Source organism: Ylistrum balloti, unplaced genomic scaffold (genome assembly GCF_031769215.1).
Source record: "Ylistrum balloti isolate Yb309-2 unplaced genomic scaffold, AGI_CSIRO_Ybal_v1 Utg371184, whole genome shotgun sequence".
Classification (NCBI taxonomy): Eukaryota; Metazoa; Mollusca; class Bivalvia; order Pectinida; family Pectinidae; genus Ylistrum; species Ylistrum balloti.
Window position 1 is genome coordinate 151,540 of NW_026782645.1, and position 288,358 is coordinate 439,897.

Genomic DNA, 288,358 nt, shown 5'->3' on the forward strand with positions numbered 1-288,358 from the left:
ACAGATGCATCAGGTGAGGCAATTAGTTATGTACTAGGACAACTGGACAACCACAATAGAGAGTGACTAATCTGTTATGGTGGTAGAACTCTAACCCAATGTCAGCGTAAGTATAGCATTTCTGAAAGAGAAGGTCTTGCCATTGTTGAGGGCATCAACAAATACCATGTGTGCTTAGCAGGTAAAAGGTTTAGAGTTTACACAGATTATAGTGCTTTAAAATGGCTTAAAAACATCAAACCAGAATCTTCATGAAGGCTTGCTCGTTGGGCAGTACTTTTACAAGGCTATGAGTATGAAATCGACTACAAATCAGGACCTAAAACCCAGGTAGCTGATGCTCTGTCCAGAAGGCCATACCCTGTCACATCAACAACAGAAGTAGCAGATTCCCTTCCTAGTACAGAAAATGTTAGCATTTTCCTATCTACTGATTCTTCTGCCCTCCAACAGGTAACCTTCCTTTACAATGACACAGACCAAGTTGACAACTCTGAAATAATCGCAGAAATAAGTGATCCTGTGAATAATACAATCTCCAAGGTAACTGTCAGGATCAAGATCTATCAATACATAGCATCAGGTGCATTACTAAAAGATAAGGTCAGTGCTAATAGAGTATTATTTCAATCAAATCAATATGTCATGCTAGATGGTATCTTGTATCATATGTATTAACCACGAGGTAAGACATTTCATGACCACAATATACGTCAATTGGCGGTACCAAGATGTCTCAGAGAGGACGTTCTTCGTTCTTATCATGATTGCCAAGCTGGTGGCTCACATCTATACATCTATATGAATCAACAGTACAACTTCATCTTGGCCACGAGTATTGGTCACATACATTTGAGATTCCTCTGCCAAAGCCTACGTATCTTTCAGAAGTACTCAAGTGTCAGTGTCGTATGTGTGAGCCAGCTAATCCTGTCATCAAAACACTTAGCTTAGGACACAATGTATGGCAAATATCAACGCCACAGTTACAAAGATTAGCAGACTGATTCCACATTTCCCAACTTCCCTTTCTTTTGATGGAAAACGCTCAAAACGTGGATTGTTCAACTTCTTTGGTGATATATCTAAATCTCTATTTGGAACTGCTACATCAGCTGACTTTGACAACCTTAAACAACATATGCAGATTTTGAACAGCAATAATGTAAAACTTGCTAAGGCTATGGCAAAAGAAGCACATCACCTAACATCATTTATGTCCACTGTGAATGACAGATTTGACAACATTGTCACTGCTGTGAAACAAAACAATGATCAAACCGAGACACTATCTAAACAAATCACTCATGCTTTAGATGGCTTACAACATGAACTCATTATCTTGGAAGACATGATGATGCATCAGGTAAATGCATCAGCATTACTTGACAAACAATGACCTAGCAAAAAGTAAATTGTTTCCCTTTATCATTTCACCAAAAGTGATAAAGTCAACATTGAAGAAATTCAAAGCATTATGTCAAGGAAATACACAGGTTTCAATGTCATCCATCTTAACCCCTTGCATTACTATTCTTTTGCTATTTTTTATATGTAAGACATCATTCAGTGTTGTACATTTTATTGAAGGTACCAATCTCCTCATTTGTTCAATCCTTAATATTATTTACGGTTTATTCATTTCCAGTACCTGTCAATGTAACATCAACACAGGCAACACAGTTAACAGACACACCAGACTACCCTATCTCATAAACAACTGCAAATGTGCTCTGTTCAGGATAAGGACATTTATTATTGTCCATTTCATGTTGCTCCATCATCAGTGGCCAAAGCCTCATGCATGTCATCAATATTTTACAATCAAAAAGAAATGATAAAATAAATATGTGATTTCAGATTCCTCCAAAATACATCAAAATCTTCAGTGATAGTGGTGTCACCATCAAATTTTACAAGTTGTCAATGCTAGCTCTAAACTGTCCCAGTGGTCAGAAAATTATCAAAAGGTGTAATTTTTGTGTACTTAGTATACCATGTCAATGCTCGGTCACATCAGACAATCTTTTTATACCTCCAAGGTTAGGTAAATGTAAAAATGAAACAAAGGAAATTTCGATGTTACATCCAGTAAACCTTGCACTTATTCAGTCATTCTTTGATCCACCTGCTCATTCTTCAATTCTAGGACACACCATGTACTCAAATGTTGTCAATGTTTCAATTCAAAATATTAAAATATATAACCACTCATTTTTGGAAACTATGGTAAATGATCAGAGTATGCATCTCAGTTTGAAGAAACTTGTTCAGAAAGCTCAAAAAGGAGAGACTGTATTTAACTCGCTTTCAGAGTCAATGTTAAATGGTACACTTTCTGCAGTAGGAACTAATTGGCCAGACACTAGCGGAATTATAGCATTAGTAGCGAATGTTATATCAGGTTTATCTGCTTTTATATCTGTCCTAGTATATCGCAGAAGTAATGTATTATCAGCAGCACTACTTCTTGCTCAATCAAATGCTGTATCAGCCTTAACAATTCCTCCTAAGATTCCAATTTTCCATTACAAAGCTTGACCAGAAGTCAAAAGCATTAGCAAAATCAATGACTATGTTTACAATTCCTTACAAACTCCCTGGACTTATGTAACATTGTCCTTTCTTAATACAGCATTTATTCTCACGTCTACTTACTGTCTATGGAAGAAATTAAAATCGTCTAACAAAACCTCAGTCCATGTGGAATTAACAACTGGCAATGAATGTGTACTTGTAACTGTAGCTACTCTACCACTATGCCCAGATAACTGGACCATATCACCGCCTATTGACATAATTTCTGTTGATTTAACAGGTCGAGTTTTCCCCATACTACGTATCCAATGGTCTGAGTTCTCTGTTATCAACAACAATACTAAACAGCGGATTTATGTTAGACATAAGGTATTTGTGTCACCTATGAAGGCTCGCAAAATTGCAGGAATTGTGAAACAGCCTTATGCAGCGTATATTCTAGTGTCACATCGTGGATATTTTCATATTCTGAAGTAGCATGTTGTTTTGAAAGCTGGCCACATAGTCTCTGGCAGGACTATTCTGACCATCCTAATCCAAAGATAATACCAAATGTCAATGTATCAATGTATCAAAATGTTATTATGCAACTTCACCATTTTTAAGTATATAGGCAAAGTTTTGCTTCCATGCTGTACATACTTTCAGTACATTCATGTGTCATATCATAATATTATCATTATCCAACCTTACCAATTCACTTGGATGGCTTGAGCCGTTCAGGATGAATTCTATGCTGTATTGTATAATATATATATATATATATATATATATATATATATATTGGTGGTGTTCCATTGTTTATTGAAATTCAATAATAGGTTATTATCATCAGTCCGGCAATTTATCCCAGGTGTAGAAGATGTGATGCTGCGTCGGCGTACTCCATGATGTTGATCCTCTGAGTCTGGCTCCACATGCCTTCCAGGTCGATGTATCGGGTGGTCATTGGTAGCTTTGGTGTCTGTTTCCTTCTGGTTCGGTAGAGTTTTCCATGCGCGCTGTGAAAAGTCGGTAGACGCTGAACAATCCTTTCGCTGTTGGCATCCCATTCATCGGTCCTGAGCTTGGTCACTTCTTCGTTGTATATGGATGGTATAGGTGTTATCTCTGTTCTACATCTGTCTTCAATGTTGTTCATAATCTGAGCAGCGATGATCTTGGCGTGGTCTGAAGGATGGGTATGCTGATGTTGACCATTATTAACTGGAATGTCGTTGAGCGTGGACAGGGTGGCAAGGCAATGGGGAACAACGCACCTCCAGTAGATACGTTCACCTCGCTGTACATGTAATCATCATATGCAAAATTGCGTTGACCATGTTTGTTTCTAAAAAACCCGACTTGTATCTCTGCATTGGCCATGTCACAAAGTTGTAAGTAGTTGTCTCGAAGTGGGTAGATGTGGGTAGATGTCTCGAAGTGGGTAGTTGTGGGTAGATGTTTCGAAGTGGGTAGTTGTGGGTAGATGTCTCGAAGTGGGTAGTTGTGGGTAGTTGTCTCGAAGTGGGTAGATGTGGGTAGATGTCCCGAAGTGGGTAGATGTGGGTAGATGTCTCAAAGTGGGTAGATGTGGGTAGTTGTCTCGAAGTGGGTAGATGTGGGTAGATTTCTCGAAGTGGGTAGATGTGGGTAGATGTCTCGAAGTGGGTAGATGTGGGTAGTTGTCTCAAAGTGGGTAGATGTGGGTAGTTGTCTCGAAGTGGGTAGATGTGAGTAGATGTCCCGAAGTGGGTAGATGTGGGTAGATGTCTCGGAGTGGATAGATGTGGGTAGATGTCTCGAAGTGGTTAGATGTGGGTAGATGTCTCGAAGTGGGTAGATGTGGGTAGTTGTCTCGAAGTGGGTAGATGTGAGTAGATGTCCCGAAGTGGGTAGATGTGGGTAGATGTCTCGAAGTGGGTAGATGTGGGTAGATGTCTCGAAGTGGTTAGATGTGGGTAGATGTCTCGGAGTGGGTAGATGTGGGTAGATGTCTCGAAATGGGTAGATGTGGGTAGTTGTCTCGTAGTCGTAGTAAGGTAAACAATCTCAGAGGAAATTCCGGAGAAAGTATCAGCTGTGTATCTGCATGGACTACACAGTTTGATAATGATGAAGTCTGATTTCCCCAACTTATAAATAATCATTGTGGCTTGGGATACCTGCTCGTCATCAGCTTGCATCATCATAATATATATTCAAGTCAGACAAATTTATCAAAAATATAAAACTTTAATTCTGTTAAATGTAATATTTTAGTGAATTTTAACCTCCTCTAGTAAAAGATAATAAATTAAAATAAATTGAAATTTATATATTTAAGAAAAAAAAGTCTCTAATTTGTTAAAATTTTCAGTGACATATGTATCAACATAAAGAAATAAAATGCAATGCTTTTTTATTTTATATAATTTTAAAAACTCAATAAAATAGCTATCATTTAATAGGCTAGATGGCACAGGTGACCATAGGTAAAATACAGGTTAAAAACACAGGTAAACACAGGTAAATTAATATGAAATAGACTAGAATCCTTATCACAACATTCTTCCGCCCATGTTATTTTAAAAAGTGGGCAAATCGGGATACAGCCGGTCAAGGGCCAGACCGAAGACAGATGCTTCCATGGAGAAAATAGAGGTACTATCTGGTAGACGAATTGAAGAACAGTGGTGATTAGTGCAGAATGACGTCACAACTACTCCATTCCTTGTTACACATATAAGCTATCTTCCATTATTTTTTTAATTACTACAGCGACATCGTTCCTTTTATAAACATCATCTTCACATTATAAATCAAAAGAAAACGCCTAAAACTTAAAAAAAAAGACTCTTAAATTTTAAATTTTCAAAAACTAGATACTAACAGTTAGATAAATATTTAATATTTATATGCTTTGTATAATCATTTTTATCTGTTTCGCACATTAAATATCAATTTCTACAAAAAAGGAATTTTGCCCGTTTTATTCCAAATTTTATTCTGTACAGAAGCTTACGACTTTTTTAAGTAACATATGTAGGTAATCCATGCTATCTTGTTTTAACTGCCAACACAATACAGCATTTTCAGCGCCCTGTATCTTACCTCTCGTAATAAAACCTAACATTACTCTCATGATATCTCTAGACATTAAGAAATGGATTTTGAATATTAGATATTTTCTGTGAAAGGGTTGATCATAACATTTAAAAGTGTACAATGATATGTACGTTTTCTCTAATATTTTAATTCATAAGCGCCTTTAAAAATAATTGAAACATAGAAAAATCGGAGTGTATCACAGACATTGAAAATATTCCACGAATTTAGTCATAAAATTCAAGCTCCTTTAAATAATTGATATCTGTATCCAGGGTTTCTATCCGGGGAATATCTGTCTTGGTTTTCTGTATACCTGGCAAGGCCCGCGTTATAGATCATTGTGAGATAGTATATTGATATTCCCCTCTATAGCTGTAAAAGTGGTTAGATCTATACAGTAAATGTATGTACGAGAAACAGATACAGTGTATCATTACACTATGATTCTCAAAAGAGGTCGATATCTGTAGGCGTCATCCAAACTTGACACATACGGCCTGCATTGCTGTTGTAGTTCGTGAATAGATTCTTCATCCATACCCTCCCTTTTCATGGATATTCGTGGTGTATTCAGTATCACTGTGTCATAACTGACCCGTATCAATCAAGTTTCTTTGAATTTTACCGTGAAAATACACTTAACAAACGATTTCTACTCTCAGAGATAAACAACAAACAGGAGTCTGCGATAGAAAGTTGCCCTACGTAACCTCATGTGAAGATCCGAGGAGCGTGGTTTGATACTCCCTACCCGTGTCGGTTTGTGTTTCGCAGGAAGCTTACTCAAACTTACGAAACAGTGCCAGACTGTATGTCTTTTACAGTAAACGGACTTACAAACCAATAAGATTATCATAAGCAGAGACACAGATTGGTCCATGTTTACTGGACACAATGCGACGGACCTCCCGTATGTTGTTCAGTAAGGTAACCAACAACTATTACTAAGATACCAAAACCTACCTCATAGAGAAACATTCTCATTGGACAAGAGGGATTCGAGATGTTTGATGACCAGACGAGCCATGGAGTGACGTGAGCAGACGAACCATGGAGTGACGTGAACACACGAGCCATGGAGTGACGTAAGTAGACGAGCCGTAGAATGACGTGAACAGACGAGCCGTGGAGTGACGTGGACAGACGAGCCATGGAGTGACGTGAACAGACGAGCCGTGGAGTGACGTGAACAGACGAGCCATGGAGTGCCGTGAGTAGACGAACCATGGAGTGACGTGAACAGATAAGCCATGGAGTGACGTGAACAGACGAGCCATGGAGTGACGTGAGTAGACGAGCCGTAGAGTGACGTGAACAGACGAGTCATGGAGTGACGTGAACAGACGAACCGTGGAGTGACGTGAACACACGACCCGTGGAGTGACGTGAGTAGACGAGCCGTGGAGTGACGTGAACAGACGAGCCATGGAGTGACGTGAACAGACGAGCTGTGAAGTGACGTGAACACACTAGCCGTGGAGTGACGTGAGTAGACGAACCGTGGATTGACGTGAACAGACGAGCCATGGAGTGACGTGAGTAGACGAACCGTGGAGTGACGTGAACAGACGAGCCGTGGAGTGACGAGAACAGACGAGCCATGGAGTGCCGTGGTGAACAGAGACATTAGTAGACGAACCATGGAGTGACGTGAACAGATGAGCCATGGAGTGACGTGAACAGACGAGCCATGGAGTGACGTGAGTAGACGAACCGTGGAGCGACGTGAACAGACGAGCCATGGAGTGACGTGAGTAGACGAGCCGTGGATTGACGTGAGCAGACGAACCGTGGAGTGACGTGAACAGACGAGCCGTGGAGTGACGTGAGTAGACGAACCGTAGAGTGACGTGAACAGATGAGCCGTGAAGTGACGTGAGTACACGAACATTGGGGTGACGTGAACAGATGAGCCGTGGAGTGACGTGAACAGACGAGTTGTGAAGTGACGTGAACAGACGAGCCGTGGAGTGACGTGAGTAGACGAGCCGTGGAGGGTCGTGAGCAGCGAAATTTCAGTTTTGGTTTAAATTTCAAACTATAGAAAATATTGTACTAAGAACAGACAGACATTACTTACCAGAAAACGGACCTCCCGTATGTTGTTCAGTAAGGTAACCAACAACTATTACTAAGATACCAAAACCTACCTCATAGAGAAACATTCTCATTGGACAAGAGGGATTCGAGATGTTTGATGACCAGACGAGCCATGGAGTGACGTGAGCAGACGAACCATGGAGTGACGTGAACACACGAGCCATGGAGTGACGTAAGTAGACGAGCCGTAGAATGACGTGAACAGACGAGCCGTGGAGTGACGTGGACAGACGAGCCATGGAGTGACGTGAACAGACGAGCCGTGGAGTGACGTGAACAGACGAGCCATGGAGTGCCGTGAGTAGACGAACCATGGAGTGACGTGAACAGATAAGCCATGGAGTGACGTGAACAGACGAGCCATGGAGTGACGTGAGTAGACGAGCCGTAGAGTGACGTGAACAGACGAGTCATGGAGTGACGTGAACAGACGAACCGTGGAGTGACGTGAACACACGACCCGTGGAGTGACGTGAGTAGACGAGCCGTGGAGTGACGTGAACAGACGAGCCATGGAGTGACGTGAACAGACGAGCTGTGAAGTGACGTGAACACACTAGCCGTGGAGTGACGTGAGTAGACGAACCGTGGATTGACGTGAACAGACGAGCCATGGAGTGACGTGAGTAGACGAACCGTGGAGTGACGTGAACAGACGAGCCGTGGAGTGACGAGAACAGACGAGCCATGGAGTGCCGTGAGTAGACGAACCATGGAGTGACGTGAACAGATGAGCCATGGAGTGACGTGAACAGACGAGCCATGGAGTGACGTGAGTAGACGAACCGTGGAGCGACGTGAACAGACGAGCCATGGAGTGACGTGAGTAGACGAGCCGTGGATTGACGTGAGCAGACGAGCCGTGGAGTGACGTGAGTAGACGAACCGTGGAGTGACGTGAACAGACGAGCCGTGGAGTGACGTGAGTAGACGAACCGTAGAGTGACGTGAACAGATGAGCCGTGAAGTGACGTGAGTACACGAACATTGGGGTGACGTGAACAGATGAGCCGTGGAGTGACGTGAACAGACGAGTTGTGAAGTGACGTGAACAGACGAGCCGTGGAGTGACGTGAGTAGACGAGCCGTGGAGGGTCGTGAGCAGCGAAATTTCAGTTTTGGTTTAAATTTCAAACTATAGAAAATATTGTACTAAGAACAGACAGACATTACTTACCAGAAAAAGTTCAGAGGATTTGGTAGCAGTAAATGGAGTGGTTGTCCCAACTTTTAGTCTCAGCATGTCACCACGGGATTTCGTTGGTAGTCTACACGACACCAGCAATGTATATAGTAGCAGGAGGAAGGAGAGCACGAGGATAGGAAAACGTACTCCACAGACCACAGAAAAAATCATATGCACTGAACTGATATTTCAGTACATGGTGAGAGTTGAGGGATTAAAATCCAAGGCGCTTGATATCTACCCCAGAAGGTTATATGTAAGGGGCGTTCGATTATAACACGTGGTGAGAGGATTTCACCTCATATACACGGTGAGGAAATTTCTCCTTTCGTATCTGAAGAAGTGATTTTAGGAAGGACGTGGATAGCAGATTTGCCCTAAGACCATGATGCTCTGGTTTGGCCCAGGACGTGGCGAGTGGAATTTTGTTCCGTGTGCCGTGTTAGTAGATAACACCGGGGACGTAGTATGAGAATTTCCACTGAATTGATTTTACCCACTGTACAAATGGAGGACATTTCGCCCATGGCATGTCGAACACCAGGACTTAGCAATAGATATAATTCCTAGATCGTGACGAGGAAATTTCGCCCCGAAACATGGTGCTTCTGCTCTCACCGGGGGATTTCGCCCCGGAATATGGTGCTTCTGCTTTCACCGGGGGATTTCGCCCCGGAATATGGTGCTTCTGCTCTCACCGGGGGATTTCGCCCCGGAATATGGTGCTTCTGCTTTCACCGGGGGATTTCGCACCGGAATATGGTGCTTCTGCTCTCACCGGGGGATTTCGCCCCGGAACATGGTGCTTCTGCTTTCACCGGGGGATTTCGCCCCGAAATATGGTGCTTCTGCTTTCACCGGGGGATTTCGCCCCGGAATATGGTGCTTCTGCTCTCACCGGGGGATTTCGCCCCGGAATATGGTGCTTCTGCTCTCACCGGGGGATTTCGCCCCGAAATATGGTGCTTCTGCTTTCACCGGGGGATTTCGCCCCGAAATATGGTGCTTCTGCTTTCACCGGGGGATTTCGCCCCGGAATATGGTGCTTCTGCTTTCACCGGGGGATTTCGCCCCGGAATATGGTGCTTCTGCTCTCACCGGGGGATTTCGCCCCGGAATATGGTGCTTCTGCTCTCACCGGGGGATTTCGCACCGGAATATGGTGCTTCTGCTCTCACCGGGGGATTTCGCCCCGGAATATGGTGCTTCTGCTTTCACCGGGGGATTTCGCCCCGGAATATGGTGCTTCTGCTCTCACCGGGGGATTTCGCCCCGGAATATGGTGCTTCTGCTCTCACCGGGGGATTTCGCCCCGGAACATGGTGCTTCTGCTTTCACCGGGGGATTTCGCCCCGGAATATCGTGCTTCTGCTCTCACCGGGGGATTTCGCCCCGGAACATGGTGCTTCTGCTTTCACCGGGGGATTTCACCCCGGAACATAGTGCTTCTGCTTTCACCGGGGGATTTCGCCACGGAATATGGTGCTTCTGCTTTCACCGGGGGATTTCGCCACGGAATATGGTGCTTCTGCTCTCACCGGGGGATTTCGCCACGGAATATGGTGCTTCTGCTCTCACCGGGGGATTTCGCCCCGGACTATGGTGCTTCTGCTCTCACCGGGGATTTCACCCGCGCATTTTGTCAAGAATGTGGAGAGGAGATTTCGCCCTATTAATTGCTATTTAGTAAGTAAATATATCTTTTGTAATGACGAGATAGGGCCGGGACAACAAAGATTTATCTCCAAGTACATTAACTATCCTAACTGTAGGAATTAAAAAGTGATGTTTGCCTCTGCACGTGGAGGGATTCCAGAACCCAACCCCAAAAAGCACTTACGTGCATTTATTAATAGAATTAGTTAATGATATTTATGATTTTTCTAATGACAATGCGGAATTGTTATTCGTCAGAATTATCTGTCTTTTTTTCTATTCAGGGTCCATTATAATTGGGAATGAAGATGATTCGGCCCTTGTACATAGTCTACTAACGCTGTCCCGTCTCGCCTGTCACATTCGTCACGGCGTTTGGTGACAAATAGCTAACCAGCCAGCTCGCTCAACTCCGACTTGAGTAAAACCTGAACATGTTATTGTAGAATTTCCCTGGTCCATACCTGTGTCGGATACCTGTGGAAAACACCTGTACGACAGGGATATACTTGTGGATTACTGACACGACTATCTGGGATCATCGCGTACACATATATATGCAATACTTAGTTAGATGAGTTTTTATACTTAAATTCAAACAGGAGATTGTCTTAAGTCGCATCCCACAGGTGTGCTGTGTCGCTCAGGTATCTGTTAATTCGGCGAGGTAGCATGTTCTAGTGGAGACAGCTATTATACCAGGGCCGTCTGTCTGTAGGATGAAGGCCGCTAGCCTATTCCTTATTCTCTGGATCTCATTAACCAAAGGTAAGCTTGCCACATCTTTGTAAAATTTATTCCAAAGAAACGCAACTACGTATCAGGGCGAAAGTCTGTAATGCGACTGGAAATAGTGCCGGATTGTTTTCATTCCGTTTTGAGATCGACCTTAAAAACGGTTTTCTACACCGCAATATTGGTATAGCACATACATTCTTATGTGAACACAAGGCGGTTTCATCACTTGTCCTGAATTTGGAAGACAATGGGCGAATGGAGGTTGGCTGTGATAGTTAATTATTAATTAATTAATTATTTTATTTATTTATTTATTTTCATAATATGCTGTGTGACAAACCCCTTATGCTCAATAACCTTTTTAGTCCATGTTCTATATAACCAGTCGGGCTACCAATCCATTACGGTAACCGCTAGCGTTGTATGAACACCTTCGTACACCGGATATCTAAATCCGGAGTATAAAAAGACGAGACAGGCAATTTTCGTTAGTCCGGAAATATCGGATTACTTAACCATGGTAATGAAGCACAGGCAACAGCAATACCATTTCTAGGGCCGTTGGAACAAATAAAAAGTACAACAAAAGTGTGCTGTAACATAATGACTATAGTCTCCAAGTACATATAAACCTAGCTACAATGATTAACCAATGGAATTTTCATAATGAAATTATATCAAAATCAAATTGATACGATAGATTTTAATGCAATGTCCAAGGTTCAAGTGATCGATATCTCATAGTTATCGGAGAGGCCTATGTTTAATTGTTGACACTAGGTGTAAAATCATTGTTCTACAGTTCTGAATAATGACTGCGGATAATAAATGCCACTTTACCATCAATTTACATATATTTTCTATGAGAGTTCCTGTTCCCAAAACCGCCGTAAACGTATAGTATAGTCTGAATTGGGATCATCCACCTGATGAATGAGTAACACACTTGACGGGAACATCGAGATACACATAAATAAGTTTCAAATGATTAAGTCTTAAGAAATGGACTTTGATTCAGGTCATGTGTTTTTCATGTTTCCGTAGATACGAAATATAATTTGACATAGCTATCTCGCCTCTCTGCGAATTGTTAAGTATATTTCAGTACTTACCACTTTGTGATAGCGGACGCTGCAACTTGCACGTACAACGAATTCATCTCAGGATCCTGTCACTTACAGTAGATATGCGGTTTCGCTATAACACAGGGTCCCGTTATAACGACAGAAAAAGTTTGGTTACTGTTAGCGGGATATCTTACATACCGCGTGGCTATGTGATACGAGAATATCTTAGATATGTTTTGGATCACGTGCTGTCTTGGTGGGATTTTGTCTTAAGTTATGCCTATAAACACAGGACCGTGTACGATCGAGTGGAATAGCTTAGAGATACAACACGACATGGACACGAGAGTAAGATTCTGTTATACAACTCACATTCTTCAACAAATAAGCGAAAGCCACTACAAGAAATACAGTATTGGATTTCACGTGAGAGAATTACCGGGTGGTGTAGTCACCGTTCGCCTTAGTAACCGGGTGTTGTAGTCACCGTTCGCCTTAGTAGCCAGGCGGTGTACTCACCGTTCGCTAGGTGGCCGGATGGTGTAGTCACCATTCGCTAGGTGGCCGGATGGTGTTGTCACCATTCGCTAGGTGACCGAGCGGTGTAGTCACCATTCGCTGGGTGACCGGGCGGTGTAGTCACCGTTCGCTAGGTGGCCGGATGGTGTTGTCACCATTCGCTAGGTGGCCGGATGGTGTTGTCACCATTCGCTAGGTGACCGAGCGGTGTAGTCACCATTCGCTGGGTGACCGGGCGGTGTAGTCACCGTTCGCTAGGTGACCGGGCGGTGTAGTCACCGTTCGCTAGGTGACCGGGCGGTGTAGTCACCTTTCGCTAGGTGACCGGGCGGTGTAATCACCGTTCGCTAGGTGACCGGGCGGTGTAGTCACCGTTCGCTAGGTGACCGGGCGGTGTAGTCACCGTTCGCTAGGTGACCGGGTGGTGTAATCACCATTCGCTAGGTGACTAGGGTGGGATTTCCTATCGTATGCGAGGGGTTATTTAGTTACTTGCTTGTTTACGCGTGTTTTTCTAGACATTTGCATGCTTTGTTCAGGGTGAACATGTCGGAGAAAATTATGCAGTCTCTTTCATAATTATTTTGAAATAAATAAAATAATTTTCATATGTTGTGACATCACAGTTTGAGAGGGATATCTATGACACAATAAAGAGTAGAAATAGCAATAGTGTAATGAGCATGTATTTAATACAAATACATGTATTTAATGTGACCACTCGGTGTTGGAACTCTAAAATCTGTACCACGGATGTGAGATAATTATAAAAGGGGAGGCAAATGACATCTTCTATCCTATAGTGCAAATCTAGTACAAGCCAATCACATATATTTAGAAGTATGATTTTTTTTCTCCAAATCACACACAAAAAAATCAATGCCTGGGTCCATATATTTTCAGAAATATAAAATAAATGATTACAAGGCCCTTGGTGACCCTTTAAACACTCTGTCATCTCTGATTTTGAAGGGTTATGACATTTGGTGACTATTCCATTTAGCTTTTATTTATTTTTGTCTGTAAAAATGTAGGTAAATTATGAAATATAATGAATTCAACGTCACGTTGTTTAATGTATAGTTTTATTAACGGTCAGCCTCTATAGCCACAAAACCAAGTCACGTGTCTGGGTGACGTCATCCATTATGAAGAGTTAAGCGTAGACAATGAGAAGAGCTAATTTGTGTATGGTTATATTAACGTGCTGTGCCTAGGGATCAAGGGGTTGACAGCTGTGTGACGTTTCCTATCTAAATAACGTAACAGGTAATTCAATTAATTCAAGCATTTACACCTTGTTTGCATAATTAATTCATCAGCTATACACTACCTGCAAATTCGACGTCGGTAAACAATGAGCCTTGTGAACAAGTCACGTTGTAACAGCTGTCCTTTCAACATGTCTATTGCGAGACATTAATGATCAAAACGATATGTACACTGGCAACTTTAGTTACATTCAATTTGAATCGAATATCATCGGATTGTTCCGCCAAATCACGGAATATAACGGAACTTCGCGAACGACCGGAAATTATCTTAACATGCTATAGTAGATGCAAAGATATATTCAAATGTGTGCATTTGTGAAACGCTGAGCGAAACTTGACGGACAAAGAACCAACATGTTTATAAGAGTAAGATGTTTATGGGGATACTACTGTGACAATACTAATCAGAATTTATCATGGAGACATGATGTTACAAGGAGACATCCTGAAAACGAGCCTGGCTGTTCACGGTGCATTAAACCTAGCAAACATGTCCTTCACCAACAGTTCCTCCTAAACAAATCCCTTATTAAATACTATATCAATATAAAACCCAGCTGAACATATGACACATCCAAATCATAGATCTTGTGTCTTCCTTCCTCCCTTGTTTCATTCCTTCCTTGCTTCATTCCTTCCATCCTCCCTCCCTTCTTTCCTTCCTTCCTCCCTCCAGCTTTTTTCTTCCTTCCTGACTCCCTCCCTTGTTTCATTCCTTCCTTGTTTCATTCCTTCCTTCCTCCATCCCTCCCTCCCTTCCTTGTTTCCTTCCTTCCTTGTTTCCTTCTATCTTTCCTCCCTCCCTCCTTTCCTTCCTTCCTTGTTTCCTACCTTGTTTCCTTACTTCCTTCCCCTCTCCCTTGTTTCCTTCCTTCCTCCCTCCGTCCCTCCCTCCTTTCCCTTCCTTCCTTCCTCCCTTCCTTCCTTCCTCCCTCCCTCCCTTCCTCCCTCCTTTGTTTTCTTCCTTCCTCCTCCCTCCCTCATTTGCTTCCTTCCTCCCTCCTTTCCCTTCCTTCCTTCCTTCCTTCCTTCCTTCCTTCCTTCCTTCCTTCCTTCCTTCCTTCCTTCCTTCCTTCCTCCCTCCCTTCCTTTGCTTCCTTACTCCCTCCGTCCCTCCCTCCCTACTTTCCCTTCCTCCCTTCCTTCCTTCCTCCCTCCCTTGTTTTCTTCCTTCCTCCTTCCCTCCCTCATTTGCTTCCTTCCTCCCTCCTTTCCCTTCCTTCCTTCCTTCCTTCCTTCCTTCCTTCCTTCCTTCCTTCCTTCCTCCCTCCCTCCTTTGCTTCCTTCTCCCTCTCTCTCCTCTCTCCCTACTTTCCCTTCCTCCCTTCCTTCCTTCCTCCCTCCCTTGTTTTCTTCCTTCCTCCCTCCCTCCCTCCATCCCTCCCTCCTTTCCCTTCCTTCCTCCCTCCCTCCCTCCCTCTTCTCTCTCCTTGTTTCATTCCTTCCTTTCCCTCCTTCTCTCCTCCCTCCCTTCCCTCCCTTTCTCTCCCTGTTCCCCCTCCCTGTTTCTTTCTTCCTCCCTCCCTCCCTTCCTCTCTCCTTTCTTTTTTCTTTCTTCCTCCTCCCTCCTCCCTTGTTTTCTTTCTTCCTCCCTCCCTCCTTTCTCCTTTCCCTCCTTTCATTCTTCTTCCTTCCTCCCTCTCCCTCCCTCTTTCTCTGTTCCGCCCTCTCCCTCTCCCTCCTTCTGTCCTTCCTTCTCCCTCCCTCCCTCTTTGCCTCCTTCCTCCCTCCCTCCTCTCTTTCTCTTCCTTCCTTCCTCCCTCCTTTCCCTTCCCTCCCTCCCTTTTTGCTCTCTTCCTCCCCCTCCCTCCCTCCTGTTTCCCTTTCCCCTCCCTTCCTTTCTTCTGTCCTCCCTCTCCCTCCATCCCTTCCCTCCTGTGTTCCTGTTCCTCCCTCCTCTCCCTCCTCTCTCTCTGTCCTTCCTCCTTTCCTTCCTTCCTCCTACCTGTTTCTGTTTCCCTTCCCCCACCCTTACCTAACTCTCTGTTTCTGTTTCCCTTCCCAAACCCTTACCTAACTCTCTGTTTCTGTTTCCCTCTCCCCCTCCCTACCTAACTCTCTGTTTCTCCCTTCCCCCCCTCCCTCCCTCATTTGCTTTTCCCTCTCCCCCTCCCTTACCTAACTCTCTGTTTCTGTTTCCCTCTCCCCCTCCCTTACCAAACTCTCTGTTTGTTTCCCTCTCCCCCTCCTTAACTAACTCTCTTCTGTTTCCCTCCTACCTAACTCTTGTTTCTGTTTCCCTCTCCCCCTCCCTTACCTAACTCTCTGTTTCTGTTTCCCTCTCCCCCTCCCTTACCTAACTCTCTGTTTCTGTCCTTCCTTCCTTGTTTCATTCCTTCCTTCCTCCCTCCCTTGTTTCCTTCCTTCCTTGTTTCCTTCCTTCCTTCCTCCCTACCTCCTCTCTGTTTCTGTTTCCCTCTCCCCCACCCTTACCTAACTCTCTGTTTCTGTTCCTCCCTTCCCCCACCCTTACCTAACTCTCTCCTCCCTTCTGTTTCCCTCTCCCCCTCCCTTACCTAACTCTCTGTTTCTGTTTCCCTTCCCCCTCCCTTACCTCCTCTCTGTTTCTGTTTCCTCCTTACCTCCTCTCTGTTTCTGTTTCCCTTCCCCCACCCTTACCTTCCTCTTCTGTTTCTGTTTCCCTCCCCCACCCCTCCCTCCCTTACCTTCCTCTCTGTTTCTGTTTCCTTCTCCCCTCCCTTACCTCCTCTCTCTTTTTCCTCCTTTCCCTTCCCCTTCCCCCTCCCTCCCTCCCTTCTCTGTTTCTGTTTCCCTCTCCCTCCTCCCTTCCCTCCATCCCTCTCTGTTTCTGTTTCCCTCCTCCCCCTCCTTCCCTAACTCTCCTCTGTTTCCCTCCCTCCCTCTCTGTTTTTTCCCTCTCCTCCCTCCTTCCCTATCTCTCTTTTTCTTCCTTCCTCTCCCTTCTCTTCCTCTTGTTTCATTCCTTCCTTCCTCCCTCCCTTGTTCGTTCCTTCCTTGTTTCATTCCTTCCTCCATCCCCCCTCTCTCTGTGTGGTTGTCTTCCTTCTCCCTTTCTCTCTTTCTCTCTCTGTTTCTCCCTTTCTCTCTGCCTTCCTCCCCCTTCCTCCCTCCCTTATTTCTGTTCCCTTCTCCTTCCCTCCCTCTTTTCTCTCTGATTCTAATCTCCCTCTCCTTCTTTTCTCTGTGATTATGGACATATGTCTTTCTCTTAAGATTTCCCTCTCTCTGTTTAAATGTGTACATCTTTTCTCTCCTGTAGTGTCCTTTCAGAGACGTAATGGTGTGGTTTAGACTTTGTCATTCCTCGTTATCATATTACACAGAAGATAGTGGGCGTGTACACATGTTCGATATTTACAGGCGTACATGACTTCAACTTTCCATAAACTAGACAGACATGTGTATGGGTGCGGTATATTGGCTAGACTTGTTTTGAATGTTTTGCTCATGCTATTTCTATGACAAGCGAGTTGAGATTTATTCAAATAAAAAATAATAATCAAATTACATAACACAAATGGATTATCATATCCTGATAAAATGAACATGTGTATTAAAAAACAAGATATCTTTTATGAGCTGCACGGAAATATGGTTGTCCAAATAAGATTGATTATAATCTTCCTCATACCCAATAAACCCGGTATTTTAAACAATATTTTAACTCAGTGCCTAGTTGTTCGAAGGCACACGACACCATGAAAGCACAATTACAGTTCCGCTAGATTTTATTACGTGTAAATTCACTCCGAGGGGCCTGTATAGTTGACAAGTTCCAGCGTTCTTACGTAACATCAGGATGAAGATTCGAGATCCGTGATTTCACAATCCCTTCCAGTGGTGGTTTGTGTTCCTCAGCTGAGAAACGGACCAGTCTGTTGTAATTTTGTCCTTGGGCTTGACACTTTCCCTATTGCTCTGGATGAAACGTGGTGGGCCTCTCGTCTGTTTTTCAGCTACTATAGGCGATTCTCTACATGTCATTGATGACCCCCCCCCCCTAACACTCACCCCCAAAGAAACAAGAATTGACACCACAATATATATAACCAGACATAATGTAGCACTGCTATTGTGAACACTCACGTGAATATTAATATCAGGCCCTGAAGTGTAGTCTGTTACCTTACTTATGTGACACTATTTTCTTACTTATCTTTTAAAATAAAATTATCTGGCCACTTATATTTGGACTGAAGTGGTCTCACGCAGACAATAAAACAATTCGGCTTTTAATTAACGTGGATGTCATAGTGCGAGCTAGTGCTCCGCCTGGTGTGACGTCACAGACCCAACTAGGCGAGCATGATAAATAGGCGATGTCGTTAGCTACAAGCCTGAACAAAGATATTTTCTTGTAACTATTACAATATTGTATGTTTTATATTTTTTATAGTTGATTTCACTGAGAGAAGCTTGTAGTACAATTCGTTTGTCAGTTCAAAGAATCTAGTTTCCTTTTTATTTGACATATCACATTAAATACAACACGCAAAGTGTGAGGGTCTTTCTGATGGATGGAGTCTGTGGTAACGTTACGAGATGGATTGTACTTTTTAATAAGTCTGTCTATATTATATAACCTCTTGGGCTGCAAAGTTCCAAGCAATATAACATTTACTCTTCTTACCTGAATACGTGGTCAGTTTGGGCAGTCATCTACTTATTTACAATTCTTCTTTCGTGAAGATTATTTTTTATTTGGAAAAGTCAAGACATTCAATAACATCGAGAAACATAAAAAAAAACCTCAGTCTGTTTTGAAATTCGTCTTTCTGTCTGAATAATTGTCGTGCGTTTCTTCCTCTTTCGTGCTATGGTAAAGTTGACAATAATTCTTTACCAGCTAACTGTTCAATCAGTGTTCTGTGGTAACGAGGCCAATATTTCTTAAACAGCTAACTGTTCAATCAGTGTTCTGTGGTAAAGAGGACAATGTTTCTTAAACAGCTAACTGTTCAATCAGTGTTCTGTGGTAGCGAGGCCAATATTTCTTTACCAGCTAACTGTTCAATCAGTGTTCTGTGGTAACGAGGCCAATATTTCTTAAACAGCTAACTGTTCAATCAGTGTTCTGTGGTAACGAGGCCAATATTTCTTTACCAGCTAACTGTTCATTCAGTGTTCTGTGGTAAAGAGGACAATGTTTCTTAAACAGCTAACTGTTCAATCAGTGTTCTGTGGTAACGAGGCCAATATTTCTTTACCAGCTAACTGTTCAATCAGTGTTCTGTGGTAACGAGGCCAATATTTCTTTACCAGCTAACTGTTCAATCAGTGTTCTGTGGTAAAGAGGACAAAGTTTCTTAAACAGCTAACTGTTCAATCAGTGTTCTGTGGTAACGAGGCCAATATTTCTTTACCAGCTAACTGTTCAATCAGTGTTCTGTGGTAAAGAGGACAAAGTTTCTTAAACAGCTAACTGTTCAATCAGTGTTCTGTGGTAACGAGGCCAATATTTCTTTACCAGCTAACTGTTCAATCAGTGTTCTGTGGTAACGAGGCCAATATTTCTTTACCAGCTAACTGTTCAATCAGTGTTCTATGGTAACGAGGCCAATATTTCTTTACCAGCTAACTGTTCAATCAGTGTTCTGTGGTAACGAGGCCAATATTTCTTTACCAGCTAACTGTTCAATCAGTGTTCTGTGGTAACGAGGCCAATATTTCTTTACCAGCTAACTGTTCAATCAGTGTTCTGTGGTAAAGAGGACAAAGTTTCTTTAACTTAAACAGCTAACTGTTCAATCAGTGTTCTGTGGTAACGAGGCCAATATTTCTTTATCAGCTAACTGTTCAATCAGTGTTCTGTGGTAACGAGGCCAATATTTCTTTACCAGCTAACTGTTCAATCACAATTTCTTTACCAGTTTCAGTGTTCTGTGGTAAAGGCCAATATTTCTTTATCAGCTAACTGTTCAATCAGTGTTCTGTGGTAACGAGGCCAATATTTCTTTACCAGCTAACTGTTCAATCAGTGTTCTGTGGTAAAGAGGACAAAGTTTCTTAAACAGCTAACTGTTCAATCAGTGTTCTGTGGTAACGAGGCCAATATTTCTTTATCAGCTAACTGTTGACGCGGTGTAATTATGTTTAAGTAATCAGGAGTTGTTCCCAGCTGATTGTTGAAGTTGTATTTGACTGTCAAGCTAACCAGGAGTTGTTCCCAGCTGATTGTTGACGCTGTATTTGACTGTCAAGCTAACCAGGAGTTGTTCCCAGCTGATTGTTGACGCTGTATTTGACTGTCAAGCTAACCAGGAGTTGTTCCCAGCTGATTGTTGACGCTGTATTTGACTGTCAAGCTAACCAGGAGTTGTTCCCAGCTGATTGTTGAAGTTGTATTTGACTGTCAAGCTAACCAGGAGTTGTTCCCAGCTGATTATTGAAGTTGTATTTGACTGTCAAGCTAACCAGGAGTTGTTCCCAGCTGATTATTGAAGTTGTATTTGACTGTCAAGCTAACCAGGAGTTGTTCCCAGCTGATTGTTGAAGTTGTATTAGATAGTTTCATTTATCACAACAAAAATATATGACTGTGTTCAGTAATCTGTAGCAGTCCGTCGGTCCAGTGATCAAAGACAAGGTTTATTGATAAAGTTGTCATTAACAGCAGGAAGTAAAACTTCAAACATGTACATGATTACATGTGAAACGTTAAACGTAACTGCTTACCGCTAAAACGTTTTTATTATAATGAATTCAAACCTTAAACCAAGGGTAGATTTAAAGCGCCTCGTGGTATACGAGATGGTAAGGAATCGACCAACTTTTTCGGCTGCACTATAATCTTATGTACGCTTAGGTCGAAAATAGTGTGACGAGATGTTAAACAGATCATAGACCTTAGTGCACATAGGAATATAGTACAGTCGAACAAGTCAGTCGATTACATACCATCTCGTCATACTACGAGTGTCAGCGCTAGTACGCTCAACACTGGTCATTTGCTTGATGAAGGTGACCGTGTAGTTATCGAAACGTCACACTCTAATCATCTACTGGTTGTGTTATAAGATGAAGGTAACTGTGTAGTCATCGAAACGTCACACTCTAATATTCTACTGGTTTTGTTATAAGATGAAGGTGACCGTGTAGTTATCGAAACGTCACACTCTAACCTTCTACTGGTTGTGTTATAAGATGAAGGTGACCGTGTAGTCATCAAAACGTCACACTCTAATCTTCTACTGGTTGTGTTATAAGATGAAGGTGACCGTGTAGTTATCGAAACGTCACACTCTAACCTTCTACTGGTTGTGTTATAAGATGAAGGTGACCGTGTAGTCACAGAAACGTCACACTCTAATATTCTACTGGTTGTGTTATAAGATGAAGGTGACCGTGTAGTCACAGAAACGTCACAGTCTAACCTTCTACTGGTTGTGTTATAAGATGAAGGTGACCGTGTAGTCACAGAAACGTCACACTCTAACCTTCTACTGGTTGTGTTATAAGATGATGGTGACGTCACAGTCTAACCTTCTACTGGTTGTGTTATAAGATGATGGTGACGTCACACTCTAACCTTCTACTGGTTGTGTTATAAGATGATGGTGATGTCACACTCTAACCTTCTACTGGTTGTGTTATAAGATGAAGGTGACCGTGTAGTCATCGAAACGTCACAGTCTAACCTTCTACTGGTTGTGTTATAAGATGATGGTGACGTCACACTCTAACCTTCTACTGGTTGTGTTATAAGATGATGGTGACGTCACACTCTAACCTTCTACTGGTTGTGTTATAAGATGAAGGTGACCGTGTAGTCATCAAAACGTCACACTCTAATCTTCTACTGGTTGTGTTATAAGATGAAAGTGACCGTGTAGTTATCGAAACGTCACACTCTAACCTTCTACTGGTTGTGTTATAAGATGAAGGTGACCGTGTAGTCACAGAAACGTCACAGTCTAACCTTCTACTGGTTGTGTTATAAGATGAAGGTGACCGTGTAGTCACAGAAACGTCACACTCTAACCTTCTACTGGTTGTGTTATAAGATGATGGTGACGTCACACTCTAACCTTCTACTGATTGTGTTATAAGATGAAGGTGACCGTGTAGTCATCAAAACGTCACACTCTAATCTTCTACTGGTTGTGTTATAAGATGAAAGTGACCGTGTAGTTATCGAAACGTCACACTCTAACCTTCTACTGGTTGTGTTATAAGATGAAAGTGACCGTGTAGTTATCGAAACGTCACACTCTAATATTCTACTGGTTGTGTTATAAGATGAAGGTGACCGTGTAGTCATCAAAACGTCACAGTCTAACCTTCTACTGGTTGTGTTATAAGATGAAGGTGACCGTGTAGTCACAGAAACGTCACACTCTAATATTCTACTGGTTGTGTTATAAGATGAAGGTGACCGTGTAGTCACAGAAACGTCACACTCTAACCTTCTACTGGTTGTGTTATAAGATGATGGTGACGTCACAGTCTAACCTTCTACTGGTTGTGTTATAAGATGATGGTGACGTCACACTCTAACCTTCTACTGGTTGTGTTATAAGATGAAAGTGACCGTGTAGTTATCGAAACGTCACACTCTAACCTTCTACTGGTTGTGTTATAAGATGAAGGTGACCGTGTAGTCATCAAAACGTCACAGTCTAACCTTCTACTGGTTGTGTTATAAGATGAAGGTGACCGTGTAGTCACAGAAACGTCACACTCTAATATTCTACTGGTTGTGTTATAAGATGAAGGTGACCGTGTAGTCACAGAAACGTCACAGTCTAACCTTCTACTGGTTGTGTTATAAGATGAAGGTGACCGCGTAGTCACAGAAACGTCACACTCTAACCTTCTACTGGTTGTGTTATAAGATGATGGTGACGTCACAGTCTAACCTTCTACTGGTTGTGTTATAGATGATGGTGACGTCACACTCTAACCTTCTACTGGTTGTGTTATAAGATGATGGTGACGTCACAGTCTAACCTTCTACTGGTTGTGTTATTAGAATTTCCATTCTATCTCTAGGAATCTCGTATTGATCGTCATACAATATGTCACAAAACAAAGAAATATTGCTTCTGGACAAGAAAATGAAATATTCCTTCTCGTATAAAACTACTAAACGGCTTTAGATGGTTTGGTGCTCAACACAATATCGCCATATGTTGTATTAAAGTGAGCAAACATGATCATGTAATATATGTGTTTGTTTACAAGGTGCGTGAATTTTTTGACATTTATGCCTGGAGCGTTAGTGGTAATTGATAACCAGCTATTGTTTCTGGTATATTTCTTTGTTAGTGTTCTTGCTCTCGGTGATGAATGACCCAAACTTGTCCACAATTTTGTCACGACCAGGACTTGTGCTGCACACTCCTATACATGCATTCCATGCTGATAAGATTCAATTTTAAATTTATAAATTGAGTAAAAGAGTTTCTAAGTTCAGCTCGCCGTAATATTGATAGGCTGAAAAATCTCCAGACTCGTTTTATAATTCTAGTGTGAAAATGGGAAAATTTTAGTAGCAATTTGGTCCAATCAAAATTTTCTTACAAATATCGCAGAATGAAATCAAATATAATAAGATGGTTTTCCCTTGATAAATCCATTATTTCTTCTTTGTTTGTTGAATGTGTAAATGGCAAAATATTTGAATATTTTGTAGTCCGTTTTTATACCTCATTGAATGAAAGTGATCCACACCTGGGGTGAATGTACAATCGGGTATTCCTTTCATACAAAAAGGAGTTCCAACAGACTCGCCTGAAGGTGGTGTGTTGCCATTGACTCCGCCAATCATTATCAAGTTGGCGGAGCCAGAGTTTAATCTTAATACCTACAATATTTCTGTCCGATTTTGTATTTTTCGATTTTAGATAAGTTTCATAATTTCATCACTCTTACGATACATATCAAATGATTAAGCCTGTTGTCATAATTACAATATATTTACATAAACATGTGTTGTTTTTGTAAGAGAGACCGACAGACAGACAGACAGACAGACAGAAAACTAACAAGGTAAATTCAAAATACACATTGCTTTAACGTTGTTATTTTTATTGTATAAGCATCCTATCCCATAAGAAAGAGAGAGAGAGAGAGAGAGAGAGAGAGAGAGAGAGAGAGAGAGAGAGAGAGAGAGAGAGAGAGAGAGAGAGAGAGAGAGAGAGAGAGAGAGAGAGAGAGAGAGAGAGAGAGAGAGAGAGAGAGAGAGAGAGAGAGAGAGAGAGAGGGGGGGGGGGGGGGTATCACAGCAATGTTAAGTAACAAGTCCTGCATGTAAATGACTAGAAATTTAAATAATGTGAATAATCAATAACTGCTTGTAAATGTTTCACCGATAATCCGGCCTTCTGATATCAACGATTCACCGATAATCCGGTCTTCTGATATCAACGATTCACCGATAATCCGGCCTTCTGATATCAACGATTCACCGATAATCCGGTCTTCTGATATCAACGATTCACCGATAATCCGGCCTTCTGATATCAACGATTCACCGATAATCCGGCCTTCTGATATCAACGATTCACCGATAATCCGGTCTTCTGATATCAACGATTCACCGATAATCCGGCCTTCTGATATCAACGATTCACCGATAATCCGGTCTTCTGATATCAACGATTCACCGAGATAAAATCAAAGTACTGAAAGTACCGAGAGGCTAAACGTATTGAAAAATGTCCACAAATAACCGCTAAGCTATATTACTTTCCCCATGCTCCTACACTTTGGAATACAAAAATTACTAAAATAAGAGAACCAGAGGCTATTTTTCTTAATTTTAAGCGATTTTATATCTTCTTTAATTCTTATTTTAAATTTGACGACAATAACGTGAACAAATCAAAATAGGTTAAAAAAAATAACAAAATACACACAACCATATATCTATTGCCAACAAGCCAAATGATAAATAGCTCTATGTTGCAATTACTATCCTATCAATATGAGGATTCAGACAAATCGGAAGGACTTTATACCTACTTCTTTATTTTAAATGTATTGCAAAGTAATAGTCCTTACTTATTATAATTATATTTGTGGTTGAGGAAAGTAGATAAGGTGTACACAGTATTTCAGATAGATAAAAGTGTGAATAATTACATTAAATGTATTTACATGCCTATCTTCCTTGAAGTATCATGGTTAGACTTTTCTTCCCGTAATCATATCTATAAAGACATAGTTCTATGAGATTAAACCAGACTTTCATATATATACAAAATTTTCAATATTTTCACTGTAGCTACTACTATTTCTGATCTCCAATGCATTAGATAATGTCACCATGACACGCTAAATGAATAAATATGTTATGGAAATATTTCGTTCTAGTTAATGGATAATTATAAACATGAATATTTTGGGTATTTTTTTTATACGCGCTTTGTTTGAAGGAATGTTTTCATTGTAAGGAACTTTGATACACATTAACAAACCTTGAGAAATCAGCACTATCAACCTTCATCAAATAAAACTAAAAGACAAAAAATATAGGTTATAACAAAGTCAACATCATGATCAGTACAGTATTAAAAATATACTGAAAGGATAAAGAAACGCAGGGTAATATTTATTCCGATATTTTGAAAACGCGGTCTCCAAATAAAGTGAAACTTTGTGGATTGAGTAATTAAGTCATATTACAACTTGTCATGTATCGAAAATTTAGTCACGGTACAGAGCGCAGCTCTGGTAAATGGAGGAACGTAAAAACAAGAATCTCGTGCACCGTGTTGTTCTGGTATCATGCAGCGTTGGTCAAGTCACTCTTCGTTAGTCTTTATACAGACCAACTGCTTCCCTAAAATTAAATGAGAATTTCATTCGTTTTAAGAAAAGCACGACTCACAGAAGTTCAGAGGGGTCAGGCCATTCAGATGCTGATGCAAGGACAGCTGCAAAAACCAAAGTGCCTAGCAACCTGATTTAATGTTTCCACCATAGAACGTCTTGTAAGACGTCTTCGGGAAACTGGGCGATTGGCCGATCGACCTAGGTCAGGACGTCCGCGCGTAACGTCACGACGTCAGGACCGCTATATCGTCGTCTCTCATGTGCGTAATCGGCGCCTTACTGCCGTTGAGAGTGCACTTAATGTTCGTGGAAATCATGGGCGTCCTATAAGTTCAAAAACTGTAAGGAATCGATTACGAGAAGTTGGTGTAAGAGCACGTCGCCCCTACGTAGGTCCACACCTTACTCCTGCTCGACGTCAGCGTCGTATGGCCTGGGTCGCTGCACATGCTCCACGACGGTTTCCAGTGGAGACAAGTTTATTTCACGGACGAGTCTCGATTCTGTCTTTATCGATCTGACGGCCGTCAACAAGTCTACCGACGTTGTGGCGAACGTTTTACGGACGCTTGCGTTGTAGAGAGGGATAGGTTTGGGGGCGGTTAGGTAATGGTGTGGGGAGGAATCTCACACGGGTTAAAATCACAATTGGTTGTTATTGATGGCAATTTAACAGCAGCTAAGTATAGAGATGAGATCCTCCGACCCCATGCTATCCCTTTTTTACAGCAGCATAATCTAACCCTCCAGCAGGATAATGCTAGGCCCCACGTAGCAATGATTTGCTAAGTCTTTCTGGCCAACAACAACATTCAACCACTAGATTGGCCGCCATATAGCCCTGATTTGTCCCCGATCGAGCATCTTTGGGACCAGTTGGATAGACAGGTTCGAAAGCACCAGCCACCCCCTGCTACTCGAGGGCAGTTGACCAGAGCTCTGATTGAAGAGTGGGACAACATCCCCATATGACGGATTAACGCTCTCATGAACTCTATGACCAGAAGAATAAGGGCTGTGACCACAGCAAACGGTGGACACACAAGATATTGATGACTCAGTTCAATTTCAATTTCAAAATCCTATCGGTCCATTCAATTTAATCGTTAGTACCTCTAAACCAATTGTCAGATGCAAAATACAGACTTTGGAAATTTTTAAGCTTTAATTTATCTGTAAGTATACAAAATTTCGTTTTAAATGAAGCCCGATATCATACTTAATTTCTGGTTTAAAGTTCACCCTGCGTTTCTTTATCCTTTTAGTATGTATCATTCATAAATCATGAGCACCAACTCTACCTTGCGTACGAAGTGCAAACTTTTTATCTTCAAAAACTTGAAAAAGTGCCATGGCGGTGGGTGTGAAAAACCTGAAAAAGTGTCATATCGGCGGGTGTCCAATTTTGTGACGTCTAATGAGGTAAAGTGATGTTATATATTAAGACGATCTTGCCACAACGACAAGGATTAAAGCAAAATTGATGTTCTGTTTTTAAGTGTTGTTTATTAATTTATTAAGTGCTGTTAGTTGATAATTCAAACCAAGCCCCCAGACAAGCTTTTTACCATGACACCAACTCGCACGTACATTGTTCTGGACGCCTACGTCATGTCGAGAAGGATTCCTAAGCCCCGCCATACAGTAAATACACTGTAAATCAAGTCATGCAGTAACAATGAACTTTGAAGATACAAGGAACCATTGTTTACTTACTTACGGTGAATATGGTTGTTTTCTAGGAATATTCACAGCAGGCGATAAGAATCACGTCAGTTCGATCTTCTTCAGTAGCAGAGGTCGAGGATGTCCATGAGCAAATCCCGTAAAATGTATTGTTCGAAATTTGTCAATAGTTCAACCACACTGTGATTCCTTTTAAATATATAGTAATCATATTGTTATTAAGAAATAAATTAATTGTGGATATTTTTAAAATAGCGATTTGAAAGATCACGGCATTATTTACGCAGAAAATTGCCGCTAGAGGGCTCTAACTCTTTTCGATATTTCAGCCAAAGAGAAGGCCAGGATCGGTAAATTTTGTCTGAAAGGCCGTCGCAATAGGCTATACGTACTGAGTACGTTATGCAAAATAGGTCGAATAATAGGCAAATAAGTCGAACCTCGTTATTTCGAACTCGTGTAATCGAAGACCCCGTTTAATTCGAAGCATTTCGTCGGTCCCTGCTTAACTTTACACAAAACATTTAAACTCATTTAAATCAATACGTGGTTATCTCGAAGTTTTCCCATAGCCCCGCTGTGTTCGAGATAACGAGGTTCGCCGTATACACACACACACACACACACACACACACACACACACACACACACACACACACACATATATTTATATATATATGTGTGTGTGTGTGTATGTATAGATAGAATCTAGTGAATAATATCGACGGTATGGTCCAATATTGTTGCTAGATCCTAACATACAAAAGTTCGTTGGATGTGTCTTAATGGAATAGATGTATGAGAATTGAAATAATAACGACAGTACGGACAAGAAAATTACTAGGCATCTGCATCTGGTTTGTCCATCAAGTTACTTTTTTAGATCGCAAAATAAATTCTTTTGTGCCATTTTAAACTTTCTGTTGAATACTGGATAAATATCTATGTCTTGGTTTGGTCGTTATATCTTTATTGGCATGTCAACTAAATAATCCTTACCTTTTACCCTCTCATGTGTAACCTACGGATCCAAAAGTTTCAAAAATTCAAAGAAAAACTTTCTGTCAATCATTTTAAGATCCCCGCTCTCCAGATAACTTTTAGTTATAATGTCACTTTATGATCCATCTCTTCTACTTTTCGATAAGAAATTACAAAGTTCTGAGTTTAGTTTTTGATGAAAGCATCACCTGGATTTGGTGAGGATAAGGAAAGGTGATTATTTTGCCTATTGGTGTTAGAATTCGTCTTCTTCAGATTTTAACTAAATACTGGAGATTCATTAGCGTTTTGTCACAAGTATGTTTAGGTATCTGATGTATATCAACATTAAAACAGTATAGAATTGTTGTTTCGCTATTGCAAGTGTAAGTCTTGGTAATATATTAGTATACACATTGTTCCCCACCCGTACAATTTCAGATCATAATTTTTTGCAAATTTAGTAAGTTCCTGTATGGATTCCTTGAATAATGTCTTTCTTCCATCTAAGATAAGAATGGTGACTTCTGCATATTGAAAAATTAGCAGCGGATAATTGTTTATTCAATACAATAATGCACTTATTATTTCTTGATTTAATAGCAAAAATTTCTATACACAGTATAAAAATATACTGGCCTATTGGGTCACCTTGACGACAACCCCTCTTTATATCGAGAAAATAATCACTGTCTTGGTATAGAGAAGACATTGAAATATTATGAACAATTTTTATCAAACTTGTAATATTGTGACGAAAAATAATAATAATAAGTAATACTTTATTATTAAAGCCCCGGCTAACAGAATCAAATGCGGTTTTAAAATCAACAATTAAAAGCAGACCTGAAATATAGTGTTCCTTATCAAAATGCTTAATATTCTAGTATTATTAGATATTTCGTCTCTTACACAGTTTTCTCCTAACGAATTTTCTATGAATCATTTTACAAATATAAAAGAAAATGTTACATACGTTCTATTAACAATTTTAAGGAATTCTTCATTAAGCGGTGATCTCATTATGGATTTTTTTGGCGTGTTGATATTTCTTTCTCATGTTGATGTCGATAAAACATACATCGTGTTTTCATTTCTGACAACATGTAGTTATTACATAAACTTTATTTTCATATCAAAATTAAATTACGTAACCAACAAAATACAGACTAAAAATAACCCAGAGACAAGTTACTGTAACTTATATATTAAATTGTCTCCAGTGTGTAATTGATTTTCAATGTTATACTTTGACAAGTGATTTCCTACCACGGGAACTCCAGAAATGTTTTCTTATGCGAGGTCCATGTTCAAAGTACTCATTTTTCTCAATATTGATTAACGTTCTAACAACAGATATGTAAGCCATGTGAGTGTATATGTCGAGTACATATGTTCGTGGTAGGTTGCGATGTGCGGAAATTAAGCAGCATTGCTAAAGGCCTCCAGCAGGGCACCGCACCAGGTCACTTTATACTGATTACGGCCAAACCAGGCACTCTAACACGATGCTGAGTATATGGGCAAGGGAACTTCATAAATGGTTTCTGAGAAAGACAAAGAAAGTTCTCAATCTTGGTTGACTCATTCAAATCATACAGTGAAGACAGCTGGGGACAGAGTCTTTATGAGACTGCTGGTGCAGAGCATTTATGAGACAGCTGGGACAAAGTCTTTATGAGACAGCACGGACGGAGTTATGACAGCTGGGACAAAGTCTTTATGAAACAGCTGGGACAGAGTTGTTATGAGAAAGGCTGTACAGAGTCTTTATGAGACAGCTGGGACAGAGTCTTTATGAAACAGCTGGGACAGAGTTGTTATGAGAAAGGCTGTACAGAGTCTTTATGAGACAGCTGGGACAAAGTCTTTATGAAACAGCTGGGACAGAGTTGTTACGAGAAAGGCTGTACAGAGCCTTTATGAGACAGCTGGGACAGAGTCTTTATGAAACAGCTGGGACAGAGTTGTTATGAGAAAGGCTGTACAGAGTCTTTATGAGACAGCACGGACGGAGTTATGACAGCTGGGACAAAGTCTTTATGAAACAGCTGGGACAGAGTTGTTATGAGAAAGGCTGTACAGAGTCTTTATGAGACAGCTGGGACAAAGTCTTTATGAAACAGCTGGGACAGAGTTGTTATGAGAAAGGCTGTACAGAGTCTTTATGAGACAGCTGGGACAGAGTCTTTATGAGACTACTGAGTCAGAGTCTTTATGAGACAGCACGGACGGAGTTATGACAGCTGGGACAGAGTCTTTATGTTGTTATGAGACATCCGGGACAAAGTCATTATGAGACAGCTGGTTCAGAGTTGTTATGAGACATCTGGGAAAGAGTCTTTATGAGACAGCTGGTTCAGAGTCTTTATGAGACATCTGGGACATAGTCATTATGAGACAGCTGTGACAGAGTCTTTATGAGACAGCACGGACAGAGTATTTTTTATGAAAAAAGGTTAGACAGAGTCTTTATGAGACAGCTGGGTCAGAGTTTATATGAGACAGCTGGGACAGAGTTTTTATGACAGCTGGGTCAGAATTGTTATGAGAAAGGCTGGACAGAGTCTTTATGAGACAGCTGGTGCAGAGTTTTTTTCGGAGACAGCTGGGGCAGAGTCTTTATGAGACAGCTGGTGCAGAGTTTTTTTCGGAGACAGGTGGGGCAGAGTCTTTATGAGACAGCTGGTGCAGAGTCTTTATGAGACTGCTGGTGCAGAGTTTTTATTAGACAGCTGGTGCAGAGATGTTATGACATCTGCGACAGAATCTTTATGAGACAACAGGGTCAGAGTTGTTATGAGACAGCTGGGTCAGAATCTTTATGAGACAACTGGGTCAGAGTTGTTATGAGACAGCTGAGACATAGTCATTATGAAACAACTGGGACATAGTCATTATGAGACAACTGGGTCAGAGTTTTTATGAGACATCTGGGTCAGAGGTTTTTTTATGAAAAAAGGTTGGACATTGTCTTTATGAGAAAGCTGGGTCAGAGTCTTTATGAGACAGCTGGGTCAGAATCTTTATGAGACAGCTGGGTCAGAGTTTTTTTTATGAAAAAGGGTTGGACATAGTCTTTATGAGACAGCTGGGTCAGAGTCTTTATGAGACAGCTGGGATAGAGTATTTATGTAATTCTGACCAATAGTGCAATGTGTTTATATTACTTGGACGTTTTGTGAATTACAACTTAACAAGTAGGAATCTGACTTAGGATATCTCTGTATCATCACCCATTTCACCATCACAATGTTAATCTCAGTTCAGTGGAGATATTATATCTGTTATAGGTTCTCTCAAACTTCCGTATTACTGTGTACTTTACCAGATAGTGACACACGTAATGTCACAACTGGCCAACACTTTTACCAACAAAACACAAACGTAATTTCTTTTTTCTGACAGATGCACTATCTTGACGGAACTGTGTGGAATAACTGTCTGGTATATTAGAATAAAAGTGTTTTTTAATCTCTTTCTCTGTATTCATTTGGAAAATTGTTATTATTGAAGCTTGTCGCTTCTCTGTCTAGTCATCATGTATTCTGATTGTCACTTGAAGCATGTTTAATAATCTAAATATTTAGAAGAAAAACGTCAACTGACTATTGTGATTAACTTTGAAATGTAAAGTCGTTGACATTGAGTTGGGTCTTTGGTAAATTAATGTATTTTTTTGGAACTTGTCGTTTATTTTTTTTTTTTTTTTTGTTTGTTTTTGGGGGAGTGTGGGGGGGGGGGGGTTCGCCAGCTTTTACTTCGATATGAATGTATAGCTAAAATTCGGCTTCTTTCTCTCCCTAAAAATGTTTCTTGTCAATGATCAGAACGTCTGCACGTGCGTCTGTGTGTTGATTTATGTACAGCCTACCTACTATTAGCATGGGCGGTCGTTCCGCCTGCTCCGATGACAAATGGAACCGAAACACGGCCCCGGGGGATTTGATATATCATAACGAGGAAGTCAGACTGCAAGGTCATATATCAAGGTCATGTGAGGTCACTTAACGTACCAGTAAATCATAACCGGCAGTGTTCTAAAATGAAGACCACGTGGTTGGATTTTGTCTTCTGATCTTAAGGTTGTATTACCTTATCATTATATTACCTCCTTCTCTAGAAGAGGATTGTAAGGTATCGTTTCAGATAGTAAAATGACAGTATGACAGATTGAATTTTTATACAACTCCGAATTTTCAGGGGGAAATAACTCTATTACAAAACACAGACAAAAGTTGTATTGGAGCATCTTGTCAGTTATGCAGTATTAAAATGTGAAACAAAGTTCCATTATCTCTTTGAATCGATGTGATACATTATAAACTGACAAATCTTGGCAGATATTTTAGAATTTGATGCGTTCATTAAGTGAGGACTAATCAGGTCTAAGGAGCGTTGTGGACTTCTGACCCCATTAACGCTGTAAGTAATGGTAACGACAATGGGTTAACATAATACATATCTAAGTAAGGAGATAACCACACAGCGACACGAACGTTCACCATTAGGTAGGACTGACCTGTACGTCTGAAACTCACATCTGTCTTCCACGTTTACAAGTCAAATAGTTTGTGTAAGTGTACATGTATGTTGAACTCCTGCTAGTAAGTAGCACACGGACCTTACAAAGGATAGACAGGGGTTATACAAGTCTAAATGACATATAGAAAGCGTTGTCCTTATCAAAGAGGCGCGAAGTGCTTATCCAAAACGTTTGTAACATATTTAGGCCTTTATTAAAAACTGTATTGACACTGGTTGGAAACGAAATAGTCTGGGGTGCGTGCTACAGTGACTATATCGCACGCACGAAACGCTAAAAACGTATAACTAAAACACACAGTAGGAGGTTTTGTCAGGTGGCATATGACCATCACTGAATGGTATCATTTTATAGAATGTATGTAGTCTGATCATAAGAAGCACATGCCCGGATGTAAGCGTACGCGGGGTCTTCTTGTGGGAGGAAATTGGAGTACCCGGATAAAACCGACGTGGTCTGGCAGATGACTCCTTACCTTTTAATGTCCGTTCTGGGAACTCCGGACGGCTACGTGAAAGGCGAGTGCGTTGACACTAGGTCACCTGACCACTAAGTCTGAAAACTCATATTTTTGCTAGAAAGGTATATAAAAATAATTGTTATATGTAACTGGGCAGCTCTATAATTTGTTTATTCAAGAAATTGTGAGCTTCATGTTTTACGCCGTGAAATACGAGTGAAATATACAAGTATTGTATATGGAATTCAATATTAATCAAAACGTGAGCGTCCGTTGAAAAAGAAAATATATAGCATGTACTTAATTTCAGAAAAATGGACATGTATCAGATATCCTTAACTGATATCTATTTTATACCGTCGGTAGTGCATAGAATGATACCGAACCAAAAAACATCTATGTATCTGATTCGACAAATCTCTACGTCCCTTGAAAGATAGATTTTATTGTTTTAATGAATTATGTACATGCAATTATGTGGTTAAAATGTAGACTTTTTAATAGGTGTATAACTCATCTCCAGCTATTCGTCAACACGGTGAGATGGAAAGTGCCTCAAGCTTCACATGCAAGTTCGTAAACAATACTTTCACCGTGATTGCACTTATGGCGTATAAAAAACAGTTATTTGAAATAATTGTCTCTGACTGACGATTATGTCTATAAAATTCTTGTGTTTTTCGAGAGAAATGCTTCAAGACAGGTTTAATGATAATTTAAGTCAATCTAACAAGGCTTTCAGTATTGCTAGCACACAGAATTTCCCGCCACGCGTCATAGCTGGTAATTAATTTATTCGCATCATCATCTGACAGTTATAGTACCTATAGGAACAATATATTGTCACATTGGTGTCCTCAACCATGGCTCTCACTCAACCCTAGCTCTCATTAAACCCTGGTTCTCACTCAGCCTTGGCTCTCATTCAGCTCTGACTCTCACTCAACCCTAGCTCTCATTCAACCCTGGTTCTCACTCAACCCTAACTCTCATTCAACCCTGGTTCTCATTCAACCCTAGCTCTCATTCAACCTTGGTTCTCACTCAACCCTAACTCTCATTCAACCCTGGTTCTCACTCAGCCCTGGCTCTCATTCAACCCTGGTTCTCACTCAACCCTAACTCTCATTCAGCTCTGACTCTCACTCAACCCTAGCTCTCATTCAACCCTGGTTCTCACTCAACCCTAACTCTCATTCAACCCTGGTTCTCACTCAGCCCTGGCTCTCATTCAACCCTGGTTCTCACTCAACCCTAACTCTCATTCAGCTCTGACTCTCACTCAACCCTAGTTCTCATTCAACCCTGGTTCTCACCCAACCCTAGCTCTCATTAAACCCTGGTTCTCACTCAGCCCTGGCTCTCATTCAACCCTGGTTCTCACTCAACCCTAACTCTCATTCAGCTCTGACTCTCACTCAACCCTAGCTCTCATTCAACCCTGGCTCTCATTCAACTCTGGTTCTCACTCAACCCTAACTCTCATTCAGCTCTGACTCTCACTCAACCCTAGTTCTCATTCAACCCTGGTTCTCACCCAACCCTAGCTCTCATTAAACCCTGGTTCTCACTCAGCCCTGGCTCTCATTCAACCCTGGTTCTCACTCAACCCTAACTCTCATTCAGCTCTGACTCTCACTCAACCCTAGTTCTCATTCAACCCTGGTTCTCACCCAACCCTAGCTCTCATTAAACCCTGGTTCTCACTCGGCATCGGCTCTCATTCAACCCTGGTTCTCACTCAACCCTAGCTCCCATTCAACCCTGGTTCTCACTCAAGCCTAGCTCTCATTAAACCCTGGTTCTCACTCAGCCCTGGCTCTCATTCAACCCTGGTTCTCACTCAGCCCTGGCTCTCATTAAACCCTGGTTCTCACTCAACCCTGGCTTTCATTCAACCCTGGTTCTCACTCAGACCTGGCTTTCATTCAACCCTGGTTCTCACTCAGCCCTGGCTCTCATTCAACCCTGGGGGTCACTCAACCCTAGCTCTCATTTAAGCCTGACTGTCATTAAACTCTAACATTCATTTAACCCTGGCTTTCATTCAACCCTGCCTATCGCTCAACCATAGCTCAAACTCAACTCTAGCTCTCCCTCTACCCTGATTATCACGCAACCCTGGCACTCATTCAACCCTAGCTTTCACTCAGTCCTGGATCTCATTCAACCCTAGCTCTCACTCAACCCTGATTCTCGTTCAAACCTGGCTCTCATTCAACCTGGCTCTTACTAAACCTGGCTCTCACTCAACATCAAACCTGACTTTCATTCAACACTGATTCTCACTTAACCCCTACTCTTAATCAACCCTGATTCTCACTTATACTCGACTTTCATTCAGCTCTGACTCTCCCACAACCCTAGCTCTCATTCAACCCTGGTTCTCACTCAACCCTAACTCTTATTCAGCTCTGACTCTCACTCAACCCTAGCTCTCATTCAACCCTGGTTCTCACTCAACCCGAGCTCTCATTCAACCCTGGTTCTCACTCAGCCCTGGCTCATATTCAACCCTGGTTCTCACTCAACCCTAGCTCTCATTCAACCCTGGTTCTCACTCAGCCCTGGCTCTAATTCAACCCTGGTTCTCACTCAGCCCTGGCTCTCATTCAACCCTGGTTCTCACTCAACCCTAGCTTTCATTAAACCCTGGTTCTCACTCAGCTATGACTCTCACTCAACCCTTGCTCTTATTAAACCCTGGTTCTCACTCAGCCCTGGCTCTCATTCAACCCTGGTTCTCACTCAAACCTAGCTCTCATTCAACCCTGGTTCTCACTCAGCCCTGGCTCATATTCAACCCTGGTTCTCACTCAACCCTAGCTCTCATTCAACCCTGGTTCTCACTCAGCCCTGGCTCTAATTCAACCCTGGTTCTCACTCAGCCCTGGCTCTCATTCAACCCTGGTTCTCACTCAACCCTAGCTTTCATTAAACCCTGGTTCTCACTCAGCTATGACTCTCACTCAACCCTTGCTCTTATTAAACCCTGGTTCTCACTCAGCCCTGGCTCTCATTCAACCCTGGTTCTCACTCAAACCTAGCTCTCATTCAACCCTGGTTCTCACTCAGACCTGGCTCTCATTCGACCCTGGTTCTCACTCAGCCCTAGCTCTCATTCAACCCTGGTTCTCACTCAGCCCTGGCTCTCATTCAACCCTGGTTCTCACTCAGACCTGGCTCTTACTAAACCTGGCTCTCACTCAACATCAAACCTGACTTTCATTCAACACTGATTCTCACTTAACCCCTACTCTTAATCAACCCTGATTCTCACTTATACTCGACTTTCATTCAGCTCTGACTCTCCCACAACCCTAGCTCTCATGCAACCCTGGTTCTCACTCAACCCTAACTCTTATTCTGCTCTGACTCTCACTCAACCCTAGCTCTCATTCAACCCTGGTTCTCACTCAACCCGAGCTCTCATTCAACCCTGGTTCTCACTCAGCCCTGGCTCTCATTCAACCCTGGTTCTCACTCAACCCTAGCTCTCATTCAACCCTGGTTCTCACTCAGCCCTGGCTCTCATTCAACCCTGGTTCTCACACAGCCCTGGCTCTCATTCAACCCTGGTTCTCACTTAGCCCTGGCTTTCATTCATCCCTGGTTCTCACTCAACCCTAACTTTCATTAAACCCTGGTTCACACTCAGCTCTGACTCTCACTCAACCCTTGCTCTCATTAAACCCTGGTTCTCACTCAGCCCTGGCTCTCATTCAACCCTGATTCTCACTCAAACCTAGCTCTCATTCAACCCTGGTTCTCACTCAGCCCTGGCTCTCATTCAACCCTGGTTCTCACTCAAACCTAGCTCTCATTCAACCCTGGTTCTCACTCAGACCTGGCTCTCATTCGACCCTGGTTCTCACTCAGCCCTAGCTCTCATTCAACCCTGGTTCTCACTCAGCCCTGGCTCTCATTCAACCCTGGTTCTCACTCAGACCTGGCTCTTACTAAACCTGGCTCTCACTCAACATCAAACCTGACTTTCATTCAACACTGATTCTCACTTAACCTCTACTCTTAATCAACCCTGATTCTCACTTATACTCGACTTTCATTCAGCTCTGACTCTCCCACAACCCTAGCTCTCATTCAACCCTGGTTCTCACTCAACCCTAACTCTTATTCTGCTCTGACTCTCACTCAACCCTAGCTCTCATTCAACCCTGGTTCTCACTCAACCCGAGCTCTCATTCAACCCTGGTTCTCACTCAGCCCTGGCTCTCATTCAACCCTGGTTCTCACTCAACCCTAGCTCTCATTCAACCCTGGTTCTCACTCAGCCCTGGCTCTCATTCAACCCTGGTTCTCACACAGCCCTGGCTCTCATTCAACCCTGGTTCTCACTCAGCCCTGGCTTTCATTCATCCCTGGTTCTCACTCAACCCTAACTTTCATTAAACCCTGGTTCACACTCAGCTCTGACTCTCACTCAACCCTTGCTCTCATTAAACCCTGGTTCTCACTCAGCCCTGGCTCTCATTCAACCCTGATTCTCACTCAAACCTAGCTCTCATTCAACCCTGGTTCTCACTCAGCCCTGGCTCTCATTCAACCCTGGGGGTCACTCAACCCTAGCTCTCATTTAAGCCTGACTTTCATTAAACTCTAACATTAATTTATTCCTGGCTTTCATTCAACCCTGCCTCTCACTCAACCATAGCTCTAACTCAACTCTAGCTCTCCTTCTACCCTGATTATCACGCAACCCTGGCACTCATTCAAGCCTAGCTTTCACTCAACCCTGATTCTCGTTCAAACCTGGCTCTCATTCAACCTGGCTCTCACTCAACATCAAACCTGACTTTCATTCAACACTGATTCTCACTTAACCCCGACTCTTAATCAACTCTGATTCTCACTTATACCCGACTCTCATTCAGCTCTGACTCTCACTCAACCCTAGCTCTCATGCAACCCTGGTTCTCACTCAACCCTAACTCTTATTCAACACTGATTCTCACTTAACCCCGACTCTCATTCAACACTGAATCTCACTTAACCCCGATTCTCATTCAACACTGATTCCCCCTTAACCCCGATTCTCATTCAACACTGATTCCCACTTTACCCCGACTCTCATTCAACACTGATTCCCACTTTACCCCGATTCTCATTCAACACTGATTCCCAATTAACCCCGATTCTCATTCAACACTGATTCCCACTTTACCCCGACTCTCATTCAACACTGATTCTCACTTAACCCCGATTCTCATTCAACACTGATTCCCACTTTACCCCGACTCTCATTCAACACTGATTCCCACTTTACCCCGACTCTCATTCAACACTGATTCCCACTTAACCCCGACTCTCATTCAACACTTATTCCCACTTTACCCCGACTCTCATTCAACACTGATTCCCACTTTACCCCGACTCTCATTCAACACTGATTCTCACTTAACCCCAATTCTCATTCAACACTGATTCCCACTTTACCCCGACTCTCATTCAACACTGATTCCCACTTTACCCCGACTCTCATTCAACACTGATTCCCACTTAACCCCGACTCTCATTCAACACTTATTCCCACTTTACCCCGACTCTCATTCAACACTGATTCCCACTTAACCCCGACTCTCATTCAACACTGATTCCCACTTTACCCCGACTCTCATTCAACACTGATTCTCACTTAACCCCGACTCTCATTCAACACTGATTCCCACTTTACCCCGACTCTCATTCAACACTGATTCCCACTTAACCCCGACTCTCATTCAACACTGATTCCCACTTTACCCAGACTCTCATTCAACACTGATTCCCACTTAACCCCGACTCTCATTCAACACTGATTCCCACTTTACGCCGATTTATACTTGAGTTTGTTCTGTCAGTTTTTAAGTTTTCCTTGCTGGTATTAGGTAACCAAGTGTTGATGAATTGTGACTTTTGTGAAGCACTCTCACAACGGAATCAATCATTTTACTGTACATGCAATCTACGTGAATCATATCTAACCAAATAGGAAATATATTTTAGCATGAAAAACCCCCAATTTTTTCGGTTTTTTAAGACGACAAAGTTTTTAGCTACTATTTAGCGCTGAGATCAGATAAAATTTACACGACACCTGTAGTGATTAAACAATGGAATATGGAGTAGCATTTTGGCGGGGAAAACTCTTGTTATGTTATTTTCTCTTACTGAATAGAGAAAAAGACCCCAACGATATCCGTTGGACAATGTTCTTGTGTTACAGCACAAACCAGTCCATCTCTCAGCTTACAGAGAAATACAAATTACTGTGTGAGTGTACAACCACTCACCTCGAATCATCACTGACCTGCAAAGGTCACATAGGTCAACACTCTTTTGACATAGCATCAAGTAGGTAATGAGTTACCAAGAAACGTTCGCTATTAGGAGTCTAAACTGTGTTTTCAACATTAAGTAGAAAAATACGAAGATTTTGAGTATTAGTAAAGCGTTTAGCAATTTTAATTAAAAAAGTTGAGTTTCTGAGGAACTTTTGATTTCAGTCGTAGTTTCCAGCTAGAGTTAAAAACAACCCCTCCCCCCTCCCACACACACACAAACACACTATAGTCCAGCATATTTTGGCGCCAAACTTAAAAAATCCAAAACAACAACATTAAAACACAGAGTACCGACCAACAGTTGGTACCAGGGGAGGGAACAATATGTATATCACAGTACTGTTAACCTACCGTCCTCATCAGTACCTGTCCCATTTACGTCACACCTGTCGTTACACCTGTCAGGTGAGATTGGACGAGGTATGATGTACGACTTAGCTTGATGACTCAGACAATTTGTACACATTGCCACAAACACGAGTCCACCAAATATTTCATATTATGTAGACTAATGAACATAACATTGTGGACTTCCCCTTGACCAATTCCACTCATTCATCCAGTGCTTCGTCCAAGAATATGTGGAGGTCAAAAGTCAAAGTCGTTGTAATTATAAATAGAAAATTAATTTCTGCACAATATATCGAGCAAATTATACTCAGACTTCACGTGTTGTGTCTCCGCAGGGCTTGTGATCGTTTTGAAGGCCTGGCGCCAAAGGTCAATTCCAGTGTTACTATTAAAAGAAAATCGATTTCTATAAGTTCATTGAACATATTGAGTTCTGGTCTACACCGACTTCTATTATAAACAACAAAAGCTTCTTTGAAGTTGTTATTTCGAGTACTTAGGTCAAAGGTCAAAATTACTTTGAATAAATAGATATCTAAGTGTGTGGTTTCACTATCATTATCGTATTAGTGTCACAAAAGTATCTACATGCATTTCATACAATAATTAAGTATCAGCTAAAGTTTACTTTAAAATTCTATTATCTGACGCTCCCTGTAAACAATTAAACGTCTTTCTTTTAATATCTCAAATTATTTTATCTCCAGAAAATAGATGCCTTACACAAAAAGTAAGACTTTTTCAAAATTCTGAATTTAAAAACAGTACCTAAGGGCGATAACACTTTAAGAGGGTGAGGTATAGGAGAGGTTCTATTTCCGGTCGCGTTCACACATGCGCACCTCATTCACTCACGGATAACTCTGTAAGTCCTCACATAACGTTATTTGTTCTACTATTAAATTTTTTATCAGTGATCTACCAACAATTCAGTACATGTTAGATGGCTGATTCCTGAAAAACGATATTGTATGTCACAGTTTTAATGAGGAATAGTATTAAGCACTGCGCGAAAGTTGTCGTCAGTCAAGGTATTTTTATTTATCCAATCAGCAGATTGGAAGTTTTCACTCCGTGCTGCGACAAAGTTCTTCTGCCCGACCGTTCAAGTCAATCACATATGCATTTTTTGTTTAAGATTGTTTTGAGATTTCCTCTGTGCATTTGGAGCTAACACCGTGAATAAATGTGCAATGTTGCAGACATGTCAGAATATAATACGAGATGTTTTCACACGACGTTTAACTTGTGCTAATTGTAATGTTGCCGCTGGTATATTCGTCCAGGTGTTATATATAGCTGTAATCAACACACCAGGCTTTGTCTCTTTATCTCTGTATTCAGTATTGACCTGCGATTTGAAACGGACCAAACAACATTATCTAATAACTGCCTTGAATTTCATGAATACCAATTTAATCCCAAGAAATGCTTGTTAGAACTGTTTGGACTCGGCATGTATTTCGGACTGGTGCTGTACTTTCACTTTGTGACAGCATATACTAAATCAGAACTAAGGGATTTTGAAGTCGATCTACAGTGATCTAAAAAGTGCAATGATGCAACATTACATAACCGCATTCATAACAGGGATGCCAGGAATTTGATTTCCTTTAGAACAGGGATGACAGATAATGCCATTTCCAACAGAATCAGGATGCCTGGGATACTAGAAATGCCATTTCCTTGAGAACAGGGATGCTTGGAATGCCATTTCCTTGAGAACAGGGATGCTAGGAATGCCATTTCCTTGAGAACAGGGATGCTAGGAATGCCATTTCCTTGAGAACAGGGATGCTAGGAATGCCATTTCCTTGAGAACAGGGATGCTAGGAATGCCATTTCCTTGAGAACAGGGATGCTAGGAATGCCATTTCCTTGAGGACAGTGATGCCAGAAATCATCCATATAAACAATGATAGTTAGTTTGAGTACCTTGCAATAAGTTTAGGCTTGATCCTTGTGAAAAGGTTACTGAAAAAAAGCTTTTACAAATAAATTTCTTGATATTTTTTCATGCAACAAACAGTACAAATAATGAGAGTTCTGATGACCTTCTTTTATTCATGTGAACATTTCCTAATCTGTTATCCAGATGATTAAATACTCTTCTTAACACTAGAACAACACAGTCAAAGCTGGTAGGAAGAATAATGCTAATTGTTGGAGCCAACAGAATGATTTATTAAATTGTTATTGATAAGCTACAATATCAGCCCTTGAGTCCCAATGTTCACTTTTGAAATGGGAAAAGTTCTTTCTTATTGCTTGATACCATTTTAAGATGTTGGTAAACCAACTTTGAAATGATTTAAATTAAATTAAATGTTTAAATTTTTCACAATTATCACACCACGTGTATTACAAGGAAAACACATGGGTATCTGATTTGGGATTTTGTTTGATGCCAGTGTAACTACAGAAAAAATGTACATTCCTGCCAAGTTCCTTAGTTCTCTTTGAGGGAAGATCCTTGACTCTACAAACTGAGCCATAGAAGTATGCTTAATCAGCTTAGTAACAGAGACTCTATTTAACACCATGCATAAGCTGCACCAATCTGCTTGTTTTAGACAAAAAACAAATTTATGTGTTTTCAGTGCACTTATAAACTCTCGCAGTGCTGTTTTGTTGTGTCCTTATGACCAATTAACTTAGAGGTTAACTTTTGACTTTTTCTTTTGATTTCAGCATGTGACTTTTGACCAGTATATTTCTTCTCAGCATGTGACTTTTGACCAATTCATTTCTTTTATTACAGCATGTGAGTTGCCGTGTGAAGAGTTCCAATGTGCCAATTGTCGCTGCATCCCACATTCTTGGACATGTGACCACAACAATGACTGTGGAGACAACTCAGATGAGTTTGCCAACTGTAGTAAGTATATATATGTGGCTCAAGGCCGTTTATATATGAAGGTCGAGAATATCATACCTTTAATAACTGTGATTTTATATATATTGCTCTGAAATTGTCCATAATCTTCTATTCAATGGTACAACCTGATAAAGTTTCACATGTATGAATTTCATTTCTTGCCTTGAATTGACTAATTACTTGTTATGAAATGTGGTCTGGTCACTTTGCTGGTCAGTAGAAGATGATAAACAGTAGGAATTCAATAACATAAATATAAAGATATATTAAAGCAGCTATACTTTACCTTTAGTGTAACACAGCATCAACAGCTACACTGTATCTCTAGTGTAACACAGCATCAACAGCTACACTGTATCTCTAGTGTAACACAGCATCAACAGCTACACTGTATTCCTAGTGTAACACAGCATCAACAGCTACACTGTATCCCTAGTGTAACACAGCATCAACAGCTACACTGTATCTCTAGTGTAACGCAGCATCAACACCTTCACTGTATCTCTAGTGTAACACAGCATCAACACCTTCACTGTATCTTTAGCGTAACCTAGCATCAACAACTACACTTTATCATTAGTATAACCTAGCAGAACCCTTTCTGATATTTTGACATCTGTTAAAAGGTGTAATTCAATGGTTTTTGATCAAATTTGGCAAATTTTTCTTGCATGTAAATCTAGAATTTTTGTCTTTTAATATTTTGATTACTTATGTAAGGACTAAACTCCAAAGTACTGGCATTAACAGTGGTATGAATGACATTAGCAAATATATGCTACTTGCATGGTATACTCCGCTAGTAGGTGTTTACTGCTAGTCTGAAGGAATCTAGAAAATCCAAAAGAAAAATTCTCTTTATGAAACAGTAAGCTGTTGTTTATGTTGTAATAGAAGCAAATGTCACTCAAGTATATAACTCGAGTTATTTAATGTCTCTTTAATATGTAAAAATAATTAGTGCTCATAAATATTCATTAAATCACTTGTGACCTTTGACCTCTCTGTGTATGATATTAGCACATCCCTTCCTCTGTACAAGGTCGTTTTACAGATAGACTTGTTTGCTTCAAGCAACAATGTCTTTATAATTTTCCTTCATTGAAGTTGAATTTCAGCTTCAGATTTGATTAATTTCTGAATCAACAGATATTTTGACCCAATAAGATTTGGCAAATTATCATTTCAATATAACTATACAGTTATTTCTTTGTTTTTATAGAGCATTTTATTCTTTCAGTTGACAAATCGTTTTAGGTTTAACTGTATGATGATTAGATTATACACCATACATTTGTGCTAATTGTTGAACAAATCTAATATGTTTTCAACCAATGTAAAGAAAATAACTTTTTCATGTACAGATCAACCAGTAGATTCTCGATCATTGTCTTGCCTTGATCTGAAAAGTTAAAAATTGTTTCTATAACTTATTGTTGGGTAAGATCTTAATGGATTCTGGGCACAGGATGTACAAAGTTTTTAAGATTATCTTGAAATAATAATCTTGGTTACGAACATCTACTTTGTACTGAAAAATACAGTGATTAGGTATTATTTGGTGTGAGAAAATTTAGGATGAAAATCAATTTAAGTTAACTTTATGTCCAGTGATTTATTTCACCTGTCAACATTGTACAAGGTGTGGCACAGTAACCAATTTACCTGTGATAATGAGTTCTATATTTACCTGTGATAATAAATTCTAGATTTACCTGTGATCATTAATTTTAGATTTACCTGTCCACAGTGTACACAATGTGGTACAGTAACCAATTTACCTGTGATAATGAGTTTTAGATTTACCTGTGATAATGAGTTCTAGAGTTACCTGTCTACAGTGTACAAGGTGTCATACAGTAACCAATTTACCTGTGATAATGAGTTTTAGATTTACCTGTCTACAGTGTACAAGGTGTGGCACAGTAACCAATTTACCTGTGATAATGAGTTCTAGATTTACCTGTGATAAAAAGTTCTAGATTTACCTGTGATGATGAGTTCTAGATTTACCTGTCCACAGCGAACAAGACATGCTCCAGTAACCAGTGTACTTGTGATAACAAGTTTTATATTTTACCTGTGATAACGAGTTTTCTATTTACCTGTCCACAGAGAACAAGACATGCTCCAGTAACCAGTGTACTTGTGATAACAAGTTATGTATTTTACCTGTGATAACGAGCTCTAGATTTACCTGTCCACAGCGAACAAGACATGCTCCAGTAACCAGTGTACTTGTGATAACAAGTTATGTATTTTACCTGTGATAACGAGTTCTAGATTTACCTGTCCACAGCGAACAAGACATGCTCCAGTAACCAGTGTACTTGTGATAACAAGTTATGTATTTTACCTGTGATAACGAGTTCTAGATTTACCTGTCCACAGCGAACAAGACATGCTCCAGTAACCAGTGTACTTGTGATAACAAGTTATGTATTTTACCTGTGATAACGAGTTCTAGATTTACCTGTCCACAGCGAACAAGACATGCTCCAGTAACCAGTGTACTTGTGATAACAAGTTATGTATTTTACCTGTGATATCGAGTTATATATTTTACCTGTGATAACAAGTTTTCAATTTACCTGTTCACAGCGTACAAGGCCTGCTCTAGTAACCAGTTCACCTGTCAGAATAAAAAGTGTGTTGATCAGGACTGGGTGTGTGATGGCAACAATGACTGTGGTGACAACTCTGATGAGCATGGTTGTGGTCAGTATCAGTGTTGATGTTTTACTGTTGGTATTTATAATGTTTTTGAGGAGTAGTTACAAGATAAAGCTGCAGTGGTAAGTCACTATAACGTACCTAATACAAAAGCGTAGAGAGATCAGTTTATCAGAAATTATCAGGAAAAAACTGAAAGTTGTTAAAACTATAAACACAATAGTTATAAAAATAACAGTACAAACATACAACGGCATAAACAATTAACTGTGGTGTAAACAAAAATTGGCATAAATAAAAAAAATGGTGGAAGCAAACCATGGTGGAAGCAAATGGTAGGGATCATGAACAGAGAATGCTGACATATTCTATATCTGTAGTCAATGCTTCCTTATATGGTCATTTAATTAATGATGACAGAGTTTGTGAAGAATCTTTAGAAATGAACATAATGATCTATATATACTGGATTCTGTCTGTTCTGTGACCTTAGTCTGACCTCTACCAGCAGAGGTGTTTTGTAGCCTTTTACTGCTGAGATTCCAACTCGGAACTAATGGAGTATTGAAATCTGAGCACATTTTATAACCGACCACTGTATCAAAAAACCGAAATTGTAAGAGCTCTACAATTTATAGCAGATAATGTAATGAAAGTTTCAAATCAAATTCTGATGTGGACAAAATGGTTGATCATAATATAGATGGTTTTGGTATGGTTTAAACTGAAAAACTTTATCCTGATTATTTCTGTCTCCCAGAATCCTACACCTGTAACACTAAAGAATGGGCGTGTCCTGTATCTGGTCATTGCCTCCCTGTCTCCAAAGTCTGTGATAATTCTGTTGACTGTCCAGATGGTGATGATGAAGCTAAAACCTGTAGTAAGTATGCGGTCAAGGTCAAAGGTGAAGTCAAAGGGGAGAGTTCAGGTCAATGTAATGGTATTATGATTGCTTTTTGTTGTCGCTACCCGAATAAGTTGACCAATCAAAGTTCTCTATACAGACCATTCTGAGCTATTACCACTAAGCTGTTGTTTGGCAATGACCTTTGGTTTGCAGTCATGATTTATGAGAATCTTTAGATCCAGCTTAAAACCCTGTAAGTATTTATTTTTATGTTTTGAAATCGGAGGGAGAGAGAGGGAGAGAGAGAGGGAGAGGGAGAGAGAGATGGTCATTGTCATAAAACATAGTTTGTATTTTGGTAAGGATGGAGAAAGGCAAAAAGTGATGACCCTCTGATGAGCCTCTTTTGTCTTTCTGTTCAGAGCCAAAATGAAGCTTATATTTTAAGACATTCTATTTATGCTGTTACACTGATTGACAATCAGATCATCAAAACTTCAAACAGTTTGTTGTTCAATCTTTGTTTACCTAGAAGATGGAGCATCAACATCTGGATTATGCAGTTTTAATATTAGTTTGTCTGAGCTAGCTAGGCTAGCCGTCATCAGAACACCGGTGTTAACATTTGCATAGTTGAGGTTAAAATTACGACTCAGCCGTGACATAATTACAATTGTCTGTAATTAAAGTTATTCATATTGTTAAACTAAGTTAATTCAGTAAGTTATTCTTTAGAATTAACACATATATTAAAATACACACTATTTTCCTTCACTGTCGTATACAGCAAAAATATATGAGGCAAGTGTATTCTGAAAACGATGGAAGTGCTAGTTGCAGGATAAAAGATTGTCTGGACCACTTAGGTTTGGTTTGATCTTGTCACTGTAAGGGGGAGAACCATTCAGGGTTAGTTTGGTCTTGTCACTGTAAGGGGGAAACCATTCAGGGTTAGTTTGGTCTTGTCACTGTAAGGGGGAGAACCATTCAGGGTTAGTTTAGTCTTGTCACTGTAAGGGGGGCACCATTCAGGTTTAGTTTGATCTTGTCACTGTAAGGGGGGGGGAGACCATTCAGGGTTAGTTTGGTCTTGTCACCATAAGGGGGGAACCATTCAGGTTTAGTTTGATCTTGTCACTGTAAGGGGAGGGGGAGACCATTCAGGGTTAGTTTGGTCTTGTAACTGTAAGGGGGAGAACCATTCAGGGTTAGTTTGGTCTTGTCACTGTAAGGGGGGCACCATTCAGGGTTAGTTTGATCTTGTCACTGTAAGGGGGAACCATTCAAGGTTAGTTTGGTCTTGTCACTGTAAGGGGGAGAACCATTCAGGGTTAGTTTGGTCTTGTCACTGTAAGGGGGGCACCATTGGGGGGGGGGGGGGGAACCATTTAGGTTTAGTTTGATCTTGTCACTGTAAGGGGGGGAGAGACCATTCAGGATTAGTTTGGTCTTGTCACCATAAGGGGGGAATCATTCAGGGTTAGTTTGATCTTGTCACTGTAAGGGGGGAACCATTCAGGGTTAGTTTGGTCTTGTCACTGTAAGGGGGAGAACCATTCAGGGTTGGTTTGGTCTTGTCACTGTAAGGGGGGAACCATTCAGGGTTAGTTTGGTCTTGTCACCGTAAGGAATGGAACCATTCAGGGTTAGTTTGGTCTTGTCACCGTAAGGGGTGGAACCATTCAGGGTTAGTTTGATCTTGTCACCGTAAGGAATGGAACCATTCAGGGTTAGTTTGGTCTTGTCACCGTAAGGGGTGGAACCATTCAGGGTTAGTTTGGTCTTGTCACCGTAAGGAATGGAACCATTCAGGGTTAGTTTGGTCTTGTCACCGTAAGGAATGGAACCATTCAGGGTTAGTTTGGTCTTGTCACCGTAAGGAATGGAACCATTCAGGGTTAGTTTGGTCTTGTCACCGTAAGGGGTGGAACCATTCAGGGTTAGTTTGATCTTGTCACCGTAAGGGGTGGAACCATTCAGGGTTAGTTTGATATTGTGACAGAGTCAGTACAGTATATGTGCATCATTGTGAGCTTAAAAGGTCATCTTTTGTACAGGTTTTTTCCAATGTGCCAGTCTTTCATGTGATCATGATTGCCATGCTACACCACAAGGGGGCGCTTGTTTTTGTAAGACGGGGTATCGCCTGGACCCGACTGACAATCGTACATGTATTGGTAAGGTCACCCTTTTTATCAAATTTTTAAAGGTCTTCAGATATAATTACAGAAAAAATTTTATGCACCAATTGAAAGATTAGGTTATGTAAAAGTTATGTAAAAGTTATGTTATAGTTATGTAAAAAGTTATGTAAAAGTTATGTTATAGTTATGTAAAAGTTATGTGTAAGTTAAGTAATAGTTATGTATAAGTTATGTTATATTTATGTATAAGTTATGTTAAAGTTATGTAAAAGTTATGTGTAAGTTTTTTTTTTTTGTGCATTTTTATGAGTAATCCATTTTGTTTTTTTTTTTTTTTTGTGTTCAGATTTTAATGAGTGTGAACATTGGGGATTTTGCGACCAGAAATGTGTGAATTCCCTAGGGTCATACCAGTGTAGCTGTTTCCATGGTTACACACTCCATAACAACCGAGCATGTGTCACCACCGAAGTTGGTAAGAGCCAAATTCAGAAATCAATGGAATTTTTGATAATAGAAGACTGACTCAACCTGTTTATTGTGAAATGTTTGTAACAATTTAAGTGTGTCTTTTCTTGAGGTGAGTAATGGAGTATGATTTCAATTGTGGTAGAGAAATCTTTTTTCTTTATTAAATTAGATGAAATAGAATTCATTTGGCCAATCTAAATCATTTGTGAGAGTAGAGCAATGGGACATAGAGAAATCATGTGAGGGCACATCTCTGTACAAGTATGGAAGAGTGTATTCATTTGAGGGAGCGTTATAAAATGGATGAAGGTATGGAATGTCAAAATTATGTTTATATAAATGAATGGTGTGTTTACCTGCTTATTTGAAATTCAAGTGTTTATGTCCTATAATACTACTTTTCACAATTTTGTTCAGTTGCCTCCCGCCCTGTGTTTGTCGGCCTTGAGGATCGAATCATACGTATGAGTACCAAGGGAGATAATCAGTCTACTATTATACTTGGTGAGACCGAGGATTTAGAACTGGATGTCCGACGGAATCTAATCTTCTGGATTGACAGCAAAGCTAACAAGGTTATGCCTCTTACTTATATACATAACGTTTCTGGTAGATTTGACACACAATTAAATTTTAACATTCACTGGCCATTTAGAGACAGTGACTCATGTGAAATTTGATATATTTGTTTCAGAATTCTGTGTTTGTCGATCGATATGCTGATTTAAACAAATATTATTTCTGATCAATGATTATGATGTTGATCACTTCTCTTCCACAGTACCATAGTAATACATTTTTATCTATCGTTGTCAGTTAAGCTAAGTGATCTAATAGGGACTCATACAAGGTCATACCAACAAACTTTGTGTGTAGGACCTTCCCCTACACAATGTAGTATTAAGAAATAGACCATACAATGTATTTGATTAAAACTGTTAATTATAATAAGTGTTTGGTCCAGGTTATTGCAAGATGAAAAATTAACAAATGTGTGAAAACTAAATGTAATTAATGATGTCATTATACATTATTATGACCTCACAATGATGTCTGAATTTTGACCCAACTGTGCTGTCAGAATTATGACATCACTATGACATCACAGAATATTATGACATCACTGTGATGTCACAGAGTATCTTGACTTACCATGAATATTCAAAATTGTTCAAGTCACAAAAAATTCCACTTGGTGATAAGCGTAATGATTATTTTTGAAGTAAATGTCACAGGTATATCAGGCAAGTCTGCAGCGGCCACAGGAAAACAAAACGCTCCCCTTTAATGAGTTGTACAGGCCCTACAGCATTGCATACGACTGGATCACATACAACCTTTACCTGGTGGACCAGCGTGCCAGGGTCATTGATGTCTTCTCCACTCAAACCGGGTATCAGACCAATGTTGTTGGCAACGACCTTCAGGATCCCAGAGCTGTGGCTCTAGACCCAACTGAAGGGTGGGTCCACAATTCCCAATGCAATATTTAAAATAATTTTATATATGATATGGGAAAGGAAAAAATGTTGAAAATACCAATAAAGAGTGTCTCTGTATCTCATTGCGAGGACAGTATACATTTATTACATTTTGTGTACTGTATATAAGTTTGTATCCAAATATACAGGCATTATTTAACAAATATTTCTATCAGAACCATTTTCTTGGTATTCAGTTTCCTGTATCTTTGATGACCACAGATATAGTGATATCAAATCTCCTGCCAATAATACCATCTAATGGAACTTTCATTTTTGAAGGAGAAGGACGAAGAAAGCTACAAAATTCCAAAGAAATAAATGAACTTGGTGGGGGAAAGATCAAGATGAAAGCAGTGATATAGTGATATGTATGGTCCTGGTAATAATACCAGATAAAGCAGTGAGGCTATAGTGTTTATGGTGTATGGTTGGTAAGTGTGGGGGGGGGGGGAGACAGATAAAGCAGTGAGGCTATAGGGTGTATGGTGTATGATTGGTAAGTGGGGGGGAGACAGATAAAGCAATGAGGCTATAGTGTTATAGTGTGTATGGTTGGTAAGTGGGGAGGGCGAGACAGATCAAGCAGTGAGGCTTTTGTGTATGTGGTGTATGGTTGGTAAGTGTGGGGGGGAGACAGATAAAGCAGTGAGGCTATATGGTGTATGATTGGTAAGTGGGGCGGGGGGGGGGGAGACAGATAAAGCAGTGAGGCTATAGTGTATATGGTGTATGGTTGGTAAGTGTGGGGGGAAGACAGATAAAGCAATGAGGCTCTAGTGTATATGGTTGGTAAGTGGGGAGGGGGGAGACAGATAAAGCAGTGAGGCTATAGTGTATATGGTGTATGGTTGGTAAGTGTGGGGGGGGGGGAGACAGATAAAGCAGTGAGGCTATAGGGTGTATGGTGTATGGTTGGTAAGTGGGGGGGAGACAGATAAAGCAGTGAGGCTATAGTGTATGTGGTGTATGGTTGGTAAGTGGGGGAGGGAAGACAGATAAAGCAGTGAGGCTATAGTGTATATGGTGTATGGTTGGTAAGGGGGGGGGGAGACATAAAGCCGTGAGGCTATATGGTGTATGGCTGGTAAGTGGGGGGGAGACAGATAAAGCAGTGAGGCTATAGGGTGTATGGTGTATGGCTGGTAAGTGGGGGGGAGACAGATAAAGCAGTGAGGCTATAGGGTGTATGGTGTATGGCTGGTAAGTGGGGGGGGAGACAGATAAAGCAGTGAGGCTATAGTGTATATGGTGTATGGTTGGTAAGTGGGGGGGGGAGACAGATAAAGCAGTGAGGCTATAGTGTATGGTGTATGGTTGGTAAGTGGGGGGGGGGAAGACAGATAAAGCATTGATGGTTGGGGGGAGGGGGGAGACAGATAAAGCAGTGAGGCTATAGTGTATATGGTGTATGGCTGGTAAGTGGGGGGGGGAGACAGATAAAGCAGTGAGGCTATAGTGTATATGGTGTATGGCTGGTAAGTGGGGGGGAGACAGATAAAGCAATGAGGCTATAGTGTTATAGTGTGTATGGTTGGTAAGTGGGGAGGGAGAGACAGATAAAGCAGTGAGGCTATAGTGTATGTGGTGTATGGTTGGTAAGTGGGGGGGGGAGACAGATAAAGCATTGAGGCTCTAGTGTATATGGTTGGTAAGTGGGGAGGGGGGAGACAGATAAAGCAGTGAGGCTATAGTGTATATGGTGTATGGCTGGTAAGTGGGGGGGGGGAAGACAGATAAAGCATTGAGGCTCTAGTGTATATGGTTGGTAAGTGGGGAGGGGGGAGACAGATAAAGCAGTGAGGCTATAGTGTATGGTGTATGGTTGGTAAGTGGGGGGGAGGGAGACAGATAAAGCAGTGAGGCTATAGTGTATATGGTGTATGGCTGGTAAGTGGGGGGGGGGGAGACAGATAAAGCAGTGAGGCTATAGTGTATATGGTTGGTAAGTGGGGAGGGGGGAGACAGATAAAGCAGTGAGGCTATAGTGTATATGGTGTATGGTTGGTAAGTGGGGGGGGGGAGACAGATAAAGCAGTGAGGCTATAGTGTATATGGTTGGTAAGTGGGGAGGGGGAAGACAGATAAAGCAGTGAGGCTATAGTGTATATGGTGTATGGCTGGTAAGTGGGGGGGAGACAGATAAAGCAGTGAGGCTATAGTGTATATGGTGTATGGTTGGTAAGTGGGGGAGTGAAGACAGATAAAGCAGTGAGGCTATAGTGTATGGTTGGTAAGTGAGGGGTATATGGTGTATGGGGAGACAGATAAAGCAGTGAGGCTATAGTGTATATGGTGTATGGCTGGTAAGTGTGGGGGGGGAGACAGATAAAGGGTATATGAGGTAGTGTATATGGTATGGTGTAGTGGTTGGTAAGGGGGGAGACAGATAAAGCAGTGAGGCTATAGTGTATATGGTGTATGGTTGGTAAGTGGGGGGGGGAGACAGATAAAGCAGTGAGGCTATAGTGTATATGGTGTATGGTTGGTAAGTGGGGGGGGGGAGACAGATAAAGCAGTGAGGCTATATGGTGTATGATTGGTAAGTGGGGGGGGAGACAGATAAAGCAGTGAGGCTATAGTGTATATGGTGTATGGTTGGTAAGTGGGGGGGGGGAGACAGATAAAGCAGTGAGGCTATAGTGTATATGGTGTATGGTTGGTAAGTGTGGGGGGGAGACAGATAAAGCAGTGAGGCTATAGTGTATATGGTGTATGGTTGGTAAGGGGGGGGAGACAGATAAAGCAGTGATTATTACTCATATGAAACAAACATTAAGGGGGGGGGAGACAATAAAGCAGTGAGGTATTGTCTATAAACCAAAGTCCAGTCACCTTACTCGAAGACCAGCTGTTCTTGGCAGATGCCACACGGACAGGTGTCCTTCGTGTCAGCAAGTTTGGAAAGGATGCTCCGAAACAGATTTACATAAACAAACTGCTCAAGATGAAAACCGTGAAGGTGCTTCAGCGATACCCAGATGTTATCATTAACAAACGAGGTGAGAAATGTTTAAATGTCATGGCCAGCATATTATTTTTGCCATATCCAGTTTTGTGCTTTTGGGATTTTTTTGTTTCATATGAAAACGTGACATATATAGGATTCCTGCTATTGTGTTTTTTTGTTTTTATGAAACTTCGATAAATAAAGTTACCCACTTTGAATTTACTCTAAATCCAGAGTTGAATATTCCAGCTGGCCATCCTCAATTTTCTTTCTCAAATGTAACTTCAGTATTAAACTGGCATTCTAAAATTCAATTTTGAGTCAAATCAAAACTGAAAAATGGCTGCAAGCATCCTGTTTTGGAATCTGGGCCTACTAGTGGTTTTCTTGGTAATCTTTATAGACAGAGGGTTCTGCAGAACATTCACTTCTGTAGAACACAGGTTTACAATCGTTAGTTTCTATGATGGTGAATATTGTTTATTCAGAAAACTTCAAATCTGGTGTATGTTTCATAAACATATGAACATTCCTTAAATTAGGGAAATATATAAAAGACAGTATCGTTGGAGAAACAGAAAAATCCTTTTCAACTTTACGATGCATTTCTGTGGAAAATTTAATCTCTTTTCATAGCCAGTCCATGTCATGCAGCCAAGTGCCAACATTTTTGTGTACTCAGCCATGTCAACGACAACAAAGGTCTGGGATACAGGTGTTTATGTGATGTTGGATTTCACCTTGCTAAAAATCAGGTCAATTGTACAAGTAAGTCACCTGTCAGGACTACTGTCCAGATTAACAGGCTCATTATATCTACAGTTAAATCAAGTTTCTGCCACTTCTCTGGTTCACTCCCTCAGTAAGAACACTCACGTTTTTCCATCGACTGGCCATAAAAAGTTTTTATAAACTTATGTGACTGTAACTTGTTTTGCTATTGTTGTAAAATAAAAGTTAAAGTAAGAGAAAGTGTTTTGAAAAGTTCTACCAGGAAAAGCTTTCATAGGTAAAATTCATTTGCCCTTGACATATACTCAAGGTCATTGATGACCTCTGACAACTGTGTCAGAAGTCTGTGATAAGAGAGAATTATTCAGACCTTCAAATTTACATATTTAATGTCTCTATGTCCCCATTTCTTGTCTTCTGATAAAACAGTTATTGTGATAATTGTGATAATTGTGATAATTGTGACTAAGAGATAATATAACCAAATGTCTTTCACTGTTTTAGAGACCAGCTCCATTTTAATGTTTGCTGCAAAATATTCTCTCCGAGGAATACCTGTTAGAGACACCAGCTACAAGGTCGATGCCATCCCTCAGGTCTTTGCTAAGAACTCTGGTCGACAAGGAGTAAATTACGTTGCTCTTGACTATGATGCAGAAGACGAGAAGATTTACTTCAGCGACATCAGGAACTATGCTATAATGCATGCTAAAGTCAACAGCACAGATAGTAGGTCAAACTATATAATTCAAGATGGAATTGTATTGTACAAAGAGCCCAAAGGAGGAGAAATTCTTCTGGACAGATTAAATGATTTTGTCAAAATCTAATTGAAGTAATATGTCTTAGATATGATACAGGAGGTGGGGTCCTAAATTTATGTGAACCGTGGGAAATCTTACAGTTCTTTGTCTTCTGTTACTGTGAAACCCACTTAATATCATGTTCCATTTGTCAGAGGGAAATGTGATAATAAGCAGAACATGATATTAACAGTTGGCACATTTATCCTAACATCTAAACCTGAAAGTTAATTTTCAGATGCGCCAAACTGACTTGTTTCTAACAGAAATGGTTCGAAGACAAGAAATTTTTAATATGATTTGTTTTTTACATAAGAACAGTGATTTTCCTCGACTTTTGTTCGTTTATTCTTTGAAATATCTAAACTGCTATCATAAATTATTGTGAACAATCATGACAATTTATGTCATATTCATTTGCACATGGACAGACTTGTACATGACACTGCTATGTCATCAACTGAATTTTGCCGTATAATTTCATCCATTACTGTATAGGCTTCATAATGGTGCTTCATCGCAAAGTTGATATATATACAGTTTGTATCTTTGCAACTTCGATAAAATGTGTGCTGAAGATCACAACTTGATTCTTGCCAATAGAAATAGCCAACAGAGTGTGAATTGTTCACCTTTGCAACGCCATGTTTCATTGGCTGTTAAATTAGTGGTAATTTATAATGGTCAATCAGATGTTGTAAAACACGACATAGGATTTCATAACATTTTACTGTCATCTTACCAGTGCTGGCGATAATTTAAGAAATAAATGATTTAAAGAAATATTAGAACATCAACGTTATGACATTTTGATGGATTCGATTTCTAATCTTTATTGTAGATGATACGTTTTTCACCCAGAATGAATCATCTGGGAAAAATGATTACCATATCAGCAAAGATATAAGCGACCCAGCAAAGCTATTCAGGACATGTGTGATAATTTTTCTATGATAAATTACGCTTAATCCAGACTTCATATTTTAGCATTTGAAGCGTTTTGTCAGAAATGTGTTCTAGTAAATTTAAAAAATGGCAACATTCGTAATGACAACATTGACACATCGCAGTTTGGTGTCACTTAGGTCTTTGTGAAAAGAAACAAAACAAACACAACTTATCGTAAAGTATAGTTCATGGTTGATTCTCTTCTGACTAGACTTCCTTTGACCAAGCTGGACCCTAAGCAGTTAATCTTATTGTTCAGGAGTCAGAAGGTGTGAAAAGTTGGCTAGTAGCACAGTGACAATGTTTACATAATGAATCCATAGCTCCTGTCCTCATTTACCTGTCATTTAGCTGTTTTTTTTTTTTTTTTTTTTGTGATAGTCGGCAAAATCAAGTGATATTAAGTGTTGCCAACATGAATATAAGCGACATTATCAGATGTTGGATTACACAGAATATATAAGAAAAAATCAGTGTTTTAAAGAAATGTGATATTAACCAGAAAGTGACATTAACAGATGTGACATTAAGTGGGTTCCATTGTAATGTAAAGGTGTATTTACATCGAAAAAACAAAGGTATCCATATGTGAAAGGGACTAAATTTTCACACAAAAGGGTAGAAGGAGAGGGATAGGGCCCAATAGGGGAGTAGATTTAAACTTTTAAATTCTTCTTTGGGAAATCCTTAACAAGATAAATATGGATGAAAATATTTGAGTTTTTGCTGTCTAGGTGAGCATTGCAGACCATATATACATGTCACTTGTTCTGATATTTTCTTTTTTATGCTTACGTCAGAGCCAATGCCCTTGACGGTGAAAGATGTACGGTCGGTGGAGGGACTGAGTGTGGATTGGATATCGCGTAACCTTTACTACACCGACTTTTATCGCAGCACAGTGTCCGTCCTACGACTCCATCATCCTGAGGAAACGCGCGTACTGCTGTCGGGCATGGGAAAACCTCGCTCTGTTGTTGTACACCCACTCAAAGGGTAATGCTGTCTTGTTTCACTACAAACATATCTGTCCAACTCTCCAGGGTCTATGTCTGGTATTAACACCATATTGTGTAAAAAAAACTTTTTTTTCAATTTGACAAAGTTCATTTATTTCTGTTTATTCTGAATTTTTTAAGTTCAATAGACCCAAAGGTTCAACTAAAAGATACTTGTGTAACATCTGTTGTGCAGGGAGACAATAGTGCTGATTCAGATTGGCAAAGAATTTCCAGACCTTAAGAGAAATAAGCATACTTAATATTTTGTTTCATTGTTGACAGTTGGCTGTTTTTCTCGGACTGGATGAAGAGTTCCATGCAGAGTCCATACCTTGCACGTACGTATGGTGATGGGAAAAACATGACCAAGATTCGACAATTTGAGCTTGGCTGGCCAAACGGTCTAAGTATTGACTTTGACACAGATCGACTATTCTGGGTGGATGCTTACTTTGACAGGTAAAACAACTGATAGAGATGAAAAATCTGTGTATTATGATTGAGTGAGAGGTTCTAGTGTGAATAGAGCCATGTTTATAAGCTCACATGGTCTGAAGGACCAGTGAGCTTATGCCATACAGCTGGCATCTGTCATCCGTCTGTCATCTTTTTCTGCAAATCGCTACTTGTCATGAGTGACTGAGTGGATTTTGACCAAATTTGATCAGAAGAATCCTTTAGGGAAAGGGAGCAAAATGTTATTATAACAATGGGTCTCAGCCCCCATGAGGCCAGAGGGGCAGGACCTAGTAGTAGAAATAGAGAAAATTCTTTAAAATCCTGCTCCTTCTGTAGGAAAGATTGGATTTTGCCCATATCTACTGCCACAGATTTCAGTTTAACATTCTGACCTTTCTTTTTAAGAAAAGTTCCTATATAAGTTTATATATGAAATGACAGAAATATAGATCCTAAGTACAATAAGGAAATTTCTACAAAGGAGCAGATGCTTCCCACAATTGTTTAGTATCCTTTTGTTTTTTTATCTTACTTGTTTGTAGGATTCAACATTCTGATTTAGACGGTGGTGATGTCAAAACATTGGTTGGTGTTAACATTGCCCATCCATTTGGTATTGTAGCTTATAAAGGTAGGTCAACTGTTAAACAATATGTTGTCTCCTTACTGAAGTCGATATTTCTAAATATTTAGGCATGAAAGTTCTTTGGTTATAATCAGTGTAATAGATAACACAGATATGTGAAGTTACACTCCCTATAAAAAGTACAGATATGTGAAGTAACACTCCCTATAAGAAGTACAGAGTTGTGTTAAGTTACACTCCCTATAAAAAGTACAGATATGTGAAGTTACACTCCCTATAAAAAGTACAGATATGTGAAGTTACACTCCCTATAAAAAGTACAGATATGTGAAGTTACATTCCCTATAAAAAGTACAGATATGTGAAGTTACACTCCCTATAAAAAGTACAAAGTTGTGTAAAGTTACACTCCCTATAAAAAGTACAGAGATGTGTAAAGTTACACTCCCTATAAAAAGTACAGAGTTGTGTTAAGTTACACTCCCTATAAAAAGTACAGATATGTGAAGTTACACTCCCTATAAAAAGTACAAATATGTGAAGTTACACTCCCTATAAAAAGTACAGTGATGTGTAAAGTTACACTCCCTATAAAAGGTACAGAGATGTGAAGTTACACTCCCTATAAAAAGTACAGATATGTGAAGTTACACTCCCTATAAAAAGTACAGAGATGTGTAAAGTTACACTCCCTATAAAAAGTACAGATATGTAAAGTTACACTCCCTATAAAAAGTACAGAAATGTGTAAAGTTACACTCCTTATAAAAAGTACAGAGATGTGTAAAGTTACACTCCCTATAAAAAGTACAGAAATGTGTAAAGTTACACTCCATATAAAAAGTACAGAGTTGTGTAAAGTTACACTCCATATAAAAAGTACAGAAATGTAAAGTTACACTCCCTATAAAAAGTACAGAGATGTGTAAAGTTACACTCTCTATAAAAAGTACAGATATGTGAAGTTACACTCTCTATAAAAAGTACAGATATGTGAAGTTACACTCCCTATAAAAAGTACAGAAATGTAAAGTTACACTCCCTATAAAAAGTACAGAGATGTGTAAAGTTACACTCCCTATAAAAGGTACAGAAATGTGTAAAGTTACACTTCCTATAACAAGTACAGATATGTAAAGTTACACTCCCTATAAAAAGTACAGATATGTGTAAAGTTACACTCCCTATAAAAGGTACAGAGATGTGTAAAGTTACACTCCCTATAAAAAGTACAGATATGTAAAGTTACACTCCCTATAAAAAGTACAGAGATGTGTAAAGTTACACTCCCTATAAAAAGTACAGAAATGTGTAAAGTTACACTCCCTATAAAAAGTACATAGATAAGTAAAGTTACACTCCCTATAAAAGGTACAGAGATGTGTAAAGTTACACTCCCTATAAAAAGTACAGATATGTAAAGTTACACTCCCTATAAAAAGTACAGAGATGTGTAAAGTTACACTCCCTATAAAAAGTACAGAAATGTGTAAAGTTACACTCCCTATAAAAAGTACAGATATGTGAAGTTACACTCCCTATAAAAAGTACAGAGATGTGTAAAGTTACACTCCGTATAAAAAGTACAGTGATGTGTAAAGTTACACTCCCTATAAAAAGTACAGATATGTGTAAAGTTACACTCCCTATAAAAGGTACAGAGATGTGTAAAGTTACACTCCCTATAAAAAGTACAGATATGTAAAGTTACACTCCCTATAAAAAGTACAGAGATGAGTAAAGTTACACTCCCTATAAAAAGTACAGTAATGTGTAAAGTTACACTCCCTATAAAAAGTACATAGATATGTAAAGTTACACTCCCTATAAAACGTACAGAGATGTGTAAAGTTACACTCCCTATAAAAAGTACAGAGATGTGTAAAGTTACACTCCCTATAAAAAGTACAGATATGTAAAGTTACACTCCCTATAAAAAGTACAGATATGTGAAGTTACACTCCCTATAAAAAGTACAGAGATGTGTAAAGTTACACTCCTTATAAAAAGTACAGAAATGTGTAAAGTTACACTCCCTATAAAAAGTACAGAAATGTGTAAAGTTACACTCCCTATAAAAAGTACAGATATGTGAAGTTACACTCCCGGTAAAAGTACAGAGATGTGTAAAGTTACACTCCCTATAAAAAGTACAGAGATGTGTAAAGTTACACTCCCTATAAAAAGTACAGAGATGTGTAAAGTTACACTCCCTATAAAAAGTACAGAAATGTGTAAAGTTACACTCCATATAAAAAGTACAGAGATGTGTAAAGTTACACTCCTTATAAAAAGTACAGAGATGTGTAAAGTTACACTCCCTATAAAAAGTACAGAGATGTGTAAAGTTACACTCTCTGTAAAATGTTACAGATATGTTTCTCTTCACATCAAATATCTCACAGACAAAAATGTCAAAGGTCATATATATTCTGTATGTTAAAGATTGTTATATGTCAGAGGTCAAATACATACCATATGTCAAAGGTCAGGGTTAGCATGACACTGTCCATCAAAGATTATTTACCAATCATAGCTACGTCAGAAGTCAAGGAAGGGTACAACTTTAACAAAGTTTGTGTTTGCTACAGATCATATATACTTTTCTGACTGGAAGCTTGAGTCGCTGATCCGTACAGACTATGAGGGGCGTTATCAGACAACTCTGAGAAGTGGCATAGAGTTTCTACGTGACATCACCATCTATGATAAAACCATACAGCGCAAACCAGGTAATATATCTTATTTGTGTATCTGTTATATACAGAGGATCCCAGGGATCACATCATCCCACACTACACACCCCAGATCTTCACTGTGGGGATCATATTATCCCACACTACACACCCCAGATCTTCACTGTGGGGATCACATCATCCCACAATACACATCCAAGATCTTCACTTTGGGGATCATATCATCCCACACTACACACCCCAGATCTTCACTGTGAGAATCACATCATCCCACACTACACACCCCAGATCTTCACTGTGAGAATCACATCATCCCACACTACACACCCCAGATCTTCACTGTTCGGATCATAAACACACCCCAGATCTTCACTGTGGGGATCACATCATCCCACACTACACACCCCAGATCTTCACTGTGAGAATCACATCATCCCACACTACACACCCAAGATCTTCACTGTGCGGATCATAAACACACCCCAAATCTTCACTGTGGGGATCATATACACACCCCAGATCTTCACTGTGAGAATCACATCATCCAACACTACACACCCCAGATCTTCACTGTGCGGATCATAAACACATCCCAGATCTTCACTGTGAGAATCACATCATCCCACACTACACACCCAAGATCTTCACTGTGGGGATCATATACACACCCCAGATATTTACTGTGGGGATCATATCATCCCGCACTACACACCCAAGATCTTCACTGTGCGGATCATAAACACACCCCAGATCTTCACTGTGAGAATCACATCATCCCACACTACACACCCAGATCTTCACTGTGGGGATCATATACACACCCCAGATCTTCACTGTGGGGATCATATCATCCCACACTACACACCCCAGATCTTCACTGTGGGGATCATATCATCCCACACTACACACCCCAGATCTTCACTGTGGGGATCATATCATCCCACACTACACACCCCAGATCTTCACTGTGGGGATCATATCATCCCACACTACACACCCAGATCTTCACTGTGGGGATCATATCATCCCACACTACACACCCAGATCTTCACTGTGGGGATCATATACACACCCCAGATCTTCACTGTGGGGATCATATCATCCCACACTACACACCCCAGATCTTCACTGTGGGGATCATATACACACCCCAGATCTTCACTGTGGGGATCATATACACACCCCAGATCTTCACACATACACACCCCAGATCTTCACTGTGGGGATCATCATCCCACATACACACCCCAGATCTTCACTGTGGGGATCATATACACACCCCAGATCTTCACTGTGGGATCATATCATCCCACATACACACCCCAGATCACTGTGGGGATCATATCATCCCACACTACACACCCCAGATCTTCACTGTGGGGATCATATCATCCCACACTACACACCCCAGATCTTCACTGTGGGGATCATAAACACACCCCAGATCTTCACTGTGAAAATCACATCATCCCACACTACACACCCCAGATCTTCACTGTGGGGATCATATACACACCCCAGATCTTCACTGTGGGGATCATATACACACCCCAGATCTTCACTGTGGGGATCATATCATCCCACACTACACACCCCAGATCTTCACATCACATCATCTACACACCCCAGATCTTCACTGTGCGGATCATAAACACACCCCAGATCTTCACTGTGGGGATCATATCATCCCACACTACACACCCCAGATCTTCACTGTGGGGATCATATTATCCCACACTACACACCCCAGATCTTCACTGTGGGGATCATATACACACCCCAGATCTTCACTGTAGGGATCATATCATCCCACACTACACACCCCAGATCTTCACTGTGGGGATCATATACACACCCCAGATCTTCACTGTGGGGATCATATTATCCCACAATACACACCCCAGATCACTGTATCATCCCACACTACACACCCCAGATCTTCACTGTGGGGATCATATCATCCCACACTACACACCCCAGATCTTCACTGTGGGGATCATATCATCCCACACTACACACCCCAGATCTTCACTGTGGGGATCATATCATCCCACACTACACACCCCAGATCTTCACTGTGGGGATCATATTATCCCACAATACACACCCCAGATCTTCACTGTGGGGATCATATTATCCCACAATACACACCCCAGATCTTCACTGTGGGGATCATATTATCCCACAATACACACCCCAGATCTTCACTGTGGGGATCATATCATCCCACACTACACACCCCAGATCTTCACTGTGGGGATCATATCATCCCACACTACACACCCAAATCTTCACTGTGGGGATCACATCATCCCACACTATCTTCACTGTGGGGATCACACACCCCAGATCTTCACTGTGGGGATCACATACATCCCACACTACACATCACCCCAGATCTAAACACACAAATCTTCACTGTGGGGATCCCACACTACACACCCCAGATCTTCACTGTGGGGATCATATCATCCCACACTACACACCCCAGATCTTCACTGTGGGGATCATATTATCCCACAATACACACCCCAGATCTTCACTGTGGGGATCATATTATCCCACACTACACACCCCAAGATCTTCACTGTGGGGATCATAAACACACCCCAGATCTTCACTGTGGGGATCATATTATCCCACAATACACACCCCAGATCTTCACTGTGGGGATCACATCATCCCACACTACACACCCCAGATCTTCACTGTGAGAATCACATCATCCCACACTACACACCCAAGATCTTCACTGTGGGGATCACATCATCCCACACTACACACCCCAGATCTTCACTGTGGGGATCATATCATCCCACACTACACACCCCAGATCTTCACTGTGGGGATCATATCATCCCACACTACACACCCCAGATCTTCACTGTGGGGTTCATATCATCCCACACTACATACCCCAGATCTTCACTGTGGGGATCATACTATCCCACACTACACACCCCAGATCTGCACTGTAGAAATAATATCAATTCTGACTACATACTTGTGATTAAAATTGACTAAACATTTATACCAGTGAGAGCTAATGTATATCATATGTAATATTACAGATGTTAATAGGAAAATATATGATAGAAAATTTGATCTTTCTGTAGGTGAAAACCATGCTGAACTGTCACTTTTATTTTCCTGTAGTTGTTTGTTGTACATCTGCAGTTCTTTTTAGCTCACCTGAGACAAAGTCTCTTGTTTGTATTTCTGTATCATCCTGGTGTTGTCCTCTTCCATCTGTTTATAAACTGAGAGTGTCTGTGCTGTAAATAGATCTACCCTGTAGTTCATATTTAAGTTGATCTGTTTGATTTTTTAGTTGGTGTGAAAGTTTCTCAAAATGACTGGTATTGTCTTTGAGTAATAAATCAGCAGAAGTGATATATTCCCTGACTTGTACCAGGTCATTTTGTTCTGTTTTGTTGATAAAGTTTTTAACATCTAGAGGAGTGATTGAGTTCACAAACAGTTTGGATGTAATACACAGAAGAAAGGCATTTTGTGCAAACTAGTTGGTGACATTTTTCACAATATAAATCCAGTTGTCTCCCCTTGTGATGCAAAAAAGCTGTCTGAACTTTCAACCAAAAATGGTATTGACTGTCTGTAGTTGCATTTTGATGAAAGTTGAAGTATTTATTGAAATCTTGTTTAGAACATTAATATATTTTTAACAATTCTTTTCTATGTCAGGAAATGAAATCACAATTTTACTGTCATGACCCGAGATGGATATATTTATTAAAGAAACACAGGAAAGTAACTACCTTATTATCGCTGATGCTGCAAGGTTCCTATGTTGTTGAATGTTAGTTTTCCATCTCTGGTACAGAAAGTTTTCAAATAATTGTCCAGATTTCTCCAGCCTTGGAATGTACATCCACATAAATATTTCTAGCTGATAATTAAAATGTTTGATTAAAATTTGATTTCACAATTTATTGTTTACTGGTCTGGCGTCCAGACAGAACTAGACGATCCTTCTGGTCAGTGTTAACATCAAGTCTGTGTATGTACTATCACATCTCCCTATAAAATATTTATCTGTCATGTTGACTCTGTTAGATTCTTGATAATATAAGTCAGATGAATCACATTTTGTTTTCTGATTTTGCATTTCAGAAAATCATCCATGTCAGAATCGCAATGGGGATTGTTCACACTTTTGCTTTCCCGTGCCCTATTCTAGGGACTCTGGTGCACTTGGTAGGGTCTGTGGTTGTCCATTTGGGAAAAAGATTGCGGAGAGCCAGCGAGATTGTGTTAGTGATCCCACTGAAAACAGGACTATCGAATGTTTGCCTGGAAACTTTCGCTGTGCAAATGGAAGGTGTATTCCACAAGCCTTCAGATGTGACCAGGATAATGACTGTCTTGATCACTCGGATGAGACTGACTGTGACAAGAGTATGTATCACTGGTTACAAAAAACGTTTCTATAGCAACAAGTGGTGTACAATACCATAACCATCCAGATAGCCCTATCTGGTAAAAAGCCCATCTAAATTTAGAATTGCCCCAAACTCATTGTGGTGCAATAAGGCCATCCGCTGACTTCCAAGAAAGTAGTTGACGCCTGAGTTAATTCTCCTGTAATAAGCCCACCCCCTGACTTTGAGTAAGTAGTAATGTGTTGACCCCTGAATTAATTGTCCTGTAATAAGCCCACCCCCTGACTTTGAGTAAGTAGTAATGTGTTGACCCCTGAATTAATTGTCCTGTTATAAGCCCACCCCCTGACTTTGAGTAAGTAGTAATGTGTTGACCCCTGAATTAATTGTCCTGTAATAAGCCCACCCCCTGACTTTGAGTAAGTAGTAATGTGTTGACCACTGAGTTAATTGTCCTGTTATAAGCCCACCCCCTGATTTTGAGTAAGTAGTAATGTGTTGACCCCTGAATTAATTGTCCTGTAATAAGCCCACCCCCTGACTTTGAGTAAGTAATAATGTGTTGACACCTGAATTAATTGTCCTGTAATAAGCCCACCCCCTGACTTTGAGTAAGTAGTAATGTGTTGACCCCTGAATTAATTGTCCTGTAATAAGCCCACTTCCTGACTTTGAGTAAGTAGTAATGTGTTGACCCCTGAGTTAATTGTTCTGTAATAAGCCCACCCCCTGACTTTGAGTAAGTAGTAATGTGTTGACCCCTGAGTTAATTGTCCTGTTTTAAGCCCACCCCCTGACTTTGAGTAAGTAATAATGTGTTGACCTTTGAGTTAATTATCCTGTAATAAGCCAACCCCCTGACTTTGAGTAAGTAATAATGTGTTGACCTTTGAGTTAATTATCCTGTAATAAGCCAACCCCCTGACTTTGAGTAAGTAATAATGTGTTGACCTTTGAGTTAATTATCCTGTAATAAGCCCACCCCCTGACTTTGAGTAAGTAGTAATGTGTTGACCCCTGAATTAATTGTCCTGTAATAAGCCCACTTCCTGACTTTGAGTAAGTAGTAATGTGTTGACCCCTGAGTTAATTGTCCTGTAATAAGCCCACCCCCTGACTTTGAGTAAGTAATAATGTGTTGACACCTGAATTAATTGTCCTGTAATAAGCCCACTTCCTGACTTTGAGTAAGTAGTAATGTGTTGACCCCTGAGTTAATTGTTCTGTAATAAGCCCACCCCCTGACTTTGAGTAAGTAGTAATGTGTTGACCCCTGAGTTAATTGTCCTGATATAAGCCCACCCCCTGACTTTGAGTAAGTAGTAATGTGTTGACCCCTGAGTTAATTGTCCTGTAATAAGCCTACCCCCATATTTTGAGTAAGTAGTAATGTGTTGACCCTTAGACTTAATGTAGGATACTTATGGTAGATAACCAATGAAAGATAAATGTCTGTTTGGCCTCTTTAAAAAAACAGTTTTTGATTAAGGTCAAGTCACTCTAATATACTGTACATTCCCTGTCAGGAAATAAGCCCACCGGTGTCTGTTTCTGTTCATTAGAATTGAAAGTAAATGATATTCTCCTGCAATTAGCTCACCCTAGGGCTAATTATGTATATTATGATAGAGTGTGAGATATAAATAATGAATAGAGATGCTTCATCAATAGAATTATGTTTCTAGTAGGCCAGTATGAAGAAAATGGACAAATAACTTTGTTATCGTTACAAGGAACAACGTGTCCTCCTCATCAGTTCCACTGTAAAAACGGAAAGTGTATCGGCAAACTCTGGCATTGTGATGGAGATGATGACTGTGGAGATATGTCAGACGAGAAAAATTGCCGTGAGTATACACACAGATTCAACATCTGTTATTGTAAATTTCTTACTGCAGTTAAAATTTTTCATTGCATTGTTATACTGTGTTGGACAAGATTGTCCAGGAAACAAAGAATCAAATTCAAAAGAATGAGAGTTTATTCATTTCTATGACAGCGGTTAAGAAGTGTCGTCAGAATCAGTTCCAGTGCAACAACACCTTGTGTATACACTATCGTTTTAAGTGTGATACTGACAATGACTGCGGGGACGGGTCAGACGAAGGGAGTTTTTGTGGTAAGTAAAAATACTGAAAGTAGTCAGTAAGTAAATATTGACTCGGTATTCCGTTAGGAATCCATCTGTGGAAGACCTACCAACAGTTTTAGAAGATTTTCTGTCAGAAAATGAATCTCCTTTTCTTTGTAACAGTAATAGTTATTATAAATAGTTTAAGTAAGCAGTCAGTAAATAATCAGAGTAAAAAGTGTCTATAATTAGTTGCAGTGGTTATTATAAATAGTTCTATATAAAGTAACAGTAAATAGTTACAGGAAAAAGGTAGTTTTTTATAGAAGTAAAAATACGAATAGAACAAAAACAGAATAACTATTTTATCAACCATATTTATTATTTGTACTTGGTATGTATTGCCAATTACATTGTTTAAAAACCTCCATGAAATGTTCTTCATTTACTGAAGATGTGACAGTGGTGTTCTTACAAAAGTATTCTAAAATCAAAGACCTTAAAATTAAAATAATTTCAAACAATGCCGTAACATCTGAACTCAACAATATCATCTTCACAGGAAAGTGCCTGTCTGAACACAGAATGCTGGAGAAAAGGACTCCAATGAATGTACATTAGAGAATGGGTCGCTCAAAATATTTCACCATCTTAAAATCTCTTCTGCAAAATATTTAAACTGACAAAAATTGAAATATTGCGGAAAAGCAGCAAAAATATGGCTACTTCAAAAATACTTGATTTGCGATTATGTATTTTACATTTGCAACCAGAGACACACACGTGTGCGGCAGACTACTACCAGTGTGGGGATAAGCGATGTATCCCAGACAGTAAACTATGTGATGGATCCAGAGACTGTTTTGATGAGTCGGACGAACAGGATTGTCCCCCCCTGAACTGTACAGAAGGGAAATGGACCTGTAAGACAGAGAGACAGTGTATCCCCGAACGTTATCATTGTGATGGTGCACCAGATTGTCGAGACAGCAGTGATGAAGTGGACTGTCGTAAGTACTCTGTCCATCTAAATTCTCAATATCTAAATACTCTCATAACTCTCGACATTTCTAGGTCAAGGTCACTTGGCATGAAGCAGATTGATGAAATTGTATTCAGTGTAAATAGCTGAAAGGCATTTAAAAAAGTTTTTAAGGTGAAGGGTTTGGGGATTGGGGTTGTTGTTGAATTGTTAGTCTATTTGAGAAAGAAGTTTTAAAAAAATGTTGAAAATATCATAATCAGCACTGATCTCATTAACAGTTTATAAGCGATTGATGGAAGAATAAAATTTAAAAGTTCCGGAAAATTCATGTTCTTGGTTTTGAGCCTATGTAACTACATTAAACCCCTGAAACATATTTTTTCATTGTAAAATCCTGCTATAATTTAGGTCTTTTTAGTCCTGATTCTAATTTTGGTACTAAGTTTGTGTCTTTTTTGTTTGTTAAGCATCACGAGAGGATGGCTGTCTGAAGGAAGAGTTTAACTGTACACAGGGGGGTTGTATTCCTCTGACATGGAAATGTGATGGCCAGTCTGACTGCCCCGATGGGTCTGACGAACCAGATGACTGTCGTGAGTGCAATTTCCTGATGGCCTTGTTTCAGTCTGTTTGCTTTGTGTTGATATCTGTTGTAGATGTTGTTAGTATTACACTGTCAGAAATCAGTGTTGGAAAAATACACCAGGATGTCAAATTCAGGTCACTGTGACCTACATTTTCTGCTTCATCAACGAAGCATTGCTTTAAATTTAAACAGAATCAGGAACAATACACATTCTTTATAAGTTTTACTGAAGTGTTCAGTGTCATGCACGCTTTTTACTCTTAAATTCAGCTAGATATAGTTCTAACTTACCTGGAATGATCTAGAGATGGTCCTGACCAAGCTTTTATTTTTTTTGATTGTTCTGAAATCCAAGGTGGCTGCCATAACTGCCATCTTGAAAAACATTTTTTGGATTTCTTCTCCAGCATATTTGAATCAATGAACTGTATATTAGAAGGGATGTTCAGGAATTCTTAACAAATATTGTAGGTTTTTGTTTCATGAATGGCACAGGATATGTTTAAATAATTTAATCAAATCTATTTAGAATAACTGCAAAATCTTATTTCATAATTTTTGCCACATTCATTTAATAGTCATGTGGTTGATAACTATATACTTCTTTTATAAATTCAACATTTGTATCAATCTACAGCTACACCGACATGTTCATTTGAGCGATTCCGGTGTAAAAATGGACGCTGTATTGCCAAGTCATGGATGTGTGATGGAGATGATGACTGTGGTGATAACAGTGACGAGGACCAAAACCTCAACTGTCGTATGTATCAGTAGCCTTGACAACCAGTAAATACTAAATTGATGTTTGTTAGATATAAACAATTCAGTTATCTGACAAGTCTTTTGTAATCATGTTAATATGACATTGTCTTCCATATTGTAGCACCTCCACCATTCCGCTGTCCCTCACACCAGTGGCAGTGTCCGGGAGAATTCCGTGTCTGTGTCAACACGTCTCTGGTGTGTGATGGAAATGATGACTGTCCTGGAGGTCATGATGAGAGCGCCATCTGTAGTGAGTGACTTAAAACCCAACTAAATTTTCAGAAATGTATATTTGGAATGCAGTAAAATAGTCTACAGAAATGGATGCCTGATTTTAACAGATTCAGTCATATATTCAATCATCTGTTTCTGATGTTGATGTCTTTTGTAGAACTGTTGCTTTTTTAAGTCCTCTTTTGTCCAATGTCTGTCATCTGCCTCAAACAATTTATAATTTTGACTTCTCACTATACGGGATGCTGACATTGGGCCTGTATAGCATTCTGGGTTGAATGGCTACCAAGATTGTCCATATGAATAACCTTCACCCACTTTCTAGGTCACAGAGGTCAAATATGTGGAAATCTCAATATTCAAAAGGTCCAGGCTATTGATATTGGTTCTGTAACATAATTAGATGAAGGGCTACCAAATCTATTCATATTATTAAGCTTGAGCTACTTTCAAGGTCAAATGTTTAGAGAACTTAAAATTTAAATTACAAGAAATAAATAAACAAGCAGTAAGTCCTTTGTTATGGTTTTTGTGTGGAATATGTATGAGGAATAGAATTTCAAGTTTGCAGAAATTGACTTTACGAACTGACAAAGACTTTTTTGTAAGTTCTAGCAAAGTTGAACAATTCAGGCCCGTTGGGCGTCTATCTTATATGGTTCTTTATAGTCAGATGACCATTAAATCCCAATGGGCCTCTTGTAATAAAATGTGGTATTCAGCTTTATATTAATATTTCATATCAACAACGAGACTAATTTGATTGTAACATATAGAGTTAAGCCCCTTTCAGTTTCATTACCATCAGACCTTGTGAACATGATATTTTCAGCAAATTTGAATTGACGTTAATGTTACATGATATTGAGTCTTTTAAGATTTCAAATTACTTTGACAATGGGACCAATTTGATAAAAAATTGCACTGTTATAGCCCTCTACAGGTTAATTTCCATAGAACTTGTGAACATGATAACTTGATGAAACTTCGTTACAGCCTTGTACCGTTAAGATCTTTGATAAATTCAAAGATTGGACTGATTTATTTACAGAGTTATGGCCCTTTGTAGCTTGTCAATATTGAACCTTGTGAACATGATAACTTCAGTAAATTTAAATGGATTATTAGGGCTGTCAGGGGTTCAAAATTTTGGGTCTTATTTTAGTTACCTTGTTGAAAAGTGCTTGTAACTTCAGGGACCAAATAGAAATTAACCATATCTGAACACAATGTTTCACTGACGATATTATTGTATTCCTTTCTTCGCACCTATCAACTGTTTTGTAATTTAAATGATCTGGAGACAAATCACATCAGGTCTTAAGTTAACAAAACTTGCCTGTCAAGCTTACTGTAAATATGGCAGGATGGTGTTACTTCCACCGATGTAACAGGTAGTAAAGTGGGATTGAGACATTACCGTATTTGACAGAGTTATTGTAAAGTGGGATTGAGACATTACCGTATTTGACAGAGTTATTGTGCTTGACAACTACATTGAAGGAACAACCCCAGCAAAAGTTTCAACCAGGAATCAAAGCATGCTAACATAAATGAATAAGAGCAGCGAATCATGTGACATAATCTCATACAGAAATCCTTGTGCATTGTCCTTGGTAACAAGTACAGTAAACAAGTCTCCTGTGTGTACACATGCTTGATGTAAACACAGACAGAATGTTTCCTAATGAATGTTTTTTGACAGGTACTGGGGTACACATTTTCACACTCTATTATTTCTCAAACCCATATACTGGTACTTGGGTATTTGTTACAGACCTTATTTAATGAAACTCAGTATGCAGCCTTATATCAATATGATCTCAAAAGGCTTTAACAATAGGACTGATTTGATTATAATTTACAGAGTTCAAGTTTGGTTGAGATGAGTCAGGTAACTGTTTAGGCCATTTGCCTCTTGTTTCGTTCTTTTTATAAAGGATATATTATAAAAAGAGTTCTGGTATATTGGTTATGCCTATGTATGGAAAACCTGCTACAATGATTTTTTATTTCAGACAATGATGACTGTAAGGTCAATAACGGTGGCTGTAGCTTTATGTGTCTCCAGACTCCTCGTGGGGCAGAGTGTATGTGTCCACCAGGTCATCGACTCCGCGGGCCTAAGTTGTGTGTTGGTAAGCCTTTGATTTGTCTCCCCTGACTAAGTGAGAACATCGATATTTCAAGATGCAACTATTTATTTCTTTCCCCAATATTAGAATTATTAGTTATCTCCCTTGATAGTCATTGATTTTCTTGCAACTGTTGATTATTTCCTTTAATAAATTTCCTTTTCTCCCCTGAATACATGTATTACCTCCCCTGACTGTGTTACAGACTGGGATGAGTGTGAGGTGGCCGGAACTTGCAGTCAGCAGTGTATCAATACAAAGGGATCCTATAAGTGTGCCTGTGGAGAAGGTTACACACTTGTTGACCACCACAAATGTGCCGCTGACAGGAGTAAGTAGAATTGTTCTTTCTGGCTCTTCTGCCTCCTCCTGCCATTCATCCTCTCTCTTCTTCCCTGCCAATCTCACCATGAGGACTGTATTAACAGTAGAAAAATTATGTCTGACATTTAGGTGATAACTTTAGTGTTTGTTTTCAGTAGCATTTCACCAGAGAAAGCTTGAGATTGAAAACAATAATTACTTGAACAATAGCAAAGTTGTCAGCAAGAACTGAACTTATGATAATAATAATGACAATAAAGAAAAGAAAATGTAGAAAAAAAAAAGAAAAAAAATGAGAGAGAAACAAAAGACAACAAACTTACAACTGTGCATGATGAGAAATTAAATAAAAATAACTCCCTCATTCTCGGACAAATTTGACAAAATTCCGGTTTGCACTACTCAGCTTTGTGTGGTTTTTGTATTTGGCAGACTTGACCAAGCCATCCTTGATAGTGACCAGCCACACGGCCATTGTCCATGCTGACCTTGACCTTCACTCCTATGTGGCGATCCCCCTGCTAGGTGTGAGGTCCATTGCTGGACTAGATGTTCATGTTGCCAACAAAGAGATTTACTTTAGTGATTCTGCCCTGAAACGCATTTACAGAGTTAATGTGGACGGTACAAATCTAACTGAGGTAAGCAACACCAAATCCTAAATATCCATCACAGTTAATTGTTGTATGAATTAAAAAAATAGAAATGAAAATAATACAATCTTTAAAAGAAGTAATAAACAGGACAAAGATACAGAGTGTGTTAACAACTGTACTGATGTGGGTGGGCTTATTACAGGACACTGATATAGGGTGTGTTAACAACTGTACTGATGTTGGTGGGCTTATTACAGGACAGTGATATAGAGTGTGTTAACAACTGTACTGATGTGGGTGGGCTTATTACAGGAAAGTGATATATAGTGTGTTAACAACTGTACTGATGTTGGTGGGCTTATTACAGGACACTGATATATAGTGTGTTAACAACTGTACTGATGTGGGTGGGCTTATTACAGGAAAGTGATATATAGTGTGTTAACAACTGTACTGATGTTGGTGGGCTTATTACAGGACACTGATATATAGTGTGTTAACAACTGTACTGATGTTGGTGGGCTTATTACAGGACACTGATATAGAGTGTGTTAACAACTGTACTGATGTGGGTGGGCTTATTACAGGACACTGATATAGGGTGTGTTAACAACTGTACTGATGTTGGTGGGCTTATTACAGGACAGTGATATAGAGTGTGTTAACAACTGTACTGATGTGGGTGGGCTTATTACAGGAAAGTGATATATAGTGTGTTAACAACTGTACTGATGTGGGTGGGCTTATTACAGGACACTGATATAGAGTGTGTTAACAACTGTACTGATGTGGGTGGGCTTATTACAGGACAGTGATATAGGGTGTGTTAACAACTATACTGATGTGGGTGGGCTTATTACAGGACACTGATATAGAGTGAATAAACAACTTTACTGATGTGGGTGGGCTAATTACAGGACACTGATATATAGTGTGTTAACAACTGTATTGATGTGGGTGGGCTTATTACAGGACACTGATATAGAGTGTGTTAACAACTGTACTGATGTTAGTGGGGTTATTACAGGACACTGATATAGAGTGTGTTAACTGTACTGATGTGGGTGGGTTTATTACAGGACACTGATACAGAGTGTGTTAACAACTGTACTGATGTTAGTGGGGTTATTACAGGACACTGATATAGAGTGTGTTAACTGTACTGATGTTGGTGGGTTTATTACAGGACACTGATATAGAGTGTGTTAACTGTACTGATGTGGGTGGGTTTATTACAGGACACTGATATAGAGTGTGTTAACTGTACTGATGTGGGTGGGTTTATTACAGGACACTGATATAGAGTGTGTTAACTGTACTGATGTGGGTGGGTTTATTACAGGACACTGATATAGAGTGTGTTAACAACTGTACCGATGTTAGTGGGGTTATTACAGGACACTGATATAGAGTGTGTTAACTGTACTGATGTGGGTGGGTTTATTACAGGACACTGATATAGAGTGTGTTAACTGTACTGATGTGGGTGGGTTTATTACAGGACACTGATATAGAGTGTGTTAACTGTACTGATGTGGGTGGGTTTATTACAGGACACTGATAGAGAGTGTGTTAACTGTACTGATGTGGGTGGGTTTATTACAGGACACTGATATAGAGTGTGTTAACAACTGTACCGATGTTAGTGGGGTTATTACAGGACACTGATATAGAGTGTGTTAACTGTACTGATGTGGGTGGGTTTATTACAGGACACTGATATATAGTGTGTTAACAACTGTACTGATGTTGGCTTATTACAGGACACTGATATAGAGTGTGTTAACAACTGTACTGATGTTAGTGGGGTTATTACAGGACACTGATATAGAGTGTGTTAACAACTGTACTGATGTTAGTGAGGTTATTACAGGACACTGATATAGAGTGCGTTAACAACTGTACTGATGTTAGTGGGCTTATTACAGGACAGTGATATATAGTGTGTTAACAACTGTACTGATGTTAGTGAGGTTATTACAGGACACTGATATAGAGTGCGTTAACTGTACTGATGTGGGTGGGTTTATTAAAGGACACTGATATAGAGTGTGTTAACAACTGTACTGATGTTAGTGGGGTTATTACAGGACACTGATATAGAGTGCGTTAACAACTGTACTTGTACTGATGTTAGTGGGGTTATTACAGGACACTGATATAGAGTGCGTTAACAACTGTACTGATATGGTTGGATTAATCTATATTGCATCATCCCTGGTCATTTGTTGTCAGTTTTCCTTGTTGTTTGTTGTAGGTTTTCCCGGTGGGTGTAAATGTGGTGGAGGACCTTGCTGTCGATTGGATAGGTGGAAATCTCTACTGGAATGACTATGTGTTTGAAACCATTGAGGTCTCGAAGCTCGACGGTAGCGTGAAGACCATTCTGTTTAGTCAGAACATCACAAACCCACGTGGTATTGAAGTCGACCCTAGGAAAGGGTAGGTACTCTATCTATGGTGATAGTGTGCAATTTATCACTGATGGGGAGGGGATAAACTTGCATGATAGGGTAGGGTAGGTTCAGTATCCATGGTGATAGTGTGCAATTTATCACTGATGGGGAGGGGATAAACCTGCATGATAGGGTAGGGTAGGTTCAGTATCCATGGTGATAGTGTGCAATTTATCACTGATGGGGGAGGGGATAAACCTGCATGATAGGGTAGGGTAGGTTCAGTATCCATGGTGATAGTGTGCAATTTATCACTGATGGGGGAGGGGATAAACCTGCATGATAGGGTAGGTTCAGTATCCATGGTGATATGGTGAAATGTCTGATAAGCAAAAGCATTATATACTGAAGCACTGATTAGTTGGCTTTGTAAGCTTCTGACTCTCAGTTGTATGTATTTCAACCTTTATGTATGTACGTATTATTCTCCATCTTAATGAATTTACCAAAGACCAAGAGAGCTAAAAGGGAAAGCAGGAAGCTTTCCACAAAACACAGATAGACTCTCTGGTAGAGATGTTGCTTAAAAACTAGGAAGAAAAGATTATGAACATAAGTTTCAATTGTCAAATTGTCATGCTCATACGACCCTATGAAATATAATTTTTGATGCAGGTCACGGTACATTTTCTGGACAGATTGGGGACAACATCCTCGTATAGAGAGAGCAGACATGGATGGACACAATCGTACCACCATTGTCACTAAAAAGGTTTATTGGCCAAATGGCCTCTCTCTGGATTACCCCAATAGGAGGCTATATTTTGCTGATGCTCGCCTTGATTACATCGAATATTGTAACTATGACGGATCTGGACGCAGACAAGTGTTCGCCAATGATCATGTAAGTGTCCATTGATTCTATAAATCTATAGCATGTTAACTTGTTAGCAAAATCTTTCTCTATTATATGATTGTACACAAGGCATTGCATGGTATCCTCGGTTATATGTATTTGATAAACGGGAGTAAAATTACAATTTCTTATTTGAACCTCTGTATTAAGGCCACTTGTATATAACAAATATAAACCTCTTCAATGTAATACAATTTCTCCTAGAACCTCTGTATTAAGGCCACCTGTATATGAAATATAAACCTCTTCAGTGTAATACAATCTCTCATTGAACCTCTGTATTAAGGCCACCTGTATATAACAAATATAAACCTCTTAAGTGTAATACAATTTCTCATTGAACCTCTGTATTAAGGCCACTTGTATATAACAAATATAAACCTCTTCAATGTAATACAATTTCTCATTGAACCTCTGTATTAAGGCCACCTGTATATAACAAATATAAACCTCTTCAGTGTAATACAATTTCTCATTGAACCTCTGTATTAAGGCCACCTGTATATGAAATATAAACCTCTTCAATGTAATACAATTTCTCATTGAACCTCTGTATTAAGGCCACCTGTATATAACAAATATAAGTTTCTTCAATGTAATACAATTTCTCATAGAACCTCTGTATTAAGGCCACCTGTATATAACAAATATAAACCTCGTCAATGTAATACAATTTCTCATTGAACCTCTGTATTAAGGCCACCTGTATATGAAATATAAACCTCTTCAATGTAATACATTTTCTCCTAGAACCTCTGTATTAAGGCCACCTGTATATGAAATATAAACCTCTTCAATGTAATACATTTTCTCCTAGAACCTCTGTATTAAGGCCACCTGTATATAACAAATATAAACCTCGTCAATGTAATACAATTTCTCATTGAACCTCTGTATTAAGGCCACCTGTATATGAAATATAAACCTCTTCAATGTAATACATTTTCTCCTAGAACCTCTGTATTAAGGCCACCTGTATATGAATTATAAACCTCTTCAATGTAATACATTTTCTCCTAGAACCTCTGTATTAAGGCCACCTGTATATAACAAATATAAACCTGTCAATGTAATACAATTTCTCATTGAACCTCTGTATTAAGGCCACCTGTATATGAAATATAAACCTCTTTAATGTAATACATTTTCTCCTAGAACCTCTGTATTAAGGCCACCTGTATATGAAATATAAACTTCTTCAATGTAATACAATTTCTCATTGAACCTCTGTATTAAGGCCACCTGTATATAACAAATATAAACCTCTTCAATGTAATACAATTTCTCATTGAACCTCTGTATTAAGGCCACCTGTATATAACAAATATAAGTTTCTTCAATGTAATACAATTTCACATTGAACCTCTGTATTAAGGCCACCTGTATATGAAATATAAACTTCTTCAATGTAATACAATTTCTCATTGAACCTCTGTATTAAGGCCACCTGTATATGAAATATAAACTTCTTCAATGTAATACAATTTCACATTGAACCTCTGTATTAAGGCCACCTGTATATAACAAATATAAACCTCTTCAATGTTATACAATTTCTAAAAGCAGAACCTCTTTATGAAGTCCACTTTTCAATGCGATACAATTCCTAAAGTTGAACTTCTATACAAAGGTCATTTTCCCTTGATTTTATAGATGATATGTTTGACTGGATTTATAAAATTCCTGAAATTTTGCCTTCAGTTCCTGCGACACCCACATGGACTTGTTGTGTTTGAGGATACCATCTTCTGGACAGATCGTGTTGCGGGACGTGTTTCTCAGTGTAACAAATTCAACTGCTCAGATCGTGGGCTGACCATCAGTCGTATCAGCCGTCCCTTGGGTATTGCTGTGATGCACCCGGTCAGGCAGCCTTACAGTGCCCTTGATGGTCAGTGTGTGATCAGTGGTACCAAAGTGACTCTTTTGAGAAGGAAAAAAAATAATTTTCTCTTATCTACCCGAGTGATTATTTGATATTCAGTTTTGTTTCCTCAAAGTTGATAATTACTGTTATTACTTGATTGCTAGGTAAATCCTATGTTGTTGTTAGGTTACTCCTATGTAGTTGCTTGATACCATGTTTTAACTGTTCTATACTGTTTGTAGGTTACTCCTATCTTGTTTGTAGATTACTCCTATGTAGTTGCTCCTTTGCTGTTGCTATGCTGCTCCTTTGTTACCAGGTTACTCATATGTAGTTGCTTGGTATCATGTTGCAACTGTTGTATACTGTTACTAGTTGACTGCTATCTTGTTGCTAGGTAACCCATGTTCCAACTCATCGTGCAGTCATCTCTGTCTCCTGTCATCAGTGAAGCCTAAGGGATTCTCGTGTGCCTGCCCGGTTGACATGAAACTGGATGACTCAGAAAACAAGTGCATTCCCTGTAAGTACTAAGCTATAACACTGATTGGCCTGTCTACAGGCAGTGAGAGAGAGGAGTGATGTTTCATCCTTTCAGTCCCTGATTGGACTGTCTACAGGCGGTCTGAGAGAGGAGTGATGTTTCATCCTTTCAGTCCCTGATTGGACTGTCTACAGGCAGTGTGAGAGAGGAGTGATGTTTCATCCTTTCAGACCCTGATTGGACTGTCTACAGGCGGTCTGAGAGAGGAGTGATGTTTCATCCTTTCAGACCCTAATTGGACTGTCTACAAGTGGTCTGAGAGAGGAGTGTTTTATCATCTTTTCAGACCCTGATTGGACTGTCTACAGGTGGTCTGAGAGAGGAGTGATGTTTCATCCTTTCAGTCCCTGATTGGACTGTCTACAGGTAGTCTGAGAGAGGAGTGATTTATCATCTTTTCAGACCCTGATTGGACTGTCTACAGGTGGTCTGAGAGAGGAGTGATGTTTCATCCTTTCAGTCCCTGATTGGACTGTCTACAGGCAGTGTGAGAGAGGGTTGATGTTTCATCCTTTCAGACCCTGATTGGACTGTCTACAGGCAGTGTGAGAGAGGAGTGATGTTTCATCCTTTCAGACCCTGATTGGACTGTCTACAGGCAGTGTGAGAGAGGAGTGATGTTTCATCCTTTCAGACCCTTTTGGACTGTCTACAGGCAGTGTGAGAGAGGAGTAATGTTTCATCCTTTCAGTCCCTGACTGGACTGTCTACAGGCAGTGTGAGAGAGGAGTGATGTTTCATCCTTTCAGACCCTGATTGGACTGTCTACAGGCAGTGTGAGAGAGGAGTGATGTTTCATCCTTTCAGACCCTGATTGGAATGTCTACAGGTGGTCTGAGAGAGGAGTGATGTTTCATCCTTTCAGACCCTGATTGGACTGTCTACAGGTGGTCTGAGAGAGGAGTTATGTTTCATCCTTTCAGCCCCTGATTGGACTGTCAACAGGCAGTCTGAGGGAGGGTTGATGTTTCATCTGCCCCTGATTTTATTGACAAAGGAAAGAGATGTGTTTGAAATCTTGCAAATACATTTTCCAGTTGAAGTTATAGTTTAAGATTTTTATTCAAACAATGTAGACATTTATTTTGCAATTTCTGGTCGATCTGTTTGTCAGCTGACCTTAATGTTATATATAGGATATTCAACATTCTGTTTATTACATTTTCATCACAAAAATAAACCAAAACAATGGCAAACTTACGATAACTATAAAATGGGTAAGTTGAACATGCTTTTTCCACACACTACTCACTCATTATACAATGATGTTGTGCGCGGCAAAAAATAGTCCATTTTATGAAAAATCAGTAAAGATATACAGACTCATAAATAAATCATAATTAATGTTTATTTGTGTTTGGACATGGATTTTGTAATTTATTGATGTCACTTAAACACAATAAAATGGTTTAAACGTTAACTGAAAAAATAAAAACAATGTTTCTTCCGCGCATGAAAAAGTATGGCGCCAGCCTAGTTGCTGTCACTATCAATGACACGGATTCTTTTAAAATGCCTTGGTCCACACTCAAGACTCTCAGAACGGGGATGGGTTTGACCACTGATAACAAAGTTAGAGTTACTGGCTTGCATCGTCTGCTGACTGCCATGAAAATGGAAATTTATGGTGGAGTAGATTTGTATTGGGCTCTCTGATTGGTCAATCCTTTTATCAGTTTGAGATATCCCTATATTTCACTGCTAAAAATGTAATAAATTGACCTATTTAATCAATTTACATGTCTGTTTTACCATTTCTGATTGGTCTGTTTGTCAGCTGACCTTGATGGTATAGCGACCTATTTAATCAATGTAAATGTCTGTTTTACCATTTCTGATTGGTCTGTTTGTCAGCTGACCTTGATGGTATAGCGACCTATTTAATCAATGTAGATGTCTGTTTTACCATTTCTGATTGGTCTGTTTGTCAGCCGACCTTGATGGTATAGCGACCTATTTAATCAATGTAGATGTCTGTTTTACCATTTCTGATTGGTCTGTTTGTCAGTTGACCTTGATGGTATAGTGACCTATTTAATCAATGTAGATGTCTGTTTTACCATTTCTGATTGGTCTGTTTGTCAGCCGACCTTGACTACCTGATGTATATGACAAAGACAGGTATTGTGGGTATTGATATGGAGGACAATGTGACACACCCCCTGCTTCCAGTCGCTAGTGTTCTCAGTGGGATGAACATGGACATTGACAGCGCCAATGGTAGTCTCTACGTTGTACAGCGTGGAGACATTTTCAATGTAAGAATTGATTGCAAGAACAAATTGTAATAAATTTGCTGATGAATATTCTTTGATAATATGATTTTAGTTCGTAAGAGTTATCTCTCCTGATTGGTTCATTGAGGATGTTGTGACTAGTCAGTCCAGTGTTTAAGGCCGTCTACTCAAATGTAACACCTTGGGCTTACATCTGTAAGTCAGGCACTTATCCACTGATATCAACATAGCTAAAACAAACAAGTGCTGTTACTAATTTATCATTTTCAAAATAACCAGATTTCATTTTAAAATGATGGATTAAGTGAGCAGTAACTCCAGATGTGTTACTTAAATTATGACATGGAAACATTTTAAAACTGAGAGAACCTTGAAGAATTGTGTGGCATCAACTTTCCATTTTACACTTGTAACCTTCAGTCCATTTTGAAAGCTATAAACAGGAACATGTTTAAGTTATCCATAAGAATATTATAGCTGTTAATATTCATGGGTCAAATTTTTCATCATTTTCATTTAAAATGATCTAATTGTGTTTGAAAAAGTTAAAATTTTGTGGTCCTAATTTTAAAGGACATCTAATACACATGCCTCATTATTTACTGGATTAGATTTTCATGATCACATTGATGCAGCGATAAATAGCAAAATAAGCGACTATACAGTGGTAACACTGATATTGAACTCTAGTCAGTTTAAAGAGGTTAAAATATTTTGTATTGAATATTGCTGTTTAAATACTTATAGTAAACAATATTTCTTATGAGCTTAAAACATTAGATTTTTGATATTACTTCCAGGCATCGGTGGTGAAGGTATCTATTAGGGATGGTAATGTCACACAGTTCATGCCATCAAAGTTTTCGGGGTATGTGCACGCTGTGGCTGTAGACTGGGTGGCACGAAACTTGTATTGGGCCGACACCAAGGCAGGCACTATTGAGGTGATGAGACTCGATGGTAAACAGTATAGTAAGGTCCTTATGTCCAACACAGGCAGACCGTTGGACTGTGACCAGCCGGTGTCTTTGACCCTTGACCCATCAAAGGGGTAGGTATTGCTCTTGACTCATGACCTTGTTGGTGGATAGTTTCTTTGGGTTTTCAATATTTGAAGGTGAAGTGGATCTCACCCTCAAGTTGGCAGACAAATATTTGCTACTGAATAATTTTTCCCTGAGGTTTGTGATCCCACTAACCATGTATATGCAATACTTGATAATATACCTCATTCTGATGAAAGGAGAATCCGTTCTACAATCAAATCTCACAACAGTGAAATCATGAAAAACATAGAATCATTACCGTAAATTTCCACGTATAGTGCACACTTTTTCAAGCTAAAACGGTCGTGTCAAAGAGGGGGTGCGCATTATACACAGGAACATGCCATTCTTGGGGTTATCATTCCCGAGTTCTGCGTCCGCCATATTGGATTATCTCCCTTCACATAGTTGTATGTAAAAGTCGTTGGTCATATATGATAGTTTGGAGATAAAAACAAAAAAACAAAAAAATGAAATAAATTTTGAATGTTTTAATCATAGGCCATTCACGCTAGCATTACGGTGACTCTAATTTTTTTTCGTTTCCCGTTGTTCGAATAGTGACGGTCTTACTAATGGTCGGGGCTATAGTAGTGTCTGAATTTCTGCCTCATTTTGATGATATATCTGTGAAATTCAATGAGTCCGGAAGATTTTGGGCGATAGTCATTTTGTTCATAAATCGGACAGCCCATCCCACCGATGCCCAAAGTTGGTGACCCCATGACCTCTCTTGATCTGCATGGCCCGCACACGCAGTTCTGTTGTACTGGCAGCGATGCCGGCATCTCGGTGATCGCATACAAAGTTGACCAGCTCTCTCTCCATCTCTGGGTGTTTCGCTGTCGCACCTATGTTAGCCCTTCTGGTCAGTGGTTCGGACTTTAGACGGTCTTTTTTCCTTCTGGCCTTGATATTTCACTCTGGAATGTCGAAGTGGCGACCGGCAGCACGAAACCCAAGTCTCTCGGTGTAGTCAATAGCGTTTGCTGTACCCCCATGTCGAAGTCGGTGAAAACAATTTATAATTAAGTACCTTCGGATACCGCAGTAGGTACAGATATGGGGACAAGGTATGATTGAAACTTTTCAGACAGTTAAAACAACATCGTTTTCTGAGTAATAGTACGCGTTCAGCCCAAGCCGGGTGTCAATTAATCTCTTCATACTCAACGTGTTTGTTACCTGTTAAGAACGGTTAATTATTCAATTAGCCAAGCCTTTCACACTTGTTAAGTCAGGCACCTGTGTGAATTTGTTTATATAAGGTAATTAAATATGTTAGGGTCACGATGATTGTGGTTTCCTAATTATCAATGGATCAAACCACACCTGTTTCATTGCGGTAACCAGTAATCAATTAATCTTTCTGAAGAAAACTTTTTTTTTCTTTATCTTACCCCAAAAAAGTACCTGCGCACTATACCCGAGTGGGCACTATACCCGCAAATTTACAGTAATAAAAATTCTTCTAAATTGCCTAAAATCCCATATTATTGATAATTTAACATTTAGCATGCTGGCATAATTTAATTTCAGATGTGGAGTTGCTTGATATCAAGTTTGTAGATGTAATTTATTTCCTTAAGACCAGTAAAGTTTGGTAAACTCTGTTTTTTGTAGACTTGAGTATTTTAAACGAAAATGATACTTTTACCAGTTTTACTATTTTGTAGGACTTTATACTGGGCTGATCTGGGTGGAAATGGAGTGTCTGCTAAAATTGCCTCTATGCTTATGGATGGCACTGGTCCTCAGATTGTCCATGAGAGGCGAGTTGAGGTTCCTGGAGACATTGCCATAGATACCAATTCCAATCTTCTGTACTGGGCTGACTCGGCGAAAAACTGGGTACATTGTTTGAGTTTTTCTGAATTAGCTGAAAGTCTGTATTATCTGAAGTATATCCTAGTACCAAAGAGTTTTTCTGAATTAGCTGAAAGTCTGTATTATCTTAAGTATATCCTAGTACCAAAGAGTTTTTCTGAATTAGCTGAAAGTCTGTATTATCTGCAGTATATCCTAGTACCAAAGAGTTTTTCTGAATTAGCTGAAAGTCTGTATTATCTGAAGTATATCCTAGTACCAAAGAGTTTTTCTGAATTAGCTGAAAGTCATAAATGAAGATATTTCAGCTGTTCACAAATTTTGTGGAAAGTTAGAACAGAATTTAATCCAATATGTTCTACATTATCAAAGATACAAAATTATAGCTGAAAAGTCTTTTAATTTAACTGCTGTGATCTTATGTATATAGATGTTTTTCATTGTTTTTTGTCTTTGATATCAATTGTCCCTTTTAGATAATGGCTTATTCCCTAGACAAGACACACACTCACAGAACCCGAATTGTGCACTCCAAGCTTGGTAACCCAACAGGTCTGGCTATATTCCACAGACGACTTTACTTCGCTGACCCTGACCATGAGAGGATATACTACATCCCACTGGACCACCCACGAGAAATGCATATTGTCAAGGAAAACATTGCCCTACTGACTGACCTCGTTGTTTACAATGACCGTCACACGAAGGGTAAATAACCATTATTATCACACAACTACTGGTCTGTTTAGATAGTGTATCAATACTGTGTTTAACATGAATGAAACACGTAACAGAGTATTTTGATAAACACACATAGATATTGTTGTTTTATGTAGTAAAATAACAAACCAGTGTTATTTCAGTGTTCTTGATAAGCCCATGCCTTGGCTTTGAGTCAGAAATCATGTGTTGGCTCCTGTCATCCTGTAAAACGCACCCCCCACCTCCTGACATAGTCTTGGAAGTAATGTGTTGATTTTCCTAATCTGCCAATACCTTGACTTTGAGTCAGAGGAAATGTGTTAACCCCTGGGGTTATTGTCCTGTTATAAGCCTTTCCCTTTTATTTGAGTAAGAATAAAGTGTTGACCCCTGGGTTTTTGGTCCTGTAATAAGCCCATCCCCTGGCTTTGAGAAAGAAGTAAAGTGTTGACCCCTGGGTTTTTGGTCCTGTAATAGGCCCATCCCCTGATTTTAAGAAAGAAGTAAAGTGTTGACCCCTGGGTTTTTGGTCCTGTGATAAGCCCATCCCCTGATTTTAAGAAAGTAGTAAAGTGTTGACCCATGGGTTTTTGGTTCTGTAATAGGCCCATCCCCTGATTTTGAGAAAGAAGTGTTGACCCCTGGTTTTTTGGTTCTGTAGTAAGCCTATCCCCTGTCTTTAAGAAAGTAGTGTTGACTCCTGCGTTTTTGGTTCTGTAGTAAGCCCATCCCCTGATTTTAAGAAAGAAGTGTTGACCCCTGGGTTTTTGGTTCTGTAGTAAGCCCATCCCCTGATTTTGAAAAAGAAGTGTTGACCCCTGGGTTTTTGGTTCTGTAGTAGGCCAGTCCCCTGATTTTTAGAAAGAAGTGTTGACTCCTGCGTTTTTGGTTCTGTAGTAAGCCCATCCCCTGATTTTGAGAAAGAAGTGTTGACCCCTGGGTTTTTGGTTCTGTAGTAAGCCAGTCCCCTGATTTTGAGAAAGAAGTGTTGACCCCTGGGTTTTTGGTTCTGTAGTAAGCCCATCCCCTGATTTTGAGAAAGAAGTGTTGACCCCTGGGTTTTTGGTTCTGTAGTAGGCCAGTCCCCTGATTTTGAGAAAGAAGTGTTGACCCCTGGGTTTTTGGTTCTGTAGTAAGCCAGTCCCCTGATTTTGAGAAAGAAGTGTTGACCCCTGGGTTTTTGGTTCTGTAGTAAGCCAGTCCCCTGATTTTGAGAAAGAAGTGTTGACCCCTGGGTTTTTGGTTCTGTAGTAAGCCCATCCCCTGATTTTGAGAAAGAAGTTTTTGGTTCTGTAGTAAGCCCATCCCCTGATTTTGAGAAAGAAGTGTTCACCCCTGGGTTTTTGGTTCTGTAGTATGCCATCCCCTGATTTTGAGAAAGAAGTGTTGACCCCTGGGTTTTTGGTTCTGTAGTATGCCAGTCCCCTGATTTTGAGAAAGAAGTGTTGACCCCTGGGTTTTTGGTTCTGTAGTAGGCCAGTCCCCTGATTTTGATAAAGAAGTGTTAACCCCTGGGTTTTTGGTTCTGTAGTAAGCCCATCCCCTGATTTTGAGAAAGAAGTGTTGACCCCTGGGTTTTTGGTTCTGTAGTAAGCCCATCCCCTGATTTTGAGAAAGAAGTGTTGACCCCTGGGTTTTTGGTTCAATGCCTGCTGATTTTAAAGAAGTGTTACCCCTGGGTTTTTGGGTTAAGCCCATGTGAGCATTTGTGTCTGACTCTAGGAAATGGGGAACACACCTGTGGTTGTAGTACAGGGTACACAATGTCCAAAAATAACACCTGTGTAGGTAGGTATATATACTGTGTGTGATGTTAGAGGATGGGGAACACATATGTGGTTGTAGTACAGGGTACACAATGTCCAAAAATAACACCTGTATAGGTATATATATATCTGTGTGGGATGTTAGAGGATGAGGAACACACCTGTATAGGTATATATATATACCTGTGTGGGATGTTAGAGGATGGGGAACACACCTGTATAGGTATATATATATACCTGTGTGTGATGTTAGGGGATGGGGAACACACCTGTATAGGTAGGTATATATACCCGTGTGTGATGTGAGGGGATGAGCACCACACCTGTGTAGGTATATATATATACCTGTGTGGGATGTTAGAGGATGGGGAACACACCTGTATAGGTATATATATATACCTGTGTGGGATGTTAGAGGATGGGGAACACACCTGTATAGGTATATATATATACCTGTGTGTGATGTTAGGAAGTGATGGGGGGAACACACCTGTATAGGTATAAGCCAGATTTTGAGAAAGAAGGTATATATACCTGTGTGTGATGTTAGGTAGGCCCATGATTTTGAGGAAAACATATAGGTATATATATATACCTGTGTGTGATGTTAGGGGATGAGCACCACACCTGTATAGGTATATATATATACCTGTGTGTGATGTGAGGGGATGAGGACCACACCTGTATAGCCAATCAAAATGTATATATATATACCTTTGTGTGTGATGCCTGCTCTAAAAACTACAGTGGGATGTGAACACACTTGTGTCTGACTCTAGGGAATGGGGTATACACACCTGTGTTGTATGTACAGGGTACACAATGTCCACACCTGTGTAGGTAGGTATATATACTGTGTGTGATGTTAGAGGATGGGGAACACATATGTGGTTGTAGTACAGGGTACACAATGTCCAAAAATAACACATGTATAGGTAGGTATATATACCTGTGTGTGATGTTAGAAGATGGGGAACACACCTGTATAGGTAGGTATATATACCTGTGTGTGATGTTAGAGGATGAGGAACACACCTGTATAGGTAGGTATATATACCTGTGTGTGATGTTAGAAGATGGGGAACACACCTGTATAGGTAGGTATGTATACCTGTGTGGGATGTTAGAAGATGGGGAACACACCTGTATATGTAGGTATATATACCTGTGTGTGATGTTAGGGGATGAGGAACACACCTGTATAGGTAGGTATATATACCTGTGTGTGATGTTAGGGGATGAGCACCACACCTGTATAGGTATATATATATACCTGTGTGTGATGTTAGGGGATGAGCACCACACCTGTATAGGTAGGTATATATACCTGTGTGTGATGTTAGAGGATGGGGAACACACCTGTATAGGTAGGTATATATACCTGTGTGTGATGTGAGGGGATGAGGACCACACCTGTATAGGTATATATATATACCTGTGTGTGATGTGAGGGGATGGGGAACACACCTGTATAGGTATATATATATACCTGTGTGTGATGTTAGAGGATGGGGAACACACCTGTATAGGTATATATATATACCTGTGTGTGATGTGAGGGGATGGGGAACACACCTGTATAGGTATATATATATACCTGTGTGTGATGTTAGAGGATGGGGAACACACCTGTATAGGTATATATATATACCTGTGTGTGATGTTAGGGGATGGGGAACACACCTGTATAGGTAGGTATATATACCTGTGTGTGATGTTAGAGGATGGGGAACACACCTGTATAGGTATATATATATACCTGTGTGTGATGTTAGGGGATGGGGAACACACCTGTATAGGTATATATATATATACCTGTGTGTGATGTTAGAGGATGGGGAACACACCTGTATAGGTATATATATATACCTGTGTGTGATGTGAGGGGATGAGGACCACACCTGTATAGGTATATATATATACCTGTGTGTGATGTTAGAGGATGGGGAACACACCTGTATAGGTATATATATATACCTGTGTGTGATGTTAGAGGATGGGGAACACACCTGTATAGGTAGGTATATATACCTGTGTGTGATGTGAGGGGATGAGCACCACACCTGTATAGGTAGGTATATATACCTGTGTGGGATGTTAGAGGATGGGGAACACACCTGTATAGGTATATATATATACCTGTGTGGGATGTTAGAGGATGGGGAACACACCTGTATAGGTAGATATATATACCTGTGTGTGATGTGAGGGGATGAGCACCACACCTGTATAGGTATATATATATACCTGTGTGAGATCTGAGTAGAACACGACAAAACTGTATAGGTATATATATATACCTGTGTGTGATGTTAGGGGATGAGCACCACACCTGTATAGGTATATATATATACCTGTGTGTGATGTGAGGGGATGAGGACCACACCTGTATAGGTATATATATATACCTGTGTGTGATGTTTGGAGATGTGGTTAAACCTGTATAGGTAAGTATATACACTGTGTTGTTATCATTCATCTTACCAATTAAATCTGATTTTGAAAAAAATATTTTCAGTTCCAGTACTTGCTGATTTTGATATTACACTATACTTGATCTTGTTGAATGTTTTTCAGCGGTGGAGACTTTCCTTGTCGTGTCTCAGTCCGACCTCATTCGTGGGTTTAACCTCATAAAGAAAGATCACGGAGATGCCATGCCTCCAATCCGTGGTAGAGGTAACTATTAGGAAATATCATTTTATAGATCAAAACATAGGTTAAAATGTTATCATAACAGTGATATTGTAAATTATATTATTCAGCTGAATAAAATTTCTGCCAATCTGTAAAAGTTATACCTGATAAATGCTGCCATACATATACATAGAGGAAATTGTTAACGTTTTCTACTAATTTATTAGAATTGTCAGTAGATTCTTAAGCTGTGTTGAGTTCTTTTTTCCTTTTCACTTTTTCATTTAGATGAAAAAAAACATCCTCTAGTGGATACATAAGTTTGAAGTTAGGACAGAGGTTAGAAGGATAGTGAAGGGGGAACCATGGTGTCAGGACAGAGGTTAGAAGGATGGTGAAGGGGGAACCATGGTGTCAGGACAGAGGTTAGAAGGATGGTGAAGGGGGAACCATGGTGTCAGGACAGAGGTTAGAAGGATAGTGAAGGGGGAGCCATGGTGTCAGGACAGAGGTTAGAAGGATAGTGAAGGGGGAGCCATGGTGTCAGGACAGAGGTTAGAAGGATGGTGAAGGGGGAGCCATGGTGTCAGGACATGGTGTCAGGACAGAGGTTAGAAGGATAGTGAAGGGGGAGCCATGGTCAGGACAGAGGTTAGAAGGAGGACAGAGGTTAGAAGGATAGTGAAGGGGGAGCCATGGTGTCAGGACAGAGGTTAGAAGGATAGTGAAGGGGGGATGGTGTCAGGACAGAGGTTAGAAGGATGGTGAAGGGGGAGCCATGGTGTCAGGACAGAGGTTAGAAGGATGGTGAAGGGGGAGCCATGGTGTCAGGACAGAAGTTAGAAGGATAGTGAAGGGGGAGCCATGGTGTCAGGACAGAGGTTAGAAGGATAGTGAAGGGGGAGCCATGGTGTCAGGACAGAGGTTAGAAGGATGGTGAAGGGGGAGCCATGGTGTCAGGACAGAGGTTAGAAGGATGGTGAAGGGGGAGCCATGGTGTCAGGACAGAGGTTAGAAGGATGGTGAAGGGGGAGCCATGGTGTCAGGACAGAGGTTAGAAGGATAGTGAAGGGGGAGCCATGGTGTCAGGACAGAGGTTAGAAGGATAGTGAAGGGGGAGCCATGGTGTCAGGACAGAGGTTAGAAGGATGGTGAAGGGGGAGCCATGGTGTCAGGACAGAGGTTAGAAGGATAGTGAAGGGGGAGCCATGGTGTCAGGACAGAGGTTAGAAGGATGGTGAAGGGGGAGCCATGGTGTCAGGACAGAAGTTAGAAGGATAGTGAAGGGGGAGCCATGGTGTCAGGACAGAGGTTAGAAGGATGGTGAAGGGGAGCCATGTTGTTACAAATATTACATTTAAATATGTGTGGAGGTTGGTGGGATAGGGTTAGGTTTTACCGTTGTTTCATTTCCCGATGACAGACAGACGAGTGATTGAAGTGGATGTTCATGTTGAGAATGACCACATCTACTGGATTGATCATGACCCTACAGGCCTTAGGGGGCGAAACTTTAATGGTATACGACGAATCAAGCGTGACGGCTCAGAGTTTGAGCAGATCATCAATACTGGCACTGGTCTGAAGCCTGGAGATGGAGTTAAGGGTCTGACTGTGGATTGGGTGGCAGGTATTTAGTAACATTATTGTGGGCTACTGTTGTCGTTCACTTTCATCATTGCTGTATTCTAAAATATCACTACTGTAATCACTATTTTGTAAATATTTTTTGAAATAGCTCCATTCAGGAATGAATAATTCTTCTTTTTGAATATCATAAGTTAATTTTGCATTTCTAAATTAGTTTCATTATGTTTGCAATGATTCAGGAAACATATACTTTTCCAATATCAAGAATTACGAGACTTATATTGAGGCTGCGAGGATGAATGGATCACATCGCCTTGTTCTCATACAGGAGAGAGAATCTTCTCCTTGGGCCCTAGCTGTTAACCCAATCAAAAGGTAGGCCTGTAGGTTTCAGGAGAAAGTGATCTCCCTTGGTCCACAACATGAAATCTAAATGAGATGTAAAGTTTTATACCGTAACGATCAACACAATCAATATGTAGTCTTTTCTAGGTATGTGCTTGTTTAGATCATGGAGTTTAGTTTATTTTTAGCATCAAGATGAGATAACTGTATTTCAGGTACCTCTACTGGGTTGATAAAGGGCAGTTCCCAAAGATTGAGCGTGCTCATCTAGATGGAACACATCGCAAGATTATAATTGATAAAGGCATTGTACGCCCCTACAGCATCACCATCGACATTGTAACACATGATGTCTACTGGGTGGATACACGAGTGGATGCTATACAGGTAACACACTAAATCGTCTGTCTAGTAAACATCACAGGTCTACTCAGTGTCACAATAGCAGTCATATTAGATTGAAGTAAAAAATAAAGTGAAATATTGATGATAAAATGGATTGTTGTAGTAATAAATCTGAGGATCCTACCTGTTACAAAACCATTAAGAGGAATTCCTTACCTGTAATTAACAGAAAGTCTCCTACACTGGCGGAGGGAGAGCCTACATCCGTACCAACCTTCCATCTCCAATCAGCATCACCATCCTTGGTAACCAAATCTTCTGGGCTGACTCCAAACTCAAACAGGTAACAAGACTCTCTTTTTTCACACAAGGAATTGTGATGTCAATACATTGATAATAAGTGGTACTGTGTTTTTATGTTTGGTGAGAAGTGAACTCTTCATCTTAAAACACATATTGTTGTTTTATACAGGTATTGAAAATATACAAAAAAAACATATTGGAACCAAAAATCGTGAGAAACAGCATCAACAACCTGCGCAGTATTGCTATGTTTGATGCATCCAAGCAACCTAAAGGTAAAAATCGCAAGCCAAGTTATTTCTGTGGTTTTTTTCTATATTTATATTATGTAGGAAGAACATGATTTTGGTGGTAGTCAGTGAAATGGTCCTGTTTAAAAATCACCTGTATATAGAGATAAATGGTCTATAATTTATTTATGTCACTAATTCTGATGCATTTTGTTATATATTACTAAAAAAATACAACCATGATAGTGTAATAGAAGCTCTTTGAGTGTGATGTTAACATAACTACCATATTTATTCCAATAAACACCCTGGGGGCGTGAAATTTTTCAGACAGGGGGCGATTAATAGAACACAAAATTTCATAATTTGTTGGTCGTGAGATGCCATGGCTGCCACTTAAAAACATTGTTTAACAAACTAACGAATTACTCAAAAAAGAATGCATTTGAAAATTGCAGTAATTCCAACATCGTTGTGGTGTTAAACATTGTTGTCAATTGCATTCTGATAACCTGAATTCTTGTATGAAATGACACAATGTCAATCGTGTCAGCTTCTGTCAAAAACGTACAATGTTCATCATCGCTTGTAGGCCTAGTTTGCATAACAAAATAAAAAAACACAGCGGTATATAAGCTAGTCTGTTTCTTAATAAATGCCACATACCTGATAACAATGTCTGGGACAAAACGAAATTATGACACTGCTTTCAAGCTTAAAGTAATCGCCTTCGCAGAGAAGAGTAAACATGCCGCCGCGAAAGTGTTTTGTGTTGACAGAAAACGAGTGCGGGACTGGTGTCAAAACAATGAAAAATTAAAAAATCTTTCTAAAACATCTAAACGCTGTAAAGGAGGTGGGAGGCATGTCAGATATGAAGATATTGACAAAAATCTGATGAGATGGCTACAGGACAGCGTGAGGCCGGAATACGAGTGACTGGGAAAGCATTGCGGTTTGAGGCCCTGCGTATACATAAGGCAAATGGTAGTCAATCATTCAAAGCCTCATATGGATGGTTTTCTAAATTCAAAAAGAGACATAACATTTCGTTCAGGTGATCTACGCATATGGTACAACATGAAGTTTCATTAAGTGATGATCGTATTGACAGTTTTTTGAATTTCGTGTTAAGAATACGTTGGCTACGAGAATACCCCGATAATCGCCTCTCAGGCGGTTATTAGTATGGGATGCTTTCTGTGGTCATCTTACTGAAGATGTAAAAAAACTGGTTCGTCAAAAATATAATTCAGACATCTGTGTTATACCCGGAGGATGTACATGTAAGCTACAGCCAGCCGATGTGTCATGGAATAAACCCTTCAAACAAAAATTTGGAGAGACGAATGGTGTTTCAGTGGCCCCATTGAGAAAACCAAAGCAGGGAATCCTAAAGCCCCATCTAAAGCTGTAATGTTGTCTTGGGTCAAGACAGCATGGGATAGCATTAGCCCGGACACAATCAGAAGATCGTTAAAAAAATGCAGTATCACAAAGTCGCTGGACGGTAGAGAGGATCATATTTTCCAGCATAATTCTGACGATGAAGAATTCCAGGGGTTTAGTGAAAAGGATGTCCAAGCTGCAGATGACATTTTGCAAAATTAAATGGCTGATGTGAACGCGCCTTCTATTCCACAAATAGAACTAAGTGAAAGCGAGACTGGTAAAAGTGAAAGTGAAGACAGTAGTTCATATGGCAGTCCCGGCCGTTAGGCCTGCAGTATATTGAAATGAACCGTGGATTAAATTGATATTACTTGTGTACATGTCGTGACGGTGTAATTTTCTTGTGCCAAAATTCATTTGTTCATGTTCATGGATACCAGGAATTTAAAATTTATTAAAAGGTAAGCTTTGTAACCTGACTCCTGAGTTGTTGAAATTTACTACAAAAAAAGGTGGGGGGCGTTTATTAGAGACGGGGCGTTTATTGGAATAAATACGGTACATGGTCATGGACCTTCATCAGACAAATATGACCAGTGTGGAGTGTACTAGCACTGATGTATGTAGTGTACAAGATGGAAGATGGTAACAAATCTTGCAAGTTTTTTTTAATTTTCTATAATCCTTTCTACACTAATGTCGAAAATAGTCGGAGATGGTAAACAGATTATAGAAAAAAAAGTATGCAAGATCGTAACAATGTGTTGTAGTCAATTTGGCTACATTTTGTTTAATACTTGGTCATAGATGTATCAGAGTTTGTGGCCCCCCTCATTCCTGTTCACTGGTTGTGTTATGAGAACTTCTGTTCTATTGACATTATCAACTGTTATTATCATTGTAATTATGATAACAATAGCAATAGCAGTAACTTCAGGGATGAACTTGACAGTTTCGTAGATACCTGGATACAAATGTCATAATGAGATGTATTGTACAATTAACAGTGTTGCCAGTTCACTCAGTTTTGTCAGGTCAGCCTGACATTGGCTAGCATAAATCATGAAAAATGCTAGAATCATCTTATATATCTTTTTTTTTTTTTATGTATTTGAAAAATTTTTAATCAGGTTTTGGATCTAATTTTGTCAAAAAAATTTCAAACATTACAGATCATCTGGATGTGATAACCATAGAACTGATTATAAGGTCTTTTATCATCTAAACCTTTAAAACACCCAATCACCCTTGGGTTTGAAGAGCTGTCACTAGATATAAGATTACAAGAAGTAACTAGAAGTAAACATCAATGTATATGTAGTTTATGTAACAGATGCCAAAGATGTCATTGTTTTACTTTAACTTATATATATACAAATATCATTGGTTAGGATTACATGAATTCTTATACTTAAAAAGATCACCGGATAGTCTATAGATATATATATACAAATATCATTGGTTAGGATTACATGGATTCTTATACTTAAAAAGATCACCGGATAGTCTATAGATATATATATACAAATATCATTGGTTAGGATTACATGGATTCATATACTTAAAAAGATCACCGGATAGTCTATAGATATATATATACAAATATCATTGGTTAGGATTACATGGATTCTTATACTTAAAAAGATCACCGTATAGTCTATAGATATATATATACAAATATCATTGGTTAGGATTACATGGATTCTTATACGTAAAAAGATCACCGGATAGTCTATAGATATATATATACAAATATCATTGGTTAGGATTACATGAATTCTTATACTTAAAAAGATCACCGGATAGTCTATAGATATATATATACAAATATCATTGGTTAGGATTACATGAATTCTTATACTTAAAAAGATCACCGTATAGTCTATAGATATATATATACAAATATCATTGGTTAGGATTACATGAATTCTTATACTTAAAAAGATCACCGTATAGTCTATAGATATATATATATACAAATATCATTGGTTAGGATTACATGAATTCTTATACTTAAAAAGATCACCGTATAGTCTATAGATATATATATACAAATATCATTGGTTAGGATTACATGGATTCTTATACTTAAAAAGATCACCGTATAGTCTATAGATATATATATACAAATATCATTGTTAGGATTACATGAATTCTTATACTTAAAAAGATCACCGTATAGTCTATAGATATATATATACAAATATCATTGGTTAGGATTACATGGATTCTTATACTTAAAAAGATCACCGTATAGTCTATAGATATATATATACAAATATCATTGGTTAGGATTACATGGATTCTTATACTTAAAAAGATCACCGTATAGTCTATAGATATATATATACAAATATCATTGGTTAGGATTACATGGATTCTTATACTTAAAAAGATCACCGTATAGTCTATAGATATATATATACAAATATCATTGGTTAGGATTACATGGATTCTTATACTTAAAAAGATCACCGGATAGTCTATAGATATATATATACAAATATCATTGGTTAGGATTACATGAATTCTTATACTTAAAAAGATCACCGGATAGTCTATAGATATATATATACAAATATCATTGGTTAGGATTACATGGATTCATATACTTAAAAAGATCACCGTATAGTCTATAGATATATATATACAAATATCATTGGTTAGGATTACATGGATTCTTATACTTAAAAAGATCACCGGATAGTCTATAGATATATATATACAAATATCATTGGTTAGGATTACATGGATTCTTATACTTAAAAAGATCACCGGATAGTCTATAGATATATATATACAAATATCATTGGTTAGGATTACATGGATTCATATACTTAAAAAGATCACCGTATAGTCTATAGATATATATATACAAATATCATTGGTTAGGATTACATGGATTCTTATACTTAAAAAGATCACCGTATAGTCTATAGATATATATATACAAATATCATTGGTTAGGATTACATGGATTCTTATACTTAAAAAGATCACCGTATAGTCTATAGATATATATATACAAATATCATTGGTTAGGATTACATGGATTCTTATACTTAAAAGGATCACCGTATAGTCTATAGATATATATATACAAATATCATTGGTTAGGATTACATGAATTCTTATACTTAAAAAGATCACCGTATAGTCTATAGATATATATATACAAATATCATTGGTTAGGATTACATGGATTCTTATACTTAAAAAGATCACCGTATAGTCTATAGATATATATATACAAATATCATTGGTTAGGATTACATGGATTCTTATACTTAAAAAGATCACCGGATAGTCTATAGATATATATATACAAATATCATTGGTTAGGATTACATGGATTCTTATACTTAAAAAGATCACCGTATAGTCTATAGATATATATATACAAATATCATTGGTTAGGATTACATGGATTCTTATACTTAAAAAGATCACCGTATAGTCTATAGATATATATATACAAATATCATTGGTTAGGATTACATGGATTCTTATACTTAAAAAGATCACCGTATAGTCTATAGATATATATATACAAATATCATTGGTTAGGATTACATGGATTCTTATACTTAAAAAGATCACCGTATAGTCTATAGATATATATATACAAATATCATTGGTTAGGATTACATGGATTCTTATACTTAAAAAGATCACCGTATAGTCTATAGATATATATATACAAATATCATTGGTTAGGATTACATGGATTCTTATACTTAAAAAGATCACCGTATAGTCTATAGATATATATATACAAATATCATTGGTTAGGATTACATGGATTCTTATACTTAAAAAGATCACCGGATAGTCTATAGATATATATATACAAATATCATTGGTTAGGATTACATGGATTCTTATACTTAAAAAGATCACCGGATAGTCTATAGATATATATATACAAATATCATTGGTTAGGATTACATGGATTCTTATACTTAAAAAGATCACCGTATAGTCTATAGATATATATATACAAATATCATTGGTTAGGATTACATGGATTCTTATACTTAAAAAGATCACCGTATAGTCTATAGATATATATATACAAATATCATTGGTTAGGATTACATGGATTCTTATACTTAAAAAGATCACCGTATAGTCTATAGATATATATATACAAATATCATTGGTTAGGATTACATGGATTCTTATACTTAAAAAGATCACCGGATAGTCTATAGATATATATATACAAATATCATTGGTTAGGATTACATGGATTCTTATACTTAAAAAGATCACCGGATAGTCTATAGATATATATATACAAATATCATTGGTTAGGATTACATGGATTCTTATACTTAAAAAGATCACCGGATAGTCTATAGATATATATATACAGAAAAGCAGGGAAAAATTGAATTAATTGGTAGGGTTTTTTCAGAAAAAGCCTTTAACATGTCAAGCAGCTTGATTTAAAGTTTTAGTTATTACTGCCATTCATGCAGAGAGTAGCATATCAATTTTGGATTATTTTTATTGCAGTGGAGAATCCTTGTTCAGGACCAGACAATGGAGGGTGTGAACAGCTGTGTTTTGCCAAACCTAACAAGACAAAGCCTGTGTGTATGTGTTCTACAGGAGACCTGGCTCCTGACAACAAAACCTGTAGTGGTAGGTACCAAACCTAACAAGACACAGTCTGTGTGTGTTCTGTAAGAGACCTGGCTCCTGACAACAAAACCTGTAATGGTAGGTACCAAACCTAGCAATACACAGTCTGTGTGTGTTCTGTAGGAGACCTGGCTCCTGACAACAAAACCTGTAGTGGTAGGTACCAAACCTAGCAATACAGTCTGTGTGTGTTCTATAGATCTGGCTCCTGACAACAAAACCTGTAATGGTAGGTACCAAACCTAGCAATACAGTCTGTGTGTGTTCTACAGGAGACCTGGCTCCTGATAACAAAACCTGTAATGGTAGGTACCAAACCTAGCAATACAGTCTGTGTGTGTTCTGTAGGAGACCTGGCTCCTGACAACAAAACCTGTAGTGGTAGGTACCAAACCTAGCAATACACAGTCTGTGTGTGTTCTATAGATCTGGCTCCTGACAACAAAACCTGTAGTGGTAGGTACCAAACCTAGCAATACACAGTCTGTGTGTGTTCTATAGATCTGGCTCCTGACAACAAAACCTGTAGTGGTAGTTACCAAACCTAGCAATACACAGTCTGTGTGTGTTCTGTAGGAGACCTGGCTCCTGACAACAAAACCTGTAATGGTAGGTACCAAACCTAGCAATACACAGTCTGTGTGTGTTCTATAGATCTGGCTCCTGACAACAAAACCTGTAGTGGTAGTTACCAAACCTAGCAATACACAGTCTGTGTGTGTTCTGTAGGAGACCTGGCTCCTGACAACAAAACCTGTAGTGGTAGGTACCAAACCTAGCAATACAGTCTGTGTGTGTTCTGTAGGAGACCTGGCTCCTGACAACAAAACCTGTAGTGGTAGGTACCAAACCTAACAAGACACAGTCTGTGTGTGTTCTGTAGGAGACCTGGCTCCTGACAACAAAACCTGTAATGGTAGGTACCAAACCTAGCAATACACAGTCTGTGTGTGTTCTGTAGGAGACCTGGCTCCTGACAACAAAACCTGTAGTGGTAGGTACCAAACCTAGCAATACAGTCTGTGTGTGTTCTATAGATCTGGCTCCTGACAACAAAACCTGTAGTGGTAGGTACCAAACCTAACAAGACACAGTCTGTGTGTGTTCTGTAGGAGACCTGGCTCCTGACAACAAAACCTGTAATGGTAGGTACCAAACCTAGCAATACACAGTCTGTGTGTGTTCTATAGATCTGGCTCCTGACAACAAAACCTGTAGTGGTAGTTACCAAACCTAGCAATACACAGTCTGTGTGTGTTCTGTAGGAGACCTGGCTCCTGACAACAAAACCTGTAATGGTAGGTACCAAACCTAGCAATACACAGTCTGTGTGTGTTCTATAGATCTGGCTCCTGACAACAAAACCTGTAGTGGTAGTTACCAAACCTAGCAATACACAGTCTGTGTGTGTTCTGTAGGAGACCTGGCTCCTGACAACAAAACCTGTAGTGGTAGGTACCAAACCTAGCAATACAGTCTGTGTGTGTTCTGTAGGAGACCTGGCTCCTGACAACAAAACCTGTAGTGGTAGGTACCAAACCTAACAAGACACAGTCTGTGTGTGTTCTGTAGGAGACCTGGCTCCTGACAACAAAACCTGTAATGGTAGGTACCAAACCTAGCAATACACAGTCTGTGTGTGTTCTGTAGGAGACCTGGCTCCTGACAACAAAACCTGTAGTGGTAGGTACCAGATCTAGCAATACACAGTCTGTGTGTGTTCTATAGACCTGGCTCCTGACAACAAAACCTGTAGTGGTAGGTAGCAAACCTAACAAGACACAGTCTGTGTGTGTTCTATAGACCTGGCTCCTGACAACAAAACCTGTAGTGGTAGGTACCAAACCTAGCAATACAGTCTGTGTGTGTTCTGTAGGAGACCTGGCTCCTGACAACAAAACCTGTAATGGTAGGCACTTTTCTTTTCACTTTTGCCTTGATACCAGTTACAAAAATTTTTTTTGTGCCTTTCAAACATGAACACTTGTATAAGAGATCTTTTGTTGCTAATATCAAGAAAAACTTAAATTTTACGATAAAGTGTTTAAACTTTTCAGCTCCGTCCGACTTCTTAATAGTTGCCTCAGAAAGTGAGATAATTACATTGTCTTTGGACCCAGACGTTCACTCTGCACCTCTCCCTCCGATCACCAAGCTTAGTGGGGCTGTTGCTGTCGACTTTGATTACACCAATCGGTACATCTACTTCTCTCAAGTGCTGGGACGCAAACTGAGCAGAGTGAAGATTGACAGTTCTGAAGTAGAAAACATTGTAGACACCATCAATATCACATGTAAGGTCAATGTTATTAGGTTAATTGTACAGTAGGTCAAGGTCAAGATTTGACTTATGTTGCTCTGAATGTTTGTTTCAAGTTCAGTTTATAATCAGTGTTATGAGCCAAGCAGTGAACAAGGTCAAGGTCATGATCAGTATACCCGGAACCTTTTTTATCAAAGAATTACTTTTGATGAACTGTTTTATTGTGTGGAGTAAAATTTGAATAAGTGCTTTTCCAGTAAAATATCTCTCCCATATCAGGAGTCCAGGATTTGTTAGAGCTGGTGCAACAAAACATGAAAAGTAGAAATGGAATAATGAAATTGATTCTCCTGTTGTAGTGTTTGAGAGTTTACAGAAGACTGACAGCCGAGGGTTTGTAATACAGAGATTTATATACATGTTGTAGTGTTTGAGAGTTTACAGAAGACTGTGACAGCCGAGGGTTTGTAATACAGAGATTTATATATATGTTGTAGCGTTTGAGAGTTTACAGAAGACTGTGACAGCTGAGGGTTTGGCCACCGACTGGGTCGGACAGAAGATGTACTGGGCGGATGTCTTCCTCAGCCGCATTTTCAGTCTTGACTTCAATGCAACAAACAAAGTTGCTCTTGCCAATGTTGCTAATCCACGTGCAGTGGCTGTACATCCTTGCAAGGGGTAGGTTGTCTCCCTTGGTAGGTTGATAAGTGCTTTTGTTCCCTTGTTAAATACTGGGTAGTTGGTTCCCATGTTGCTGTTCTGATCACCTTGAAGTAGTGAACTTAATTTCAAAACATTAATTTGTTTTAGAAACTGTTGTGGATTTCTAATTGATAATAATTTGTTGTCTTACAACAACTTCATACAAAGAAGTGTAATTCTGGTGTCTATGTTGTGTTGTCAGGTATCTGTTCTGGACCGACTGGGGTCGTCTCCCTAAAATAGAACGAGCTACAATGTCTGGAAATGGTCGTAAGACAATTGTATCTACAGACCTGGGCTGGCCTAATGGTCTGAGCATTGATTATGATGGGGATATGATCTACTGGGCTGATGCATTGCGAGACCGTATTGAAAGGTCAAATCTCAATGGACAATACCGTGAAGTCATCGTCCAGTCAACTGTTCATCCTTTCTCAATGACTGTTCACAAGCACTATATATACTGGACTGACTGGACACTTCGTAAGGATTGAAGAAATTACTTGAGGATAAATACTACCTCCCATTTTAGTGTTCATGAATGGTAGAGCTCCATGTTAAATGTGATTTTACCTCTCACCTCAGTGTTAATGAATGGTAGAGCTCCATGTTAAATGTGATTTTACCTCTCACCTCAGTGTTAATGAATGGTAGAGCTCCATGTTAAATGTGGTTTTTACTCTCATCTCAATGTTAATGAATGGTAGAGCTCCATGTTAAATGTGGTTTTTACTCTCACCTCAGTGTTAATGAATGGTAGAACTCCCTGTTAAATGTGGTTTTTACTCTCACCTCAGTGTTAATGAATGGTAGAACTCCATGTTAAATATGGTTTTTACTCTCACCTCAGTGTTAATGAATGGTAGAGCTCTATGTTAAATGTGGTTTTTACTCTCACCTCAGTGTTAATGAACCTCAGTGTTAATGTAGAACTCCATGTTAAAGTTTTTACTCTCACCTCATGTTAATGAATGGTAGAGCTCCATGTTAAATGTGGTTTTTACTCTCACCTCAGTGTTAATGAATGGTAGAGCTCCATGTTAAATGTGATTTTACCTCTCACCTCAGTGTTAATGAATGGTAGAGCTCCATGTTAAATGTGGTTTTTACTCTCACCTCAGTGTTAATGAATGGTAGAGCTCCATGTTAAATGTGGTTTTTACTCTCATCTCAGTGTTAATGAATGGTAGAGCTCCATGTTAAATGTGATTTTACCTCCTACCTCAATGTTAATGAATGGTAGAACTCCCTGTTAAATGTGGTTTTTACTCTCACCTCAGTGTTAATGAATGGTAGAGCTCCATGTTAAATGTGGTTTTTACTCTCATCTCAATGTTAATGAATGGTAGAGCTCCATGTTAAATGTGATTTTACCTCTCACCTCAGTGTTAATGAATGGTAGAACTCCCTGTTAAAAGTGGTTTTACCTCCTACCTCAATGTTAATGAATGGTAGAACTCCATGTTAAATATGGTTTTACCTCTCACCTCAGTGTTAATGAATGGTAGAGCTCCATGTTAAATGTGGTTTTTACTCTCATCTCAATGTTAATGAATGGTAGAGCTCCATGTTAAATGTGATTTTACTCTCTCATGTGGTTTTTACTCTCATCTCCTCATGTTAAATGGTGAGCTCCATGTTAAATGTGATTTTACCTCTCACCTCAGTGTTAATGAATGGTAGCTCCATGTTAAAATGGTTTGTTAAACTCTCACCTCAGTGTTAATGAATGGTAGAGCTCCTGTTAAAATGTTAAATGTGATTTTACCTCTCACCTCAGTGTTAATGAATGGTAGAGCTCCATGTTAAATGTGGTTTTTACTCTCATCTCAGTGTTAATGAATGGTAGAGCTCCATGTTAAATGTGATTTTACCTCTCACCTCAGTGTTAATGAATGGTAGAGCTCCATGTTAAATGTGGTTTTTACTCTCACCTCAGTGTTAATGAATGGTAGAACTCCATGTTAAATGTGGTTTTTACTCTCACCTCAGTGTTAATGAATGGTAGAGCTCCATGTTAAATGTGATTTTACCTCTCACCTCAGTGTTAATGAATGGTAGAGCTCCATGTTAAATGTGATTTTACCTCTCACCTCAGTGTTAATGAATGGTAGAACTCCCTGTTAAATGTGATTTTTACTCTCATCTCAGTGTTAATGAATGTTTGAGTTCCATGTTAAATGTATTTTATTGAACATCTAATAATTTTTGGTTATTTGATTCATTTGATGTTTACACTTATAAAGTTTATCTAGAAACAAATATATCAAATATATAGCTGCTAAAACAGAAAAATTTAAATCCTTTTGAATTAAAATTAGTTTTCTCCCTTTTTACTAATTAACATAATATTGTGGTGTCGTTAATCACAATTGATAAATTAAATGTTTTCATAACCAGACGGAGTGTATCGTGCAGAAAAACATACAGGAGCTAACATGATTGTAATGAAAGAGGGAATAACTCACCGACCAATGGGCATCAATGTCTTCTCCAATCAGCGCCAGAAATGTACGTTGTCATGGTAACATAACTGATATTATTGGTATGCAGATCTCTGAAAGGTCCTCTTATCAGGATTTGTAGAATTAACCTAATAATTATGTTGTCAATCCTCACCACTGGTTATATTGCTTTATTCAACTCTGTGTTTATATTGAGTGTCCAACGAAAGTGTCATGGCTACCAGAGCAGGCAGATGCCACCTACCTATCTGCTTACTTCCAAATATGATTTCTGATCAACACTTTCTTTTCACCTCTGTCTTACATCCTGTACCGGTAACTATTGGATAATGGTTTTCTAGTCTCTGAGAATAATGTGACAGGATGAAATGTCTGGATTAATGCCTTCAAGTGATAGAGACATAGCAGAAATAAAACTTTGAAGAAAAAAACCCAGGACTTAAACTGTCACTGATGGAAGCAGAGACAAGTGGAATGGAACAGGTTTAATAACTTTAATTTATATATAGACCAAAAACACGTGACCTTTACAGACAGGTATTTTTTATATACATGTGACCTTTACAGACAGGTATTTTTTATATACATGTGACCTTTACAGACAGGTATTTGTTATATACATGTGACCTTTATAAACAGGTATTTGTTATATACATGTGACCTTTATAAACAGTTAATTGTTTTATACAGTTGTTGAAGCTGGTTCTAGGGTAAAATTAAAAAATTTCTTTTCTCAGGTACGGCCAATCCCTGTGAGATTTACAATGGTGGATGTGCCCATAGCTGTCACCCCGCACCTGATGGTAAGGCCGAGTGTCAGTGCAGTGATATTGGTTTGACCCTAGGAGAGGACGGAAAGTCCTGTGTACCTCTAAAGCATACATGTGGGACTGAAAACTTTGTGTGTGCCAATGGCCGCTGTCTGAGTCATCGCTGGGTATGTGACTCTGATGAAGATTGTAAGGATGGATCTGACGAAAACCCAAATATGTGTGGTATGTTTAACTTTTCTCAAATAAAACGATGAGTTATGATAGCACAGTTTGAATACCTTAGTATATTGTATTTGAAAAACTACGTCAATTACTTTATATCTGTGGAGTTTGGGTTGGATTTGGCAATGTTTAGAAAAGAGTATGACCCTTGACATGTGTTTTTGCTGTTTAATTAATAAAAGAAAGAAAAATCCAAATACTTGTTCGAAATCAAAAAATAAAATGTCAAAATTATTGATAACTTTGAAATTGTTGACACAATGATATTGTCACCTTAAAACCATTGAGTGATTTTCTATAACAGGGGAGAAATTCAGAATTGAGTGGAATAAGTGATTGTTTATTGCCAAAAGTTACAATTAAAATGACTTGTTACAGCAACCCACACTTGTGACCCGACCTATTTCCGATGTGACAACGGTAGATGTATCCCTCCCCGCTACCGATGTGATCATGACAATGATTGTCAGGACAATTCTGATGAACGTGACTGTGGTATGGTGAAATGGAAATCACTGAGTTTATAAATTAATATCACAGATATAGATCTGATTTTGAAAATAGAAAATAAATTTAAATAACATTATGTTTTTGCATATTTAGATAAATTCATATAAAACATTTGGTATTTTGAAGATTTATATCGCAGTTTAGAACTGTAGCTCTTTCCATAATTTCAGTGGAAAGTCATTAATAAGCCTATAAGCCACCAGGCTATGTCAGAGAATTCAAAGGAAGAATGATTGATTGTAAAATTTTGAGCGTTTATTTAGTAACAACAATTGGGAGTTTTATCGTTTTCTTTGTGATTGTAGACTACAAGCCATGTGGCAGTGACCAATTTACCTGTAGCAACTCTCGGTGTATCAACAAAAACCTAGTGTGTAACCGAATAGACAATTGTCGTGATGGCAACCGTACAGATGAGGCCAACTGCCGTGAGTAGCCATGTCAACAAATGAAATCTTAAACAACATTTCATTTTTGTTTAAGTTGAACTTTTTTTTACTTGATTGATAAATGTCTGTAGATGTTTTGATTCTGGATATATTTTGTCATGATTGGTGCCTGTAACTTGGAAAAGCTGAACATTTATAATGTTTTTTAATATGTGTGAAGTGTTTGTTTACTGATGAAAATGTGGTAAATTCATGTGACTCGAATCTCATCTGATTTTCAATGACAGCCGAGAAGACTTGTGCCCCCGGAGAGACAAAGTGCCCAAACAGTAATGTGTGTTTGGCGCGTCAGTACCTGTGTGATGGAGATAATGACTGTGGTGATAACTCTGATGAAAACCCACTTTTCTGTAGGAAAGTCACCTGCCCTCTTGGTTTGTTTACTGATGAAAACTTGCACTTCTGTCATAAGTTACCGTGTCTTTAGATGTAGATTTGTTTACTGTTTCATGTTTGATGATAGCTGTTTGCTAGCTACAACTAACCACTTCCAGTGCATGAAACAACTTTCGTTTTCACTATGAAACATTACAGACTTGTTTTGTTGGATAGAGTACCATTGATAGCTTATAACTTTTGTGCAATTAACGGGTATTGAAATAGCTAGTGGACAGTGATACGGAAGGATGGAACTTTGGCCTTGAAATAGCATTTGGAAATTCAGTGGAAAAGTGAGGCCTAGGTAGCAGGATAGGTCTTGGGGGTGTTAAAGTTAGTTTGTTCATACAAGTATCACAACCCCTGTTACAGGGAGACCGAAGACAATGGAATTAATCCCCTGTTCTATTTTAGGTCAGTTCTACTGTACAAAGTCACTCAAGTGTATCCCAGGATCATGGTACTGTGACGGAGATGATGATTGTGGTGCTGGTGAGGATGAACCCCCTACATGTGGTAAGTCGAGGTCAAACATATTTACATATTAGGATGATCACAGATTAAAATGAAAAAGAATAATCTATTTTAGTCTTGAAAATTGTTAATAACATGGAGACTAGTTCAATGATCTCTACAAAGACCACCTGTCAACAGAAAGTCATTTGTAGTCTTTATAAACACAACAAGCTGTCAGATACTTCAAATATCCTTTTCAAATTTTCAAATTAAGAATGAAATACCGCTAGAATTATTAGCCCACCATCTATTAGATGGTGGGTTATTCAAATCGTCCTGTGTCCGTGGTCCGTCTGTCTGTCTGTCCGTCTGTAAACAATTCTTGTTACCGCTATTTCTGGAAAAGTACTGGATGGATCTTTCTCAAATTTCATATGCAGGTTCCCCTTGGTCCCTAGTTGTGCATTGTACCTTTTTTGAACTGATTCGAATTCAAGATGGCAGACAGGTGGCCATCTTGGATTTTGGAAGTAAAAGTTTGTTACCGCTATTTCTGAGAAAGTACTGGATGGATCTTCCTCAAATTTCATATGCAGTTTCCCCTTGGTCCCTAGTTGTGCATTGTACCTTTTTTGGACTGATTTGAATTCAAGATGGCCGACAGGCAGCCATCTTGGATTTTGGAAGTAAAAGTTTGTTACTGCTATTTCTTGGAAAGTACTGGATGGATCTTTCTCAAATTTCATATGCAGTTTCCCCTTGGTCCCTAGTTGTGCATTGTACCTTTTTTGGACTTATTTGAAATCAAGGTGGCCCACAGGCAGCCATCTTGGATGTCGACAGTAATACAGCACAAGCATATTGTCCATTATCCACCTGTAACTGACTGCTATCTAATAATACTTTGGGATCTTTTTCAAATGATATTTGCTAATAGGTGCTTAATAAAAATATCTTGTGCCATCATTGAGTACATTCAATGAAGACCAGTTCATGAACATTTACAAAACCTGTAACAAACAAAAAAAAATAAACAAATCTTCAAGAACTGAAAACAGATCCTCAAATGGTGGGCGCCAAGATCCCTCTGGGATCTCTTGTCAAGATATGCGATGATGTCCTGCCATAGTTTAGTGATTAATATTGTAGTGAACAACAGCTCAGCCTGTATTGGGACACAGTTTGTCTGTAACAATAAAAAGTGTATCTCACGACGCTGGGTGTGTGACGGCGACGATGACTGTGGTGATAACAGTGATGAAGAGAAAGGACTCAACTGTGGTAGGTTAACTGTTTAAAACCTTTTCTGTGACCTTTAGCCTTTCACCCAAAGAGAAGATAACCTTTTACAGGCATTTCCATTGTCCACATTTGAATTGTCAGGGATCATCAGTCTGGTGTTGTGTATATGTAAGTCTGAATGACCTAAGATCTTCAGGTGTTGTGGTGTATATGTAAGTCTGAATGGCTTAAGATCTTCAGGTGTTGTGGTGTATATGTAAGTCTGAATGACCTAAGATCTTCAGGTGTTGTGGTGTATATGTAAGTCTGAATGGCCTAAGATCTTCAGGTGTTGCGGTTAATATGTAAGTCTGAATGGCTTAAGATCTTCAGGTGTTGTGGTGTATATGTAAGTCTGAATGACCTAAGATCTTCAGGTGTTGTGGTGTATATGTAAGTCTGAATGGCTTAAGATCTTCAGGTGTTGTGGTGTATATGTAAGTCTGAATGGCTTAAGATCTTCAGGTGTTGTGGTGTATATGTAAGTCTGAAACATCTAAGATCTTCAGGTGTTGTGGTGTATATGTAAGTCTAAATGGCCTAAGATCTTCAGGTGTTGTGGTGTATATGTAAGTCTGAATGGCCTAAGATCTTCAGGTGTTGTGGTGTATATGTAAGTCTAAATGGCCTAAGATCTTCAGGTGTTGTGGTGTATATGTAAGTCTAAATGGCCTAAGATCTTCAGGTGTTGTGGTTTATATGTAAGTCTAAATGGCCTAAGATCTTCAGGTGTTGTGGTGTATATGTAAGTCTGAAACATCTAAGATCTTCAGGTGTTGTGGTTTATATGTAAGTCTGAAACATCTAAGATCTTCAGGTGTTGTGGTTTATATGGAAGTCTAAATGGCCTAAGATCTTCAGGTGTTGTGGTGTATATGTAAGTCTAAATGGCCTAAGATCTTCAGGTGTTGTGGTTTATATGTAAGTCTAAATGGCTTAAGATCTTTGAGTTAGGTAGTGTATATGTTAGAGAATGAATGTTAAAGATAAATGGCATGATCACATTAAACATCAACATTGATGCAGGTGAATAAAAATTGAATCAAGGTTGTCTCAACGTTGACCTCTGACCTTGCTAAATTATCAGACAAAAATAATGTAATACCAATTGAAAAATTGAAAAAAATATTGTGAAAGAAATTTTAGAAAGTGTTATGTGATTTACAGCATTAACCAACTTTGATATGATTGACAAATTTGATCTGATGTCATTGTGTTGTTTCTATAATAAAGGACCTAGATCTGATATACTGAGTAATTTTCAGTTGATGTGAATTGTCCCGCTGATTCCTTCACATGTGCATCAAACAAGAAACGTGGACGATATGCCTGCATCGACCGACGTTATGTATGCGATGGTGTCAAGAACTGTCTTAGCGGTGAAGATGAAACGGTAAACTGCGCAGAGGTCACATGTCAACAAGGCCAGTTTAAGTGTGCTAACGGAATCTGTATCGCCCAGAGGTTTTACTGCGATCATGATAATGATTGTGGTGATGACTCGGATGAACCAAAGACTTGTGGTAAGATCAGTCAGCACACGTTTTATACCAAACCATATCATTTATCAGCCCAGGTTAACTGTGATGAACATGACAATGTATCAAATAGCATTCTTAATATCGTTTTTACCAATTTATGATGCCTAAATCTTAAGCTCTCTGAATATTAGAAACAGATTTTCATTATACATTAGAGAATGATACATGTTATAGAAATTTAGGAAGGGAAGCTGATAGATTGGGACTTGCCAATGAAAAAATATCTCTGTACTTCTTGTGAGAGTGAACCTTTCACAGTGTTACTGACAACCAAAACTGCCAGTTTCAGTCACAACTGTTTTGTAGAAGAGACACAATAAGGATGCAATGTATTCACTGCCTTTATATAGTGATTTACCTTTTTTGTTAATATTTTGTGCTCATTTGTCGAGAAAAATGTCTGAAAAAAGGTTGTTATGCAAATGATCCTTATTCTGACTCCTTCATCCTTATTTGTCATGATAAGATATTTCACTCTGAGAGATTGCATCAATGTTTTAGCCTCAAAGATCTAGCTTGTTTGCTATACATATGCTCGCTTTGTTATATTGTGAGCTGAATTTTTTCACAGATTACCCAGAATGTGGTGCAGGAAAATTTACCTGTTCAGACAAGCGTTGTATCCCACTGTCATACTTGTGTGATGGTGCCAAGGACTGCTCCGATGGTTCCGACGAAAAAGCTGCACGCTGTGGTAGATATCGCCAAGCCTATACCTCAATATGTATAAAGATGTATAGATAGTGTCTTCCTTGTTTTGTAGTCTGGAAATTTAGGAAACTGGCTGGAAATATCAGAGGAGAAAGTACTCATAAGTGCTTTAATGATACAGTTTGGAAATTTACTTTCTAATTTTCTTTCTAATTAGGAATAAGAGTTGGTTTGACAGTTCATTTGTGAAATGCTGATTTTTTTTCTGTTTCATATATTTTTTTCTTGCCTAAATTTTTATATGTCTTCTTGGTATTGTTCTGAAAGCACTTCTATGTTTACATCACTATGGATATTTCATCTAATATTCATAAAAATTTTCTGGTCCATAAAGATTGAGGATACATTCACTGAGAATTTTGTTTAAAAATAGTATTTATAAGAGTTGAGGAAGGGGAACAACAACATCATTGTTTACAAAGCATTGTTTATGCATCTGAAATTATTTGTTTTACTTATCTCTCAATCTCTAGCTGTATATGTTTTGAATACTTGTTATCTGTCAGTGAATAGAAATGATGAGACAGGATAGTTTCTGAGTGTTTTGATGAGAACAATTGTATTCTATTTTTTTCATTACAATAAACCGGGTATATGTATTTCTGGTAACGTTTGGTTAGAGAGATTTCTCTTTATTTCGATAGGATTAGCATCTGTTTTAATGGTTAACATGGGTCCTTGGTTCAAATCCTGGAGGAGGCATTGAAATGAATAATGACCACTCTTACATAATTAACAAAAATATTTTGATTTCCAGCTGCAGCCACAGAGAAACCAGAGTGTCCTGACGGACAGTTTAAATGTGCCAATGATAACTGTATTGACTATCAGCTGGTCTGTAACAAGGTAGACAACTGTGGTGATGAGTCGGATGAGGACAGATGTTGTAAGTGTATTTACTGTTATACTGAGACGTTTCATGCTGTTGACCCCAGTAGATGGTAGTCGACACAGGTGAAATGTTTTTTTGAAAATATGATGAGCCAGAAAAGGACAGATATTAACCCCAGGTGAAGGTATTTGAAAGAGGTGAAATGTTTTGATAATAATAAATTATGATGAGTCTGAAAAGGACGGTTGTGTGCCCGTTTGCCAACACCAGCTAGATGAAAGAAAAAGGAAAAACAGTTATAGTCTGCTCTATAAAAGTGCCACCTGTTACCTGTACAGATAAATTTACCTGTATATAACATTTCTATATTTTCAAATTACTGTGACGGGTGAGAAATGGACAGTTTGTTAGATCAGAGAAGAAAGTAATTAGTAAAGAGAGTGAGGAGTGTGATGATATTGGTGTGAGGGTTGTTGGACAATGGTGTGTGGATGTAAGGTCCATTTCCTGTAATTGGTAGAAAGGTAAAATCTGGAACCTTAGAAAGGGAGTGGGCATCTGAAACAAGACTTCATTGAGATAGGCCCACCTCCTCAGTATAGAACTGACCAATAGAATCAGAGAATAGAACTGAAAGGAATGACATTTAGACTATCTATATATTAGATGACATAGATAAGATAAGGAGGGAGTTTAGAGAGAGAGTCCGGATACAGAGTCACGGAGAGCAAGTTGAGATTGGAAATACAGAGAGACCACATGTTAGAAAAGATTGTATAGAAGAACCAACAAAATAAAAGGATGTGGAACTGTCCATGGGAGAAGAGTTATTTATATTGATTCCCCAAAAACAAGAAGGATGTAGACCGCACGGTCACATTACTATGAAGTAAAAAGATGATATACATATGTATATAGAACTTTAGTTTCTTAAAATAAAAATAAAAAAAATTAATACAGTTAAAAAAAAGTATTTTTGATTTCCTCAAAATCTTATACATTCATAATATATACTTACATTTTAAATAAATATATATACAAGTTAATTAAGTAGCACTACCAATATTAATTAACATAAAAAATGACTAATATTGCGAATGATAAATACAAATAGCACTAATATCATTAATGTAATTGTATATAACAGGTACATTGTAGGTGTATTTACTGTAGTGTTATATCATTAAGATTTTAACAATTATGTAGTTATCTTCCCGGATTTTTTTATAGATACACTAAATGTCTTTACTATATATATTTTCTAACATTTTTCTGTCTTTGTCAATAATTCTATTTCTGGAGTATTTCTTGCTGAAGAGTTTCAAAGATTTGTTTACTTTTATCTATTGACATGACAGCATTTTACTTACCAAAAGTAGGTCACTGTTACCCGTATTTTGATCCTGACATGTGTATAAAGCTAAACTGAATAAGAAAAAGAAAGACATGTTTGAACAGGTACTTATCATTCAAAGTATACATTTAAGACAGAAAACAATATGAAGTGATATTGGGTATTAATAGAGCTATACCTATAACAACAACTACTTGCACTGGCCTAAGTACAACCTGAATACATGAAAATGGACCTCTCACTTTAGCTCATTATTTTATTAGTTACCTGGCCCAAAGGGCCAAGTGAGCTAGAGGGATATTGTGGCGTCCGGCGTCAATCTGTCGTCTGTCAACTTTACCTATAAATTATAACTAGTCTTCCCTTAGATAGAATTAATAAACTTCAGCAAATTAAACCAGGTGAGCAATACAGTACCTGTGGGCCTCTTTTTATTAATGACATTTATCATCATATGACATGTGATTTTGATGCGCAACTTTGACATAATTTGCTTTACATATGAATTAGATATTTAACCTTGACATGCCTGTTTCACTTTGCTATTAAATTTGATGTGTGACTTTGATGGTGTATAACTTGATTTTGAAGACATTGATGAGTGCAGTCAGGACGACATGAACCAGTGTGAGCAAAAATGTGTTGACTCCATCACCAGCTTTAAGTGTGACTGTTTCCCCGGCTACACACTCAGGAATGACAAGATCTCCTGTCGAGGTAATTAAAACACACAAGTTGGATCATTTTAATAACAACACTTTATATTATAGCTTTATATTGAGGCAAATTGATCAAGAGAGAAATAAACAACACATAACATATAAAAATGAAGGGGATTTTGTATAGTTTGATATGATACCCACCACTAATTAATAACCTACAGATGCATCTGTTTTATTCATTTCAGACATTGATGAATGTAAAGAGGTTCCAGGGGCCTGTAGCCAGGGATGTTTGAACTCGCCAGGAAACTATACCTGTAAATGTAATGAGGGATACTCCAAAACAGGAAACATGCGGTTCTGTAAGAAAAATGACAGTAAGTATGACACAGGGTTATATACGACGGAAAAAAGTAAACAGGTTTTTTTTCCTGTCTCATAATATCTGTTAGTCTCTTAATCCATCTATTTGTCCCTCTGTTTGTCTTTCTCTCATTGCATCAGTTTGTATCTCTGTTTGTTTTTCTGTCTCTATGTCCATATGTTTGTTCTTCTTTCTGTCTCTGTTTATCTGTTTGGTTTTAATTGTGTATGAATAGTAAGACTGATTAAAAAAACAAAATGCCAGATGTTGGCCATCTTAAAATTGGACAGACTGAAGTCTATGGAAAAGTGGTGGAAGGACCTTTCTCAGATATCATGTTTCCCATGCTTTCTTATTGTGCATGACAAAATTTAGAATTAATTGAAAAAACACAAAAAATTAGAGGAAAGAAGAGAAGAGATCTAGCTAAAGTGAACTTCGAAAGTAATGTCCTTCTATGGTATTCTTACCTTGTTCACTTGCTCAGTATAAAATATATAAAAAGTTGAGGAGGTTTAGAAAACTGGTTGACTTATTTGTTGTCAGATATTAAGCCTTGGCTGATCTTTACCAACAAATATTACATCCGGGAACTGTCAATTGATGGCCAGCACTACAGACGTGTCGCACAGGGCTTCGACAGTGTTGTTGGGCTTGACTTTGACTATGCAGAAGACTGTTTGTACTTCACTGATGTAAAAGCAAAGAAGATGTATCGAATGTACCTCAATGGAACTGGAAAAGAGGCTATCGTCAAACATGACATCTCTGGAGCAGAAGGAATGGCTGTCGACTGGATTGCAAAGTAAACTCACAATAAGACGGTTCAGTGTTTTGTGGTCTTCTCATTCAGATTGGGGGTCTAACTACTTTTAATATAATATCATGAGTTATGGCAGTTTACTTTGAACTGTGTGGATTTGGCTTTAATTGACAATTAAAGGGACATCAGATCAAACATATTTTTTGTAGAAATTGGATGGGCATATTGCTTACACCCCAAACTATGTCCTGCTGCTGTCTAAAAACTCATAGTGCATCTTGAATGTCCAGTTTGACCACTAAAATAATTCTCTGAATACAATGTCTGTAATATAAAGCTCATAACAAATTTCAAAACGGAGCATCTACATATGTTTGTGATGATGAAAGCACAGTGGACCTATGGTAATCCTGACACCGATCTGGTGTGAATGGAGAAAAGTCCTGTTGTATCGTTAGTTTATATTGTAGATTTCAAATCTGTCAGTAATTGTTTCATTTCATTCTCTGCAAATTCCAACAGCAATTGTCTGTAAAAGCAGGATATGGGAAATTTTTTTTTAAATCTTACGGCCCAGTGATGTCCCTTTAACAGTGATAATAGAGTGCAGATGATATCTTAATGAGTATATATAGAACATGTAATGACTATAAATAGAATATCTAATGACTGAAAATAGAATATGTAATGACTATAAATAGAATAGGTAATGACTGTAAATAGTATATCTAATGACTATGAATAGAATATCTAATGACTAAAAATAGAATATGTAATGACTATAAATAGAATATGTAATGACTATAAATTGTATATGTAATGACTGTAAATAGTATATCTAATGACTATAAATAGAATATCTAATGACTATGATTAGAATATCTAATGGCTATAAATAGAATATCTAAGGACTGTTTATAGAACATCTATTACATTAAGATCAATCAGAAGTTAAACAACAATAAATGTGTTTACCAACATGAGAGTTGATAAAATTTCAAATAACTACTTTTTTAACTTTCTTTTGTATGTGAGTCATGAGTGTTATACATCATTTGAAAAGTATTTTACTGTTTTAATTATAATTCTGACATATGTCAAATATCATGTTTGTCCACTTGTCATATTTTTATGATTTTTCTCCAAGGAAAATTTACTGGGTGGACAGTAAACGATCGTCCATGTTTGTCACAGAGACCAATGGTACCAATCGCCTGGCATTGATTCGCCGTGGCTTTGTCAAGAGTCCTCGTGCTATCGTAGTTGATCCAGCTAATGGGTAAGTTACCCTTCAAGTGCGGTTATGTATGTCTCAGATAGTCAGAGACCAAGAAGTATTTAAAGCATTGTCCCTATCTCTCATTGAAGAAATGCTAAAATTTTCAGAATATTTTCAAGATACTTCAATGAAATTTGTATAAAGAAATCTGTATCATCATAAATTTTAGCACTAACCTTGAAGATTAATGATGACCTTGAACTTTACGTTAGATTAGTGATGACCTTGAACTTTACTTTAGATCAGAAGTGACCTTGAACTATACCTTAGATCAGTAAGTGAAATCAAAATTGATGTCTATCCAGGAGAAGTGTTTAGTAATACTTACTTTCTCAGAATACTCAGGGTAACCAGTTTATTTAGACCTCCCCAATCATCCCCAGCTTTCTAGGAATACTCAGGGTAACCAGTTTATTTAGACTTCCCCAAACACCCCAAGCTTTCTAGGAATACTCAGGGTAACCAGTTTGTTTAGACTTCCCCAATCACCCCCTGCTTTCTAGGAATACTCAGGGTAACCAGTTTATTTAGACTTCCCCAATCACCCCCTGCTTTCTAGGAATACTCAGGGTAACCAGTTTATTTAGACTTCCCCAATCACCCCCAGCTTTCTAGGAATACTCAGGGTAACCAGTTTATTTAGACTTCCCCAAACACCCCAAGCTTTCTAGGAATACTCAGGGTAACCAGTTTGTTTAGACTTCCCCAATCACCCCCTGCTTTCTAGGAATACTCAGGGTAACCAGTTTATTTAGACTTCCCCAATCACCCCCTGCTTTCTAGGAATACTCAGGGTAACCAGTTTATTTAGACTTCTCCAATCACCCCCAGCTTTCTAGGAATACTCAGGGTAACCAGTTTATTTAGACTTTCCCAATCACCCCCAGCTTTCTAGGAATACTCAAGGTAACCAGTTTATTTAGACCTCCCCAATCATCCCCAGCTTTCTAGGAATACTCAGGGTAACCAGTTTATTTAGACTTCCCCAAACACCTCAAGCTTTCTAGGAATACTCAGAGTAACCAGTTTATTTAGACTTCCCCAATCACCCCCAGCTTTCTAGGAATACTCAAGGTAACCAGTTTATTTAGACTTCCCCAATCACCCCCAACTTTCTAGGAATACTCAGGGTAACCAGTTTATTTACAGGTTTTGTATATTCTTGAGTCATCTAGGTCATTTAGACTCTTTGTCAAGCTGCATCAATAAATACTATATAGCAATGTCATGTGACCTTTTTGTTGCCTTAGTTACGCATACTGGACAGACTGGAGCCTGTCGCCATATATTGGCTGTATTGGGATGGACGGGTCAAACCCCAAAAAAGTGATCACGAACAAGTTGGGCTGGCCAAATGCTCTCACAATCGATTATGAAACATCTCACCTGTGGTGGGGCGACGCCCATCTGGACTATATTGAGTAAGTATAGTAGTCATTTCGATATGATACTCAAGGGGAACTAACTGCATCTAATCAGTTCACTTCAGACTTACCTGAGAAAGGAGATCTTACAGTTTCCTTGATACAAAACACAGATTCTGTTTTTCAAGTTGATAATACTTGAGTTTTAACCATGAAGTGTTCTAATGGTTGCTGACCTGTAATGGTGTTGTTGAAGGTATGCCAGAGTGGACGGCACTGACCGTAACATTGTCATGCAGGCCACTGTGCCACACCCTTTTGCCATCACTGTGTTTGAGGACTGGATGTATTGGACTGACTGGAACCACATGAGTATTGAAAAAGCCAACAAGTTCACGGGAGCGAACCATACCTGGTTACAGAATACGACACACCGCCCAATGGATATGCACATCTACCATCCACTGCGGCAAAAGGAAGGTAGGATTATCTCCCTTTGATTCTATTAAGGATGCACTCAGTCAGACAAAATCATGCACTAACTTCAAAGGAAGGTAGGGCTATCTCCTTTGAGTGTAGTAAGTTTGCACTCCATTGGAGGGCAGGGATATCTTCCTTTGATTCTAACAAGCATGCACTCGGATCAGTCAGAAGGAAGTAAGTGTTTTCTTACTTGGAGCATACACTTAATTTGAGCAAAGGTAAAATGACCTTATATTGGATATACATTTACACAAGAAATGTTATCTCTCCTAGATTGTATACTGTAAACAAACCTGGTTTAAGAACAAAGTTTTTAAGGGATACTCTGCCCACATTAGGATTTCATAGATGCTTTTTAAGAAAATTGTACAAAAGTATCTAATTTTATCCTTATGAAAATTGCATGACTTGATTTCCCCAAAATATCAACTTTTGCTATTTATTTGAGGAAATTCCATTTAGATCTATCTATCTGTCTCACGGGGACATGTTTGTAGCCACACATATCATTCTTACAGAAATATCTGTTAGTGTCATTTCAATGTAGTTTGTGTTATCATTGACAAATATGACGGGAACAACGTCTTTTACCATCTCACTGCTGCTTACATCCGACATTGAGGATTTGTCTTGCAGCCTCGCTTTTCTAACTGATCATGTGATAAGCTTGCTGTATTAACACATTCTAATTTTACTGGTCAGGAGATGTTTCCACAATTTTGCTTGTCCGACGTGACCACAGGAAGGACATGATAACTTTAGATAGTCATAAGAGATACATTTAAAACAAATTGAGCAACAAAAAATCTGTCCAACTTGGGTGGAATGTCCTTTCAATAAAGCTGGAATTATTTGGGCAAAAATATTATTAAGTTGCCTCTGTATGTTATTTATACATAGCAATTAATAGCATGAATTCCTCAAAATATGCCAAAGTTTAGTCAAAAAGTGATAAAAGACTAAAATTGGATTATGCTAAATTAAGTATGGTAACAGTATTAGCTAAATTAGACAAAGAAAGATAAGGTTCTTTTTCATTTGTTGCATCAGTTATGAAAGCATTTTGTCTTACATCTATAACAAATGCAGTGTGGTAGAAAAAGGCTGTTATAGGGTTATCTGCCCTTGTTTGAATTACACATATGAAATACTTCTTCCTGTTTTTCATGAACTGTTGTACACAGAAAATCACTCCTTGTAGGGGGACTTGTCTTAGGTTATATGGTTATCTGCCCTTGTTTGAATTACACATATGAAATACTTCTTCCTGTTTTTCATGAACTGTTGTACACAGAAAATCACTCCTTGTAGCGGGACTTGTCTTAGGTTATATGGTTATCTGCCCTTGTTTGAATTACACGTATGAAATACTACTTCCTGTATATCATGACCTGTTGTACAAAGAAAATCACTCCTTGTAGCGGGACTTGTCTTAGGTTATATGGTTATCTGCCCTTGTTTGAATTACACATATGAAATACTTCTTCCTGTTTTTCATGAACTGTTGTACACAGAAAATCACTCCTTGTAGGGGGACTTGTCTTAGGTTATATGGTTATCTGCCCTTGTTTGAATTACACATATGAAATACTACTTCCTGTATATCATGAACTGTTGTACACAGAAAATCACTCCTTGTAGGGGGACTTGTCTTAGGTTATATGGTTATCTGCCCTTGTTTGAATTACACATATGAAATACTACTTCCTGTATATCATGAACTGTTGTACACAGAAAATCACTCCTTGTAGCGGGACTTGTCTTAGGTTATATGGTTATCTGCCCTTGTTTGAATTACACATATGAAATGCTACTTCCTGTATATCATGAACTGTTGTACACAGAAAATCACTCCTTGTAGGGGGACTTGTCTTATGTTGACTTCTGTAGGGAAGGTAGGATGTCTTCTATATAGAGGGCTTGGATGTTCCATGGAATCTGGTGAAGAGCAAAGGTGTTCTAATATGATTGATCTTTTATCAGCCTCCTTTCGTTAACCATGTAGGACTATAGTTTTATGTGGTAACCACCCATTCTTACTGGCTTTCTGTCTGTGTGGGTTTTCCTCCTGCTATTTTGTCGGTGGTGTTCTATTACTTACACTACTGGTCACGTGTGAACTTCATCCTTAGTGTGGGTTCAAAGAAAAGTTTGGGCTCTCCTTCATTACCTGTTGAAGGAAATTCTTCATTGGGTCATGGGTTCATTCACAATATATAATTTTACTTTTGACGGGGAACTGTCTCTGAATAGTTTACTTGTCCTTTTTCTTTCAGGCCCAAATCCATGTGGAACAAACAATGGAGGCTGTTCCCATCTCTGTCTCATTGCTCCTGGAGGACGTGAATTTTCCTGCAAATGTCCCGACAACTTCATGATGGCCCCAGATCAGCATACCTGTATTGCTAACTGTACAAGTGGCCAATTCCGGTGTGGAATTTCTGACGATCGCTGTATCCCTTCTCTATGGAAATGTGATGGCGAGGAAGACTGTAAGGATGGATCAGACGAACCAGAGGATTGCCGTAAGTCTGTCCTGTCACTGATAAGTCTGTCATGTCACTGTCGTAAGTCTGAAAAAGATGGAGTTTATTTTTATATATCGTATTACTAAAAAAGATGCTTACTTTTTATTGTGTCGCCTGCAGTGCTAGTGAACACTTCGGGATCACTTTGTCCATCGTCACACGTCGGCGGCGTCGTCGTCCGTAAGAAAGCTTTTCGGACTTTTTTCAGTAATGTTTTGAGTTATCAAAATGAAATTTGGCATATGGCTTTTTGTTGCAAGGGTACAGATAAAGTTCGATTCCCGGCTGTCGGTGACCCTTTTTGGCAGAGTTATGCCCCTTTCAACTTTGAAAATTTCCTGGGAATATTGTTTTCCGGACTTTTTAGCCCACCATCATCAGATGGTGGGGTATTTAAATCGCCCTGCGTCCATGGTCTGTCCGTCCGCAAAAAATTCTTGTTACCGCTATTTCTGGGAAAGTACTGGATGGATCTTTCTCAAATTTCATATGCAGTTTCCCCTTGGTCCCTAGTTGTGCATTGTACCTTTTTTGAACTGATTCGAATTCAAGATGGCTGACAGACGGCCATCTTGGATTTTGGAAGTAAAAGTTTGTTATCGCTATTTCTTGGTAAGAACTGGATGGATCTTTCTCAAATTTCATCTGCAGGTTCCCCTTGGTCCCTAGTTGTGCATTGTACCTTTTTGGACTGATCTGACAGCCATCTTGGATTTTGAGAGTAAAATCTTGTTACCGCTATTTCTGAGAAAGTACTGGATGGATACTTCTGATATTTCATAGGTATTGGTTTACCTTGGTCCCTTGTTGTGCATTGTACTTTTTTTTTTTACTTATTTGAAATCAAGGTGGCCCACAGGCAGCCATCTTGGATGTCGACAGTAAAACAGCACAAGCATATTTACTTAGATATTCTATCATATTGATTCAAGACCATGTCCATTATCCACCTGTAACTGACTGCTATCTAATAATACTTTGGGATCTTTTTCAAATGATATTTGCTAATAGGTGCTTAATAAAAATATCTTGTGCCATCATTGAGTACATTCAATGAAGACCAGTTCATGAACATTTACAAAACCTGTAACAAACAAAAAAAAATAAACAAATCTTCAAGAACTGAAAACAGATCCTCAAATGGTGGGCGCCAAGATCCCTCTGGGATCTCTTGTTGGCTTATGCTTTGAGTTATCGAAATGAAATTTGGTATTACAACTTTATGGTTGATCATTGCACATCCAGTTCAATTTCTAGGTGACCGTGACACATACAGTTCTGAGGAACTCTTGTAATTTTGTAGAATTTACACGGCGATATGTGTATATATATACGGTGTATTTAGGTCAAATTGTTTTACTTATACTGTATTTTACCGCAAATAAGCCCCCACACCCAGTTCAAAAAAGACTGTCAAAAGAGGGGAGGGGGCTTATTTGCGGGCAACCCCCCTGTTCACGAGATGTACGTGTGTCCGCCATCTTGGATTTTTCATCATAAGGAACGATAACTTGGCCTATTTGTCATCAAAAATAACCCAAAGACGAAAATAGGATCAATAATTTTTAACAATATAACAAAATATACTAAATAGCTAATCCTCCAGCCCGAATCCTCCGAATAGGAGAGTCTCGTCATCGGACTCGTCTGAATCAAATCAGATGCTGTGGGCCCGTGTCACATCAAGTTCCTGCTGTAGGAACTCATCAATCTCGCGGACGTCCATGCTGACATCCTCACGAAGACGGCGCGACATCCTAGACAGTTACAGGCCACACACCTTCCCAGAATACGACGCACATCATCCGTGTTTGGTCCCCACACACGCGTCACCCTTGCGACTTCTCTCCTCTTGGACTGCAGTTGATAACCAGAGATGGCTCGACCCTCAGCGTGTTCCTCGACGAACCAGTCAAACACGGCGTCGTCAATCTTAATGGACCTGGGCGCTGGGTTGGTACCAAGCTTCTTCTTCTTGGAGTTTGTTCCTTTTCCATGGGCAAGGAGTTTCTCGAAGTCTCTGTCCCACTGTCTGACGAGTTTCCTGTCGACGGAGAATTCTCGTGTTGTCTGATGGAGATTTCGGCCATTGTACCGGAACCAGTTGACGATGTCCAACTTCTCCTTTACTGTGTAACGTCTTCATGTAGCAGGCATGATGATTTTGTGTCTTGGTTGGATTTTTACTCTCTATTTAACGACACTAATATGGCTTGGGACTCAACGTGTCAAAATCTTCTCAACACGTCAAAGCGACACTGTTGTTTTAGCGTGTTTTGAGCGAGGTCCTCTCGCTCAGTTGCTGTGATTGTTAGCTAATTATCACCAGTTAAAATAACAAAAAAGTGGTCACCTGTGAACACTACAAGAACAAACCCTTCATAATTACACCTGGCAATTAAATGTAAGTACTGCTTTATCGTCACACGTGTTGTTTTTTTTTTTTTTTTTGAAAAAAAGTTGGGGGGCTTAATTGCAAATACCCCCTATTCCTGGCAAATTGGGGGGGGGGGGCTTATTTGCGTTGAAATACGGTAACATAACTCATAAACAGGAAACAGAAATATTTGACTTGGAAAAGAGCACCTGTTTTTAAAAAATGTGAAAGGAGCATGTCACCAAGGAAAAGATCTACAGTTTTTTAAAATTTGGGACAAGTGATGAAAAGAAATCTGCATGCCCTTTTAAAACTTCTAATGTATGAAGTAATGAATTAAGATGCCTTAATATGGAATCAGTCATAGAATCCTGACTAAAAACACAATTCTACACTTAATGGGTTTAAAACAAGAATCTCTACATTTTGTTAAAATAATTTCCACAAACAAATGAACATCTATTTTGGAATTTTGATAAACTTTTTGACATTTTAAGAAAAGCTGGCTTTATCTTCAGACAGTTCTAGAGATGCTGACTTGTTAATAGATGATCTTGTCTTATCATTGTTGAAACAATACATCTTTGAAATGAGATGTATGGTAAAGGAGTTTAATTTAATAAGCCCAAGAAAAATAACTTACTCTACAAATTGAGTACATTGTTTAAGAAAGGCCTGTAAACAAAAGACAGAATTACAAGTTAAAGCGGGAAAATGATGTGTCATATGACAGGAATAATTACTAGATTTAGTATAATATCTAGAAACAACCAGTCTGAGGTTTGCAGCCCAACCCCCTCCTCTTCTCCCATATACGTGGTATGTGAGTGTGTGTATATCCATACATACTGTACAATCAATGTCTCAACAGAAGTTCTTTCTGTATATGCAATATATGGTGACTAGTCTTTACCAGGGTTACACAATACACCAATATTACAGGAAGTTCTTTGATTTCAGCTCCAAAGCACTGCGCCCCTGGACAGTTTGAATGTCGGAATAAGAATTGTACATATGGTTTCCGCGTTTGTGACCTAGTCGACGACTGTGGCGACAATTCTGATGAGGAAGCATGTGATGAACGGCGCTGTGAGGCTTGGCAGTTCAAATGTGGCACCAATAAATGTATTCCACGAGGATGGCGATGTGATGGATCGGATGACTGTGGCGACAACTCAGATGAAAATGATAATCAGTGTAGTAGGTGTCATGAAAAGTTTGTTGACTCTACACCATGTTTCGTAGAACCATTGTAGTGATCTGTTTACCTACGTTACACATTGATACTCTTCATTCTGTCTGTTAGATATTGTCCTCAAAGTTGTCAGCAGTTTATACTTCATTTCAATAAAATATATATGCTACCTTAAAGTTTTTATTTAGTTATCAATTGTTTGTAGATTTGTTATTTCGTAATAGTGTTCTATATTTAGAAATGTTATTTCTCTCCTAGAGAATGTGACCTGTGGATCCCACCAGTTTACTTGTGATAATGGCAAGTGTATCCCCAGTACATGGAAGTGTGACTATGATGATGACTGTGGGGACCGGTCCGATGAGAAACAGGAGTGGAACTGTAGTAGGTCATTTTAGTAAGATTAAACTTGACTAAATAATGATGAACTGAATTTCATTGAAATTGTTCTACAATTAGTCAACTGTCATCAGGTCAACGTCAAAGTTCAGTCACAGGTCAATGATTAAGGTCAGAGTTCAGATTACATTAATCCTAACAGTGAAAAAATACACATAGAGTGCTGCTAACATTGTATTTGTTCTTACCAAGCAACTCGGCAGTGTCAGAAAGGTTGGTGGAGATGTAAGACAAACTACCGCTGTATCCCCGACTGGCAACGATGTGATGGGCGTGATGATTGCCGTGATAACAGTGATGAAGATAAGGATAATTGCCCGAAATGTCATCCAACAGGAGATTGGCAGTGTGCCAATAAGCGCTGTATTCCCAAACGCTGGCTTTGCGACTTTGACAATGACTGCGATGACAAAAGTGATGAGGATCCTCTCATGTGTGGTATGTAACTCTCCTTTATTGGAGGTGTTACTGATTAGTAAGTAAAGTGTAATATGTAACTCTCCTGTGATGGAGGTAGTCACTGTAGTGATGTAAGTAATTGTAGTATGTTACTCTACAGTGTCGGAGGCAGCTTATATGAAAGCAGAGTTTGGTATTGAACTCTTTTGTAAGAGAGGATTCATAATTTTGTTGGTAAATGTCCCCTTGGTGGGAGTTAAAATATAGAAACATTTTTAGATGAGAGAAATTGGATCATCATATGATATTGTATCCAATCACATTACAGCAAAGAAGTATCGGAAGTGTTCAGAGTCCGAGTTCCTGTGTAAGAACAAGAAGTGTATCCCCAGTAAGATGAGATGTGATAATGACAATGACTGTGGTGATAATTCTGATGAAGATCCACACTACTGTAAAGGTAAATCCCATATTTCACTAAGCAGAGTTACCTCCCTTATTTTTTCTTTAAACACATGTCCTTGTAATGTTTCATATGCAACAAAATTAGCACCTTGTTTTATATTTCAGTGCCTGACAGTATTTGCTTTAATCAAGTTACTTTTTAGTCCCCTGCCGGTGAAACCGGAGGGGACTAAAGTGTTTGTCTCTGTCTGTCCGTCTGTCTGTCCGTCCGTCAGTCTGTCTGTCGGGATGTTGGTTTCCAGACAATAACTTGAGAACAGATTGATGGATTTGGATCAAACTTCACACAATGGTAGTTTATAAGGCAATAAAGTGTGGCTTTTGTTTGGGGTCAAAAGGTCAACTACAAAGGTCACTTTTACTAAAAATAGAAATTGTCACATTTTAGTTTCTGGACAATAACTTGAGAATGGATTTGGATGAAACTTCATACAATGGTAGTTTATAAGGCAATATAGTGTGGGATTTTGTTTGGGGTCAAAAGATCAACTAAAGGTCACTGTTACTAAAAATAGAATCTTGTCACAATTTAGTTATCAGACAATAATTTGAGAACGGATTAATGGATTTGGTTGAAACTTGATACACTGGAAGCTTGTAAATAATAAAACAAGATACTTCTGATACAGAACAAGTTCTACATTACTTGAAAAAATAATGTATTTATACTTCAATTAGATCATGGGGCCAACATATAAACTCGGATCCATAGTAAAGGGTTAGCTTATTACAAACAGTTAAGTACCATTCGCTCCCATTTGCTTTACAACAGAACATTGGTGGGCTTATTAGCAGACATGGCCTTATTTGCTGATAAATACAGTAATTTACGGCAGGGGATTTGTGTTACATGCAACACTAACTGTAAGCTTGTTCTTTTTTGTTTTTAAACTCGCAGTATTCACTTTAAATGTGATGAACTCTCCTTGATATGACTTCAACATTCCTTACAGGGTTTGCCTTAACCAGGATTATCTCCTCTTTTTATCTTACAGAGTACCATAAATGCCAAACTGACCAGGTTCAATGTCCAAGTGGTCATTGTATCAGCAACAAATCCATGTGTGATGGTCAGCGTGATTGTAAGGATGCTTGGGATGAGCAAGCTTGTCCACCACGTTACCCTGGCAACCGGTTCTGTCCCACCAATCAGTTTCAGTGTGATAACACGGTACGATAAACATATGTATATAAATCATCAACCTAATTCATAATGAATACCTCAAGGTCAAGGCCAACATTTCTATCTATAGAAAATTATCGATCAATGTGTTTGTAAGAGATTTTGATCTAATCATATTTAGGAGTATATTTTCAAAAATTTGTTTCAGGGTTCCAAGGTTATTGTCGTTATTACTATTTATAGAATTTTTATCAAACAGTATGGTAATTAATTGCAAGTACAAAATTGTAAGCAGGGACATTCATATCTTATTGACATTTTCTGGTTCTTTTGAGAACTTCTTCTTAAGAACAAGAACATGTTAAGTCATAAACTTAAGCCAATATGTAGCTGGCATATTGTCCTTCATAGTTACAAAATGGAATTGACCATGGTCCAATATTTAACATCTAATGTAGAAATCTCAAACGTTTGTACAATTAGATTAGCAGCTTTTGATGAAGATCTGTCAGTTACAGGGAAGTGATATTTAGTCTGGATCTTACAGTTTTAAAGTTGTTTTAGGTATATTTAACCCTGACCTACTACCTCTACTGTAAAGAGTGATAAGCGACAGATATTAGGTGAGACCTATTCAGGCTTTTTATTCAGAATTCTACTGTGAAAAAGATTTAACAGGAGTGACTTTTCGCAGAATCGTCTTGATTTTTTGCTTACATGACATTGATGATGGTAAATTATCAGATCTGTATTCCTCGTCGATGGCGTTGTGATGGAAACGATGACTGCGGAGATGGATCTGACGAACGCCCAGAGATTTGTCAGCTGATAGACTGCCCCCCAGAGACACGATTCCGCTGTAATAACTTCAAATGTATCCCTCGCTGGAGACTGTGTGACAAAGTGGACAACTGCGGTGACGGCTCTGACGAGAACAACCTTGATCTCTGTAAGATTAAGTACCTAGTGACAGTGGTGATGAATAAAATAAATTTTTATTTCAATAATTCATTGGTGTTCCTTTTCATAACAGGTTCTGTCCTTTAGAAATGAAGATCTGTTCTTCCAGATATCCTAATCTCCTGTGTACATGTATTTATAGGTACACCTCGACCGGTCAAATGCTCCACTGACCAGTATAGATGTGCCAATCGTCAGTGTGTGGATGCTGTCAATGTCTGTAATGCTGTTATGGACTGTGAAGATGCCTCTGATGAACGTGGCTGTCGTAAGTATTTTAGAGTCTCTCAAAAACTTGTCTACCATGATCATGCATTCAAATTTATGTATTCATGTGATGTAACATGGCGTTTGATTGGTCAGTTAAAGTAATTTACCTTGAATATTTGTCCCCTGTATATAAGTACCTTAGCTCACAGCTGGCCCATTCCATCAGTCCTAGAACACCCATTTCATTGATAAGATTATGATAGCAATAGATCCTGCAATGTTTTGGTGTCATCCATTTCATGTTTTGGCTCTTCCCATCACTGAGTTTACTCCATCGTATAAGATGAGGTTTTTCACTCAGCATTACCAGATACCTCATTCATATTTCCTAAAGTCTTGTATTTACTTTAGATTAAATTAAAAAAAAGGTGTAACATTCCAGAGTTGCTATCATTAATACATATATACATTAATGTTGTACATTCAGAAAACACTTTCTGTTGAAATGAATGCACATTATACTTATGTAATAGGATGAGTCAAGGTTTTACACAATCACACACATATTCTGAAATCAGTGCATGGCCTGATGTTGTCAGCCCAGGTTTGGTAGGTTACAACAAATGAAAACTGTCAGAAATGATAATTGACTCAATATAAACAATTACACAATCTGTTGACTTGAGCACATTTCTTCTTTTGTCAATACATGTCATATCTTTTAAAGATAAGTTGTCAGGAAATGTGAACTGCTCCGTACACAATGGCGGCTGTTCCCAGACATGTACTGACCTGAGTGATGGAGGCTATTACTGTTCCTGTCAAGAAGGATACAAAATTGCCGTCAATGACCGTAAATCTTGTGAAGGTAAAATCAACAAAATCAAGTTATATTATCAGCAATTTATTTTAGTTATTTTAGGAATTCAGTTATAATATAAGGCACTTATCTGTAATTACAATACAAGGTATTCATCTGTAATTATAGTAACAGGAATTTATCTGTAATTACAATACAAGGTATTCATCTGTAATTATAGTAACAGGAATTTATCTGTAATTACAATACAAGGTATTCATCTGTAATTATAGTAACAGGAATTTATCTGTAATTACAATACAAGGTATTCACCTGTAATTATAGTAACAGGAATTTATCTGTAGTTACAATACAAGGTATTCATCTGTAATTATAGTAACAGGAATTTATCTGTACTTACAATACAAAGTATTCACCTGTAATTATAGTAACAGGAATTTAACTGTAGTTACAATACAAGGTATTCATCTGTAATTATAGTAACAGGAATTTATCTGTAATTACAATACAAGGTATTCACCTGTAATTATAGTAACAGGAATTTATCTGTAGTTAAAATACAAGGTATTCACCTGTAATTATAGTAACAGGAATTTATCTGTAGTTACAATACAAGGTATTCATCTGTAATTATAGTAACAGGAATTTTTCGTAACTGGACATTGAAAGTCAACTGTGAATATCAGGATAGCACAGAAACATAACTGGAAGGTTACAAAAAATGCACAATCAATATAAGAATATTGTTTTTACTGAGATGTTCCTGATATCACTTATTTTGTTTATAGTATATCTATATGATGAAATGACTTCTCATTTTCGCAGATGTTGACGAGTGTGCACGCTGGGGAACTTTTTGTGCACAGCAATGTAAAAATGTGAAAGGATCATACAAATGTCTGTGTACTGACGGCTTCCATGATGTCAAGGGCAAAGGCACACACTGTAAACCTAAAGGTCAGTTGTCCATCCTTGTGATATCATAACTTTCTGGCATCATATTCTTTGTGACATCAACAAAGACGGACAGATATAAATTAAGAATATCACAAATTCAGATTTTGTATCAGTACAGATTTTTTTTCATGTATGTTTGCAAAAGTATCTTAAGTTATGCGATAAACAGAATCTTACATTCATTTCCATTTAATTTGAGATTTTATGAAACTCATAAAAATTTTTCCATTTTTTACCTTACCAAAGACCTAGTTAAATAAACATTTCTCAGACTCTGTTATAAAACAATCTCAAACTTGTGTAAACTCCCCTATGTAATTTTACTCATTATGTTTATTTCAGGTGGACAGATGCTGATATTTTTTACCAGTGGTCATGAGGTACGCCATATTATCCCTGACAAAAAAGCCTACTCAGGAACACTGAGTTGGGGGCGCCACATGGGGGCATTAGATGTTGATGCTGACCGTCGCCTCCTATATTTCTCTGATTTATCATTGATGAAGATTGAACGCGCAGGAATTCCTGACGATATAAAGAATGGTGGTCCACCGCGCCCACAAGATTTAAATGCAGATGTGACTCAAGTTGAGGGCATTGCTATTGACTGGGTCACAAAGTAGGTCAATATTATACTCATGTTCACTCTGCTTCAACTGGAAATGTTGTGAAATGATAATGGCTTTTCTGTGATAGTGAAATTAATTCTTTATTGTTCCTTACAATTTTATGTGGATAGGGATGAGAAAAAAATAAAAAAAGTCTGTCTGTCATGTCTGGCTACATTGTGTCATGTTCTGATACAATATCACATCTATAGAACCTCACAACTTTGTTTCATGTGAACCTCATATTATCATAACATCAACTTTTACTAATATTGGCGAGGTCATCTGTTAAGGTTAAGAGGTCAAAGGTGACATTTGACAATTTCTGTCTGGTAGTGGGGATATCAATCTCTTATGGATGTCTTCTAGTCTCTCCATTCTTTCAAGTTGTAAAATTGATGTTTTTTACTCCTTAAATCTTCCTTCCTTAAATAACTGGATGTAAAAACTTCATTAAGGAAAAAAGAACTTTTTCTCTTCAGGAATATTTATTGGACAGATTCAAGTCGCAGGACAATATCAGTTGCCCTTGACGATGGCCGATACCAGAAAACTTTGATCAGTGATGATTTGTATCACCCACTGGCCATCATTGTAAACCCGAAACTTGGGTGAGTATTTCTTTCATAACCCTTCATTGAAAAGCTCAAGATATGGAGTCATATTTCATTATAGCGTGGCGTTATCTTTTCTTTCTACTATCAACCCTTATGTAGGGTATTTCTTTTGTTGTTTCTTTGTCAATCATAAAGACTGGGGTTATCTCCCTTTCTACTTTAAAGCCTTAAAGTGTACCCTGAGAGGTCAGCTATGTTGACCTTGAAAAATAGTTCTGCACATAAAATACACTATGCCGAAAACGCGAATGTCGTGAAATGTTCCGTTACTGAGAAAGTGCGACTTTTCTGAAAAACACACCTTTGGCTGAGTGGCGTTGACCTCGTTTTCGGGCACCCAAACCTGTGACGTCATAAGTTCAACGCTTTTGTTGATGCAGCCATATTGTCTTGTGGGGAAGCGGTGTGTATGGTTGTCCTAACACTAACACGGATGGGGTGTCAATGCATGACGTCGATAAATAAAACTGATTGTTGATTAAATAAAAGTATATTTGTTAGGTTGATATTTTGTTATTAATTCTACAACTAAACATTTTAAATTGATAGGCTAGCCTATGACTTGGGCGGTCATAGGAATATTATTCCTTCGTAATCGTGAACGCCTAATACTCGGAGAAGGCCTAGTCGTGAATGGGTCACGGGAATTTTCACCCCGAGAATTTTCATACTACTATTATATAATATAGAATAGAATTATTAGAATTTATAGAATAGGTTATGTGTGTATGTTGTTTGTATAAGGTGTATTTGGTTTTTAGATCTTCCAGCAGACGATGTTGTTTAGTTATTAATTTTGCGATCGTAGAAATAACAATAAGATCAACAATCTTGATTTGAAAACACAGTTCACAGTGTAGAGATGTCATCTAAACTCATAATCACACCTGTGCCAGGTTAGGTAATTAGCACCTCTGTGGCTGGAAAAACAATTGTGACACCTGTGAGGCGACATGCCTGTCGGCTAACAACAGACGCGTACCAGTGCTAGGGTAAAAACTAGTCAAATAATTGTTTAAACTTCTAAAACATCAAATTTTTATTATTAACACAGCGGAGGGTGTTATAATTGGTTGTTGACACCCTATCTATATATATCCATAGTGCTACGAAAATTCCCTGGAAAGAAAAATTCCCCTCGGACGAAACTTCTTTGGTAAAAAAATTCCCCGACACCTCGTGAATGTATGCATAGTCTTGCACAAACGTGATTTCCCGACGTCAGAAATTGTTGATCGAGACTTGAAGATAGTAAAATTAGTCCAAAACCACACCCACTTTTATTTTGTTTCTTTGAAACGACGATTCACTGTTCGACTACTTTCACGACTACTGGTGAGACCCAGTGAAGTACGTGCCAATCTATGTTTCCCAAGCGATCGTCACTTTTCGAAGGGTCATTTTCCTCCTCACTGGATACATCGTCTTGTAATTCCAGTTCAAATCGGTAGGGCTGGATTCCGTCTTCAGACATATCATTCACACCATAATCAGACTCCTCAAAACTCATGCTCAAATCGCTCTCAGTTGCGGTGTCGTTGTCACTGTCAGTCATGTTGACTGCCATTTCTGTTGAACTTATGACGTCACGAGTAGAAGAGCCTCGATTCCGCGGAAATGACGATTCGGCTGATTAGGTCTGGGCGGACAGGTGAAAATTGACAACTTTGAGCTTTAATAACTCGACACTGGGGCGACGGATTTTGACGGGGTTTTCGTTATTATTATTTTTACAGCATTCTTAACATTAAATCTAAATATAAAATTACTCTCAGGGTACACTTTAACTTGGGTATTTCTTTTGCCATGTTTCATAGTCAGCCCTTAAGTGTTGGGTTATCTCCCTATGTGCCATCAACCCTAAATTAGGGTAAGTATTTCTTTCATTATATTTCATTGTCAGCCTTTGATTAAGGAGTTATGTGTTTACTGTCAGATTGCTGTACTGGACGGATGCAGGCAGCACAAGACCAAAGATAGAGCAGGCTTGGATGAACGGTGAAAAACGGTCAGTCTTGGTCTCCACACGACTTGGCCGAGCCACAGGACTGACCCTAGATGACCACATGGATGACCGACTTTACTGGTGTGACTCCAAGGAAAACTTGATAGAATCCATCAAGTTAGATGGGTCAGACAGGGTCATTGTTGTTGGGAAAGGTGAGAGGTCAAAGGCCATAATCAATTACTTGAATTATGGTCATGCATTTGTTGGGTTATTGAAAACATTCTCTTTTCATTATCTTGTCAAGGTCAACAGACCAAATTGTTTGTATATTCCTTCCAACTTATATGGAACTGTATATTTTCAGATCCAGATAACCCTGTCAGTTTACACGTCCTAGTGTTTTGTCTGTACTATATAATATTTCAGGTTTAGATAACCCTGTCAGTTTACACGTCCCAGAGTTTTAACTGTTCTATATAATATTTCAGGTCTAGATAACCCTGTCAGTTTACACGTCCCAGAGTTTTGTCTGTACTATATAATATTTCATGTTTAGATAACCCTGTCAGTTTACACGTCCTAGAGTTTTGACTGTACTATATAATATTTCAGGTCTAGATAACCCTGTCAGTTTACACGTCCTAGAGTTTTGTCTGTACTATATAATATTTCATGTTTAGATAACCCTGTCAGTTTACACGTCCTAGAGTTTTGACTGTACTATATAATATTTCAGGTCTAGATAACCCTGTCAGTTTACACGTCCTAGAGTTTTGACTGTACTATATAATATTTCAGGTTTAGATAACCCTGTCAGTTTACACGTCCTAGAGTTTTGACTGTACTATATAATATTTCAGGTTTAGATAACCCTGTCAGTTTACACGTCCTAGAGTTTTGTCTGTACTATATAAAATTTCAGGTTTAGATAACCCTGTCAGTTTACACGTCCCAGAGTTTTGACTGTACTATATAAAATTTCAGGTTTAGATAACCCTGTCAGTTTACACGTCCCAGAGTTTTGACTGTACTATATAATATTTCAGGTTTAGATAACCCTGTCAGTTTACACGTCCCAGAGTTTTGACTGTACTATATAATATTTCAGGTTTAGATAACCCTGTCAGTTTACACGTCCCAGAGTTTTGACTGTTCTATATAATATTTCAGGTCTAGATAACCCTGTCAGTTTACACGTCCCAGAGTTTCGACTGTTCTATATAATATTTCAGGTTTAGATAACCCTGTCAGTTTACACGTCCCAGAGTTTTAACTGTTCTATATAATATTTCAGGTCTAGATAACCCTGTCAGTTTACACGTCCCAGAGTTTTAACTGTTCTATATAATATTTCAGGTCTAGATAACCCTGTCAGTTTACACGTCCCAGAGTTTTAACTGTTCTATATAATATTTCAGGTCTAGATAACCCTGTCAGTTTACACGTCCTAGAGTTTTTACTGTTCTATATAATATTTCAGGTCTAGATAACCCTGTCAGTTTACACGTCCTAGAGTTTTTACTGTTCTATATAATATTTCAGGTCTAGATAACCCTGTCAGTTTACACGTCCCAGAGTTTTAACTGTTCTATATAATATTTCAGGTCTAGATAACCCTGTCAGTTTACACGTCCCAGAGTTTTAACTGTTCTATATAATATTTCAGGTCTAGATAACCCTGTCAGTTTACACGTCCCAGAGTTTTAACTGTTCTATATAATATTTCAGGTCTAGATAACCCTGTCAGTTTACACGTCCTAGAGTTTTTACTGTTCTATATAATATTTCAGGTCTAGATAACCCTGTCAGTTTACACGTCCTAGAGTTTTTACTGTTCTATATAATATTTCAGGTCTAGATAACCCTGTCAGTTTACACGTCCCAGAGTTTTAACTGTTCTATATAATATTTCAGGTCTAGATAACCCTGTCAGTTTAGATGTGTTTGGAGACTCACTTTACTGGGCATCTCAACAAATGGGGGCTGTCATGAAGATGGATAAATTTGGACGCGGCGTCAACATTACATTACAGACAGGACTACTGCTGCCCTCTAGTGTGCGAATCATGCATCCGAAACGTCACAATTTATCAGGTAAATCTTGCTTCTTACAGAGGCGGTAAAGCATTGGCTTACCTCGGGTAAAGATACCATGATTTAACGCTACTTACCGAGGCGGTAAAGCATTGGCTTACCTTGGGTAAAGATACCATGATTTAACGCTACTTACCGAGGCGGTAAAGCATTGGCTTACCTCGGGTAAAGATACCATGATTTAACGCTACTTACCGAGGCGGTAAAGCATTGGCTTACCTCGGGTAAAGATACCATGATTTAACGCTACTTACCGAGGCGGTAAAGCATTGGCTTACCTCGGGTAAAGATACCATGATTTAACACTTCTTATCCATTGTTGTTTTATGTTGTTCAGGATTGTACTGAGAAGTTGTTGTGTCCTTGAACAAGACTTCTTACTGTAATTGCCATGAATGGCTTGCAAGGCACTCCAGGATGGTATTGATTGAAAAAGCAAAGAGACCCCGCCTCAAAATGTGTTTTAGAGGAGACAAACCCAACAAATCACTATTGCTTCATTTCCTTTTTAATTTGCAGCATTTAAAGAAAAATTTTTAAATAGATCTATAAAAATCTGTGTTATCAGTTGATACAGTCATTTCTTATAATATTTGTGTAACTTGTGACTGGTAAAGGTTATATACGTTCACACAATCAAAGAAAAACAAATTCAACCAATACTTTCCTTTACTCTCATATATCTTTGTTCAAATCATGAAAAACTTGTCAAGAAAATAATGTTCCCTTACAATGATGATCTTTGTGTTTTCTGAAAAGGCAGTATATCAAGGTTTCATTTTTAGAGTTTTTAGTCTTATTTAATACTTCTGTATCTCTCTGATTCACCTACAAATGATTCTCAACCTTAATCTGAAATGTGACCAATTTTCCCTGGTTTTGTATTTCAGTGAAGAATCGGTGTGTGGGAGATGAAGGAGAGAAGTGTAGCCATCTTTGTTTGCTAACACCAAATGGTTCTGCCTGTGCATGTCCTGATCACTCTCGGTTTATTGATGACTCAGACACACAATGTGATGCAGGTAGGTTTATCGATGACTCAGACACACAGTGTGACACAGGTAGGTTTATCATTGACTTGGACACATAATGTGACACAAGTAGGTTTATCAATGACTCAGAAACAGTGTGACACAGGTAGGTTTATCAATGACTCAGACACAGTGTGACACAGGTAGGTTTATCGATGACTCAGACACACAGTGTGACACAGGTAGGTTTATCAATTACACAGACACACAGTGTGATACAGGTAGGTTTATCAATGACTCAGACACACAGTGTGACAGAGGTAGGTTTATCATTGACTTGGACACATAATGTGACACAAGTAGGTTTATCAATGACTCAGACACAGTGTGACACAGGTAGGTTTATCAATGACTCAGACACAGTGTGACACAGGTAGGTTTATCAATTACACAGACACACAGTGTGATACAGGTAGGTTTATCAATTACACAGACACACAGTGTGATACAGGTAGGTTTATCAATGACTCAGACACACAGTGTGACACAGGTAAGTTTATTGATGACTCAGACACACAGTGTGACACAGGTAAGTTTATCAATGACTCAGACACACAGTGTGACACAGGTAAGTTTATCAATGACTCAGACACACAGTGTGACACAGGTAAGTTTATCAATGACTCAGACACACAGTGTGACACAGGTAAGTTTATCAATGACTCAGACACACAGTGTGACACAGGTAGGTTTATTGATGGCTCAGGCACACAGTGTGACACAGGTAGGTTTATCAATGACTCAGACACACAGTGTGACACAGGTAAGTTTATCAATGACTCAGACACACAGTGTGACACAGGTAAGTTTATCAATGACTCAGACACACAGTGTGACACAGGTAGGTTTATCAATTACACAGACACACAGTGTGACACAGGTAGGTTTATTGATGGCTCAGGCACACAGTGTGACACAGGTAAATTTATCAATGACTCAGACACAGTGTGACACAGGTAGGTTTATCAATGACACAGACACACAGTGTGACACAGGTAGGTTTATCGATGACTCGGACACACAGGTAGGCTAGTGATATAAAAACTTTATGTTATAAACATCAGTTATTCTACATGTCTTCTTTTTCCAATTCTTCTCATCTGAATGTCAAATTTGACACCTTACAGCTTGGGAAACATCAAAACCTTCCCCATCAAAATGTTCCTGTCTTAACAATGGATTGTGTGTAATGGCTGCCAACAGGACATACAGCTGTCAGTGTATAGAGGGTAAGTCAGACCTCCAAAACTATAAATCACATGGTCGGAAGTTTCTTTAATTTTCTCGAGACCAGATATGGTTAAAATCAGATACTTTTCATGGATTGAAAAACTGACATTGTAAGATGTCCATTGTGAATTTCACGACCCCATGGTCTCATATTTCCCCTCGGGGCAGGAGTAAAATCTGTTTATACAGGAAAATTATATTTACAGGATCAGTTTATTTCTATTGGTAACTATTTAAACTTGGCTAGAACTAGTGTGGTGTAGAACTACATTTTGTTTATATGTATGTACACATATTGACACTAATCTGCTTCTGGAGACCTAAATATGGTGGAATCAAATACTCTTCATAGATTGAAGGGCCTTAAGATGGTTTACTGTGATTGTAAATAATTCAGATCTGGTAGTTCATGTTCTGCATCTTCCACATAGAATTTGCATTATATGTACATTTTGTATTTCATGTCATTTTATTTTGTGATGAAGATGACTTCTTTGGCTTGTGACTGCAAAAAAAATGACTTGTTATAGAAATCAGGTGACCCTTGGGCCTCTTGTTTATTGATGTATTTGTGCTTCAGGCTAAAGTTTTGTACAGTTGTCCCATGTTTACCTGTTTTGTTTTTTAGGCTACACTGGTCGCTACTGTGAAGTTAGTAAACCTGTCAGATTGGTGGTGGAGGATGAATCACCGCGTAAGTTTTTACATGTAGTAGGGATAGGGAAGGGAATGTCTATTTTCTCATTTGTCCTTCTGTACGATGTCAATTTCTCCCTTTAAACTACTTTTTCTCAGTAGTCTAGATGTGCAGGGTTAAGATATTAAAACAGTGAAATGGTGGGATGAACCAAGTTTGTTGAGATGTATGACCTTGTCTTGCATTAAATGTCATGGGGATTGTGTTAGAATCTTCTCTCTAATACAGCGACCAAGAGTAGGTAAACAATACAGATCTGATTTACTGGCAAAACCTGTCTCAGAGCAACATCAAGTGGATATAACTTCATTGATTGACTGACCAATCATTGGTCAGAAGCTAACTGGCATCAAAAACAATTTTGTTCAAATCAGTAACTTCATAGATCAGAGATCCTTATTCAATTCAGACATAGAATTTTGGCCAATCTGGTACAATATCACTACTACCCTGGTACAATATCACTACTACCCTGGTACAATATCACTACTACCCTGGTACAATATCACTACTACCCTGGTACAATATCACTTCTACCCTGGTACAATATCACTACTACCCTGGTACAATATCACTACTACCCTGGTACAATATCACTACTACCCTGGTACAATATCACTACTACCCTGGTACAATATCACTACTACCCTGGTACAATATCTACCCTGGTACAATATCACTACTACCCTGGTACAATATCACTACTACCCTGGTACAATATTTATCACTACTACCCTGGTACAATATCACTACTACCCTGGTACAATATCACTACTACCCTGGTACAATATCACTACTACCCTGGTACAATACTTATCACTACTACCCTGGTACAATATCACTACTACCCTGGTACAATATCACTACTACCCTGGTACAATATCACTACTACCCTGGTACAATATCACTACTACCCTGGTACAATATCACTACTAACCTGGTACAATATCACTACTACCCTGGTACAATATCACTACTACCCTGGTACAATATCACTACTACCCTGGTACAATATCACTACTACCCTGGTACAATATCACTACTCACTACTACTACCCTGGTACAATATCACTACTACCCTGGTACAATATCACTACTACCCTGGTACAATATCACTTCTACCCTGGTACAATATCACTACTACCCTGGTACAATATCACTTCTACCCTGGTACAATATCACTACTACCCTGGTACAATATCACTACTACCCTGGTACAATATCACTACTACCCTGGTACAATATCACTACTACCCTGGTACAATATCACTACTACCCTGGTACAATATCACTACTACCCTGGTACAATATCACTACTACCCTGGTACAATATCACTACTACCCTGGTACAATATCACTACTACCCTGGTACAATATCACTACTACCCTGGTACAATATCACTACTACCCTGGTACAATATCACTACTACCCTGGTACAATATCACTAATACCCTGGTACAATATCACTACTACCCTGGTACAATATCACTACTACCCTGGTACAATATCACTACTACCCTGGTACAATATCACTACTACCCTGGTACAATATCACTACTACCCTGGTACAATATCACTACTACCCTGGTACAATATCACTACTACCCTGGTACAATATCACTACTACCCTGGTACAATATCACTACTACCCTGGTACTATATCACTACTACCCTGGTACAATATCACTACTACCCTGGTACAATATCACTACTACCCTGGTACAATATCACTACTACCCTGGTACAATATCACTACTACCCTGGTACAATATCACTACTACCCTGGTACAATATCACTACTACCCTGGTACAATATCACTACTACCCTGGTACAATATCACTACTACCCTGGTACAATATCACTACTACCCTGGTACAATATACCCACAATATCACTACCCTGGTACAATATCACTACTACCCTGGTACAATATCACTACTACCCTGGTACAATATCACTACTACCCTGGTACAATATCACTACTACCCTGGTACAATACTTATCACTACTACCCTGGTACAATATCACTACTACCCTGGTACAATATCACTTCTACCCTGGTACAATATCACTACTACCCTGGTACAATATCACGACTACCCTGGTACAATATCACTACTACCCTGGTACAATATCACTACTACCCTGGTACAATATCACTACTACCCTGGTACAATATCACTACTACCCTGGTACAATATCACTACTACCCTGGTACAATATCACTACTACCCTGGTACAATATCACTACTACCCTGGTACAATATCACTACTACCCTGGTACAATATCACTACTACCCTGGTACAATATCACTACTACCCTGGTACAATATCACTACTACCCTGGTACAATATCACTACTACCCTGGTACAATATCACTACTACCCTGGTACAATATCACTACTACCCTGGTACAATATCACTACTACCCTGGTACAATATCACTACTACCCTGGTACAATATCACTACTACCCTGGTACAATATCACTACTACCCTGGTACAATATCACTACTACCCTGGTACAATATCACTACTACCCTGGTACAATATCACTACTACCCTGGTACAATATCACTACTACCCTGGTACAATATCACTACTACCCTGGTACAATATCACTACTACCCTGGTACAATATCACTACTACCCTGGTACAATATCACTACTACCCTGGTACAATATCACTACTACCCTGGTACAATATCACTACTACCCTGGTACAATACTTATCACTACTACCCTGGTACAATATCACTACTACCCTGGTACAATACTTATCACTACTACCCTGGTACAATATCACTACTACCCTGGTACAATATCACTACTACCCTGGTACAATATCACTACTACCCTGGTACAATATCACTACTACCCTGGTACAATATCACTACTACCCTGGTACAATATCACTACTACCCTGGTACAATATCACTACTACCCTGGTACAATATCACTACTACCCTGGTACAATATCACTACTACCCTGGTACAATATCACTACTACCCTGGTACAATATCACTACTACCCTGGTACAATATCACTACTACCCTGGTACAATATCACTACTACCCTGGTACAATATCACTACTACCCTGGTACAATATCACTACTACCCTGGTACAATATCACTTCTACCCTGGTACAATATCACTACTACCCTGGTACAATATCACTACTACCCTGGTACAATATCACTACTACCCTGGTACAATATCACTTCTACCCTGGTACAATATCACTACTACCCTGGTACAATATCACTACTACCCTGGTACAATATCACTACTACCCTGGTACAATATCACTACTACCCTGGTACAATATCACTACTACCCTGGTACAATATCACTACTACCCTGGTACAATATCACTACTACCCTGGTACAATATCACTACTACCCTGGTACAATATCACTACTACCCTGGTACAATATCACTACTACCCTGGTACAATATCACTACTACCCTGGTACAATATCACTACTACCCTGGTACAATATCACTACTACCCTGGTACAATATCACTACTACCCTGGTACAATATCACTACTACCCTGGTACAATATCACTACTACCCTGGTACAATATCACTACTACCCTGGTACAATATCACTACTACCCTGGTACAATATCACTACTACCCTGGTACAATATCACTACTACCCTGGTACAATATCACTACTACCCTGGTACAATATCACTTTTACTCTGGTACAATATCACTACTAACCTGGTACAATATCACTTCTACCCTGTGTACAACATCACTACTACCCTGGTACAATATCACTACTACCCTGGTACAATATCACTACTACCCTGGTACAATATCACTACTACCCTGGTACAATATCACTACTACCCTGGTACAATATCACTACTACCCTGGTACAATATCACTACTACCCTGGTACAATATTACTACAAACCTGGTACAATATCACTACTACCCTGGTACAATATCACTACTACCCTGGTACAATATCACTACTACCCTGGTACAATATCACTACTACCCTGGTACAATATCACGACTACCCTGGTACAATATCACTACTACCCTGGTACAATATCACTACTACCCTGGTACAATATCACTACTACCCTGGTACAATATCACTACTACCCTGGTACAATATCACTACTACCCTGGTACAACATCACTACTACCCTGGTACAATATCACTACTACCCTGGTACAATATCACTACTACCCTGGTACAATATCACTACTACCCTGGTACAATATCACTACTACCCTGGTACAATATCACTACTACCCTGGTACAATATCACTACTACCCTGGTACAATATCACTACTACCCTGGTACAATACCCTGGTACAATATCACTACTACCCTGGTACAATATCACTACTACCCTGGTACAATATCACTACTACCCTGGTACAATATCACTACTACCCTGGTACAATATCACTACTACCCTGGTACAATATCACTACTACCCTGGTACAATATCACTACTACCCTGGTACAATATCACTACTACCCTGGTACAATATCACTACTACCCTGGTACAATATCACTACTACCCTGGTACAATATCACTACTACCCTGGTACAATATCACTACTACCCTGGTACAATATCACTACTACCCTGGTACAATATCACTACTACCCTGGTACAATATCACTACTACCCTGGTACAATATCACTACTACCCTGGTACAATATCACTACTACCCTGGTACAATATCACTACTACCCTGGTACAATATCACTGCTACCCTGGTACAATATCACTACTACCCTGGTACAATATCACTACTACCCTGGTACAATATCACTACTACCCTGGTACAATATCACTACTACCCTGGTACAATATCACTACTACCCTGGTACAATATCACTACTACCCTGGTACAATATCACTACTACCCTGGTACAATATCACTACTACCCTGGTACAATATCACTACTATCACGACTACCCTGGTACAATATCACTACTACCCTGGTACAATATCACTACTACCCTGGTACAATATCACTACTACCCTGGTACAATATCACTACTACCCTGGTACAATATCACTACTACCCTGGTACAATATCACTACTACCCTGGTACAATATCACTACTACCCTGGTACAATACTTATCACTACTACCCTGGTACAATATCACTACTACCCTGGTACAATATCACTACTACCCTGGTACAATATCACTACTACCCTGGTACAATACTTATCACTACTACCCTGGTACAATATCACTACTACCCTGGTACAATACTTATCACTACTACCCTGGTACAATATCACTACTACCCTGGTACAATATCACTACTACCCTGGTACAATATCACTTCTACCCTGGTACAATATCACTACTACTCTGGTACAATATCACTACTAACCTGGTACAATATCACTTCTACCGGCAGACGTAAGTTGGTGGTGGTGAACATGTTCCTAAAATATGTTAATATATATGTAATATATAATGTAGATGTAAATGTACTCTTAAATATTCATATGTCTTCATGAATAAGCATGAGTGTGGAAAACAGCATTAAAGCTCAATGGTATATTTCCAAACCACCAAATAAAAAAAAGAAATGCTTCTTTATCAGGAAATTGTTGCTGAAAGCAAAAGACCTAAAGCCAGGTGTTGGTACAGCTGTAACCTACAGAGAGGGAGGAAACATTCAGATTTCATCGCCACCATTTACTTACGATCAGACAACAACAGATACAGTAAGTTCCAGATACAGGGAGAATGGAAACATACAGTTCTCATCTCTGTCATTTACTTACGATCAGACAACATCAGATACAGTAAGTTCCAGATACAGGGAGAATGGAAACATACAGTTCTCATCTCTGTCATTTACTTACGATCAGACAACATCAGATACAGTAAGTTCCAGATACAGGGAGAATGGAAACATACAGTTCTCATCTCTGTCATTCACATAAAAACAGAAAACTTTATATTTTTTGTGTTTTTCTTCAGTGATATGAGATAACACAACAAAATTGTATCTAAAGCTATGTTTCTGACCGGTTGTTATAAATAATGTTACCAGGATACAACACAGCCTTACAGCCCGGGGGTCCCAGGGAGTCAGGAGGGAGGAATGGCCTTCACGACCTTCAGTAACCCTATGTACTTTAAAGAGGACAAACAAGGAGAGAAATCCAGCCCTACTTCATCCCCCGCCACAACCCAATCAGGAAGTGATGCCAAGCAGGATAATGTATCATTTGATGACATTAATTTCCAAAGTGACAGCACGTAACCATGACAATAGTTGCCTTGGAAACTATATTACCAAAGAGACTCATGTGTGCCACATTTTATATGAACATCTTCTGATTTAGTTTTTTTATAATAAAAATACAAAAACTTGTATGTTTCTTCTTTGTATTATGAAGTTTCAGGAATGTCAGGGGGAAAAGAAAAATTCATCGGGTTTATTTGCTACGATTAGGTTCTGGTTAATTCTAACACAGCAGGAATAGTTATCCTTATTTCTCATTTCTATGGAAAAAGATTGTTTGGATCACTAGTTTTGTCATATAGGTTATGTCTTTGTCACCTAACAGTTCTATTTATATAGAGATAATCTATAAATAGCTGTATGTATTTTCAAAAAGATTATAACACTCACATATCTATTACACTTAAATAAATTTGTTCTTTTTTGTCATTAGTAAACAGTGCTATAAGCTTTTTCCATACTGCTGAACAGATTTTGAGGAAAAGTCAACAACAGTCAGTAACAAATCTATACAAATTGGGGATCAGATGTTGCACTTGACAAAAGGCTGAACAGATACTGGAGTTATAAACTTTTTAGGTCACCTGAGACAGTCTCAGAAATTAACATTTTTTACTTCTGCTCAAAAACCCTTGATCTGATTTCAATTAAAATTTGTAGAAACCTTCCCCATCCTAAGATGAAGCAACATTGTGAATTATACTGTCCCCACCCTCCAGGGGCCTGAGAGTCAAGGCCAAATTGAAGAGCGGAGGATGACAGCTTGATGGTATACCCTTTTTGATCCTGACTGACCCCAAGGGGCTGATGGGCAGGCCAAAAGGGGTTAAATTGACTTGGATTTCAAAAATCGTCTTCTCAAGACCGAGATATGGTAGTATCAAATACTTTTCATCGTCAGGTGCTTTACCAAAATTGTGCCCCAGGGTCTCCCATTTCCCTGTGGGAATGGGGTAATGATTACTATAATTTATATAAGAAAACTAGATTTTTGGGCATGTTTTGTTCAATTTCCATTGGAAATATTTCAAACTTGGTTAGAATTATGAGTGAAGTATGACTGACCTCCAGGGGCTGATGGTGGGGCCAAAAGAGGTCAAATTGCATTTTTGAGCTCAACGTTGGTTATTGCATATTGGAATTAACTTTATTAGAATTCTCAGTACAGGATGACAGTTTTGATGGTATGCAAGTATTGGCACTGGCTTTCTATGTTCAGTGTCACAATTTGTTTCATGACACTTGATAAGTACCTTTAACCTTTGTATTCCATATTGCTTATCTCAGGTGGTCGTCAAGGCTGCTAGGCCTCTTGTTAGGTCATCCACCGTGCGTAAAATTTCACATGATGACTTCTCCATAACCAGAAGGCTCAGGGTACTGATATTGGGCCTGTAGCTTGCTAGGATCAAGGGCTGCCAACTTATTATGTTTTAACTTCAATATAAGCAACGATTTAAAATGATAGTTTGTGAGCTTTTAGAAATGTCTACTTACTTTATCAAGTAAAGAGAGCAAATGATTGAGTGTGACAACAGGTCTCTCATCATCATAGTGCAAGGTCAGCCGTCAAATTCCTTTGGTATATCGTATATATACAATGGTTAGCTGGTATCAATGTGGACCTATTTAAGTAACACAGTTTGTATAATACCACTATATCATCGACCGGTGATGTTGGTTGAATTGGTACTGAATCAGATAACACTTTTTACATTAAAGTGTTGTACTTGTGACTGGATTATTACTGACAGGAAACATCACACAATGGTCATACATCTTTGATTTGTAAAACTCAGATCTCAGGAGGTCTATTAGGGTCACGGAGAAATCAATGTAAACTCTGAGATAAGGAAGTCTGTCAGGGTTACAGAGAAGTCAGTGTAAATTATGACCTAAGGAAGTATGTAAGGGTTGTAGAGAAGTCAGTGTAAAGTCTGACCTAAGGAAGTCTGTCAGGGTTACAGAGAAGTCAGTGTAAACTCTGACCTAAGGAAGTATGTAAGGGTCGTAGAGAAGTCAGTGTAAACTCTGACCTAAGGAAGTATGTCAGGGTTACAGAGAAGTCAGTGTGTAAACTCTGATCTAAGGAAGTCTGCCAGGGTCATAGAGAAGTCAGTGTAAACTCTGATGTAAGGAAGTCTGTATGGGTCATAGAGAAGTCAGTGTAAACTCTGACCTAAGGAAGTATGTAAGGGTCGTAGAGAAGTCAGTGTAAAGTCTGACCTAAGGAAGTATGTAAGGGTCGTAGAGAAGTCAGTGTAAACTCTGACCTAAGGAAGTCTGTCAGGGTCATAGAGAAGTCAGTGTAAACTCTGATGTAAGGAAGTCTGTATGGGTCATAGAGAAGTCAGTGTAAACTCTGATGTAAGGAAGTCTGTATGGGTCATAGAGAAGTCAGTGTAAACTCTGACCTAAGGAAGTATGTAAGGGTCGTAGAGAAGTCAGTGTAAAGTCTGACCTAAGGAAGTATGTAAGGGTCGTAGAGAAGTCAGTGTAAACTCTGACCTAAGGAAGTATGTCAGGGTCACAGTGAAGTCAGTGTAAACTCTGACCTAAGGAAATCTGCCAGGGTCACAAAGAATTCAGTGTAAACTCTGACCTATGGAAGTATGTAAGGGTCGTAGAGAAGTCAGTGTAAACTCTGACCTAAGGAGGTATGTCAGGGTTACAGAGAAGTTAGTGTAAACTCTGACCTAAGGAAGTCTGCCAGGGTCACAAAGAATTCAGTGTAAACTCTGACCTAAGGAAGTATGTAAGGGTCGTAGAGAAGTCAGTGTAAACTCTGTCCGAAGGACATTTTCCAAGGTCACAGAGAGGTCAGACTAAAGTCTGACCTATGGAAGTCTGTCAGGGTTACAGAGAAGTAATTGTAAACTCCGACCTAAAAAAGTCTGTCAGGGTCACAGAGAAATCAGTGTAAACACTGACCTTAGGAAGGCTGTCAGGGTCACAGAGATGTCAGTGTAAACTCTGACCTAAGGAAGTCTGTCAGGGTCAGAGAGAAGTCAGTGTAAACTCTGACCTAAGAAAGTCTGTCAGGGTCTCAGTGAAGTCAGTGTCAAATCTGACCTCAGGAAGGCTGCCAGGGTTAGAGAAGTCAGTGTAAACTCTGATTTAAGGAAGTCTGTATGGGTCATAGAGAAGTCAGTGTAAACTCTGACCTAAGGAAGTATGTAAGGGTCGTAGAGAAGTCAGTGTAAAGTCTGACCTAAGGAAGTATGTAAGGGTCGTAGAGAAGTCAGTGTAAACTCTGACCTAAGGAAGTATGTCAGGGTCACAGTGAAGTCAGTGTAAACTCTGACCTAAGGAAGTCTGCCAGGGTCACAAAGAATTCAGTGTAAACTCTGACCTAAGGAAGTATGTAAGGGTCGTAGAGAAGTCAGTGTAAACTCTGACCTAAGGAAGTATGTCAGGGTCTCAGTGAAGTCAGTGTAAACTCTGACCTAAGGAAGGCTGCCAGGGTTAGAGAAGTCAGTGTAAACTCTGATGTAAGGAAGTCTGTATGGGTCATAGAGAAGTCAGTGTAAACTCTGACCTAAGGAAGTATGTAAGGGTCGTAGAGAAGTCAGTGTAAAGTCTGACCTAAGGAAGTATGTCAGGGTCGTAGTGAAGTCAATGTAAACTCTGACCTAAGGAAGTCTGCCAGGGTCACAAAGAATTCAGTGTAAACTCTGACCTAAGGAAGTATGTAAGGGTCGTAGAGAAGTCAGTGTAAACTCTGACCTAAGGAAGTATGTCAGGGTCACAGTGAAGTCAGTGTAAACTCTGACCTAAGGAGGTATGTCAGGGTTACAGAGAAGTTAGTGTAAACTCTGACCTAAGGAAGTCTGCCAGGGTCACAAAGAATTCAGTGTAAACTCTGACCTAAGGAAGTATGTAAGGGTCGTAGAGAAGTCAGTGTAAACTCTGACCGAAGGACGTTTTCCAAGGTCACAGAGAGGTCAGACTAAAGTCTGACCTATGGAAGTCTGTCAGGGTTACAGAGAAGTAATTGTAAACTCCGACCTAAGAAAGTCTGTCAGGGTCACAGAGAAATCAGTGTAAACACTGACCTTAGGAAGGCTGTCAGGGTTACAGAGATGTCAGTGTAAACTCTGACCTAAAGAATTCTGTCAGGGTCAGAGAGAAGTCAGTGTAAACTCTGACCTAAGAAAGTCTGTCAGGGTCTCGGAGAAGTCAGTGTAAACTCTGACCTTAGCAAGGCTGTCAGGGTCAGAGAGAAGTCAGTGTAAACTGACTTAAGAAAGTCTGTCAGGGTCACAGAGAAGTCAGTGTAAACTCTGACCTTAGCAAGGCTGTCAGGGTCACAGAGAAGTCAGTGTAAACTCTGACCTAAGGAAGTCTGTCAGGGTCATAGAGAAGTCAGTGTAAACTCTGACCAAAGGAAGTCTATCAGGGTTACAGAGAGGTCAGTGTAAACTCTGACCTAAGGAATTTTGCAAGGGTCTATAAGAAGTCAGTATAAACTCTGATCTAAGGACGTTTTCCAAGGTCATAGAGAGGTCAGAGTAAAGTCTGACCTAAGGAAGGCTGCCAGGGTTACAGAGAAGTCAGTGTAAACTCTGACCTAAGGAAGTCTGTCAGGGTCACAGTGAAGTCAGGGTAAACTCTGACCTTAGGAAGTCTGTCAGGGGCACAGAGAAATAATTGTAAACTCTGACCTAAGGAAGTCTGTCAGGGTTACAGAGAAGTCAGTGTACACTTTCTCCATACTAACCAACCCATTTATTCCTTCAATTCATTCTCATCCAGTGATATTAGCTTCTAGCTACATAGTCGTACAATGTGCAACTTAAAGTTGAGTATGGCACAAAAGAACCTCCAAACATTAAAGAGTTGCTCAGTAATAGAATGCTTGATGTCAACAGAGAACAGACTTGAGCACAAGTACAAAAGTTGAGTTTGATCATGGAAATAGCTTTGTGAATTTGGGACCTGGTCAAAGGAAGACTGGGATAAAGGACTGTCATCAAGGCCAACTCATACCCCCTACTCCACCACCAACAGAAGTCTCAAAGAGGCATGACTTTCCGAATAGGAGAGATAACTCAACCTGATGTAGAATTCCTGCATCTACAATGTATAAGGAACATAGCCAGTAAGTATTGTTGAAATCAATTCTGTAGTTCAGGAGGAACAGCCGGTACATCTACAGAATGATGGACGGACTAGCAACAGGATTCCAGTATACCTCCCCCCCCCCAGCCCCTCTACACCCATCTACAGAATGATGGACAGACTGACAACAGGATTCCAGTATCCCCCCTCCAGCACCCCTATACCCATCTACAAAATGATGTACGGACTGACAACAGGATTCCAGTATACTCCCCCCCCCCCCCCCACCAGCCCCCCTATACCATCTACAGAATGATGGACGGACGGACAACAGGATTCCAGTATACTCCCCCCCAGCCCCCCTACACCCATCTACAGAATGATGGACGGACTGGCAACAGGATTCCAGTACACTGCCCCCCTCCAGCCCCCCCTATTCCCATCTACAGAATGATGGACGGACTGGCAACAGGATTCCAGTACACTGCCCCCCTCCAGCCCCCCCTATTCCCATCTACAGAATGATGGACGGACTGGCACCAGGATTCCAGTACACTCCCCCTCCATTCCCCCTACACCCCAACTGCTTTGGTTTTGCTTTAGATCCCAGAAAGACAACAGTACAAACTTTAAGTAAAATTATTTATTTACAATTTATTGATCATTCCAATATATACAATTACTTATAAACCAGATAGTGATATGTATAATATATTAGGTATATGCACCAAAATATAACGAGTAAATCTCCATTGTTATTTTATACAATAGAGAGTGAAAGTGATCACAAAAATATATATACATCTACTAATCTTTATAATAAAATATACACCAACAAAACAAGGTGACCTCTGACCCATAACCCCAAATCTGTAAAACGTACCTGATTATGCAGGGTACAATTGATGACTGGGAAAGCTTTTACCACATGACCCTTGACCTCAAATCAATAAATAGGGTCAAAGTATGTGCACTTTACATGATGGGAGGACAAAGTCGTTGTTCACAGTGTGGACCGTGACCCCTGCTATAGGTCAGAACTGAAATCCAGGACATAATGGTTGAATGTACGGTGACTACACTATATGGCACACACCAGATACAGTCTCTAAAGGGTACTGGCACACACCAGATACAATCTCTATAGGGTACTGTTATCTGACACACACCAGATACAGTCTCTATAGGTTACTGACACACACCAGATACGGTCTCTATAGGTTACTGACACACACCAGATACAATCTCTATACGGTACTGTTATCTGACACACACCAGATACAGTCTCTATAGGGTACTGTTATCTGACACACACCAGATACAGTCTCTATAGGGTACTGTTATCTGACACACACCAGATACAGTCTCTATAGGGTACTGTTATCTGACACACACCAGATACAATCTCTATACGGTACTGTTATCTGACACACACCAGATACAGTCTATAGGGTACTGTTATCTGACACACACCAGATACAGTCTCTATAGGGTACTGACACACACCAGATACAGTCTCTATAGGGTACTGTTATCTGACACACACCAGATACAGTCTCTATAGGGTACTGTTATCTGACACACACCAGATACAGTCTCTATAGGGTACTGACACACACCAGATACAATCTCTATACGGTACTGTTATCTGACACACACCAGATACAATCTCTATAGGGTACTGACACACACCAGATACAGTCTCTATAGGGTACTGTTATCTTACACACCAGATACAATCTCTATACGGTACTGTTATCTGACACACACCAGATACAGTCTCTATAGGGTACTGTTATCTGACACACACCAGATACAGTCTCTATAGGGTACTGTTATCTGACACACACCAGATACAGTCTCTATAGGGTACTGTTATCTGACACACACCAGATACAGTCTCTATAGGGTACTGTTATCTGACACACACCAGATACAGTCTCTATAGGGTACTGTTATCTGACACACACCAGATACAGTCTATAGGGTACTGACACACACCAGATACAATCTCTATAGGGTACTGTTATCTGACACACACCAGATACAGTCTCTATAGGGTACTGTTATCTGACACACACCAGATACAGTCTCTATAGGGTACTGTTATCTGACACACACCAGATACAGTCTCTATAGGGTACTGTTATCTGACACACACCAGATACAGTCTCTATAGGGTACTGTTATCTGACACACACCAGATACAGTCTCTATAGGGTACTGTTATCTGACACACACCAGATACAGTCTCTATAGGGTACTGACACACACCAGATACAGTCTCTATAGGGTACTGTTATCTGACACACACCAGATACAGTCTCTATAGGGTACTGTTATCTGACACACACCAGATACAGTCTCTATAGGGTACTGACACACACCAGATACAGTCTCTATAGGGTACTGTTATCTGACACACACCAGATACAGTCTCTATAGGGTACTGACACACACCAGATACAGTCTCTATAGGGTACTGTTATCTGACACACACCAGATACAATTTTGGACCTGATCAGATATCTGTTTGTTGGTGTTTACAATAAATTAGCATGCCTTAATGTGTCAAATATAATTAACATATATTTAAACAGAAGTGGTTCCCCAATATTTTTTTATGAATTTGTATGCTATGATCTTGTAAAACTCCTAAAAATATTTTGAACTTGAAATCAAAAGGTTAAGAAAACACTTCTGCAAAAAGTTTGATCACATTGTAAATATTTGGCAAATCTGGACAAGGTAACTTATGTGTTCTTCTTCAACAGAAAACTTAACCTCATCTATCCATAATTAAGTCCATTGTCCCAAACTCTGCATAGTTAGTAAACAAAGATTCTCATGTAAATTGGTTACAGTTTCCTCGACTCAAACAGAACTTTAAATATCTCTCAACACCTCCACAATTTTTTGTGTTTAAAAATATTGAATTATTTACATAGACGACTAAGAATAATTTTTAAGTATTTTTATGCATTCTGAATAATTATCAGGGTATTATTTGCATAAATTACTTTATCTTATTTTATTTGCAATGAAATTCATATATGCCTAAAGAAAACATATTAAGGAAAACCTCATGTCTTCAGAAGTACTCATGGAATTCCAGAGTAATAACTGAAAAATTTTCATGAGCCTGGTATGTGTTCAACGAAGAGAAAAAGCTTGCGTTGTTGTCAGAAACACCTCATGTAATCAACAGTAACACCTCTTGTCGTCAGTAACACTTCCTCTTGTCACCAGTAACACTTCCTCATGTCATCAGTAACACTTCCTCCTGTCATCAGTAACACTTCCTCCTGTCATCAGTAACACTTCTTCCTGTCATCAGTAACACTTCCTCATGTCATCAGTAACACCTCTTGTCATCAGTAACACCTCCTCTTGTCATCAGTAACACTTCCTCATGTCATCAGTAACACCTCCTCCTGTCATCAGTAACACCTCCTCTTGTCATCAGTAACACCTCCTCCTGTCATCAGTAACACCTCTTGTCATCAGTAACACCTCCTCCTGTCATCAGTAACACCTCCTCTTGTCATCAGTAACACTTCCTCTTGTCATCAGTAACACCTCTTGTCGTCAGTAACACCTCTTGTCATCAGTAACACTTCCTCCTGTCGTCAGTAACACCTCCTCTTGTCGTCAGTAACACTCCCTCCTGTCATCAGTAACACCTCCTCTTGTCATCAGTAACACCTCTCGTCATCAGTAACACCTCCTCCTGTCATCAGTAACACTTTCTCTTGTCATCAGTAACACCTCCTCTTGTCATCAGTAACACCTCCTCTTGTCATCAGTAACACCTCTTGTCGTCAGTAACACCTCCTCTTGTCGTCAGTAACACTCCCTCCTGTCATCAGTAACACCTCCTCTTGTCATCAGTAACACCTCTTGTCATCAATAACACCTCCTCCTGTCATCAGTAACACCTCCTCTAACACTTCCTCTTGTCATCAGTAACACCTCCTCTTGTTGTCAGTAACACCTCCTCTTGTCGTCAGTAACACCTCCTCCTGTCATCAGTAACACCTCCTCTTGTCATCAGTAACACCTCCTCTTGTCGTCAGTAACACCTCCTCCTGTCGTCAGTAACACCTCCTCTTGTCGTCAGTAACACCTCCTCCTGTCATCAGTAACACCTCCTCTTGTCGTCAGTAACACCTCCTCTTGTCGTCAGTAACACCTCCTCCTGTCATCAGTAACACCTCCTCTAACACTTCCTCTTGTTGTCAGTAACACCTCCTCTTGTTGTCAGTAACACCTCCTCTTGTCGTCAGTAACACTTCCTCTTGTTGTCAGTAACACCTCCTCTTGTCGTCAGTAACACCTCCTCTTGTTGTCAGAAACACCTCCTCTTGTTGTCAGTAACACTTCCTGTTGTTGTCAGTAACACCAACTCTTGTCATCAGTAACACCTCTTGTCATCAGTAACACCTCTTGTCATCAGTGACACCTCCTCCTGTCGTCAGTAACACCTCCTCTTGTCATCAGTAACACTTCCTGTTGTCATCAGTGACACCTCCTCTTGTCATCAGTGACACCTCCTCTTGTTGTCAGTAACACTTCCCTCTTGTTGTCAGAGATGTTAATTAAAACATTTTAATGCATAGCTGCCGATCAAAACTGAGGAGAAAACAGAAGGAAATAATTTCAGTTTAAAACTGCAAGTGATTTTTTTATTAAATAAGATGACACAACTGCATATATTTTTTTCAAATGCAATCAAAAATCTTTCCTCCAAAATATTATTCTTTGATGAGCTCTTTCCCATACATAACTGTGTAAATGAACTGGGGATGTTTTTCTCTATACATATCACCCAAACTTTATAACATACACATCAAAAATTTAGAATCTCAACAGAAAACAAGGTAACATAATGTCAACAGGAAAACATAACATAGATGGAATGAAATTAGGTCATAAGGCTGAAATTGGGTCAATGAAATGAGGAAGTAGGTCAATACAACAATGCCAACAATATAAAAATTAGGCCAACCAAATGGAGAACATCAGCACTTGCCTTTAAGCTGTTATACAAGAAAAATTTTTGTACAGGATGATATTGTTTAACAATATCTGAATTTTCTCTCATCAAAGAGTAGGACATCATCAGACTGTTTTTGAGACCTCTCAACAACACACATGTTTACTTACTCCTCAAGTAAAAAAAACTTTCTAAAAAATTAAAGAACTTTGATGCTGGTCATAAACTCCGTAATTAAATATGTCTTTGGTCATTAACCAATTCTCAAATAAATGAAAATTCTTAAACTGGTCATGAACAAACATCAGCATCACAGAATAAGGATATTTTCAACAACAACTATGGCAAACTATGGAGTTTTTTTCCCTTTAGAAAACTGTAGGCCTCTATTAATGGTACAAGTTCCTGAAGTGATTACATTTGAATACAAAACCAAAGCCTGGGTACACGTATGTAATACACATCCAATTAATCTTCCTATCCTTTTAAAACTTCATACTGTATAGATGGTTATTTCACGGGTCAAAATTTTCCTGATTCACTTTTAAAATGATCCAATTATATTTCAAGCAGTTAAAAATTTTGGGATCTGAATTTAAAAGGATTTTCAATACACGCATGCCTCATTATTTCATGGATTGAATTTTTCAGTCAAGTTAATGAACTGTGAAATAGCAAAAATATCTTCCCGTGAAAATAACCGGCTTTACAGTAATTATCGCTTTTCTCTTCCCATATATTTAAAGATATGGACAAAACAAAGTAAACTGTTCACCCACATATAAATAATATCACGATTTCTAGATTTTAGGTTTTCCCTTCCTTCATTACACTTCCGTACTTGTACACGTTATTTCTAGGTTAAGTTTTAACAACTAATTGATTAAAAGAATATAATATTTTTTATTAATCAGATAATTATTACACATATTTACCAAATCACATTAAAAAAATCAAAGTGATTTAAACATTATTTCAATACATGATTTTTTGGTATTAGTTTTCGAAGTGAATAATTTTTATATTAAATTTGATATCAATTTATCATTTAATTGTACATTAACATAATTAAAAAAAAGGATCAAAGATTTCAACTATAAATCTTACAGTATCAGACAAATGATTGACACAATAGAATGCATGAGTCGTCACATTTTGTTACAACATTGAACTCCAATAGCAGGATTTAATGTTAATTTTGTACCTTCAACATAAACATAGTTTTATTGTCATCAAATTATTTCTAGCTTCATTTGAAAGTTCTGATCTACAAAACTCTGATCATAACCATATATGGAAAAACTTTGAATTTCTAATCAACATTTTAATACCATTTAAAATTTTTTTTGTTTCAAATTTGAAACACTAACGAATCAGAATCTAACAGAAGGCAAACCTTAAAACACTGATGAAATAAAAATAAATTGTTTAAATGCATATTTCATAGAAACACAGTTTGACAGAATGCAGTGTCATTTTAGGCCCCGACCAATTATGGTCGAGCTACAAACATTCTGTCTGAAGTGATTAAGGCAAACATGTGGTGATTGGCTTGTATGGTGTAGTGATCTTGTGAAGGTCAAGGTCAGGACAAATCTTCTGGTAACATTTGCAAAGTGGTGGAGAACTTTTGAAAGTCTAAAAACAATTGTTGTCTTTCTGCTGCTGAGCTCCAATCCAAAAAATAAATGTTCACCTTCAACTGTCTGTTGGCTTTTCCCTGACCCTGTGTTGACCTTGGTGACCTTTGACACTTGTGACATCTCAGTAAACCCAGTTAATAGGGACCCACTGTGATTCCGTGCCAAGGTCATTGAGTGCCATTCGAAGTTGTTTATATGCATCCTCAAAACTGTCGTTGACAATGGTCATATCAAACAAGCCTTTATAAACGCGTTCAATTTGGGCGCTCTCTTCCACGGCCTTACGATAATCATCGTCCTGTAAGACAGAGGTCATGTGTTACAATCGTTATTAAATATTAAGAGTTTATCAACTGACGCCATCAAAATGTTGACAAGTTATAGTGGATATCAAATATAGATAGCTCCAAGAAATCTGTGAATGAAGATTAATCAGATGACACAAGTCTTTAATAAGTGAGAGTATCAAACAGTAGATTGAGGAATCAAATAAATATATAACAGAAGCTTTTGTAAAAAAAGAAGAATTTTTTATCATAAAAATTCCATTTACTAAAACTGTATCCTATAGTTATGAGCATCTGAAAATTTATCACTTTTGGAAATGAACATTATATACATGTATATAGTTTTTTTTAATTCTAGTTATGTTACTGTAAAAAGTCAAACTTACAGTTTTTAAATCAACTTTCCCAGGACCTGATTTCTGATAAAAAAGAAGTAAAATCTTGATTAAGTACATTTAGTAAACATATCTTAAAAAAATCATCAGTGTTATGTATGTTTTATGATATCATTTCAAGGGCATCACCTTCATTTCAATTCTATATTTAGTCCCATCAGAAGCTTGTATACATATCATTAGCTATGCTTCTCTAACGTATCTTTATAAATACTCAAATCAAAAGATATTTTCGATAAAGTCTTAAATCTATACATCAATTGTCTTCACTTAGGATCAAGTTTCAATAGACAACATACATCTGTTGCTTTTCTAAGAATTGATATCAAGCTTACTGGTAATGTTTTCATTGAAGCTCTTAACAATGACACATATCAAATCAGATTTTTTGAATAAAAATTTAGAGTTTCTCTAAAAATCTGATGTAAATTAATTTGTCAACTATCTACATCTTTTTTAGAATAAGGACATTACAAATCTAAAGAATTTGACAAAGAATATTTTTAAATAAACATTTATTTAGGCTTCCATTGTACAGTAATATCTGAAATATCTATATTTAATAAGAAAAAGACTTTCTTACAATGGCCAGATACAATAGGTTATACTTACCCCTCTTCTTACGACAATGCCTTTCTGTCGCCCATAATCATACATGCGCTTCAGAGCTTCCGCACTGGGTGCCGCGATAAACACAACAAATGGCATGAACTCAGCTGTCTTTAGAATCTTCAGGGACTATAAAAAACAAACAAAACATCCTCATCATACTTCAAGGACTGAAACACAACATAAAAACCATCCTCATCATACAGTCTTCCTCCTCCCAAACACCTGTCTCCCCCACTCCCAAACACCTGTCTTCCTCCTCCCAAACACCTGCCTTCCCTCCTCCAAAGCAACTGTCTCCCCTACTCTGAAATGCCTGTCTCCGCATTCCGAAACACCTGTCTCCCCACTAAACACCTGTCTTCCTCTTCCCAAAGACCTGTCTCCCCTACTCATAAACACCTGTTTCCCCCTCCCAAACACCTGTCTCTCCCCTAAACACCTGTCTCCCCATTCCAAAACACCTGTCTGTCCCCTCCCAAACACCTGTCTCTCCACTGAACACCCGTCTTCTCATTCCCAAACACCTGTCTCCCTCACTCCCAAACGCCTGTCTCCCCCCTCCCAAGCACCTGTCTCTCCACTATATACCAGTCTCCCCCTCCCTAACACAAAATTCCCTTATTAAATTTGATAAACAGTAATTATGTAAACATCACTGATATGTTTTCGTGTTTCAGTATTGATGCATTGTCAGTAAAACATGAAGAATTTTGTTTTTGTAAATTCTCACTTTTCAGATTCATTCAAATATGTTTTTATCATAACTGTATAAGAGAAACTGAGGTGAATGCCAAACTTCTAAGCATCACACTAATTATGTGTTAAGGTGCTCAGTATGTAATCTAGTGATAAACCAAGTTTTGTTGAAGTTGGACATAAACATTTTTCAGCATCAGATCTGAATGCCTCAACCTAAAGTGACATCAACACCACCATCGCTAGAAAAGTAACTCCGAAGTCTTGCTTTTGGGATTTTTTCATCCATGGCAAGACAAAAATTCCTCTTATACAACACGGTAGCATAGAAATATGTACCATGATACATGGACGTCCCAAACACCATGTAATGGGATGTATGAAAACACTTACCGTGGGATTGACATCAAGTACACACATTTTCCCTGCATTAGTAACATGGTTGATCGAGTCGATCTTTGTTCCGTACAAGTTGCCGTTGTATTCCCCGTACTCCAAGTACAGACCTGCTTTAATATCATCCTCCATCGTCTCACGGTCTGTGAAGAAATATCCTTTCCCGTTCACCTCACCTTCTCTCATATCCCGACAGGTATCTATAATACAAATAATTTTAATTCTATTTCCCATTACAAGTCAATTTTACAATACAACTAAGTTAACAGGCCTCTTCACCTGTATTATTCTGTACATCATCATCATATTGAAATCCCTCGTCATTATTTTGACGATTTTTCTAATTGTAATTATTTTATAGACTGATATTAATTAGCAATCATTTCAATTCAACATTTATCACAAAAAAAAATCAACTTCACAGGACTTTTATTTCAAGTCCTTTTAGAAAATTAACAAGAGATCCCAGAGGGATCTTGGGGCCCACCATTTGAGGATCTGTTTTCAGTTCTTGAAGATTTGTTTATTTTTTTTTTGTTTGTTACAGGTGTTGTAAATGTTCATGAACTGGTCTTCATTGAATGTACTCAATGATGGCACAAGATATTTTTATTAAGCACCTATTAGCAAATATCATTTGAAAAAAATCCCAAAGTATTATTAGATAGCAGTCAGTTACAGGTGGATAATGGACAATATGCTTGTGCTGTTTTACTGTCGACATCCAAGATGGCTGCCTGTGGGCCACCTTGATTTCAAATCAGTCAAAAAAAGGTACAATGCACAACTAGGGACCAAGGGAAACCAATATCTATGAAATATCAGAAGGATCCATCCAGGACTTCCTCAGATATAGCAGTAACAAGATTTTACTCTCAAAATCCAAGATGGCTGCCTGTCAGCCATCTTGATTTCGGATCAGTCCAAAAAGGTATAATGCACAACTTGGAACCAAAGGGAACCTGCATATGAAATTTGAGAGAGATCCATCCAGTACTTTCCAAGAAATAGCAGTAACAAACTTTTACATTCAAAATCCAAGATGGCCACCTGTCTGCCATCTTGAATTCGAATCAGTCCAAAAAAGGTACAATGCACAACTAGGGACTAAGGGGAAACTGCATATGAAATTTGAGAAAGATCCATCCAGTACTTTCCAAGAAATAGCAGAAACAAACTTTTACTTCCAAAATCCAAGATGGCTAACTGTCGGCCATCTTGAATTCGAATCAGTCCAAAAAAGGTACAATGCACAACTAGGGACCAAGGGGAAACTGCATATGAAATTTGAGGAAGATCCATCCAGTACTTTCTCAGAAATAGCGGTAACAAACTTTTACTTCCAAAATCCAAGATGGCCACCTGTTGGCCATCTTGAATGCGAATCAGTTCAAAAAAGGTACAATGCAAAACTAGGGACCAAGGGGAACCTGCATATGAAATTTGAGAAAGATCCATCCAGTACTTTTCCAGAAATAGCGGTAACAAGAATTGTTTACGGACGGACAGACGGACCACGGACGCAGGGCGATTTGAAAAAACCCACCATCTATTAGATGGTGGGCTAAAAATAAAACTCCACAACATACATATCATTGTAAGTTTATGATTTTTTCATTTGTAATGTTTTGTGACTTTGTCTCACTTTATCTGTTACATGGTGAGATTATTTGTCTGGTGCAGAAGAAACTAAGTCAAACCTAAACATGTATTCAATTTTTCAACTTTCATATTGCAGCCTGGTTTATGTCCCGATTGTCTCACTTAAAGCTAAACACCAATTGCAACACTTGACAGTAAACTTACGTGGCATTACCGCTCCACAGTAAACTTACGTGGCATTACCGCTCCACAGTAAACTTACGTGGCATTACCACTCCACAGTAAACTTACGTGGCATTACCGCTCCAAATCTGCGTGGATCATCCTTAAGGAGTCTTTCCTTGAGTGACCTACGCCCTACACCATTTGCTCCAACAATAACTAGTGTTTTCCTCTCGAAAGGTGGCATCCGTGCTACCTCTTCATAGATCGTCAAGTCACATCTGTCAAAATCTACAAACCAATTATATATAAGCATGAAATCTACAAACCAATCATATATAAGCATGAAATCTACAAACCAATCATATATAAGCATGAAATCTACAAACCAATCAAATGTAACCATTATATTCATGCTTTTTCCAGTTGAATTATCTTCTAAACAAAAAATTTGTTTTCATCTTTTTTCCGTTTTAATTCATTGTTTGAAGGAAGATCATCCAGATAACCACAAATCTAATTATAATTCAAGAGATTTCTAAACATACTGATTTCAAGTAAAGAACAGTAATAACGAGGAAATCAGCCTAAATTTACATCAACATAACTAAAGTTAGACCAAGGTCTGTCAGATTGTTAATATAACAATGTTCATTAATGTCATAATAAAGTGAGAACTGAACCCGTAATTATTGATTCACCAACCTGTGGTATTTTTTGTAGCATATTTGATCTTTTTCTTCTTCCGTCTTTTTAAACCACATACTGGAAAAAAAACACAAGACAATATTCAGTCTGTGTAAATACATAGTGTTTGTTCTACATGTCAGTCACATGTATGTGGGATGGAGACATCACAAGTATTTCTTGTTAATCTCACAAAATATAGAAATTACTTGCTTTTGAAACAATGAATTCCTAATTTTTCTATTAAAAAGACCCCCCAAAACAACCCAATAATGAAGTTATTGATCTATCACATACTTACATAAACTAGATTTTGAATAGTCATAGTCAGGCTGTACGAAGGCTTTTCTCTTCTCCTCCAGGGACTGTGAGGGAATCAAACCTGTTTGTCCATCCTCGTCTTTGGTCACAACCCTCGCCTGTGTAAACAGGGCAAAAGATATATGTCAAGGTCACAGAAATGTAAAACAATCCATGTCAAGGTCACAGAAATGTAAAACAATCCATGTCAAGGTCACAGAAATGTAAAACAATCCATGTCAAGGTCACAGAAATGTAAAACAATCCATGTCAAGGTCACAGAAATGTAAAACAATCCATGTCAAGGTCAAACAATCCATGTCAAGGTCACAGAAATGTATAACGATAGATGCCAAGGACATAGAAAAGTCAAATATTCTTTGTCAATATTTAAAAAAGTTAAGGTTAAAAAAATATCAAATTCTATACAGAACTTGTTCCTGACAAATGTTTCTGATAAAAACATTGCCTTGACCTACCTGCCACCAGTTCGGGTCTTCTGAACTGAGGATTTGTAAGACGTCACCATCATTAAATGAGAGGCCAGCATCAGCACAGGGAATGAGTCGGTCTTTCTTGGGGTCATAGTTGAAGTGTGCACGCATGTATTTCTACAGAAAGCATCAATACAATGTTAATGACCAAAGACATACGTATCAGGTGAACACTGCCCATCCTACATATAAACTTTAGTAACTTTGACCCAATATTTAACAATCAACCCCTTCAGAATTAAGATATACCCATCATTTAGTGTAGAATTATTTATATTCCAGAATAATTAAAGTTTAACTTTTATTGTGTTACTGTTAATCTTATCAGTGGGTCTACCACCCTTGTAAATTTCATGTGTTACTGTAAATCTGATCAGTGGGTCTACCACCCTTGTAAATTTCATGTGTTACTGTAAATCTGATCAGTGGGTCTACCACCCTTGTAAATTTCATCTGTTACTGTAAATCTGATCAGTGGGTCTACCACCCTTGTAAATTTCATCTGTTACTGTAAATCTGATCAGTGGGTCTACCACCCTTGTAAATTTCATCTGTTACTGTAAATCTGATCAGTGGGTCTACCACCCTTGTAAATTTCATGTGTTACTGTAAATCTGATCAGTGGGTCTACCACCCTTGTAAATTTCATGTGTTACTGTAAATCTGATCAGTGGGTCTACCACCCTTGTAAATTTCATGTGTTACTGTAAATCTGATCAGTGGGTCTACCACCCTTGTAAATTTCATGTGTTACTGTAAATCTGATCAGTGGGTCTACCACCCTTGTAAATTTCATGTGTTACTGTAAATCTGATCAGTGGGTCTACCACCCTTGTAAATTTCATGTGTTACTGTAAATCTGATCAGTGGGTCTACCACCCTTGTAAATTTCATGTGTTACTGTAAATCTGATCAGTGGGTCTACCACCCTTGTAAATTTCATGTGTTACTGTAAATCTGATCAGTGGGTCTACCACCCTTGTAAATTTCATGTGTTACCTGTGGCTTCAGTTCTTAGGTTTAACACAACTGGGACAATTTTTGTGTTACCTGTGATTTAATCTGTGGATCTACCACAGTTGGGACAATTTTTAATGTTATGGATCCTTCTGTGAACCGGATAATCTCCATCAGCTGCTCCGGAGAGAACACCTGGAGACCATTCACTTCTTTTATGATGTCTCCTACATGTAGTAAACCTGAAAAAGAAAGTCATTTTGAGAACTACAAATAGTCAGGTATTCTGACAAACCAAAAAGTCCAGACCATGTAATGTATTCAGAAGTCACATGACCATTAGATGTTGAATGGTCTGTTATTTGTATCAGAAAATACTATGGGATTTTAGGCCAACATGTGTGGTGGGTTATGATAGATTCAAGGGAGATCACTCTGAGATATTGCTATATCTTACCTTGCTTGTCTATCATGCTTCCAGACATGATTCGTGCAATGACAAGGTCACTGTGTTCATCAATCTTCACCGTGATTCCCTGTAACACACAAATATAATGTCTCTCAACAACACAATTTAAATTAGTATGGCCTTGAGATCTACATGTTCAGGCCAAACAAACAAATTATAGTAAATTATAGTGACAATGTCTCTCAACAATGCTAGAAACAGTCAATTAACTGGTTGTGACCTAGAGATAAACATATACAGGTCAAACAAACATCTGAAGTCTCTCAAAAAGTTTATTTAATAATAAAGTTCAAGTGATTTGTACTAAGTGCATCTTAATTGAGATCTATAAAAAAATTGTTTAATTTTAGCAGATGTTTCATTTAATTTGTTCAAAAACAAAATGTCATGTTTTATCTTCTATGAAGAGAACAATATAAAACTTGTTGGTTTCCTGGTTTACAGACATCGTGTTTTACATATTGAAGAAACAACTTCTGCCATCTTGACTCAACATTCAAAACCTCCATAAGGTCATGTTACACAGGGGCATTAAGTGTACAAACCACAGGAAAATCTTATCATTATGAAATCTCTGTAGGTCAGACCAAACCAAACCAATTTTGTACTTAATATGTTTCCTGTCCCTTATAGCAATGTCCAGTCTTCAGTCACCAGAGACTTAACTTACCAAGGGAGCATTTTTGTCCTTACGAATCCCAACGAGGCGGACTTGGTCAGCCACGTTGTTGAAAACCATGGGAGGTGGAGGAGCACTCAACTGTGTGACGTCGTTAACTTCCTCTTCATAATTCTTGTCTGCAACATCGTCATACGCAGCCATCATGGCCTAAAATACAGCAAGAAATGTTCTAAAAAAGTAGGTCATGGGTCATCATTTAAACATTTCTGAGTGCTTTTAATCAAAGTGGTGTGATACCTGATGCAGTGGTGTGATACCTGATGGAGTGAACTGGCTTTAGTCTTACTAAGTAAGGAAATCTTTGTTTGATAATAAGCCTGTGTTACACCATTTCCAGGTTGAATGTGTTTTATTCCACAATGGGGTGAGACTTACTATAAAATGCGGTGATGAGAGAATTTTCTCCAGCTCTTCAGCTTCAGAATCAGTTCCTAAACTGGCAATCTCATTGATACAGTCAGCCACCATCCTACTGCCTGATTCGTCACTCGGCTCGTCCACAGGGTCTTGTTCCAGGCGTTCTTGGGCCTGTAATAAATGCACTCTTTCAAAACATTTCATGGTGTGTCAAATGAGGTAGTTTCCATCCTGAGGAGTTCCTAGTAAATCTGCCTGCATTTCAAGAAATGCTACCCATCATCATGTTTTTAACTAACTGAACTGGTAACCCAAGTAGAGGACTCTCAAGGATCTGTTAGAGGAAGGCTACACTGGCTTACCTGTACTAATGAGTCCAGTAGAGGACTCTCAAGGATCTGTTAGAGGAAGGCTACACTGGCTTACCTGTACTAATGAGTCCAGTAGAGGACTCTCAAGGATCTGTTAGAGGAAGGCTACACTGACTTACCTGTACTAGTGACTCCGGTAGAGGACTCTCAAGGATCTATTAGAGGAAGACAACACCGACTTACCTGTACTAGTGACTCCAGTAGAGGACTCTCAAGAAATTGTTGAAGGAAGGCTAAGTCATTTTGTTCGGCACCGACTTTATCTCCAATGTCACCAAGGTTGTCCTGCAGAGTTTGTAGCGAGGCTTGAGAAAGAATTATCTCAGATTAAAAGTCATGTAAAATAGAGAATCATGTGAAGTCATAAGAACTGTAAAACAAAACCTTTATTGGAACTTACCCTGCTCCACAAACTTTTATTTTTGATATCAATATAAGTGACACAACTCCCTTGAAATAAATTGAAGGTTAAAAATAATTGAGAATAGGTTCACAGCTTGTTTCATTTCTGATGTATCAATCATATATGTGAACCATGTTACAGAGAACTTGGTAAAAAAATTCATAAAGGGGCATTACTCTTAGGAAATTAAACTAAAATAAAAAGCAGTGAACTTATCACTATCTAGCAGATATATAGATTAATTACTATCTCATGGGACAGATTTATGAATGTAATGGCAGATCAAATATGTGTTTGACTGATATAAATGGTACAATGATGAAACAATAAATTCACAATATCACATTTTTTTATTTCTATAATTCTTCATGTTATCAAATGAAATACAACCTGGATATTAGGTGAGGTCACAAACTGACATGATATTTCACACTATACAAAACTGACATGATATTTCACACTATACAAAACTGACATGATATTTCACACTATACAAAACGGACATGATATTTCACACTATACTATATGGATATGATATTTCACACTATACAAAACTGACATGATATTTCACACTATACAAAACTGACATGATATTTCACACTATACAAAACTGACATGATATTTCACACTATACAAAACGGACATGATATTTCACACTATACAAAACTGACATGATATTTCACACTATACAAAACTGACATGATATTTCACACTATACAAAACTGACATGATATTTCACACTATACAAAACTGACATGATATTTCACACTATACTATATGGATATGATATTTCACAGTATACAAAACTGAGGACTTACCTAAGCCCGCCCCATCAGTTGCAGCCGGCATCACTCAGCAGGTGGAATCTGAGAAAAGAAAACATCACTTTGTTGATAAATCAAAGTACATGAACAAGAATCCATAAGCTATCCTAGTCACATGTTTAACTGATCTACGTTAATTACATGTACATTAGGTATAATTAATGATAAATAACAATTAATTACACTTCCAGGCTAGATAACCACATAAGTTTGTGAAAATAACCTGACATGTTCTTCCTTTTGTAATTGTAAAGCAACAGCTGATCTATTGTCTCCAATGCACAATGTTATTACCACTTTTCCTGTGTTAGGACCTGTTCTCAATTATATACATTATTATAACTTAAAACAGAAGGCCTATTGTACATACTGAAATATCTGACAGTCAGGGGGATGAATTCTGTTATATGTATACACAGCAGACTTTGTAACATTTTTATATTGTACCTCATAGGTATAAGAGACGTATCATTTTCTCAAAATATGTAAACATTGTGTATTTCATTGATCTAATTACACTGCGTAGGCATATACAAAGGGACACTGATATTTACTGTGATGTTTATGTTGTTGTCTGAAAACATCTAATTAAACTGCGTAGGTATATACAAAGGGACACTGATATTTACTGTGATGTTTATGTTGTTGTCTGAAAACATCTAATTAAACTGCGTAGGTATATACAAAGGTACACTGATATTTACTGTGATGTTTATGTTGTTGTCTGAAAACATCTAATTAAACTGTGTAGGTATATACAAAGGTACACTGATATTTACTGTGATGTTTATGTTGTTGTCTGAAAACATCTAATTAAACTGCGTAGGTATATACAAAGGGACACTGATATTTACTGTGATGTTTATGTTGTTGTCTGAAAACATCTAATTAAACTGCGTAGGTATATACAAAGGGACACTGATATTTACTGTGATGTTTATGTTGTTGTCTGAAAACATCTAATTAAACTGCGTAGGTATATACAAAGGGACACTGATATTTACTGTGATGTTTATGTTGTTGTCTGAAAACATCTAATTAAACTGCGTAGGTATATACAAAGGTACACTGATATTTACTGTGATGTTTATGTTGTTGTCTGAAAACATCTAATTAAACTGTGTAGGTATATACAAAGGTACACTGATATTTACTGTGATGTTTATGTTGTTGTCTGAAAACATCTAATTAAACTGTGTAGGTATATACAAAGGTACACTGATATTTACTGTGATGTTTATGTTGTTGTCTGAAAACACAAAAAAGAGAAAATGATACAAATAAAACTTGATTTGAAATGTTATTTACACCAATGAAATGCTGTTTTTAAAGCTGATATATAAACTCTCTAGTCTTTACATTACTAAACCTAACCATGGTATAGTTTGAAGATTTTGCTTGCGAGTGTGATACACAAAACTTACTTGTATTGCTAAAAATTTAGGGAAATTCAACTCTGAACTTAATAAATTTTTTTTAATATCAACATGAAACTTGGTACATAGGTGTTATCGTCGTATTTATAAAATATTTTCTGATGTTGCTAACTTTATTGAGTATTTTCAAAGTTACAGCCTAAGCCATCCATGTTGTTTGTATAAAGCATGCATGCTGTTGATCTTTCTAGAGTAAAATAGTCATACCTTAGTCTTTTTTTCATATATGAAACTGAAACTTCATACATTATAATCATATCAACAACATATCTTTAAATGTTACCAGCTTTATTAGATATTCAAGAAACAAATCAGCTACTTGCAAGGATGACACACAAGTATATGTGTACCGCTGATGATTGTAGGAAGTTCAACTCTCCCTAACTCAACCATTTTTTTTCAAACATTAAAGTGAGATGTGGTGCATACGTGTATTAGAGTCACATGGAGATTTGACATATGTTTTGAGGTTGCTAACTTTAAGTAGTATTTTTTAAAGATATTTTCTGCAGATACTTTCTGATTCATGGTTGTCATCACTTCTTGATGTCGTTTTGATAGATCTGTCAAAAAGTATTGGCCATGATCTTGCATTTTGGCTATATAACTGGGTATTTTTTTCAGGTAGTCCGCCAAGCTTTATCAACTACCTATTTGTATACATAAAGCCTTTCACATTAAGACATGATAGTCCTCCCAATCATTCTGCACTGAGTGGGTTTTCGTCCTTAACAACCTAGAACAACATAAACCATCTTTTCTTTATCTATTCCAAAATGGATATTTTTGGTTGTGTTTGGTCAAACACCAGAATAATTCCAAAGAGTTTTACGGAGTATGGATCTGAGTCTTATTGATCATGGAGCTGAGTCAGAACCAGATTTCAACTTTTTTATCACAAACATTGATATACATTATTTATTTGCTGAATTTTACAAAATGCACACATTCATTGGTCGGACACCAGAGCGTGGAGAAACTAGATTGTACATTTGTATGATATGAGTAAGTCATAATTAACATTGACCGGAGGGGTATCGCAATGTCAATAATTACACGTCTGAGGTACCCGTGGGGTAGTGTTTGTTTTACATGTGTACACAGTGGGGTACCAAAGGGGTAATGCAGTTTCGGCAAATCCCTGGCGTGAACCTTACATAACCGGAACATATTGACCCACCATGTAGGTTGTATACATAAGTTACAAAAGAAACACAAATTCGTGCAATCTGTTGAAACTGGAAGAGCGTTCTTTCACAATTCACTGCCAAACTTGCTGTAGTATTCGCTTCCGTATTGGGGTCGGCCATGTTTTCTCACACCTGAGTCGACTGACAAATTTTAGTGTTTTCTGGCTTGAACGTCAGAGGGACGATCAACTGGTTTAACGCAAAATGCTTATATATCTGCCAGCTCTCGATGACACGACACATTCGCTCTCAACTTGTAACATTTGATATTTTAACAATATTTACCTCACCTGTAATTCCTCGTTAGGGCTTTCCAGGACGCGATGAGAGAGCACCTGGATCACGTGACACAAATAAACTAACCGAACTATTTTGTCACGCCCTTTTTCATTGGTCCGAAATCACAGGCATTCCCGTACCGCTGAACATCCAGCGGTTTAACAGAAATACCGTCGAACTTACTCATCAGTTCTCGTCAGTGGACATAAAACCTTTTAAAATAACACAACAGTCATATTTTGTAAAGGAAAACCCATTGCAACGCGTAATTAATTATTTAACGCAAGTCTCGTTATATCTATCTTCAAAATTCAACTGTGCGTGATTTACAAAATCAAATATTTTGTATTTTTTAAAAATGTTTTATTTACTAAATTACTTTTTTTGTTGTCGCGTGATTTTTATTTCAAAGCGAGATAAATGAGGAGAATTTGTGTCTCCTTTGAGTTCAAGACGATCTAGTTATATATAGTGAATATCAGTTACCGTTTCCCCATTAGTAAGGGGAGGTAACTCGTGAAGTATTGTGATATTACGATGGCTGAAAATGTATGATTATATTTTCTTGAATAAAAGCAATCTTTTCAAATCACTCCAACATCAAACAAATTGACTTTCACATATTGTTTTCATGTGTTTTTCTGTTTACCATAAAACAATTAACATCTTCATTTTTGAATACTTGATCACTATCATTAAACAAACTGATCAATCTGTCTTTACAGGTGGTTATTATTGCAATCATTTATTTCTTCGTTACTAAAGTACAATCAAAGTATGGTTTTATTTTTTTGGTAAATATGAAATAAAAACATATGGATTCTCTGATCTAAAAATTTAAGCAGAATGACACTTTGAAAGCTTAGATATTTTGAAAAAGAAATATTGGTAACTATGATAACTGATTACACAGTTTATAGCATATTAACATAGAAATATCTTTAAGGTTCAATTTCAATTTCATTGCAAACTAATCATTGTTAAAAAATATTTAAGTTTTCTTTCTGTCCTAGTGATGAATCAATTAGATATTTGGTGATTAAACCTTAATAAAATTTTTAATGACCTTATTTTGAATATTTTTTCTAAATGAAGATTTTCATTTCATCACATTTTTTTTCTTCTTTTTTTAAAAGATATTTTCAACATTTCTTATTTTATAGATTGAGAAGTTTTAAACTTACAAATATTCTAGTGTATTAAAATGCCTTTTTTTGTATTGGTAGAGTTTTAAATATGAGTTTGAAGAGATGGCAGCATTGTGTTTATATTAAACTGAAGGATTTTTATACTCCAATTTATTTACATTCATTTGTTGTGATACAATTTTATCTGATCTCATATTTTACATTTTTATGCCAAGTTTGTTTCTATTCAGTTTGGTTAAATATCACATCCTCAAACTGATGTTATCTTTATCACAATGATGTCAAATGTTGTTCCATCATATGTGTACCAGTAATTTTGTCAAATGTGAAGCTCCTTGATGAACCATTCAAAGTTGTGGGACGGAAAGTTGGAAGAGTTATCTACCGTTTGTTTAAAGATGTGCTGATGATGAATGACTCTTTGGTACATTTTTAAAAATTGTGTTTCAGTTACAAAATAAAAGTGCTTAATTATCAGTGAAATACTATTTGTTGTAATTCCTATTTAAAATTAGACCTACAACTTAAGGTGTCTACAAATGGTAAAAGATGTTCTCGAAGAGGTTGTGTTTGCCAGACTAAAACAGACAGGTGTGCTTAACTGTGTGTTAGAAAAATATTATATGGGATCTTATAACCCTAAATCCTTGTTAAATGTCAAGGTCGAATTTGGTTCTACTATATATCAGTTTAGCTACCGAATTTGAAATCATGATTGATTCTCACAGTGAGGAATGTCTCTTCAAATTTCATATTCTTCAAATTTTGACGAAAGCTTTCATTTATTTCGATTCTTAATTTAACTAGTGGTACCTGAAGTAATGGATTTACAATGAAAACTTACACATGATTAAATGCTTTGACATGAAATTCAAGGGAGATAACTGTTAACATGACTGCAAGTAGTAAATCCTGGACTGAAAACAAGGAATAAGTGAAATTTCACTTGTGGAATGAATGTTTGCTGTATATAAACCAGCAGTAGCTTTACTTGTGTGTAAAATAGACACACTGTACAACGACATACTGTGTAATTAACTACACTGTAAAGTGACACATTAAGACTATCTTGATACATTAAGACTTGCTGTATACAAATTATGAATAGCTGTATACATTGTGACTAGCTGGATACATCAGACTTGCTGTATACACATTTAGACTAGCTGGATACATCAGACTTGCTGTATACACATTGTGACTAGCTGGATACACTCCTTGTGACTAGATGGATACATCAGACTTTCTGTATACACATTTAGACTTGCTGGATACATCAGACTTGCTGTATACACATTTAGACTAGCTGGATACATCAGACTTGCTGTAGACTCCTTGTGACTAGCTGGATACATCAGACTTTCTGTATACACATTTAGACTAGCTGGATACATCAGACTTTCTGTAGACAGATTTAGACTAGCTGGATACATCAGACTTGCTGTAGACACATTAAGACTTGCTGGATACATCAGACTTGCTGTAAACACATTAAGACTAGCTGGATACATCAGACTTTCTGTATACACATTAGGACTAGCTGGATACATCAGACTTGCTGTATACACATTTAGACTAGCTGGATACATCAGACTTGCTGTAGACACATTTAGATTAGCTGGATACATCAGACTTGCTGTAGACACATTTAGATTAGCTGGATACATCAGACTTGCTGTAGACACATTAAGACTTGCTGGATACATCAGACTTTCTGTATACACATTTAGATTAGCTGGATACATCAGACTTGCTGTATACACATTTAGATTAGCTGGATACATCAGACTTGCTGTATACACATGATGACTAGCTGGATACATCAGACTTGCTGTAAACACATTTAGACTAGCTGGATACATCAGACTTGCTGTAGACTCCTTGTGACTAGCTGGATACATCAGACTTGCTGTATACACATTTAGATTAGCTGGATACATCAGACTTGCTGTATACACATTTAGATTAGCTGGATACATCAGACTTGCTATAGACACATTTAGATTAGCTGGATACATCAGACTTGCTGTATACACATTATGACTAGCTGGATACATCAGACTTGCTATAGACACATTTAGATTAGCTGGATACATCAGACTTGCTGTATACACATTAGGACTAGCTGACTAGCTGGATACATCAGACTTGCTGTAGACACATTTAGATTAGCTGGATACATCAGACTTGCTGTAGACACATTTAGATTAGCTGGATACATCAGACTTGCTGTATACACATTAAGACTAGCTGGATACATCAGACTTTCTGTATACACATTTAGACTAGCTGGATACATCAGACTTGCTGTAGACTCCTTGTGACTAGCTGGATACATCAGACTTGCTGTATACACATTTAGACTAGCTGGATACATCAGACTTGCTGTATACACATTTAGACTAGCTGGATACATCAGACTTGCTGTATACACATTATGACTAGCTGGATACATCAGACTTTCTGTATACACATTTAGACTAGCTGGATACATCAGACTTGCTGTATACACATTTAGACTAGCTGGATACATCAGACTTGCTGTATACACATTATGACTAGCTGGATACATCAGACTTGCTGTAGACACATTTAGATTAGCTGGATACATCAGACTTGCTGTATACACATTATGACTAGCTGGATACATCAGACTTGCTGTAGACACATTTAGATTAGCTGGATACATCAGACTTGCTGTAGACAGACTTGCTGTATACACATTATGACTAGCTGGATACATCAGACTTGCTGTATACACATTATGACAAGGTAGGCAACGTAGGGAATTAGCAATTTCCACCCTCTGTAAGTTCATTGTTTCGAGTTCTAGACTAATCATTTCTTCATTTTGGTTTACAGTATATAAATAGTTGTACATACAAGAGTCTTTAAAATGATATTGACGACTGCCTGCAAAAGATATCAGTGATATGGTAGAGTAACGACCGGTTTGTCCGTAATCTGTATAATGTGACAAAAACATGTCTCGGTCATGATATATACCCAAGGGTTTCCTCACAGGAGCGAGCGTTAAACAAGAGGTGAAATGTGTAGTATCATGGACGAGGGTAAGTGAGAAACAGTTGTTTAGAAAGAAAAAAAAACTTTGGATAAAGTCACCTCTTACGAATGTTAAAAAACAGGGCTATTAGTTCTGTTCTCACGCCCTACCTGTAGCTCACTCAAAAGGGGAGCGGCATCATGTCTGGAACTGAAGTATCTTTTTTATAGGAGATATAAAACCCTATATATATATATAGACCAGCTGACACTGAGAACAATGGATACAACAGACCTTCTACATAAACCACTTACCTTGATATTTTCCTTCAACTTAACAATGACAACATACGTTAAAGTTATCTTCCCTTTCTTTTTAACATCTACTTAAAATGTTAGTTTGATATTCAAGGTTTCATGAACATCATGCATACAAAATATTATAAGGACACAAAGATTTTAACTCAATGTGTCACAGGATACTAAAAATCTACTTCTCTAGAACCGAAATCTAGTCTTTAACGGTCACACGTGTCTTTAAGTAGATGTGACGAGTAAAGTGTGGACGACTTGAGTCGGACGAAAGCATCCCATACAATTCTGGGTAAGTAATGATAACTCTGGAAACCGGTCTCTCCGTACACTTTGATACGTTGTAGGTAGCCAATCAACACAGATATAACATCTTCTAAGTCGCCTACGTCATCATTAGGGTAGTCTAGCAAGGAAATATTTGGTGACGTCACCATCAATGCCACTTCCGCTTGGTTACCCGGCCACTGTTTTTTAAAAGTCGCTACTGTTCTAAGCCCCATGTGGGGTTTCTGGACAATGATTAACGTTTTAGGTATCTTATCATTTCGCTTCAACAGTTTGTAACTGTATTTAAAATTTTCGCCGGTATTTTGAGAATTTTCTTCAGTAAGTATTTTGTTTTCTGGTACTCCCAGGGAAACCGCCACATCACGAAATATCTCGGCTTCACTTTTACGCCATCCTGTGAACCAAAAAATGGAAATAATAATTATATTTTTTAAAAAAAAGAAGAATAAAACATACATACAGAAATTTGATGTGTTGGAGCGACATTCATGCTCCCGTCGGTAACCGTGGAGAAGACTAAATTTTTAACTTATATTATTGGCTTGAAATAAGACCAAAAGTCCTGCACCCAGAGAAAGGATCTGGAATCGCCGATAAAGAATCTGCCTGAAGATTGTCTTTATTGTTTTCACTGGAGTTAGGCAAGACTCTCGAATACTAGTCCTACCTATTTTGTGAAAACTTTTGAAGTTTGGAAAAAAATAATTGACCAAAACCAAATCAGAATATTACTATGCAACAATACACAGGGACTTGGCACGAATCCCGCGGTCCAAATACACAGGGACTTGGCACGAATCCCGCGGTCCAAATACACAGGGACTTGGCACGAATCCCGCGGTCCAAATACACAGGGACTTGGCACGAATCCCGCGGTCCATGTATGTTAAATCATTTCCAACAATACACAGGGACTTGGCACGAATCCCGCGGTCCATGTATGTTAAATCATTTCCAACAATACACAGGGACTTGGCACGAATCCCGCGGTCCATGTATGTTAAATCATTTCCAACAATACACAGGGACTTGGCACGAATCCCGCGGTCCAAATACACAGGGACTTGGCACGAATCCCGCGGTCCATGTATGTTAAATCATTTCCAACAGTACACAGGGACTTGGCACGAATCCCGCGGTCCATGTATGTTAAATCATTTCCAACAGTACACAGGGACTTGGCACGAATCCCGCGGTCCATGTATGTTAAATCATTTCCAACAGTACACAGGGACTTGGCACGAATCCCGCGGTCCATGTATGTTAAATCATTTCCAACAGTACACAGGGACTTGGCACGAATCCCGCGGTCCATGTATGTTAAATCATTTCCAACAGTACACAGGGACTTGGCACGAATCCCGCGGTCCATGTATGTTAAATCATTTCCAACAGTACACAGGGACTTGGCACGAATCCCGCGGTCCATGTATGTTAAATCATTTCCAACAATACACAGGGACTTGGCACGAATCCCGCGGTCCATGTATGTTAAATCATTTCCAACAGTACTGCTAAAATTGGAAATTAGGAGTGAACACCCAGAAAACTAAAACTTTCATTTTTTCTAAAAGAAAGAATAAAACTAGAAATAGTTTTTTACTTTACAATAACGAACTTGATATACAAAGCTCGTTCCCCTACCTAGGAGTTCTTTTTAATTACAATGGTAGTTTTGCCGCGGCAAAAAAACACTTGTCTGAGCAAGCTCGAAAAGCCCTGTTTGTAGTATACCGAAAAATAAGAAATATTGATTTACCGCTTGATTTGAAATTGAAATTATTTGATGCATTGGTATCCCCGATTTTATTATATTCAAGAGAAATATGGGGATATGAGAACTGTTATCTTATTGAAAAGATACATTTACAATTTTGTAAGAGAATTTTGGGGTTGAAGAAAAGTACAACCAATTTTATGGTCTACGGAGAAATCGGAAGATACCCTATTACTATAGATATTAAATTAAGAATGGTTAAATATTGGTACTCACTAATCCTGAATGAGAATAAATTATCAAGTTGCATGTATAAATTGATGTATTCACTCAACGAAACAGGCCAAATAGAATTCAAATGGAAAAACTGCATCAAAAATATTTTAAACAGTGTTGGATTAGGTCATGTATGGATGTTTCAGAAAACTTGTTTACCACATATCAGTTTTTTAAAATCTGAAGTTGCTCAGAGACTGAAGGACCAGTTTGTCCAATCTTGGTTTGACGAAATGGGAAAATCGTCCAGAGGACAAGTATATAGTATTTTCAAAAATGAATTTGGTATTGAAGACTATTTATTACGGTTGAATTAAAAAAGATGCAGAATTTATCTGTAAATTCAGAACAGCAAATGTTAAATTACCGGTAGAATTAAGTAGATAAAAATCTTGAAATCTTGAAATCTTGTATTGTGTCACTAATATATGTGGACCGTGGGTTGGGAATTCGTACCAAGTCCCTGTGCATACCATATCATATTTCTTCGGAAATGATATTATGACGGAATGAAGGACAAGAGTAGCACTATAGGGTCACAAAATGGCTGGGTGTAAAATAAACAAACTCCAAATTACACATACATATTGATGGAAGAGAACCAAAACTGAAAGTCACCACAATAATCTCAATCTATACAACTGTCATTATTTAAATGTTCTTAACATTTCATTTTACATATTGCTAGCATGTGTCGCGTTGGACGAGTAGTTAAGGCGTCGGATCGTCTTTACCCCTCCCCCACCCAACCCCCCAACGCCCTCCCCCACCTCAGATATTATATCTTTTATGAATATTGGCTCTGTCTCTCTGTCTGTCTCTGTCTGCCCCCTCTCTCTCTGTCTCTCTGTCTGTCTCTGTCTGGCCCCCCTCTCTCTCTGTCTCTCTCTCTGTCTCTCTCTGTCTCTCTCTCTCTCTCTCTCTCTCTGTCTCTGTCTGCCCCGTCTCTCTGTCTCTGTCTGCCCCACCCTCTCTCTGTCTGTCTCTGTCTGACCCCCTCCCCCCTCCCCCTCCTCTCTCTCTCTCTCTGTATTTCATGACATGGATGATACGGGACTTTCAATTCTAAACAAACATTCCCCATAAGTGAATTATAACTAAATGCTGTACCTTTTTGTACAGTTTGCAATAAATGAAATGTAAGTAGTTAATACTTTGTTCTATACTATATCATTTTAATCCATACCTCTTGTTAAATTTCCGGATTTGCCAGAAAACATCAGAAAGTCTCCGTATCCGTTTAACCAGAGACGAGACGCCTCCATAGCAACTCTTTTATCGTGACTTCCGAGGCCAAGTATCAGATCACTCTGGAAAGGTACACAGGTTAATATTAACGTTTATGTTTTAGTGGTGATGTTATTTTAGAGCGCAATTTTTGCTGAAAGTATGCGCTGAAATATGGCTCCGCTAATCGTCGGTATGTTTTGTTTATGTCAACCCGATGATAAATTCGCGCGTTCAATAATAATTGCTATATTTAAACCATACACAGAAGTAACAATTAGTGTTGTCATATTTTAGCGCAATACTTTCAGTGTGAAAATCGTTAAAGTGAATCGTAGGTCTGTAAGAGATACTGGGGCCTTTTGAAACAGAAAAGTACGACTAACGGAAATCACAAATAAAAACAAATTTTATGATTTAGTAAATCGTTGTCACTTTGTATGATGGAATGATTTTAAAAATTTTAATAATTTCTCATAAAAAAGTGGACACAACCCTGGTTCTATGAAGATACATTTATGGTTACTTGTATGAACATATGTACACAAATACATCGGCTCTCTATACTATATTCACGAGTATAAAAAAGCGAGAGTATTTTCAAGGCGAGACAGGGCAAAATTAAACGTCATTGTTTCCGAGTGTTTACGGAAATATTTACGGACATTACCGAAGATATTTGTTTACCTCTGTGGCGAAAAATGATCTTACCTTTTGTAATTTATCGTTTACTCGCAGAAATTTCCAAACTGTTAATGCATCGCGTATATGGTTTTCTGGAATCAGTCTGCATGTATCGTTTTCTCTGTCATAGGTGGCATTTGTACTTAACGGAGTGAGTACAGAGGATAGAAAGAATATCACGAGGTGAACCTTCCACTGGGTCAGGGCCATGTTGACAGATCGGACTAAATCCTGATAACACGGCCCGTACATAACTTAAAGTTCTGTTAGTCTTGATATCACAATAACAATTTTCTAGTTTTCAAATAGTTTACTTCAAAGTGTAGTTTTGTTGACATCACTGATAGTAGCTGTTTGTTCCGAAATGACTTGCTACAGGTTCATGAAAGTGTATATTGTCGCAATGTTATATCCAAGTTTTCATATAATCATGTGTGTAGAAACACTTTATTTACAAAATAGCGTGATTCGTTTTGTTTCTTACAGTACTGATAAATGTTGAGTTGATTTTCAATTTTGACGAATATGTAGATTTCCATTTGATACAGTATATATGATATGATTAGTGATGATTTTATATACCGTTAAAGCGACGATTATTGTGAAACATTTGTTTTATTTTTGTTAAAGCGTTAGAGATATATTGCAGCGTATTCGATTTGTTCCATTATATCTCGGACCATTTATATTTAAGTATGTGTGATTATACATACATCGTGTATTCGACAAACACAGAAAATGATGTATTCAAAATTCATAGCGCCAAGGCAAACTATTTGAAAAGGATTGCACAAGGAGAATGATACAAAGTGATCCGGAAGAATAAGCGTCTTCTGCTTCATTGACAAAACCCGCCTTATGAATCTTGGTCAATCCAAGAAAGTACTTTCACGTTCTCAAATGAGAACTAGAACTTGATTATAGATTTTACACAGTTAAATGTATATCTCTCATACAGAATACAAGCGCTGATGATTGCTACATACAGTCGAACCTCGTTATCTCGAACTCGACGGATCCTGGGGGAAAAAAACTTCGAAATAAGTGAGTTTTCGATTAAAGTGAGTCAGTCGAAAGGTTTGTGTAAAGTTAAGAAATGTTGTTTTCAGAAGAGTGGGGTTTGTTTAACGTTAATTTAAAACGTGCAGCGCACGTTCATCAGTGTCTTTCTGTAAGATTACTTTCGATTCCTTCTTGCTCTTCGTCTTCAGATTGTTTACGTGAGTACCTGTCCCAGAGTCGGTGTATGACGTCATCAACAACAGGCTTGCGGTTTAACTGCCAGAGATACAATAACACGTCTAACTTCAAATACTCGTGCACGAAACTACGGACAATTAAATTGCTTCTTAACTTCTCTGTATTGAAGTATTTGCTTAGTTGATAAGAGTTTATTTTCTCGATTGTTTTAAAACTTATACGTTGTAAAGTAATCACATGATAAAAGAATGAAAATATATTCAAAATGGACACACAAAATAGAGTTACCCAGATCAGCAGAAATAGTTTCTCGTTGATCATATTAGACGGTAGAGCACATTGAATTGTATATACTTGTTGGTTAGCCTGCTGACGAATGTTCAGATCGCAGAAAGCTGATCTAGGGAATCGCCTGTGGTCTTCCCACATTAAATCTGGCATGTTTGAAAAGTAATCAGAACCAAATTTTATAAAATCAATTCCAAGCAGGAATTCCACAAGATAAAATTGAGAAATAGAATTCACTACCATGAACACGTCTGTAATCACCAACCAGATTGTGTAGCGATACCCGGTCAGGAAAGGAAAGACTATCTCCGGAAAACACATGTCAGAATTCCGTAAGTCTATTAAACGAATAAAATAGTTTTCGATATTTTTGATAACTTCCTCTTTCATCTTTGGTTCAGTTTCATCATCTTTCTTTCCAAATACATATGTATCCATGATATCAAGGCAGCAGTTGTGATGAAATCCCTCTCTGTTGGCTCCTAGTCTCCATAGAAACCGGGGTATACAAAATAAAACAGCCTGAAGAATTAGAATATATGTTACCCAGGGATAATATTTCAGAAATTTTTCGTCGTCCTCATTTTCATCTCTACTATCAAAACTGGGTTGGCTTTGTAAGGATTCATCAAACGCCACAGAATAAAACCCTTGTACAAAGCATGCGTAGTTTGTGTAATGGACACGTGACTTTGAAAACTCTGCCGGACAGTAACAGAAGACGGACACTCCTTCATTGTCCTTAGCGAGGAAGACGTCGAGACCATACGAGAGGAAAGACGATATGAAAAGAACAGCAGCAACATATATGTTTAATCTTTGACAGAAACTGTCTCCTGAATCACTCAACTTCCGCAAACGACGGGTCAAGTTGAAGAATTTCTCGATCGGTAGACTGTAAGAAAACAAATTCCTGTATCTTAATACAAGTAACAGAGCACCAATATAAGTGAAAATAAAGTTTTACAGAAATAACAGTGAAAAAACTTAAAACAAACTCAAAGAAAGCGTGAATGTATTTTGATGTAAATAATAAAAATGTATTTATCTTGCTTTGTTATAAACAACAGGTGTGACCTTTACAATATGTGTAGTGACCTTGACAATATGTGTAGTGACCTTTTTAATAATTGAAGTGACCTTTACAATATGTGTAGTGACCTTTACAATAGTTGTAGTGACCTTTACAATAGTTGTAGTGACCTTTATAATAATTGTAGTGACCTTTACAATATGTGTAGTGACCGTTACAATATGTTTAGTGACCTTTACAATATGTGTAGTGACCTTTACAATAGTTATAGTGACCTTTACAATATGTGTAGTGACCTTTACAATAGTTGTTATGACATTTACAATATGTGTAGTGACCTTTGCATTAGGTGAAGTGACCTTTACAATATGTGTAGTGACTTTTACAATAGTTGTTGTGACCTTTACAATAGTTCTAGTGGCCTTTACAATAAGTGTGACCTATACAATAGTTATAGTGACCTTTACAATAGTTGTAGTGAACTTTACAATAGTTGAAATGACCTTTACAATATGTGTAGTGACCTTTACAATAGTTGTAGTGACCTTCACAATAGTTGTAGTGACCTTTATAATAATTGTAGTGACCGTTACAATATGTGTAGTGACCTTTACAATATGTGTAGTGACCTTTACAATAGTTATAGTGACCTTTACAATATGTGTAGTGACCTTTACAATAGTTGTTATGACATTTACAATATGTGTAGTGACCTTTGCATTAGGTGAAGTGACCTTTACAATATGTGTAGTGACCTTTACAATATGTGTAGTGACCTTTACAATATGTGTAGTGACTTTTACAATAGTTGTTGTGACCTTTACAATAGTTGTAGTGACCATTAAAATATGTGTAGTGACCTATACAATAGTTATAGCGACCTTTACAATAGTTGTAGTGATCTTTACAATATGTGTAGTGACCTTTACAATATGTGTATTGACCTTTACAATAGTTGTAGTGGCCTTTACAATATGTGTAGTGACCTTCACAATAGTTGTAGTGACCTTTAAAATAGTTGTAGTGACCTTTAGAATATGTGTAGTGACCTTTACAATATGTGTAGTGACCTTTACAATAGTTGTTGTGACCTTTACAATAGTTGTAGTGACCATTACAATAATTGTAGTGACCTATACAATAGTTATAGTGACCTTTACAATAGTTGTAGTTGTAGTGACCTTTTAAATAATTGTACTGACCTATACAATAATTATAGTGACCTTTACAATATGTGAAGTGACCTTTACAATAGTTGTAGCGACCTTTACAATAGTTGTAGTTGTAGTGACCTTTTAAATAATTGTACTGACCTATACAATAATTATAGTGACCTTTACAATATGTGAAGTGACCTTTACAATAGTTGTAGCGACCTTTACAATAGTTTTAGTGACCTTTACAGTAGTTGTTGTGACCTTTGCAATATGTGTAGTAACCTTTACAATAGTTGTTGTGACCTTTACAATATGTGTAGTGACCTTTTTAATAATTGTAATGACCTTTACAATAATTGTTGTGACCTTTACAATATGTGTAGTGACCTTTACAATAGTTGTAGTGGCCTTTACAATATGTGTAGTGACCTTCACAATAGTTGTAGTGACCTTTAAAATAGTTGTAGTGACCTTTAGAATATGTGTAGTGACCTTTACAATATGTGTAGTGACCTTTACAATAGTTGTTGTGACCTTTACAATAGTTGTAGTGACCATTACAATAATTGTAGTGACCTATACAATAGTTATAGTGACCTTTACAATAGTTGTAGTTGTAGTGACCTTTTTAATAATTGTAGTGACCTATACAATAGTTATAGTGACCTTTACAATATGTGAAGTGACCTTTACAATAGTTGTAGCGACCTTTAAAATAGTTGTAGTGACCTTTGGAATATGTGTAGTGACCTTTGCAATATGTGTAGTGACCTTTACAGTAGTTGTTGTGACCTTTACAATATGTGTAGTGACCTTTACAATAGTTATAGTGACCTTTACAATAGTTGTAGTGACCTTTACAATATGTGTAATGACCTTTACAATAATTGTTGTGACCTTTACAATATGTGTAGTGACCTTTACAATAGTTGTAGTGACCATTACAATAGTTGTAGTGACCTTTACAATAGTTGTAGTGGCCTTTACAATATGTGTAGTGACCTTCACAATAGTTGTAGTGACCTTTAAAATAGTTGTAGTGACCTTTAGAATATGTGTAGTGACCTTTACAATATGTGTAGTGACCTTTACAATAGTTGTTGTGACCTTTACAATAGTTGTAGTGACCTTTACAATAGTTGTAGTGACCTTTACAATAGTTGTAGTGACCATTACAATAGTTGTAGTGACCTTTACAATAGTTGTAGTGGCCTTTACAATATGTGTAGTGACCTTCACAATAGTTGTAGTGACCTTTAAAATAGTTGTAGTGACCTTTGCAATATGTGTAGTGACCTTTACAGTAGTTGTTGTGACCTTTACAATATGTGTAGTGACCTTTACAATAGTTGTAGTGACCTTTACAATAGTTGTAGTGACCTTTACAATATGTGTAGTGACCTTTACAATATGTGTAATGACCTTTACAATAGTTGTAGTGACCTTTACAATATGTGAAGTGACCTTTATAATAGTTGTAGTGTGAAAATGAGTAGCAACGTTTTCTCTACTACTCAAAAACACTCAGAAATCGGGGGTAGGGGAGAATGTGTTAGATAATTAATTTTAATATAAAAGAATTGATGTCAAAAACACAGAACTTTTTTCATTTTCTTAAAATTCGTTTAATGTCTCAATATAACAATTACATTGGTTAAGCTTACATATGATTTATTATAGAAAAATTGGAATTAGAATAGTTTGCGTATAACGACAATGTGGAACCCCAGCACAATGATAATTAATATCTAGAATAATCATACCGTTTACAAAGCACATGCAGAGTCCTTCATGTATCATTAAACATTTGTATTCGTTAATTGATAAAATAAAACATTACAGTAGTCATTTAATGCTAGTGACCGACTCACAAGTCAATAACCCAACCCCCCAACCCCCCCCCCCCCCTCCCCCCCAACCCCCCAAATCCGCCGAACGTTACACCGGAATGACTGCCAAAATAGCGAGATGCATAGGACCACAAGTATATCATTAGAAACTTAAAAAGTTTTATCATACTTACTCGGCCGAAAATATTTTCGTCATTTCCCACAGATGTCTCAAACGTCGTTTGCGGTTTTTTGTTGGTGTGCTTCAACGATATCAGAGTGAGTAAGTCAGTCAGCCAGGAAGTGTCACGAACGAAAACGTTTCGGCTAACTTTGATAACGGTGATAATTTTTGAGGGGATTTTTGGGCGGAAATAAGGTTATCTAGCCGGAGTGTACTCCAAATTGCACGATAATCTGATATGGTTGTAGGGAACTCACCGCTAACTTCTGTCACCTGGGCTGGAGATGTCCCCCATTTCAAGTGTGTTCATACGAAGAATATGATGCAATATTGATTGGATTCGGTGACAGAAAACATTTGACGCATTAGATGTACTGGAAAGGTCAGTTAAGATTTTTCGTGGTACATCTTAACTTATAGGCGAATTTCAAAGGCGGTTATTTATTTCCAGAACTCGAAATGTGTTTAAACTCATTAAATGAAATAAATGTTATACCAAATAAGGAATCAAATATCGAACTAATGACCAAATGCGACAAGAAGAAATAAGGAACACCTGAAAGCCGACACAACACTAGGGAATACCCCCTCCTCCAAACCCTCACTCCGGAAAAAAGGAAGACTCTATGCTATCCAGATGAGTTCACATATGTCTCTTAATACAGTATTTGGAATCGGGCAATGAGCAATGATATCGTCAATGAAAATATACGATGGTATTTTGGTTTCCAACAACGGACCAGCCACAGTGGAAATTTAGACAAGCTGTTGCCTTATCGATGTTGGACGCAAAGACGTTTGACCATGCAACGCCCGCAAAATGTCATCTTCTCCCTTCTAGAATTATGTCTTGAATCTTATGTCCCGCAATTTCGTTCCACTGTTCACGTTCTTCCCACTGTCCACGTTGTTCCACTGTCCACGTTGTTCCACTGTTCACACTGTTCCACTGTTCACGTTGATCCCACTGTTCACGTTCTTCCCACTGTTCACGTTGTTCCCACTGTTCACGTTGTTCCACTGTCCACGTTGTTCCACTGTTCAGGTTGTTCCATTGTTCACGTTGTTCCCACTGTCCACGTTGTTTCACTGTTCACGTTCTTCCCACTGTCCACGTTGTTCCAATGTCCACGTTGTTCCCACTGTTCTCTTTGTTCCACTGTCCACGTTGTTCCCACTGTCCACGTTGTTCCACTGTCCACATCGTTCCATTGTCCACATTGTTCCACTGTCCACGTTGTTCCCACTGTTCACGTTCTTCCCACTGTCCACGTTGTTCCACTGTTCACGTTGTTACCACTGTCCACGTTGTTCCACTGTTCACGTTCTTCCCACTGTCCACGTTGTTCCACTGTTCACGTTGTTTCCACTGTTCACGTTCTTCCCACTGTTCACGTTCTTCCCACTGTTCACGTTGTTCCCACTGTTCACGTTGTTCCACTGTCCACGTTGTTCCACTCTCCACGTTGTTCCACTGTTCAGGTTGTTCCATTGTTCACGTTGTTCCCACTGTCCACGTTGTTTCACTGTTCACGTTCTTCCCACTGTCCACGTTGTTCCAATGTCCACGTTGTTCCCACTGTTCTCTTTGTTCCACTGTCCACGTTGTTCCCACTGTCCACGTTGTTCCACTGTCCACATCGTTCCATTGTCCACATTGTTCCACTGTCCACGTTGTTCCCACTGTTCACGTTCTTCCCACTGTCCATGTTGTTCCACTGTTCACGTTGTTACCACTGTCCACGTTGTTCCACTGTTCACGTTGTTCCACTGTTTCACTGTTCACGTTGTTCCCACTGTCAACGTTGTTCCCACTGTTCACGTTGTTCCACTCTCCACGTTGTTCCACTGTCAACGTTGTTCCCACTGTCCACGCTGTTCCAATGTCCACGTTGTTCCACTGTCCACATCGTTCCATTGTCCACATTGTTCCACTGTCCACGTTGTTCCCACTGTCCACGTTGTTCCCACTGTCCACGTTGTTCCACTGTCCACGTTATTCCCACTGTCCACGTTGTTCCTACTGTTCACGTTGTTCCATTGTTCACGTTGTTCCCACTGTCCACGTTGTTCCCACTGTTCACGTAGTTCCACTGTCCACGTTGCTCCACTGTTCACGTTGTTCCCAATGTCCACGTAGTTCCACTGTCCACGTTGCTCCACTGTTCACGTTGTTCCCACTGTCCACGTTGTTCCAATGTCCACGTCGTCCACGTTGTTCCACGCTGTTCACGTTGTTTCCACTGTTCACGTTGTTCCATTGTTCACGTTGTTCCCACTGTTCAGGTTGTTCCCACTGTTCACGTTGTTTCCACTGTCCACGTTGTTCCACTATCCACTTTGTTCCACTGTCCACGTTGTTCCACTGTCCACGTTATTCCCACTGTCCACGTTGTTCCCACTGTTCACGTTTTTCCACTGTCCACATTGTTCCATTGTCCACGTTGTTCCACTGTTCATATTGTTCGACTGTCCACGTTGTTCCCACTGTCCTCGTTATTTCCAAGTTCCACGTTGTTCCACTGTCCACGTTGTTCCCACTGTCCACGTTGTTCCCACTGTTCACGTTGTTCCCAGTGTTCACGTTGTTCCCACTGTCAACGTTGTTCCCACTGTTCACGTTGTTCCACTGTCCACGTTGTTCCACTGTCAACGTTGTTCCCACTGTCCACGCTGTTCCAATGTCCACGTTGTTCCACTGTCCACATCGTTCCATTGTCCACATTGTTCCACTGTCCACGTTGTTCCCACTGTTCACGTAGTTCCACTGTCCACGTTGCTCCACTGTTCACGTTGTTCCCACTGTCCACGTTGTTCCAATGTCCACGTAGTTCCACTGTCCACGTTGCTCCACTGTTCACGTTGTTCCCACTGTCCACGTTGTTCCAATGTCCACGTAGTTCCACTGTCCACGTTGCTCCACTGTTCACGTTGTTCCCACTGTCCACGTTGTTCCAATGTCCACGTAGTTCCACTGTCCACGTTGCTCCACTGTTCACGTTGTTCCCACTGTCCACGTTGTTCCAATGTCCACGTAGTTCCACTGTCCACGTTGCTCCACTGTTCACGTTGTTCCCACTGTCCACGTTGTTCCAATGTCCACGTAGTTCCACTGTCCACGTTGCTCCACTGTTCACGTTGTTCCCAATGTCCACGTAGTTCCACTGTCCACGTTGCTCCACTGTTCACGTTGTTCCCACTGTCCACGTTGTTCCAATGTCCACGTCGTTCCGCTGTTCACGTTGTTTCCACTGTTCACGTTGTTCCATTGTTCACGTTGTTCCCACTGTTCAGGTTGTTCCCACTGTTCACGTTGTTTCCACTGTCCACGTTGTTCCACTATCCACTTTGTTCCACTGTCCACGTTGTTCCACTGTCCACGTTATTCCCACTGTCCACGTTGTTCCCACTGTTCACGTTTTTCCACTGTCCACATTGTTCCATTGTCCACGTTGTTCCACTGTTCATATTGTTCGACTGTCCACGTTGTTCCCACTGTCCTCGTTATTTCCAAGTTCCACGTTGTTCCACTGTCCACGTTGTTCCCACTGTCCACGTTGTTCCCACTGTTCACGTTGTTCCCAGTGTTCACGTTGTTCCCACTGTCAACGTTGTTCCCACTGTTCACGTTGTTCCACTGTCCACGTTGTTCCACTGTCAACGTTGTTCCCACTGTCCACGCTGTTCCAATGTCCACGTTGTTCCACTGTCCACATCGTTCCATTGTCCACATTGTTCCACTGTCCACGTTGTTCCACTGTCCACGTTGTTCCCACTGTCCACGTTGCTCCACTGTCCACGTGGTTTAACTGTTCACGTTGTTCCATTGTCCACATCGTCCCGCTGTCCACGTTGTTCCCACTGTCCACATCGTTCCATAGTTCGTAGGAAACTGAGTGAAGTCAAAATTTGTTGATAACTAGATGGGGAGTTTATTAAACCCAAAATTCGATAAAAATATTTTTTTATGTTTTTTTTTTTAAACCAAGACACTGTTTAAAGCATTCTATGATAGAGTCATCTTTAGAACTCACGCAACTAAATCAGCCAATGAGAAACTAGGATTCTCTACCTAAGTTAAAATTTGGTAAAAGATTTTGCTCTCTCTGTGGTTTGAAATGATAACTGGTGACATTTGAACGAAATCTTCACGTTTGTTTTATTTGTGTTTATGAAAATGTATTATAACAAATTTAATGTATGTGGGTCGGATTTTGACATGTGTAAAATGTCGGGATTTCCCCCCGAAGTGGGTAGTTAGTTTCACATGTAAACTTCGGTTGTTGATATGCGATGGCTTTTGGGCAGCCTTTCTCACTTGATCAAAGGACCAACATAAAGGTCCAAAGTATAGTATCAATGAATCAGTGTTATCTGTTTGTCCTCAGCCCTTGAGGAATTACACAGGATATAGTCAAGTGCTGCAGGGCTCTTTACTTTAAGGAAACCTTACCACCCGTAGTCCTGTTATAGCAAGGAATGACAAAATTGGATGTGTTTTATAAGCAGATAAACAGTATCTTTAGACACGTCCCAAAGTATTGTAGGTGGATAATTACGTGCCCTTAATAAAAAAATTTCTTCTTAAAAGCAATTTGGAATTAGACACGCTCTTTGACATGCATTTTTGTCTCATTGAAAAGGGATAAAAATGCCGTTTTTGCTTAACCATTCGTAGTCAATTACATGGTATTAAGGTTATTCTAGTATCCGGGTTGTATTCCATAAGATATTAAGTTAGGAATGCGCGCGAGGCACGTTAGCAAGTCTCCATTAGAATTATGAATGAATTGACTATAAAAATAAATATGAGTTAAATAAGTTTGGGGAGGAAAATACGTAAAAACAATATTTTAATGATAAACTTAACTAAATTATGTTATTGACACAAAATATATTACCAGTAAAGTTGACGTTATAAATACGAAATGGCTAACACAACCGATTCCCGTATCCAGCCACACTGTTCTTTCTGTCTGTCATGTGACAATGCTGATAACGATAACAAAAATGTTTACATGCACTATAACGTGGCTAGATAGGAGAACATCACTACTCCTTGTATCGATGGAACAGGAGTGTTTCCACTAGCAGCTATGGGGTCGTAAGTCATTATCATTTCTAACAGTACAGTCGCTATAAAATTCCATTTCTGCAACTTCTGTCTGTGCTTCTGCGTTTTGAGTAGTTTTCTGGGTATATCTGATACATATTTATTGGCATTTATGTTTTTTTTCATTATTTACCGTTCATGTTTGTTCCTTTTAAAAGTTAAAAACGCGAAAGTAGAAAGTTAAGGTAAGTGAAAGAATTTTCGAAACTGCTAAAGCGAATTGCCATGAGTCGCTGTTTCAAGTTTTGATTCTCAAATATTACAGAATTTTTATACCGGAATATATACGTTGTATATATATGGTATTGTTTGATATAAAGCACTATTCTTTACATTTTATCAACATTGTTATAAATGCATAATTTTCTGTCACAAGGACGTCAAATAGTCTTTCGGTAAGAAAATGAATTTGATTTCCAATTTCAATGTTTCATTAATAAGTATGTTTAACTCTACGTGTAGTCTGTTTCACTCTTTATTTATTTATTTTTTTGTTGAAAATTTGATTTTTAAATTTTAGATTCGAGGATGCATGCACAGCGATTGAACGTGATAGGGACAACAGGGCCAATAACAGAATTGGGGAATTTTTCATCCAGCATCTTAATAGTAGCTATTGTTCTGTCCTGTTTGTTCTTGCGACAACAGCGGTGGTGGCTAAGGAAGTATTTGGCGAGCAGATCAAATGTTGGTGCCCGGATCAATTTACTGATAAACAGGTTGAATTTACAAACAACTACTGTTACGTCAGAAATACCTATTATGTATCATCTCGACAAACCATTTCACCTTATCCCGAAGACAGAAAAGTCTACGAGATATATTACTATCCTTGGGTGCCCGTCGTTCTTTTTACTCAATGTGTACTTTTTGTTATTCCAAAATGGACGTGGATGCAGCTACAGACATTTTCAAGTTTTAGTTTCGTATCTAGAACTACAAAGAATCGAAACATCATGAATGCGGACGATCACACAAATATCGCTCATTCTGTGAACAAATGGATTTTAATTCGTATGCAGAAAAAGAAACAGGGAATTCGTTTACGAAAACAAGCGTACAGCTTCGAGATTTCACGGGAGAGTTACCTTGCAAAAACCTATGTATTCTGCTGTTTCTTGTATGTTCTTAATTCTATCGGACAATTATTCTTACTGGACAAATTTTTAGGTAATCATTTTTTGTCTCTAGGAACTGATATCGTGTTTAAGAGAAAATACGAAGAGCACCGACCAGGGATGTTGCGTTTTCCAACTGTGACGTTTTGTGACACTTTCGTCCGACGTATGATCAATATTCAAACATACACCGTGCAATGCTCGCTCCCAAATAATTTGTTCAACGAAATTATTTTTATTTTGACGTGGTTTTTGCTCGTCCTTCTATCAATAGTGAACATAGTCAGTTTGGTCGACCATTTTGCTATTTTCCTTCGACGACGTAGAAAGATGTTTATCAGAAAATGTCTACTACTCAGCGAAAACCAGGGTAGTACCCACAAATATGTCGGAAATGATAGCGAACTATTTGACGACTTTTTGGACAACTATCTCGGTGTGGATGGAGTGTTTGTGATATCGTTAGTCAGTTATCAGCTTGGAGCAGTTTACTCCAGCATTCTCGTGGAAAATATCTGGGATAGTTTTAATGAGCATAAAAACAATGACGAGAAAACGAGCTAATGATTACCAACGGTACCAAACGTTGAACTTTTGAGAGTGAAGATTAAAAATTCGAACATTCTTTTACATGTTTACGTAAATGGAATTTATGTATTGAAGTGATAGCGTCTCCGCCATGTTCATGGTTCGAACCAAGTGTTTCTCAGAAAGCGGAGATGTATATTGTCATACTGTGGTGTCATGGTTTACATTCGTTCTTTAAAAAATGATAGAGATATGAAAATTAGGAAATTTATTGAATTATAGGGCTAGAGTACATCCCAATCTAGATCCTGACATTTCTTTCGATCACAATTAAATGTTCTCATTTGCCTCCCAGGCCTCAAAAATTAGGCACTTAGTATCACTGATGAGTCTTAGAAGGACGAGACAGCTGTATGATGTAGCATCACTGACGAGTACTAGAAGGACTAGACAGCTGTATGATGTAGCATCACTGACGAGTCCTAGAAGGACTAGACAGCTGTATGATGTAACATCACTGATGAGTTCTAGAAGGACGGAACAGCCGTATGATGTAGCATCATTGATGAGTCTTTGAAAGACGAGACAGCTGTATGATGTAGTATTACTGACGAGTCCTAGAAGGATGAAACAGCTGTATGATGTAACATCACTGATGAGTTCTAGAAGGACGGAACAGCTGTATGATGTAGCATCATTGATGAGTCTTTGAAAGACGAGACAGCTGTATGATGTAGTATTACTGACGAGTCCTAGAAGGATGAAACAGCTGTATGATGTAGTATTACTGACGGGTCCTAGAAGGACAGAACAGCTGTATGATGTAGTATTACTGACGAATCCTAGAAGGACGGAACAGCTGTATGATGTAGTATTACTGACGAGTCCTAGAAGGACTAGACAGCTGTATGATGTAGTTTTACTGACGAGGCCTAGAAGGATGAAACAGCTGTATGATGTAGTATTACTGACGGGTCCTAGAAGGACGGAACAGCTGTATGATGTAGTATTACTGACGAGTCCTAGAAGGACTAGACAGCTGTATGATGTAGTATTACTGACGAGGCCTAGAAGGATGAAACAGCTGTATGATGTAGTATTACTGACGGGTCCTAGAAGGACGGAACAGCTGTATGATGTAGTATTACTGACGAGTCCTAGAAGGACGGAACAGCTGTATGATGTAGTATTACTGACGAGTCCTAGAAGGACGGAACAGCTGTACGACGCTGTTTACTTTATTGTTTGGTTTTTTTTTTTTATCAAATTGTAAATTAATATTAAAAGGCACGATTCACTTGTGTGGTTTTTTCAATCTTATGTCATTGGACAAGACTGGTTGGATGGTATTTCGTTTCAATTTTCCGCTTGTAGGTAATGATAGCTTTCTTCTAAAACAACATTTTTTCATAAAACAGAAAAGCAGTTTGCAAGTGTTCATTCGTATTATTCTTTTTCACACTTAAACTTTCAGATAAAGGGATGAACGTCGAAATCAGGACTAAAGGGAAGTAACTCTTACATGTAAAATTACCACATATTTGTCTGTTGCGGAATGCGAAGAAAAAGAACTCAAATTTCAATTAAAACATAGAGACAGTATCATTTTGTAATTAATATTTCCTTAATTAGCTTGGCATTTGGATTGTGATTGACTAGACTGAATAAAAAAAATAACAAAACAAAGAACTGAAGTACATAATTGTTCCAATACATTTTATATTACAACAAACGATACAATCATGTCTATTAGATATTCAAAATATAACATTCAGCACCTACAAGTCAACACGGGGGTTGACAAAAATGACTTCAGTAACTTGAAGTGAAGTACTTATCATATCAATTTTATCTATATATTGAAAACAATTAACTTAAGCAATTTTCTATCGTGAAGGATTTTCGGATTTTTGTGTTTTTGTTTTATTGCATACATGATAATTACAGTATTAATTGAATGCTCTGATCAGTGCTTTTTAATGTGTATGTCGCTTATTTTCATTCTTCTTTCTCGAGGTACATGCATGTAGTACCAAATAAATAGGCATATAGAGGCAAAAACATGCCTGTGTCCATCAACTTTTATATTTAGTAAAATTACTGGACAGAATTCGACGCTCAAGAAAAAATCTATCTATATATATGTATATAGTCTTGTAAGCCTAGAACATAAATTGTCTATTTTTGATATAGGTAAACATCAATCACATAATATATGAATAAGCAACCCTTAGTCTTTCTCTGTCTTTTTCTCTCCCTTTCTCTCTCTCTGTCTTTCTTTCTCCCCTTCTCTCTTTGTCTTTCTTTCTCCACCTCTCTATCTGTCTTTCTCTCTCCGTCAGTCTGTCTGTCCGTCTGTCTGTCTGTCGCTCTCCCCCTCTCTCAAATAATATGTTTGAATTACATTATAAAAGCTTAATATATATACGAAAACGTTTACAAACAAAATTTAAGAATTTCAACACAAACGGCAGGATTTTAATTGCTAAGCGATGTTATATAATGTTTACAATGACAGAATATTTTGGACATAATGCAGTAACGGATTTTATTGTAATCGTTTTGGTTTTTAATTGTTTAGCAATGGTATACATGTTAAATTGACATACAACATAATTACTTCACTTTTAGTTAAGTTCTCACTTGGTTGAGTTAAGAGTTCACGGAGACCACGAAATCCCTACATCTTTCTGTAAAATGTCAGTTAACTATTGTCTTCAGTTGACGTTCACGCCGAGGAATTAGGAATGAAACCAGTAGATAGGAATTACTGAAAAAATACGGCTTGCATTCGTGTGTAGTTTGACATAAGTCTGGCTCAATTAGACTCTTGTCTGCCAACAGAGAATTATGAAGCGATCAAGCCTCTGAGTGAATGAGTTTAGGTTGGCATAAGTTAATTTCTCTAACACAAATCGCAGATATAATATTTTAACGACGTGTTCAGAAGATGTACACAAAAAATCCGATGTTGTAAACAAGGATATTTGGTCTACCTAAGGTAAATCAATGGTTTAGTACGCTTAAGTCACAATTTTTGTAGCTGTGGAATTCTAAGGTTCGTTACATTATGGTCCAGTTTTATACACATAAGAGTAATTATCACAGCAGTGGTTTCAATCTTTTCGAACACGAAATAGAACAAATATTTATAACATTTCTGCCTTGTACACACGACTTCAAAATTTTTGCACTTTTTCACTTCAAACAAAGATACCTTGTTATGAAATATGAAAAAAGAGACTTTGGCAAAAGAATTATCATAAACATTTAGAGTAAATTAGAAGAAGTGTGCCTAGTGTTCAGACGGAAGATATAAACGTAACCGTTACCGCTTTCTACTGGATATTACGTCGACCAAGAGTTGAGTCCATTCCACTGCTACAAACAGGAACACTGGGAAAATGGTCTGTGGCCCGACGCCATCTTTACGAACTGTTTCAATCGTGTGATAAAATATCAGCTATATTTTGCGTCGTTAATGTCGGGGTTTAAATTGTTATATGTCACTAGTTTCAAAACCTTTATAATAAAAAGGCACTTCAGACAGTAAGCCAATTAAAAGAATATAAAAAAAACATTTTTGCACGTCGATAGAATAAATCATTTAGGTGATAATGAGTATAGACGAGCACTTCCGGTAAGGAAATGGCAAATATGGGTTATTAAACATGTTGTGATAGTTAATGGCTGTTCATGTTTCTGAATCCAGGGACAAAAATGTCTTCACATGTGGTTTGTCGCAGTAGTCCTTCCAGAGTTTGGCTACAATCTCTGACGCCACAACTGGGCTTGTGTTGTGACTGATCAACCAGATGAGAAAGACGCCATCTTGTCTCAAGTACTTGTCAACAAATTTCACCTGAACATCACTAAGTCTACTGCTGTGACGCAGTTCCGGTGCAAGCTGTTCGTCATCAATGTATTTCCGGATGTATTCGTTTTTCCGCCGCGGGAAGAAAAGCATAGCAAAGTTGTATACAAAATTTACGATGTTTACAATTGACATTATCACCAGCAGGAACCACAGGATGATAAACATCTTCTCATTAAACAGATTGATCGGTAAGGAACACTGAACGGTCCATCGTTGGACATTTTGGAGTTGTCGAATGTTGAAATCACAAAATGTAACACGAGGAAATCTCCTCAAGTCTTCCCATTTCTGATTAGTTGATACGCCTTTCACAAAGTCTGGACCCAGATTCAAAAAGTCATTGCCCATCAGAGCATCTACCAGGAACAATTGCCCAATAGTGTTCGCCGTGTACAGACCGCATGTTATCAAGTAGATCAAAGTCAGATAATTTCCGAAGTGTATTCCACGATGCCCCATGCTTTCCTTAAGTGCTTGTATACGCTGGTATGCGGAACTTCTCCCGTCTCTGATTTCAATCCATTTATCTATATAGGACGCAATATCAATCATTCTCTCAGCGCGTTTCTCTGGGCCTAGATACGTTGCATCACTAGCAAGATTCAGAGTCTTCTTAATGTTTATGCCAGACTTGGGGTAAAATCCTTTCCAGAAGATTTTTGGGCAGTAGAAGAGGAACGCCATGAGAACGAAGATAAGAGGGACCCACTGGTAATACATTATTTCTGTATCTTGTCTTTCGTCGTCCTCCACCGGTAGTATTTCATCAAAAGGGACACCATATGTGTTCTTTATCCAGCAGTAACTGTTGGCATACGACACGTGAAATTTGGCGAACTCGGCAGGACACCAGCATTGGATGGGTTCACCGACATATTGCTTTGCGCACACCAACAGCGCAAGTATGATCAGAGAAACGACACAGAACTTCCGGTTCAGGACGTGTATAGATGTATCGTCACTCAGTGTAGTTCTGATGACGGAAGTACTCTGCTTTGTTACGTCTTCAAGGCTGTGAACATATAACGATAATTTTACATTAGAACTTCTATCTCTAGCTATCAAGACATTTGATTAACGTTAAATGAATATTACACATTATTTCACAAACTTACAAAATTTCCTAAACATGATATGTCTATAACATTTTCCCTTTCTTGCGCAAAACGTCAGAATGATGAACCTAACCGAGGACAAATGTTTTCTTTCCGCCTCTCGGGCTAGCTGATATTTGTAACAACCAGGTAATCGTTCGCGCGCTTGAATGGAGACGGAAAACGGAAATATCTATTCTTAATTAAAACTTAAAGCTGTGGCCGCCAAGAAGAATTTTTTAGTATAAACAACCATAAAACATTGTTTTGTTCGAAAGTAAGACGGGCATATATATAAGGCATGCATTCTACATAAACTAGCGTGCTGACGATAAACTATGGAAATTGTTCACAAGTTCGAAGTCAATCTTTCCACAGTCGTTTTTATTATCTTTGTGACTCGCATACTTTTCATTACTGTGTAAATGACCCTTGAACGATCACGATGCGGCCATATAAGGTGTGAATGGCCCGGTGAAGTTTAACAGGGCAATTGTTGGTAGCTAAACCGAGAACACAGGGACATGCAAATTAATAACGATTTCGCTTGTTTGTGGTTTTTGCGATAGTGTTTTCACCTAAATACTGAAGAAGAGTGGTTCAATTTTACTTCTCAGTCTAATCTCCATAGCAACCAAAATGATGACGTACTTGTGTTGATTTTGCTACACTATATCTGGTTCCCTCTGTCCCTGTCCGAATTTTCATACACCGAGATGTAGATTTCGCATGAAAAATAAATTCTTAATTATCAAAAGTAAAAAATGTGTTTAAAACTCTCCAATAAGTTGGAGTATTTTTGAAACAGTTTTTAGCGTTTATTTATTTTAAATATTAAACTAAAATAGTTTAAGTCGTCACATCAGGCGTTTATTAGTGTTTGTGTGTAAGGGTTCGGGTTGGAGAAAGTCATCGCTGTATACGAATGTAGTACCAGTTTACATAAAGCTGATATTTATCGCTCTTCTATCCTTAGCGTTTCTCAGTTTAAAGACTGACAAAAAAAAAAAAAAAAATATCGCACCGGGGTTCTTAAACAGGTGATTAATATTTATGATAGTGAGTCCTACTGTCACGTGTCCGTTTCAGAATGAAAACATTTCCAGTTCAACAATGAACGTAAGTATGATACAAATTATTTAAAACCACAATATATACAGCTGAACCTCGTTATCCTGAACTCGTTTGAATATTTCGTCGGCCCCTGCCTTACTTTTCACAAAACATTAGACCTCACTTAAATCGAATAATCTGTCACTCGAATTTCACTATGATCCAACTGAGTTCGAGATCACGAGGTTCGAATGTGTTTCTCTGGAACAGTGTATCTATTCTCTTACCCTAACATCATGTCATATCATGACGTCACACGCAAATGCATGTACAATTTGCATATGTATGCGGGGCAGTAGAATAATAGAAAAACAATCTTTCGTCTCTTTGTTGGTATTATAGACAGATATCAATGCTCTTTTTGCACGCCCCATCACGCCCACAATACGGTGATTCGAAATAGTGATCACGTGATTTAAAAGCATGGACTTTTTATATTTCGATTTGTGTTGAAACCAAGGCAGTGAATTTTCAATGCTGGTATATAGAAGTTGATAAGACAGAATCTCCTGTCCTCAAGTAAAATATCAGACTTTTAGTAATACACATATCCACATTTTAAAGTCGTTGGCGACGAAAACAAGTCAGGTAGATTTTGGAATAATGCCAGTATATCGACATAAATATTTGTCTACAATTTCCGTTTATGCTGAAACATGACCAGGTGAGTATGACGCAGGTAAGTGCGACCTTATCTTACCAAACGAATAAAACGATAAAACGCCATACCTGCATACCAGACTTTCAGATATTGTACAAAATTACAGGTGTAGAATTACATAAAGCAGAGCTTTATTATACCAGTATATCATTGTGATTTATTAGTGTATAGATTTAGTCAGGAAAAATCAAAACTCATCCCCAAAATATCAACTGTTGGTAATTTCAATAAATGATACAAACTTAAATAGAACACCGAGTATATAAGTCTCGGAACCTGTCACAAGTTATCTCTGTAGTGGTAAGTTATGTAAAACCACATTTGACTGCAGCTATTTAATTCTGATATATTTTGTTACATTTTAATAAGATTTAGGAATCTAGCTGCGTTACTTAGTATACATGTCGTTATATTATTGCATGTGAAGAGAGAGAGAGAGTGGGGGAGAGAGAGAGGGGAGACAGAGAGGGGGGATGAGAGGGAGGAGAGATAGAGAGAGAGAGAGAGAGCGAGAGAGAGAGCGGGAAGAGAGAGAGGGGAAAAAGAGAGAGTGGAGAGAGAGGGGGAACAAAGAGAGAGAGAGAGAGAGAGAGAGAGAGAGAGAGAGAGAGAGAGAGAGAGAGAGAGAGAGAGAGAGAGAGAGAGAGAGAGAGAGAGAGAGAGAGAGAGAGAGAGAGAGAGAGAGAGAGAGAGAGAGAGAGAGAGAGAGAGAGAATTGTGATGGTACTGTAGCTGTCGTACTCTGTTTGTACTACTTCTGATTATGTACTACGTCCTGTTTTTTCTGCACACAGGTACCGAACAGCACAAGCATTTGGCAACACTGCTATGTTATAAAGTTTAAAAGAAAAAGATTTAGAAAGAGAAAAAAATTAAATGTTTACTGTATGTTTACCTGTCAAAAATTTTACAAACCAGGTATATCATGTATATTATTTAAAATACAAGTGCTTAATCTTTACCCACCTAAACGATCAAAACCAGATATACCCCCTCTCTCCTTGTCAATACCCCCTGTCTCCTTGTCAATACCCCCTGTCTCCTTGTCAATAACTCTTCTCGAATTGCCAATGCCCAATCTCTTCTTGTCAATACCCCACTCTCCTTGTCAATACCCCTCTCTCCTTGTCAAAACCCCCTCTCTCCTTGTTAATATCCCCTCTCTCCTTGTCAATACCCCCCTCTCCTTGTCAATACGCCCTTCTCTCCTTGTCAATACCCCCTTCTCTCCTTGTCAATACCCTCTGTCTCCTTGTCAATACCCCCTGTCTCCTTGTCAATACGCCCTTCTCTCCTTGTCAATACCCCCTTCTCTTCTAGTCAATACCCTCTGTCTCCTTGTCAATACCCCCTGTCTCCTTGTCAATACCCCCTCTCTCCTTGTCACTACCTCCTCTTTTTGTCAATACTCCCTCTCTCCTTGTCAATACACCCTCTCTCCTTGTCAATATTCCCTCTCTCCTTGTATATATCCCCTCTCTCCTTGTCAATACCCTGTCTCCTTGTCAATAGCCCCTCTCTCCCTGTCAATAACCCCATCTCTTCTTGTCAATATTCCCTCTCTCCTTGTCAATACTCCCTTCTCTCCTTGTCAATAACCCACTCTCTCCTTGTCAATACCCCCTCTCTCCTTGTATATATCCCCGCTCTCCTTGTCAATACCCTGTCTCCTTGTCAATACCCCCTGTCTCCCTGTCAATAACCCCATCTCTCCTTGTCAATACCCCCTCTCTCCTTGTCAATAACCCGCTCTCTCCTTGTCAATACCCCCTCTCTCCTTGTCAATATTCCCTGTCTCCTTGTCAATACTCCCTGTCTCCTTGTCAATACCCCCTCTCTCTTTGTATATATCCCCTCTCTCCTTGTCAATACCCCCTGTCTCCTTGTCAATAACCCCTCTCTCCTTGTCAATACCCCCTCTCTCCTTGTCAATACCTTCTTCTCTCCTTGTCAATACCCCCTCTCTCCTTGTCAATACCCCCTCTCTCCTTGTCAATACGCCCTTCTCTCCTTGTCAATACCCCCTTCTCTCCTTGTCAATACCCTCTGTCTCCTTGTCAATACCCCCTGTCTCCTTGTCAATACGCCCTTCTCTCCTTGTCAATACCCCCTTCTCTCCTAGTCAATACCCTCTGTCTCCTTGTCAATACCCCCTGTCTCCTTGTCAATACCCCCTCTCTCCTTGTCAATACCTCCCCTCACCTTGTCAAACTACGTTGGTGTCTGTGAGGTGTGTCTTGATCTCTCATTTTCCCAACTTTACATGTATGAAACCCGTTAGTTATCTGATATCTCATGTAGGTCATATTCTACTCGTTTTTGGCTTGGTATTATTATACACCCCAAGCATATGTGTGTATCTTGTGAAGTCTGAAAGATGATATAAAAAGTAAGTAAAATGGTTTGAAACGATATATATTACTGTATGTGGGTCAACGGTCTCGCATGAGAGAGTATCTATGTGTCTTTGTAATAGTATCACATCTCCTATTTCAACTCTAAATAACCGGAAAATTGAATCTATTTACATGTAAAATGTAATTAATCCTTATCTAATTGTGACTTAACAAAAATGACGTAAGTGGGCGGTCTACATTTTCGCCCTAAAGCGCCCATGGTTTCTAGTCTGTGTGAAAACTACCATACATGTCTTATTCGTTTCTCTATTTTGAAATTCCTAATCTTTTCTAGTCATCAGAAAGCTTGAAACTTTTTAATACGGAATATTTGACATGCACATTCAGCGTGTCACTACGCACATCGAATATAACACCGATTGCTGGTAAACAACCGAATTTCGTAAGATATTTGAAACTTTAAGATGTTTATTTATCTATTTGGTTATTTACTTTTGTACACAAAGCGCAACGCCTTGGTCAGAGAAGTCCTCTCGCAATTAAATCAGTCAATGAGGGACAGCAATTCCTTTTCATTCTTAACAGATCCCTAGCTGAATTGAGGTTTGTTAAAAATGTGTGCCCACTGTGGCTTAAGCTTTATAATTGGAAAAAAATAAAGATATATTATATTTATCTGGCTTCAATGAAGTTTTAACACATTGCAGTGTATGTGGGACGGGTTTAGACAGGTGTAAAATGTCGTGCCCCATTCCCCCCTGAATGGGTAGTGAGTTTAAGTTGTAAACTTTTGGTTGTTGACTTCTGAAGGCGACGTCAATCCGAGATGCCATTTAACCTACTGAATTATGTCATTTGTAGTCTTTCACTGGCACGTTTCTATGGATATAGACAGTTGTTACTTCTGTTGAACTTCAAATATTAATGCTATTTTGTTAGATGTAATACCATTAAGGGATTGATTTTAGTTGCGTGACTCCTAGCACTTTGAGAAAAAACACAAGGCGTTGTGGGGGATGTTCGGCTTTGGGTGTGGTTGGGTTGGGATTGTGATAGTTACTGAAACATCGTCCTTGTTGGGTCGTTTGGACAGGAATATGTACATAGCAAACACGCATTTTAAATGATAAGACCATAATTCTTTAATCAATAAAGGATTTACACTGTTAGTTTTATAGAGGCGGGCTATCGAGGGGCGAGTTTGGTCGTTTGCGTGGACAATCAGTGACGTCAGAAAGATAGCTGTAGTGAATGCGAAGTTTTTCTGTTTCGAAATAACTATCAATCCAGTCTACATCGTGGGACACGCGTTATCTCGAATGTACGAAGACGTAATGTTGATAACGGTCTTCCCCTTTACATCACAACTACATCGCGTGTCCTTTTATCTCAGAATGTAAAGAATGTCTTGTGTAAATAAATGGTGACATCACAATACTGTTTACCTATAACTGTACAACAGAATAACTAGCCAGAAAGCCATACTTAAGACACGCCACAGGAACAGACCTTTTACACTTCCGATGAAATATTACGACCGAGGTTTGATTTCACACAAAAGACGTAAAAAGTGGAATTACACGGACTTGCTTCTTGGTGTCGATTTCCCTATTTTAACAGTTTCAGTTGGAAACACAGATTTGAAATATAAGGTCATAAGTTTTCATACCATCAATGCTTGTTCTTCGCAATAAAATTAATTTCTTGTTAAATTGATTTTCTTTCATAAAACATTCAGTCGTGGTCTAGAAGTAATAAAACTGAAATAACTTATTTGTGGCGTTCATTGAATTGTGAACATTGATTTATTTGGGTATCGAAATGTTCCTATTTGATTACATGTGACCGTATGTATGATCTACCTGTGTGTGGTCAAGTGACCAGTTCGTCCGAAATGTCTGGAATGTTTGACCACACATTACTAGCGTCACTACATAATACCTTTTGACCGTCAAGACTGGCCTGGAGGCAGGTTTCAATTACGTAATGACCTTGACTTGTATACGTTTGTATGTAAATGTCATTGACAATTTAGAGTATATTTACAACACATTGACTGTGTTCAAAGTTTTTTCTTATAAAAGGATGAAATTGCGGGATTGAAATACAATTAAAACAAGTGAAAAGTAAACAGAACAGTGGGTTTTAGAAAAAGAGTCACTTTTTATAAATTACATGTATTATGGTGACGTCATCATATTATACTGTTTACTTAACGAATATTTTAGATTACACGTGAACTTATGGTACCTGTTTGTTTATATGTCACCGTGTATCGCGTGTTGTGTTCGATGCTCGTTGCAGCATGTATGCCTTGTGGATTCGTTGTTAACATTGTTCTCATTTCGGAACGTGACATTGCACACTTGAATTGACCATGATTTACATTGAAGGAGTCGCCGTTGAGGTAGACGACGCTTCCGCTCCCGGAATACATGGTCTAATTGTCCATGCACTTTTTTGTGGTTTCCGTGTAACACAGTTTGTAGAGGAGAAATCGGTGGCATTTTATCGGGGTGGTGCAGTTTGTAGGGGAGAAATCGGTGGCATTCTATCGGGGTGGCCAGGTTGTAGAGGAGTAATCGGTGGCATTTTATCGGGGTTGCGCAGTTTGTAGGGTTGAAATCGGTTGCATTTTATCGGGGTGGCCAGGTTGCAGAGAAATCGATGGCATTTTATCGGGGTGGCGCAGTTTGTGGGGGAGAAATCGGTGACATTTTATCGGGGTGGCGCAGTTTGTAGGGGAGAAATCGATGGCATTTTATCGGGGTGGCTCAGTTTGTAGAGGAGAAATCGGTGGCATTTTATCGGGGTGGCGCAGTTTGTAGAGGAGAAATCGGTGGCATTTTATCGGGGTGGCCAGGTTGTAGAGGAGAAATCGGTGGCATTTTATCGGGGTGGCCAGGTTGTAGGGGAGAAATCGGTGGCATTTTATCGGGGTGGCCAGGTTGTAGGGGAGAAATCGGTGGTATTTTATCGGGGTGGCCAGGTTGTAGGGGAGAAATCGATGGCATTTTATCGGGGTGGCGCAGTTTGTAGGGGAGAAATCGGTGACATTTTATCGGGGTGGCGCAGTTTGTAGGGGAGAAATCGATGGCATTTTATCGGGGTGGCTCAGTTTGTAGAGGAGAAATCGGTGGCATTTTATCGGGGTGGCCAGGTTGTAGGGGAGAAATCGGTGGCATTTTATCGGGGTGGCCAGGTTGTAGGGGAGAAATCGGTGACATTTTATCGGGGTGGCCAGGTTGTAGGGGAGAAATCGGTGGCATTTTATCGGGGTGGCCAGGTTGTAGGGGAGAAATCGGTGGCATTTTATCGGGGTGGCCAGGTTGTAGGGGAGAAATCGGTGACATTTTATCGGGGTGGCCAGGTTGTAGGGGAGAAATCGGTGGCATTTTATCGGGGTGGCCAGGTTGTAGGGGAGAAATCGGTGGCATTTTATCGGGGTGGCCAGGTTGTAGGGGAGAAATCGGTGGTATTTTATCGGGGTGGCCAGGTTGTAGGGGAGAAATCGGTGGCATTTTATCGGGATGGTGCAGTTTATAATGAACTTCCGGTTTTTAATTTCTGTGTTTTTTTGTGTTTTGTTTTTGTTTTGTTTTGTTTTGTTTGAAGGGGGATGTTATGACAATATAACTGATTTGTCGTTCGAATTTTATTCGTAGCTCAGTCTTAATATATTAGAAAGATCACAAACTTGTTTGTTGAATTTTAAATCGACCTTCGAGGCCGAAATGGAAAATCAATATAAGGATTCGCTACATATGTTGTCAAACATTATGGTTAAATCCACAACGAATTTTAATAACGGCACAGGGGACCTGTGTCGCTGTTAATAAATAATGTAGTTTATAGATACCGTAGACGGTATTCGAGATTAGCGAGTACACGGCATGTAAGTTCACCCCTCCTATCTTGAATGCTGTACTGAATATAGATAATGGATATATATATATATCTTTAACTGAATCATCTGGACCCACGGACTGGCACATATACGTGCCAGTCCGTGGGTCCAGATGATTCAGATGATACTTGTACATAAGGCAAACAGTTAAAAAAACAACATAATATCATTTCATCTTATACAAACTTTCCATTGAGAAAAATGAAACATCTATTGCATATATTCTTATCATATTTATTTCCATTATTTATCTATAACGTTCAAAATGGGATCTTTTCACAAACAAATAAGATAAATTTAAAGAAAAATGGTATCATCGGATGTTCTTTTTTAAGAGCTAGTTTAATGGTTAAAAAGGAAATTTGCTAAGTAAAGCGTGTGTTAAGTGGGCGCCATACAAACAATGATAATTATCAACATTTTTTCCATAAAAGGTTTAGTCTCCGGAACTCCTGTATAATTGTAATCCGTACTTATTTATTAAGTTTTAAGGTGATCTTCCGGAGAAAGTGACACGTTTCATAGGGACTTGATACCAGTGGGTTTACGTGTATTATAACTACAGAGCATGTTGGGAGATGACCGTGTGTGTGACGAGTCCCTTTGATCTGTACAGGCTCAGCCGTAACGAGATTGATATGTATTATGATATTTACATATTTCAAACGGACGAATAACTGTAATGATTATTTTTTCAAGAAATTATAAATGACTAACTGTTTTCACGAATACTTATAAAGTTTCATCGACAGCAAAGAATACTTATTTAACTTATATAAAAAATACCGCTCCATTTTATGACAAGAAATGCTTTATAAATAGGAATATTCAATGTTTTGATATGGTATACTTATACTAATTAAGACAAGCATTTCGAAGCTAAATTTTGAAAAATCAATTTTTAAAATGCCAAAATATGTAATGAAATAAGAGACTTAAGTAAGATCAACGATGAAATGTTTTCAATTGGTGTGGATTGAAATGAGATTACTTATAAAACGGGGTACCATTCCATTTGCATTTATCCATCGAATCTATTGCTACACAATAAGGGGAACGTTTCAATGAAACGTGACCAGGGTATATTGACATATCAAAAATCACAGCCATGATGCCTTTTTCAAATTACTTTGAATACCGTCACGGGTCCCTGCGCATGATTTTTCGTTTTACGCATTAAAACACTTTCAGCGAATCAGAACACGCTAGATATCGGATCTACAACAAGACCAGTAAAGTTTTTTTTAATGTAGTGTAGATATAAAGTACGCGAAAAGTAAAAAATTCTCCGTATTTCAACTTAACCTCGATTTCCTGTTTATAAGACTACGCTATACTCGCTGTTTGTGGATTTTAACCAGTGTACCCAAAGTCATAGACAATTGAAAATACCATGGATTTTTTTCTGAATGAATACGTGGTGTGTTGACAGTGTAGAAAAATATCCCCTTTTTCCACACCTCGCCCAAAAACAACGATTTCATTGGCAAATATCTTATACTTACAATCCCATTTTCAATGTTGTTAGTGACTGATTTCAATTTCACGAAATCTACATCCTTGTCAAACTTTGTCAGCCATCTTGGTTTGGAGTCCTACGCACGCCTGTATACCTGTGATCTACTTGTAGGTGTTTGCAGGTAAGGTAAACATGAAGTAGGTATATAGGTACGTGTCGTGCTGCTTGACAGGTCACAGACGGGGCTGATACAGCGATTATGTAGCGATGTTGTGAAAAATCCCCACAGGTAAATACACACCTTATCCCCTTACCTGTGATTTTTTTTACCTGTACAGGAAGATCTTTAAAGGCTACACACGTGAAGTAGTAGGCAGTTACTTGACACCTTTTCTGGTGACTCATTGAAACTAACTTTAATGTAGTGTAACAAGTTTCCATAGAGACTTTGCTCTCCCGAAAATTGCAAATAAAAATAAATGAATAATTAGAAATAAAAACAACTAATGATTATAATAACAAACAATATAATATGTATGTTATAATATATAATTATATATATAATATATTTATGTAAAATATACACAATGATCTATATATTACTAGAACATATAGGTCTCTCACAAATATGATTTTAGGCATTTGCTGTATAACGTTCACACGTTTTTGTACCTACTGACCTGTCCGCACTGCTTGACCCCGGACACTGGACACTAGTGCTCAGGTAAATCCGTCTACGTTCAAACAATCTGCATTTTGATTTCCGAAGGAACAGAATTTCTCTAATATAAAATGAAAGTATCTATGGAAACGAGAAAACATATTCATCAACCACATTTCATACGTTCCATTTCATCCTGATTTTCCGATATCTGTTAAAACTGAGAACATTACTACAGTGTATAACAATAATGACGCGTACAATACGATAACAAAACCCGTCCAGTTTTAAGCAACTTAATTTTTTGCACGTATTCTTAAAAAATCAACAGCTATCTGCCCAAAGCTATAGCCTTTGATGGAGTCACATGAAAAGAATTCAAGCTTAAAAACTCCCGCTTTGTTTTATCTGCAGTATACTTGGTAGTCTTGTCATTTGCTGGAAGGACTTTTGACGTGGGATAAACGACGTAATTTATTCTCTAATTAGTCCTAGCTATTAATTGATTATTATAATTAGTTCACCGTGACGACCTAATCATGGTGACACATATCCAACTGCAGGTGACAATCGCTTCAAATTGTTCTTTTGTAGTTAAGTAACGATGATAAGTGAAAAGCTATAAAGCGGGTTTTCCCACTAATCTTGCATTCTCGGCCCCTACTCTCAGAGTTACAGAGTTACTGCCCTTAGTTTCATACTGATGGTACACAGCGGTAGTCTTGAGAGCCGATTGGAACAGGGGAGGAGGGTCACTGATAAAACTACCCAGCCTTGAACATTATTGTATTGACCGATCTTTCCCTGATAACATTCTAGTCATATTTATGTTCATTTTCCAATTTATTTAGATGTTGCAATATGGTATTTCCTCGCCCCATATAGAGTCGAGCTTCGGGACCGTTGGAAAATTTCGAGTTAACCAATTTCCATTTTTTCAATTTGAATGAGGTCGAACGCTTGGTGAAATGTTTGCCGGGAAAGACGAAATACTAAGAATTAAACGGCGTCTTCGAGTTATGCGAGTTCGAGATAACGAGGTTCGACTGTAAAGTGTACACATGCGTCCCGTGTATACAAGTTTTACATATTATAAAATAATGTTAACCCTTCGTGGTCCTGTGGCTGCTAATAGAAATCACTAATTTCCAGGGGTTTTCCCTCTTGCGGATTTAAAAGAAATAAAAGTGATTTAACATATATACAGAAACACCCCTATATAAAAATGTCTATCGATAAAAATCACTTGGTTTGTCAACTGTTGTAAGGATCTCTTTTTTCTTCTGTCTTTTTTAAACTTGGGATTCCTTCCTTCCATTCCGCAAGTTCCGGAGAGAAATACAATGTAATAATTTAACTTATCAGATACAGACTGCTATAAAGACCACGTGGCCTCGAGGACAAATACCTGTGTATAAAGGTCACTCGGATTTATTTTTCCTTTCCGTTATAATTAAGTCTCGGTATGAAAACACCTCTGTTGACTGAAACGTTTTTTAAAAATTAAAATGACCGATTTTCCAAAGTTTATTTGAATAATGATATAGAGTTTATGGGTTAAGCTAGGTTTAAATATTCGACGACTATTTGACATTTTCCGTGTGCGTAACACAAGGTATATCTTCTGTAGTGATATTAGGCAATATATTGCTGATCACGGACTACACGCTGGTGACGTAGTTGCACGGGTACACATCTGCAGTACATAACGATACGATATTTAAATGTCCACATAATCTTGAAGTTTAAGATTAGTTTGTAGTAGTAACAGGAAATCCATGTTTATTACAAGTACCTGTTGATAAGCGCGTGATAAGTTTGAATCAATTGTCGCCAAACGAAAGGCTTTCATCGTGTTTGTAACCTGACAAACTTCAAGGGCTGCCATAAAGCGCCTCAAAGAACATGATACTAATCATATTACTACATGTAACACTGTGCGTGTGTCAATCATTTGATTTATAAAGCTTGTAAACTATTAGTAGATATCTTTACCAAACATAAACGTATATATGGCTTGACTCTGTTGTTTCGGAAATACGGTAAAGGTTTTCGATTGCAATTGGGATTTCAATCACTGGTCTTAATTCATCCGAATAGTGGCACACTTCAAAATATACATATTACAAATTACGAAATTTATTGACCTTGGCGTGATAAACATGTACCAAAGAATATTCTGATGTACATCAACATCAGTCCATTGTCTGTAGAAAAAACGCTTTTGTGAGCTTGATATTTATGTTATTCCCGTGAAATCTATATGCAGTTTGACGCAGTAGTTTCCAATTTGCATAACATTTACAGTCGTTCATATCAACAGCAATCTAAATCTTGAAGCCTTTATGTCGGTATTTTTTACGCCAATCTCTACTAGTAAGATATACAACTCTTTGACTGCAAGGAACGACAACTCTTTACGAGTTAGGGACGACAACTCTGGGTAGAAAATGTCAGTGAGCCTAGCTTTGCACAACTTGTCAGAAAGAAGACAAGAAATGCCTTCGAAATTAAGCGACATGACTAGAAGAGCAATTATCACCCTATTCAAATCGATGATAGATACACAATATCATAATGTAATATTTTGTTTTAAAAGGAAAGAAAAAAAACATAAATAAAATGAAAAAGGGGACGGAAGTTATCGCGAGCGTAGCTCGAGCAACCCCGCAGAAAAAAACCATACATACTATCGGTCTCGAAGCTGTGACAAGGAAGTGGCATTATCATGCAGAAATGCATTACGCATGGCGGGTAGCAATATCACGACAAGAAGTCACGTGTGCAGATAATAAAAGTTTGGACGAAAGAAACTATTAGTATATTACTCGGCAAAGATACAGAGATTGTCCGAAAGGGTAAACTACGACAAACAAAACACCATGAACTAGTTAGGAACACAATAAATACCATGAACTAGTTAGCAACACAATAAATACCATGAACTAGTTAAGAACACAATAAATACAATGAACTAGTTAGCAACACAATTAATACAATGAACTAGTTAGCAACACAGTTAATACCATGAACTAGTTAGAAACACAATAAATACCATGAACTAGTTAGAAACACAATGAATACCATGAACTAGTTAGCAACACAGTTAATACCATGAACTAGTTAGAAACACAATAAATACCATGAACTAGTTAGCAACACAATCAATACCATGAACTAGTTAGCAACACAATAAATACCATGAACTAGTTAAGAACACAATAAATACAATGAACTAGTTAGAAACACAATAAATACCATGAACTAGTTAGAAACACAATAAATACCATGAACTAGTTAGCAACACAATCAATACCATGAACTAGTTAGCAACAAAATAAATGAACTAACAACACAATAAATACCATGAACTAGTTAAGAACACAATAAATACCATGAACTAGTTATGAACACAATAAATACCATGAACTAGTTAGAAACACAATAAATACCATGAACTAGTTAAGAACACAATAAATACCATGAACTAGTTAGCAACACAATAAATACCATGAACTAGTTAAGAACACAATAAATACCATGAACTAGTTAGCAACACAATAAATACAATGAACTAGTTAGAAACACAATAAATACCATGAACTAGTTAGCAACACAATAAATACCATGAACTAGTTATGAACACAATAAATACAATGAACTAGTTAGGAACACAATAAATACCATGAACTAGTTAGCAACACAATAAATACAATGAATTAGTTAGGAACACAATCAATACCATGAACTAGTTAGGAACACAATAAATACCATGAACTAGTTATGAACACAATACATACCATGAACTAGTTAGCAACACAATCAATACCATGAACTAGTTAGGAACACAATAAATACCATGAACTAGTTAGGAACACAATAAATACCATGAACTAGTTAGGAACACAATACATACCATGAAATAGTTAGGAATATAATAAATACCATGAACTAGTTAGGAACACAATACATACCATGAACTAGTTAGTAATATAATAAATACCATGACCTAGTTAGCAACACAATAAATACCATGACCTAGTTAGCAACACAATAAATACCATGACCTAGTTAGCAACACAATAAATACCATGAACTAGTTAGCAACACAATAAATACCATGAACTAGTTAGCAACACAATAAATACCATGAACTAGTTAGCAACACAATAAATACCATGAACTAGTTAGGAACACAATACATACCATGAACTAGTTAGGAACACAATAAATACCATGAACTAGTTAGGAACACAATACATACCATGAAATAGTTAGGAACACAATCAATAATAAATACACAATGATACCATGAACTAGTTAGGAACACAATTAATACAATGAACTAGTTAGAAACACAATAAATACCATGAACTAGTTAGAAACACAATAAATACCATGAACTAGTTAGGAACACAATAAATACCATGAACTAGTTAGCAACACAATAAATACCATGAACTAGTTAGCAACACAATAAATACCATGAACTAGTTAGCAACACAATAAATACAATGAATTAGTTAGCAACACAACAAATACAATGAATTAGTTAGCAACACAATACATACCATGAACTAGTTAGGAACACAATACATACCATGAAATAGTTAGGAATATGATAGATACTATGTTCCTTACTAGTTCATTGTATCCATTGTGTTCCTAGCTATTCACTCCATCAATGTTGACCAAAGTTATGTCAACACTTTGCATGTCGCCTCAGATAACACGCATTATAGTTTTACATCAATCATTCACATGATCTTGATTTTGGGAAGCTTTATATCTAAAATGTGGATGTAATTATTGACAGAGCTTCTAGTTATCCTCTGCGCATGCGCCACCAATTTGAAGCACGGCAGTAATTGGTTGGTCTTTATCGGCGTATGTAACCACATTAGATGGAACAGCCCAACTATAGTAAATGGTGAACTCGGCTATTACAATCTAACGACTTTCCAACAGTTATCAGGTAGATTTTTTATTTTTTGTCCTCGTAACTTATCATGACGGAAGTCACAAAGGATGTCAAGAGTAGAAAATAAAACTCAGAGAGAAGAACAAGGAAGAATGAAAGATCAAAGACACCGAAGCCTCCTCCTGACTGTGCAATGGACACACTTTTAATTACCTCTGACGACCCTGTAGTATGCAACAAACCGCTTTGTAAACTGGTACTTGTATAAAAAGACGTTGCCGGTTCCCAGATTTATGACATCATTCATGACATCATTGATGACGTCACATAAGGATACTGGCGAAGAAATGTTTATATTTTTAGTAAGCAAAGTTATGTCCGAATTATTATATTATTCCGTGCCCAGAATTAGAAGAAACAAAATCATGGATTTCACAGGGGATCATGTGTACCTCCTGCCGAACAGCTACAGCGTCTCTAATTCTGTGTGACACTGACTGTCCGGACAGCAATGCTATTCCATCTACTTGGTAAGTGTATTGGCCAATTGTTGGAGGATATATTGGATGTTTGCTATTCCATCAATCAATCCATCCATCCGTTAAACGTGTTCATTATCCTAACATAGAAGCCCCTGATAATTAACAGTTTGGTTAATTAAGTTTAATTAAAATATGCATCAACAGGTCAACAACACCAGTAAATATACTGTACCAGTAAATCTGATTCAAAGGGAGATAACTTCAACAGACTTTTAGAAATTACGAAGACTTGACGAACAAATAGATATTTCAGTTTGGAAATCAAGAGAGATAACTCTTGCGTGCCTACGGTTCTATGTCCGATATGGTCAAGAACGTTTGAACGTAGGGTTTTTTACAGTAATTTATCCACAGTTTCTCAACAAGTTCGGACCCCACGACTTGACTAGTGTTATGACTTACTAGCCATAAAAGTAGAACACCGTCATGTCTCAAATACATATCAACAAACTTCGTTTCGACATCGAGTAGTTTCGTACTATTTCGGACTTCTGCAGGGAATCTTGTACAATCCAGGAACTTCCGAACGTACATGTTCTTTCTCCTCGGAATAAAAGTCATAGTAATGCTAATCACAAGATAAATTCCGTTCACTACCGACATTGTGATGAGCAAAAACCACATTAAAACGAAAACTTTCTCGTTGAATAAGTTAATAGGAAGCGAACATTGAATTGTCCATCTTTGAACGTTTTGTAGTTGCCGAATATCCATATCACAAAACGCAACTCGCGGGAATCTTTTTAAGTCCTCCCAATTTTTATTGGTAGCCATTCCGCGGACAAAATCTGGCCCAAGATTCCGAAAGTTATTCCCCAGTAGAGCGTCAATAAGAAATATCTGTGAAACAGTATTCATTAAGTAAAACAGACAAGTCATTACAAAGACAAATGACAGGTAGTTTCCAGAATGAATTCCACCAAGATGGAGCTTTTCTTTCATTCGCCGAATTTGGTGATGGGCAGATGACTTTCCTTCCCGAATATCTATCCATTTGTCAATGTATGACGCGATAACGTCCAGGTGCTCCGTGCGCTTTGTCGGGGACATGAATGTTGCTTCATTTGACATTTCGAGAATTTTCTTTGTGTTGATACCTGAATATGAACTCAGTCCCTTCCAAAATAATCTCGGAAGGTAAAACATTCCCGCCAAAAGTACAAGAATCAGAGGAACCCATTGATAATACGAGATCTCGCTATCCTCCCGAGAAATATCCGAGACCGGGAGTATTTCATCAAAAGGTACGGCATAATTATTTCTTATCCAACAATAACTGTTTGTGTAAGCGACATGGAATTTCTCGAAAGTTGCAGGACAGAAACACGTGATCGGTTCGCCAACGTATTGCCTTGCACTTACAAGGGCAGAAAGGATAATCAAAAATGCCACACACAACTTCCGGTTTGCCTGTTGAATATAGGTGTCATCACTGACGTCAAAGGTCACGACGGAAATCGCATTTCCGGTGAGGTCGTCGAAGCTGCCGAAATAACATCATACATGTGTAAAGTCATGAATTAGATAAAGACACAAATAAAAAGAATACTATTTCCTATACTTACATATATCATTATGTTATAAGTCTTAAAATGACTTCATTCTTGGTATAGATTTGTTTTCAATTAAAATAAATCATGGTGATGAAAACGTCATGTTAAATCATTGAAACAACTTCTGACCTCCAAGAAATTGAAAAAAAAGACTTTAAATGACTTTAAATGACTTTAAATGATATCATATATCTCTCTTTAATATTCCTTTTATCCGATATTAATCAAGCGTTACTGGTTTTGTTTCCGTGCATGTAGAACCATACTTGTGTATTGCACTAAGCTTTTAATTCCACAGGTACTTAGTCCCCGCTGAAAGCTCCTTGAAACTCTTACTCATTCCGAGCCCTTAAAGCTTGTATTATTGTACAGGTACAATAATGAAGTCGTGTTATGAATGTGCCAATGGATGTTGAAGAGATTTAAAAACTTCCTTAAAATAATATAAAAAATTTAAAATTTAAAAAGCATTTAAATATCTTAAATTTTTTTACTATATTTTTTCAGTGTCTCTTAAGTCAAATTATAACAGGTCGTATTTTGTATGTATATATTATTAAGTTAACGTCATTTCAAAATTTTATGCGACATTTTAATAAAATATTTTATTTCAATTTTTTTATTTATAGCAGACATGAAATGACCTACTCTGACCTAAATTAATGACAATTGACATTTTATGTTGTTAATGATAAATAGAAAACGCGGACATCTCACGGTCTTCTTCACGGTATAGGGGTTCACATCGTCATAGAAGCGTTGGTCACAGGAGAACAGGTGTGGTATGACAATCCCAACTGATATTTGAAGGAATCGTTTTTCAGTTAAAGATAAAAAGGATCAAAGCAGCACGTTAACACTTAATCAGAACATCCCTGATTACTCTTCACGACACTGTTCTGATTTTCTGTAAATTTTTAATATTCGTTGAGGGTTTATTTTCGATGGTTTCGGGGCTAATCTGAAATCACGAATTCAAATGTCATCAATTTGTTAAAACAAGTTCAATTGGATTCACTGGGCTAAATTTGTTCGCGAATTAGCAGTATTTACAAAAACAAAAACAACTAGAAATTGTTTTTTTGATTTAATAATTATTTTATTGCAAAACTATGTACAATTGGATTGGGCACAAGTTTTTCCAACTTATTAAGCCCTCTCCATTACATGAATGGTAAAACAATACTTAACTACAAGCAATGTAACAATATATTGAATCATAATATTTTTCATTGAAAAAAAAAAGAAGGATGTAAAGAAGAAAGGAGGATAGGTGAGGAAGGAAGAAGGGAATATATAGTACAAAGGAAGAAATGCAGAAACTAGCCAAATCGCCCAGAGGCATCAATAAATTTTTGAACAGCTCTAGCTAAAAGTGAGGTTTTAGCTGAACTTAGTCGTACGTCTCCATTTAACAATTGCTAACAATTTTGCGGGCTTTTCACTTCTTTGGCGACAATCTACCGAAAAACAAAACATTAACTTCATCGGAAGGATATTCTGCATCGATCTGAAGAAGAAAATTTCAAGAAAATTCAAAATTGAAAAAAATTAAAAAATTTGTTAAATTTTGAAAACTTTACCCAACAGCGAGCTTTTTTGTTCGACATATTCTCTGATAACATATCATGACAAAAATTTAGATAAGGAAATCCTCTACAAATAATACAACTGCATAAACTCTGTATAATCAACGGTTTTCGAGATATTGTCGTTTTTAAGTTTTTAACTTATGACGTCATGGCGGCCATATTGGATTTTTGACCTACTTAAAAAAACGGCATCGCCAAGTTCATATACGTATCTACATAAAGGTGAATAGAATGTATATCTATATATTTCAATTTAAAAGATTACGAACCCACAAAATTGGAATAATAATAATAAGAAGAATGATAAGAAACCGAACAAAAACAATAGGTCTTTTCACCACTTAGTGAAAAGCCCTAAAAAAATTAAAAAAAAAAAAAAAACAAAAAAAAAAAAAAAAAAAAAAAAACGAACAAACAAAAAGATAATAATTAAAAAAAAAAAATAAAATAAAACCACCCAAACCCACGAAGATTGCGACCAACGAATTTACACGGTTTAACGGTTTACACTAAGTTTTTATACTATGTAACGTCATAAACACAACATTGAAAGTTTCCTCTCAAGAACTGATGGGGTGGGGGTGGGGGTTTCAGGTAGGTAATCCACTTTATCAAAATATGTCAGTTTCCTATGCTATCGTATTAGCATTTTTAAACCGTTGTCACAAATTTATATTTGGTACCGGGACAGCACAAATAGCAGATCGTAGGATGTGATAACTTGTGAAGATCTGAGGTTCTTGGTTCGACTTTACTACTCGGACGATCAGTGTTTCTTAGAATGTTGACAATCCTAATAAATTCCTACACTGTAATGGTTATGTCCTTGAGGAAGAGTCTTTCTACTAGGAGACCCCAAGCCAGGGCGGTAAAAGGAGCCGACGTAGAAAGTGATAATGACATTTGTTAGCTAAGATTGAGTGTCTTTCTTTCAAAAGTGGCATTCTGCGTGATAGATAAGTTAGTATAAAAAATACTCCTGAATGACATACTAGTACAGACGAGATATAATTTTTCATATTAAAGCCCCAATATACGTAACATTCACCAAAAATTTAGTGTAGAATCACACATAATTATTGAGATATTCTCTAATATGTAGTTCAAATTAAGTTATTCAAACAATAGTTACCATGACTTTGTGCATAAAGTATTGATATATGAGCAGTTGAAACTCGCTATTTGTAAACACACCTCTATTTTAAACACGCCGCCATCGAAATTACGATTGTTGCCGAACCACGTCGGAAAGTTCATGACCTGATCTCGCGAGAGTTGAGGTTTCTACTTATAGAGGAAGCACATGCAGCTATGTCTTCGGTAAGTTTTTGTTTACAAACATTGTTTGCGAAGTCTTGTTGTAGACTTGAGGTATTCCTGTGATAAACATTCAGTTTTTGGGAAATTATTAGAAGGAATAATTAGTTTAGAAACGATACGACGCACAATTATAACGTAAGAATTCAGAACTGGCCTGATGTATGATTGGAAAAAAAGGAAGCGACTGGTGAACGTCTGTACTGTGTCTGCCATGTTTACACACGCGGAATATGCACATGCGCAATGAGCGGTAATGTATGAATTATTGTGGGTCCCACATTGTTTATTTTCCAATTTTTTCAATTTTTATTTAAATTGAAAACAGTCAGTTTTATTTTCTTTAATTAAAGGAAAGTATTTGTTTTGTTACATATATTACGGGGAAAATAAGATAAAGTTTGTTTTTTATAGTGATTTTTACGTATATTGGGGCTTTTAAAGTGCAACACAATAAAAAAATCTTGGTAAAGTTGTTAAAAAATATGCTATATACTTAAAAAGTAGAACGATATACTTTAATTTTATCCCATAGTTTTCGTGTTACCAGTGTAATAATACTTTTTAAATTTCCGTTGCATACATGTGATATTACCAGCGGAAATGGGATTTGCTGAAACTTCCAGTGGGTTCCATTTTGATGTCATTAATTTATTGTGTCAAATTCAACGTGACGTCGTCAAAGAGAACGGTATAAAATGTCACTATCGTCTATTTCGATTTGGTAAGTCTTTAAAACGGTTGATTTCGCGAATATTTGATAAAAGGAATTTAGTATTCGTTTCCATTTAATATGAAATTTATGGAATTCAACAAACGTTTTTCCAAATTTATTGGTTCGTTTCAAAAAATTTGTAGGAAACCAATGTGTGACTTTTATGCTAAATACTGTGTTTATTGCTTAAAATAAAAATGTAGTGCTCATATGCGTGTTCTTTGCGCAACAGATATAATGAGGATTTCCGATATTCCCTCAACATTTCAATTTAAGCAAATACTTATGAGCATGCCGTTTTTGTTATTATTTATCTTACTTTACATTTCTTTTTAATTATTTTTTTTTATCCTAAATAAATGTAACATGATCAACAACCAGAAACTGTAGCGCCTCAATATTTGAGCGCAGTACTTTCAAAGCGAAAAGCACCAAAATATTTATTAATTAATTTGTTTATTTTTTTATTGTAGTTATTGTCATGTTGATATGAATATGACTGCCTCCGAAGATACGGATAGAGAAGAAAAGATAAAAAAATACTGTTTAAGAATTTTATCCTCGAAGATCATTTTGTTTGAATGTTTAGAGTTCTAACTTTTCTTGATATCAAAGACAATGCCAACAAATGATGGAACCGCTCAGGACCGCTTTATAGTGTTATCATAATGAAATGTCATACCATGGGCATGGTGGCATAATACCCTGTATATAACTACGGTGTTAAAGTATTACCAAAACTGACAAACAAGTTCTTATCGCCAATTTGTCTAAAAGCACTAAAGGGCTGCCAAACCTGTACATCTGTTTTATTTTCTTGTATGTATCCGAGTTCCATACCTTATAGATTAATGAAACAAAATAAAATGATATATAATTATATAATATATTTGAAACCTATTAATTCACGATACAATTTATATATAGAAACACAGGTACTTAAAGCTATTATGACGTCGTTGACATAATTCTGTTTAATATGCAAATTTAAATGAAGCATGATTGATGACGAATGAAAAAAGAGTGATCAGGCGTGTTGTAAAAGAAAAAAAATCATAGACGCTGTGATTTATTACAAAACTGTGCTATTTTATCTTATCATTTAAACCTTAATTACTCAAATATGACTTACAGGATTCTATTTACAGCGAGGTCAATAGAAGAATTCAGTCCTTCAGCAGTTGCCAACAAGTTTTTCTCGTCAGCATAATGCTGTTTTATAAGAAAGTGTCGTACCCTCCACTCTGTCAAACATTTCCAATGCTTGCAAAAATTGGGGAAAATTCCATTTCTTGGTTTTCATTTCTTACCGTAACGCAGTTAAATGTGAACGCATGGTACGCTATTTTAATTTTAATTCAAATGTTTAAATCTGAGTTTAATACCAACTCTTCCAGAAACTCGATTTCAGGAGGAAAGAAAAAAATATTCATATCTAAAAATGGAGCCGCTAAATGATTTCGAATTTATCAACGTATGTTAAACTAAATCATATGAGAACTTTTTCGAGAATACACAACTGGACCCGCAGTTTTGTATTGACATGAAGTACTCTTTGGATATATAAATAGTACAATGTCTGTGTAAGATTAATTTCAATTGGTTAATGACCTACCAACAGTAATGGTCATTAAGGACAACCTCCGTTTAAATACTGAGCTGTTGAATGTGGCGTATATGTGGAAAGAAGAGGGAGATTTTACGAACGAATTAAGCCGGAAAAAGCTCAGTGACAATAGTAGAAAGACAAGAAAACCATAATTGAGAATGTTGTGAAATTGAAAACAAGATGAAAAATGCTTACATAATAATTCATGTGTGTCTTTCTAGTTCACGATAATCAACATATGATTTAAGTGTTGTTTATATTATGATCGAGTCCAACGCTACGGTACTTTCAAAGAACAAAATCTCATATATACTGTATATAATAGAACATTTAAATCTAGAACGAAGTATACCTTTAAACTTCGTTGTAGATCAAAGTTGTACACATGTATATGGTACTGTTAGTATAAGCCGATTTGGTCTATAGAGCAGTATACCTTGGTGGTTTAACCACATACAGTGAATTATAATATTACTGCAATGATACTCACACACCATATCAAACTTAAATAAAACGTCTATATTAACTAATTAGTCTGGAGTTGAATTCATTAAAACAGTGTTATCCTCCTTGTACGTTTTCATTAATTAGCTTGAACATTTTTCTCTAGTTCACATTTTGCCCTACTTTTATCAAATTTGTGTTTGAATTAAGATTCTGTTGAAATGTTGGCCGTTTCTTTGCTGTTTTTAGATTAAATTATAGAGGAATGTGTAAAGAAAATGATTTTACTTTTCCAGTCCTGGCCAGTTAATATATGGCTTACTAAGAATGACTTCTAACTAAAACAGATGACCAGTCTACCTGTTTAATGACTGAAACTTTACATTCCTTGGTAGGTCCAAAACCACTTCGATTATTAATGTTTTCCTATATTCGATCACCAATATGTCAATATGTTACGACAATTTTCTCATAAAAACAATCAGGATAAAATCTGTTTCAATAATAGCAAAAATTACCCTTTGTTGTGAGTTGTCCCTAGTTCAAAGCATTAACAAATTATGTTTGATATTCAAAACAAACCAATTTTATCCATTAACTAAGACACCCATGCATTAACGCTATTGAAAGTTAACGAATCAAGGTCTCTTTCATCTATAATTCCATATCCGAGGAAATACACAATATATATATAAATATCAAATTACTTACAATCCCATTTCTAGGTGACTTCAGGAGTCGGCCGTCCTCAGGTAGACATAACTATCCAAGCCACGGTGTGTACATGGAGATCCTAGTTGGTATATACCCGTAGGAACACTTGTAGATGTGTATTTAAAGCTCTTACGACGAAAGCCAATTTTCGGGTATGTTTAAAGTGTCAGGACCCGTTAGTATTTCGAAATAAAAATCTTGGCCTTTATTTACATGAGTAAACACTATATAAGCCGATTATTTTGTGTTAGTATTATATACGCATATTATTAAGCACGTTTTCTCAAGTTTGGCCATTTGACCAAAGGTCATATGGTCTGAAGAAAACCATGTTATATTTTCTGTATGAAAAAGTAATGACCACAAGTTTTGAAATGAATGAATAATATTGCCATCTTTCCCTTAAATGCCTCCCCGAGAAGGGGACAGAAAAGAGCGAAAAAACTCTCCAGATACTACACCCTAATATAAGTTTCATCCCGGGATATACACGCAGAGTTGGTATGTAGGAAATTGGAGTCAAATCGAGTCTATTTAACGTCAACGCAGGCGAGTCTGCCTCTGTATCAACATTTCAATATCGTAAAAGTTTCATCTGATACCCAAAGTTTCTTGTATACATACAAAGAAGCATGTAACCCAGTCGTTACATCACCGGCATAATAAGCATAAAATGATTATATAAACTATGGTATGTCTCGGCTAGGGGAGAGAACCCAAAACTTTCCTTACAAGGGGCAAATATTCAACTAAATAACGTGATAAACAGCTGTACGATACACTTAGGAAACCGTCTACTGTATCTAACTTTTAATTTTTATCAAAAGGTGATATTACACGTGTCCTTTGTACAACATTTTCTTTGAATTACGATTCAATTCCAGAATGTAGTTCATTTGGTTTGTTTTTTTCGATTTCCATTTTTTTTATACTTCGGCGTCTCTTAACCAGAATCTTATATCTAATCGAAATGCACTTTGTTATAACTCTGGAAAAACTGACGTCGCTAGGTGTGAGAGCATTTTCAGAAATTTTAAACATAAAAATTAAATATGCATAATGCATTTGAGTTTCATAAATAAGACTAACGAATACAGTATACGTTTGGTTTATGAAAGAACAAAAGAATTTATACTATAGGATGGTAGGTGATGAATCATATCGGTTAAAGAAAACTAGACAGAAGGAAATTGCCAAAATAAATGATTGGTGATTGTATTCGTGTCTATATAAACAGGATTGATAAATTACAAATATGTACATAAAACATTATATTCATAAAGTATCTTTCAAAAATACGTATGTCACGTTGACTTTAAGTCTAGAGTGATGGATACGAGAGTGATTGTGTAGTATGTCTCTTTAACCGATCTCCCCTTTCATGTACAGTAGTCCTTTAAAAATGTCCTCTTTTGTAGTGTTAATCCTTTCAGTCAGAAGAAAAATGATCACGTGATTTAAATGTCGGCCTGTTGAACAAGCAGTGTCTCTTTGTATGAACTTTCAATTATGTTTGCTGTGTCAATTGTTGTCAACAAAGATATGCAACTTGAATATGATTTTAATTCATCAAATTTTTGAATCAGACTTATTGAATTTAAATCAAATTTCATGGGAAACTCGGGACTAGACAAACCTGATATCTTGTGAAAAAAGCCCAAGAAAATACCAACATCCAACATAAACATTATCCAAACTCAGATTCAATAAAACCAGGGCATAGTATAAAAAAAAAAAAAAAATACACAAAGACTCTTGAAAAAATACAAGGAGAATAAGACCAGCTTGAGATAAGATGTTTCGGAAGAGTAAGTGTTCTCTGCTTCATCGGCGACATCAGCCATGTGCACATTGGTCAGTCAAAGTTAGCAATTTCACGTTCGGAACGCTTGATCTCTGTACGTTTTCAAATGTCTCCTGGTAAATCTTCTTTGTTCGTATTTTCCACCAGTTTCAGTGAAGTTTAATTAATTAATTTAATTAATATTCTGTTGTCGTCCCGACAGTACTTTTGTTTGAGCTTTGACTATGGATCTTGAAAATGAATCGATGGGTGAAGCCGTTTACTATTAAAACAGAGAAAGCCAAACTGTACAGGTTGACGGAACACAGTACACCTATCTGATGCCCGAAATAAAAAAAAAACCTTATGGTAAATAATGTACTTATGTAATTAATAAAATTGTAGAGAGCACTTAATTGTTCAAATTAATAGAATATCACTTTTAAACCAAAATCTTTATTTTCTAAGATCATGATAATTGACAAAGGGTATTATAAGGGATAACAAAATTCTGAAATTAACTCACAATGTTGCCATATTGGAATATTAAAGGAAAAGCTGATGACGGAAGTCCTTTTGTAATGTAGTTAATGGCGGACAATGGCAAAAAGTAGAAATATTAATAAAATTGATTTCATTGATACATTAAGAATTAATTTGTATAAATACATACACAGTTCATGTGTTTTTTTTTATCTCATTCCTCTTTACATAGCATCAGAAATAGCATCAAACACGAAATGGAAATTTGATAAGGAAACAAGTTTTACAACTTATCCATCTTCCAGATGTACAGTTGAACCTCGTTATCCTAAACTCGTATAACTCAAAGACCCCGTTTAATTCGAAGCATTTCGTCGGTTCCTACCTAACTTTACACAAAAAATTGATCATTTGAATCGTAGGTTTCTAGAAGTTTTCACATGTTCGAATTCGAGATAACGAGGTTCGACTGTAATTAAAACGTAACACATAATATTAGTCTGTTTTACTAATTTCTCAGGAGATGTAAAACACATATTCTCTATTTTGTTGTTATGTACAATGCAAGAAGCATTTATTGAAGTTTATATCTAATGTATTACACCATATTGTATAGTAGATGACCTATTTTTCCTAAGATGTTGACTTTTAACATTTGTACATCAAAGTAAATATAGGAACGATTTGCATAAAACTTTTATGATACTCTTAAATATAGGGTTTCATTAATCATAAAAAAAGTTAGCTCAAACGTCAATGTTTTGATTGACGACAAAATTACTGACAATAAATATGCATGATAGACTAAGAAAGCAATACTCCCCCTTTTTGGAAAACCGGCGCATTGGTGAGGGAACAGCCGTAGCATTCACAATGTATTGTATGAAGGACTTAATATTGGTGTTCATTTTCATGATTTCAAAATTTTCCAACGACGTGAGTATACAATTTATTATTAAGCACTATCAAACTAATGCACTTTCCCACTTACGTTGGAATATTTTGATCGCAAAAATGAAAAGAAGTAGTATGATAAAGTTTTCCACGTATAACATTTTTTCCGAAAGAACAAAATTATTTTTGTTTTACACAATTATTTGTAGTATATTTATACTAAATTAAAATGTGCTATTGTCGTGTGCGTGTTGTCCGTTATGACGTAGTCAATAGGTGTACCAGCTCTTTGTTCCTTTTGTATGTAACTGAAAAAAAATTCAATGAACTAGTGGCTGTCTTGGTAAACTAACTTAATTTTAACATAGATACTAAGATGATAAAGAGCTAAATTGTGAAAAAAACTCATTTCATTGTATTTCTTAGTTATATTGTGGAGAGAGAGAGAGAGAGAGAGAGAGAGAGAGAGAGAGAGAGAGAGAGAGAGAAATTCAGAGTATGTACTTGACGTTTTTTCTAAAATAATCAGACAAATGACTTAATTACGGGGATTGTGCACCTTCACATCTAGATTTTCACATTTGTTTCAATCATTTTGAAACACACGTAAAGAGTTTATATAAATTAGATAGACACTACAAATGATTGTGTAAAACCGATTTGTTTTGTTCTTCTGGAGAAAATGATATACTGAGAGTTCGGAAGTAATCATCCTTCCCACTAACTACTGCTGTGGTTACTAACTTTGTGACTATTCATTGACAAAGTAGAAAATAATACTAAACACAAATGTCGACATAATTTGGTAATATTTCATTCAGGCAATTAGCAATTTATCCATCTAAAATTTGAAAGAAAATATTTATACACAAGTGAATATTTCACCATACAGCTGTTTCGTCCTTTTAGGACTCGTCCTAGACGTTACACCATACAGCTGTTTCGTCCTTTTAGGACTCGTCCTTGATTGTACATCATAGAGCTGTTTCGTCCTTTTAGGACTCGTCAGTGATACTACATCATACAGCTGTTCCGTCCTTTTAGGACTCGTCAGTGATACTACATCACATAGCTGTTTCGTCCTTTTAGGACTCGTCCTTGATGTTACATCATAGAGCTGTTTCGTCCTTTTAGGACTCGTCCTTGATGTTACATCATACAGCTGTTCCGTCCTTTTAGGACTCGTCAGTGATACTACATCATACAGCTGTTTCGTCCTTTTAGGACTCGTCCTTGATGTACATCATACAGCTGTTTCGTCCTTTTAGGACTCGTCCTTGATGTTACATCATACAGCTGTTCCGTCCTTTTAGGACTCGTCAGTGATACTACATCATACAGCTGTTTCGTCCTTTTATTACTTGTCAGTGATACTATATCATACAGCTGTTTCGTCCTTTTAGGACTCGTCCTTGATGTACATCCTACAGCTGTTTCGTCCTTTTAGGACTCGTCCTTGATGTTACATCATACAGCTGTTCCGTCCTCTTAGGACTCGTTAGTGATACTACATCATACAGCTGTTTCGTCCTTTTATTACTTGTCAGTGATACTATATCATACAGCTGTTTCGTCCTTTTAGGACTCGTCCTTGGTGTTACATCATACAGCTGTTTCGTCCTTTTAAGAATCGTCCTTGATGTTACATCATACAGCTGTTTCGTCCTTTTAGGACTCGTCAGTGATACTACATCATACAGCTGTTTCGTCCTTTTAGGACTTGTCCTTGATGTTACATCATACAGCTGTTTCGTCCTTTTAGGACTCGTCCTTGATGTTACATCATACAGCTGTTTCGTCCTTTTAGGACTCATTCATGATGCTAAAGGCCTAAATTTTGAAAACTAGGGGGCGATAGAGGAAAGTCCAAAGAGATAGAATGTATGTATTAAAATATGAAAAGAGAAGATTTTTCAAAATCAAGTGTCACACTCTTACATACGTAATACTTATACAATAAACAGCTAGCGGTCTTATAGAATGAAGATTTTATCTGCTATTATCAGTTAAATCAAGATAATATATTCCTACCGTAAGAAATGAAAACAAAAGCTGAGCTGTTCTATATCAATGCAGTAAATAGTGATCTTTGAGAGTGTATATGTATTTTGAGTGTATGTAAAAATGCTTCGGCTCTTTTGATCGGTGTAGATGTTTATATCAATTAGAAGGCACAATCAGGTGTATACTTTGGGATAATATTTATGTCCAATGCAAGTGGGTGTACGTGGGAATTGCAGAACTGATTCATGCATGTGTCCATGTGCTTTTAGCATGTTTAAATAACATCTTGTATTTCTTTTTGATATATTTTTTATTACGATCAATATATGGTCAACAACAATTACATACATACGAATATATAGAGACATGAAATACTCACCTTTGTTGTCATATAAACACTTCAACAAGATGACAACTCTTATATTCGCAGGATCTCGTACACGGGTATTTTGTTCGTGGCTTCCGCGTGAACAGGATGCGCTTCCCAATTACATCACCAGTAAAGATAATTCCAAGAACCAGACACTTTATACGCCATCCAGTAACATACCTGCCTATTTACAGGCCTGTCAAACGAAGACATTTACCCACAGTCGGTCATCATGTCCCAAATAATCAACGTCATACACAGAAAGGCATTCCAGATAAAGATAAGGCAGTTGAGTCTAAAAGTTCTCTTGAAACAATGACTGCTTTGTTTGATGGTATTGAAAGGTTATTAAACAAATCTGCGTTTACTGACGTCCAGTTTATCGTACGTAACACAAAACAGGGTAAGTTATCCCCCAAAACTGCATTAAATTTACAAGACGTAAATGCACTATTTCCGGCAAATGATCAGACAGAAATGGAAGCTCGGTACAAAGGTATCAGCGCAAGTGAAAAGAATTATAACAAAACAAAAGTTCAGATTATTTCGAGATTGAGAAATGGTGAGTCTGTCATGGATAACAACCGTTTGCTTTTGATTGCAAAATCTTTTCTCAACACAAAGTCGGATACGACAAACACGTTAAACGATGGTGACACCGTAATATCATCTAGAGTACGAGATATCCGACCTGTTGGAGTTACTGAATCGATGAAACTATCTCTCCCCGATCCTCAAAATGTCCCTTTCTCTGGTCGACAATCGCCTGAAACTATAACTTACAGAATTGTGGGAAATAACGTTGGAATAAACATGCATAGTGTTCGAAAACAAAACACGAACTCCACTGATTCTAATAACCATTATATATTTAGCAAAAGAAGAGACACTCCGAGAACTGATGTCTCGCAATCTTTACAACGGTCTTTCAGTGAACCAGGATATGTCGTGTCTTCTTTCCGGAGGCAAGGGAGGAGGGTGGATTCAAGATCAACTCGGAGAGAGAGGGACAATCTACCATTATTACCTCTATATTCCCCAACTGAGAAATACAAGGAGGATGCCAACTCAGAGTTATTGCCAAACTTCAACACTCGAGAAGCTGCTAGATACGATTGGCATTTTACTCAGGAGGGTCCAAATACTAGCAGATATATAACTAATGATGGATTTAATTCACCAAAGACTAACAAACAAAGGGACGTAACTCACTCACAGTTTAGTGATAACGGCAGCGGTTTCATCAAAGGAAATTTTCTGTTAAACAACCAGGTTTTATCGTGTGTTTGTCAGCCTCCAACTGATTCCGTGTCTAACATGCACGTACAGAAACAAAACTAAGTATGAGACCAACAGTTTTCTCCTGAACTCCAAAATGCAATAAAAAAATGTTCGTGAGGATCGTGTTTTCATAGCTTTTATGTGTTTCATTCCTTTCAACAAAAATGACATTCAAATTTCACTTTATTAAAAGTTAAAGTAGGTAAATTATTATAATGATTTTATATTTTGTTGTGAAAAAAAGTAAATGGTAATCTTCGGATTTTAATTAATTTTTTCTTTTAATAATTATAAAACGTTTTATGAAACAGACCTTAGAATGTCTTAGATTTGATATTCCGGGACCGCAAAAATTTTCATCACATAAGTTAGAAAAGTGATTATATTCTGACAGGTTTTAAAGTATGAATATAAAGAAAAAACTCAAACGGAGTCAGCCATTTTTTTGCGCCAATTCAATTGATGACGTAACGTCATTGTCCATGTTATGACATCACAATCGATTTCTGACTGGTGCAGCCAATGAAAAAGCTCTAGGTTATATCACCCTAATGATAAATTCATTCACAGGCGGATTACAAAATAATTTTGCTTAAACAATAAGTCTAGATATGGTAGGCCATTAAATAAGAGTTATTTGCATGATATAGATATGTACATGCGCTTATCATTGGGATACCTTGGTATTGGTGCAGACAAAATACCAATATGTCAACACAATCATAACCCTACCTCAAATTCAATTAGGCAAAATATGAATAAAAAAGCGATTTGCCTGCGGAGTCATGAAACAGTCAAAGGAGACTAAGGCCAGGTGTTCCAGAAGAGTAAACGTCTCCTGCTTCATTGATGGACATCTATCACAGAATCTTGGTCAATCCAAGTTAGTAAATATATGTTCTCAATTGATTCTTAAACTGAATAATTAAATCAACACATATTAGATTTCACATAAACTTTTATTTTGACAGAAAACGGATTTTGCCGCAACATTTATTTTCACCGAAATATACAATATGGCTACTTAATACAAACGACACATGACAAAATCTTGTCGTTCTCGTAAGGAGGACATTTTAACGCCCCACACTTTGTCACCACAGGGTAGAATAACTTGCCGTTATCATCGCTCATTCCCCCTCCAACGACAGTCTCGGGATGTTCGTCAACGCAAACGTATTGTGACGCAGCATTGTGTTTATGATAACCGGATGCCAAATAGCCACGGTACGCCTCCTGCCACCCCTGATAGCAGGACGTGCGTGCTGGTATCATTATTGAAGTAGAATGGGCTGACGCTCGGCAAACTGCACACGGAACTTCTCGCTTGGTGTCGGGAACATTGAAAATGATTGTATTTTCATACTCAGAGCCGTACATGAAGGCAGAGACTTTTGACGGTATATTTACGTGGCGTCCCCAAGTAGGGTCAGAAGGGAGACACACAAAGTCAACAGCTGCTCCTGTATGAGTGTAGTGAGACCCTCCAGCGTAACCTTAACAAATGAAAAATGAAAAAAACATCAACCAATAGTACTTTTATTATTAGAAATGAAACACTCAACAATATCGATCGAAAAGATGTCAATAATAAGCAAAAAACTCCATAAACAACAGCAAAAAATAACGATATGTCACTTTGTATGTCAGAATATGGCCAGTCTAATATCATTCGGGTAGAAAAAAAATCAAGAAAATACCAACATAAGCATCATCCAAACTCAAATGCTGTAAAACCAGGGCAAAAAATAAAGAAGAGAAAGATTTACACAGAGACTCCTGAAAAAGTACAAGGAATTCCGGAAGGTGTTCCGGAAAAGTAAGCGTCTTCTGCTTCATCGACGACATCTGCCACGTAAAATTGGTCAATCCGTGTAAGTAATGTCAGGTTCTCAAACAGGACAAGGTATACAACAAAGGAACCAACAGACAAAGTAACGAGCATCAAACACGTCCAGCGTCATATCGCACAAATCAATATTTTTCTCAATGAGATCACTATTGCGACCATAAAACTTCCCCATAATTTTCAACAATCTGCATCCTTTTAGAAGACCGGAAATAAATATTACGATATAGCAGGGAATGTGATATAAATGAATCACATGTTATGCTAATCAGAGTTACAAAAATATAAAACAATTACTGGGCATTATATTCTTTCTCGGAATCTACTGATATCTGTTGGTCTCCTCGGACCTCCTTCTGATATCTGTTAGTCTCCTCGGACCTCCTTCTGATATCTGTTAGTCTCCTCGGACCTCCTTCTGATATCTGTTGGTCTCCTCGGACCTCCTTCTGATATCTGTTAGTCTCCTCGGACCTCCTTCTGATATCTGTTAGTCTCCTCGGACCTCCTTCTGATATCTGTTAGTCTCCTCGGACCTCCTTCTGATATCTGTTAGTCTCCTCGGACCTCCTTCTGATATCTGTTAGTCTCCTCGGACCTCCTTCTGATATCTATTAGTCTCCTCGGACCTCCTTCTGATATCTATTAGTCTCCTCGGACCTCCTTCTGATATCTATTAGTCTCCTCGGACCTCCTTCTGATATCTATTAGTCTCCTCGGACTCCGTTACAACATTCGCCTTAATGAACATTCTGTAACTTCAAATCCATATTTCATCTGAATGTGTATTTAAAAAATGGATGCACTGTTGAGTCATACTTCTTGAGATTTCGTTGTTCTGACAACTGTACCTTCCTAAAAGAAATGCTTACCTGAGTAAACCAAATCTGTTGTGTTACCCGAACAGTTTTCTCTGCCCCATCGCGTATATGTTACCGCCACTTCAGCTGAAAAAGAAAAATGAAGACAACGATTACCTCTGAATATTATGATACACAAGTGTTCACGGGACGGAAAAATTCACGGCAATTTCAAGTCAAAGGGAACCATATCATGGTATTGATATAAATACCAACTTGTTAATACAACAATAATTAATCTCACGGAAAAGACATCATTTCCTGCTACTACAATAAACCTAGCGAAATTGAAAGTGTAGTAGGAGCAAGTGCAGCAGAATGACATCCGATTTATAACCTAACATATGTATCATACAGCATTTCAAACCATACTCACCACAAACTCCAAATTATTTCAACAAGGTATTGTTAACTCAATGTGTACCTTTTGTAACTTAGGAAGAAAAAAACACCTTTGATGATCTAATGTGGGCATGTCACGAAGAGCACAAATTACTATAAAACCTAAAAAGGCTTCGAAATGCACTATACATGTATATATCTTTTGCAATAAATAGCCAATCTCTCCTGTTCGGGTCTGTCCACGGAAGAAGACATTATTTCATGTCAAACAAAACAGCATTTCTCATCATCAAACGATATATTTACAGAACCCGATGACTTTTATAAATATGATATATAACTACAACATGAAAAAATAATAAAAGTGACTTTGTCCATTACACCGAAACGTTCCCCTTTACATAACCTAAAACACTGTCCATTACACCGAAACGTTCCCCTTTACATAGCCTCAAACATTGTCCATTACACCGAAACGTTCCCCTTTACATAGCCCCAAACATTGTCCATAACACCGAAACGTTCCCATTTACATAGCCTCAAACATTGTCTGTTACACCGAAACGTTCCCATTTACATAGCCTCAAACATTGTCTGTTACACCGAAACGTTCCCATTTACATAGCCTCAAACACTGTCCATTACACCGAAACGTTCCCCTTTACATAGCCTCAAACATTGTCCATTACACCGAAACGTTCCCCATTACATAGCCCCAAACATTGTCCATAACACCGAAACGTTCCCATTTACATAGCCTCAAACATTGTCTGTTACACCGAAACGTTCCCATTTACATAGCCTCACACATTGTCTGTTACACCGAAACGTTCCCATTTACATAGCCTCAAACACTGTCCATTACACCGAAACGTTCCCCTTTACAAAGCCTCAAACATTGTCTATTACACCGAAACGTTCCCCTTTACATAGCCTCAAACATTGTCCATTACACCGAAACGTTCCCATTTACATAGCCTCATATATTGTCTGTTACACCGAAACGAAACGTTCCCATTAACATAGCCTCAAACATTGTCTGTTACACCGAAACGTTCCCATTTACATAGCCTCAAACATTGTCTATTACACCGAAACATTCCCCTTTACATAGTCTCAAACATTGTCCATTACACCGAAACGATCCCATTTACATAGCCTCAAACATTGTCTATTACACCGAAACGTTCCCATTTACATAACCTCAAACATTGTCCATTACACCGAAACGTTCCCATTTACATAGCCTCAAACATTGTCTGCTACACCGAAACGTTCCCATTTACATAGCCTCAAACATTGTCTATTACACCGAAACGTTACCCTTTACATAGCCTCAAACATTGTCTATTACACCGAAACGTTCCCCTTTACATAGCCTCAAACATTGTCTGTTACATCGAAACGTTCCCATTTACATAGCCTCAAACATTGTCTGTTACACCGAAACGTTCCCATTTACATAGCCTCAAACATTGTCTATTACACCGAAACGTTCCCATTTACATAGCCTCAAACATTGTCTATTACACCGAAACGTTCCCCTTTACATAGCCTCAAACATTGTCTGTTACATCGAAACGTTCCCATTTACATAGCCTCAAACATTGTCTGTTACACCGAAACGTTCCCCTTTACATAGCCTCAAATATTGTCCATTACACCGAAACGTTCCCATTTACATAGCCTCAAACATTGTCTATTACACCGAAACGTTCCCATTTACATAGCCTCAAACATTGTCTGTTACACCGAAACGTTCCCCTTTACATAGCCTTACATAGTTCCCATTTACATAGCCTCAAACATTGTCCATTACACCGAAACGTTCCCATTTACATAGCCTCAAACATTGTCTGTTACACCGAAACGTTCCCATTTACATAGCCTCAAACATTGTCTGTTACACCGAAACGTTCCCCTTTACATAGCCTCAAACATTGTCTGTTACACCGAAACGTTCCCATTTACATAGCCTCCAATATTGTCTGTTACACCGAAACGTTCCCATTTACATAGCCTCAAATATTGTCATGTTACACCGAAACGTTCCCATTTACATAGCCTCAAACATTGTCTGTTACATCGAAACGTTCCCATTTACATAGCCTCCAATATTGTCTGTTACACCGAAATGTTCCCATTTACATAGCCTCAAACATTGTCTATTACACCGAAACGTTCCCATTTACATAGCCTCAAACATTGTCTATTACACCGAAACGTTCCCCTTTACATAGCCTCAAACATTGTCTGTTACATCGAAACGTTCCCATTTACATAGCCTCAAACATTGTCTGTTACACCGAAACGTTCCCATTTACATAGCCCCAAACATTGTCCATTACACCGAAACGTTCCCATTTACATAGCCTCAAACATTGTCTATTACACCGAAACGTTCCCATTTACATAGCCTCAAACATTGTCTGTTACACCGAAACGTTCCCCTTTACATAGCCTCAAATATTGTCCATTACACCGAAACGTTCCCATTTACATAGCCTCAAATATTGTCCATTACACCGAAACGTTCCCATTTACATAGCCTCAAATATTGTCTGTTACACCGAAACGTTCCCATTTACATAGTCTCAAACATTGTCTGTTACACCGAAACGTTCCCCTTTACATAGCCTCAAACATTGTCTGTTACACCGAAACGTTCCCATTTACATAGCCTCCAATATTGTCTGTTACACCGAAACGTTCCCATTTACATAGCCTCAAATATTGTCATGTGACACCGAAACGTTCCCATTTACATAGCCTCAAACATTGTCTGTTACACCGAAACGTTCCCATTTACATAGCCTCAAACATTGTCTATTGCACCGAAACGTTCCCATTTACATAGCCTCAAACATTGTCCATTACACCGAAACGTTACCCTTTACATAGCCTCAAACATTGTCTATTACACCGAAACGTTCCCATTTACATAGCCTCAAACATTGTCTGTTACACCGAAACGTTCCCATTTACATAGCCTCAAACATTGTCTATTGCACCGAAACGTTCCCATTTACATAGCCTCAAACATTGTCCATTACACCGAAACGTTACCCTTTACATAGCCTCAAACATTGTCTATTACACCGAAACGTTCCCCTTTACATAGCCTCAAACATTGTCTGTTACATCGAAACGTTCCCATTTACATAGCCTCCAATATTGTCTGTTACACCGAAATGTTCCCATTTACATAGCCTCAAACATTGTCTATTACACCGAAACGTTCCCATTTACATAGCCTCAAACATTGTCTATTACACCGAAACGTTCCCCTTTACATAGCCTCAAACATTGTCTGTTACATCGAAACGTTCCCATTTACATAGCCTCAAACATTGTCTGTTACACCGAAACGTTCCCCTTTACATAGCCTCAAATATTGTCCATTACACCGAAACGTTCCCATTTACATAGCCTCAAACATTGTCTATTACACCGAAACGTTCCCATTTACATAGCCTCAAACATTGTCTGTTACACCGAAACGTTCCCCTTTACATAGCCTCAAATATTGTCCATTACACCGAAACGTTCCCATTTACATAGCCTCAAATATTGTCCATTACACCGAAACGTTCCCCTTTACATAGCCTCAAATATTGTCTGTTACACCGAAACGTTCCCATTTACATAGCCTCAAACATTGTCTGTTACACCGAAACGTTCCCCTTTACATAGCCTCAAACATTGTCTGTTACACCGAAACGTTCCCATTTACATAGCCTCAAACATTGTCTGTTACACCGAAACGTTCCCATTTACATAGCCTCCAATATTGTCTGTTACACCGAAACGTTCCCATTTACATAGCCTCAAATATTGTCATGTGACACCGAAACGTTCCCATTTACATAGCCTCAAACATTGTCTGTTACACCGAAACGTTCCCATTTACATAGCCTCAAACATTGTCTATTGCACCGAAACGTTCCCATTTACATAGCCTCAAACATTGTCCATTACACCGAAACGTTCCCCTTTACATAGCCCCAAACATTGTCTGTTACACCGAAACGTTCCCATTTACATAGCCTCAAACATTGTCTGTTACACCGAAACGTTCCTATTTACATAGCCTCAAACATTGTCTGTTACACCGAAACGTTCCCATTTACATAGTCTCAAACATTGTCTGTTACACCGAAACGTTCCCATTTACATAGCCTCAAACATTGTCTATTACACCGAAACATTCCCCTTTACATAGCCCCAAACATTGTCCATTACACCGAAACGTTCCCCTTTACATAGCCTCAAACATTGTCTATTACACTGAAAAGTTCCCCTTTACATAGCCTTAAACATTGTCTGTTACACCGAAACGTTCCCCTTTACATAGCCTCAAACATTGTCCATTACACCGAAACGTTCCCCTTTACATAGCCTCAAACATTGTCCATTACACCGAAACGTTCCCCTTTACATAGCCCCAAACATTGTCCATTACACCGAAACGTTCCCCTTTACATAGCCCCAAACATTGTCCATTACACCGAAACGTTCCCCTTTACATAGCTTCAAACATTGTCCATTACATTGAAACGTTCCCCTTGACATAGCCTCAAACATTGTCTATTACACCGAAACATTCCCCTTTACATAGCCCCAAACATTGTCCATTACACCGAAACGTTCCCATTTACATAGCCTCAAACATTGTCTATTACACCGAAACGTTCCCATTTACATAGCCTCAAACATTGTCTATTACACCGAAACGTTCCCCTTTACATAGTCTCAAACATTGTCCATTACACCGAAACGTTCCCATTTACATAGCCTCAAACATTGTCTATTACACCGAAACGTTCCCATTTACATAGCCTCAAACATTGTCTATTACACCGAAACGTTCCCCTTTACATAGCCTCAAACATTGTCTATTACACCGAAACGTTCCCCTTTACATAGCCCCAAACATTGTCCATTACACCGAAACGTTCCCATTTACATAGCCTCAAACATTGTCTATTACACCGAAACGTTCCCATTTACATAGCCCCAAACATTGTCTATTACACTGAAACGTTCCCATTTACATAGCCTCAAACATTGTCTGTTACACCGAAACGTTCCGCATTACATAGCCTCAAACATTGTCTATTACACTGAAACTTTCCCCTTTACATAGCCCCAAACATTGTCCATTACATTCAAACATTCCCCTTTACATAGCCTCAAACATTGTCTATTACACTGAAACATTCGCCTTTACATAGCCTCAAACATTGTCTATTACACTGAAACATTCCCCTTAACATAGCCTCAAACATTGTCCATTACACCGACACGTTCCCCTTTACATAGCCTCAAACATTGTCCATTACATTGAAACATTCCCCTTTACATAGCCCCAAACATTGTCTATTACATTGAAACATTCCCCTTTACATAGCCTCAAACATTGTCTATTACACTGAAACATTCCCCTTAACATAGCCTCAAACATTGTCCATTACACCGAAACGTTCCCCTTTACATAGCCCCAAAAATTGTCTATTATACCGAAACGTTCCCCTTTACATAGCCCCAAACATTGTCCATAACACCGAAACGTTCCCCTTTACATAGCCCCAAACATTGTCCATTACACCGAAACGTTCCCCTTTACATAGCCTCAAACATTGTCTATTTGTCTATTACACCGAAACGTTCCCATTTACATAGCCTCAAACATTGTCCATTACACCGAAACGTTCCCCTTTACATAGCCTCAAACATTGTCCATTACACCGAAACGTTCCCCTTTACATAGCCCCAACCATTGTCCATTACACCGAAACGTTCCCCTTTACATAGCCCCAAACATTGTCCATTACACCGAAACGTTCCCCTTTACATAGCTTCAAACATTGTCCATTACATTGAAACGTTCCCCTTTACATAGCCTCAAACATTGTCCATTACATTGAAACATTCCCCTTTACATAGCCTCAAACATTGTCTATTACACTGAAACATTCCCCTTTACATAGCCTCAAACATTGTCCATTACATTGAAACATTCCCCTTTACATAGCCTCAAACATTGTCCATTACACCGAAACGTTCCCCTTTACATAGCTTCAAACATTGTCCATTACATTGAAACATTCCCCTTTACATAGCCTCAAACATTGTCCATTACACCGAAACGTTCCCCTTTACATAGCTTCAAACATTGTCCATTACACCGAAACGTTCCCCTTTACATAGCCCCAAACATTGTCCATTACACCGAAACGTTCCCCTTTACATAGCTTCAAACATTGTCCATAACACCGAAACGTTCCCATTTACATAGCCTCAAACATTGTCCATTACCTTGAAACTTTGATGACCACTGAAGGTTGAAATTATTGGACATGTAATTTATTCGAAAAAAAAACAGGCCTAAGTGTAAGTTACCCTTTCCAAGTTTTAACAGTGGTAAACGCATACTGTTCTTTTGCAGAATTTTGCAAGAAAGTTTAAAAAAAAAAATAAACAAGAAAACGATATGATGATGTTTATAACTTTTGGAACCTTCGATTTAACGCTATCGCACTAATGTACTGTCATTGACATTAAAACTCAATATCTATTATGAGATATATGAAACTGAAAGTGACATACAGACATTTCCGACCATGAGTAGAGCTTTACACACGTAATGAGTTTTCAAGAGACCGGTTGCAAATTGTGAGACAATAATCCCAGGATAATATTTCAAAAGCTATGAAAATAAAGGACAGTGAGTTGTTAAAAAAACTGTTGAACCTTGATGCTATTCTGGGGAAAATGCACATTACAAAGTCTTCCTATTAATAATGTTGGCCCAAGGGAAGTAACTCCCACAGAAAAAAGAAACTCCGTCAAAATTGTGTATAGGACAAGACAATTTCGTGGTGTAATAATATTTGAAAGAGATTGAAGGAAAATTGAACTTTCCTGGACAATATTAAGTTTAAATTCATACGCACGAATGAGAGAGAGAAATTATCCGCACTTGATGCTCAGATTTTTTTTGAAGATTAAGTATCAAACTTTGTTTGCTCAGATCAGCCGTCGTCACGTGGAACCCATGTACACCGTATATAGAATGCGAATGCATTTACCATGATGAACCTCAGTCTCCAGTAATAGGATATTGGACTGTAATTCTGTGATTTTAGATTCGAACTTGCTCAGGTCAGTCTTTTGTACTGAAAAAGACAAAGAAACTCACCAGTTTAGTAGGAAATGTATAAATACATCCGATTTAAGGACAGTATACATTACGTTACGTAGACGTGGTACAGTTATTGAAATACAACTTTCGTGACACAAATAAGCAAAACTGATTTTTTTTTACCCGTTGACGAATATATTCAGAATGTTGTAGAAGATATGATAAAGTTTTTGTAAAGTAACCGGGATGGGGAGGTGGGGCTGACAATAGCAACACTCTGATAAATCTACACATTTTCGATTTTTGGTGTCTATTGGTCAAGATTAAAATATTTAAGGTCAAAGGTTACCTTTGACGACTTGTGAATTAACAACAGATATCTATGGAACCTCCTCATCAATTGATATCAGATCCACACCGTGACAGGACAGTATCACAACAACAACGTCTACATCTTATTCGATTTTGGTGGTCTAGGTTAAAGGTCAAAAGTCAATAGTTGACCTCTTTGCAAAAAAGAAGGTTGATCTAGACTAATTCGGAGTGGGAGGTATAATTTATAATAGTCTCTGTTCACTTTGCTAACTGACGCCATCGATATTTCAATGTATGATACCGTCAACGGAAGAAAAAGTTAGAATAATAATTTTGTCAAATTCATAGAGGAGGATATAAAATCTGGCTTTGCAAGGAGTACACATGTGTTATCTCTTACGGGTAACAGATGATTCACAACAAGTTAACTTTAGTTTTCTTTGGTTTGATTCAGTGTGTATTTATTTTGGATAGTGGTTATTACCACTTAAAAATACAATTAATAAATAATCTCACCTTCATTATGTTCCAAAATGGCGGCAGTATTATTTATGAAAGCTTCCGTCAATGTTTTATATACGGAAACCGAAAGTTCAGTGGCATGTTTATTGTCTCGGTACGCGTTGATCGCGTCAGTTAGCTTTCTCTCCACCACTACAAGACCTGCCGCAAGCACAGCAACAAACATCGCTAGGATAAAATCTCTGAAAGCCATGATAACGTCCAAAAACGTAAAACTCAATTCCACACTTGAAATTGTAACGTTTGTATAACGTTATTATGGCGCCTGTTTGTCACTAAACACCACACATACACCTGTTTGTGTTTATTGTGTGTATCGATATGGAACGAACAGGTCACAATTCCTTTAACCACCACTGGCAGGTCTTTTTCTAACCGTTGTTAGCGTCTTGTATGTAAGACAGATCTGCTATGTCAGGATTTCATGCCCTACGCCTACAATACTGTAAAACTGTAGTATAATCTGAAACGTGAACAATTCGAAAGTAACGTTAGAGAGAAACAATTCTTATATCCTAAAACAGGATTGTTATAAAGTCCATGAAAACAAACACAAAAGTGGTTTGACTAAGTGTCGACATCACACACCTACAACCTACCTATACACAAGGAAAATACACGTACTTTTCTGTAAGATACGAGGGAGAGAAAGCACGGAACACACGTGATTTGATAAAATGTGGACATCGCACACCTACAACTACCTATACACAAGGAATATACACGTACTTTCTGTAAGATACGAGGGAGGGAAAGCACGGAACACACGTGATTTGATAAAATGTGGACATCGCACACCTACAACTACCTATACACAAGGAATATACACGTACTTTCTGTAAAGCCTATTTCACATCAGCCGTGCGATTTTTTCGTCCTACGATTTCCGCCGCAAACACAATCGCTACCTATTCGCACCCGTCGCACATACTGCAAATGTTCGCACAGTTGACTCACGAACCGGAAGGTGTTCGCAGGTTGAACGTACGCAAAAAACAAAGCGACGTGTTCGTACTTTCTGTAAGGTACCAAGGGCAAAAGGCGCGGAACTAAAGTGCGGAAAAAAGTTAACTAGGACGATGGCCAGAAGCACGAGCGTCTATTTTTTCATATCATCAGAAAAAGAGTAATGATTTTATCTTGTTGTCTTAAGTATTTTGTACAAAATACATTAGTTCATATTATCTAAAAAGAACACCAGAATATCCTCCTGGTTACATTATTTTGATAATTTCTCCAAATGACGAAACCTCAATATTTATACATTTTCTTTAATTTTCAAGTGGAGCAGAAAAGAAATAAAATGCTGGTTGTAGAATCTGAAGGATTTACCATATTTCCTCGGCAAGGTAATTGTTGATCTGATATCGTCTAGACTCTATCTAATTGAAAGAACAAGTAAACATAAAATCACAAAATAGCACAGTTACTAGTAAGATAACACGCTCTGGGGACGAAAAGTAAACCAACGGCAAAAATTACGAGGGTGCTTCAATTTTGTCACACTGAAATAGATTTGAAATTGACATGCATGTACATTTGCTCTTAGTGTGTTTAAGTAGATATCAGTTCTCCTTGTTTGGGATAAAAATAACATTTTAATGTATTTTTTTTTATCAAATTTCATTGTGTAACCCTGATAAAATAGTAGCCGCAATATGCCACTCGGCTAGGGAGAACTTTTTAGCTCGATTGGTTGGACGTTAGACTAGTAAGCCAGTGGGCCAGGGTTCGATTCCTATCGGAGGCATTGAAATAAATAATGACCTCTGTTAAAATTGGTTTCAAAGAATTAACTTCGAAAAATTGACAAATGTTGGGTTCTACAAAAAATAATAGTCTCGAGGTTACTGTTTTGACTACTGAAAATCTAGCCTGCGGAAAATATCGCCGTTTGTGTCATAAACTTTCACGTTACCGTTTTGGGGCCCTTCTGAACCGACATCTTCATATTCTCGGTTCTGTTTTTGTTATATATATTGCACCGTTAAATAGTGTGATGAAGTTATCAAACACAAAAAGTAAGTCGAGATTTTATAGGTCGGATATGTGCCTAATGCATTGATAAGGGGCCGCGGCGGCCACGTGGTCAAGGTCTCTCGCACGTCCTTAAATCACTCTGGCTTTTAAATAAACTGATGACGATAATCCTAGTGCATTGGTTTTCGAATTTCTAAATTTCAGCTGAGATCTGACAATAGTTTTCCTGTCATCTATTTTGGTAACTAAACTAAATCTGTATTCTGTCGAAAGGAAGGCATGCTGAATTCGTTCAGCTTAGGATATTGACTTGCCAGCGATTTGATTGAATTAAAAAAATTGCTGTAGTGTAAGATTTCAGCTGGCATGAATGGTGATTTGAATATATCTAAATGTATAGTGTTAATACCGCGCAGCATGGATGACAGGGGTTGTCATGGACCAAATGAAAATCGGGAAAAATTACTAAATGTAAAAAATATCTAAATTACCAGAACCATGAACAAGCTAAAAGACTAGCTAATATAGAACTCAGAGAGTTAAAATGGATTACGAAAAATAAGAAGTGTAACCTAGCTTTGCACATCATTATCCCAATGAACCGGAACCGGAAACGGGAAATCTAGTGGTGGGTCAGATGTGCCTCCTCAGGCCAATTAAAAAAAAGACAGGTAACAGGTAGTAACAGGTAATACAAATCTTCGCTATGTATTTGATTGGTAAACAAATTCAGGTTTAATGTCCTGGTTTCATTTTTGTCCGTGTGTTGTATAACGTGTGGTTGTCTAGTGAAAAATATTTTTAATTTGAAAAGAAACATCATGTCGAGAGTAGATATTACAATATATTTCTATTTACTTTTTCGTACAAACGTTTATGCAATAATGTGTAAAATGTATTAGTACAAACCCACATGTCAAAAAAATTCATTCACAACTGTCACTATTAAAGACAATTTACACATAAAACAGTTTTATACAAAAGCAATTGATGTCCAGTGTGAGAGTGATGATGAGAGATCGTGATGAAGTTTTATACTGAAGACAGTGATGTCCGGTGTGAGAGTGATGATAAGTTTTATACTGAAGACTGATGTCTGGTGTGAGAGTGATGATGAGAGATCGTGATGAAGTTTTATACTGAAGATATTGATGTCCGGTGTGAGAGTGATGATGAGAGATCGTGATGAAGTTTTATACTGAAGACAGTGATGTCCGGTGTGAGAGTGATGATGAGAGATGAAGAGATCGTGATGTCCGGTGTGAGAGTGTTTTATACTGAAGACAGTGATGTCCGGTGTGAGAGTGATGAGAGATCGTGATGAAGTTTATACTGAAGACATTGATGTTCGGTGTGAGAGAGATTATGAGAGATCGTGTTGAAGTTTTATACTGAAGACAATGATGTCCGGTGTGAGAGTGATGATGAGAGATCGATGTGAGAGTGATGATGAGAGATCGTGATGAAGTTTTATACTGAAGACAGTGATGTTCGGTGTGAGAGTGATGATGAGAGATCGTGATGAAGACTGAAGACAGTGATGAGAGTGATGATGAGAGATCGTTACTGAAGACAGTGATGTCCGGTGTGAGAGTGATGATGATGATGAGAGATCGTGTTTTATACTGAAGACAGTGATTCCGGTGTGAGAGTGATGATGAGAGATCGTGATGAAGTTTTATACTGAAGACAGTGATGTCCGGTGCGAGAGTGATGATGAGAGATCGTGATGAAGACAGTGATTTCGGTGTGAGATGACTGAAGAGTGATGATGAGAGATCGTGATGAAGTTTTATACTGAAGACAGTGATGTCCGGTGTGAGAGTGATGATGAGAGATCGTGATGAAGTTTTACACTGAAGACTGATGTCCGGTGTGAGAGTGATGATGAGAGATCGTGATGAAGTTTTACACTGAAGACAGTATTGTTCGGTGTGAGAGTGATGATGAGTGATCGTGATAAAGTTTTATACTGAAGATATTAATGTTCGGTGTGAGAGTGATGATGAGAGATCGTGATGAAGTTTTATACTGAAGACAGTGATTTCCGGTGTGAGAGTGATGATGAGTGATCGTGATGAAGTTTTATACTGAAGATAGTGATGTTCGGTGTGAGAGTGATGATGAGAGATCGTGATGAAGTTTTATACTGAAGATATTAATGTCCGGTGTGAGAGTGATGATGAGAGATCGTGATGAAGTTTTATACTGAAGACAGTGATGTTCGGTGTGAGAGTGAAGGTGTGAGAGTGATGATGAGAGTGATGAAGTGAAGACAGTGATGTCCGGTGTGAGAGTGATGATGATGATGAAGACTGAAGAGTGATGTTCGGTGTGAGAGTGATGAGAGATCGTGATGAAGTTTTATACTGAAGACAGTGATGTCCGGTGTGAGAGTGATGATGAGAGATCGTGATGAAGTTTTATACTGAGAGACAGTTTTATACTGAAGATGATGTCGGTGTGAGAGTGATGATGAGAGATCGTGATGAAGTTTTATACTGAAGACAGTGATGTCCGGTGTGAGAGTGATGTGAGAGATCGTGATGAAGACTGAGACAGATCGGTGTGAGAGTGATGATGAGAGATTGATTATACTGAAGACAGTGATGTCGGTGTGAGAGTGATGATGAGAGATCGTGATGAAGTTTTATACTGAAGACTGATGTCCGGTGTGAGAGTGATGATGAGAGATCGTGATGAAGTTTTATACTGAAGACAGTGATTTCCGGTGTGAGAGTGATGATGAGAGATCGTGATGAAGTTTTACACTGAAGACTGATGTCCGGTGTGAGAGTGATGATGAGAGATCGTGATGAAGTTTTATACTGAAGACAGTGATGTCCGGTGTGAGAGTGATGATGAGAGATCGTGATGAAGTTTTAAACTGAAGACAATGATGTCCGATGTGAGAGTGATGATGAGAGATCGTGATGAAGTTTTTAGTACTGAAGACTGTGATGTTCGTTGTGAGAGTGATGATGAGAGATCGTGATGAAGTTTTATACTGAAGACAGTGATGTCCGGTGTGAGAGTGATGATGAGAGATCGTGATGAAGTTTTATACTGAAGACAGTGATGTCCGGTGTGAGAGTGATGATGAGAGATCGTGATGAAGTTTTATACTGAAGACAGTGATGTCCGGTGTGAGAGTGATGATGAGAGATCGTGATGAAGTTTTATACTGAAGACAGTGATGTCCGGTGTGAGAGTGATGATGAGAGATCGTGATGAAGTTTTATACTGAAGACAGTGATGTTCGGTGTGAGAGTGATGATGAGAGATCGTGATGAAGTTTTATACTGAAGACAGTGATGTCCGGTGTGAGAGTGATGATAAGTTTTATACTGAAGACTGATGTCTGGTGTGAGAGTGATGATAAGAGATCGTGATGAAGTTTTATACAGAAGACAGTGATGTCCGGTGTGAGAGTGATGATGAGAGATCGTGATGAAGTTTTATACTGAAGATATTGATGTCCGGTGTGAGAGTGATGATGAGAGATCGTGATGAAGTTTTATACTGAAGACAGTCGGTGTGAGAGTGATGATGAGAGATCGTGATGAAGTTTTATACTGAAGACAGTGATGTCCGGTGTGAGAGTGATGATGAGAGATCGTGATGAAGTTTTATACTGAAGATATTGATGTCCGGTGTGAGAGTGATGATGAGAGATCGTGATGAAGTTTTATACTGAAGACTGATGTCCGGTGTGAGAGTGATGATGAGAGATCGTGATGAAGAAGACAGTGATGTCCGGTGTGAGAGTGATGATGAGAGTGATGAGAAGACAGTGATGTCCGGTGTGAGTGAGAGATCGTGATGAAGTTTTATACTGAAGATATTGATGTCCGGTGTGAGAGTGATGATGAGAGATCGTGATGAAGTTTTATACTGAAGACAGTGATGTTCGGTGTGAGAGTGATGATGAGAGATCGTGATGAAGTTTTATACTGAAGACAGTGATGTCCGGTGTGAGAGTGATGATGAGAGATCGTGATGAAGTTTTATACTGAAGACTGATGTCCGGTGTGAGAGTGATGATGAGAGATCGTGATGAAGTTTTATACTGAAGACAGTGATGTTCGGTGTGAGAGTGATGATGAGAGATCGTGATGAAGTTTTATACTGAAGACAGTGATGTTCGGTGTGAGAGTGATGATGAGAGATCGTGATGAAGTTTTATACTGAAGACATTGATGTCCGGTGTGAGAGTGATGATGAGAAGTTTTATACTAGAGACAGTGATGTTCGGTGTGAGAGAGATGAGAGATCGTGTTGAAGTTTTATACTGAAGACAGTGATGTTCGGTATGAGAGTGATGATGAGAGATCGTGATGAAGTTTATACTGAAGACATTGATGTCCGGTGTGAGAGTGATGATGAGAAGTTTTATACTAGAGACAGTGATGTTCGGTGTGAGAGAGATTATGAGAGATCGTGTTGAAGTTTTATACTGAAGACAATGATGTCCGATGTGAGAGTGATGATGAGAGATCGTGATGAAGTTTTATACTGAAGACAGTGATGTCCGGTGTGAGAGTGATGATGAGAGATCGTGATGAAGTTTTATACTTCGGTGTGAGAGTGATGATGAGAGATCGTGATGAAGTTTTATACTGAATTCATGATGTCCGGTGTGAGAGTGAGAGATCGTGATGAAGATGATGAGAGATCGTGATGAAGTTTTATACTGAAGACAGTGATGTTCGGTGTGAGAGTGATGATGAGAGATCGTGATGAAGTTTTATAATGAAGACAGTGATGTTCGGTGTGAGAATGATGATGAGAAGTTTTATACTAGAGACAGTGATGTCCGCTGTGAGAGTGATGATGAGAGATCGTGATGAAGTTTTATACTGAAGACAGTGATGTTCGGTGTGAGAGTGATGATGAGAGATCGTGATGAAGTTTTATACTGAAGACAGTGATGATGAAGTACTGAAGACGAGTGTGAGAGTGATGATGAGAGATCGTGATGAAGTTTTATACTGAAGACAGTGATGTCCGGTGTGAGAGTGATGATGTCCGGTGTGAGAGATCGTGTGATGAATTTTTTTACTGAATAAAATAAAGGAGATTGAGAAACACGTGTTCTAGTTAAACGCCAAGCTCCCCAAACACCATTCTCTATACAACAGCTGATGCACAGTTGACAGAAGATTAGATATTAAAAACAGGAGCTATATTTCACGACCATATCAAGTTACCAACAATGATTTAGATTAAAGTTTTTTTTAGATTTTAAGAAAAATGATTTAATATCAAAGTAATTAATCATCTTTTTATTAATACTGATTCGCGGTTGACCTTAAGTTCTTGACATTTTAAGCCATTGTTAAACAAACAACTGTACAGGGACCCGAGGCATTTATTATGTATGATAATATCTCCGTATTTGCTTGAATTCGAATTATTCATCACATTGTTGTTATTTCATTTGTCTGGTAAAACATGCTTTGTTTTTCTCTGCTCGTATCAGCTGCCTTGTATTTTATTCTTCTGTTACTGGTTTGGAGTGTGATTTAGTTTTGTTTATTTCATTATTGTCCTTTTTTCTACATGTAACGAACAAAACTTTTCAGTGTGATAAGATGGACTTTGATGTATCCGAGGCCAGGTGTGATGAACTTGAATATCCAAATTGTTCGCAGGTACCGTTTGAACGTCACATGTGATTTACTGAGACGCAAGTTAAATTCAAAACTTCCCCAGCAGGTACGTAGTAAGAATTATATCTACGGGTTTCGGCAGTACACTTCAGTGAGGTAGCACTATAAAATCGACTTCAGTTCCACACTATCACTATCATGTATGTGCTCAATACATACACTAATTTCGCACATACTGTTAAGCCGGTTTTGAATGACCATAGCTGTTACCAACAATGATTTAGATTAAAGTTTTTTTTCAGATTTTAAGAAAAATGATTTAATATCAAAGAAAAATGATTTAATATCAATCTCCGTATCATATGACTTTAAACGATATAAAAAAACTAAATCCAAAACATACAAAATGAAGGCTTTAAATATAGAATACAGAATGAATGTGGCTGACTAGATAGCCATGTCTCTAAGATTTAATGTAACATTATAAAAATACCGCAGAGCAGCCCGCCTCATCAGTATAATTGCGTGTAATGATTTTCACTGAATGTAAAATCTCGAACAGGCAAACAAGCAAAGACCATAACACAGCGACATCAGTTGTGAGACAAATCACCGTGTCTTTTACTGTAAAGACCATCACACAGCGACATCAGTTGTGAGACAAATCATCGTGTCTTTTACTGTAAAGACCATCACATAGCGACATCAGCTGTGAGACAAATCATCGTGTCTTTTACTGTAAAGACCATCACACAGCGACATCAGTTGTGAGACAAATCATCGTGTCTTTTACTGTAAAGACCATCACACAGCGACATCAGTTGTGAGACAAATCATCGTGTCTTTTACTGTAAAGACCATCACACAGCGACATCAGTTGTGAGACAAATCATCGTGTCTTTTACTGTAAAGACCATCACACAGCGACATCAGTTGTGAGACAAATCATCGTGTCTTTTACTGTAAAGACCATCACACAGCGACATCAGTTGTGAGACAAATCATCGTGTCTTTTACTGTAAAGACCATCACACAGCGACATCAGTTGTGAGACAAATCATCGTGTCTTTTACTGTAAAGACCATCACACAGCGACATCAGTTGTGATGTCGCTTTCATCGTGTCTTTTCCTGTAAAGACCATCACACAGCGACATCAGTTGTGAGACAAATCATCGTGTCTTTTACTGTAAAGACCATCACACAGCGACATCAGTTGTGAGACAAATCATCGTGTCTTTTACTGTAAAGACCATCACACAGCGACATCAGTTGTGAGACAAATCATCGTGTCTTTTACTGTAAAGACCATCACACAGCGACATCAGTTGTGAGACAAATCATCGTGTCTTTTACTGTAAAGACCATCACAAGCAATGGAAAATCAACATCAAAACACTTGTGTTCACTGATGCATTTATATCAATAAATATTTTATTACCATATAAGGAAGCCTCGTTATTGATTTTTCAGTCCGCCTGTTGCAATACATAATAATAATAATATACAACATTTATATAGCGCACTATCTATTTTGACAAAATACTCTAATGCGCTTCACAATTACATAATAATCTTGCTACAAAATTTACAGAACATGTATAACACAGTAATCAACATATGTAACACAGTAACCAAATCAAGTAAGTAGTGGTGAAAGTATGTATATACAGGACGTCTGCGTGAGAGTCTAAAATGCAGACGTAAACAGGTGGGTTTTAATATCCCTCTTGAATTTGGCCAGGGATTTTGACTTTCTAGTAGCAGATGGTAAGCTGTTCCACAAAGTGGCCGCTACCTTTCCAAAGCACCGGTTACCATAAGTCACAGTCCGAGAGTTCGGAACGCACAACAAGGATTCTGTCTCCGATCGTAGTGATCGTGACGGCCGATAAACGGTGACAAGTTCCTGCAAATATTCAGGAGCTGTTCCATTTATTGCCTTGTATGTATACATCAAAATCTTGTACTGTGACCGGAATCGCACGGGCAGCCAATGCAATAAGTAAAGGACTGGTGTAATGTGGTCCCTCTTTCGAGTACGGGTAACTAGGCGTGCTGCGGTGTTCTGTACCCTCTGCAGGCGGCTCATTAGTGTATCAGATACACCAACGAGTAACGCGTTACCATAGTCTAACCTAGAAGTAACAAGAGAATGTACCAATGTCTTGCATGCATCTGTGGTGATGAAATGACGGATACCCCCAATGTTTCTGATTTGGTGATAACAGGAACTGGCAATTGAGTTTATCTGTTTCTCCATGTTCAGAGAGCTATCAAAGTGTACACCAAGGTTTCTCACAGCTTGGACGGCCTCAATAGTTTGGGCACCGACCTTTAACTGGAGACCTTTAGTGTGTTGACACTTGTGGGAAAAGACGATCAGTTCTGTCTTTTCCTGATTGAGCTTGAGCATATTTGAGTTCATCCAAGCACTGATGTCATTTAGACAGGCTTCAAGACTTGCTACTATTATGTCCCAGTTGTCTTGAGGTCTGATAACCATGTAGATTTGTGCGTCGTCGGCATAACAATGGTACTGAAGGTTATGACGACGACAAATCTCCCCGATTGGTTTCGAATAAAGACAGTATTTTCTAGGTCCCAGAACGGACCCCTGAGGAACTCCGAAGTCTAAGGTTTTGCTGTCTGAAACAGTTGATCCAATGGCAACGCACTGTCGTCGTTCATTCAAGTAAGACTGGGTCCAGCGTAATGCATCACCACTCACCCCATAAGAGTACTCCAGACGCTTGAACAGTGTGCCATGGTCAATGACATCAAATGCAGCAGACAGATCAAGCATGATAAGAACCGCTCTACACTTGTTATCCAGAGCGGCAGCAATATCACTGTAGACACGAAGTAGGGCCGTCTCAGTGGAATGTCCTGTGCGATAGGCTGATTGCAAGTTGTCATGAAGACTGTTAGCATTGAGATGAGCCTCAAGTCGCTGGGACACAATCTTCTCCAAGATCTTAGATAAGAAAGGAAAATTTGACACCGGACGGTAGTTCTTTAATTCTTCTTTGTTCAGTCCAGGCTTCTTCAGCAGTGGTCTTACATTAGCCTCCTTGAAACACAATGGAACCCTAGACTCTGCTAATGATTTATTCATGATTAAGGTGATCAAGTGGAGCAGTGCATCAAGACATTGCTTCAGTAAAACTGTGGGAAGCGGGTCCAGCTCAAAGGATTTCGATTGAGAGTTTGTAATGATCTTGCGCAATTCTTCTTCAGTTGTTGGAGTGAACTGCGTCAAAGGTTCACCAGAGAATTGGATATCGGCATCCATGGCAGAGATGCCAGTGTCGGAAGTTGAGTTCACAACATCAATCTTTTGCCTGATTGTATTGATTTTATCCTGGAAAAAATCACTGAACTTGTTGGACAAGATTTTTTCAGAAGAACAGCTTGGTAGGGCGATTTCACCAGTATGTCCCATAAGGTTTCTGCTGAGTCTAAAAAGCTGTCTTGTATCCGATCCACATTCTGTGATTTTTCCTGAATAATAATCCTTCTTACGTTGAATAAGTAGTGAACTGACTGCCCGACAATGTTCTCTGTATATCTGGCGATGGATGGTTTCTCTGTATATCTGTATTCTGTATATCTGGCGAGGAATGGTTTCTGTGCGCCTGTCTTTATGGAATTGCTTTGTATGCCGTTAATTCATAATTTGTTATAGCCAGTTTTCAACCACTCTCTTTCGACATTTTATGGAAGAAATGCATAACCGCATATTCACATAACAATGAAGTTGATTTGCCAAGTTCGTGTTATTAACACATGGCTATTTAAGGATGACCTATGATCGGCGGTAAAGTGTGAACGGATGTGATCAAATTAGTGACATATCTATCATACGGTTGTCGGATCGCACAACGATGTGCCATGTGCGCACGATGTCAAATAAAGTTATATATGATAGAGGTCCAGGCCTTAACAGACATCTGGCTGTAAAGATCTATATATGATAGAGGTCCAGGCATTTACGGATATCTGACAATAAAGATCTTTATATGACAGAGGTCCAGGCATTTACGGACATCTGACTATAAAGATGTATATATGATAGAGGTCCAGGCATTTACGGACATCTGACTATAAAGATCTATATATGATAGAGGTCCAGGCATTTACGGACATCTGACTATAAAGATCTATATATGATAGAGGTCCAGGCCTTAACTATCTGACTAGGTCCAGGCCTTAAGACATCTGACTATAAAGATCTATATATGATAGAGGTCCAGGCCTTAACGGACATCTGACTATAAAGATCTTATATATGATAGATATGATAGAGGTCCTATAAAGACATCTTATATATGACTATAAAGATCTATATATGATAGAGGTCCAGGCTATAAAGATTTATATATTTACGGACATCTGACTATAAAGATCTATATATGATAGAGGTCCAGGCATTTACGGACATCTGACTATAAAGACCTTCATATGATAGAGGTCCAGGCCTTAACGGACATCTGACTATAAAGATCTATATATGATAGAGGTCCAGGCATTTACGGACATCTGACTATAAAGATCTATATATGATAGAGGTCCATAGACCTTAACGGACATCTCGCTATTAAGATCTATATATGATAGAGGTCCAGGCCTTAACGGACATCTGACTATAAAGATCTATATATGATAGAGGTCCAGGCATTTACGGACATCTGACTATAAAGATCTATATATGATAGAGGTCCATAGACCTTAACGGACATCTGGCTATTAAGATCTATATATGATAGAGGTCCATGCATTTACGGACATCTGACTATAAAGACCTATATATGATAGAGGTCCAGGCCTTAACGGACATCTGACTATAAAGATCTATATATGATAGAGGTCCAGGCCTTAACGGACATCTTACTATAAAGATCTATATATGATAGAGGTCTAGGCCTTGACGGACATCTGACTATAAAGACCTCTTGATGATAGAGGTCCAGGCATTTACGGACATCTGACTATAAAGATCTATATATGATAGAGGTCCAGGCATTTACGGACATCTGACTATATATGATAGAGGTAAAGACATCTGACTATATCTATATATGATAGAGGTCCAGGCATTTACGGACATCTGACTATAAAGATCTATATATGATAGAGGTCCAGGCATTTACGGACATCTGACTATAAAGATCTATATATGATAGAGGTCCAGGCATTTACGGACATCTGACTATAAAGATCTATATATGATAGAGGTCCAGGCATTAACGGACATCTGACTATAAAGACCTATATATGATAGAGGTCCAGGCATTTACGGACAGCGATATATATATGATAGAGGTCCAGGCCTTAGCGGATATCTGGCTGGAAAGATCTATATATGATAGTGGTCCAGGCCCTAACAGATATCTGACTATAAAGATCTATATATGATAGAGGTCCAGGCATTTACGGACATCTGACTATAAAGATCTATATATGATAGAGGTCCAGGACATCTGACTATTAACGGACATTTGACTATAAAGATCTATATATGATAGAGGTCCAGGCATTAACGGACATCTGACTATAAAGATCTATATATGATAGAGGTCCAGGCATTTACGGACATCTGACTATCAAGACCTTCATATGATAGAGGTGCAGGCATTTACGGAGATCTGACTATGAAGACCTTCATATGATAGAGGTCCAGGCATTTACGGACATCTGACAATAAAGATCTTTATATGACAGAGGTCCAGGCATTTACGGACATATGACTATAAAAATTGATACAGGATAGTGGTCAATGGGCCTTAACGGACATCTGACTATAAAGATCTATATATGATTAGAGGTCCAGGCATTTACGGACATCTGACTATAAAGATCTATATATGATAAAGGTCCATAGACCTTAACTGACATCTGGTTATAAATATCGATATATGATAGAGGTCCAGGCCTTAACGGACATCTGACTATAAAGATCTATATATGATAGAGGTCCAGGCATTAACGGACATCTGACTATAAAGATCTATATATGATAGAGGTCCAGGCATTAACGGACATCTGACTATAAAGACCTATATATGATAGAGGTCCAGGCATTTACGGACATCTGACTATAAAGAACTATATATGATAGAGGTCCAGGCCTTAACGGACATCTGACTATAAAGATCTATATATGATAGAGGTCCAGGCCTTAACGGACATCTGACTATAAAGATCTATATATGATAGAGGTCCAGGCATTAACGGACATCTGACTATAAAGATCTATATATGATAGAGGTCCAGGCCTTAACGGACATCTGACTATAAAGATCTATATATGATAGAGGTCCAGGCCTTAACGGACATCTGACTATAAAGATCTATATATGATAGAGGTCCAGGCATTTACGGACATCTGACTATAAAGATCTATATATGATAGAGGTCCAGGCATTAACGGACATCTGACTATAAAGATCTATATATGATAGAGGTCCAGGCATTTACGGACATCTGACTATAAAGATTATATATATATGATTAACAGACATCTGACTATAAAGATCTATATATGATAGAGGTCCAGGCATTTACGGACATCTGACTATATAGACCTATATATGATAGAGGTCCAGGCCTTAGCGGACATCTGACTATAAAGATCTATATATGATAGAGGTCCAGGCATTTACGGACATCTGACTATAAAGATCTATATATGATAGAGGTCCAGGCCTTAACGGACATCTGACTATAAAGACCTATATATGATAGAGGTCCAGGCCTTAACGGACATCTGGCTGTAAAGATCTATAGATGATAAAAGTCTAGGCCTTAACGGACATCTTACTATAAAGATCTATATATGATAGAGGTCCAGGCATTAACGGACATCTTACTATAAAGATCTATATATGATAGAGGTCCAGGCATTTACGACATCTGACTATAAAGACCTATATATGATAGAGGTTCAGGCATTAACGGATATGATACGGAGGACCTATATATGATAGGTCATTTACGGACATCTGACTATAAAGATCTATATATGATAGAGGTCCAGGCCTTAACGGACATCTGGCTGTAAAGATCTATATATGATAGAGGTTCAGGCACTTACGGACATCTGACTATAAAGACCTATATATGATAGAGGTCCAGGCCTTAACGGACATCTGACTATAAAGATCTATATATGATAGAGGTCCAGGCATTAACGGACATCTGACTATAAAGATCTATATATGATAGAGGTCCAGGCATTTACGGACATCTGACTATAAAGATCTATATATGATAGAGGTCCAGGCATTTACGGACATCTGACTATAAAGACCTATATATGATAGAGGTTCAGGCCTTAACGGATATCTGACTATAAAGATCTATATATGATAGAGGTCCAGGCATTAACGGACATCTGACTATAAAGATGTATATATGATAGAGGTCCAGGCATTTACGGACATCTGACTATAAAGACCTATATATGATAGAGGTCCAGGCATTTACGACATCTGACTATAAAGACCTATATATATATGATAGAGGACTATCTATATATGATTAAGGTCCAGGCATTTACAGACATCTGACAATAAAGATCTATATATGATAGAGGTCCAGGCCTTAACAGACATCTGGCTATAAAGATCTATATATGATAGAGGTCCAGGCATTAACGGACATCTGACTGACTATAAAGATCTATATATGATAGAGGTCCAGGCATTTACGGACATCTGACTATAAAGATCTATATATGATAGAGGTCCAGGCCTTAACGGACATCTGACTATAAAGATCTATATATGATAGAGGTCCAGGCATTTACGGACATCTGACTATAAAGACCTTGATATGATAGAGGTCCAGGCATTTACGGACATCTGACTATAAAGATCTATATATGATAGAGGTCCAGGCATTTACGGACATCTGACTATAAAGATCTTATATATGATAGAGGTCCAGGCATTTATGGACATCTGACTATAAAGACCTATATATGATAGAGGTCCAGGCATTTACGGACATCTGACTATAAAGACCTTGATATGATAGAGGTCCAGACATTTACCGACATCTGACTATCAAAACCTTCATATGATAGAGGTCCAGGCATTTACGGACATCTGACTATAAAGATGTATATATGATAGAGGTCCAGGTCTTAACGGATATCTGACTATCAAAATTTATATATGATAGAGGTCCAGGTCTTAACGGACATCTGACTATAAAGACCTATATATGATAGAGGTCCAGGCATTTACGGACATCTGACTATAAAGATCTATATATGATAGAGGTCCAGGCATTTACGGACATATGACTATAAAAAATGATATAAGATAGCGGTCAATGGGCTTTAACGGACATCTGACTATAAAGATGTATATATGATAGAGGTCCAGGCCTTAACGGACATCTGACTATAAAGATCTATATATGATAGAGGTCCAGGCATTTACGGACATCTGACTATAAAGATCTATATATGATAGAGGTCCAGGCCTTAACGGACATCTGATTATAAAGATCTATATATGATAGAGGTCCAGGCCTTAACGGACATCTGACTATAAAGATCTATATATGATAGAGGTCCAGGCCTTAACGGACATCTGACTATAAAGATCTATATATGATAGAGGTCCAGGCCAGACATCTGACCAGGCATTTACGGACATCTGACTATAAAGATCTATATATGGACATCTGACTATAAAGATCTATATATGATAGAGGTCCAGGCCTTAACGGACATCTGACTATAAAGATCTATATATGATAGAGGTCCAGGCATTTACGGACATCTGACTATAAAGATCTATATATGATAGAGGTCAATGGGCTTTAACGGACATCTGACTATAAAGATGTGTATATGATAGAGGTCCAGGCCTTAACGGATATCTGACTATAAAGATCTATATATGATAGAGGTCCAGGTCTTAACGGACATCTGAGTATAAAGATCTATATATGATTAGAGGTCCAGGCATTTAAGGACATCTGACTATAAAGATCTATATACCAGAGGTCCAGGCCTTAACGGACATCTGACTATAAAGATCTATATATGATAGAGGTCCAGGCCTTAACGGACATCTGACTATAAAGATCTATATATGATAGAGGTCCAGGCCTTAACGGATATCTGACTATAAAGATCTATATATGATAGAGGTCCAGGCCTTAACGGACATCTGGCTGTAAAGATCTATATATGATAGAGGTCCAGGCCTTAACGGATATCTGACTATAAAGATCTATGTATCTCAACTCAACTATTATCCATGAACACCTTACTCATATGACCATGCCGATTGGCTGTTACAAAGATATTAATTAATAATATAATATGATAATTTACGGACTATCAATCAATTTTCGACTCCAGATTTGACTTTAAACTAACACTGTAGAAAACAGAGAATGTACTAATGTGTACTAAATCTGGCCCAGATCATAGGACTGCAGTTACGTGTTTCCGTCTTGACAGGAAATTAACAGATGCTTACAAGATTTCGAGTTTCGTTTTTGTTTCATGTTCTTCAACATACTTCCGTCAACTATGGTTACTTAAAAACTATCTTCCAATGTGCTTGTGGGAGAGTACGGTATTAAAACGAAAACTTGTTACGGCACCAAATATGATGAAAACTTGTTAAATGTTTCTTTCAATGTAGAAATCGTAGAGTTGATAATGCATGACCGCTAATTGTATCACAATTGTGTCCGAGGTCACGGCGCCAATAAAATGAAAACTTGTTACAATCTGATAAGTTGAGACTAGAGTTGAGATGTTCTATCTCGGGCAAAACCTCGAGCGAGCGGGGTCCCGCCAGTGAAGACTAGCCTCTCTCCTGTCTGACCTCCAGGAACATGGCAACACACTAGATGTTCCGAAAGAGCACATCTGAAGCATAAGAAGCTTACAACATGGCAACACACTAGATGTTCCGAAAGAGCACATCTGAAGCATAAGAAGCTTACAACATGGCAACACACTAGATGTTCCGAAAGAGCACATCTGAAGCATAAGAAGCTTACAACATGGCAGCACACTAGATGTTCCGAAAGAGCACATCTGAAGCATAAGAAGCTTACAACATGGCAACACACTAGATGTTCCGAAAGAGCACATCTGAAGCATAAGAAGCTTACAACATGGCAACACATAGCAACACACTAGATGTTCCGAAAGAGCACATCTGAAGCCTAATTTGTCAGTTGATAGTATCAGCTAGAAAATATCAACATGTCAACATAGCAATCATAATCCAATCTCGGACACGTTACAATATCGTCGAAATTCCTCTTCAAAATAATAGGTTACAAGGAATCCCACGCAGTGTAATTAATCCCCTTTAGAACAGTGATTTTAACACTTCTGCATTGTAAAGAATCTTAACATTGAATTAAGCCATACAATTTGTTTCTGTTACAGGTTGTTGCATAACGATAAATGATACAGCTCACAGTAAGTATCCTTTCATTTCATATCAGGAAATTAATCAATACTAGTATATATTGCCAGTGGGACGATGATTAAGCTCTTGATTTTAATTTTTTTTTGAAAGAAGAAAAAAGATGTGTTCCTTATGTTATAATTATAGGGCTAACGTTAAGCTAACCAGTCAAGCAGCAGCTTTGCAAATTTCGAATTCGTATTCAGTCCAAGATCCTCCTTCATCTTTCGCCATCTATCGATCTCCTGTCTAATATAAATTCTTGCCTGTCCTCTTTTCTGGCCTGACTCCTTTCTCTTACGCTTTCTGGCACTTTCTGTAAGGTAGCGTTTAGGTCCTCGTCGCCTTTTCGTATTTGCGTCCGCCATATTGTTTCAATCTAGGCTTATACGCATGCGCAGCATCAGTGTTACGAGCGGTAATGTATGAATTAGATCAAGACCGCACTGTTTACATTCTTTGATTTTTAGATATCAATAAAAATGGTTGCAGTGACTTTTAAATTCAGTAATTAACAGAAAGTCTTAGTTTTGTAACATACTATTGGAAAAAAGAACGTTTTATATTCGCTTTAAGAACAGCTGTCCTCAAATATTCTTTCAAAGTGTTCATTCTAAACGTTCATTTATATTTTTTTCATTAATGTTCCCCTTTCCAGACCGTCCTACCAGCATTGTACCAATACCTACGTCTTCTACTACCACTAAATCACATTCCACGCAGTCGCCAAGCTCCGAGCCAGTTTTTACATCATCGGTCAGCTCCGAAACAATGCCTACCAACCAAAGATGTCTTTACGCATACGAGTCTAAGAAAAACGTTCCAATGACAACGGAGGAACTCGTAAATAAGATCAAGTCTCTACAGAAAGACATTATGGTGGAAAAAACGAAGACCAGTTCTTACAATCGCAAGTTAACTTCGGCACCGGATGACAGAACATCATCGAAGAGCATCGGTTGTGTGGCGATATTGGCACTTGTCATTCCTGTCGTTTTCATCGTAGTCATGGACTTATCCCAGTTGGTATCTTGGTTGCGAACTAGAAATATTGAATCAAAATTTCATAAAAAGAAAAGCAAAGCAAAAGGTCACAAGGTCACAAAAATCAACCCTATCTAAAAGTCAGCACCGAGTTCCAACTAGTTCAGATTTGCCATTGCTGGTGTACGTTTTGATTCATTGGAATATTGCATATATATAGGTACTTGACGTTCTTCTAAATTCATAAGATATATATGGAAGTTACAAAAATTATTCAATTATGTGGCTAGTGGACTTCCCCTATCTTGATTTTAACATTTCTTTTCGACAGTTTTGAGTCCTAGAAGGACAAAACAGTTGTATGATGTAACTTGAATCATTACTTACCTCCATTGTATCTGTTTGAAGTATTGAAGAATACTAGCGGACACTTGTTGTGGATTTAGTGTAGGATTTAACAAATATGTGTAACCTCTCCTATCAAACATTTGACCTGCGACCACCGAACAGCTTGATCTGTTTAAGATTGAATGAAGTTTACATTGTATGTCGGACAAATTGATCACATTTTCAAGGATTTGTGTACGTATTTTTAACTACAAAAATAAAAAAGGTCCTGTATTGTCACATTGCACTAGAAATAAAAACGTTCTTTTCGGGTTGCCATAACCTATTAATGTATTAATAATAAAAACATTTGAATAGAACGTGTGTTTCAGTTTACATCAATTATTATTTAGGCTTTACACTATAGGACTTTGACGAGTTCTAGTTGTATGTTACATTATCTGACTCTACTCTATCACATTTTAGACTCGTATTGTTAGGTGCGATCTACGTGTGTGTCCTTTGTACAACCTAAATATCTAACAAAATGCATGATAAAGCAACGCAAATAAACATAACAAGGGTTGATATAATCATACAATATGATTGTGACGTTTCGTACTTTCACTTCAAGTAGCATAGAATATTAGTTTATCAAAAGATGTCGTTTATTTGTCATCGAAAAACAATGACCGGCGGTTATGATGTTGATGGACTAAGTGTGTTCTCGTATGTTCATTATTTATATATTTTTGATAATGATTTGATTTTGACAACAGCCGTGGTCGTTTAAGGCTACGATATGGGTAGGGAACTGGTAGTTTTACGTACCTGGGCGGGCATAGTTTGTTGTTTATATTGCACGTTTCAGGAGACCCTCCCTATATATATGACGTAAGAGTCTGAGGTCACTGCTTGTGTTTTCTTGAGGCTGCGTTTTGATAGTGTAAAAAATCCGTCTTATAGTGAAGAACGAAGGATGCCTTTACAGTGCTAGCATAATGAAGTATACTGCCCTTAGGACATCCTATCAGATCACAGTATACTGACAACGGGCGAAACCGTCGTTACACTGAAACAGTTTGTTGGAGCCATAGATGGTCTATCAGTTTTCCTAGTCATATAGAATGGCCATCCCAGCAATGCATCGAAGCCGTCACAGTCGGCTTGTAAATTTAAACGTTTTTTCTTATATGTAGAAATAAGATAACACAGGATTGATCATAATGGCTACCTTCTTAAATATATATAAATGCATAAAATGTATGAACAAACCACGGACTGGTTTTTGAATTTCTACATACCTCGACTAATTTGACCTTGTCTCTTATGAGGATTTTAGACCTACAAACGGAACAAAGGTTAATGGAAAAGAATTGAACATTGTGGAAAACAAATCATTTACATTTTTTTTTATTTTACAGTTATTGCGAAACATGTTTTTTCAAATATTAATCACATGTGTTGGCTTTTTATGGAAGCGCGTGAGGGGCCTTACTGTGGGAGGAAACCGGAGTACCCAGGGAAAACCCACTTGGTCGCGCAGGTGAACGGCAAGTGCGTAATATCTATACCAACCGGCCACCCCAACGATTTGTTTGAATGTTTTAAAATATTTTCCTCTCCAATATTTGTATATGATGTTATTAAATCACTGAAACATTATAGCAAATGCATCATCATTGTCGATAAGTTTTCCTGTACGGATCAAAGCCACAGAAGTGACATATGGAATATATAATGATGCTTATCTGAAAACCCGAACATAAGAATATCGATTTTGGCTCGGTAAATCAAATTCAACTCACAGTCGTGTAACACAATCGCAATGAATATATGAATGCCCTGGTCCTCTTTCAACATTCATTGCATAATGCATCATCGGAGACATAAATTCGAAATTAAGGGAAGGGCAATTCAAAATTCAGTTAAATGCAGAATGATACTTTAATTTCCAGTATCAGAAGGATTATCAACAGTGTGGCAAATTTTTTATTCGGATTGAAAGAAAAGATTATACTATTTTAAAACATATGAATAAAATAAGTGGTCAAGAAAAGCGAAACAATATCTCACAGAAACATCGAAGAAGTTGATATTGCGCTCCTCCTTACACACCATACATATTTTACTTCCCTACCAGAAAAAAACAGAATGGAGGTCAAGAGAAGTTCAGGTTTTGATTTGTTTTCGTGTCTGTCCAATAAATCCTACAATTGACCGGATGTTTCAGGATGCTTTTACGAAGGAAATTAGTAAATGTTTAACAAATATGAAATTTAGCCACTATTTGGATCATGTGTCTTAGATATTGTGAGAATGATCTACCTCAAAGTTCAAACAGTAATTAACCTACAGCACTCAAATGACTGGCAGGTATCAGATCTGAATTTCACACTATACAGCAGGCAAGGCATATTCGCGTAAAATTACACTGTTAATAGAGATAGTGGGGGATATTAAGTGACATAAATGGACCTCATCATGTAATAAAACTTTGAAACTGGCTTTTGTTTGAGGTTGTGCTTTGTTTAAAGTGATACACTTCCTAGAGGGGTACCAATACCAGAATATGCAATACTCAGAATATTTTTTATCGACTCGCGGGTAACGCAATCTTCGTGATGTCGCAGATACTTTAAAGAGATGTTTTAGGGGTCTAACTACAGCGTCAAAGGACCTCTTTCACGAAAAATGGAATTTTGCCCACGACCCGATTTAATCCAAACCATGTTGCATTTATAGCACCCCAATACACCCCGCGGAAATAGCACTTAAAGAAATTCAAAAGGCCCATAGGGCCTGAATTATTATAGAATTTGTGACATTTACTGAGGGTATAAGGTAAGGTTTAGAAATGGCTCCATAACAAGGCAAGGGTTCATCGTAAGGCTTCTTATAACCACTTATTTTGTTCATTGGAATCTATTTGTCATTTTAAGCAAACATTATTTGTCGAATTTGGCATAAGAAAAAAGTTTGTGTTTTTTTCTTGATTTTTAGAACAAAGTTTGATCTTAGGAGGAGTGTTTCAAACTCTTCCGGTTTCGGTGCACCCAAGCGCTTTTAATGTAATTTGGCCCCTTACATTTGCTGTTCTTAGCCAAAAAATTGAAAAAATTTTGTTTGTCAATTAGCAGCTTAATTGCGTGAAGTCAGAATCTCGAAAGTGACATCATGTGATTGATATGATGTTGTGATGTATTTCTTATCTTTGTTTTTGTTCTTCAAAATATGAAACAGAGATAAAGAAAGTTTATAGATGACATTGGATATAAAACATCTTTGCAAGTAAAGTAAGAGGCCTGGAGGGCCCATATCAGTTCTTTAAGATACACCATTTTCATAGGCATCGCCCACGTCTAACTACAGGAATAAGGCTATAATAACCTGGCTCAAGTGGATGGCTGATTTACAATACAGATTCATTGAATTTATGGATTTCAACTCAACAGTATAACCCTTTTTTTATCCTGCAACTGCATGGGCTTCGGTAAATGGAATACAGCTGCTACATATACTTTTGCTGTATTCTGGCCGAGCGGAAATACACTGTATGTTTTTGCGTGCGTCGGAACTACTTTCTTACTGAATATTTATACAGTGAATTTTATACATACATTCAGATCTTTACTAAAACATTTAATCTTTAATGTCTTTCTTATGTTCTCTTTTTTTTTGTAAAATAAAGAAAACAAAGTTTTTTTTGTGTCGCCTGCAGAGCTGGCGGACACTTAGGGATCACTTTGTCCGTCGTCACGCGTCGTCGTCGGCGTCCGTACAAAAGTTTTCCGGACTTTTTTCGGTAATACTTTGAGTTATCAAAATGAAATTTGGCATATGGCTTTTGGTTGCCAGGATACAGATTAAGGTAGATTCCCAGCTGTTTGTGACCCTTTTGGCAGAGTTATGCACCTTTCAACATAGAAAATTTCCTGGGAATATGGTTCTCCGGACTTTTTTGGCTTATGCTTTGAGTTATCGAAATGAAATTTGGTATATGGCTTCTTGTTGCAAGGGTACAGATTAAGTTTGATTTATTCTTTTCGAGATTCTGACTCCACGCAATTAAGCTGCTAATTGACAAACTTCACATGGTTTGGATTAAATCGGGTCGTGGGCAAAATTCCATTGTTCGTGAAAGAGGTCCTTTTCCAGGTTAAAATGCTTTTGGGACTTTTAGTACTAAGTATTAGGATATGGCACTGATTCTAAAGGAACAGTGGATGATGTACAGTCAGACTCGGATGTTGTAGAGTCAAACGTGGATACTGTAGAGTCAAACGTGGATGTTGTAGAGTCAAACGTGGATGATGTAGAGTCAAACGTGGATGATGTAGAGTCAGACGTGGATGTTGTAGAGTCAAACGTGGATGCTGTAGAGTCAAACGTGGATGAAGCAGAGTCAAACGTGGATGTTTAGAGTCAAACGTGGATGATGTAAAGTCAAACGTGAATGATGTAAAGTCAAACGTGGATACTGTAGAGTCAAACGTGGATACTGTAGAGTGAAACGTGGATGTTGTAGAGTCAAACGTGGATGTTTAGAGTCAAACGTGGATGATGTAAAGTCAAACGTGAATGATGTAAAGTCAAACGTGGATACTGTAGAGTGAAACGTGGATACTGTAGAGTCAAACGTGGATGCTGTGGAGTAAAACGTGGATGCTGTAGAGTTAAACGTGGATGTTGTAGAGTCAAACGTGGATGATGCAGAGTCAAACGTGGATGTTGTAGAGTCAAACGTGGATGATGCAGAGTCAAACGTGAATGCTCTAGAGTAAGACGTGGATGCTGTGGAGTCAAACGTGGATGTTGTAGAGTCAAACGTGGATACTCTGGAGTCAGACGTGGATTCTGTGGAGTCAGACGTTGATGCTGTAGAGTCAGACGTTGATGCTTTAGAGTCAGATGTGGATATTGTAGAGTCAAACGTGGATAATGCAGAGTCAAAGGCGGGTTGTATTAGAGTCAAATGTGGATGATGTAGAGTTAAACGTGGATTCTGTAGAGTAAGACGTGGATGATGCAGAGTCAGACGTTGATGCTGTAGAGTCAAACGTGGATGTTGTAGAGTCAAACGTGGATGATGTAGAGTCAAACGTGGATACTGTAGAGTCAAACATGGATGTTGTAGATTCAAACGTGGATGCTGTAGAGTCAAACGTGGATGCTGTAGAGTTAAACGTCGATGATGTGGAGTAAGACGTGGATGATGTGGAGGCAAACTTGGATGTTGTGAAGTCAAATGTTGATACTGTGGAGTCAAACGTAGATGATGTGGAGTCAAACGTAGACGGTGTGTAGTCAAACGTGGCTGTTGTGGAGTCAAACTTGGATGTTGTGGAGTCAAAAGTGGATACAGTGGAGTCAAACGTCGATGATGTGAAGTCAGACGTGGATGAGGTGGAGTCAGACGTGGATGATGTGGGGTCAAACGTCGATGATGTGGAGTCGGACGTGGATGATGTGGAGTCAAATGTAGATGATGTGTAGTCAAACGTGGATGTTGTGGAGTCCAAAGGAGATACTGTGGAGTCAAACGTAAATGATGTGGAGCCAGACATGGATGCTGTAGAGTGAGACGTGGATGATGCAAAATCAAACGTGGATGTTGTAGAGTCAAACGTGGTGCTGTAGAGTCAAACGTGGATGTTGTAGAGTCAAACGTGGATGATGCAAAATCAAACGTGGATGTTGTAGAGTCAAACGTCGATGCTGTAGAGTCAAACGTGGATGTTGTAGAGTCAAACGTAGATTCTGTAGAGTCAAACGTGGATGCTGTGGAGTCAAACTTTGATGTTGTAGAGTCAGACGTGGATGAGGTGGAGTCAAACGTAGATGATGTGGAGTCAAAAGTGGATACAGTTGAGTCAAACGGCGATGATTTGGAGTCAGACATGGATGAGGTGGAGTCAGACGTGGATGATGCGGGGTCAAACGCCGATGATGTGGAGTCGGACATGGATGATGTGGAGTCAAACGTGGATGTTGTGGAGTCAAACTTGGATGTTGTGGAGTCAAAAGTGGATACTGTGGAGTCAAACGTAGATGATGTGGAGCCAGACATGGATTCTGTAGAGTCAGACGTGGATGATGTGGAGTCAAACGTAGATGATGTGGAGCCAGACATGGATGCTGTAGAGTCAAACTTGGATGTTGTGGAGTCAAAAGTTGATACTGTGGAGTCAAACGTCCATGATGTTGAGTCAAACGTAGACGAAGTGTAGTCAAACGTGGATATGTGGAGTCAAACGTGGATGATGTGGAGTCAAAAGTGGATACAGTGGAGTCAAACGGCGATGATTTGGAGTATGACGTTGATGAGGTGGAGTCAGACGTTGATGATGTGGAGTCAAACGTCGATGATGTGGAGTCAAACGTAGATGATGTGGAGTCAGACGTCGATGATGTGGAGTCAAACGTAGACGATGTGTAGTCAAACGTGGATGTTGTGGAGTCAAACTTGGATGTTGTGGAGTCAAAAGTTGATACTGTGGAGTCAAACGTCGATGATGTGGAGTCAAACGTAGACGATGTGTAGTCAAAAGTGGATATGTGGAGTCAAACGTGGATGATGTGGAGTCAAAAGTGGATACAGTGGAGTCAAACGGTGATGATTTGGAGTATGACGTGGATGAGGTGGAGTCAGACGTTGATGATGTGGAGTCAAACGTCGATGATGTGGGGTCAAACGTCGATGATGTGGAGTCAGACGTCGATGATGTGGAGTCAAATTTGGATGTTGTAGAGTCAAAAGTGGATACTGTGGAGTCAAACGTCCATGATGTTGAGTCAAACGTAGACGAAGTGTAGTCAAACGTGGATATGTGGAGTCAAACGTGGATGATGTGGAGTCAAAAGTGGATACAGTGGAGTCAAACGGCGATGATTTGGAGTATGACGTGGATGAGGTGGAGTCAGACGTTGATGATGTGGAGTCAAACGTAGATGATTTGGAGTCAAACGTAGACGATGTGTAGTCAAACGTGGATGTTGTGGAGTCAAACTTGGATGCTGTGGAGTCAAAAGTTGATACTGTGGAGTCAAACGTCGATGATGTGGAGTCAAACGTAGACGATGTGTAGTCAAAAGTGGATATGTGGAGTCAAACGTGGATGATGTGGAGTCAAACTTGGATGTTGTGGAGTCAAAAGTGGATACTGTAGAGTCAAACGTAGATGATTTGGAGTCAAACGTAGACGATGTGTAGTCAAACGTGGATGTTGTGGAGTCAAAAGTGGATACAGTGGAGTCAAACGGCGATGATTTGGAGTCAGACGTGGATGAGGTGGAGTCAGACGTTGATGATGTGGAGTCAAACGTCGATGATGTGGAGTCAAACGTCGATGATGTGGAGTCAGACGTCGATGATGTGGAGTCAAACTTGGATGTTGTGGAGTCAAAAGTGGATACTGTAGAGTCAAACGTAGATGATTTGGAGTCAAACGTAGACGATGTGTAGTCAAACGTGGATGTTGTGGAGTCAAACTTGGATGATGTGGAGTCAAAAGTGGATACAGTGGAGTCAAACGGCGATGATTTGGAGTCAGACGTGGATGAGGTGGAGTCAGACGTTGATGATGTGGAGTCAAACGTCGATGATGTGGAGTCAAACGTCGATGATGTGGAGTCAAACTTGGATGTTGTGGAGTCAAAAGTGGATACTGTAGAGTCAAACTGAAAACAAACAAATATGATTTAGGCGCACAATGCTAAACATGATTACAGTATGACACTTTGCGGGGCCGGTAGGGGACATGAAATAATACTCAGCCAGCTTGTTTGTCTCCCCGCCCCCCTCCCATCCACACAATAAATTTCATAATCAGCTTGATTGATAATTATAACTAGATGATTTTTAGCTTATCCTTTTATCTCCTTTTTGGAGCTTCTACCCAATCTCTCCAGCACTTGGTTTGCTTTTTTAACCAAGAAATGAAACTGTATTACTAACAGTGTTTTGAATTGATATTTTTATGAAGAGTTATTGCCGTTTGTTGTTTTCAGCGTAATTAATTAATCCTATTTACAGTTTGATATGCTTTATCATTAAAGCAGATAACACTGTTTAATCTCATGGGATTTTGGCTCCAATTACATATTTTTTATTTGGAATAGGATAGGTACATATTGTTCCACCTGACGTTGAAATAATTCGTGTAATTAATTTTACACGATTTGTTATAAAAAGCTTAAGGAAAGAAAGTAACTGTGGTATATCTAGATCCCCGATCTGTATTTACAGAGCTATCACAACAAGCCGGGGAAATATTTACATCATTAAAAATATAACATTTAGCATTGCTGTTGACCTTTTTAACATTTCTTGACGCACCTTTTTTCGTGATATCAAATTATGAGCATACCATATGATATAGAAGTACAACTGAATGCGTGAAAAAGGCATTTATTTTCATGTTACACCAACACAGACGTCAGAAATCAGAGCACTGTCTACGTATCGTAGTTGTTACTGAAGCGATTGACGTAAAAAAGGTTTCCTTTACCATATTTAAAAAATTGTAACATATTTCCGCTCCTCCAAGTTAATCGAAACATTCTTAAGTCAGAAACAATAAGCGGAAGTACATTAGTACACAGATCTGAAAAAAATCACTGCCGATGAAACAATCATTTTGGCTTGATCCTCCGGTACGGCTTCTGATTTTTCGGCGCGAAGAATGAGGTCACATCCGCTACGACGAGGACCAATACGAGGCCCACGATTATGACGATTCCAACTGCACCGATGCTGGATGACGTTGTTCTTGTGTCAGTAGCACTAATCTTCTTTGCTCTGTACATTGACAGTGAGATCTTTTCAACAGTAAGAGTGGACTTCAGTTCTGATATTATTCGGAGAACTTCGGCGCGAACTTCCGGTTCCAAATCATCAAGAGTTGTATTTCCCCAGTTGCTTTGTCTACAGGAGCACTCTTTCTGGCATCTCGTTTCTGGGAACACAGGAGGTCCATGAATCTTAACAGTAATCTGACATCAAATACCGATCAATGGTGAAATAGGGATAGTGGAAATGTGAACAAAACCAGCATCGCTGTTCAGGTTCTCCACACCTCCTAAACATTAGTTCAATGGCACCAGTGGAATTTTAAAAAGAGATTCAAAATGAGTTTTTCCAAATGGCAGCAATGCCGGCCATATTGGATTTCACATATACCTGAAGAATAACAGTTTAGACAAAACATGAGAAAACGTTTACTGTGCAAAAAAAGTTGTCATAGCTGCCATATAGATAGCTTTAACGAGGCAGTAGCATTTGTCAATATCTTTTTTTCATTTTTTTGATGTTGGCTGTATTCAATTATATAATACACTGTCCGTCAGATATAACGTGACACGTGACAACAAAGAATACACTGTCCGTCAGATATAACGTGACACGTGACAACAAAGAATACACTGTCCGTCAGATATAACGTGACAACAAAGAATACACTGTCCGTCAGATATAACGTGACACGTGACAACAAAGAATACACTGTCCGTCAGATATAACGTGACACGTGACAACAAAGAATACACTATCCGTCAGATATAACGTGACAACAAAGAATACACTATCCGTCAGATATAACGTGACACGTGACAACAAAGAATACACTATCCGTCAGATATAACGTGACAACAAAGAATACACTGTCCGTCAGATATAACGTGACACGTGACAACAAAGAATACACTGTCCGTCAGATATAACGTGACACGTGACAACAAAGAATACACTATCCGTCAGATATAACGTGACACGTGACAACAAAGAATACACTGTCCGTCAGATATAACGTGACAACAAAGAATACACTGTCCGTCAGATATAACGTGACACGTGACAACAAAGAATACACTGTCCGTCAGATATAACGTGACAACAAAGAATACACTATCCGTCAGATATAACGTGACAACAAAGAATACACTATCCGTCAGATATAACGTGACAACAAAGAATGCACTGTCCGTCAGATATAACGTGACATGTGACAACAAAGAATACACTGTCCGTCAGATATAACGTGACACGTGGCAACAAAGAATGCACTGTCCGTCAGATATAACGTGACACCAAAGACATCCGTCAAAGAATACAACAAAGAATACACTGTCCGTCAGATATAACATGACACGTGACAACAAAGAATACACTGTCCGTCAGATATAACGTGACACGTGACAACAAAGAATACACTATCCGTCAGATATAACGTGACAACAAAGAATACACTGTCCGTCAGATATAACGTGACAACAAAGAATACACTATCCGTCAGATATAACGTGACAACAAAGAATACACTGTCCGTCAGATATAACGTGACAACAAAGAATACACTGTCCGTCAGATATAACGTGACAACAAAGAATACACTATCCGTCAGATATAACGTGACACGTGACAACAAAGAACACACTATCCGTCAGATATAACGTGACACGTGACAACAAAGAATTGTTATATAAAAACATAAAACGTTTAATCTTGATAGGAAATTTACACTCTTCACCACGATACTGAGATTTATGACAAAGCGATTTTACCCGTAGTTCCAGACGGTGCACTGCTGTCAGTTGTGTTTTGTGTAGTTGGTTGTACGCTGAGAGTGAATGTTTGGTGAATGGAAATAGACGAGTGGTCAGCTGAGGTTACGCCGTGGTCGTTATGGGTTTCTGATGAATGACTGGGGGATGCTGAGTCGGTAAATGTTATAGTTGGATTGATAAGAGATGTTGGATTAGCAAAGATTGTCGATGGGTCATTTAGTGTTGTTGTTTGGTGAGTTAGGGTTGGTATTTGGTCAGCAGGGGTTGTCGTTGAGTCTATGAGGGTTGTCGTTTCGTGAATAAGTGTCGGTATTGGGTCAGTAAGGATCGTCGTTGAGTCGGGAGGAGCTGTCTCCCGTTCAAAAGGGAATGTCATTGGGTTGGTAAATGTTGTCGTCTGGTCAATGACGGAAGATTCAACAGCACCTGAAGTAGCTGGTGTGATATTGACTGCTGCTGTAGAGTCCATTGCTAAAAGAGATTTTCACCCAAAAAAATATTTTATGTTAATGATATTTCTTACAATACAACCAAAAGTTAAAGTCCGTTTATCTTAATTAAGCTTCTCCGTTGAATTCTTCAAACTTTGTTAAAGAATGCTCGAAGAACAGTTTGGTCAATTTTTTTCTAAGAAAATCAGTTTAAAGACCTATTTCCCCCGGACCTGACATTCTGGTCCAGTAGTGACTAGACTCTTCATTTACTTTAACGTTTTAGGTCAAATTTGGTTAAATTCATTTCAGTCAAGCGGATAGAGTGTTTGAAAGATTTTATCTTTATGTCTTTTGGCGGACCCCACTCCCTTAACCCCGGATGTTTACCACATCCGACCACTCAATGGCTAGTTTTCCTAACTCAAGAATATGATCAAATGATTTTTGCTGAACTGAGGAAAAAATGAAACATTGAGCTTATTTGGCCCCGCTCTTATGAATTACGCAAATGTTGATATTATCACATTTTTCAGAAATAGTGGATCAAGAAACTGAAATTTGAGACTAACTGACGCACGAATCACGGACGATAAGATTATAAAGCTACTAGTTATTGACTAGACCTAATTAGATGAAAACCCGTTAAGACACGTTAACAATGCCAAAAGTAGTCCATATATTTAATTCAAAATTTTCATAGAGAAACTTTCGATAAGAAATCACTTTGTATTTAAATTGCAATGAATAGAATGTATAGAAGAATGACATATACTTACGGTAGTATCCCTCTATCACTAAGTAGTTCGCAACATCGTATGGTAAGTCTAGAAAATGGAACTATAATTTATACAGAATGTTTCTTCTGACCTCGCAATACTAGTCTGATATTCTAAATTGAAGTTTCAAGGAAAAATGTGAGTTCGACATATAATTGACTTGTATATCAATTACTTAAGTGTATCCCATTCTGTATATGGGACAGAAAATTATAAGAAATTTGTTCGATGAAAGAAAATCGCTCAATCTTAATTAATCATTTTGGTAATTTTTGTTAATGCAGCAAAGAATGATTTCGCTTCAATATTACTGTTCTTTAACAAAGAGGAGTTTCTGTTGTATAGCAGACAATATCGAGAAATAACTTACATGAATAGAGTATTGTCAGACTAAACACAGTGATCAGGGAACCAGCTTCATTCAGTACCTCTATATGCCGGTAGGCCAAATGGTTCGAGTTCTTCATCGACCAGCTCAATTCCTGCAAGACCATAATTTTAGTTTGTATTAACAGCTTAGCACTCCAAGCATTACTTCGATGTTAGGTGATTTATATTATGCGGTCAACAGTTCTCCTTATTTAAGGACCATCTCTCTATGAAGGAGAGGTTTGTCCGTGTATTTGTAGGAGATACGCTCCTTCGTGTGAAAATACAGGACTGGAGGCAGTATTACTTATTAACTGAAGGAATCCAAAAGGACACACCATAAAGCACGCACACTATTACACAACCATAACGGTGAGCGATAAGCAGGGAGGGTTTTTACTATGATATCTTCGGCCGGGAACAGAACCCAAAACCTTCCTCATAGGAGGAATGAACGCACAACTAAAGGTAAGTCAGTGAGAAATGAGACCTCAGGGATAACAATGTAGATTAGAAAAACATGAAAGCATATCTGCCTCTGACAATCATGCAATGAGATAGAAGTGACAGATCATAATCTGGCCTGCTAACGGTGGACATTGTATAACAACTGTTTGGTAACCAGGACCCTCAAGCCTTGGTCCATCTTGACTTAAGTAATAAAAACCAGAAATGTGAAGTTCGATCGACCTTAACCCGGCAACCCTGAAGCTTTAAAAAGGATCGATTTTGATCAAAATCACAACAAAAAGAAAAACTAAAAAAACAATAATAACAACAATAATAATAATAAAAAAAAAAAAAAAAAACAAAAACAAAAAAACCAATCGCTCTTATGCTAACACGGATTTTCTAAAAAAGATAGTAACAGTAACAGTTATATTAAAAGCCTGAATCTCACATTAAAGAGTCATTTATAAATGTGATCAATAAGATCACTTGAGCACTGTCGACCATTCAATATTGAAACTCAGTTTTATCTGCAATCAAATTTGTGTGATTGGTTTGTTTAGATAATCTAAAATATCAGAAATGTCAGGAAACCAATTCCTACATCTAATATTCCCCATGGTTTGTCCAATGTAATCAGAAAAAGAAGCTTAGTAACAAGATAAAATATCACAAACAAATCAGATCACATACTCTGATTCTGTATGTCTCTTCCTCTCCATCAAACGTCTGAAGGTTTATAACATATGGTGTTTCTAAGCAAACCGCAGTCACTTCACTGATCATTACTCCATCTTCCATCTCATACCGAAGGGACACCAGTGTTTCTATCTTTAGACGTAAAAATACTTTTGTAAAAACAACTTGTTCAGACTCATTGTCAGCAGTTCAGAGTATGATGATAAAACTGTAAACTGGCACACAACATTTTATTTCACTCATTATTCAAGATTTTAACTATTATTTTCTATCCTTGATCATGATAGTATCAGTGAAAACTGAAGGACAATAAAGCTGTCAAGGCAGAGCATACCGTACAACAAAAGTCAGCAAGCCTTAACTTGATTTAAACCACTAGGATATCTACTCCGAGTTAAAACACTGATCACAAATTTCATCAATATGTCTAAATCTTGATCAGTAAATTCAACCTAAAGTAGAATTATGAGGAGGTTGTACTCTCGCGCTATCAAACTACATATAGTTATATCTTACGAAAGGTCTTTATTGTCATGCATGTGATTTAACCATTACGATTCATTGCTTATCTGATCACAAACAGATTTATAATTTTTCTCTTATTACAATACAACAAGATAATCGTTAACCTTCAGTGGCGAAACTCTAACAGTCCGGTTCATAAAGTGAATTTTCATGTCAGTTAAGCTGATTCGCTCTTCCTGCTGTCGAAGGCGAGGGTCTACGTCCGCTTCCGGGAATTTCGAAGTATATACATGAGTTCGAAGATTGAACCGAATATCTGTCAACAAAAATGATGATTTATAAAACAGTGTAAAAATGTACACACCGTTGATACATATGTACATTAAGAATGTTTAGAGTGGAGTTCTTTATCTTGGTGATGAGAAAAGATTTCATAATGCATGTATACTTACCGGTGCACGTTTTTATATTGCAAATTTTCGATTAAAAAAACTTAACACTTTATACTTCATTTCACCAACTCATAAAAAACTTATACTTTAATGAGCGAGAGTTCCTGTTTCCTGAGTACATATAAATGGTTTGATTTTAAGTACAATGTTTGACGTTCTTTCAACAGCCACAGATTTTAATCAACCTTCCAATGTACGTTAGGTGAGTGCTTGTGTTGCCTTGGGAAGCTGCGATGTGTTCGAATAAGGTTTCCTGTGATAGAGCGGAAGTGAAGCCGACACTATCCTACTGAAGCATACTGACAAACGCCCCCAGCAGGACACTCCATCCGGTCATATTATACTGATAACAGGCAAACCAGTTGTTACATTAACAAATTTGAAAGGCTTCGGCATGTCGCAGTCAGTGGAGAGAACCAAAATATTGCCTCAAAAGAACGAACGCTAACCTTAAGGCAAAAAATGAGATGGTATCGAGGAGACACGAGGAAGATCATTAGAAAAATGAGATAACAAATATCTCAAGTCGCCAATGAATGCAGAGAAGTAAGGAATTAAGACCAATAATTTATAAATCAACCTGATTGTAATAGTTAGCCTTATTCTAGGATACAGATAGAAAAAGTGATAGTAAACACTGGAGTATCGAGTATACAGAGAGAGAAAGTGATCGTAACCTCTAAAGTATCGAGGATACAGAGAGAGAAAGTCATTGTAAACCCTGGATTATCGAGGATACAGAGAGAGAAAGTGATTGTAACCCCTGCAGTATCGAGGATACAGAGAGAGATAGAGAGAGAGAGAGTGATTGTAACCCCTGGGGTATCGAGGATACTGTGAGAGAGAAAGAAATTGTAATCCATGGAGTATCGAGGATATAGAGAGAGTAAGAGATTGTATCCCCTGGAGTGTCATTGAAACAGAGAGGGAAATGGTAAAGAGTATCAGGGAAAGAGAGAGTGACAGTGATTGTAACTCCTTGGGTATCCCTGTAAACCCTGGAGTATCAGAGAAAGAGAGAGTGACAGTGATTGTAACTCCTTGGGTATCGACGATACAGAGAAAAGTGATTGTAACCCCTGGAATAACGAGGATACAGAGAGAGAAAGTGATTTTAACCCCTGGATTATCGAGGATACAGAGAGAGTAAGTGATTGTATCCCCTGGAGTGTCATTGAAACAGAGAGGTAAAGTAATTGTAACCCCTGGAGTATCAGGGAAACAGAGATAGACAGTGGTTGTACTCCCTTGGGTATCGAGGATACAGAGAGAAAAAGTGATTGTAACCCCTGGAGTATCGAGGATACAGAGAGAGAAAGTGATTGTATCCCCTGCAATATCGAGGATCCAGAGAGAGAGAGAGAGTGATTGTAACCCCTGGGGTATCGAGGATACAGAGAGAGAGAGAGAGGAAAAGATTGTAACCCGTGGAGTATGGAGTATACCGAGAGAGAAAGTGATTGTAATCCCAGGAGTATGGAGGATACAGAGAGTGAAAGTGATTTTAACTCCTGGGGTATCGAGGATACAGAGAGAGAAAGTAATTGTAAACCCTGGAGTATCAGGGACAGAGAGAGAGAAAGTGATTGTAACCATTTGGGTATCAAGGATACAGAGAGAGAATGTGATTGTAACTCCTGGATTATCGAGTATACAGAGAGAGAAAGTGGTTGAAACCCCTGCAGTATCGATTATATATATATATATATATATAGAGAGAGAGAGTGATTGTAACCCTTGGGGTATCGAGGATACAGAGAGAGAAAGTGATAGTAAACACTGGAATATCGAGGATACAGAGAGAAAAAGTGATAGTAAACACTGGAGTATCGAGGATACAGAGAGAGAAAGCAATTGTAAACCCTGGAGTGTCATTGAAACAGAGAGGGAAAGTAATTGTAAACCCTGAAGTATCAGGAAAACAGAAAGTGACAGTGATTGTAACCCCTTGGGTATCGAGGATACAGAGAGAAAAAGTGATTGTAACCCCTGGAGTATCGAGGATACAGAGAGAGAAAGTGATTCTAACATCTGGAGTATCGAAGATAAAGAGAGAGAAAGTGATTGTAACCCCTGGAGTTTCGAGGATACAGAGAGAGGAAAAGATTGTAACCCGTGGAGTATGGAGTATACCGAGAGAGAAAGTGATTGTAATCCCAGGAGTATGGAGGATACAGAGAGTGAAAGTGATTTTAACTCCTGGGGTATCGAGGATACAGAGAGAGAAAGTAATTGTAAACCCTGGAGTATCAGGGACACATAGAGAGACAGTGATTGTAACCATTTGGGTATCAAGGATACAGAGAGAGAAAGTGATTGTAACCCCTGGGTTATCGAGGATACGGAGAGAGAAAGTGATTGTAACCCCTGCAGTATCGAGGATATATATATATATATATAGAGAGAGAGAGTGATTGTAACCCGTGGGGTATCGAGGATACAGAGAGAGAAAGTGATAGTAAACACTGGAATATCGAGGATACAGTGAGAAAAAGTGATCGTAACCCCTGGAGTATCGAGGATACAGAGAGAGTAAGTGATTGTATCCCCTGGAGTGTCATTGAAACAGAGAGGGAAAGTAATTGTAACCTCTGGAGTATCAGGGAAACAGAGAGAGACAGTGATTGTAATCCCTTGGGTATCGAGGATACAGAGAGAAAAAGTGATTGTAACCCCTGGAGTATCGAGGATACAGAGAGAGAAAGTGATTGTAACCCCTGGAGTATCAAGGATACAGAGAGACAGAATGATTGTAACTCCTGGGGTAATCGAGGATACAAAGAGCGAAAATGATTGTAAGTATCAAGGATACAGAGAGAGAATGTGATTGTAACTCCTGGGATATCGACGAGACAGAGAGAAAAAGTGATTGTAAACCCTGGAGTATCGAGGATAGAGAGAGAGAGAAAGTGATCGTAACATCTGGAGTATCGAAGATAAAGAGAGAGAAAGTGATTGTAATCCCAGGAGTATGGAGGATACAGAGAGTGAAAGTAATTTGAACTCCTGGAATATCCCGGATATATAGAGAGAAAGTGATTGTAACCCCTGGGAGGATCGTTCCAGGTATGACAGAGAGAGAAAGTGATAGTAACCCCTGGAGTATCGAGGATACAGAGAGAGTAGAGAGAGAAGTGATTGTAACCCCTGGAGTATCGAGGATACAGAGAGAGAAAGTGATTGTATGATTGTTACCCCTGGAGTATCGAGGATGGTACCGGGGGTATAGAGAGTGATAGTGATTGTTACCCCTGGAATATCGAGGATACAGAGAGGTACCCCTGTACAGAGAGACCGGGGGTAGAAAAAGTGATCGTAACCCCTGGAGTATCGAAGATACAGAGAGAGTAAGTGATTGTATCCCCTTGAGTGTCAGGGAAACCGAGAGAGAAAGTGATTGTAATCCAAGGAGTATGGAGGATACAGAGAGGGAAAGTGATAGTAAGCACTGGAGTATCGAGGATGGGGATGAGAGAGTGATAGTGATTGTAACCCCTGGAGTATCGAGGTGTAGAGAGTGAAAGTGATTGTAACCCTGGAGTATCGAGATGGTACCAGGGGTGTAGAGAGAGTGATTGTAACCCCTGGAGTATCGAGGATACAAAGAGAAAAAGTGATCGTAACTCCTGGAGTATCGAGGATACAGAGAGTGAAAGTGATTTTAACTCGTGGGGTATCGAGGATACAGGCAGAGAAAGTGATTGTAACCGCTGGGGTATCGAGGATACAGAGAGAGAAAGTGATTTTAACTCATGGGGTATCGAGGATACAGAGAGAGAAAGTGATAGTAAACACTGGAATATCGAGGATACAGTGAGAAAAAGTGATCGTAACCCCTGGAGTATCGAAGATACAGAGAGAGTAAGTGATTGTAACCCCTGGAGTATCGAGGGGTACCGGGGTGTAGAGAGTGATAGTGAGTGAGGATATGTAGAGAGTGATAGTGATTGTAACCCCTCGAGGATACAGTAGGAGTATCGAGGAGTATGGACCGGGGGTGTAGAGTGTGAAGTGATCGTAACCCCTGGAGTATCGAGGATGGTACCGCGGGTGTAGAGAGCGACAGTGATCGTAACCCCTGGAGTATCGAGGATGGTACCAGGGGTGTAGAGAGTAAGTGAGGACCCCTGGAGTATCAGAGAGAGAGTGAGTGATGTAACCCCTGGAGTATCGAGGATACAGAGAGAGACAGTGATCGTAACCCCTGGAGTATCGAGGATAGTACCGGAGGTGTAGAGAAGGACAGTGATCGTAACCCCTGGAGTATCGAGGGTGGTACCGGCGGAGTAGAGAGAGATAGTGATGGTAACCCCTCGAGTAACGAGGGGTGTAGAGAGTGACAGTGATAGTAACCCCTGGAGTATCGAGGATGGTACCAGGGGTGTAGAGAAGGACAGTGATGGTAACCCCTGGAGTATCGAGGGTGGTACCGGGGGTGTAGAGAGTGATAGTGATGGTAACCCTTGGAGTATCGAGGATGGTACCGGGGGTGTAGAGAACGACAGTGATGGTAACCCCTGGAGTATCGAGGATGGTACCAGGGGTGTAGAGAGTGATAGTGATAGTAACCCCTGGAGTATCGAGGATGGTACCAGGGGTGTAGAGAGTGATAGTGATCGTAACCCCTTGAGTATCGAGGACGGTTCCAGGGGTGTAGAGAGTGATAGTGATTGTTACCCCTGGAGTATCGAGGATGGTACCGGGGGTGTAGAGAGTGATAGTGATTGTTACCCCTGGAGTATCGAGGATGGTACCGCCTGGAGGGGATGGTCCAGGGGTGTAGAGAGAGTGACCCCTGGAGTGATGGTAACCCCTGGAGTCAGGGAGAGAGGTAACCCCTGGAGTATCGAGGGGTGTAGAGAGTGATAGTGATGGTAACCCCTGGAGTATCGAGGATGGTACCGGGGGTGTAGAGAGTGATAGTGATGGTATCCCCTCGAGTAACGAGGGGTGTAGAGAGTGATAGTGATAGTAACCCCTGGAGTATCGAGGATGGTACCGGGGGTGTAGAGAGTGATAGTGATAGTAACCCCTGGAGTATCGAGGATGGTACCGGGGGTGTAGAGAGCGACAGTGATCGTAACCCCTGGAGTATCGAGGATGGTACCGAGGGTGTAGAGAGGGGTGTAGAGAGCGGTGTAGAGTGATCGTAACCCCTGGAGTATCGAGGATGGTACCGGGGTGTAGATAGAGAGCGAAAGTGATAGTAACCCCTGGAGTATCGAGTATGGTACCGGGGTGTAGAGAGCGACAGTGATCGTAACCCCTGGAATATCGAGGATCGTACCGGGGGTGTAGAGAGCGACAGTGATCGTAACCCCTGGAGTATCGAGGATGGTACCGCGGGTCGATAGTGATCGTAACCCCTGGAGTTTCGAGGGGTGTAGAGAGTGACAGTGATCGTAACCCCTGGAGTATCGAGGATGGTACCGGGGGTGTAGAGAGCGACAGTGATCGTAACCCCTGGAGTATCGAGGATGGTACCGGGGGTGTAGAGAGACGTAACCCCTGGAGTATGATGGTACCGGGGTGTAGAGTAATCGTAACCCTGGAGTATCGATGATGGTACCGGGGGTGTAGAGAGCGACAGTGTGTAGAGAGTGTAGAGACAGTGATCGTAACCCCTGGAGTATCGAGGATGGTACCGGGGGTGTAGAGAGCGACAGTGATCGTAACCCCTGGAGTATCGAGGATGGTACCGGGGGTGTAGAGAGCGACAGTGATAGTAACCCCGTACCGGGGGTGTAGAGAGCGACAGTGATAGTAACCCCTGGAGTATCGAGGATGGTACCGGGGGTGTAGAGAGTGAGAGTGATGGTAACCCCTGGAGTATCGAGGATGGTACTGTAGGGGTGCAGAGATTGATTGAAAGTGTAAGAAAACCCTGGAGTATCGAGGATGGTACCGGGGGTGTAGAGAGTGATAGTGATAGTAACCCCTGGAGTATCGAGGATGGTACCGGGGGTGTGGAGAGCGACAGTGATCGTAACCCCTGGAGTATCGAGGATGGTACCGGGGGTGTAGAGAGCGACAGTGATCGTAACCCCTGGAGTATCGAGGATGGTACCGGGGGTGTAGAGAGCGACAGTGATCGTAACCCCTGGAGTATCGAGGATGGTACCGGGGGTGTAGAGAGCGACAGTGATCGTAACCCCTGGAGTATCGAGGATGGTACCGGGGGTGTAGAGAGCGACAGTGATCGTAACCCCTGGAGTATCGAGGATGGTACCGCGGGTGTAGAGAGCGACAGTGATGGTAACCCCTGGAGTATCGAGGATGGTACCGGGGGTGTAGAGAACGACAGTGATGGTAACCCCTGGAGTATCGAGGATGGTACCGGGGGTGTAGAGAGTGATAGTGATGGTAACCCCTGGAGTATCGAGAATGGTTCCAGGGGTGTACAGAGTGAAAGTAATAGTTACCTGTGGAGCATTAAGGGTTGTAGAGAGTGATAGTGATCGTAACCCCTGGAGTATCGAGGATGGTACCGCGGGTGTAGAGAGCGACAGTGATGGTAACCCCTGGAGTATCGAGGATGGTACCGGGGGTGTAGAGAGCGACAGTGATCGTAACCCCTGGAGTATCGAGGATGGTACCGGGGGTGTAGAGAAGGACAGTGATGGTAACCCCTGGAGTATCGAGGATGGTACCGGGGGTGTAGAGAAGGACAGTGATGGTAACCCCTGGAGTATCGGGGATGGTACCAGGGGTGTAGAGAGTGATAGTGATCGTAACCCCTGGAGTATCGAGGATGGTACCGGGGGTGTAGAGAGCGACAGTGATCGTAACCCCTGGAGTATCGAGGATGGTACCGGGGGTGTAGAGAGCGACAGTGATCGTAACCCCTGGAGTATCGAGGATGGTACCGGGGGTGTAGAGAGTGATAGTGATTGTTACCCCTGGAGTATCGAGGATGGTACCGGGGGTGTAGAGAGTGATAGTGATGGTAACCCCTGGAGTATCGAGGATGGTACCGGGGGTGTAGAGAGTGATAGTGATAGTAACCCCTGGAGTATCGAAGATGGTACCGGGGGTGTAGAGAGTGATAGTGATTGTTACCCCTGGAGTATCGAGGATGGTACCGGGGGTGTAGAGAGTGATAGTATTTGTTACCCCTGGAATATCGAGGATGGTACCGGGGGTGTAGAGAGTGATAGTGATTGTTACCTGTGGAGCATTGAGGGTTGAAGAGAGTGATAGTGATCGTAACCCCTGGAGTATCGAGGATGGTACCGGGGGTGTAGAGAGTGATAGTGATTGTAACCCCTGGAGTATCGAGGATGGTACCGGGGGTGTAGAGAGCGACAGTGATAGTAACCCCTGGAGTATCGAGGATGGTACCGGGGGTGTAGAGAGCGACAGTGATAGTAACCCCGTACCGGGGGTGTAGAGAGCGACAGTGATAGTAACCCCTGGAGTATCGAGTATGGTACCGGGGGTGTAGAGAGCGACAGTGATCGTAACCCCTGGAGTATCGAGGATGGTACCGGGGGTGTAGAGAGCGACAGTGATCGTAACCCCTGGAGTATCGAGGATGGTACCGGGGGTGTAGAGAGCGACAGTGATCGTAACCCCTGGAGTATCGAGGATGGTACCGCGGGTGTAGAGAGCGACAGTGATCGTAACCCCTGGAGTATCGATGATGGTACCGGGGGTGTAGAGAGCGACAGTGATCGTAACCAATGGAGTTTCGATGATCGTACCGGGGATGTAGAGAGCGACAGTGATCGTAACCATTAAAGACTTATTGATAAAACAATATTTAAGATAATTCCACAATAATGATAATAACATCCATTCTCTAAAATAATAGATTGTAAAAATAACGGCAAAGATAGAGTTAGAAACACCGGCGAAAATGGTTCAAATTTTGAATGAGGGCATTGCCCCATCCAAGGTCAAAATCCAAAATGTTCTCTTCTCAGCCCTTTTCACGTTTTCTGATAAATCCCAAAACCAAAGAATATGACTTGGGACGTTGGAAAACTTACGTATCAAATTTGAGAAAGATTCATCCAGTGTTTCTCAAGAAAAAAGATAACGAACTTTCATAACCAAAATATAAGATGACTTCCGGTTACCAGATTCGTTTCTCTCATCACTCTTTAAATCAAATGGGTGCAAACACGGACCAATGGAAACATACTTCTGACATCTGAAAACAATTCATCCGGTGTTTCTTAAGACTTAGCGAAAACACCCTTTCATACAGTGTAGTTGAATGCCAAGATGGCAGCCACTCATGTGGTATTCTTGATCAGTCATGAAATGTACCAAACATATCAAGAGGCTAAGGGGAAACTACATATCAGAGAAGGAATCATCCACTACCTCATAAATATACCGATTACAAGACTTGTAAACGGCCGGGCGGCTCGACGGACGGACGGACGGACTGTGGACATCTAATGATTGTAGGCTAATAAATCTGATGTTGGAAGAGCAGCATGTACAAAGGCTTACAGGGCAATTTTATTACGATAGTTACCAGTATCCAGTTTTGGTCGCCCAAGTTGCTCATCATGATTTATTTTTTTATTTGGACTTTTCTTTCTTATCAACATCCATTTTTAAAACCTAAGCGTTCATGGCATCCCCTACAGGAAGGCACATGATTTTATATATACCGTGTTTGTCAATAACGGTTTGGTCAAAAATCATAAGCAAAGGTATTTTTAAGTAGGACAGCAACAGTTATCACAACGATATGAGGGAAGCATAGTGATCTCCGAAATAGTGAATTATTTAATCACTTTTGTGTCTCTAATCAAAATCAGGTAATAGAAAAAGCAAACTGTGGAAAGTTCCAACTATCGTCAGACAATCCATTCGATTGTCTTTTGCTGCTGTCTTCAGACAACATCAGTTGTCTCCACATTACCAATATTGTGACCCTTATTTTCATTTCAATACCTGATTCGGCCCCAGTGTTGTCCATTCTGCTATGCGTGAAGACACCATAGGTGTATCGGTATCCATCAACCTTATCAAATCTTCGGCGGACATTGTCTCGAAATACTGACGTGCGTAGCTATAGTCCCAGGCTTCAAGAGGTGACATACTAGATGTGGAACTGACGTCGTAGATCAAAAGTGGTTCCCATATTGCTGTAACTAAAACGAAAATATTCTTTCAACTAAGTGTATATCAGTGTTTGCAAAAGAGGAATTGAAACCTTTTCTAACAGCCCATCAACAAATTAAACATCGTTTATACCGACTTCAGGCAAATCAATGGAACATAATCAAACAAAAAGTGGGAGATCACACCTGGTTGAAATATTGGCTAAAATGACGTCATTCCAATCCGATCTTATTAGAGAAACAATGTGAAATATACAGCGCTCAGGTAAAAAAAAAACAATGGTCTGTTTATTAATGTTTACAAAAAATATTGGAATAATTTATTATTTTATGAAAATAAATACATGTAGGCTAAATTTAAATGTTTCATAGGATTCAGTTCTATGGCAAGCTACATTATATTCACTGGGGATAGACATCATGTTGTAATAGTCAGAGCGTGTCTGATATGAATAAATTATTTGGAAATGGGTTGGGACAAATTCATCATTGGACCTATCAGCTTCGTGGAATTTTACCTTATGGAGGTGCATGTGCCTCTAATACAGCAAATAACCCCGAGAAAAAACTACTTGCGTTTACGCAGTTGTAATATTTATTCCACACACATAAATGTTTACAGAGATCCTGCTTTATGTGTGATCAACATTTAAACATCAGATGTTTAAGTTCGATGTTTCTCCTGTAGTTCCTGGAAGTGTCTTTCCTGGTTTGACTCTAAATGACTTATCGTCACTCAATCGTAAAACATTACTATAGCAAATTTACAGAAATCCAACCCTTTCCTTGTAGTTTGAAAATAATAGTAAATAAAACTCAATCTTTCACGCAAATGATTCTCATATCAACTGGTATCATAATTCTAAGTAGATTTGATTGCTTCCAGTTTCGTCAGTAATCGATTATTTCAATCCTATTTTCCTGTAAGAATCCTCGCAAATAATATGGTTATATCCATGTGCGATTATTGTCTCGAGAAAATCAGCCTTGTGAGAGAATTAAAATGCATAATAATGATAAAAAAACAAACACGTGTGACAACTTAGTCTTTTGAGATTGCTCCACGCCCTGTCAGTTCTTCCTGCCTTCTCCTCGGCGTTTGGCTGAATCGGTTACACTCAAATGCCCTTTGGATTGAATTATAGGAATATGTAAATGGTATAGAATTGTTGACAATTTTTCAAGGTTTTCATATAAACCATTATAAATATTCATTGCTTTTTGATTGAAATTCGTGTACGTTTTCTGAAAGTCGACCGATATTATACCCAATAGATCCGATATGATCAGGAATACTTAAAAAGGTTGTAAAAGTCATAATAGAGAAAACTAGCAGTCAGTTGAAATTAATATAAGTATACCCCGGATAAAGACTTTATAGAACAGTTAGACCTTTTATACAGTTATGGTACAGAATAAGATTCGTGGTATAATCTCAAGCAAATTGAATGCGTGATGTTTTGAGAGAACCTTTTTTTAATTATTCGCAATTACAAAAAGAAGGAAAATTGGAAGCTATATCAGAATTTTTAAAAAAAAACAACAAATATTAGCAAGAGGAAGATTAAAACAAAGAGTCCAGAAGTAGTTACCTTCTGCTTCATTGACAACACCGGCCATGTAAAACCTTGGCCAACCCTACACATTGACAACACCGGCCATGTAAAACCTTGGCCAACCCTACACATTGACAACACCGGCCATGTAAAACCTTGGCCAACCCTACACATTGACAACACCGGCCATGTAAAACCTTGGCCAACCCTACACATTGACAACACCGGCCATGTAAAACCTTGGCCAACCCTACACATTGACAACACCGGCCATGTAAAACCTTGGCCAACCCTACACATTGACAACACCGGCCATGTAAAACCTTGGCCAACCCTACACATTGACAACACCGGCCATGTAAAACCGTGGCCAACCCTACACATTGACAACACCGGCCATGTAAAACCTTGACCAACCCTACACATTGACAACACCGGCCATGTAAAACCTTGGCCAACCCTACACATTGACAACACCGGCCATGTAAAACCTTGACCAACCCTACACATTGACAACACCGGCCATGTAAAACCTTGGCCAACCCTACACATTGACAACACCGGCCATGTAAAACCTTGACCAACCCTACACATTGACAACACCGGCCATGTAAAACCTTGGCCAACCCTACACATTGACAACACCGGCCATGTAAAACCTTGGCCAACCCTACACATTGACAACACCGGCCATGTAAAACCTTGGCCAACCCTACACATTGACAACACCGGCCATGTAAAACCTTGGCCAACCCTACACATTGACAACACCGGCCATGTAAAACCTTGACCAACCCTACACATTGCCAACCCTACACTACACATTGACAACACCGGCCATGTAAAACCTTGGCCAACCCTACACATTGACAACACCGGCCATGTAAAACCTTGGCCAACCCTACACATTGACAACTACGGCCATCTAAAACCTTGGCCAACCCTACACATTGACAACACCGGCCATGTAAAACCTTGGCAAACCCTACACATTGACAACACCGGCCATGTAAAACCTTGGCCAACCCTACACATTGACAACACCGGCCATGTTAAACCTTGGCCAACCCTACACATTGACAACGCCGGCCATGTTAAACCTTGGCCATCCCTACACATTGACAACACCGGCAATGTAAAACCTTTTTTTTTTATTAAGGTTTTTATCAATAGTCACATACATCAATCACATCACATGCATAACTACACGTCATACATTGTACTTGTATCTAAAATTAATGCATATAATATAAAATATTACAGTGCATATGAAAACAAAAAAGTACATACTTGTTGACACTGTGTTAACAATACGTTGGAATACGATAATTCACTAATTTATTAACTGATTAATAAAGATCCATTTGTTTTGAATAATTTCTTGTTTTCTAAGGCTGTATCTATATAACCCAATGTCCTCTATTTTTTTATATTGAGAAATATATTTCTTGCATTTAGAAATAGTTACAGTTTTATTTTTTAATTTACACAAAAATATAAAGTATTTCATAAGAAGCATTAAAAAATTGATTTCATATCTGTGTTCTATTTCTACTACACCAAGAACAAAGACTTCTGGATTTCTAGGTAAAGACAATTGGTGTTTGTTTTCTAATAATTCTATTAACCAAAACCAAAGTGTTTTAACAACATTACACTCCCAAAATAGGTGTATAATCGTTTCTCTTTCATTTGTACAGAATGTGCATCTTTCGGTTTCTGCAAGTTTACATTTCATTAACTTTGTATTTGTATACAATATCCTATGTAATATTTTATACTGAAAAGTTTTGTATCATTAGTTATCTCCCTTGATATTAAATAAATTAACTCCCAAGTGTCTTCACTAATGTCAGTATTAAAGTTTTCTTGCCATTTTCTTTGACTATTTGTAGGTTTCTCAGAAACAGATTTAATAAAAAATTGTTAGAAATACTTTGTCACTTTGTCATGTATATTAAGGTAATCAATTAACCTATATTGAACATTTACCATAGGTACTTGAACATTTACATTCTGCAAAATTACTTTCCAGTTCCTTGGAATGGCATTAATCACACCATAGTAATCTATCAGGTTAACATTAATGTTATATTTGTTTTTAAATATATCATATGGCATAAAACGATAATTTTCTAATAAGTCTGAAACAAAAAATATATCAGTTTTACACCACTGTTTATAAAAGAACCATTTGTTACCTCTTTTGATAAAATTATTGAAAAAGATAGGCTGTGATATAACTTCTTCAGGAGTTGTGGGGGATACTTCTTCCTGTACTGAGGCCCAAACTGTAAATACTTCACTCCAAAAAGTATTAAACATTTTTGATATCTCAGTTAATCCTAACCTTGTCATTTTAAAAAAATATTTACACCTCCAACCAATTCTAGTTTATCTATAAGTAATGTTTTCCAAGCTGAGTGGTTTGAGGTAAAACATTTTTTTTATCCAAGACATCTTAAGTGAGTGACAAAAAGTCAAAATATGTGGAAAACGCAACCCCCCCCCTTTTTATAATCACTGTACATAATATTTCTCTTTATTTTATCTGGTTTTCCCTCCCATAGAAAGGTAAAGAAACATTTTTGTAATTCCTTAATTATATGTAAAGGAGGGTCAGCAAGGACAGTTAATGTCTGAATAAAAATAGGTAAGGCTAATGTTTTTATAATAATAATTTTTCCTATGTAGGATAAATTTCTAAATGACCAATCTTTAAGTAATTTTTGCATTGCTCTCAATTTTTCATAGTAATTATCTTCAAAAATGTTCTCTTTTTGGAAATTGTAAGTAATTCCCAAAAGTTTAAAAATGGTTCCATATAACAAATTTCTTTCAGGTAGAAGTTCCAACCCACAACCCCGTCTAGCCCCAATCCATATTGCCTGGGTTTTGTCAAAATTTATTTTAAGTCCTGATACTTTTCCAAAATCTTCCAAAATATTAAGTGTGGTTACTAGGGACAATGGGTTATCACTTAAAGTATCATCTGCAAACAGATTGATTAAATATTCTGAGTTATTTATAGTAATTCCATTTATATTTGGATTAATTTTTAAGGCTGAACTTAATATTTCTACACATAGTATAAATATATATGGACTCAAAGGGTCACCCTGTCACACCGCGCTGTACTTCAAAGAATTCTGAACAATGACCATTGTTCATAATACAACAATTGTATTTTTGTAAAAAGTTCTGATCCATTGAATAAATGACGGCCCGAAACCATAAAAATGTAGAGAATCAAAAATAAAATCAAAACTTAAAAGAGTCAAAGGCCTTTTCAAAGTCAATTAATAGAAGAAGTCCAGCAATATATGATTTTTTCAGTGTTTTCTAATATGTCCGCAATTAATCTTGTACATTCTCCAATATATCTGCCTTTTCTAAAACCTTTCTGAGTATCACTAATAAGACTATCTAAAAAAATTTTCAACCTATTAGAAATAACAGATGATGCTATTTTATAATCAACATTCAAAAGAGTTATAGGCCTCCAATTTTTCATATATAATTTTGATTTTCCTTCTTTGGGTATACATGTAATCATGCCACGACGCTGTGAGACAGAAAATTGACCATTTGTGTGTGCTTGGTTTAGAGAACGTATCAAAAATTTATTTATATCAGACCAGAAAAATTTATAGAATTCTACAGTGTATCCATCGATACCTGGTGATTTGTCATTTTTCATATTTTTAACAGAAAAGAGACATTCTTGATATTTCAATTTACCTTCTAATTGATCACTTTGTGCAGCAGACAGTTTTCTATTAAATGGGTTTGTATCATCAAAAAAGTTATGTTCATTATTTTCTAAAATTTTCCTGCTATACAGTTTTTCATAATAAAGTTTTTGCTCTGAAATTATTTCATGTATATTTGTGATCTCTTGTCAATTCTCTTTGACAAGTTTTGGTATAAGTTTCTCTTGGAAGTGTCTCTTCTCTAAATTACAGAAGTATTTTGTACTTTTTTCACCTTCCACCTTCCATCTTGATTTTGCTCTTAAGAGAATACCATTAATTTTTCTTTCCCTAAGTAGTTTTAATTCATTTTCAACCATCTGAATGAGCTCTGAGTTCCTATGTTCTGTTTTTTGTAATTTTTCTAACCTAACTTCTGTTTTTCTTACCTGTCTTTTTCTCTCTTTTTCTGTGCTGTATAAGCAATAGTCTTTCCCCTAATATAAATTTTATGGTTCACCACACTAAAGAGTCACTAATAGTAAAAGTTAACAGATCTTTATTCTCTACTTCAGGGTTTTCTGCATATTGATCTGTTATATTATTTATACACGCTTTAACTAAATTTACACAATTAGGATCTCTTAGCAAACTGTTATTAAATTTCCATGTTCCCTTTCCCCTTTTTTGTTTAATAAATTCTAAAACTACTAATATTGGACTGTGATCTGATCTGTAGCTAAAACCTATGTCACTATTTATTACATAAGACATTAAATCAGAGGAGATCGAGAAATAATCTAATCTTGCCTGTTTTTGATTTGGACCATGCCAAGTATAAAAGTTAACATCCTGATGTTGTTCTCTCCAGATATCTACAAGATCAAAAGATTCCATAATATCTATAATTTTACCCTGGTTTATCATATTATTTCTATTTATATAATTTTTAGTATCATTAACATAATCCTGTCGTGCATTCCAGTCACCACCTATAATGAAAGATGTATTTTCACTAAGCTCAAGATGGTGAGATAGTTGATGATAGAAGTTGATATCTGTATTATTTGGTCCATAAACTGCAACCAAAGTTAAGTTTTTATCACATGAAGTAAGGTTAATATTTACAATTAAGAAATTACCATTTTTGTCTTCTTTCTTAGATAACAAAGATTGCAACCCCCCTACTCTATGACTCATATGAACTAAACCAGACTTCATAGCCCCATTCCATTTTCCATAAGTTTTTAACCTTTTGAATAGAATGAGTATCTATAAGAAAAGTAATATCATAATTTTTTCTACATCTTTCAAACAGGTCTCTGCGCTTTGATGGATCTGAGGACAATCCCCTACAATTTATACTTCCAATTCTAAGACCTTCAGTCATAGTTTGATACATGTATGGTGTATTCGAAAGATTCTACATTTGATGCAGTAAAAAGTAACAATAAAATTGAGCATGTGCCTATATATCCATTTTTGGTAGAAATTAAGTGTATGTATCCATGTGATGTAACATCATAATATGAGACTATGTTTTCTAAAAACAAAAACAAAAGATCCCCTCCCCCCATCCTTCCCTTTCTAATCTTCAATGAGCATAAAAGGCTCATCTCACTCTCCCAGCTACAAATCATTTCAAATATTAAAAAATAAAAGAAACTCATTGTGCTTTCATCCTACCTACTGGTGACCCCATATGAATATTTAGAAGACATTAATATGAATTTATGAAACTGGCGGACTATGTACACAAGAATTTTAAATAAGTTGACTTTTCCTGTTTACAACTACATTTATAAACATATAAAGCTCCATCAAAGTTTTGATGTATATTAATTTAACCCAGAAGACTTTATTTTTATACTGTACCATGTTTAGACATGTTATTATTACGAAATACATTTTCATTTCACAACAAAAATCAAAATGTTAGCAACTAAATATATCTTTATATATATCTTGGAAATAAAAACACAATATTGTCTTCCTATTTATAATCATAATAATATAGAGAATATCCCAGATACAGACTTACAGTTCATGATTGATGACCAGCTTTTTCTAGAAACTTTATTGATGGAAATCAGGGGCAAAACAATTTCATATTCATCTCACAGAAAAAAACAACAAAATATGGCTGAAAAAAGTATAAGAAATGAAATACAAAACATTGAAGATCAAGACCATGTAGATATAGAGAAATTAGAGCATTTGAACAAGAAATTAGAAAAAATAAGATTAGATAGGATTAAAGGTAGCATTGTTAGAACTAGAGCGAGATGGCAAGAGGAAGGAGAAAAACCAACAAAATATTTTTTCAATCTAGAAAACAGAAATTTTACCTCCAAAATTATACCCAAGTTGGAAACAGAGGATAAGGGCACATTAACTGGACAAGATGAAATTCTTGAAGAAGTACGGTCATTTTACAAAAAATTATATGATGATAATAGAAGTGTAGAAGACGTCGAGTTTTTTAAATGTTTTTGGAAATATCTTGGGGGGTTCAATTTAAATGATCTCTTAAATAGTTGTAATGTTGGTAGAGGAAAAAATATTAGACACATTAATTAGTGAGGATCAGTCAGGTTTTATCTCAGGTCGTTAAATTGGGGAGAACACAAGATTAATATATGACATTATGCAACATGTAGAGGAAAAAAATATTCCCGGAATGTTGTTAATGATAGATTTTGAGAAAGCATTTGATTCCGTTCCATGGAAATTTATTGACAAGGTTTTCAAATTCTTTAATTTTGGTCCAGATATTCGTAAATGGATAAAAGTTTTTCATACTAATGTCAGTGCTTTTGTTAATCAAGGTGGTAATGTATCTTCATCCATCAATATAAGAAGGGGCTGTCGACAAGGTGATCCAATCGCGCCATATATCTTTATTCTCTGTGTTGAAATTTTGGCCATTAAACTAAAACATAACAAAAACATTAAGGGTATAAACATCAGTAATATTCCAATTCTTATCTCACAATATGCAGACGACACCTCTCTTATATTAGATGGCTCTGAAATATCTTTAAAAGAATCTATTTTAGAATTGAATGCTTTCGCAAAATTCTCTGGTTTGAATCTAAATATTGACAAAACACAAGTGATCTGGATAGGAAGTAAAAAATATAGTGAAGATACTTTGTTACCTGACTTGAAATTACAGTGGGGAAAGGTCAAATTCACGCTTCTTGGAATTGAATTCAGTGTCAATCTTCATGAAATTCCAAAATTAAACTATGATAAAAAATTAATTAAATTGAAATCTATCATTAAGATGTGGAATAGGAGATCACTGACTCCAATTGGGAAAATTCATCTTATTAAATCTTTAATGATATCACAGTTTAACCATTTATTTATGTCTTTGCCAAACCCTGACAACCAGTTCTGGAATAAGCTCAATTCCATCCTTTTTAGCTTTTTATGGAACAGTAAAACTGACAAGGTAAAGAGAGATATTGTTACCCAGAATTTTGATAACGGTGGACTTAAAATGGTAGATATAAAGTTGTTTATAGATAGTCTGAAATTAGGCTGGATTAGAAGATTACACCAGAAATCTGCTAAATGGCAAGCAATTCTTCAAACATATATTGACCTACATATGCTATCTTCCTGTGGAAGTGATTACATTCAGAAATGTTGTAATATCTGTAGAAATAATTTCTGGAGTGATGTTTTCAAAGCCCTGTTGAGGTTCAGTGAAAGGGTGGGGGTAGAATATGTTAAGAAAAATATTTGGAAAACTCCTTTATGGTATAATAAAGATTTGTTGATAGGGAAGACAAGTATATTCTACAAGACATGGTATGATAAGGGAGTGATGATAGTTAATGATTTATTCAAAGATTTTTCTACTGGCACTTTCTACACTTTTCAAGATTTTAAGCAAATTTATAATGTAAATTCAAATTTCCTTGAATACCATGGTGTAGTCTCTGTGGTTAAGTCATATTTAGCTAGATCTGACTTTGTAAGAACATGTACCTCTCAAGTTTTTCCAACCATTCCAAGTAGTATTGAGTGTTTTGTAAAAAAAGGAAATGGGTCAAAAGATATATATAATCTTTTAGTAAAAAACGATATAATTTCTACTGGGAGGAAAAGATGGGAAGAAATATTAGAATTTGATGTTCTAAATTGGAGTGATATTTATAAAAATTGTTTTCGTGCAACAAAAAATACAAAACTTCAATGGTTTCAGTACAGAGTGGTTTAACACATCTTAACAACAAATTTATATATGTTTAAAATTCGACTACTGAATAACCCACACTGTACATTCTGTAACTTAGAAAAGGAGACAAGTATTCATATTATGTGGGAACGTCCAGAAGTTCAAAAATTTTTAGAAAGTGTAGAAGTTTTGCTGGAGGCTCTTTTTATTCCATTTTCCTTCAATAAAATAAGTTTTCTGTTTGGTTTCATTGCTAATAAAAATCAGTTAATCAGTAGCAAACTTGACAATGAAATCTTAATTATCATTAAATATTACATATATAAGGCAAGATGTCATCACAAAGCCTTAAGTGTATATAGTCTTATTTATTCAGTCAGGGAATTTTATACCTTTCAGAAATATATTGCCAATAGTAAAGGTGAACAGGCACAGTTATGTTTTAATGAGGAATGGAGAAAATGGAGAAAATTATAGGAATTGGCCAATTCTTAACTTTAAATACATTTACTGTCATGTAGTTTGTTTTACCGTATTTTAGTATTCTCTGTCTTTACAGTATAGCAGGCCCCTTGCTTACCCTTATAGTATTTATTTATTTATTTATTTATTTACCAGGTATTTTTCTTTATACTCGAGTCCCTATTGTTTCGCTGATTATTGCAATTTTTACTAACCCAGATCACCTCTCTCCCCCCCCTCTCTCTCTTTCTCTCTTTTTCTCTCCTCTTTATCTTTATGTGTAGTATTGATGTATGTGTAGGATTGAGTGTGTAAGGGTAGTGTTGTGATGTTAGTAAGGGTGTTGATGAAAATGCCAGGCGATGATGTATGGATGGATTTCAAGTTATAATGACAAATTGTGTTGATAGTTAGGTTGATGATGAGGTGCATATGTGATAATGAATGCTGAGGATGAATCTATTGACATGAAGGTGGTGACAAAGGCATATTGAATATGACAATGATGAAGAATGTATTGACATGATTACTTGATTGAGATCATGATGACTGATGATTATGATGAGGAGGTAATGTTTATAATGAGGAGGATAATGATGATGAGGTAATGTTTATAATGAAGAAGATAATGATGATGATGACGATAATGATGATGATGATGATGATGATGATGATGATGATGATGATGGTGTTTGTGATGATTATGGTGGTGATGATGATGATGATGATGATGATTATGGTGGTGATGATGATGATGATGATGATGATGATGATGATGCAACTTAATCGAGATTATGGTGATGTGTGAGTGAGCATATTGTATGTTGTATGTTGATGATGTTTTGTTGATGTAATTGTTATGTACATTAAAAACTCTTGAAAAATAATAAAAAAAAAAAAATATATATATATATATAAACATACTAGACATTTACTGTGTCTATTGATGTAAAAAAAAAAAGTTCTGCTAGAGCTCACATGATTATTGACATGTGTTAATTTTAACATACTACATTATTAAACTATGCCTCTGACAAGTAATGGAAATTTCAGTTTGATTTCACCTCCCTTAGACATATTACTGTATATTCGACTATCTTTTGTCCCAAGCGAGTAAGGAAGATACTCCCTACTTCTTGTTACAGATGAAACCACATGTTTAATATACTTAACTTCCGGTTACAATAGTTTATGAAAACGGAAGGCTATCAAAAGATCCGGAAATCGTAAAAAACGTCTAAGGGAGGTAATTCATCACAAAAAGACTAGACTAGGTAATCGTCAAAAAAAAAAAAAAAAAAAAACACACACACACACACACACATTTAAATTTAATTCATCCGTGGGTTACCATTTATAACATTGGCATTTTTTACTACCTTGCTAAATATATTTTCA

General features: G+C 38.2%; 9 protein-coding genes and 1 pseudogene across 9 annotated transcripts; 2 read left to right on the forward strand and 8 right to left on the reverse strand.

The window, feature by feature from the left end:
• Positions 1-15,454: 15,454 nt before the first annotated feature.
• LOC132561244 (octapeptide-repeat protein T2-like) lies at positions 15,455-16,012 on the reverse strand. The gene has a single exon (XM_060225973.1). It carries the CDS (start codon positions 16,010-16,012, stop codon positions 15,455-15,457), a length of 558 nt encoding a protein of 185 aa, XP_060081956.1.
• A 37,689-nt stretch (positions 16,013-53,701) lies between these two features.
• On the forward strand, positions 53,702-142,639 carry LOC132561245 (low-density lipoprotein receptor-related protein 2-like). The gene is made up of 70 exons (XM_060225974.1): positions 53,702-53,780; positions 54,356-54,487; positions 54,956-55,180; positions 57,003-57,198; positions 57,486-57,662; positions 58,205-58,293; positions 60,840-60,980; positions 65,079-65,363; positions 67,081-67,194; positions 67,347-67,466; positions 68,192-68,428; positions 68,871-68,996; positions 69,627-69,752; positions 69,876-70,007; positions 72,010-72,129; positions 72,332-72,457; positions 72,883-73,091; positions 75,304-75,488; positions 76,118-76,346; positions 78,060-78,249; positions 78,623-78,748; positions 80,855-81,027; positions 81,807-82,057; positions 83,729-83,903; positions 84,356-84,587; positions 88,925-89,026; positions 90,408-90,614; positions 90,814-90,949; positions 91,135-91,306; positions 91,494-91,607; positions 91,737-91,842; positions 97,711-97,839; positions 99,897-100,138; positions 100,608-100,783; positions 101,010-101,290; positions 103,208-103,318; positions 104,010-104,267; positions 104,646-104,762; positions 105,083-105,205; positions 105,454-105,600; positions 106,019-106,130; positions 107,220-107,341; positions 108,607-108,864; positions 109,454-109,573; positions 110,357-110,479; positions 112,371-112,496; positions 112,687-112,818; positions 113,352-113,610; positions 114,716-114,847; positions 116,098-116,268; positions 116,468-116,691; positions 118,971-119,219; positions 122,560-122,799; positions 123,053-123,178; positions 123,386-123,631; positions 123,921-124,052; positions 125,053-125,228; positions 125,925-126,129; positions 126,283-126,408; positions 127,078-127,218; positions 127,996-128,127; positions 128,470-128,746; positions 129,218-129,346; positions 131,289-131,512; positions 133,215-133,394; positions 134,285-134,416; positions 135,553-135,654; positions 136,284-136,410; positions 141,971-142,094; positions 142,427-142,639. Exons 1-70 carry the CDS (start codon positions 53,717-53,719, stop codon positions 142,637-142,639), a joined length of 11,661 nt encoding a protein of 3,886 aa, XP_060081957.1. The 5' UTR covers positions 53,702-53,716.
• Positions 142,640-154,073: 11,434 nt separating this feature from the next.
• LOC132561258 (protein PALS2-like) lies at positions 154,074-164,040 on the reverse strand. The gene is made up of 14 exons (XM_060225986.1): positions 164,010-164,040; positions 162,972-163,093; positions 162,436-162,588; positions 162,049-162,207; positions 161,367-161,445; positions 161,003-161,151; positions 159,938-160,069; positions 159,460-159,577; positions 159,177-159,236; positions 158,601-158,762; positions 156,705-156,907; positions 155,616-155,741; positions 154,995-155,027; positions 154,074-154,619 (listed from the first exon to the last, which is right to left on the reverse strand). Exons 1-14 carry the CDS (start codon positions 164,038-164,040, stop codon positions 154,443-154,445), a joined length of 1,704 nt encoding a protein of 567 aa, XP_060081969.1. The 3' UTR covers positions 154,074-154,442.
• A 7,549-nt stretch (positions 164,041-171,589) lies between these two features.
• Positions 171,590-175,788, reverse strand: LOC132561246 (uncharacterized protein SCO4629-like). The gene is made up of 4 exons (XM_060225975.1): positions 175,606-175,788; positions 174,854-174,977; positions 174,426-174,428; positions 171,590-172,068 (listed from the first exon to the last, which is right to left on the reverse strand). The coding sequence occupies exons 1-4, from the start codon at positions 175,786-175,788 to the stop codon at positions 171,590-171,592; spliced, it is 789 nt and encodes a 262-aa protein (XP_060081958.1).
• Positions 175,789-186,365: 10,577 nt separating this feature from the next.
• Positions 186,366-188,064, forward strand: LOC132561241 (innexin unc-7-like). Its single transcript, XM_060225971.1, has 2 exons — positions 186,366-186,373; positions 186,903-188,064. Exons 1-2 carry the CDS (start codon positions 186,366-186,368, stop codon positions 188,062-188,064), a joined length of 1,170 nt encoding a protein of 389 aa, XP_060081954.1.
• A 3,658-nt stretch (positions 188,065-191,722) lies between these two features.
• Positions 191,723-202,614, reverse strand: LOC132561247 (innexin unc-7-like). Its single transcript, XM_060225977.1, has 2 exons — positions 202,543-202,614; positions 191,723-192,917 (listed from the first exon to the last, which is right to left on the reverse strand). The coding sequence occupies exons 1-2, from the start codon at positions 202,548-202,550 to the stop codon at positions 191,723-191,725; spliced, it is 1,203 nt and encodes a 400-aa protein (XP_060081960.1). The 5' UTR covers positions 202,551-202,614.
• A 6,291-nt stretch (positions 202,615-208,905) lies between these two features.
• Positions 208,906-213,718, reverse strand: LOC132561248 (innexin unc-9-like). The gene is made up of 2 exons (XM_060225978.1): positions 213,678-213,718; positions 208,906-210,103 (listed from the first exon to the last, which is right to left on the reverse strand). The coding sequence occupies exons 1-2, from the start codon at positions 213,716-213,718 to the stop codon at positions 208,906-208,908; spliced, it is 1,239 nt and encodes a 412-aa protein (XP_060081961.1).
• Positions 213,719-224,403: 10,685 nt separating this feature from the next.
• LOC132561249 (uncharacterized) lies at positions 224,404-234,604 on the reverse strand (annotated as a pseudogene).
• A 24,112-nt stretch (positions 234,605-258,716) lies between these two features.
• LOC132561250 (uncharacterized) lies at positions 258,717-259,334 on the reverse strand. Its single transcript, XM_060225979.1, has one exon. The coding sequence runs from the start codon at positions 259,332-259,334 to the stop codon at positions 258,717-258,719; it is 618 nt and encodes a 205-aa protein (XP_060081962.1).
• Positions 259,335-260,583: 1,249 nt separating this feature from the next.
• Positions 260,584-268,371, reverse strand: LOC132561251 (uncharacterized). The gene is made up of 7 exons (XM_060225980.1): positions 268,335-268,371; positions 267,709-267,839; positions 267,053-267,190; positions 265,911-266,022; positions 264,328-264,801; positions 262,486-262,724; positions 260,584-261,447 (listed from the first exon to the last, which is right to left on the reverse strand). The coding sequence occupies exons 1-7, from the start codon at positions 268,369-268,371 to the stop codon at positions 260,584-260,586; spliced, it is 1,995 nt and encodes a 664-aa protein (XP_060081963.1).
• Between the last annotated feature and the right edge of the window lie 19,987 nt (positions 268,372-288,358).

Bases quoted from the DNA above. Each gene is read 5' to 3' on its own strand.
- LOC132561244 (XM_060225973.1), bottom strand. From the start codon at position 16,012: ATGGAGGGAGAGGGAGGACAGAAGAAAGGAAGGGAGGGGAAAGGGAAA.
- LOC132561245 (XM_060225974.1), top strand. From the start codon at position 53,717: ATGAAAACCGTGAAGGTGCTTCAGCGATACCCAGATGTTATCATTAAC. The intron at 104,268-104,645 runs GTATGTTTAACT...GACTTGTTACAG, and splicing joins CGAAAACCCAAATATGTGTG to CAACCCACACTTGTGACCCG. The intron at 127,219-127,995 runs GTAAAATCAACA...TCATTTTCGCAG, and splicing joins TGACCGTAAATCTTGTGAAG to ATGTTGACGAGTGTGCACGC.
- LOC132561258 (XM_060225986.1), bottom strand. From the start codon at position 164,040: ATGCCGGCTGCAACTGATGGGGCGGGCTTAG. The intron at 163,094-164,009 runs GTAAGTCCTCAG...TTCTTTCTCAAG, and splicing joins AACTGATGGGGCGGGCTTAG to CCTCGCTACAAACTCTGCAG. The intron at 155,742-156,704 runs GTAAGTGTTTTC...TGTTTTTTATAG, and splicing joins TACTTGATGTCAATCCCACG to TCCCTGAAGATTCTAAAGAC.
- LOC132561246 (XM_060225975.1), bottom strand. From the start codon at position 175,788: ATGGCCCTGACCCAGTGGAAGGTTCACCTCGTGATATTCTTTCTATCC. The intron at 174,978-175,605 runs GTAAGATCATTT...GTACCTTTCCAG, and splicing joins TAAACGATAAATTACAAAAG to AGTGATCTGATACTTGGCCT.
- LOC132561248 (XM_060225978.1), bottom strand. From the start codon at position 213,718: ATGGAACCCACTGGAAGTTTCAGCAAATCCCATTTCCGCTG. The intron at 210,104-213,677 runs GTAATATCACAT...TTATTTCGGCAG, and splicing joins AGCAAATCCCATTTCCGCTG to CTTCGACGACCTCACCGGAA.
- LOC132561250 (XM_060225979.1), bottom strand. From the start codon at position 259,334: ATGTCTGGCTCCACATCATTTACGTTTGACTCCACAGTATCTCCTTTG.
- LOC132561251 (XM_060225980.1), bottom strand. From the start codon at position 268,371: ATGCCGAAGCCTTTCAAATTTGTTAATGTAACAACTG. The intron at 266,023-267,052 runs GTATGTGATCTG...ATGGTCTTGCAG, and splicing joins AAGAGACATACAGAATCAGA to GAATTGAGCTGGTCGATGAA. The intron at 262,725-264,327 runs GTAAAATCGCTT...CTGTGTTCCCAG, and splicing joins TGCACCGTCTGGAACTACGG to AAACGAGATGCCAGAAAGAG.